The following is a 288,358-nucleotide window of genomic DNA, read 5'->3' on the forward strand; positions in this document are numbered from 1 at the left end:
CACTCCTGGAAGTAGGGATGCACCTGGGCTGTATTCAGGCAGCAGATTTGGTGGCAAAAATCTTCTGATAACATCAGGATGCAGCCCAAATTGAAATTTAAACCGGGAGAGGTAAGCCGAATTAATAAACCAAGCAATAAGATTCTAGGACTGGCACAGATAAATCAAGGGAAGCAATCATTGCAATGCAGCATTCCACGGTCAAGCAGATCTTTAAAAAACAACCCAGCTTTGGGTCATGAAGCAACTGAAAAAAATATTTACATTGCTTGCTGCCACTATAAAAGGAATCTTAACATTTCTCCATAAGTTTTGGAGGCATTTGGAGATGTCAGTTTCTCCAGTGGAAACAAGTTATAACTTTATCAGTAAAATACAAGAATATAGAATGTGTAGAACATATACACACACTGATCAAATCCCTTAAATTTTTAATTGGAAAAATATACCTCCATCCTTGATGTCCACAAATCAGTACTTTACAAGTCATAAAAACAACAAAAGGTGGGGCTTGGGAAAGGCCAATTGAGGAATTGTATACCAAGAAGAGGTTTGTATCTCCTCTACTAATTCTAATTAATGGTGACAGAAAGAGTATCTAATTTTCATCCTTCCTGTATTTATCTGGCCAAGAGCAAGGAACTTTCTCTTTCACATTTAATATTGTTTAAAGGTGAATGACTAACCATTAACTATTTGACAGAAAGGAGTGGAAAAGAATAAGAGCTAATGTTGTTGTCATGGTAAAAGGCAAAGCCGTATATAACAGTTAAGACTGACTAAACTTTGCTGGCTACTAAAATGGACTTTTAGTAGCTACTGCCATTTTTTAAATGTAGGGCACATCCAGACTGATTAAAAAGACCAGAAGATCCCAGATTTTGTTCCTTCTTTCAGATTTTATTTTAGAGACCCATATGTGTTTTGTTTATCTCAGAATATTTTTCTGTCAGCTCCTGCTACAATCAGAGACTTCTTATGCCAGCTCCCCATATCAGATTTTTTAAAACCCAGTATAGCATGGTGTAGTGGTTTGAGCATTGGACTATGACTGGAGAACAGGGTTCAAATACCAGCTTGGCCATGAAAACTGACTCAGTGTCCTTGGGCAACTCACACTCTCTCAGCCTCAAAGGAAGGCAACGACAAACCCTCCTCTGAACAAACTTTGCCAAGAAAACCCCATGATAGGTTTGCCTTAGGGTCACCATAAGGCTCAAATAAGTTGAAGGTACACAGTGCCAACAACAACAGCAACAACAACAAAATCAGAAAGAACAGGAACAAAATCTGGGACTTTTCAATCAGTCAATGATTCTATGATATGATCTAGATGTGCCATTATTTGGAAGGTCTCTACAGTGTCTTCTCAACAAATGCAACAAGCTGGAGCTACTAGCCTGATTTGTCACTGTAGTCATTAAAAAAATGGTTTTCTAGATAATGGCAAATGTTTTGCCATCATAGTGAGTATAAATCAGGTGTTTCTGTTTGATCTAGTATACTTCCAAATGAGGCATTTGGTTCCCTATCACCATGCCTCATTTGGGACACAGGGCAGGGAGTTCAGAAGATGTGCTTGTATTTTTGTAATCCTCCTTTTAAAAAAAAACAAAAAACCACTGCTCCTGTCATTTTTCTTGTCATAGAAGTTTCATTAAACAAAGAAAAATGGAATAGCTATACAGAGCTTTATTAGATGGCACTGCTGATCTGTCCATCTGGAAACAGCCCAGGTCTATGGACTTGTTTGTCTGGGGCTGAATACTCCCTATTGAAGTCTTCTTTCTCTTCTCTCGGCAGAATTCAAAGTGGTTGCTTTAGTGAGATGAAAATCCTTATGTCTTGTTACCTTGCCCTACAACACAAGTATTGCTTTAAATGAGACATTTGCCAGTCACACTATATAATGAATTTGATGGGAGCATCATACAATATTGTTTTCCACTTGTAGACAACAGGAAGGGAGCCAGCCTAATTTCCCTAGGCAGGTCATGCCATAATCTAGAAGGACCTCAAATGTTTTTTCTTTACCACTGAATTATCAGATCTCATTTTCATGTATTACGTACAGATCACATATTGATCAGTGCTTCTTTTTTGTCTCTAGCCATATGCTCACATTTCACCTATTAAATTTCTATTTAAAGTTCAAGACAGATCTTTAAAATGTTACTACAACTCCCAGAAACCTCTAAACCTCATGATTACTGGCCATGGTACAGGAGGATTCTGGGAGCTGGCACTCCAAAGAAGCCACATTCCAAACTCTGTCTCTAGAAAACAGAAATAAAAGTCTCAGGCAGCCAATACTGTGAAAGTGGAGATTTATAGGGGCAGGATTAGTGTGTGTGTGTGGCCCTAGGTCGTCTTATGCAGGTTATTTGTCCCCCATTCAGGCTTAACACTTGCTGATAGCCCACAGTCTGGCAGGATGTGGCTCATTGCACTACTGCAGAAAGAGGAACCCTCTCTGTTGCTCAGAACAAGGATTGCCACAGTTAACACTTGAATAAGTCACTAGTGATCTACATATCTTTATTTTTTTTAATTTATTAATTTCTTTGTCATCTCTCTCCTAGAAGGGACCCAAGGTGGCTCACAAACAGCATTAAAAACCTCATTAAAAACTTGCTACAATTAAACAATTAAAATTTCACATAAAAACAATATAAAATCATTAACATTAAAACCACAATAAAAACACAATACCCACCCCATATAACAAACACCCCATATAAAAAGTTGTCCCATGATACATTAGAACCCTGCCTGAATGAAGCTGTTTTTGTTTGCTGACTATTTATGCTAGTGACACAGAATTAAAGATTGATAAAATTTTGGAAACTGATGTAAGTTCTAATGCACTTCTTATATTGTTAGCATATTATTAGTAGCAGAGCTCACCTAAGGTAACAGATATCTGGCCAAAGAGCCCTGGTGGCACAGTGGTTAAATGCTGGTACTGCAGCCACAATGTTGTGAGTTTGATCTTGGAGCTCCAAGGTTGACTTAATACACTTCCATCTTTTCATAGGTCAGTAAAATGATTACCCAGATTGTTGGGGGCAATTGGCTTACAGATTCTAAACTGCTTAGAGAGTGCTCAGTTCACTATGAAGTGGTATAGAAATGTAAATGCTATTGCTGATACTATAAGATCCTCCACCAGAGGCTACAATGCATAACTTTATGACGACAAAGCTATGCCATATAGGTCACAGTCCACAGTCATGCTAGTGAATTGTGAATGCCTGAGAAGGTACCATGCAAGATATCCCATTGCACAATATGGGTTCTCATTTTACTATGGGATACATTGTCCATTAGGGCATGTGTGACAACAGAATACATTGTGCAAACAGGACATACCATCGATTGTCACATGGGGGACATCAGTACTATTGAGCAACAGCTATACTGTTGGTTTTATTTGTGCAATGATCCCAATGGTGTAGCTAGGTCTCCCCTCCCCTCCCCTCCTGAGAATACAAAAATTGCACAACAGTGCAGTTTAACTTTATGTGACTGTAAGTTGATTTACATCCCAACAGGATGCCAGCCATCTGTTTATCTTAGCATGAGTATACCTCACTCCACATGTTGTTAATTAGCTTTCTTTTGTTATGTGATTGGTCATTTGGGAAGTAAAGGAAGGTAAATCTGCTTAGACATGCAAGAATTATTTGAGGGGAAAGTTATAACAGAAGGAAATATACAGTCAACCGTTACTTGGCTGTGAAGTCAAAGGCTTTCATGGCCGGCATCCATAGTTTTTTGTGGGTTTTTTGGGCTATGTGGCCATCTTCTAGCAGAGTTTCTTCCTGATGTTTCACCAGCATCTGTGGCTGGCATCTTCAGAGAATGTTTGCCTGGAAAGGACTTAGCTATGTATATTGTGTGACCTGGAAAGGCAGGAGTGATTTGCATGTAACTTGGCTGTTTTTTGGCAGCATGTATCTTGATTTGGGTAGCCAACTCCACCTCAGGCAGTAAACTGAGGTGTCTTGGGTGCTTCTGCTCACTGATAGATCTGTCCTCCATCAAGTTGTCTAATGTCTTTTAAAATCCTTCTGGGCTGTACCTTGGGCTACATTTTATAGCATGGAATATATAATTTATATCCCTCCTTTCTCCCTGGAGGGACCCAAGGTGGCTCATTGTGTATAAAAAAATAAGTACTTATTTGCTCTGAATCTATGTTCAACCCGCTTCACCATGTGACACTCAAGTCCCAGCATGATAGAGAGAGGAAGAAAAGCCTCTCTGTGTTCATTTTCTCCAAACCATTCTTGTGCACACATAACTCCATTATTTTTCCTTTTAGTTTCTCCCTGTGTCTCTCACATACACATTTGGTGGGAAGGTACTCCCACCCCTTGGTTCCCATTTTCTGCACCTTTCCCCACTCTATAATATCCTTTTTGAGATGAGGTTAGGAGATGTAGGATCCTGTAAGCAAATGTACCTGAGGACAATAACACTAGTACATTTCAGCCATGTCCTTTTACATGTAGATTTTGAGAAAGGGAAAATGAGCAAGAGCCTGCAAAAATTAAGATGGAAGTATGGGATAATCACTATCATATTTGTCCTACAATTTATTCTTATTCCAACTAACTATATATGAAGGGGAAAGCAAGAGTGGGGAGGAGTTATATCACAGACTTTCACAGAAACAGTATAAATTAACAATGAAGTTACAGTGGATGTGGAATTCTGAAATTAATGCTAAGAGTAGAAAATAGCAGAATGCCTGGTTGCTCCATTCCATGCATATGTTTATAAGGTTCTGTTATGTTCTCTCCTTTCAAAAATTTACACACAACCTCTTTCTATCTCCTCTCCTTTCTCTCTGTCCTCTAAGCAAATGAAATACTACTTTTCTCATCTATTTATGAAACTTTCAAACTTTCTTAATCTATTTATGGCTCTTCTCAGGCAACAATGATATGCAAGTTCTACCTCCATGGAATTAGAACAGGCTATTATTTTACACTGAATCTCCATGATTCCACAATGTTATGTTAACAGGTAATTAATTACCTGACACTATATGCGCAGTGGCATTGTGCCAGACACCCACTTTCTTATGATCCATGAGAACAGGGCTGCAGCCCCCTTATCATCTCTTACACTGCTTGTTAAATTTGTTTCTTCTTCCTCCTCCTCTATTCCACTCCAGAGTTCATTTCTACTGAGTATTGTTTTAATTGCCCATTATGCGATCATTGCTCATGCCTGACAATTGGCGCTTTTTCTACTTGCGGATTGGTTGCACAGCCTGATCTGGCAGTGGGAACCAGAAGTGGTACTGTAAATTAAAACAATGATCTAATTACTGAACACAAAACAGGGCTGGCGCCCTATTAGCAATCTGCAGTTTAGCATGTTAGGGCTGGGATAAGCCAATAAATAAAACCTGTTCCCTCCCTTGTGCTGGAAACAGCATGTGTAGTAACCAATGGTGTTGCTCAGCTTCAGCTCTGTGTTGTGACAAGCTGTTTTGCTGCGCTGGGAGATTTCAATGCTCTCACTCCCCCCCCCCCACCTTGCATGAGCTCTAGGGAGAGCATCACTTCTTTGTACAAGTGGCTGGGGATGTCTCTTTCACCAGCACCTGCAAGGGAAGGCAGAGCAATGAAGAGGTTAAAAATATTTTCTGAAATTTGGCATTGAAAACTATGCAAGGAGGGAGTCAAAGTGAATTGGGGAGGAGGAATCTTGTGCAGCACACATCTTGGCAGTAAATACAGCTCTCTGATATTGGATGCAACAAGACAATCAGAAGGTACCGGCAACAAGCAGTGGTTTGTTGAAAGTGGCTTCAAGGTGGTATGGACTCAGCCCAGACCTCAGCCTGCATCTCTCAGGAGTGGCCTTCAGGACTGAGAGGCACCTGGATGACACTCAGAAACTAATGGAGTCCTGGATTTTGTGACATTGTTAGTGTGCTCCTGTCATTCCACTTTGATCTTTCTTAGTTATCCAGATAGGAGGCAAAGGGAGATGCAGTTTGGGAAATGAGCACCACAAAGGAGGAAAACCATTGTCAGACAGCAGCTCAGATTGTCACTGACCTATGCCTCAAGAAGCGCCTGCCCCAATTGGATTCGGACACCTGCAAGCAGTTCAGCTTTCCAAACCTGAGTGGCCCTGAACCAGGTACAGTGCCCCTTGTTCTGCAGGGGAGGGATTTCCTATTACTTGGCTTATGATATGGTGGGAGAAAAGATCTGTTCCATCTCCTTCCAACTTATTCAGCTCTCCTGTTTTGTCACTTGGTTCTAGGCATTTGCCTTCATCTCATTTTACCCCTTGCAGATGCCTGTTGTTTAGTGAAACCTGTTGAAAGCTGCTAGTTCTGTAAGGAAGGCAAGCAATGACAGATGTGAAAAGGGAGAGTATATGATGTGGGCAGAGATCAAAACCTTGGGTGGGGGAGTGCTCTTTCTGATACTGAAGTTTGAGATTTTTCTTATCTGTTTCTACAAAAACTGTGCCCCAACAAACTTGCCTACTTCTTTCTTTCTTTCTTTCTTTCTTTCTTTCTTTCTTTCTGGCAAGCTTCAGTTCCTGATCAAATGCAAATTTTTCTTCAAAATAATTGTAGGGGGGAGGAGGATAATAGTAGAAACACTTCCTCTGTATTTAAAAAGTGAAAGAAGAGAATCAGTTAATCTTAGGGAGGTTTTAGATGTGCAAATATGACAAAATCAAGACCTGATCAGTGTGTACTTTTGAGTATGTGGATTCTCAGGCTTTCATCAAGAATCCAGCATCCCCTCCCTCTCTCCCTCCCTCCCTCTCCCTGTCAGTCTGTGTGTTTGTGTGTGTGTGTGTGTGTGTGAGAGAGAGAGAGAGAGAGAGGGGGGGGGGCTAGATTTTGCCTACTGTGGATAATGTAAATAAGCAAAAAGTATAGTTTACAATTAACTGAGCATTGCTGCCATGGAAGAAATGAATGCAGTTTCTTGCTAACTGTAAATACAGTACCACAGTTTTAGCTGAGATGCTGGGACTGAGCATGACTTTTCAAAGGAATTTATCAAATGGAAGGAATTTTTCTTTAATTCGAATGAAAAAAAAGTGAGGCCAGAACGCATTCACTTAAAGTCGCTAGTTTAGCGCATTTACATGAATGCGCATTGCGTTCAAACTGGCTTCACACTGCCTGAAAATAGCATGCCATTGCCCAAATTTGTGTGTGGCAGTCTATCACACAATAAGGTGAAACCCCATGATTGCGTTTGGACTGATTTCCCATTGCCCGAATTTGTATGTAGTGGATTATCATGCAATAACATTAAACCCCATGATTGCGTTCAGATTGCCATTGGATTATACTTCCAATTTCCCTTGTCTGATAAACTCCAAAGCTAGTCAGTAAAAACTCTGTGCCAAATTGTAGTGTCATTTTTTGTCTGGTTATTATTCTTCCCAAGGTACAGAAAACTGTTTAACAGCTCACTCCAGACCCTATAGTAGATTACATAGATGAGCATGCCATTAATGGCTTTACTGACAGGTAATGGAGATGAAATATTCCTTATTACTGGGATGCTGGAGGCAGCAGGCTGTTACCCTGATGGCATATCATGTTTGTGAGTTTTCCCAAAGGTTATTGCCCATCCACTTCTGGAAAAACAATAAGGCCTGATCCAGCAACTTGCATCCAGTAGGGCTTATTTTATGTTCCCAACACAATGGACTGTCAGTTACACTGCAAATTTTATACAGTGATAATATCTATATTTAATATGGCAATCATACCTAGTCAGAGGATCAGGGAAAATTCTGTGCCATCTCCACATACAAGGCTGTGGAAATATATACGTTCTCATAGAATTTGAACATGGTCTGAATGAGAGTTCAGTTACTGAAACTGTCTTTACAGTGCCCTTAAGAAAGATTTGCCTTGCAACTATCAGAGGCCTGACTTTCACCAATAAAGCAAAAAGGATATCTTCCTATTGCTTTATGGTTTATTGTAGTATTTCTTATCATGTGTCAACAGAAAACTTCTATGTTTGGACAACAATCTGAGTCCCTGTAATCCAATGAGTGTAAATTAAATAGAGAGAGAAGGAGAGTGGGTTTCATGTCTGTTACAGACTGAAAACCCCGTGTAGAGCTACCTGTGGCTTTTGAGTCAATCATGAAGGATTTGGAGTCTGCTGGTATGAAACTGGCTTTGTTTTCTCTGGAATGTGTAGAGTAATAATAGAAGTGAACATCAGCATTCGGAATGGCTTCTGAGTCACAGCCTTGATGCAAAATAAATCCTACTCATGAAGAATCAGAATGTGTTGTGGTACATAGCTAGGTAAATTTTGAAAACAAATTAATGTTTAAAAGTTTTCTCTGAAGCAGTTCCTTAAATAAAAAGAAAGGTTTTGAGGAAAGTTCACAAACTTCATATTTCAGACATGCTCACCTAAACCCATCTTCTCACTGATTGCTCTGTATCAGCACAGAACTGCTGGCTATCAGGATGGCTGCTGTGATTTCAGCAGGAATAACCTGATTACTGAGGCTTGTGCTGAATGTAGCTATTCTATTTCCTTAGAGCAAGCAGTCAATCTGCTGTTCCCAGCATAGTGCAAACAATGTCCTAATTTAGATAAGCTACCTGCCAAATGCTCCATGTGTGATTTGCTAGTGATGAATCATAATTACCTACACTGGAATATCAATTTGCCCTGCTTAATATAGCTTGGAAAATTACAAACCAAGTGCTATTCTCTATGAAAGTTACGTGTTTATTTATTTTATCTGTAAGTTGTATTAATTGTCCTTTAGCCAATAGCTCTAAGGCTGAAGCACCTCTTTTACCACCTCGTACCTTCAATCCAAACTCAGCAGTGTCTCAGACAGCAGGAAGCCTGTGACATGGCTCCTGCTCTCCAGGGCTCCTTTACCTGTGTTATGGACGCTGTGTGTCCTAGAGACATTTCCCAGGCTTCCTGATATCTCTAATAATATCAAACGGAGTTGAGAGAAGTTTCCCCATCACTAGTCCACTCCTGCTTTGTAGAATACAAATGAGCTCTGAAGTCTTGTATACTTGAATATTGCAGTGTCTGCAAATAAGCTGGTCTATGTTAAAAAAGATGCCATGTCTGCCATGAAAAGAACTGGAAGTAGCATTGTATAATCTGAGCACGAATGAGAGAAAGGTAAATATGTGAAGAATAAATAATATGGAAATGTGTACATCTTACTTACTTCCAAGACTTCCCTATGAGAACAAAATATGAGCTCAGCAAATAGCTTATATTTTCTGAATTCAATTCAAAAATCCTGCTGGTGGGACCTCTTCCATCTCTGTAACCCTGCAGACTTCAACCCAACCTCATGTACAAATAAATTCTATGTCTTTCTCCCTCCAGCTGACCCCTGGAAGTGATAGTTATTATGACTAGTCATGGCCTTGTTGTGAGAATACCATATCTGCCTGGTGCCTAAGCTGCTGAAATAGCAGTAGCTCAGGAACAAGAGTTATAGGTATATAGTTTTTTTGGCATCTGTGAACTCAGTAGGAAGGCCAGCTGCCTTTGAAACTGTTAAGGAAAAAGCAACATGGGATATACAGTGATTGAAATAAAACATGTATGTGAGAGTCAGAGTGACTCAGCAGAAGCAATTAAGAGCCACACAGGTGTAGAATGGTAATGCAATTAACAAGTCCTGAATGCCAAGGACAGAAATGTAAAGTGGATAATTGAAAACACCTGAAAATTGTTAAGTGGTCAAGGCTAAAATGATGAAATCATTAATTCTGGGTAGAAACAAGAGAACCAATGAGAATGGATGTACACGCCCACTGGGTGGAAACTGACAAGAGTGGGTGGTATGATCCAAGGACTATAATAATGGCTATGATTCCTAATGTATTTTGTGGGTAGTAGTTGGGTAGTAGCAGTGGATAGTAGGAGTGAGGAGTATTGTTGTGTTGGATAGTTTTGGAGCTGTATATTGTAGAATAAAGTAGATCTTTTATATAAGACTACTGAGTTGTCTGGTGTCTTGAGTGAAGATACAAGAGCCAGCTGGATCCTGAAGAAGTGTGAAGACTTCTGTGGAAGCAAGAGTGAGAAGGCTTGGAGAGTTTGTCAGGGTCTTCAGCCTATTCTCTGTAACTCTGCTGCTTTAGAGCAAAGCTTTAACCACTGGCCAAAACTGGTCAGCGCCGGTGCGTAACAAGGTGGTGAGTTCGAGCCAGAGGTGAAGAGCTACAACTCCCATCATGTTCCCAAGTTCCTTTTCCTTGGGATGTTTTATTCATAACAATGTTTCAAGTGCATGGAGCCATGAAATATGTACAGAATAAGTGTACATATTTGTGTGTTGCCCATTGCACAAGGGCTGGGGAGAGAGGAGAACTAACATTTCACCAGCCATGACACTTTCAGACTGTTGGTAGTCAAGACCTGCTCCTTGCTCACTTGCTTAATTAGTAAATGAATTACCTGACATTCTCCAAATGCAGGACCTAAAATGGCTTGCAACATAGATTAAGAGTATAGCTAAAATCAATTGTATTGGCAAAAAGAAAAATAATTTAAAAATGAAATAAATTGTCTGTTTAGACAGTATTGATTTTTTAAAAACAAAACTGTTCAAAAGCATGTAAAACACAACAGATGCTTGGGAACAAACTCTGTATTGGGAATGAACATCTGTGGTCTTGGCGGACTGGGGGTTCTCCATGCTTTTCTTAGATTCTCTGTCAGCAGCTACCACAATTCTTCTCCAAACTGTTAGGCTCCATCCTTTCAGACCCACCAAAATGGCCACCATCCTGTATACACCCAATCTCATCTGATTTCAGAAACTAAAAAAGCCAGGCCTGGTTAGTAGATGGGGTTCCACCAGGGAATATTAGGGATCTTCAGGTAGGACTAGGAAAAAATCGTGCCTTAAACCCTGTAGAACTGCTGCCAATTAGAGCTGAAAATAAAGAGCTAGATAGACCAGTGGTCTCACAGTGCAAAAGACAGCCCCGAGTGTTTCTATGTAAAAACCACTGAGTAGTCCTTAAGCAATCAGCCCTAACGCAAAGAGCTTCATTTAAGTGTTATTTGTTTTAAAAGAATGGTCATTTCTAAGCTTTATATAATGGATGTGAGAACAAACTCTTTTGAGTTGCAGATTTCAAGAAGGCTAGGCTGCATTCTGCCTACGGGGGACTATAAGCCTCTTCTAGGGAGTGCAGAGATTGTGGTATCTGTACCCCCACACCTTTGCAGTAGAGATGCCCACTGACCCAATTCTAATTATATTAGAGAGATAATGGGGATGACAATGGATCAAAAGCCAATTTAAACCAAATCTGATGGAATGAAAGACATCTCTGTCTGGTCATGCCTCTGTGGGAGATTAGTACAGATCCTCCTATCAATGCCATTTTGAATTCTGCCACAGAAGCACAAACAGATAAAACTGAATGAATATGAATTGTATATCGCTACTGCAGAATGTGATGGCCTGGCTCTTGAAATTGAACTGTGGCCCAGAATAGTGGTGTCATTGGGCAGGTGTAGGGTGTGTGGCCCACATCAGGTGACACACCAGAAGAGTGGTGACACCCAGTGAGGTCCACCTTCTGCTGTTCTGAAGGTGCAAGTGCATCACTATTGACTTTGCCATCACCCTGGCTCTTTTGCCATGGAGAGAGCCAAGGCAGCAATGAGGGTGGTAAAGGGGTGAGTGTGCCCCTCATGGCTTCATTGCCAGTCTGGCACTCTTCCTGGGGAGGGAGTTAAGGTGGTGGCAAAAGTGGCAGGTGAGCAAGGCAGCAGAACGGGAGGCTCGGGCAGGCCGCTGTCCCCCACCAGCTTGTTCCCCGAATTGGGTGTCCCCAAGCCTGGTGTTACCACTGGCCCAGAATATTGTATGCCAGCCTTTTTCACCATTTGTACATGTATTAGTGTTACCTATTCAAGAAATACCTCTCCATAATATCTGAGTTCCAATTTTTCTGTGCTTTCACATGAGGAGGATTCTCATACCTTCTAGCCATTACAGAGTGCTGACTTTAAAGCAGTAATGATCTGCATAATTAGCGAGTATGTCCACATGCCACAGTTAACAGCAGTTTGATACCACTTTAACTGAACATACTTCAAATCCCAGAATACTTCAGGATGGAACCATGATGATTAAACCCACGTCAAATTGCCTCAGTTGTGCAGAGCAAGGCAGCAGAAGGGGAGGCTGGGACAGGCCGCTGCCCCCCCCCCCCCCAGCATCTTTCTCCAAACTGGGTGTCCCCAAGCCTGGTGTTACCACTGGGCCAGAATATTGTATGCAAGCCTGTGGGTTGTTTCTACAACTAGCTCTGCTTCCTTTCCAAGAGCAGCCTTCATCTGTTCACATTTTACACAGAATCCACATGATATTGTTATGAAGTATCATTAGGCACTTCCGTTCACCATAGGTATGGGGACGTTCATAGAAGTATAGAATTAAAAGAGACCACAAGGGCCATCCAGTTCAACCCCCTGCTATGCAGGAACTCATAATCAAAGCACCCCAAAGAGATGGCCATCCAGTCTCTGTTTAGAGACCTCCAAAAAAGGAGACTCCAGCACACTATGAGGAAGTGTATTCCACTGTCAAACCTCTTACTGTCAAGAAATTTCTCCTAATGTTGAGGTGGAATCTATTTTCCTGTATCTTGCATCCATTGTTCCATGTCCTATTCTCAGCAGCAGAAAACAAGCTTGCTCCATCCTCGATATGACACCCCCTCAAATGCTTAAACAGGTTATCATATAACTTATTAACCTTCTCTTCTGCAGGCTAAACATACCCAGCTCCTAAGTCTCTGTCATAGGGTATGCTTTCCAGACCTTTCACCATTTTGGTTGCCCTTCTTTGGACATGCTCCAGCTGGTCCACATCCTTGTGGTGCCCAGAATTGAACACAGTATTCCAGGTGAGGCCTGACTAATGCAGAATAGAGTGGCACTATTACTTCTCTTGAGCTAGACACTATACTTCTATTAATGCTGCCTAGAATTTGCTTGCATTATTACTTTGTTTCATTTTTATAGAAACATAAGAGTAATTTTCTGTAAAATGGAAGTGGGTAACTTGTGGTCCTCCAGGTGTTATTTTACTGTATCTCACATCATACACCTTCCAGTGTTTCACAGATGAAAAGTCCAAAATGTATGGCTGGGCATCATTAGAATATAGCCAGCATGGCAGAGGTTATAAATGAGAAAGAACACACAAGCTAGGAGAGGCTGCAGAAGTGTGCTTTTGCCTTGGCCTCTTGGGAAGAGCAAGATTCTGCCCTCTCCTTTACCCTTGATGTATTAAAGTACTTCTGCACTTTGAACTTGGTTTGCAGTAACTAAAGCAACCTGGGAGCAAAAGGTGAAAGGGAGAACTGGAGAGAAAACCAGTAGTTTTTAAAAGCTGCAGAAAAAAGTGGGATGACTGGATTAATCAGGATTGTCCCTGCCAAAGCTGGATAGCTGGAGGGTATGCCATTAGCCTTCATCTTCATAGGCAAATGAAGTCCAAAAACATTTGAAGACCACAAGCTGTCCAACCCTGTTGTAAGAGAAAGAAAATTATTTGCATTAAACGTTTAATGCAGGTAAAACAGTAAGAGAAGTTGGGTTTCAACAAGTAAGATGGATTTCTTTCTGGGAGAAAGGTGGCATTGAAATGAAATTTAAAAATTAATTTAAATTAATTGGCATCAGAAGAGCAGCTTATTCAGAAGGACTTACTTGTAAGAAAACATTACTAAAAACTGGCTACAAGGCCTTGGTGCCTAAAATATCATTATATTAAGTGCCATGCACAATCTCCATTTTATTTCCCGCTTTAGCTAATTGTGCATAAGCAGTGCCTCAGCTGTACTAAGAAGAAACAACCACAGCCTCTTTACCAGAGTCTTAGGAGCTTATTTCACAGCCATTTTTGCCCGATCCAGACATGGGGCAGGATCAGGACTGAATGGGGAAAAACAGGTATTATTGCATACAAAAATGTGGACTTTGTCACAGGGCGACCACAAGCCACCCCCCAGTCCTGCTTAGCTGGCAGATTTTGTGGGACAATTTTGTGGGAAGGCTAAGCATGGCTGGGGTGTGGCTTGTGGTTGCTCTGTGACAAAGACTACATTTTTGTATGCGATAACACCCATCCCCCCCCCCATTCAGTCCCAATCCTATCCTGTGCACGGATCGGGCAAAAATGGCTGTGCAATAAACTCCTAAGTGAACAGTCTTCCTCACTAACTAGTTTTGTTCTCTATAGAGTACATTGGACAGCTTCACCTTCTGTCCCACTTTATTCTATTGCTCTGGTGAGCACGATCAGTCAAAGCATCTAAACAATCTTTAAACTCTTCCTTCACAGCCCCTATACAAATGAAGCTGTCAAATTCACCCAGGTGCCAACAGCTTTCTTCTACAATTGCCTGCTGTGTTTTAGAAATAAATCCATTAAATCAGTACAGGAGACCACAGAGCCATATAATATGATCATACTAGTTGTTTACAAAATGTGTGTGTGTGTGTGTCTATATATCTTTTGTAAACAACTAGTATAATTATCTATCTATCTATCTATCTATCTATCTATCTATCTATCTATCTATCGATTTTAAATCATTTTGCATAGTTATAGACCATTTTGAAATTTGCCATTCCAAAATAATACTAAAATAATTTTTCAACAAAACTGTTCACTCTTCTTTTGTTTTTTTGATAAGATTGCACTTTAATTTATAATTCCAAGTTCTGAATATGTTTATAACTGCATACAAAGGGATTTTGCAGCATCTTTGAGTTTAAATGAAAAAAAAAAATGGTAACATGAGGTTCTATGAAAGAAGTGGCAATTCTGTGTAAGAGTAGCAATAACAGTGGCAGTACTGTAGATGTCCAGTGTGATGTAATGCACACATGTATTTATTTAATTTCTATCTCACCTTTCTCCCTGAAAGGACCCAAGACAGGGTCTAAAAACAAACTGCAATAAAACAGTTAAAACATCAACTAAATACAATATAAAATTACAGACATTAAAGCCACAATAAAATCACAATACCCATCCCATATAAAACCCATCCCATGACTAAACATTAAAAACTGATGAAAGGCAAGCAAGGAGAGGGTGAGACTTGCTTCTTATGGAAGGGCATTCCAGAGGGCAGGAGAAGATTCTCTCTCGTGTCCTTATCAGGTGAGCCTGATGGTGGAGGGACCGAGAGAAAGCTTTCCCTTAGGGCTCCGTCAGGTTTGTATGGGGAGATACAGTCTCTCAAATAATCTGGACCTAAGCCATTTAGGGCTTTATAAGTCATAACCAGCACTTTGAATTGTGCCCGGAAAGGAACCAGTAGGCAGTGAAGCTGTTTCAGCAAGGGAGTTATATGGTCCTATAACTGGCCCCTGTCATAATTCTGGCAGCGGCATTTTGTACATGCTAAAGTTTCCGAACAGTTTCCAAAGGCAGCCTCATGTAGAGTGCATTCCAATAGTCCAAATGGAATATAATCAAGGCATGTGTCACTGTAGCCAGATATGATGTCTCAAGGAATGGGTGGAGCTGGCACACAGGATTTAACTGTGCAAATGCATTCCTGGCCACTGCTGAAACCTGAGCATCCAGGCTAAAAATACTGTCCAGGAGCACACCCAAGCTGTGAGCCTGAGATTTCAGGAGGAGTGTAACTCCATCCAGCATATGCAATGTCCCTATTCCCTGATCTGCCTTACAACTGACCAGGAGCACCTCTGTCTTGTCTGGATTAAGTTTCAATTTGTTTGCCCTCATCCAGTTCATTACTGACCGCAGACACTGGTTTAGCTCAGAGACAGCTTCTTTGGAGTCAGATGGAAAGGAGAGATAGAGTTGGGTGTCATCTGCATACTGGTGACATCTCACCCCAAAACTCCAGAAGAACTCTCCCAGAAGTTTCATGTAGATGTTGAATAACATGGGGGACAAAACAGAACCCTGTGGGGCTCTACAGGCCAGCGGCCAAGGAGTCAGACAGGAGTCCCCCAACACCACCTTCTGAGTCTGCCCTTCCAAGAAGGATTGGAACCACTGCATAACAGTGCCTCTAAGTCCCATCCCAGAGAGGCAGCTCAGAAGGATACCATGGTCGATGGTATTGGATGCCACTGAGAGATCTAGCAGGACCAGCAGGCACCACTCCTCCTGTCCAGTTCCCTGTGGAGGTCAACCACCAAGGTGACCAAAGCTTTCCGTCCCATAGCCAGGTCTGAAGCTAGATTGAAATGGATCTAGAAAATCCATTTCATCCAGAAACCCCTGGAGCTGGGAGGACACCATTTGCTTCAGAACCTTGCATGAGAATGGAATATTTGAGACTGGATGATGGTTATTCAGGATGGCGGGATCCAGGGAGGTTTTTTCAGTAATGGCCTTTCCACAGCCTCCTTTAGGCAGGATGGCAATCTACCTTTCTGTAGTAAAGCATTTACCATTCCCTTTACCCACTCAGCCAGTCTCCCTCTAGCTGCTTTCAGGAACCAGGAAGGGCAAGGATCCAACATGCACATAGTAGCCCTCACTTCTCCAAGGATTCTGTCCAAATCATCAGGCTGCACAGATCGAAACTTATCCAATAAAACAGGACAAGCAGGGGCCAAGATTACATCCACTGGACCTGTGTCAACTACAGCAACCAAGTCGAGGCAAATCCAAGTGATTTTGTCTGCAAAGTGTTTTGCAAATTCTTCACAGTGAGCTGTCAAGGAGCCCTGGTGGTGCTGTGGTTAAATGCCTGTACTGCAGCCACTCACTCAAAACCACAAGGTTGCGAGTTCAAGACCAGCAAAAGGGCTCAAGCTTGACTCAGGCTTGCATCCTTCCGAGGTCACTAAAATGAGTACCCAGATTGTTGGGGGCAAATTAGCTTACAGTTGTAAACCGCTTAGATACTGCTTAGGCGGTATGAAGCGGTATATAAATGAAGCTTGTTTGTTTGTTTGTTACTGTATTAACATACATGTACAATGGCTAATAAACAGGTAAGTAATTTAAGAACAGATTCTTCAAAGTGTTCTTTAGGTACTCCCATGACATGAATAGAATGGAGCTGAATGGAGTATTATAGCCCCACATTTCCTAAAAATTAGGGAAATATATACAGGCCTAGAAAGTAAATCTGACAGTAGCAGAGAGATAGAGTTTCAAGAAGGATAAAAAATTGTGAAGGAAAAGTCATTGCCAGCATGTGAGTAATGCAAATAGAAGACAATAAGCCTGGTAGCTGTTTTGTAGGAGTTTATGTTAAATACAGTACAATGTTTATATTCAGGTGAGAGTTATTCCTGAATTGTACCAACACTGAAACATGAAACATGGTGGCAGGAGAATGACTGTGAGGAAGACAAGTAGTGAAAACGTGTAATGACTATAGCAGTGATTTAAAAAAACAAAAACAAAAAGGATTGTGGAATGGATGCCTCAAGCCCCCCAATTGGATTTCCACACATAAAATGCCTGGCACACACCATGGAAACAGTAGAAACAAGAATTCATTCTGTATACAGATCTAACTATGGCTGATGAAGAGGAGAAAATGAAGAAAACACTGATTTATTGCCAAATGAGAAATACAGGTAAAGAAATAAGTGCAACACTGATTCCAGAGGACTGTGTAAACCTAAACTTGGTTAACTGTTAACCTAAACTTGGTCTAAATTGCTGTGACTCCAAATAGAGCTATTTTCACCCAAATCCAGGAGGAAGACAAAGAAATGTATGCTTGTATCACAGCTCTAAGAACGTTTGGCATCACTTTGACATCCTGGCTCAGTGCTGTGTAATTCTGAGATTTGTAGTATGGGGGGGGGGGGGGGGCACCAAAATTCTCCAGGAAGGCAGAATATTCACAAAACTACAAATCCTAGAATTCCATAGAATTGAGTAATAACAGTTAAAGAGGTATCAAAGTGCTTTATTCCTGCAGTGTGGATACACCCTTTGACATCTGCAAGTAATGTTGGGATATAAAAGAGTCCCTAATCAGGTATAGGGTTGTGGTAGCACATAGAGTGTTGCCTTGATGTAGGGACTGCTAAGAGAAATAGATCTCACCTAGAAAAATGTCATTAAATTACAAGAGCACCAGAGGTGGATAAACAAAGATTGAAAATAATCACATCAATCACAAATAAAGAATTTGAATGGAAAGAAAATTCGATACTAGTCAAAAATGGTTAGGAAACCCAAATGAGTAGAATCATGGGTTGATGAAAATCCATGAAGAATCATGGATTGACCTTTGCAGTTTGCATGGTTATTTTGTTCAAAATTCATACATGGATTATTTTTCTGCACAGAAAACAGCACTTTCTGCACAGAACATAATGGTGTGGAGAAATACAATTTTCTCTGCAGAAAATGCTGTTGCCTGTGCAGAAAATTGTTTTCTGTGTAAAAAATGTGTGAATTTTGCACACATATAAATTCTCAATTGCATAATTTTTCTGCACATAAATATTTATCCTAAACAGAGTCCTCTGAGACAGTAATGTCACTGGGGTGGTGGTGGTGATACAGGAGGTGCAGACCACACCGGCTGACACCCCTAAAGTGGGGTGACACCAGGCTGGCTCTCTGGCACTGTGCAGGGCCTTTTTGGGTCACCCAGGCCCCTCATGGAGGCACCTCAGGCGCTGTGGCTGTTCCCTGAGGGTGTGTGAGGTATTTCCAGCCACATGCACATGTTCCCTCATGTGCCAAAAGTTGTGTGCCAGAAGTCCCAGCCCCATAAGTCCTGCACCCCCCATGAGTGACCGCACTGGGTGACACCAAATCTAAGGGTGCCACTGGTCTGAGAAGCTACCACCATGTAAAGCTATTTACAGTTTGGAATGACAAGAATGGATTTTGGTATGTGGAGCTAGATGAGTTAGCAAGTTTCAGCTCATGGTTTGGTAAATATTGCTGTCTAAGGATGCCATTAGGGATAAGTCCTATTCCTGTAGCTTTCCAGTGGAAAGTGATTGAAGTGCTAGAACTGGTGATGATATTTTAGTCATAAAGGAGATGATAGAAAGAGGACAATTAGGGACCATGACAGTTAACTATAGCAATTCCTCCAAAGATGCTGGGAAAGGAACATTAAACTTAATGCTGACAAAAGACAACCGACAAGAGAAGAATCACAGTATATAGGGCACTTGCTGACCTGAAAATTGACTGCGACTTAGAGACTAGTATAACAGCTATGGAGATTTCCAAGCCACAGCATATCAAAGGAGTCCAACTTATGGTCAACTATTTGTCCAAAGTTAGTGTTTTAGGTGCTTAAGAACCACTCGGGCTGCAGTGATGAAGCTTGGAAAAGGAAACAGATTTCAAAGACAGTATCACAAAGAATTAATAAACCTGTCAGCCAAGCTCAAACATTAAAATACTGCAACCCACTGTGGAACTGATATTGCAGTGTGGTGCTTTAGAAAGAGCAGTATTGATGCTAAATCATCAGCCCATACCTTTTGCTAGTAAATGGGTGACTGAAACACTAAAAGAGAATATCTTCTGGTTTTGCTCACAGATGGATCTGTAACCAAGAGTCCATTAATATGAAACAAGACCTTTCCATCTCTAAAAGCTGTCTCGAAGCAATGCAACAGAGTGTATCACACAGTGATGTGCTACAAGCAGTTTAAAAAGGCATCTTAGAAGGCTGGCCACCGTATCAGGCAAAAGTATCACCAGATACTGCTCCAATAGAGCGATGAATTATGTATGTGGAATGGAATTTTGTTTAAGGGAGAAGGGGCAGTGCTTCCAAAAGCTCTGATGCAAGGCATTGTGAAACAGTTTCATGTGTGACCACTGGGCATGCCTAAAATGAGCACAGGAGTGTATATTTTGGCCAGATGTGATTGCCTGCTTAAGAACATTCATGGAGCAGTGTGAGGTAGGAAAAAATACAGCAACTACAGGAAAAGGAGATGTGGAACTCTAATGACATGCCTCCAGGCCCTAGAAGAAAGTCGAAGTGGACTTTTCAGCATCAGTGACAGGAGCTATATGGTCACAGTAGGCTATTACCCAGTTTTGGGGAGATAGATTAACTTGAGAACACTCAGACAATCACTGATCAGAAAGTTTGGCAGGTCCCTTTTGCAAAGCACAGGATACGTGATATTCTGAAGTTTATCGCATGCCATTTCCAGACCGTTCTGGGCACAGGATGGGATCGGCATGGAATGGGCAAGAACGGGTGTTACTGTTGGGGTGTATGGTAACCCCAACAGTTACCATACAGGAGAACACCGCCAATGCTGCTGGGAGTCCCCAAGCCATTCCCCATCCATGCTATGGCAGTCAATTTTGAAGAACGGTTCGCCCGTTCTCACCCGTTCTGTGCCAATCCCACCCAGTGCCCAGAGCAGTCTGGAAATGGTGTGCAATAAACGTATCTGTTTTCTTGTTTTGTTCTTATTCTGTTTTTAGAAGAGAGCAACAAAAAAGATGAATTGGCAGCAAAATCAGCAATAAAGTAACAAAAGGTTGAAGACGAATATGATTGCAGGGAATATATACCTAGCTCTATTAGATCTTCACAATATATCCTCACAAAAAATTGTCAGCTTAGCCCAAAGTCTGAAGAAATGCAGAATTAAGACATTGCTGTCTCTGAGAGACTCTTTGCTATGGTCCCAGACCTGGAAACAGTTGAAATGCTAAAAGAAATCACAAGTCACAAGAAATTTGAGACTACTGGAGGAGAAACAAGGTCTGGAAACAACCTGTAAGTCCACATGTAAAATAGTAGAGTGCTCTAGTCATGGTACATTGGAAAACTGGTCCCATTAGGTTTTTGCAGATAGTGGACTGTAACTGATTGAGATGTAACTGATAGCAGCTGTGGAGTGCTGGCAGAAGAGAAACACAATTATACTAACAAACTCAGGAGAAGGAGCAAGACATCTTGGATAGCAGGGCAGTTGCCAGTGAGCCCCACATAAGGGGGAAAAACTCTGGGAAGGAAACCACCAGCAGAGTCTATTCCACACCTAGTATGCCTTAATAAATTGGAAAGGAAATCAGGTAAATAAAATCCTCCCCAAATGATCTGATTGGGTAGATGACACCACCAAAAATGATTATACTGCTATTTGTGTGTATTGATAAAACAATCTTTAACATAGTACTACTGAAATTGCTGTATTTTGCTTAGAGTCTTTCCCTGTCTACAGCAAGGTTTGGGGACACTTTTTCAATACCTGTATAGCTGTAAGGCCAAGGTGGGGAACCTAAGGTACCAGGACTGAATCAGGTTCCATGGATCAAGCATCCAGTGTGCCCCTCTGGGATTGCTCAGACGGCCACTTCCCACATCCCTGTCTCTTCTTTTCCAAGTTTTAAAAAAGATTTTTCTGTCATTCTGAAAGTCTGAAGTGCTTCTCCTAAAGCTTAGAGAGTAAAGCTGAAATATGCCGGGTTGGCACAGTCCCTCTATCTAGCGCTTTGTTTCCCCAGTCTCTCTTAACTCTCAGCTTTTTGGTGCATAGATGCCTTACTAGGGCAATACACATACAAGCATCAGATAGAAAGTCCTGGTGCTAGCTGGAAGCAGGTGGAAAAAGTACCAAGCCTTTAAAATCACCTTGTAAACAAACAAACAAACAAACGATCAAAACCATGCTCCTTTCCAGTGCTCCTTGTCTTACTTGCTAGAAACCTGAAGAAGTATAACCATTTCTAGGACATCAGCCAGTGTCCTTTCATCTGGCAACTAATGGCCATTTTTTAATGCATCTGGGGAAGAATTACAATAAATAATAATAAAGTGGGAAGAATATACTTTACTTTATAATTATGCTCCAAAACCCCTTTCTCAGATTTTTACTCACCAATTTCAAATGTGTGTTTGCCCTTCCAAATGCATCACTGGTCCTGTGTTCTCCATACCCCTGTAAGTCTCTTCAGCAGCAGTTAGAGGCTTCCATGTCATAGAATCATAGAATCATAGAGTTGGAAGAGACCACAAGGGCCATCCAGTCCAACCCCCTGACATGCAGGAAATTTCAATCAAAGCATCCCTGACAGAGGCCATCCAGCCTCTGTTTAATAACCTCTAAGGAAGGAGACTCCACTACACTCCAACACTTACTGTCAGGAAGTTCCTCCTAATCTTGAGGTGGAATCTCTTTTCCTGGAGCTTGCATCCATTGCTCCAGGTCCTAGTCTCTGGAGCAGAGAAAACAATCTTGCTCCCTCCTCAATGTGACATCCCTTCATTTAAAGTATTTAAACAGAGCTATCATATCACCTCTTAACCTTCTCTTCTCCAGGCTAAACAACCCTAGCTCCCTAAGTCTTTCCTCATAGGGCATGGTTTCCAGACCCTTCACCATTTTAGTCAGTGGGGCACTGAATTAATTCTAAGCTTTAGTCTAAATTATAAATGAGCTATCTAGGTTTTTGGGTTATGATTCAGTTTCTTGCATATTGTACTCTACTGTAGGATTTACCATTCCTACAGGCATGGTAGCCCTAACCCACCACAGCATATCCTCTCTGTTGATCACATTCTCCTTTTTATGACAAATAATGGTCTGTCATGCTACTTCTGCTTGTGTATAATATGCATTTTAGCTCTGAGAGTAAGCCCTTCTTTTATCCTTACATAATAAGAAAAGGTGTGCAATGTTTGTTCAGGACCCATATTTTTGTACTGAAAACTGATTCATGCCTGCAATTAAGTGTGTGAAAGCCCAAGCTTTTATGTGGATGGAGTGGCCAGTTGGAACTGTAAACCTTTTTTACTGTGTACCTGTTTCCTGCTTCTTGTTTATTTGTGGTGTAAATTGCACATGAATCCACACCATTATCATTTACATCTGAAAGGAAATCATGGCTCTTTTTCACTGTATGGTCTTTGACCTAGTGATTGCCTTGTGCTTTTTGACCTTATGACTTTAGAAAGTCTACCTTTGCATAGTTACTCAACTCTTCCTCACAGTGCACAGTGCCAATAGGTCATCACTATCCTGTAGCAGCACAAAACATGATTTTGTGTGCCTCCAAACACCTAAGTTTGTGATGACTCACAAAATCAAGTTTGTGCTCTTTTGTCACCTATTTTTATCTCCCTGTATTGTATACAATGCAATCTGGTGATTGTGTGATTTGGGAGGGAGAATGCAACTGGCTTTCTTGTCTAGGAGCATTTAATCTGTATCTTATGATTTTGGTGTCATTGAAAATACTAATGCATAACTTACAGAGTTACACAATCATCTCACCATTCTGAGCAGAAGCTGGAATACACTTGAGCCTCCTGTATCTGTTGATATTTTTAAAGGACTCATAAAGACAGGGAGCTCTTTGAGATGCTAGCCTACTTTTTCTCTCTGCAGTTCCAGAAAACTAAGCCTCAAGCAAAGAGCTCAGGAAGGGCTTCCATATACCAATATTATTGACATCAGAATGCTTGGCTGTCTGACTGAGCTAGAAAGGCAAAAGAATGAGAACATTTGTATAATGAGCTGAACACAACCAGCCCAAATTTGCTGGCACTTTTGCTGTGATGATAAGAAGCTTCCTTCCATCATGCCTTGAATACTTTCCTATGTTATCTGAGCCTGCATGCAGCATAATTCTCGCTGATAATTTTCCACATAGAACAACCTGGAGGCAATCAGTTGCAATGTTGTATTTGGTGCCAATAGGACAGAGCAGAAAGTGAAGTGGATCAGAACAGGACAACCAGGGACTTTGTAAAAATGTTATACACAAGCAAAGAACAAAGCTTCATGTACCCTAAAAGTTATTGCCAAGTTGAAGTTGGTTAAGCCATTACTGGCATGTAGCTACTATACTCAATTGCATTATACCCTGCTTGTTGTTGTTAGCTGCCCTTGAGTCAACCTTGATTCATGGCACCCCTGTGGATGAGACATCTGCAAGCTGCCCTATCCTCCACTGTTCTGCTTAGGTCCTGTAAAATCAGGCTCATGACCTCCCTAATTGAGACTACCCATCTGGCCTGTGGTCTTCCTCTTTTTCTACTGCCTTCTACCTTTCATAGCATTACTGTCATTTCTAATGAGATCATGAAAAGCTATGGATTGCACGTAGAGGAATGGGAGTGCCGCCATATCTGATTGTCCTGATGTGTAACCTATACCCAGGACAAGAGGTGGCTATCAGTACAGAACACACAGAAATGGAATGGCTCACAATTGGCAAAGGGTTCCTTTCCCAGTACTATCATCCTATTTATTTAATCTATATGCAGAAAATATCATATGCAGAGCAGGCTTAGACTCAGAGGAGTGAAGATAGATGGAAGGAACATTAGCAACCTAAGATATGCAGATGACACAATACTCCTGATAGTAACAAGTAAAGATGATGAGGAAAAATGAACAATTACTGAAGAAGTTTAAGGAGGAAAGTGCCAAGGTTGAACATCAAAATAACAAAAATGATGAGTACAATAATTTACTCTAGACAATGAAAAAATTGAAATACTAAAAGAGTTCCCTTAGTTTGGTTCAAGTATTGCTCAGAATGGAGACTGTAGTAAAAAAAATCAGAAGAAGACTAGGATTGGGAGGGACGGCTATGAAAGAACTGGACAAGATTGTACAATGTAAAGACATTACTCTGAATACTAAAGTGAAGATTGTCCAAGCCATCATATTTCCCATCACCATGTACAGATGTGAGAGCTAAACGGTTTAAAAAAAAAAGCCAAAAGGAAGAAAATCAATTCATTGGAAATGTGGTGCTGAAGAAGAGTACTGAGAACACCATGGACAGTCAAGAAAACAAATAAATGGGTGCTAGATGAAGCCTGAACAATCCCTGGAAGTCAAGATGACTGCATTGAGGCTTGCATATTTTGGCCACGCCATGAGGAAAAATGAATCATTTGAAAAGACAGTGATGCAAGGAAAGGTAGGGGGCAGTAGCAAAAGAGGAAGCCCACATGCTAGGTGGATAAACTCAATTAGGGAGGACACATAGTGCAGGATCTGAGCAAAGAGTCTGCGGACAGGAAGTCTTGGAGATGTCTGATCCACTGGGTTGCAATGAATTGAGGTCGACTTGAGGGCAGTTAATAACAATGAGTCATGTCTTCTCATGATGTGGCCAAAGTATGACAGTCTGGATTTAATCATCTTGACTTCCAGGGAGAGTTCAGGCTTGAACTGTTCAAGGACCCATTTGTTTTTGTTTTTGTTTTGCTTTTTTTGGCTATCCACAGTACAGTATTCTCAAATGAGTTGATTTTCCTTTTATCCACTTTTTTTTTACTGTCCAGGTTTCACATCTGTACATGGTGATGGGAATACAATAGATTGGATGGTTCCAGCTTTAGTGTCCAGTTGTATATCTTTATTCTTTAGGATCTTGTTTAGTCCTTTCATGGCTGCCCTTCTCATTCCCAGTCTTCTTGTTTCTCGACTGCAGTTTCCATTCTAATCAAAGTTTGATCCAAGATACAGGAAATCTTTAACTATTTCAATTTCTTCATTATCTAGGTTGAATTTATGCAGATTTTCTGGGGTGGTTATTTTTGTTTTCTTTGTATTCAGCAATAAGTCTGCACTTTCTTCCTTGACCTTCCTTAGTAATTGTTCTAAGGTCATGGTGTTTTCTGCTAGTAGTATGATGTCATCTGCATATCTTAGATTGTTGATGTTCCTCCTCCTATCTTTACATTTCCTTTTTCTGAGTCTACATCTGCTCTACGTATGATATTTTCTGCATACAAGTTGAACAAGAAGGGTGATAATATGCAGCCTTGCCTGACCCCCTTGTCAATTGGGAACCATTCTGTTTCTCCATATTCTGTTCTAACAGTAGCCTCTTGTCCTAAGTATAGATTTCTCTTCAGGACTATCAAATGTAGTGGCACTCCCATGTCTTTAAGGACATTCCATAACTTTTTGTGATCTATGCAGTCAAAGGTTTTGCTATAGTCTATAAAACACATGCTGATTTTCTTTTGAAATTCCTTGGTGTGTTCCGTTAGCCAATGTATGTTTGCTAACACCATCGGGCCTGAAGAGGAAGAGCCCTCCCTTCCCTCCTTCCAACTGTCATCTTCTGGCCTTAGAGGGAGTGAAAGGACAGGCCCAACGTTTTCGGGCCCAGCCTCGATTAAGAAAAAGAGCCCTCCCTCCAGTCCATCTGCCTTGGTCCAGGCCTCAGAGGGAGAGGAGAACTGCTGAACCTGATCCCACCCCCCCATCATTCCCTTCTCCTTTTGTGTCATGTCTTTTTAGATTGTAAGCCAGAGGGCAGGGAACCGTCTATTATCCCCTTTGTTGTAAGCCACCTGGATTCCCAGTGATTGGGCAGCATATAAATAAATCCTATTATTATTATTATTATTATTATTATTATTATTATTATTATTATATCCCTATTGCCTCTTCCTTTCCGGAACCCTGCTTGCACCTCTGTGGTTTCTCTCTCCATATATAATTGGAGTCTATTTTGCAGAATTATGACCATAATTTTTCTTATATGGAAAATTAATACCATGGTCCTATAGTTGCTGTCTTCTTTTTTGTGGAAAGGGATGAATATTGAATGTTCTAAGTCTGTTGGCCACCATTTTGTTTTCCATATTTGTTGGCATATTAATACTAAAATACTAAATACGAAATACTAAAACAACCTCCCCAAACTGGAACCTTCCAGGTGTACTGGACTACCATTTCCATTAGTACTAGTCAATGTCACCATTGGGTGCACTACCTGTTGATGATATAGTCTAACACAACTGGAAGTCCTTAGGTAAAGTCAAAGGCTTTAATGGCCGGCATCCATAGTTTTTTGTGGGTTTTTTGGGGCTATGTGGCCATGTTCCAGAAAAGTTTCTTCCTGACATTTCGGCAGCATCTGTGGCTGGCATCTTCAGAGATGATGCCAGCCACAGATGCTGGCAAAATGTCAGGAAGAAACTTTTATGGAACATGGCCACATAGCCCGAAAAACCCACAAAAAACTACAGTCCCTAGGTTGATGGAGGCTGAACTAGATGGTTCATTGCAAAGTTCCATCTTTAAAACTAATTCCATGCAAATTAGAACAATGAAAAGCTCCAGTACAGACAAGGCTAGTCCAGAAACAAATGGCTTAATTGGGTTAGGGCATGAGGAAGAAGGTATGTTTGGCTACTATTGTGACTGAGCAAACACAAGCAGAAAATAGGAAGAAAAGACTGACCAACATTCAAGGGACATATGAAGCTTGTAAAAGTTAACTGAAGGCAAAGGCAAGGAAGAGGAGAAAGTAATCCAACAAGATAATTCAAGGTGCAAAAACAGGAAGAACAGGTACAGAGAAAGATCTGAAAATGTGGATACATTTAGTACTCCCTTTCCAAAGGGCTTCTTGGAGGTGGGAACTCCAGTAGCCCTGTTGTTCATTGTATGACAAGGAGAGGGCAGGAGGGATTTTTAACAATTGCCTTGAGCCACTAGATACAGGGAAACAATGACAAGGAAAACTGAGGCACTTATTGCAACAGGAGCTGGGGCAGTGCAGGGAAAGTGGAAACTGTTTGCACTTTATCAGGATGCAGAAACAGCATCCAATGGAGAGACAACAGGTGTTGAACAAAATGCCTGCTTTTTATCTCATCTCACTCATTGACAGACTATCAGGATGGCCAAGAATTTATGATGGGATTTTACTTGCTACCCCCAAGCTGCTTATTGCAGCAATACCAAGACACCTGTAGGTTGCCAAAAAGACAAACAAGGGATGCCATCTGATGGTCTGGTTTTTCCTAATGTGTGTAGTAAGTTACATAACTAGGTGTGCATAACAGTACATGATTGAGCTGGATAACATCACTTCATATATGCAGGGAGAAAGTGACTTAATAATCTGTCCAGTATCCATGGCTGGCTAATGAGTATTTTTCTTATACTAAATAACACTGTTGCTCCTACTATTATATGTTATAATGTTTAAGAAAATAGAATCAGGCCTGCCCATATATAGCAATTTGTCATGGATTTTCACTGATGCAGGGGACAGAGAGACACAACGTGGTATGTAAAGTGAGTCAAACTTCACCACTGTATGAAAGATTGCACATCACACGGCAAAGATGATAAACTCCATGCTGTAATTAAAAAAAGGGTTAGTGTTTTAATGGAGCAGCAGCAGCTGGCAGTTCTGTGTCTAATGGGCTACCTGTTGTTGTGGAGATAAGATTGACTGTGCCTCTAATAACAATGGGTATTGAGCTATTGCACTCCTGGTGTTTGATATATTTGGGGCAAATCTATTAAGCGAGGCATAAATCAAGAAGTGTTCTCAGTTTTTGGGTACATCGATCTATCTGTTTGAGGAATTTACAAGCCTCATCATTCTCATCACTGCAATTTTATGTGCTGAATCAGCATGCTTGTGTAAAGACTAAACTTAACATTAGGTACCAAATCCAATTTGGTTGAGATGCAATGTTAGCTGTATTTTTGGATTGGTCTGAGACAGTGGTACAGATGATATATTTACTTTAAACATATTTTTTTGGTATAAACCCCACTGACTTTGGGGGTAATAGGATTTACTCACATGAAACATGTTTAGGATCATATTGTGCTAATGATCAGGATCAAGCATAAAGTAGCTCAGTAATCCTGATCCTGTTAGGATACTTACATAGGATACTGTATTTCATTGATTCAGACTACAGCTCCATCTACTTTAGCACTGTTAGCACAGACTGGCAGTACTTCCCCAGAGTTTCTGACAGAACTCTTTCCTAGCCCTACATGGGGACTGCTGGTATTCTCTGGTGGTCTCTCATCCAAGAACTAACCAGATCTAATCCTTTTTAGCTTCCAAAATCAAATAATGTACAAATAAGATGAGACACCATTGTTTGGGCTATGGGTAAAACATACAATTTTAAAAGATTCTTTTCATTAAAAAATCCCTTTCATGTTTAATAATGAGTTTTCTAACCATACACAAAAAAATTAAATAAAAGCAAAGCAAAATAGAACCTGCTTTAATAGAAAAGCTACTACTGCAGATCCTGGTCTCTTTCCCTTTTGTTCCTTATGTTTGCTGCAGTATTTTTCTAGTGGATTCTGCAGCAGCAATGTTTGGATTAGGTATGCACCAAGCTGTTGCTAGTTACTCTAAATAGATAATTAAGTCAATTAGCAGAATAAGGAACTTAATGAGAGAAAGTTATTGATATAAACATTTCAGCAAGTGTGCTGCAGAGGGGATTAACTCCTTGACAAATGTTCAAGTTGTATTTTGCAAGCCACTTAGTATAATATGGCCTCAATTACTAGCTTGGAACAGAGGGCTACTCCTGTGTTAAATACACATGCTTGATTCTAATTTAGTGATTTGTAGTGCTATAGTATCATACACAAATCAGTGCAATTCAAGTCATGGAACAACCATTTCAGCATCGCTATATATGAACATCATTAGAATACATTACACATATGGACGTGAAAGACTGAAAAATCCCAAAGTCTATATAAAAGCAAACACTGTTTGTGCTGTGCATTTTTTTATAGTCTAGAATCAAATTTACGGGAACTGGTATCCTTTATGGGAATTGGTGTGCTAAATCAACCCGAACAAAGAATATGTACATGTTATACATGTAATGCTATATGTGATTACATCATTTGCCAATACAAGACCTATACAATTTTGGACTGTATCAACAGAAGTATAGCATCCAGACTGAAGGAAGTTATGGTGTCACTCTATTGTGTTTTAGTCAGACTTCACTTGGAACATTGAACAGCACAAGTCTGGGCAGCACAGATCAAGAAGGATATTGACAAGCTGGGATATGTTCAGAGGAGAATGGCCAAGATGGTAAAAGATATGCAAATCAAGCCCTATCAGGTGATCCCTAGCTTGGAGAAGAGAAAATGAAAGGTGACATCGTAGCCATCTTTAAATATCTGAAGGGATGTCATGTAGGAGATGGAATGACCCTGTTTTCTGCTGCTCTAGAAACTAGACCACAAGCCAATGGATTCAAATTACAAGAAAAGAAATTCCATCTAAACATTACAAAGAGCTGTGGAATATACTGGTAGTGGAGGAGGGCTCCCCTCTTTTAAGATCTTTAAACAGGTTGGATGGCAATCTTCCAGGAGTGCTTTAGCTGTGTTTTTCTGCATGGCAGATGGTTGGACTAGATCAGCCCTTGTAACCTCTTCCAACTCTATGAGAATATGATCATTTGGTCATGAAGTTCTCACATATGTTTTAAAAGCAACTTGTTTTCCTCCTTATCATTCTCTTAATGTTTTCCCACTTTAGACCAATTTGTGCTGCAACAGTGGCTGCCCAAGTGCACATGAAGGATCTTCTAATACTGGAATATGTTAACACTGGATTTGGAGGAATGCCATGTTTAAGAGTTTTTACACTAGAAATGCACTGAGAAGTCTTTAAATTATTTTGCCCACAAATGCAAAACCGCTACAATGGATTAAAATAAAGCTGGAAATGTAAAGTCTGCAGTGACCCCTGCTGAATTCCAGTCCTGAGACTATATCTCTTTACAGCATTATCCCTTGAAAAAGGGCTCAAATCCTACTGGCTCTGTGGTATCAGCTTCTGCCTGGAACTCTACCTCAATCAACCCCATTTCCCCCCCCATAGGATCAATCCATTATACTTTCCTAGCAACTGTATTGCAGCTGTATATCAGCTCCATTTGGCCCAGTACTCAGATATGATAATGGTTAGTTTGGATTTCACCCATGGCATTGCAAAAGCATCTTAAGAACACATGGCCCAGGTGCAATTTAGATGAACCACAAATACTTACTCTGTTTTTAAATTAATTCTCTTAGCCTGCCTACATGCTTTTGAACTTGTAGCTGAGCCTGCAACTTCTCCTAGAGAAGTATGGTTGCTACAGCAGGTTACCAGTGCTATCTTTACACATGAGTAGTAGATCCTTCTATTTATTCCTCCTTAAGCAGTGTATCTAATAGTGACAGCCTATAAAACTCACTCATCAAATGAGTTATTGATCACTGCTCTTGCAAACAAGCCATCAAGATAAAGTGCCATGATTACCAATCCAAACCTATCCATAAAGCCCCGTTCAAGCACTGGCAACGTCTTGTCTGTCTTTTATTTACCATCAAATATAAACCATAGCAAGTTGAAATCAGCAGGGGACAAAGGACAAGAAGCGGAAGGCAGATTTTATGTCATATTTCTTTGCAATGCTTCATTGGAACATGTCATGATGATGTCAACCAGTTTGTCAAACATTGTGTTCCACACCGAGCTAAGATCACTTGGTATTCCATCAGTGATGGATGATTCCATGGAAAAAGACAGGTGATGAATCAACTGGAACCTCCCCCTCTCTGGTGTCTTCCTGGGCACAATGCCCAGGGGAGACAGAGTGTGTAGATATAGAGGTGAGTGGACAGGCCTGACACTCTATCATCATTCAGTTCTTTTTTGAGTTTTGTTCTAACTACCCCTTTGAGAATCTGAATAGATTCAAAGTTTCTGGCTTTGATGTGTTGATGTGGAAGAGGCTCATAGTAGGCACTATAATCTTTTCAGTGGTGTGGAGCAAAACTGGCAGAACTGTCAAGGACAAGTAACATTGCTTTAGGAGAATGACACAACCTTTTGCTTGAACAGCCATGTATTCCCCTTTAGATGACAGTTTGTTGCCTTCAGGCCACTGGACCACTAGCTGCTGTGGGGCGGTAGTTCCTATCATCCCTAGCCAGCATAGCCAATGGTGAAGTATGATAGAAAACTGTAGTTCAACAACTTCTGGAGGGCTGCAAGTTCTCTGTAGCTGAGTTTAAGTGATAATGTTTCCCCTATAACTATGGAGGGAAGAGTATGAGGATAGATTCAGTTTACTTCTGAGACAGATGTACAACTGAAAGAATATAAAGAGGGAAGAGTATGAGGATAGATTCAGTTTACTTCTGAGACAGATGTACAACTGAAAGAATATAAAGAGGCAAAAGACAAGAAATGACCAAATTGCCTCTCACTATTCAACATTTGTTGTTGTTGTTGTTGTTGTGTACCTTCAAGTCGTTTCTGACTTATGACGACCCTATCACAGGGGGTTCTTGGCAAATTTCCTCAGAAGAGGTGTGCCATTGCCATCTTCTGAGGCTGAGAGTGTGCAACTCACCCAAGTCACCAGTGGGTTTCCATGGTCATTGTGAAGGAAGGAATTCAACACTTCTTCATCTGTACAGTGATCCCCACCTCCTCAAACTCACCTGATTCCCACAGAAGCCCTTACAACACTTATCCATTGGACCTCTGAAACCTACAGGAAGAGCAAATGTATGCCTTTGTCACTGTGCGTCCAGCTACAGGGACTTAGCTTGATGGTGCTCTGCTATTCCCTCATTTCCATTGCCTACTAAATATCTTTGAAGGGAGAGATCCTACAATATGTAGTTGTGTCCTGAAGGAGGGGAGAGAGGACAGAGGATGTAGTTCTATCTGGATGAAACCTATAGTCTATCTCCCCATCCAGTTTCACTGTCATTCTGTTTACAAGCAGCCATTGTCACATTTCTGGCTGAGAACAGAAAATGCTTCTGTTTGCAAGGCCGCATATAAGACCAAAGAAAGAGCTTCTGGCATCTACATATACAGCCTTCAGATGCAGTTCCCCATTCCTCCCTGCAAACATCTTCTGTTACAATAGCCCATCAGTGATATTAAAAAAAAATTAAGATGTTGTTTAAAGGAGCTGAACTGTGGTTAGCTGTCTGGGAAGCTCTTGTGTAGAAATGAGCTGTGATCTGCAGCCTGGGATGTAGTTGCTGTGAATCTTCCTTCTGAGCAGAAGTAACTAATTTTTTGACTAGGTTCCTCTGGTAATTATTTGAACAATGTAAGGGGACAATGTAAGGGGAGAGGGGAATGGTTACATTGGTGGCTGTCACCTCTTGCCACTGTAGAGTGGTAGGTAGCTAGTGAGGAAGAGAAGGGGAGAAGGAGGATAGCCAGAATCATGCAGGGAGGAAAACAGAGACAGGAGACAATAGTCAAAACAGGAGCTGCTCTAAAGATCCATGTTAGTGGGATTTTTTTTTCTTTAAAAAAAACAAGCAATCTTATTTTGCCTTCTCACCCTGCCTTTTCTGCCTTCATTCCTTCTGCTCAAATAGGAGAGGATTTTGTTGGCAGAAAGAGAAAGTAGAAGTCAGTGTGAATGTTTAGGGTGCTGAGAGAAGACTTCCCTACCAGATTTTCAAAACAGTGGTACAGGGTGCATCCTTTTTCTGGCTGGGTTACTGTGAGTTATAAGAGAGAATTTAGAGAAGAAGTAGGTACCAAATATGTGAGTGAATGCTTTTGTGCAAATGTTTGAAGATAAGTGTGAGGCATTGACTGTACCCTGTGCCAAGCTAATGTGCCAATCCCACCCTTTCTCCAAATGGTTTTTGCTGAGGGTAAAGTTTATAGTTGAAAGCAGTGGATGGGAAGAAAGTGCCAGGGTAGGATTGGTTTGTAATATCTTCATTTTGCATTTTCCTTGGACTTAACAAGGTGCAAGACCAGAAGTGGAGGCTTGAGTGAATTAGAGAATGAACATTTTCCTGTATTTTTTCAATGGCAGTAACAGTAATTTGTTGTAACACATAATTTCACATGTTATCTTCTGGACTGCAGTTACAACAGCAACTTGTTGGCTGATCAGAATAATGAGTAAACTGTTTCTTTTTAACCAGCAGCATTCCAAGCTCTATTTGAATAGTAGATGACATGCATAGAATTACAGCGGGCCCTTGTTATACGCTGGGGTTTGGTTCCAAGATCCCCCGTGGATAACAAAATCTGTATATGCTCAAGTCCTGTTAAATATAATGACATAGCAAAATGGTGTCCCCTATAAAAACAATGGAAAAGCAAGGTTTGATATTTGAAATTTATACTTTTTTGAACATTTTCAAACCATGTATGCTTGAATCCATGTATAAAAAATCCATGTATAAGAAGGGCCGACTGTAACCTGTGCTTTGTATCCTCAGTGGGGACAAAGCTGTGGAGATTATCACACGGGAAAGGAGGGAAGTGAAGTGGATCACTCCCGTCCTTGTCCTTTCTTTATCACATTGCACTTATCTCATCCTTCTCCTGTTAGTGAAGTGGAATGCCCCTGTCACTTTGTATTAGCAGAAGTTTCCGTTACTACAAAGTGACAGGGCCATTCCACTTCACTGATGGGAGAAGGATGGGATATGTGCGGCGGCGTCTGATAATCTTTTTGCAATCGTATGATAATGATGACACAAGGATGGGATAATCACACAATAAGTGCAACATCATCTGATAATCTTCACGCAATCATGAGATAAGGATGGGAGCAATCCGCTTTGCTCCTCTCCTTTTCCCTGTGTGATAATTGTCATAAGTATTACTTGTAGTCCATCCACGTGTCTTTGTCCTTGCCTTTGGCCTCGTTGCAAAAAGTGAGCAATGATACTAAATGCCTTAAACAAAGTAATCAAATTGGAAAGACAGAAGTGGAGCAACAACCAGTCCTTTGCCCACCCACTCCTATCCAATAGCATCTTTGTTAGTAGTGGTGCAGTTGTATAATTTTAAACTCTGAACTTAATAGCACAGATCCCAAAAGTGTTTTTAAGGTGAAGAGGGACAACATTGGCTGGCAGTTTATTACTTGCAGGTCATTTTTTTTAGTTACAAAACAATGAAAACCCAGAATATATTGTATTAAAATAACATACAAGTAACTGAAGTAGGAAACAATCTGACTATGATGAAAACAATGGCAAAATAATAAATGTAATGCTACAAACTGAATGAATAAAACCCCCAGTTAATATTGCAATATATCAGAATTTTATTAAGTGAATGCAAAAGTCCTATAAAGTTGTGTGTCACATACATTTCTCTAGTACACTCTTGTAAAAGCAAAATCAATGGAAATATGTTTTCCCTGACCCCCTCATTCCCTCACTGTTCTTAGTTCTATGTTTCAAGATTTTATTAACAGTGAATAGGGAGATAGTCAGTAATGTTGTGCATTCCTTCATGTACTTAAAATATAGTAAACAAGTTGTAATATGTTTGGAAACCCTCCACCCTATTCTGCTCAATGGGGACCCAGATCTCCATTGCACTGTCCTGTCCTCACAGCACCATTGTGTATGATTGGCACACAGTGCATGCTACTATCAGAGTCTACATCCATACAAAGCTTTGACAAATGTTCTCTCCCCTCTTGAGCCCGCATTGCTTGCTAGTTATACTAAGACATCTCTAAGCTGTACACATGCTAAACCTGGCCAAACCTTGAATACAGGCAGCTTAGTGATCTGTCTGGTTGATTCATGTCTTTTGAACCTAAAGAGATAATGCCTGAGGATATTCAGATTGGCTCTTCCCAATGTCTAGACAGTGTAATTTGTGCCAGAAGCAGAAATTAATTTCACTTCATGCAGTTTTGTTTTTTCTTTCCTTTTTTCTTTGTCTTTAAAGGGTAAGCCTGTTTTTAAAAACACGATAAGATTAAATTTCTTTTCTGAAATGCCTGGCTGATCAAGGTAAATGCTTACTGAAGGCCAGAGAAACTTAGTGATCAATGAAAGCCAATGAGCAACCTTTTCCAGTCTTCAGAGAAGACTGCCTATGGCTTGGAAGTTATATATATTTTTCCATCAAGAGCATACAGGCATAAAATTTCTAAAATCTGGATTGTAAAATATATCTGGCAGAAATCTGAATCCATGATGGCACCCATGCAATCAACCACTATGTCCTCAGAATTATTGTAGTCTTGTGTCTAGCCAGATCTCACCATATCTGGTTGATCCCATATATCAGCACAACTGTTGATATGCCCTGTCACTGGGGATGTGGTTTTGACAGGAGGAACAGCCTGTAACAGAATGAATGATGGCATTAGACTTGATTGCCATGAACTATTATGATTCATGTTAGCCTAGGGTTTGACATATCTCAAATAGATGATATACCTCAGGGAGAAATCTATGATTAAGGCATAATGTATTAAGGCATGAGAAAAAGTGAGGAATCTTGCTTGGTCAGACCAAAGGTCCATCTAGGACACAGTGATTACCCCATAGTATGCCTCCACATGCCTCCAAGAAGCTCACAAGAAGGTCATATAGAAACAGGCCTCTCACTGTTGGTTACCAATAACTAACACTCATTAGTGGCATGGTGCTTTTGAGTGCAGAAGCCCCTTAGATTATTGCCTAATAGTCAGTAATGGATCTAATCCTCATGAGTGTCCAATTCTTTTTCTAAGCATATACTTTAGTAGCCATGAATACATCTTATAAGAATGAACTTCATAAAATTGACTGTGTTCCTGTATTGGTTACCCTTCAGTTTCATTGGTTCTAGTGTAATAAAATAATAATAACATTTATTTTGCATTGTATCCTAAGATGGCAAACACATCTCAGTAATTTCTATAATGTAGGGGAAAATCTCTTTTAAAAATAATAATACAACAGATGAATGTGCATTTGGTTCTTTTAAAAGAGTGGATGTAAGACAGAAACCAAATTGTCTTTAAAGTAAGCCAGATTGCATTATCATAAACAAACATGCACATACAAGATGTGTTTGTAATTCGGGAGCACAGTCAGACCATTAGTTACAGATATATTTTAAGAGCAATGCTGACTAACAATCTCACTCCCAAACATGAGGAAACTTTGCTTTATGGCTACTCCTGAATATGTTAAAGATATCACTATTTTGTGGATTTTGGATGTTACTTTACTTTGCTATATGACCAACACAGCTCCCTCTGGATATTTTCTCATAATAATAGCATGGCCCTAAACAAGTACAGACTTCTGATGACCTTATAATTCCTGGGCATGTTGTACATCTCTGGATGACTTACTACAGAGACTACACACTACAGATATTTGGGTGTGTGCTGTCTGCATAGATATAAGATACTTAAATCTTACACAAAATGCTTTAAAATTTCATCCAGATATTGTGGGAGGAAATCCACTCTCTTAATTCAAACATGGAAACCTGCTTTGTTCAGAGAGGTGACCTTGGGAAATTTGTTCTTTGCTTTGGCTTCAGTTCCACAGGTTGCCTGAAGCAGGCCTGTTTTCTTTAACACACAAGTTGTGTTTGGTATGAGGCTTCTACAGCGTGTGAGGACCATTTCCTGCAGCATTGCCAAGAGCCATGTTGAGAAATGCTGATTGATCTGAATACTGGCTTTTGCATTCTGATTAGCTACCTACTTCTATTCAAATGATGAACTTTTTGCTCCCTGTGGGTCTGATAATATACACATGGCCCTGCTATAAAAGAGCCTGAGAGGAGGTGCTGAACTGAACTATGGACATTTAGGGCTCATTCTCACTTACATTTAAATTGGTTTCCGATTTGCCTTCACTCCGTGTTAGTAAATTGATTCCTAAAGGTCCATCGTTCCCACTATTAAAGCGAATCTTTTCATTACCCTTGTAATTGCTTCTTTTTTGGCACGATTGTCATTCCCACTAGTTTGTGCCATTTCAAAATGCATGTCAATCATTTGTGATGTAAGTGGCAGCTCGGGCAGCCCGGCTTGTGAATCACACACACACACACACACGCAAATTGATAGAAGATTCAATTCATTGGTTTTGCAACTACTTGCCTCACTGATTCCACGTAGTTGCAAAATCAGTGAATCAAACCTTTTTTTTAAAATCATGCGCCCACAGGTCACACCACAAGCACAAAGACAGTCCTGAAAGGGGTGGGGAATGATGGATCTATCAGAAACTGAGAAGGGATGGTAAACACCCCTCTGCCATTATTCCCTCCCCTCCAGAATGATGCAATTCAGATCCGTTGTTCCCACTTGTTGAACACGCTTCAGAATCAGTTCTTTTCAAAAGAACTGGCAAAAAGCTAGTGTCAGGAAAGAGTGTGTTTTTTTGTATTTGCCTTGCTTCATCACGATTGGAACTGATCACAGTAGGATCAGAACTGGTTTTAAATGGGAACAATAGTCATATAACCCAATCAGCAATTCACTTTAAATTATAGTGGGGATGTGGCCTTAGGTTTCTTTATACCCCCTGTTGCCAAGGTAGCACTTTGGATTGATAGACAGCTGCTGTACTGACAATAATTGCCTATTTATTTTATTTTATTGCTTTATCTCTACTTGCCATTTGGATTCTTCATGTCTTGCTTAGAGTCACTATAAGCAGGGCTTGTGTTCCACAAGTAAGAGTCTGCAGTGTACTTGATGAACAGACAGGCCTGTCCTGACAGAAGGCATCGGATTTTAAATTGAGAAAGGACAACTTTGGGGGGTGGGAGTGTCAGGATAGGACAACATACAATTGCTTTTATTGTATTTTTACTCTCAGGATTAGGGAGGGGTGCTTCTGTCTCATGTGAATGCTCTTCACCTTGTGTTGTTAGACATTGCCATTTGCTGTTCTCCCTTAGGCAACAAAATACTTTGAGTAGGCCCTGCCTGGAGTAAACATAAGAGTTACAGAATCCTTTAGATCTTCACTGTGCAAGAAGTAATGTGTTTTTAAAATATATTTTCCAAGGATTTACAGCAATGTTTGCACACATAAATGCCACAGTAAAGCGATCTTTTCAACTGAGATCTTTCCATCAGGCAGTACATCAGAAGACTGTGGATGTAAAATGGTAATGGGAGCAATTCTGTTATTGAAATATATATGTATTCTGATCTAAATAACACTTGGTATAAATGCATGAAATATGGTTTCAGCTGTGAGATAGATGCACGTGAATGCTTTCACCATATACTAGCAGTGCATTGACTGTCCCACATTCATAGCATGCTAGCTTGACTTTGTGAATTGGCCTGAAAATAATTTTTATGAGCTTTGCTAGGACTTGGCTGGCAGACTGGAGTTGCACTGCTGTTTCTGCTTTCTTTTATCGGACAGGCCGAGAGAAGAAGTAACAGAGATGTGAGATGGGCAAACACTTGAAGCTGTGTGGTGAAGGCACGTCTCTGATGAAGGAGGGGAAGGAGTATCCAGGGTCAGTTCTTGGAAATAGTTTCAGTAATTAAAATCTTTCCCTTTCCCCATTCATGCCAATCTCTAGTCCACAGCATGAGGCCTCTGCAACCCCAACACACACATTGGTTGCACCCTTGTCCACCCCAACATCCTTCCTTTCCAGGAAGAACCTTCTGCCTCTGCACTTGGAGCTGCAGCCGAGCAGCTAGCTGAGTAGTGACCAAGGGGCCTCATGCCCATACTGACCTTTGCCGCAAGGCAGTGGCATCATTAGGATTGGTATCATGTCGTGTGATAACTCATGGTGTCACATACTCCCTTATTAATCTCCTGCCCTACCAGACCATATAGAATCCTTAATAATGTTTTTTGTATTAATGATACACTCTAATATATCACTGAATATAATGGCAGTAGTTGGGAGATAAACAATGTCTAAACAACATATTAATCCTCCTAACTCCTGGAGCTGGAGACTATTGTCTCCCATTGACACAAGAGACACGAGCTTCATGAGTGGGATGCAGGAAGAATCCAGAGAGTCTTCCTCCTCTTAAATCCTGATGCAGAAGGCTGTTGTTAGAATGGGAGGTAGTAGTCTCCAGCTTTGGGGTAAAAATGAACCCAGGGATTCTTTGTCCTTTTAACACCTGAAGCAGAATCGCTGTATTTCTCCTGCTCCCCACTCCTGAAGCTGGAGTCTTTTGTGTCGATGGGAGACAATAGACTCCAGCTCAAGGAGTTAGGAGGATGAATATGTTGTTTAGAAGTTGCTGCTGTCTCCCATTCTAACAACAGCTTTCTGCTTTGTGAGTTAAGATGAGGACGAATTCCTGGATTCTTCCTGCACACCACTCCTGAAGCCTGAGATTATTGTATCAATGGCAGACAGCAGCCTTCCTCACACTTACTTGTGCCCTGATTCTCCTACCTGCTGCTTCCTGTCTCATGGATGGGGCTGACCATATCTGGAGGACAGAGGAACCCAGAAAGCCTTGTGCTGTCTCCTCCTCTTCTTCCAGAAGGGGAAGAGGCCTCATTTGCTCCACTTTTTGGACACACCTTCTTTTCCGCTTAGTTCCTTGTGTCTTACAAGGCACATTAATGCTATGCCCGATTTCATCCAAAAGGTAGACATTACTGAGCAACAGTGACATTGCTAACATGATGATCTTGGTGCTACTCCACTTATGGTGTCACCCAGTACGGTCTGAACCCCACATGTCCCTTACTCTTCTGCTGCAAGAGGCTTCTCAGTCACTGCTCAGCCAACTACTTGGTTGCCACTTCCAGCATAACCTGGTGTAAAAGGAAGCAGTGAATGAGATTGGTTGTTTTGAATGTGCAGTGGAACAGTAGACATAATATCACAAAATACATGTTGAGGGGAGTGCTAGTGTTGTCATCCAAGAGGAAAGGGGGCAGCACCCCCAAAATATGTGGGGACCACTGATTTATAGTATTGATCAACTGCCTCTCAATATACCAAGGCTCCAAAACAATTCTACAAGATAGTCTTTGTCAGAGCCTGGAGAAGTTACTTTTTCGGTATACAAATTTTAGAATGTGGCCATGCTGCTTAGGGACTGTGGAAGTTGTAGCCCCAAAAGTAACTTTTCTGAGCTCTGATTCTTGCGTTTTTATCTGCTAAATGTACTCTAGAGCAGTGATGGTGAACCTTTTAGGGGCCGAATGCTCAAACTCAGTGGTGTTCCTGCACTGGGTGTCACCTGGTGCTGCGGGGGGGGGGGGGGACTTCTGGGGATGGGACTTCCAGGGGGCAGGACTTCTGAGGGGGATCCAAGACACACTCTCTCAGCCTCAGGCTAGTAATGGCAATCCTCTTTCTGACAAAACTTGCCAAGAAAACTCCATGATAGTTTCACCTTAGGGTTGCCAGAAACAACTTGAAGGCATTCCCCCAGGCACACACTCAGCCTCAGGCTTGCAATAGCAACCCCTCCCCCCCTTTGATGAAATGCTGTATCACCACCACTTTTTCCTTCTCCTTCTCCTCCTGCTTCCCCTCCCCTCCCCTTCCTCCCTCTCTCCTCTCACCAGCAGTGGGCAGGTCACTGGAGGCATGGGACTGCTACCGCTGCTTCCTCTCCCTTTCTCCCTCCCTCTTGCCTCTCACCAGCACGTGGGAGGCTGGCGGCATGAAACTACCACCGCTGCTGCCACTTCCTCTTCCTCTTCCTCCTCCTCCTGTTCCTTCTTCCTGGCTCTCACTGGTGGCAGGCAGGCGGCTGGAGGCATGGGGCCACCTCTGCTTCTTTTTATTCCTCCTCTTCCACCTCCTCCTCTTCCTCCCTACCTCTTGACTCTCACCAGCAGGCAGGTGGCTGGTGGCATGGGACCGGCGCTGCTACTGCCGCTTCCTTCTCCTCCTCCTCTTCCTCCTGCCTCCTCTTTCTCCCTCCCTCCCTCCCTTCACCAAAAATCACGTGTGCACACAGAGGGGGCTCTGCATGCCGCCTTTGGAACATGTGCCATGGGGGTCATTATAATGACCATTAGGAAACTGTGTGTGCTTTAGAGTCTATCATGATAAAATGGAACCCAGCATGGGAATGGGCAGGCTCCATGGTGGAAGCGCAGCTTTCAGTGGCTTAGGTTTTATGAGACCAACATTTCAACTGGGAAGGCATTACAAGGAGGTCAAAACACCCCCATCCCCACCCATATCCCCGAATTCTAAAGGGTAAGTGCATATGTAGCCTTCATTTGAAGAGTAATCCTTTCTGTCATATATGGAAACTGCACTCAGTTCATAATTCTTTGCCATGTCATCCATCATCTGTCTCTTGTGAGTTGTATAGCCAGCTAGTCCTTCCTAAGCTCAGAGCCCTGAGTAGTTCTAACCAAGTAAGAACTAAATTTGGTCATATTGGCTATCTGAGTGATCCAAGAAGGTTACCAATTATGTGGAAAGATAAGGAGTGTGGGGAGCCATATAAACATACAGGGTTTGCGGCAGAGTTTCCAGGAATTCTGGAATCAGACTGACCTGGGCTAAAGGCTGTTATCCTGGGATTGGGCCAGGTCCGCCAGATCTGTGTCCAGTCTGGTAGGATCAGGCCCAGTCTTGGCCTTGGGGTTTTGGCCTGCATCGTCTGAACTGGACGATGCAAGGCTGGGGGGAACATGGGCTTTTTGGCCCGTGTGGACAACCCTTCATACACAATAGGCCTGGAATGGCTGTCTGTCTCTTTCCCTTCCTTAGTCATGGGGCTTTCCTAGTGGCACCAACTGCAATGTGTTGGGAGACTGGCAGAGCCTATGGAGGCCTTTAAGTAAGAAATATCACCACTGCTTGCTTAGAAAGATGGGTAGAGCTTTGAAGTCAACAGATGAAGTGGGAGACAGAAAAAAATGGCTGGAAAACTGCACTGCCATCCCTGCATTCACTTCTGCCTCTGTTCCCCCATGGTAGGGCTGCCCTTGTTCTTTTGGAGCTGCTTCACATAATCCTCCTTATTTACTGTTCTTGACTCTGTGATCTCTTTTATACTATGCAGTTATTACGTAGCATGAAAAAGACCACAGATAAACAATAGAAACAAATGATTTGGCTAATTGCCATCAATTTCATTTTCCTGGTGTTGGTTCAAATCTTGTGGAAAGCCTTGAGTAGAGATTGGATGCTTGCAAGTAATTCTGTTAAACAACAATTCTTCTTTTCTTTAAAGTCATAAAAAGAATAGGACACCAAAGTGAAGGCACTATGAGAAGAATTGGTATAATTGGTCAGTAGGGAACTACTTTTTAGAAATAAATGAATAAAATAATGGCATATAACCCACCTATACTGAGTGGACGTATGCACCATAGTGTTTTTCTCTGTAATGTTAACCAATATACACAACAAATAATGTGGCTTCTGAGGTGGTCAGCACATTTCTGAAGGTATCTTCAGGACTTGCCTATCAAGTCTTCCCAAAGGAATAAGGAAGCAGAATTCCAACAACTCAGCATCTTGTCGCTTGCTTCTTCAGTTTTTGTATTACCTAACCTATATGAATATCAAGCTAAAAAACAGGTGGTGAGCTTGTGCAAATCATTTGCACATTCAAAATACGTGTGTGTGTGTGTGTGTGCATTTGTGTGTGCATGCATGCATGTGAATGCTTTAAACTCAGATGTGAGCTGAAAGCTGGCTGGCTGCATCACTGTACAGCAGTGTACTGAGGCATCAGAATTGTAGACTTGTGCGTGTGTGTGCGTGCATGTGGACTTCCAAGCTGATTCTAGTGTAGCTGCAGTCACCTCATGCATAGTGAAGAGGGAGAATCTCAAACTCCACAGAAACACACAGTCCTCTCCTTTGCTGCTAATTGCATCTGTGGAGTGGACTGAGGAGGGTGCCGGGGAGCCAGTTTCAGGATACAGAAGCCTGCTTGGTAAGTGAAAGCTCACAAAGTTGCTTCCTTCATTTCTCTTTCCTTTCAGTGGGGAAAATAAGCTTCTTTCCCCTCATTTACTCTGCCTCAGATGCTGATGCAGCTTTGGGACTGATATGTAAATCTTGCATTCAGATATTTTGTGCTGAGAGATCCAGCATGTGCTCACAGCTACTTCTGAACCAGAGGGGTTTCTCCATTGTTTGGTAGAATACAACTGGCATGCTGCTGTTTTCTTGCTCCTTTTCTCCCTCTCATTGCAGATGTTTGCTCTTTGCCATTCTTTTGCTTTGCTAAATTGCTGTCAGAGCAGCCAGTGTAATTTTGTATTGATCCCTTTATGCATACGTGCAAGCTTCTTAATCTCATTTTGCAATACCATTTCTCATTTAACTTCATGTTTTGAATTTAAGATCCCTTAATAACTCTCCCCTCCCCCAATATTTCTATGATTTACATTTCTGGATGTCATTCTGTAGTTCTCTGCTTGCCTCCCCTTACTGTAAGTTAGCTTTGATTGCTTAGTTTGTTCCCCCCCCATCCACTTCCTGCAATTCTGTATATCCTTTCTTTTTGGGAATTGTGGAAACCGTGAACTCTCTTATTTAAGAGATCTCATCATTTTCCTTTGTTGAACTCAGGGATACTGTCACTAACAATAACCATCGTCAGCAGGCTGGAGAAAAGATAGGGATGTTGCCTGTGTCGTGGTGCCTGCTTAATTATACTTAAACACTGCAAAATCATATCCTGTTGGGACCAAGAATGTTTTGTGTTGGGGTTGGGGGGGGGGAGCAATCTGGAGCTTTTGTGGAAGAGATTTCACACTCTGAGATAACTCGCTTGGGAGCACTAAGCGCATCGAAGCCAGCTGATGCTAATTGATGCTACCTTGAAATTGAGTTCCATTTGTTATGCTACAGCATGTTAGTGTTTGACAACATCGCAGAAAACCGATCAGCCAGCACTGCAGGCTGGGTGCCAGGAGACCAGTTCTTCATATAGCCAGCCTTTGGGAGGATGCTTTGGCTAGAATCCAGGTTTTTTTTTTTTCTTTTCCTTTGAGTAAAGTGCAAATATTCCAATATGGTTTAAATGCATCAGAATTTGATCATGTAACATATTGCTTGCCATTCTTTACAAACTTGAAAGAAGGAGATGCATGTCTTTAAACTAAACAGAATCAATAGACCAGTCTATCAAAAGCTTTCTTAAATTTACTTCACCTCCTCCATGTTCACCCCACCCCCTGCTGCTCTTCTGTCAATTACATGATGACCCAGAGTTACCCGACCTGACCATTGAACCTGATCACTGTAGCTGTTGAATTTAATGGGATTTTATAGTGCGTGGCAATCTGTGATGGGTCATCAGAGGCAATATGGAGTGGAATGGAATGTAAGGGAAAGATGCTTGTTATTTGTCTGCAAAATCTTTGGGATTAGAGATGCACACTTGCCTGTGAAAATGGTTAGTGTGTGTTATCACATTATAAGGGAGAAGCCTCCCTCCCCTCTTTTGTTAGCCAATGGAGAAAACAATAATAAAAAGGAAACAAGGAATAGACATTCCTCAACCATCTAGTTGAGCACAAACATCAGCACCAGCTCCACTTTGTAGTCAAAGAGTATTAACATGACTGACTCTACTGATTCTTTATTTGTGGTGTTGAGAGAACAACAGCACCCCAAAGTCAGCCCCCCTGAGCGTTCCCTCTCCACCCCATTTCAATGAAGTCCAGAAAGCCAGTTCAAATAATACTGAAGCCCTGCAGTGTCCAAAGAGGGCAGGGCTCCAGCACCCACAAAAGTTATAGAGAATATGGATTTTTGACACTTACTGATATATCTTTATCTCCACTATTTATAAAGGAATGACATCATGCCCACTTGATCACTCCATTGGTCTCCAAAAGCTAGTACATCTTAAGATCTGGGAAATTCCAGAACTGGACATGTTGAACAAGAGATCAGTTAAATCTGAAGGCATTCAGATTCCTGATTCCTTATTCCTAAAATCACATAGATTTTGCAATATTCACCATATATTCCATTCCAGTCTTCATCTAGTTTGGCCTTAATTTGGGTAAAGAACTTCTTTGTGTTTAAAAAGGACACCGTCCATTCATAAAATTAGAATAGAACAGGACAGACATTTCCTTGTCCAGAGTTTTCCTTATTTCTGAAGTTCTGAGCCGCAATCTTTCATCCCCCCCTTTTAACACCAGAATATAGAGATCAGCATCTTCTTGGTGACATATGTAGGGAGGTATCTAATACTTTCTTCCACAGATCCCCCATCTTATCATGTGGCAACAGCCAGTGGGATGGCCAGCTGCAATTCTGTCCTTGACCATTGATTGGGGTGCATCTAGGATTCTTTCAGCTGATCTTGAATACCAAGGGATGAGAGATCAGCTTTAACTCCTTTTCTTCTTTGTGCTAAAGAACAGCACTCCCACATCCAAGCAGTGGTTAAATGATGTAGTTGTGCCCTGTGGCCAATACCCCCCACCCCCAGTTGCTGTTCTACACTGGGGGAACCAGCTGGCCAAAGGGAATAACCAGGGACGTAGCCAGGATTTTAGGAAGGGGGGGGGGGTTTCCAGACTAAGTGCCACCATTATAATGGGGCTTGGGCGCGGCAGTGCAGCAGCACACACCATTCATTTTTCTAATGGAACCCCCCAAGAACCCCCCCCCCGGCTACGTCCGTGGAATAACTCATGCTTCCAGTACTGCTGACACAGATATCCATATACTCCACTCCAGCTGTCCTGATTTGGTGGGAAGAGTCTCACTTAATCCTCTGTCATCTCACTTTTTCAGCTGCTTTGAAAATATTTCATTTTCTTCCTTCTCTACCTACTTTTCCTCTTTGTCCCCTGTTACTTCATTTGTGCCAAACTGAGTTCAAAGTGCAAAAGTAGTTTCTACATGCATCCTGGTTTTCATCTGAGAACTGGTGGAGGGTATGGACTTATGAGGATTTTGGCTAGCATATACTGCCAAAGATAGTGTATTGAGTAAGTACTTAAAAATAATGACCTCTTGGCACAAAGTTCTAAGAGGAACTGGATGAAATGTGTTTGGTTTTTAATATGGCACAGGTAGAAATGAAACCCACTGGGAGACCTTGGGCAAGTCACACACTCCCAGCCTTAGGGAAAGGCAATGGCAAACTTCCTCTGAACAAATTGTGCCAAGAAAACCCCATGATGGGGTCACCTTAGGGTTGCTATAAGTCAGAAGCAACTTTAAGGCACCCAAAAACAACACCAGCAACAAAGAAAAGGATATCCATTGATTAATCTTTGCCCCCAAATTGCTCTGAGATGTCACCAGTAATCACACTGCTAGGCCTTCAGGTGGGCAAGGTCCCTTATGGTAAGGATGGGGAACATATTTCATTTTGAGGGCCAGAGTCAAATTCAGAGCAGCGCTTGAGGGCTGCATTCCAATGGTGAACAGGGCCAAAGACAAATTAATTTGACCCAAATCATATTTTAACTTTTAGCTTTATTTTTAGCTCAGGGACACAGTGACTTAGTGGTTAAGACACTGACTCTGCTGACCATAAGGTCAGCAGATCTGCAGTTTGAGACCCAATCACCATGTGACAGAGTGAGCTCCTGTCACTAGTCCCAGCTTCTGCCAACTTAGCAGTTTGCAAGCATGTAAAAGTGCAAGGAGATAAATAAGAACCACTTCCGTGGGACAGTAACAGCATTCCATGAGCCTCGGTGTTTAGTCATGCTGGCCACATGACCACAGAGTCATCTTTGACAACGCTGGTTCCATCGGCTTAGTAACCAAGATGAGCACCACCCCCTACAGTCAGACATGACTAGACAATCACATCTTAGGGAAAACTTTATTTTTCCATATTTTACCTTAAAGGTCTTCCTGCTAGTTTCTAAGCCTTAGGAAGGTTATGGAATGGGAGAAAGTGTATACAAAATTACACACAATGATATTATCTGGAATTCCCACCTGAAGAACTACAAAGGAATGTGGTTCAGACTGGGATCAGAGGAGGGCTAGATTTGGCCACACAGGCTAAGTTTCTCTGCCCCTGATTTAAAGACTAATACTATGTCCAATATCTCCTGAAGGTCTTTTTCCCTATGGAACCTCTTCCTCCATCATTCTCATAGCCTATGACACGTTTGCATATAGTTCTAACACAAATGTCATTTCAGGTGGCAGTAGGTGTTCTCAGTTTCATTTAGTAGGGAAGGGAAGATTTAAGGCTAGGGACAAAGAAGCATCAGTGTTGAAAGATCTGCTTTTCTGAATGGATATTCAAATATGCACTCACACACACACACACACACACACACACACACACACACACACATCACAGTGTATTTTAAAAATTGTTTTGTGCCAATACAGAAATATTATGACTGTTATACTGACAGTGACATAGGTGGGCGTAAAGTTATAGCTGTGCACTGAACTTTTATGGTCATTGCAGAGAGAGGAATTTGCTACCTTCTTTTCCCCAAATCCCTGCAGAACTCGCCTTTCTCTTCTCCTTGTAACCAGGCACAGAACAACAAAGGCATTCTACATGACTTTCTGGGTACCTCTGGAGATCCCAGAGGGTGTTGTTATTATGTGTCTGGTGGCTATAGAGGCCTAACTAGATACTTCTCTGATGTCCCTCGCTCTCCACTGACAAGAAAATGGCCATGGGGGCTCTTCAGGAAGAAGGTGAGCCCTGCAGGTTGGGAAATATATCATAGGTATGCCCGGGTAGAACTTTGTAATATAATTCCCAATACAGGAACTTGACCAATACTGTATAAACTATACAGTACAATAATAGAAAGAACTATAAAGAATGCTAAAGTGCAAAGATGTACAGCTGAACCTTAAAGTTAGAATTGTTCAAGCCATTGTATTCTCTATTACCATGCACAGATGTGAGAGCTGGACAGTGAAGAAAGCAAACAGGAAGAAAATTAATTTATTTGAGATGTGGTGCTGGAGAAGAGTTCTAAGGATAACGTGAACAGCTAAAAAGACAAACAAATGAGACCTTAGACAAATCAAGCCTAAACTCTCCCTGGAAGCCAAGATGACTAAATTGAGACTGTCATGCTTTGGCCATATAATGAAAAGGCATGACTCATTAGAAAAGACAATGATGCTGGGGAAGGTAAAGAGCAGTAGAAAGAGAGGAAGACCACATGCCAGATGGATAGACTCAGTCAGGGAGACTATGAACCTGGGCCTGCAGGACCTCAGCAGGGAGGTATAGAATAGGGAAGCTTGGAAACATCTCATTCACAGGGTCGCCATGAGTCGAGATCAACTTGAAGGCAGCTAACAACAAACAACAACAACGACAGAAATATACAAGACTGGGGGTACTGTTATGAAGAAAGAAGCAGTTTCCTCAGGCAACCTGGAAGCATTTTTACATACATTATCAATTACACAGCACACAAAACATTACATTATTCTTCTAGTGGAATGGAAAACACTGGTCCACTGGAAGTATTGAAGTACAATTCACTTGTCAGTGTGGTCAGCTTCAGGTCCACAGAATGGAAGAGGTGTTATTTTTTCCTTAATTTCAGAGAGCAAAAAGTATTTAACCAGTGCTAGTGATATAGGATAAGCAGGCGTTTTCTTTCCGGACGCAAAATGAAATTAAGACTTTGGCCCAATCTAAGATGTTTACAGTAGTAATCCCTTAGAAGAGGAGATATGTGCTGCTGAAGATCCCTATATGGAGGCAGATCCCTAAATGGAAATTGAGTTTCTTCCCCAAGAAACTGGGATGAGTGTGAGTGGGGAGGGTTTTTCCCCCAGATAGCACTGGGTGGAAAGTGTCTTTCCATACCTTCTCCTATACTGCTCAGCTTGGGTACTGGCTGTCTAAAGCCCAGTACAGACTGCCGCCTTGCGGCAGCCTGGGACCAACATTAAGACTCAGGAGAGCGAAGCATCCGCATGCTCTCCTGGTGCCATTTTGGGCATGCGTGCATTCAGACAGCATGCGTGCCAATGATGTGCCTTGTGTGCCGCGTCCAAATGGCGTGGTGCACAAGAGCCATCACTGTGCTGCTCCAGGGTTCTAATGGCGCCTTGGCAGCGGCGTGGGAAGGAGCTGTGTTTTGCAGCTCCTTTTTGGAGTGGATCATGAAACACCCATGCAACGACCAGGGGGAGAAAAGGGCGGCCTCTGCTGCCCCTTTCTTTTCATCTGTACGGCCCCTAACTTACACATCATTTCTCAGGTATAGTATTACAGTGGTGAGGATCAGAGGTTAGAAATTTTGGGGGTTACAGAACCACCACCACCCCCCCCCCCCCATGGCCATACTGCCTAGAAGATTCAGGGAGAGGTAGATTATTTCTGTTTGAACAAACATTTGGCAAGTAAGTACCTATGTAGAAAGGGCTTTATGGGGTGCATATCATTTCCTTTTTGTTGAAATTTTTAAATGACTTTATATTGTTTAAAGTATGTTTTAATGTGGTTGTTTATCTAATTGTTTTTTTTAATTTCTTTATTATTAATTTTTAATTCATGTTTTGAGCTGTCTTTGGTCCCATTTGGGAGAAAGGCAGATATCAATAAATAAATTGAGGAGATAAGGAAGGAATCTACCTTTTTGGACTATACCTTCCCCAGGGCTTATTGAATAGTGAATGAGAGAATAAAGGCTTGTCTTTTGCTTCTTGCTCTGATGGTGGACTGCACCCCCTTCACACCAAATGTCTTCTGCACACCACAAAACTCTCCAGGGGCAGCTGGTGACTTCATGTCAGTGTACAGTGAATCTGCTCCAGATTTTAGTCCAATTTTATCCAAGGTGCTGAACTCTACCCCTCAAAAGAGGTCCAGCACTTTGGATCCCCCCCCCCCCCTTAAAAAATTTGGATTAAAACACATCAGCTGCCAAGGCAGCTAATATTCTGCAGGGGAGTCTGAGGAACAGAAGTATGGAAAGTTCTTGATTTTTTTCTCTCTCTCAGATCAAAACCTGAGATAAAGGAACATGAGAAACCCACCTCTCTGCTTCCATCAGTCTGAACAGCTGATGTAAGTCTGGTCATAAGGGAACCAGCTGCAGGTCTATATGGCATCAAAAGATGACTTGGAGGTGGAGCATATAATTTTGCATCTGTATTCAAAAGTAGCCACAGCTTCCTAGTACTTTACCAGACTGAGCGGGGTGCTGGAAAAGGGAGGACAATTCAGAAACAGCTGTCTAACCCCAGCCTAGAGAGACTGAGCCATGTGTATTCATCATTATTGAGTCATTTACAGATGTTGCTACAACGCATTATAGTGAAATGTCGGGAGGTTAGCACACAGCCACACACTATAATTATGCGCAGCATGGCTTATAATAGCTTATTAGATTGTCATCTGTTAAGCGGAAAGCATTGACAACAGTTACTACTACATTTATAATCCCCAAGAGAGCTACTGATTAAAGCACAAAGCATCCTGATTATCATGAGGGAAATGTGTGTTCTTGGGGAGGGGTGTGGGGACTGATTTCTGCTCTCCTGCTTTTTAGAGTGTACCAGTTCTTTTGCAGCCAGCTAAGCATGGGTCTTTGTGGCCCACCTTGGGGTGTCTGAGAGAAAGACTAGCCCTGGGATTATAAGGAAAATCCTGCCATCATTGGTTGGTTTGTTTTGTGTGTGATAGAGCCCTTTTATAGAAACAGACTACCACATCAGAGAATCATTTTTACACAAACACAATGTGACATGCCAAAAGGCAGTGAATCAGATGCTTATTTTGTAAAAAAAAAAAAGAAGAAGAAGAAGAAGAAGAGAGAGAGAGAGAGAGAGAGAGAGACGTAAAAATGGATCTGAGCTTTGCCCTAATGGGATAAAATCTTAGCCACGAGGTATTACTTATTATAGAGTGTATGTGTGTGCATGAGTGCAAATAAGACTTGCATAAAATCCCTGCTTGTCTATTGTGTCCTGTGGTGGGATTTATGTCAGTGAGGGCCAAGGCATCCAAATCAGGAGGAATCTGTGACTTTCCTCATAAGACTGAATAGTAAACTTCTCTTACATGAAAGAAAATTAAAAGGTGCAATCAGGAAAATCTGGGAGCAATGGGCTAAATTACATATCTGACAATCTCAGGTTCTTTCTGCAGAGTCCCATGGCAGGCTCTCCTTCTTGCTTTCCATGCAGTAATAGAAAATTACGTATAAGTGGAGCAGAGCACTAGCAACAGACTTTCATATTTATAGATACAAAGTTCAAAGCTAGGAAAAGTTATATTTTGAATTAATGTTCCTAGAATGCTGGCTGGGGGATTTTGAGAACTCTAATCCCCCAAAGTAAATTCTGAGCTCTGCATTATGCTCTGTTCGCCATGGGAGCCATTGGGGGCTAGCTGTTCAGATGGCACACCCTGCCTGGCAATTAATACTCTAGTGTTCAAATGCTGACTCCAATGCTCAAGGGCTGACTGCAGTGACTCTCATCCATTGAGAAGGTCTTCATCATATTTAAAACAATGCTAAAAGACCAGGTGTTCATGGAACTGTTCACTGGTTTGTAACATAGTTAGGCAATGATTTGCCTTAATCTGAATTTTTCTCTCAGAAGCCATCTCTCTCCATTGCAAGAAATTGTTTCCCAGCTAATAGGCATATTTTGCCTATATGCTTGAGCAACTAATGGAGCCAGAAAAAAATAAGAATTAAGTTGAAAGCCATCATACGTCACCTCCCAGATACCAAGGACAACTATAGATTTCATTGGCATTTAACAGGATTCAAAGTACAGTCATGGATATATATATATATATATATATATACATATATACTGTTTCCTCTCATCCCAAGTCTCTTCAGGCAAGTTAATAAATGATTTATTTTATCCTCCTGCATGTGTTGAACTTTGTTTTTGGGTAAGGTTTTTTGTTTCTGTTTTGGCCTGAAGCATCTTTCTCCAGTAAATCTGAGAGAGTTTTCTTCTTTCTTATCCTTTCTTTTCCTTTATAGCAATGATCTGATACAAAATTTAGATAAGCACATTCAGATGTTCCTGTCAGTTATCATGGGGAAACACAGAGGAGAAAGAGGCATCTCAGTCCTTCAGAATGGCTGGTAACTAAATACTAAGTACACTTGAACAAAATCCCCCCCCCCCCCCCGATATGCACACACAAATTTCCTAGATTTAAATTACAGGGAAGAAAATTCAACATGTATACCATCTGTGCTAGCAACATAGACTGTAGCAAACTTCAACTACTGTAAGCAAACTTCAACTACTAAACTCCAAGATTAGAAACATTACACGATTATGATATACTCAGTATACAGATTCATGAAAATAGTTTCAAACTGGTTAGCATCCTAAAAATAATGATAGGATTTGTTGTAAATTGCCTGAAGTCAGCTTTGATTTATGGTGATCCTAGTAGTACAAGACCATCTACTCCTGGTCTGTGATGAGTTTTCAGAAGAAAATAAACAGTTGTAGACACTGGGTATAGATATGCTACTGGTCCCTGGCACACTGGAAAATGAACTTGCCGATCTCCTATATTAGATAGCTTGAGATGCACTGGTCTATTGTACACTGGGATTAAGCTGAAATTGTACTGTTTTTTTCTTCATAAATATGCCTCTCTCTTTCAGTCATTTTGTATGTTGTTGCTCACTGCTGTCAAGTCAACTTCAACATATGGTGATCCTATTAATCCTATTAATAGCTTTGCTCAGGTCTTGTAAACTTGGGACCATGGTTTTTATTGAACGAATAATACACCTGTGTTGTTGTCTTCTTTTTTTCTTACTACCTTCCACCACCCCAAGAATTATAGTCTCTTCCAGTGTGTTGTGCTGTCTCATGATATGCCCAAAGTATGATAGCTTAATTTTAGTCATTTTGGCTTCTAGTAATAATTCACGTTTAATTTATTTAAGTGTGTGTTTGCTCTGTTAAACTGCTGTCTCTTGTCCTTAACATCCACTCCAGTCATTTGACCATAGTGACTTCATCCTGTAGCAAAATCTAATTGGTTGGGTTTGAGGAGAGGGGTTTCTAATGACTCCCAAATGCCTTTCATAATATTTGAAGATATTACATTATTGCAGAAACTAACCTCACACCTGTTCACTGCATCCAGTCTCTCTCTCTACTGCAACTCTCTCACATTCTCTCTTTAATGTAGGTATGAACAGCAGAAAAAAGGGGTAATCTACCTTGCCCAAAACACCCTCATATATTCTTTGAATTGGTGGTGGACATGGTCTCAGTGACATTGTAATATCAGGCATAACATCTGATTTGTGACATCTCTTTAATTCATATGATTTGGTCAACATGCAACTAGCTGTGCTTACAGACAGAATGCTAGTGCTAATAATCTGAAGGTACTGTGTGTGCGTGTACGCATGCACATACATGTGTGTTTTCAAGTCACCTACTAACTTATGTCAATGCTGCAAATTCCATAGTTTTATCTTAGGCGAGGAATATTAATAGTTGACAATTGCATTCCTCTGAAATATAGCCTACAGCACTTGGTATTCTTATAGTCCCCCATCAAAGTATTAACCAGGCTGATCTGCTCCTGCTTAGCATTCAAGATCAAACAGGCTCTGGTGCCTTCAGGGTATTTAGGCCTGAAGGCACTCTGTAAGCTGCCCCCCCCCCCCTTTTAATGGATTTTCTGTGTTAAGGGAAAAATGGAAGAAGTGGTGAGAAGATGTTCGTTTCTGGATCCACTGGAAATGTCTATGAATGAAGCTGGGTGATGATTCAGTAAAACCTTGTTCAGAATCAAAGTGCCTGGGGGAGTTGAAGAAGCTTCCAAAGGAAAAAGTGCTGAGCAAGACTGGGGAAAGACAATTACAGAAATGTCCTTTTAAAAAGACATTTGTACCCTGTTGAAATTGCCATTTTTAACCCCAGAATCAAAGCAGATTACTGTACCCCATAGGCACAGCCAGTACTCTTACTAAAGAATGAATAAAAGTCATATATGTTTACAAAGACATATTCCACCATGGCTCATTAAGAACAGCAAAGAGACCTTGCTTAGAGCTGTGTTTCCACAATGTTAGTGAAAACATATTTAAGTAGGCAGCAGCCAAAAATTATTTCAGAAAGAAGACAAAGGATTTTAGGGAAACAGTCTGTGTTTGAAGGAAATACACAGGCATGGAATTATCTACTTCAGGAACTATAGGTGTCATAAAAAAAACCAAGCCCAGTGTTTTTCTTGCAGACTCAGGGGTCCAATTATAGGGTTAGTCATAACCAGTTAGAATTATCTCCACTTGGGACTCATGTCAGAATGTAATTATTCTGTACACTGTATTTATTGTTGGGCCAAAGGAGGATGATCAATATTACTTCTCACCTCTGGAGATTCTCAAATAAAATTACAGAATAGCAGGCATTTATTAAGGATTGACTGGCTTCTCATTCTAGGATGAAATGTGTAGTTGCACTGATGAGTTGTCTTCCCAAGTGAGAGAGTTCAGATGGACTGTCCTGATGACTGTGAATGGCACTTGCATTTGTGTGAGAAAGCTACCTAAAAGAAACTCCCTTGGGGAAGAGGCTAAATTTCTAATGCAGATGTTCCTAGTTTTCAGCCACATCCAGTCTGAGTGTTCTGTGTGAGAAAAGAGGAATTTAAAAAAAGACAAAACACAGAACAGCATTTAACCTAATACAGCTTCATCTGACCCTGTTATCAATTGGCAGCTCTGACCAAGTATCGCTTTGGACATTGATGAGCCACAACAGAATTTTCAGTTGTGATTTCACTACGTTGAGTGTGAAAAGACAAAGAAGAATATCGCACAGCGTTCTGAGAACGTTCTGGGAACCCGATGGGAACGGAACGCATCGCAGTTTACCGCATGTATGTGTTCCCATCGGGTTCCCAGAACGTTCCCGATGTGTTCCACATGCATTCCAGGGTGGGGACGGATTAGATGTGTTCCCAGCAAGCTGTAACGTTCTCAGAACGTTCCTTAAGAAGTCTGTGCAATATTCTTATCCGTTCCCAATTCTGTTCTCTCATTCCTCATCTCTTGATTGGCTGAAAGAATGCCCTTCTCTTTAGTCTTCCAAAGTCCTAGAGTGTGCAAAAATGTTTATTGCTCTCCCAGGTATGATGCGGTACCCTCTTTGACAAAAGTAACATAGGTTTTATCCTATTTTCTACAGCATATGACGCCCCAATGTTTTATAGGGGCTTGCCTTCCTTCCCTCCCAAGGGAATCTTTGAACTCCCTTCAGAGGGAAGGCAAGCTCCGGCGGGGCTTGCCTTCTTTCCCTCCCAAGGGAATCCTCGGATTCCCTTCGGAGGGAAGACAAGCTCTGGCGGGGCTTGCCTTCCTTCCCTCCCAAGGGAATCTTCGGACTCCCTTGGGAGGGAGGACAATGCGTTCCCGTTACATTCCCATCACGTTCTACTTTCTTGAATGCGATAATATCCGTTCCCAGAATGTTCCATCTCATAACGTTATGAGAACGATATGCAATAATCTTCAAAGACATTGAAGATTTTCACATGACATCGTTATATCGTTCCTTTATCGTCCCAAAGTGTAGTGGAATCGTCATAACAGATAGATGATTCCAAAAGATTTTCACATAAGGCTGTTAGTGTTCTTAAAATGTTGATATATCAGAATTCATCAATAAATGATTACAAAACGATTTCAAAACAGTTGAATTGCTGAATTCTGATATATCAACGTTTTTAAAACACTAACAGCCTCATGTGAAAATCTTTTGGAATCGTCTATCTGTTATGATGATTCCACTACACTTTGGAATGATAAAGGAACAATATAACAATATCGTGTGAAAATCTTCAGTGTTCCACTCATATTACAGGCTTGTTGAAATGACTGTGCTAGGACAAGCTGCCAGAGGACATACTTTCACCTGAATCTCCTGTTGCTTATTTTGGTGAATTATTAATCCCTATTATAACAGTTTAGACAACCAGTTTCCCTACATCACCTGCATGTCCCCCTGAAGAAGTATTTCCTTCTAAACTGTACCCTTGGAGATGTTTTGTTTGCTTTATTTTTTAAAAAGCCACAGTACTAAAGACTGGCTGCAGGCAAGAAGCCCCCTCAGGCGCTGATGTGTTTTCAGTGTCTAAATAGGAACAGACATATAGTTTAAGTGACTTACTGTTCTATTCTTCTTCTGACAATAGTATGAAATCCAAAGTGGAAAGAAGGCAGGGGCACATCACAGAAGCAGAAGTTGGGGACAGTGCAGCCAGTCAGCCACATTCAAAGTTAGCCAAGGATGGAGCTAGGAGGATTGTTGAAAGGAATGACCTGGTGGGTGTTATCAGGTCATTAGACAGAATAATGCTAGGACTAGAGAAGATATTATTGAACAGGCATGTTTGTAAAGGAAAATACCAAAGATTGTTCACAGACAGCTGCAGAAACAAACTGGTTGCCGTTCTCTTAGTAAATTGCTTTGTTGTTTTAATTTCCCTCTCCCCACCTCATACTTAATAGTGTCTAGCTTATAACTGATACTACCCTTTATTTCTTCATTCAAAATGATGTCACTAAAATGCAAAGGCATGTGTGTGGTACTTTTAACATTGGTGGTGGAATATCTTCCCTTTTCTTACAAAGAAATAATGTAAAGATTTACACTCAAGAGAGCTATGTTCTTTCGGATGCTCTCTGTAGCTTACTTGTGCCTATACTCATCTAGCTGTTCCATAAAAGTTGCTTAAGGTCATATGTTACAGAAGCCCAGCTTATCTGGTTTAGATCAATAGCATATCTAGCACACTCTTCATACAGATGCAATTAAGAGGCATTCTTGTCTCTGACTAAGCACAGCATTGGATAATGCAGAGGAAATGTATAAGAATATCTTGCATCAATGAGATATGCTTTTCTTGATTGCATACAGCCTCTGGAGGCCCCAAGCACATGAAAATATGTGGCTTGATATGCCTGTCCTTAGTTCCTATTTTAAATGAATTTTGAATCAGAACACCATTCCTCATCAACAGTTTGTGAAAATGGATTTATTTATTTATTCTGATTTGTTTATTTTGCTTGTTTATTCAAAAGCTTATTTAAATAAATAATAAGATTTGTTCAGGAGAGATTTGCCATTGCCTTGCCCTAAGGCTGAGAGCATATGAGACTGTGGAAGAGCCAGAGGATAACTGTTGACTACTCTGTATATACTATGTTTCCCCAAAATACATAAATAAATCTACATTTATTCAAATATTGTTAAGTCGTCTTCTTCTGGAACATTGCATAAACCGGGAATTCCATCCTGAATTTCTTGTGACTCCATTTCCTTTAGAACCATTGGTCCCAATTTTTCTGCTCCCTTCCCGCCCCCTTCTATTCTGCGCCAGGACTATCAATATGTTTTATTTTTGCAAATATATTGTGCAAATGCTTAGAAATTCTGCTATGGCTTATTTTATGGGTATGGCTTATTTTCAGGGAAACAGGGTAGATTGAAGCCCTGTACAGAGTGGCTTCAAAGGCTGGCTGGGGGATAGAGTCGGGGCGTAGCATCTACACAATGCTCCTCCCCCAGGATGCTTTGACACCGCACCTTGCACTGCACGATGCAGCCCTGAAGGAGTCCCGTAAAGCCATGGCACTGCAGCTATGGCACCCTTTCCAGAGCACAAAAAGGAACTGCTTTTTGTGTGCCATGGCCACAATCTGGTTGTAAAAGGGTTGGCTGGAGGCAGCCCTTTTTGGAGCTGTGTGCCCAGCTCCTGATTCATTTGTGAAAATTCAAACATACACTCCAGCCAGTGATGAAAACCATTTGTCAAAATGAATTTGGCTGAAAATATTGGTGATTATGAATAACAGATACCAATGGATTCTATTCTTCCTTCTCAAGTTTACTACTACAATCAATTATCTTCTGATGGACCCTCATACCATTTGAGACTGATTCATCTTTGGCCTTCAAGAAGATTGTTTTATTTCTAGAAACTAGAGGTATCCCCACATAAAATTGGTTCTTTTTATTGTATATCCTTTGGACAGTTCAACTTATTTGTTTGTATTCTTTGGTTGATTTGAGAATTTTAAACAACATATATACAGTTGCCCCTCCTTTCTTGCAGACTTGAGATCTGTGTTTTTGATTATGCATGGAGGGGAAACCTCTGTTATCCTCAATGGGGCGTGCCCCCGTGGCGCATGCCTTGTCTACATTTACAGGGGTGCACCCCATTCAAGCCTATGGGGTTTGAATAAGTACTAATATCTGCTTTCGCAGGGGGTCCGGAATGGATCCCGCTCGAAAATGGAGAGCCAACTATACATTCATATAAATGTTTTCAATACTAATAGATTGAGCAATATTTTATAACCCATAATTTCATTTATTCTTTCTTTTTATATTGGTTAGGTTTTAATTCCAATTTTGTTGTTTTTTGCCTCCAGTCATAGGTCAACACTATGGCACATTGGTAGTATGCAATAAACTAACGTAAACAAATTAAAAAGTTAAAAATAGAAAAAGATAATTTACAGTGTAAAAATGCATTTAACTATCTAATACATTATATCAAGTTAAAACAGTTAGAACCATGTAAATCTACAAACTAGAAAAAGATAATTATACTTCATAGATTTTAAGAAAATGATATTTTAACTTAAGAGCCAAAATGCAACCAATACTGGTGTCAAGGGGAACATGTTCCACAACTGGAATGCTTTAGCAGAGGAGTCCCTTTGCCATGTCCTCACATAGTATATTGCTCCCACTATTAGGACACAAAAGGACCCCCCCCCCCCACTAGACCTCATTAAGGAGGCACAAATAAGGAAAGACATTCCTTCAAAGTGCTAAGAAGATTTGGTCTTTAAATGTGATTAGCAATACCTTGAATTCAAACAAGAAGTCCATTGGTAGCCATTGCAATTGCTTTATGGAGTGAGTCCTGAATGCACTTCACACATAGCGCTGTGCAGGAGGGACCCAGTTTTGATGGTCTCCAATGGGAGGAGACCAGGATTCCTTGCAGATGGCACAATGATGTCAATTATGGGTGGGCAGAGTCACAGGCAATATAAGATCTGACCTCCCCTCCACATATTCCTTTACAGCTATGGTAACACAACCCACTGTTCCATCCTTAGTTCAGTGTAAGTATTGCTGGTCACTGGCATCCTCCCCTCCTTTACTAAGGTGTTTGTCTGTCTACTCCATACTGTATTTGAATAACTTGGGACAATTAGCTAAGGGTGACAGCAACAAATAGGCTTCAACTGGGCAGGTGACAGGGGAGAATGCAAGATTTCCAGCATACACCTTTTGATGCAGATAGAGCACTGGAACCACCTCACTAGAGTCCTGTGGCCTGGGAGTGGAGAAGTACTTTGTCCTTGAGGCAGATCTGGGGCTTTGTTCTTACTTGGAAAGTTATACAGCTTGGGTGGGAGACTTGGGTTGTTGGTCTTCCAGCAAATGACTGGCCAGGGAGCAGTCCAGCCCAATGAATTGCCCCCTGGGGCCAGGTGTTTCACCCAAAGGAAGGCTGTGGAGGTGGTCAAGAGATGACACCTGGCCTCAGCTTGGTTCCTCTCTTGTGGTCTTCTAGGACTCAAATGTTACTAATTAGGTCAATAAAGTGGTCCTTGTTTAACCCCATTTTTCATGTCTGGCCTAGCTAAAGACTGCAACTGGCAGTCCACTTGGTCTTCCACTGGCAGAAATGGATCTAGGAATACTCCCAATATGCATTTTCTGGGAACATTTCAAATGACCTCTGTCTTACTGAGACTCAGCTTCAGCTTATTGCTCCTCATCCATCCCATTACAACATCCAGGCATAGGTCCAGCACGTGTATGGCCTCAGCAAATCCTGGTAACAAGAAGTAGAGTTGCCTATATTCTGCTAGTGCTGCATCCAAATTCCATACTACTAATGACCTCACTAAATAGTTACATAAAGATATTGAACAGCATGGGGAATAAGATGGAGCCTATGGTATCCAAAACCTGGCCGTGGGGCTGAATAGGTGTCCCCCAGTGGCATTCTCTGGAACTGGGAGTAAAACTACCTTAAAACTTTCAGTCCCATAGTGGTAGGTAGGTAGGATATAAAGTGTCTATCTTTCTGTTTTCTGTCAGTTATAGTGCATTCTACTTCCATCTGATGGGGATGATCCAGTAGTATGCCATGATTCTGTTTACATTGCTTCTTTTACATATCAGTTGAATTGTAACTGAATTCTTGTGTTAGCATGATGCCATCTGAAATAATTACTCATTATAAGCAGATTTTGAAAAGTCTACCTTCATTTTGGCATGGTACAGACTGCTGAAAAACGGCAGCCTGCCGGCGCCTGTTTTTCCACCAGAGGGAAGCTGCAGCCGCCAAACCATGCAGCTTCCCTACAGAAGAAAAAGAACCCATGAAAAGTCACTGGCGCACTGATTACATAAGAGCCGTGCAGCACTTTGCGAACACCGCATGCGGCTTACATAACAATGGCAACACCATGTATACAGGGCGCCACCATTATTACACCCTCATCACATGCTAGGGTTGTGGGACATGTGGGTGCTCTGCCTCGAGGCAATCCTACCATGTGACGAGGGCGTCACCGAGGGCCCGTTTGTACTGGGCCTTTGTTAGCATTGTTAAATCACAATGTTTCAGACTTAATATTACCCACAAAAAGCTGTCATTATAGTGACAAGTGATACCCCCCCCCCACACACACACACTTCTTGACCTATTAAAGCAGCTGTTCGGAAACGTTTTCCTTAACTATCTAATGACAGTGGTGGTCTTCTGTCATCTTTGTAATATATTAAGAAAGGACATCTGATTTATTAAGCATATGCCAGTGTGCTGCTACTTCCTTTGCCTACTGTGTGAGACAGCCCTGGGTTACAAAGTATATACAGTAGAATGCACTGGAGGGCAGCACTTCTGAATCTTTAATAGCTGTGATGGACTAGGATTCTGAGCACGCAATTTGTTATGGAGGAGAATGGAGCACTCATTGGAATAACTCCTTCTATATAACTATTAAAAGTACTGGAGGAGATTTCTGTTTCATCACATCAGATGTACTGTGGAGATTGGGAGCTGAAACCAAAGGATGAGCAAAAGTAGTAAACATACCTTCTCATCTCTTCAAAATGTTGTTTCAGAAATATTTCGCTCAAACAGTAATGAGATATGAATATAAAGGTATCACGAGCAACTTATTGTAAGTTGCACAGACAAATGATCATACTGCAGATTATTGATGTGCAGTGATCATTACAATGTATGCATTAATAATAAATTGCAGTGATTATTAGTATGGCTTGAAAGAAGGCTATGATGCTACCATCAAATTCCATCTTATGGAATCCTGGGATTTGAAGTTTAGAGAGGGGCATTTGGAATTTTCAGCCAGAGGGCTACAGTACCTCACCAAACTATAACCCCCAGAGTTCCATAGGCTGTGATGTTTATCACACTATACTCTTAAAGTGCTACTATTCCACTTTGACTCCTCTAGCTGTCTCCTGTTGCATTCTGGGATTGGCAGTTTTAAGGAGGGGTATTTAGAATTCTCTGCCTGAGAATTCTAAATACCCCTCCTTAAAACTGCAAATCCCAGAATGCAACAGGAGGCAGCTAGAAGAGTCAAAGTGGAATAGTAGCACTTTAAGAGTATAGTGTGATAAACATCAGTGCCTATGGCATCTAAAGTGGAATCATGGTGCTATAACTATGTAGTGGAAAAGGGCCCCAAGAAAGTAATATGGTGCAGTGAAAGGGGACACATGCAGATGCATGCACATGTATGTACACCTTCCTTCCTTCCTTCCTTCCTTCCTTCCTTCCTTCCTTCCTTCCTTCCTTCCTTCCTTCCCTAGTGCTTAGATGTCATATTCTGCTTCTCTCTCATTACTCACATAAACTGGTAACTGTACTGACCAGGAGACTCTGCAAGTTCTAACCCCTCAAGACAAGTTTACCAAGGTCTGACACAATTCTTTTTTCTCTCTCACCATGACTTTGCTTTCTTGAGTATGTTTATATTCAGGTGAGGAGAGCTGTACAAAATATCCACTTGCTTGTGCTTTCTTTCTTTCTTTCTTTCTGTCTGTCTGTCTTTCTGACCCCTGCATCTGTTTTGCTTGTCTGTTTTTCTTCATTATTGCTATGCAGACACTACACTTTCTCTGGCTACTTTTTCGTTTGAATACCTTCTCTTTGAAATTTTCTTCCTTCTAACCCATTTCTATCCTTGCATTTAAAAATGTGCAAGTACTCTTCTAAAGTACTTACTGGTCTCATCTCTAGCTTTTGATCTGTTCATGTCTTATGCCAGATCCTAGCTAACTTGGGAGCCCAACTAAATGGCCATGTAAAGTCAGTGGTTCCTGAGAGGAGGTGCTGAGCCAAGTGGAGTGGCTTTTATTCCCTCTCCAGTTGCTTGCCATGGTCAGAGGAGGCAATGTGGCTTGTGGCAGCCTTCTTCTGGTTTCCTCCTTGGCCAGCTATCAGATCACATATTGGCCAGGTAATGGGGCAAAGTTTCAGTAGAAGACTGTATGAAAGAAGGCTTCAGTACACTCAGGGAGCATAAGGACATTATCTGGACATACCACAGTCTTAGTGTCCTGTGGTCCTCTTTCTTTCTTTCTTTCTTTCTTTCTTTCTTTCTTTCTTTCTTTTAGAATTGTGTTCTTTGGCTTCAGGGACTTTCCTCCAGAAAAATAAGCCAACAGCTGGAATTATACCCAGCATATCTTGTCCTCTCTGGTAAGTGTTGAATCAAGAAAACTGGAGTTAGTCTGTGGAAGGCCATTTTTGACACCTAGCCCAGGAATATAATGTAACTATCTGGCCAGGAAAGTTAGGCTGAGGGGACATTCCTTGGCACATGGGCAATGTAAAAGGACTTGACATCTATATTAACATGTACAACTGCTGGACTTAGGACCTCCATTCTTTTCAGATTCTGATCTGTCAGAATATGGGACAGAAATAGATTCTTTCAATAAAGTTGAATCCTTGATTCACCAGCCTCCTAATTCCAGAGTTATTGGGAAAGGAAATTCCCTTCCAGGAGAAAAAAGAGCTATAAATTCAAGAAACAAGCCAACACATATGGAAACAAACTGATATAGATTGGTATATTGATACAGACTGTTTTGCCCCTATACAGTGGACCCTTGTTATACACTGAGGTTTAGTGTATGCTCAAGTCCCATTAAATATAATGGCCCTATACAGACAGCCAAAATAAAGCTGCTTCGAGTCACTTTGGAGGTATGGTGTTTCAATGATGCATGCATCCTAAGAGTCTGGAAGCTGCACCAAAGCTGCACTCCAGTCCTTAGGACTGGAACATGGCTTTGGTGCGGCTTCTGGACTCTTAGGATGCCTGTATCATTTAAACAGCATACCTCCAAAGTGACTCGAAGCAGCTTTATTTTGGTTGTCTGTAACAGGCCAGTGACATAGTAAAATGGTGTCCTCTATAAAAAATGGAAAATCAAAGTTTGATATTTGAAATTTATACTTTTTTTGAACAGTTTCAAACTGTGTATGCTTGAATCCGTGTATAAGAAGGGCTGACTGTATAGCACTTGTGGGTATACTTATACGGTGGTCCCTCTGGATTCACAGCCTTGGCACTTGCGGTTTCGGTCATTCATGAGGCCAAGGCCACACTTCCCTCCCCCCCCTTACTGGCATCTTCCCCCCCCCCCCAGTGCTGGGGACTTTAATCGGAGCCCAGGCCTCTGGGGCTTGTAATCGGCCCCAGCAGCCATCAGGTCTCTCTTTCCTAGCAGCACTCTGACCCCAGTGTGCGCACACCCCGCCCCCTCTGTCGCAGCCAATGGACATTTTGTTTTGCAGCCTGGGTTCCAATTAAAGTCCCCATCACCAGGGGGTAGGTGCTGGTATGGGAAAGGGGGAAGGGAGGGAGAGAAGGAATGAATTTTGGGTTCATGGGGGGAGGGGGGGGCTGGAATGTATCCCTCGCAAATCCAGAGGGACCACTGTACTCCTCATTCTTTTTGTATAACACCTTGTTGTAGAGCGAATTGTCCATATGTAGCACCTGTGGGCATTCTGCTCATTGTTTTTGTATAACATCTTATTATGGATGCTCCATAAATTCAATAACAATAGGAATAACAATAATACAGTAATGTAAATAAAAAGATGAAACTGTTGGCCACTTTACTAGTTTATGAAACAGAATTACATAGGCTGTGATACATACATATCAGAAAAACTATGATAAAGTGGTTGCATTGATACATTGGAAACCATGCTCCCCTCCCCCATGATTTTTCATCTGCAAAAAACCTGGTGGAAACATACAGTACATCTGAAAAACTTTCTGAAATGGTAGAAAATTTTAAAAGTAGAAAATGTATTGGGCTTTAAGATGTACACTGATAAACAGTTAAATCATAATATGCCAGATATAAATGTGGTTGAGAAAAAGAAAGTTTAGATTATAGATGTGGTGATCTCTGGGGATAGCCGAGCCGAAGACAAAGAGAGAAAAAAAGATTATGAAATATCAAGGTTCTGAGGGAAAGCAACGACAATTGCAGTGGTGATAGGTGTTCTGGGAGCAATTCCGAACAGAATGACAAAACATTTGATCGAAATTGCCATAAATAGGTTCATAGTAGCACTGTTAGAATGACAATACTTGGAACATGTAACATTATCTGATGATACCTTCCTGATTATTAGATTCTTGGACAGAATCTGAATCACTGATGGTCCAAAACTCCAGGCAATAACACCTGATAGACCATGCAACTGAGATAATACTATATAATAATAATAATAATAATAATAATAATAATAATAATAATAATATTAACATACATACAATTATATGTAGTACAGTGAATTCTGAAAAGTAAACATTCACTTAATTTTCTCTTTAAATATACATAAAGAGCTAACCAGTCCCAAAGATGTCTACAGAATATACTGGAATTTGGTGCAGTGCACTGGAAGCTAGTGCAAGGCTTCCTGGGATTATTATGCTGCCCTTTGCTAGATAGTAACTGGACTAATGAAATTTTCATAATGTTTGACCTTAGTAATCATTAAGCTATGAATTGTAAACTGTGGCTTTTTTCACTGGCCCATACACATTCCCTTCAGTGATTTTGCCTGAGGCATGCAACTTATCAATCCAAGGCCATTCCATGTTCAAAATTAATGCTGTGCCCCCTCAGGCTCTTGACAAATGTATTGAGAAGAACAGATTTTTTTTTATTTATTTTTTTGCAGAACATAAACATGGAGCAACACACTATGGTCACCTTGTGGAGCAAAACCTTGCATGAGACACATGGAGCATAAGCACTCCACACACTCTGTGAAACCCTTTCCCCTGCAGCAGCCAAGCCCCATGGGGCAGCTCAATATGTCCTATACTATAAAGGTCAAAATGTACATACATGGGCTTTACATGCACATATGTCACTAACAAGATACTTGCTATAAATGTATTTTTGTAGCTGGGATCACATATAACATTTACTAAGAACAAATGTATTTTAGTATTTTTGTGTTTACTAAAATACAAAAATATCCAAATTTGTGTGTTTTTAATTGTATTGGTTTTTTTAAAATTTGCTAGCCACTTTGGGATAATCAGTTTCAATGGAAATCCCAGGACTTTTGTTGAGTGTCATCATTTGTCCCTCTCCTGAAATTCCTCCATTCTCTCTGAATGGAGCTGCAACCCAGCAGCTTGAGGAGAAATTGGTTTTCCTATCAACAATACATTGTTATGACCAATCCATGTTATAATCTAAAGTATTTTGTGATAACTTTATCTTGAAATGGCAAGACCCATCTTATAAAATCTTTTATAAAGACCAGGCCCTAGTGGAAATGAAAACCTCTAGACATGGTTCTAGATCAACAAAAAACAGCAGCATTTTTGGACTCTTTCATAACTTTCAACATTTCACAGATGAAAGCAGGGACACATGTGGCCAAGCATCATCAGAGTACGGTCAAGATGGCAAAAGTTATTAATGATGAAGAACACACAATCTAGGAGATGGTGTATTAGTTTGCTTTTGCCTAGGCTTACTGAAAAAGGCAAGATTTTACCTCTTCTCTCATCTTCTCCCTGCTGAGTAAATTGATGGCAAACTACTTTTGCACTTTGCACTCAGTTTGCAGCAACTAAAGTAAGCTGAGGACAAAGGAGGAAAGTGGAGGAAGAGAGAGAATCTGGGACATTTTAAAAGCAACTGAAAAATGAGATGACAAAGGATTAATCAGGACGCTTGGCAGATATGCTTTCTGTGGGATGCTGCTATGGAGACTGCCCTTCTATGATGGCTGGCCTGCTTTGTGAGCACTTCAAAATTTGACCTCCATTACATTGAATAACAATATTAATATTAAAAGAAGACAATGAATGTGTATTGGCTCTGAGAAAAAAGCAAGAAAACTAATTCAGCTTTCCAGAATCAGCCCATTTACACTGTCCAGAGATGAGTCTTTTAAAATTTGCAAGTTTGAACAACATTGCTTAACATACCTTAACATAAAATTTGAACAATAATCCTTGTTTGGTTTTAAAAAATACTTTTAATTGTAGCTCCAGGAGGGCAGAAACTGAAAACTCTTTACTAAAAAGAAAGAGTAGGGGGAAATGAAATTACTCCTGGTTGTCCATTGTGCCAGTTGAGGACTTCTTTGGATAGTTGCCAAGATCTCAAAGGTTTTTTGTAAAATGTATGGATAAGCCTTGGCTGTTGAATAGCAAACAGAGCCATTGTTTGGGGACAGTTACTGTGAGAGTAACAGGGAGCTGATGAGCAACACTGCAATTTCCAGGGAAGATCATGATAGGACAGTATGAATCTTGAGGTTTCAAATAAAAAGTTTTTTGATTTGAAACAGTGATGACACCAACACTTTCAATTATTTAGACCATAGTTTGAACCTGGGCCATGGGTAATTTCCAGTAAGCCACTGAAACCTGTAATAAGCCACTGAAACTGTAATAGATTTGAAATTAAAGCTAAGATTTATAGAAGAAGGAACTGGCAAATGACTTCTGATTATTCTTTTCCTAAGAAAACCCTATGAAATTAATGGTGTGGCAATAAATTGACAGGTGACTTAAGGACACATATGTGCACGCACGCACGCACGCACGCACGCACACCCCTATCCAGTTTTGATAAAGTCTTCAAAAATGAATAGAAATAATTGCTAGTTCCAACTAAATGCATCATTTTGTTTTCGGTAGTGGTGATGAGGTACTTTATAATTTCTTTTTAATTGGTACAATTAATTGATACACATTAGCACAATGACATTAAAAAATAAGTTTTACAACAGGTAAGAAAAACAGACAGTATTATAATAGTATTAGTGTATTATCATGTTTCATATGAGGAAATTGATAAAAAAAAAAGAGCTGACCAGAACTTTATATAGTCTTCAGAAGGGCTAAAGGGGGATAACTGATGACATGCATATGTAATAAAGGGACGCCCAATTGAAGTGAAATAAACCAAACTTTTCCTCCACTGTAACACTATTAAAGCATCTCAAAAATCTGACTCCCAAGTTGATCTCAGTCCTGTGGTAATTTTATTCTTCTATAAGACTGGTACCCAGGCCTTTAAAGGGAAAATTTATAGATATGAAAAAGTCTTTGAAATTGGTAGCTGCCTATTTTTAAATGCAAATGTCTAGTAAATGTATAGACCTCAATTGATTGTCTGTAATTTTCTCTGAGTAGTTTTCACAGTGCAAATTTTATTCAGGCACCCCCTAATAAAAAGAATGGTAAATGAGCACTCAGAGGAATCAGCATGATGTAGTGGTTTAAGCAATGGACAATGACTCTGGAGTCCAGGAAGAACTACATGACCTTGGGCAAGTCGCACTCTCTCAGCCACTCCAAACAAAAATGCCAAGAAACCCCAAGCCTTAGGATTGCCAGAAACTGGAAATGACTTGAAGGAACACAGCAACAACAAAATCAACAATTGATTTATTCAATTGTTTACTCTAGTTGGGACTTGTAATTGGATTTGGTCTAAAGAGAATAACTGAATAGGACTGCTGTAGACTATACAAATACAAAAAGTTACAGATTCAAGCCTAAACTGTTAAGAGCCAAACACTCAAAGCCCTGGACCTTGGTAGACAAATCCATCAGTTTTGATTTCTCTCCCATGCTCTCCTTTTTTCTTTCTTTCTTTCTTTCTTTCTTTCTTTCTTTCTTTCTTTCTGCTACTACATTATTTCCAAAATTATCACATTTTTGAGTATTTGTAGTAAGTGACACAACATCCTTCTCTCCACATACACAGACATGAGGAAAGATGCACTTTGATGATACACATACTCTCAAATTCATTGCTGTTTTTTAAAGTCTGGAATACAGAAAAGCTTTTATCCAGGTTTACATCACTGGACTCCTAATTCAGGTATATGACTCTGAATCACATCAGGAGCCATTTGCCTACTACAATTAAGAATAAAACTGCTTTGGGGATAAGTGGACCTCTCTCAGCTGGGAAGGAAATATGCTTGAAGAATAGGAAAAGTATATCTGAGAAGTCTGATTCCTGACATTTTTGAAACACATGGCTTTGAAATGGGAAAGCTACACACAGCTACAGAGCTCATGAATAACCTTTTGTTTTGGGGTACATTTGTGTGTGTGTGTGTGTGTGTGTGTGTGTGTTCTTCCTGCTTCAGCTTCAGTGTGAAAATCGGTGGCTTGCTTATATCATTTGACAGAAGCAGAACTTCAAATTATTGATATCAATTGATTCTGAGCAGAGAGCAATTATTTTGAACATAAAGGGGAGGGACCCACTATTGCAGGATTATTGTGTGTATTTTGCCAGTTCACTTGGTTAGGTATCATAATATTCCCACTATCTGGTAATGATTTTTTTGGAAACTGCAGCCAAACTATATGTGTATGTGTATGTATATTTTAATTGAGATGTTGAGCATCACAATATTTAATATTGTGATGCTTAACATCTGGCATATTGCATGGTACCATTTTATATCACAGGAGGATAAAACACTGAGTACCTCATACATAGCCCCAGGATACCACATATGTAACTTTCTTTTGAATGCACATGCCTTACAACATGACATATGGCATTTCATACAGGTATAAGAAAAGAATCAATCTGATTTTTTCCAGGTGGCTTAAGATATCAAATGCTGAGCATAAAGTGTATAAAATAGCTTGATTGTCTGATTTGCTTGTGATATTTGCTTGAATTTATTATGGCATCCTCAGATCTTACAGCTTTATATATTAATTACATGATTTTAAGGAATATTTTAACATCCATATGGCTTTTTCCACAGCAACTTTCTGGTGCCATGTTACAGAGAAATGATACAGACTAATATTAGATTACGCTTTTATAGCACTGTTATTACACTTTAACTGCTGTGGCTGCCTCCTGTGGAATCTTGGGATTTGCAGTTTAGGGACAGGTATTTAGGATTCTCAGCCAGAGAGCACTTACGCTTCTCACTAAACTACAAAAGACAGAATTAAACAGGAGGTAGCATAGCAATTAAAGTGGAATAACAGCACTATAACAAGGTATGTTGGGACAAAATTGTTTATCCCAGCTATGACACAGTTCTCAGTAAGTTAGAAAAGAAAAGACATTCTAATGAATTTTGAATGAAAATATCTTTAGAAATTTATGTTTTGAGAAACTAAGTTTACAGGGAAGTGCTGGAGTGGGGCAGGGAAGCGGAGAGTCCATGGCTGAGGGATTTTCACCTCCTAAGTCCAATTTAGGGTTCATGACAGGTATGGGAAGAAATGGAGGTGATTTTTCCTCAGTTTCATTTTTCTTGCTTTTCATTTTTCCTTAATTGATCTGGCATTGGCCTTTTTTGGCCTTTTCTGGAGGACACATCAGAGGAACAACTGAGTTTGGGTCGTGACAGATCCATCCTGAACCAGCCCAAGACATTTTGCTGCCTGAGTTCTGATGTGCTTCACCCATCCAGATCAAGTTACAAAATATCCAAAGACAGGCATTTTATCTTTGCATATGAAACAGAATATCCCCGAAGCATCTCTACCCATACTTGACAGTAAAAAATACAATAAGATAAACTAGGAATTTGCAGTCATGTCATGATAACCAAAATTGTTGGTTGAGGCAGTCTCCTCACCATGTCTCATCTTAGGGCCCTGCTCCTAAACCTGTCCCCTATAATTCTATTTTATCCACTACTACATATGAAACAACAGTGGTACAACAGCAATAACAATACAGATTTCCAACCTGCTACCTGGAGGACTACTCTAAGCACAGGTCTGGGGTATCCAATGGCCCCTCAGCAGCCTGCCAAGGTAGTGGGGGATAGCTCCCTTAAAAATGCATGTGAGATTAGTCATAAGATGACATCACTAAAAAATAACCAAATGATTAAAAAGTTATGTCAAGTGAAATGAATGAAACTAAAGATAAATGTTGACAATATGAACTTCTAGATGAGGCTTCCATTGTGCAATCACATTACTATATTCATTGTACAGAATTTTTTTTTGGGGGGGGGGCATCTAGAGAATGTAAATGCTTTAACTCCTCTGCGTATTTTTCAACTATGATTTATTTTTTGCTTTCTTTTCTTACCACAGAAAACTGGTTAAGCAAAGAAAGGTGGAACAGTTGCAGAAAGTAATTTGATTACATGTCTTGGCAGCCTTTGACTGGAAGCACCCAATGTAATGAGTAACAGGGGTTTTTTGTGGGTTTTTCAGGCTATGTGGCCATGTTCTAGCAGAGTTTCTTCCTGACATTTCTCCAGCAACTGTGGCTAGCATCTTCAAAAGATGCCAGCCACAGATGCTGGCGAAACGTCAGAAAGAAACTCTGCTAGAACATGGCCACATAGCCTGAAAAACCCACAAAAACTATGGATGGCGGCCATGAAAGCCTTCGACTTCACATTGAAAATCTCTACAGGGAGAAAAAGTAACAGGGTTTTTTTTCAATACCAAAAATACCGTATTCACAAAACACTAAGTAGTTTTGCCTCAGCCCAGGGCATATGTGAAAACACAATGATCCTGCGGCACATCCTATTTCATCATATCTTGGTACTTTATAACACAACTCACAATGTCAGATTTAGCACACAAACTGGCCTTGTGCTGGACACATAATGTTTAATAGTCTCCATTAAATCTCAGTTGCTGATTTATCATACAGCAGCAAAATCATAGCTTTTAAACTAGCCATCCATGAGTAACAGCAATCTAAAACACAAAACTGTATGAAATGTTTGACTAAATAGTGCTTTGTTTTTCTTTTTCTTCGACCATTTAAAAGCCAAGTGTCATCTCTGTTCTTTACCTTTCAGGGAAGAAGGGTCCAAGGAGGTTGTAGAGTCTAGCATGATCCTGCCTGTTTAAAATTTAGTAGAAAGAAAAGATACCTATTTCATTTATTTGAAGCTCACTTTGAATGATTTTTGCTACCTTGGATATGCTAGGAGCTGTTTCCAGGATGTTTGCCGATCTATGGATGATGTGGGCTAGAAAACTAATAGGTTGTGATAGTCTCCATATGTTGTACTAGAAGTGTCCTCAAAATGCCACCTGTTTGCTAATTTCCCTAGTGCACTTCAGTTCTCCAGTAATCAGAATATCTGTCTGTGCCGCAAAATCTCTTTCTTGCCAAAAGTTACTTGAGTGAAGAGAAGACAGATGCTTCTTGCTGCCCACTCCAGATGCTAAGTGGCTGCACCCTCCATTTTCATTTTCCACATATGTTGATTAGTAGAACCTTTAAACTTATTTCTGAATTTACAACACTGACCTCACGTACAGGTAGAAAACACCATGTCATAGGGAAAGAATAAGAATGTGTGAGGAATCCAACACTTTTGGATATTTTTTCATTTGGTTTGCAAATTTCTTGAGTTTATGTCATCTGGGAATGGACATGGGCTGAAGAGGAACTTTAGTTCAGAATTTTGCACATTTGAGGACTCATAAAAACATGTATGATAAAATATGCACATTTGAACAACAAGCATAGGGAAATCTATGAATTTCAAAACATGCATACAACCATGTTTTAGCCCATATATGTATAAAACAATGTCTTCATATCACAAAATGCTCATTTAAAAATAAATTATGTGAAATAAGTCTGATTCTTTTAAAAGAAGAAGAAAAATGAACATTGAAACTGCATGGCTTGGACTTAGATGTGGAAAGAGGGAAGAAGCCCATGGTAATTGACTTAATAGTTGTACACATCCCTAACTAGAACAGGAATCAGAAAGTAACTGCTTGCCCAAATTCCAGAGAACAATCTGTCTGCATGGCTGTCAAATCAGGGAAAAGAGGGATATGTGAATAGCCTACAACCATACAATCACTAGTCATCTGATTAGTTATAGGACCTGTTTCCAGTAAATCTACTTCTGACCAAGGACACAGAATTATAGTCACTGAACAAATTAAAAGCTGTGAATCAGAACCATTTGCCAACAAATCTTCTTTTGAATTCAGCAATGAGCAGGATATGAGATAGGGGGCAAAATGAGGGCATTGCATCCTCAAATAAGAATCCTTCCCCTCAAATGAAATTTTCCTTCATGCTTCAAATTTCTTGTTTGTTTGTTTGTTGTGTGCCTTCACGTAGTTTCAACTTATGGTGATCCTTAAGGCAACCCTAACATGGGATTTTCTTGACAAGATTTGTTCAGAGGAGGTTTGCCATTGCCTTCCTCTGAGGCTGAGAGAGTGTGACTTACCAAAAGTCACCCAGTGGGCTTACATGCCTGAGCTGGGAACTGAATCCTGGTCTCTAAAGTCACAGTCCAAGACTGACTCTCCCAAATTTCTAAACTGTAAACAATTCACTCTTAGATTTGCTGTTTTCCCATTCCCTTTGTAACTTTGCCTGCCCTTTTTCTTGGTATACGTAAACTGTATTTCTAAATGTTCAACTAAAATTTTCAGTTACTGCAGTGTTAGAAATTTGGAGACTGAAGGAAAATTTCATGGTGGTGGGGAATAATACCTGTTTGGGAAGGAGAATATCCTCATCAGCCTTCTCCTTACACCCCTGAAGGAAGTTCAATGCAGAAAATGCAGATGAGTCAAGTGAGCAAGCCAAGCCACGTTTGAGTTCATCCTTTAAAACACCAGGGCTTCTTTCCCTGCCTTTTTACTCTAGTTTGAATGGCAGGTTTCAAAATACTGAGAGCTTTGGTCTCTGGTGTATCCAGTTGTACATTTAGATTATATAGGCTGGTTCCAGAACAGTAGCATCTTTACAGATACTGCAAAGATACACAAACATTCTGCTGCAACCATTTAGAGACGGACAGAGTCTTGCGGGCTCATAAATCTATTTTATATCCTGCCATAATGACATAAGTGATTTTTATTAGAAGTGCCAACTTGAACAAATGGTGCACCGTGCTTTGACCAGACAGGAATAATGCTGCGAGAAAGTAAAAATACCTTGTCTACCTGTTCCTGTTGACCTTTTGTGTTTCTTGCTACAGAGCAGTACCAGATGTAGCTTTAATTGTTCATCTGCCTGGATGACATCAGTGTAAGCTGGGATGCAGCTGCAGCTGCAACAGCCAGGACAAAATTTGAGCCTTAGCAAGAGTCCTCAAGAACAGCGTTGGCCCTTGCTATTTTCATGCAGCAGCTAAATATTAGAATCCTCCCAGATTTGGCAGCCCATAATGCATTGTACATTGTCTGGCTCTGGTATGGTTACCTGGGAGGAAAAACAACCATCAAACATAGTCACTGGAATCCTCTATGATCTGTTACATCATGTAACTTTAAGTCTACCTAGCTACCTAGCATAGGCACTAAGGAATAAATTGCTTTCCTGAATTGTGAAGATATATAATAGGATACCAGCAAAAGTGAAGCTGTGACAAGGAATTGTGACAGCAGTCCTGCTTTTAATGGTCTCTGTCTCATTTGCTGGTGGGAGAAGGATGGAAACCTCCTCCTCCGTGCTCCCCAGTTGTCAGCTGTATGGTTCTCTTTCCTCTGATTCTTTGGCTAGTTCTTAAAATGGACTGGGGCTGCTGGCTTTTAAGGTGGCCTGTAGGATTAGTGTATACAGAGCAGTTATGGATCCACATTTTGAGGTTACAGATACGTAGCTTCAAGACTGAATACCAGCCCATATTTCTACCCCACTTTTGGTGTCACAATGTCTTTCTATCTGACTGCACTACTCCAACAAAGGGGAATTGTTTTGGTCTACAATTCACAGTTGATTCATCCAGTTTGGCCAGGAGTAAGGGATTATGGGGGCTGTATACCCAAAAGTTGGACCAAAAGTTGCTATCTTTGTACCAGACTTGAGAATATTGGCAGAGGACTTTTATCTGTTCTGTTATTTGAGAAAGTGAATTTGGGCCTCTAGATGTTTTGGACTTTGGCTCCCAGACCCCAAACAAAAACTCCAATGGCAAGGGAAAGTGGGAGCTACAGTCCAAAACATCTGGAGGGACAATGATTTTCCACCGTTGCTTTAAAGAAAATGGCAAATGAAGTTCAGATCTTCTCCCTATCAGAGACAGAATACATACTGCTCCACTGTGCCATTTCCCTTCTGTCTCTCAGACATCACCAGTAAATAAATAAAGTCAAGGGTGATACATGATTTCAGGGCAAGAGGAGTCCCCCTTCTTCCCCAATCTATATAAAATTGAGTTTGGAAACTCTGGCCCATAGGACAAAATCTTAGCCTCTATTATCAGGTGCACTCTCAACCACACCACAGCACCACCCCTACATACTTTATTTCAAAGGATGTTCAGAAGGCTGACAATACACCACTGCAATACACTGGCTTCTATTCCATCAACTATTCTTTAGTTTAAACTTCAAGTGTGTTTTCATATTGCAATCCTACACATACCTATGTGGGAATAAGCTCCCTACAAAACAATGTGTAAGCATGCATTGTAAACTGCCTTCAAGTCAACTTCAACTTCTGGTGGCCCTATAAATAAGAGACCTTCAAGTTGCCCTATCCTTAGTCACCCTGCTCAGTACTTGTAGACACATGGCTATGAGCTCCCTGATTGATTCTGTCCATCTGGTATATGGCCTTTCTCTTCTTCTGATACCTTCTACTTTACCAAACATTATCGTATTTTCTAGTGAGTCTTTTCTTCTCATGACAGGGCCAAAATATGACAACCTCAGTATAATCATCTTTGCTTCTAGGGAGATTTCAGGCTTCATTTGCTCTAGGACTCATTCATTTGTCTTCTTAGCAGGCCATGGTATTTGCAGAACTCTTCTCCAGCATGACACCTCAAATGAATTTATGGTCTTCCTGTCACTTTTTTCACTCTCCAGATTTTGCAACCATACATAAAGATGGGAAATACTATGGCATGGACCATCCTAACTTCAGTATTGAGCAATATATTTTTACTCTTCCAGATTTTGTTTAGTTACTTCATAGCTCCCCTTCTGAGTCTTAGGCCCTATACAGACCAACACCTTGTGCCGACCTGTCGGCAGAATTAGGGCACAGCATCTGCACACTGGATGCCCTAACCGCTCCCCAGGGTGCATCCACATGATGCATGATAAAGCCACACCGTTGCGGCTATGGTGACCCATGGAGGGTGCAAAAAGGAGCTGCTTTTGCAGCTCCTTTTTGCACTCTCCAGAGGCCGGATCAGGGCTGTGGCACACAGTTGCCATGGTCCTGATCTAGCTGAAACAGGGGTAGCTACATGTCATCCCTTCATGGCTGTCTGTACAGCCCCTTAATCTTCTTCGGATTTTTTGACTGCAATTCTGATTAATGATTGAACCCAGGTATGGGAAAATTTGAACTATTTCTATGTCATCATCATCTGCTTTAAAATTATGTATATAGTCTATGTTCATTATTTTATTTTCTTAATGTTTAGCTGTAAACCTGCATTTGCACTTTCTGCCTTGCCTTTCTTCAGTAATCTTTTCAGATCTTTCTGCTAATAGCATGGTGCCATCTGTATATCTTAGATTGTTGATCTTCTTCCTCTAATTTTCATACCTCTTTTTTCTGAGTCTAATCCTGCTTTACATGTGATATTTTTGACATACAAGTTTAACAGACAGGGTGATAGAATGCCTCACCCTCCTGCCAAATGAAAACCATTCTGTTTCTCTATATTCTTTCCTATATTCTTGTCCTGAGTACAGGTTACGTATCATGTTGTGGCACACCCATTTATTTAAGAGTGATTCATACAATGAAAGGCTTTGCTATGGTCTATAAAGCACAAACTGATTTTCGTTTGAAATTCCATTATCCAGCATCATCTCCAGTGCCTCTTCCTTTTCTCAACCCAGGTTGGACATCTGGCATTTCTTGTTCCATGTATGGTGATATTATTTGCTCTAGAATTTTGAGCATCACTTGCATGGGAAATTAATGCAATAGTCTCATGATTCCAGCAATTCCTGCTCAGGAATAAATAGGGCTACATTAATCTAGTGTTCCTTATTTTAATTCAGTTTCCAGTCTTAGCTGGAATAGTCTTCTCCCTTTTCTTCCTCCTTCCTGCCCTTGTCCTCTAACCTCTCTGAGAAGAGAGCTCCAAAGCCTGGGAACAGACACTGGGAAGACCCCTCTCATGGTCTCACCAAATGTACCTGTGAGGGTGGTGGAACAGAGAGAAGGGACTCTTGAACAGATCTCAAAACATGGGCAGATTTGCAACCTGGACCTACAGTATTAAATCAATTGCTGAAAGATTAGATACAATTTATATAAATTCAATTGATTCAATGAGGGTATGCTTTGTTTGGGATTAGCAACTAGCTTTAGGCCCTGATATATACGATGTCCTTTTAATGCTGTTGACCTGTATTGTTAGATTTGTTTTAAATTTTCATTGCAATTGGTATATATATATATTATTTGTAAACTGATATTCTAGAATTGCCCAACATAAATTTTAAAATTTCAAATATATATATATATATATATATATATACATACATATATATTAAGAAGACTGTGTACGTATATTATTGAGGATGAGAAGATATCAGGATAATGTCTCTGGTCACAGAAATTTATTTTTGTTTTTTACTTCTTTATTGTTCTATTTAAAAAGTGACATTTATTGCCACTATTTAGTTTCTTTCCTGAAATATATTTTTGTGATGGGCAAGTTAACAGGAAGTAGTCCTGGAGATTGAGAGAACAGGCTTAATTAAGTAGAATAATTGCAAATAAGAATGTGTGCAGCTGGACAAATAGCTGGTAGAATGAATCAATTAACATTCAGCCTTAGTTGTGAGCAATGAATAACGAATACTCTTTGGCAGACCAAAGGAGGGCTTTTACCAAACTTTCTCATGTAGTTTTACTTTCACTATTGTGGCATGTGGAACTTCAAGAAGGGATTCCATGAATCGTGGATAGGAAAGCATCTCCATTAATGAGAAAATGGAGAGACCCACAACTTCTTCAGAGCTGGGGGCTAATTTGCATTGGTGGGCAGTATTTCCTCTGCCTTGGGCAGTGATGGGACATGTGGCTGGGAAGATCATGCTGTTGGCTCCCACAGAGTTCTCTGTTGTGAGCAGGCAGTCTTCCCAGTTCAGTCGGCAATAATGAGATGTTTTTGATTTCATAATCTTCTATAATTACTCTCAAAATATCCTCCAGTTCATCCCTTCCTTTGAAGTCAAAGCTTTGTATTCCAGGAAACGTCACCATAGAATAAGCCTTGTCAAATTAAACTTTAAAGAGATGGCTTTTTAATTAAGCCCTTGGCCTGGCAGTTTTAGGCTCATGAATCTACATAGTGATATTGGTGGTCTCCTTTCAGGAAAGAGAGCAAACTCTTCCCAAATGTCACCTAAGCTTGGTCTGTGCCACATCCTCATTGAATGAAAACATTTCAGCCAGCACTGAAGTCAATCTTTTGCCACGTGGTTCTGACTTCAGCTAAATAGTTTACTGTGTGGTTTGTTTTTTTTTTAAAAAAAGCAAACATGCAGCAAAAATAATTGAAGTAATATTGTTGTTGCTGTAGATATTATGTATGACTTCTGTGGTGCTATCAATGTGTTTACAGAATAACAGCAAAAAAGACGGCCCTCTGCCTTGAGCTAACAATTCAGAATTCACCACAGCAGCGGTAACAGAGTGACAGGAGGAAGGAAGAGATGAAATAGTAGTAAATATAACAGATATGGCTTGGTTCCCAACTCAAGTGAGATACTGCTGCACAGCAGTTAAAGAAAGTGGATCAGCTATGCCATAGTCCTCCGTTATTACACACAAAGTGACATAATGTCTCACAGAGGAAACTCTGTCCCTTTTCTAATTTGTTTCCTGACCTGTTTCCTTAAAATTGCCATGAACACAGTGAAATATATTCCTTTTTAATGTCTGCAGACTCTATCCACATCTGACATGATTATTTTTCTAATGTGTGCTTAATGAGACAGATAACCTTGACCACATTGGAAGAAGAGCACTGTGGAATAAAATCCCCTTAGTGATACAACAGGGACCTAGAGAAGGGATAGTGTGTTCCACCATGAGGGCTATTCATGACAGCATTTGTGGGCATAAGTGTTTAAACACAGGCTTTACTGAACAATGGATATCTTGCTGCATGTTTTATTGTTTTTATTCCGTTTGTTTTATCTTGTAAACCTCTTTAATTCTTCAGATAAAAGGTGGTACATAAATTAATTTTAATAAATAATAAGTAGCAATGAAATGTAAAACATCATTCATATATTGTACAAACCTGGTCAAGGATTTTGTTAGTATCAGATGATCTATTTGATCTATACTTAGATCACCCTATCAACTGTTTGAACTATAGTTAGGTCCATCAAAAACAGTACAAAATGAATATAATATGTAAAACTTACCAGCCTCTGGAAGCAGAGTTTGGAACCAAGGCATCACTATCATTAAATTACTTTTTTAAAAAATACACTAGAATATAAAGTACCATTTACCCACCAAAAAAACAATGTAATTTTGAGGCCATTTCCCAAGAAAGAATAAAAAGGATAGTGTTTTTGTTGGTTATGTTATCTCCCCACTTGTGCTCTCTCCTGTTGTCCTCATTGTAGCCTTTCACTTTGTGGTGGGCAGCAGCAGTTACAAGTAGGATGAAGCACCAACAAGTCTTGAGGGTTTCCTATTTACCGATTGTTTTCTCTTTATTTCTTTTATTAATAGAAACAGAATAATTTAGATCCATCTGGTTTTCAGAGTGGTCTTTGGAATGACATCTTAAAAGTTTAAGTGGCAAAAGTTTTAAACATGCCAGATATGAATAGCAGGCTAAGCACAGATTGTCTGGCAAAGAAACCCCTCTGTTCTTGGCCACTCTTTCCATCTGTGTGTGTCCCTCTGCTTTCCAGCTGAGTCTTTATATAAGATTGCCACCATCCAAGTGTTTGACTTTACCAGACTTCAAAGCCACATATTCCTAACTTTGATGGTCCCCTGTGCCTGTTTCCAACCCCTAGGATTTTATCACACATGGCTTTTAACCCACCATTAAAGTTGAGAAATAGCATCTGTGGTGATATTTATCACATTACGCCATCACCATCTTGTCATTGCTTTACCCACCAAACATGGTTAGAGCACATCTTGTCATTGATGGGAAAACCAATCAGCCCCCAAATGTTATAATATCCCATTAGTTCTCAGGTATGATAAGTCCTTCACAGATCAATTCCAGTACTGGACAGCCACATAGTGTCAGTATCCCCTCTTTTCCCCCATCCCAGATTCCCTTCTTTGTTCCCAAGCATTACTTTAAAAAATCATATTAGCAAACCTCCAAAATTATATTAAAAATTAAAAAAACTGGAAAGGCATGGTGGATAGAGCATAGGGCAGAGTTAGGGAGGAGTACGGAAGAGAGTGTGAGGCCCCAGTCACATTTTTGTAAAGATGTGTGAGAGGGAATGCTTGTATACCGCTATGCATCCAGTTCCTTTTGTTAGCTTGATCACAATGCCAATTGGGCTCATGTGATAAACTCCTTGGTAAGCAAAAAAGCATATATGATATATGATCCTGTTCTTATAAGACAGGATATGAATATTTTGTCAGGATTAAAGTATGCACGTAGATGCCTAGATTGATTGGTCTTGTGTTCTGTCTGTGAACCATAGTCCACAGGTGTTGTCCCCTGTATGCACTTAGTGAACCCGGGCTCAACTTTTTACAGAAATGTTTGCTTATTCAAAATTTGCAGTACCAGTATGGACTGCTATCTAGTTCCTCTTTCAATGAGGAGTGCCATTATCCTCTTTATTGGTTATACCCTTGACAGCAAGGCCAGCTGAGTTGCGTTGAACAAAAGATTGTGCCAGAGTCAACATTTTGTTGAGTCTTGTACCAATGAGATTTGCCAGAGAACTGTCCACCACAAGCAGTCCCAACTAGGTAATTTCTAATATAAGAAAGTCTATTATCTAAACATTCTCCTGAATGTCCAGCCACAATGCCATATGCATGCCACCCAACTCTTAACTGAAACAAAGTCTTTGGATTCTTTAGCTTTAACAGTAGGGAGAAATAAAGTGTAAGCAGCTTATCCGAGGCATACATAATTAGATCAAACCGATATAAAATAAAAACATTAAATTAATTTAACATAAATCTTATTCTCACTGCATGGTAAAGACATAGCACAAAACAATATAATATAAACTTAGTAGTCTTTTAAAACAAGACATTTTAGAAAGCATTTAGTGACTACTATGGTCTACATTATTTCATAGTCAGAGAAATGTTAAGAGATAAACTCTCAGTTTTGAAGTATGTTTTTAATTGGGGGAGACTTTCTAGGGCAGGTGCTATCTTATCTTCAGACATCCTTGTTAGCCTGTTTGCACATGAGCACCCTCTTATTCAGTGCCTATCTTTCAATCTTGTCTCCAATATTTCATCTTCAAGGACATATTGGCCTCAGTACTGTGGGTCTGTGAACTAAAGTCTTCCTGAACCAGAGTCTTTCCTTACTGGAGATGGCCAGTTAGCCTCAGACCATATTTCTTTGCTTATGGCACTCCAAAACATGCAGAGAATACATTCATGTTCTTCTTACAGACTTCCCACAGGCAACTGATTAAAGTGATTAAAGAAAATTGAAATAAAGAAGACTTTAGTCAGATCCAACATTTCTCATCGTATGTTGCTGTTATTTCATTGTTGTTATCCTGAAAGAGTCCAAATCAACAAAGTGTACTAATTATTATTTAGCTGTTGCTTTCATGGCACTCAGATTGTTACCAGTGCAATGTATTGCATTTTCATTGATTTGTAAAAAAAACTAAACAACAACAAAACACACCAGCAAATAGTCAAAATTGGCAATGACCTGCTTGCCAATGTTGACTCCAGTCACCTCAAAATAAAGAGGTCTAGTTTCAGGGTCTCTGTAAATGGAACTATGGAAGAGGGAGATTCCCCTTGTTTCCTGTTCCACTGATAGAACTAGTTCCTACAGTAGGAAGACAAATAAATATCACCCACTCCTCTCTTCTCTTTCTACTAATTAAGTCAGAAGGAGAGTATGTAGAATTCCCCCCCCCCCCACTCTTTCCCTTGATGGGCTCTGTGTGTTCTTGTATTGAATCCAGCACATGAACTAGTGTGACCCTAGGATGCAACAATAATGTGAGAGCTTCCAAATTTATCTTTGGAGGAAAATATACTTTTGATATTATTAAGAGAGATCTCCATTGAGAGAGACATAGTTATCTATGAATCTTCTTAATTTCTATGAACACTGCTACTGAGTAATAAAAGTCAGTGTTGCCATAATTAGTATGGTATTGTCTGGGGGCAAATAGCCCATCAAAAATACAGCTTTGTCAGTGGCATTAATGTATTCTCTGTTTGGGTTCTGCTAATTATGTCTATTGGTAACTCAAACCTGAGTAGCTGCATCAAATCACCAGGGAGGGGGAAAAAGAGAATTTTAATTACACCATATTCTTCTCACACATTTCCACCCAAGATGAAATAAAATGGAGTCTTTCATTAATGAGCTTCTCTCACAAGCTCTGGAACACACAATGATAAGAGAGGACATCTTGACAGACTAAACAAAGGCCTTTCTTTTCTTTGGGCAAAGTATTAAAGTGCTTCTTGTTTTAGAGCAATATGCCCCCAAACTGTTCTGTACTCTTTTTTTTCTTTTTCCCCTTTTATTCAATTGGTTCTTAATATCTCGCTGAACAGCTTGGGGGGAAAAACAAGCAGTTTAATGCAATATGGATAGATTATTTTCTAGTGGCTCTGTGTACCAACTTAGTCTGAAAAGCTTCATGGTACAACTAGTGCCTCTGGGCAAAAGCAAATGTAATATTTTAAATGGTGAAATCCTTCACTATTGGTGTAATACAGTAGACCCTCTGTATCTGTGGACTTGCCATCCACGGATTCCGGGGGGGGGGGGTATAGTTGGAGGAGGAGGAGGAGGGGGAGGCGGAGGAAGGAAGAGGTGGTGGCAGTGGGGAAGAATAGGGGGGAGGAAGAGGCAGAGGTGGAGGCGGTGGTGGGAAGAGGAGGATAAGGATGAGAATAAAGACCCAGTAGAAATGAACATCTGAGGGCGGTGCTCCAGACTGCCACTCCCCAGGGGGGTGTTGTAGGGCCCAGCTCCTCCCCCCACCTGAAGCCTACCTAGCTTCCTCTCCTCCTCTTCCAACTCCTCATTTTCTTCCTGTGTCCTGGCAGACATGGCAAGGCCTGGAGGAGCAGGAAGCGGAGTGGCGGAGGCTCAGCAGGGCTGGAGCTGAAAAGGACCATGAGGTCATCCGGGCTGGCCCCAAAGCACCCCACTTCAGAGCCCCACCCTCCCAGGTCTTCCAGCCCCAAGAGACACCCAAAGCTCATGGTTGCCGCCATCCCCATCATGCCTGGATGAGCCCCTCCAATTGTCCCATTGATCATGCACTGCAGGGAGGAGGGAACCTGATGGTTGGAGTGATGGACGGAGCTGGAAGAACTCATCCAGTCCTGATGGAGGTGGTGGGAACTGCAAGGTTTGGGCCTCCCTTGGGGCTAGAAGACTTGAGAGGAAGATCCGAGGGTGGTGCCCTGGAGTGCCACTTCCCAGGGGGAGGTTCAGGGGTCTGGCCGGATGACCTCAAGCTTCGTTTTTGGCTCCAGCCCCGCTGAGGCTCCGCCACTCCACTTCCAGCCCCTCCAGGCCTCACCATGCCTGCCAGGCCACAGGAAGAGGACAAGGGGTTGGAGGAGGAGGAGGAGGAGGGGAGAGGAAGGCTAGGCAGGTTTTGGGTGGCTGAGGAGCAAAGTGCCATTATCCCCAATGGTGGTGCGGCAATGCAGCTTCTCCACCATTAAGTGCATGGGACTACAGCATCTACAGATTTTGACATCTGCGGGGGGATCTGGAACAGGTCCCCCATGGATACCAAGGGCTCACTGTACAAGCTTTTCAAATAATGAAAGATAATTGGGAGCCATGTCTATAAGTTGGTGATGGTACAGGAACTAGCCAATAACTTCCTTTAATATAGGGGTGGACCCCATATGACCTTCCGATGCTGTTGGGCTATAACATCCTCCATTCCTCACCACTTCATACTGAATGTTGGAAAGGGCAGATAGGAGTGTCCAGCAATACCTGGAAGTCTACAAGTTAATGACCCTGGGTTTTCCCTAATAAAAACTGAATCATATTGGGAAATTTGTGAGGTATGTTTTTCAGAGCTCATATCTGTATTGAATGTAGTGGGACTGACTTCAAAACACTTTAATTCCAGTATTCTTCAGACACACACACACACACACACACACACACACACACACACACACACACCCCTACCTCTGTATGATGGATTCAGAACATCTAAGCTGTATCTTTGAACTATCTGTTGAGAATAGCAGTACATTTTAAATCAGATGATGGAGCTATACAGTATCTCTGTCTTTCAAAGGTATCCAAATTAGCACAGTTATAACCATTTCATACCATTGATTTCCATCTTACAGAACTACAGGTTTTGTGGTTCAGGACATGGGATGTGGTGGCTCAGTGCTCAAGATGCTGACTGATGATCTCAAGATTGGCAGGTCAGCAGTTTGAGACCCAAGTGCTGCATGTCAGAGTGAGCTCCTGTCACTAGTCCCAGCTTCTGCCAACCTAGCAGTTTGAACACATGTAAAAGTGCAAGTAGATAAAGAGGTACCACTTTGATGAGAAGGTAACAGTGTACCATGCAGTCATGCTGGCCACATGATTACCAAGTTGTCTTTGACAATGCTGGATCCCTTGGCTAAGTAACAGAGATGAGCACCCTCCTACAGTCGGACACAACTTGACTATTGTGTCAAAGGGGAAACCTTTACCTTTTAAGCACTTGGAATTCTCTCCTAGACAGACCTCGCACTGAAGTTTAGGATAGTGCACTAAAACAGTGGCTTTCAAACATTTTACCCTCTTGACCTCCTTTATACATGTGGATGTCACCTCCTGTTTGACATAGTATAGGATTGGGGTTAGGGTGGAAGTGGTGGCATAGGACAGTGGGGAGCTCAGGGACATGTTCTATTCTAGCGGTTCACAGAAAGCAGTACACTTGCACGGCTCCTCCCTAGCTGGCTGATCTAACATGCAATTTGTTCAGGAGTACAGCCACTGAGACTGCTTTCCCTCTTCCTCTGAGGGGACCAAGCCAGAAACAGGTGATGGCAGCAGCCCTGATCAAGAGGTGCTGTTAGCTTCTTCACTGCCATGAGTTGTCATTGACACTGACTTTCCCTTGGCCTAAGGTGCACCTAGGGTGCATTGGACTAAGTGGGCACACAATATCTTGTCCTGAGAACTGGGGCAGTGATGGGACAGATGGGGGAATAAGAAGTGGCAGCTTGGGATGGGTCTCACTAGAGGCCATGATCCAGTGAGCTTCCCCACTCTCCTCCTCCTCCTCCTCCCTCAGGCAGAGATGGCTCTCCTAGAGTCCTCCTTGCCTTTCTCTTCCCCAGGACACAAAAAGTTTAGGAAGCAGAGGAGGAAGAGGAGGAGGAGGATCAAGTTTTGTTCAAAGTTAACAATACGCACATGTGGAATGAAACAACTGTGGACACAGCATGTCTTTCTACGCCCCAACAACAAGGTCAGGAAAGGCTAGAGTAAATAAATAAAAACAACGTGAATCTTCCAGGGACTATTTGAAGGCTTCTTCCAAAATGCAAAATGCAAGGAAAAGACTTTGTAAAAAGGAGCTTCTTTGTCACAGCCTTTGTTAACTGAAGTATGTCTATACAGTATACTATATGCATGTGTGAGATCAGCCTTAATTTCTTCTAAGCTTTGTTTTTGTTTTTAAATTCAACTCACGTCTCTCACCCTCAGCCTCCATGCCAGTATGACCAATATGTTTCTCTTCAGGTTAGGGGAGGGACACCTTATGTTTATCTAGTATAAATTGTATTAGACATAAAGATTACATTTCAACAAATGGGATCTGCAATAAAAAGCTTCCATGCACTCCCCCAAATAAAACTCCAGGGGTAAGTATCATATGCTCCTCATATGTTACTGAGCTTCAGTTCCCATAATCTCTCATCATAGGCTATGATGACTATGGCTTCTGGGAGTGGCCGCATGATTCCCATCTGTTATTCAAAAAGATTAGGAAGTGGTCCAGCATAGTCCTTCCTGTTCTTTCTCAGAAGGCAGTCTTCTGTTTGAAGATATCATCTGAAGGTCTATGTTAACTTTAAGTCCAGTTTAAAGTGAAGGAACCTTAAGAAAAGAGACCAGGCAGGGGCCTTGACATTGCCCATTTACAATTAGCACCAAGTCCATAAACTGGGCAGGTGCAAAGGTCTTTCTGACCATGAAGAGATGCACTATTCTAATGGAGTAATTTCATTTAAAATAATTATTTCTAAATGTGTGTCTACCAATTAGCAAATTAACAACTTGTTTATGCTAATCAAAACTCCATTTTTTTGTTCTGCAGGGTTGATTTATTTCCTTGGCTTTTTTTGTTGATCTCTCAGTGGCCATCCTACCTTTTAGATTTTCCCATGCTCTTCTAATATTAAAAATGACATTGAACTCTTCAGCAAAACCAGGAAACCTGGTGGACTATATGCACTAGGCAGTAAGTCCAGATAGCACTCTGTATACTTATCTATTGATCTATTGCATTAAAGTGCAGGCCTACAAGGTCAGAAACAAAATTACGTTATGATGGTGACTAAACTCCACCACTCATTGCACAACAGTACTTAACAGTACGTAACTGAGTATAGCCAACAGAATATTAGCTGAGTATAGCCAACAGAAAATACTCATCATTTGTATGCTCCAATAGATGGGAGATGCAGGAAATAATAATAGGTCTCAACTCATTTAGCTCACAAGTTGCTACTTCCTATTTGGTTCTGGAATTATCTCATTTGCATGTAACTTTCATGTTTCTAGGATGGAAACCTATGCTCATTTTCCTGGGAATAAGTACCACTGAAGTCAGTGGGATTTACTTCTCTCTGTGTTTGTATCTTTGTGGCTGGTGCTGCTCTATAAGCAGCTAACAAGTAGCAGATTAAAACATGGGGCTTTAAGCACTTAATTGAAACAAAATGAGCTGCTGTTGCATAAGCTAAATAGCCCATCTCTGCAGTAGGGTCATAAATCTAATTCTAAGTAGCAAGTCTAGCCAGTCATCAAGGGAGTTACTTTACATGAATGGATGTTTCATTGCTAAGAGCAATGTTGCCTTGGGTCTCAATACTGGGGGAAAGGCAGGATGAGACAATATTTTAAATAATGGCCACCATCCTCTTACTGACTTACAGAGGTGTATGGTGTGGTGTTGGGTGGAAGAATTCAGCACCTGCATCCACCATGAATCATGAACCCTCAGATACCCATCTGCATGCAGGGTGGGCATCCCCCACAGCCATTCGATGGATGGGGAGGATGGAAGACAGGAGTCGCAGAAGTGTTTCTGAAGCTGGCTGGAGGTCAAGTAGGCTGTTTGGCTTTTGGACCTTCTGGAGGTCAAGGGGATATAGAAAGAGGATGCCACCTGTACTCCCCAGTCTTACTATGGCCTCTGAATGGTTGTGTGTGTGGTGCCCAGCATGCAAACAGATAGCTGGTTCTACTGGACACTGTGATGGCTACAAGTGCTGAACTCAATTCACTATGATGAAGAAAAAAAGTATTTTCAATTACACCTAGATGTCAGTAATGTGCTGTTAGTCTCCTGTTTGTTTGTAGAATATATGCATGACAATTTGTGGAGAACAAATTCAGTAGGATCGAAGGGAATCAAAACTGTTTTTCCAGAGCTGCTTTAAAGTGGGATATCTTTCACACTACACAATTATAGTTCTGTCTTTTCACTTTAACTGCCATGTTTCTGTCCTGGGAACCTGGTATTTTCAGTTTAGGGAAGGTTGTTCAGAACTGTGGTATACTGGGCCAAACGGCACATTTCAGGATAGTAGTGCTATTGTTGTGTAGTGTGGAAAGGCCCTGATATTTAAATCTCTGTGCTTTCTGCCAAGTAATATTGATACAGCAGTTTGATAAGAAAGATGGCATGCAGATTACACAGAGAGCAAGCGAGCCTAATTTATTATTTATTTTATATTATTTATTTCATATGTATGCTGCCTGATAAAGTCATTTAAAAACTTAATCATTTCTTTAGCATGAGGAAGAACTGACCTGTAGCCATATAGTATGAAAATACGTATTCACCTTTTTTGTATCTTTTGATACATCAGAGGTATCTTGTGGTGACTTCATCTCTTCATTTTCACAATCGGAAACACTTATCTAAAAGAAGTCTCCATGGGAAAATGTCTATAATTGCTATATCCAGGTAATGGAGAATCTTTAAAACTAGCACTTTTTTATTTTGACTACCAGGAATGAATCGATGGGATGAATCTTCTAGAAACAATTTGTTGGTTTTGCTTTTTCAAACATACACACTGGGGGGGGGGGGGCATATAGAAACAAACAAACAACACTTCTGTCAGGTTATTTTGTGGATCTCTGAAGAGTGCAGATAACCTCTAAAATATATATATTAGAGTGATTAATAAACAAAAGTCAATAAATAAAATATCAAAATGTTTCTGCTTCTGTGTTTGAAACTAAGGTATAATAACAGCAGCAGCAACAACAACATCAACAATATTTATTTCTTATCCACCTCTTTCCATGGATCCAGGCAGGGAATAATATAATCTATTTCATGTAATTTGGATATCAAAGAGAATTTCTGGCTCCACAGATTAAAGTTCTTAACCTAGATGTTAATATGTAGCACCATCATCAAAGTTAAGAATGTTAGCTACAAGGTTTTCTAAACTCTCACCTTTGATGCAACTCACTCGTTTTCAGCAATTGAAGAAAGCAGAAGCTGAAATATTTTGCTAAATTTATTTATTAAGCTTTGTTCATTAATTATTCTAACATTCTTTCTGTTTATATAGAAATTTGCAGATTTTCATCAGCCCTTATTTTAAAAAACTGAATGAAATTTTCATATAACCGCACCATCCAAATTTAACAGGTACAGCCACTCCAAAAGTGGAGAAGGCTGTGCTGTAGCTGACTGCCATGTAGCTGTCCATATAGATGAGAAACCTGTCTGGAAAAGGAAACTGACAACTAGTTCAGCACCATGTACATGGCCAAATTCAGAGAAGCCAAGACTTTTTAGGGTGGAGTACTCGAAGCGTGTCAGTTTTTATTCACTCAAATGTATGTTTTCATTCACCCCCATTCAAGCTTTTTTTAAAAAAAATCCCAAGTTCTTTCCCTCCCTGTTGAGAAGAAATATACAAATGTTGATAATGAAATTTTCACCCATTCCTGTTGGTGAGATAGGCTGCATCCACACTGCAGAAATAATCCAGTATGATTCTACTTTAATTGACATGGCTCAATGCTATGGAATTCTGGGAACCAGAGTTTGTTGAATTGTAGTTTGTTGGCAATTAAAGTGGTGTCAGACTGGATTATTTCTGCAGTACAGATGCAGCCACAGAGGCATAGATGGAATAAGCATGACCCACTTAACCAAATAATCACCTAGCTATTTTTTTTTTCATATGAATTGACTTTTGTATGATACAACTTAGGAAGTAACCGTAAATTTTTGAAGCAGGTTTCCTTGTACAGTAGTTCCTAGTGGTGTGTCTGTGAAGACATGTATGTTATTTGGGCTGCATGGAAAAATAAACACTCTGGCTGCATGTACTGTATTTCCCTTTTCAGTGTTTATCTTTTTTTTTTAAATCAGAGTTGGCAAAATAATTCCCTCTATTTATCAAATAAGTGTTTTGTATTTTTCCACTTGCCTGGAAAAAAAATAACATAAAAACAGTGAGATAAGATTCTGATGATGAATTGCTGAGACGGTCCTGGAGTTTGCAGATTCCTCCTTCCTTGCTTATGAAATGCCAGTGAGGCAGATAAGACATTTGTGTTTAATTAATAATTCACTATCATTGCAAAGAGGAAAAAAAACCATAAAGCTAGGATTTTTCATATAGAAGTCTCCTTAGAAATCAAAATATTCCCACCATCACCCCCCCTCTTCAGGAAATGATGATGCAGCTTTTATAGAAGCAAGAAATATACAGTACTTGCTGTGAATTAGGAAGTGAGAGATTCAAATCACATTGCTTGAACAGTTTCTGCATCCCTGTAATTAGCATATGTTCTGCCAGGAGGAGTCCTGCTTCATTAGTGCCAATTTCCCCCTTTCCTTCTCCCTACAATTCAGTGTCTAAAAGTACCTTATGAGTTGCATTTGACTACTAATCTGTATTCTCAGCAAGGTTACTGGTGCCATCTTACAGGGGGACAGTACAGTAATGATCACAATGCAAGGAATCTTGTGGACTTCAACTCCCATATTATCTGACTTGGTCATGCTGGTCAGAGGCATATGGGAAATGTAGCCTAAAACAATTTAAGGGCACCCAGTTGCTTATGGAGATTATCACACGGGGTTAAGAAACGGGAGAAAAACGGAATGCTCCCTTCATGATCACATGAAGATTTTTGCATGACGTTGCACTCATCCAGTACTTCTGTCAATAACTTGGAATGCTCCTGTAACTTCTTATTAATGGGAAAACCCCATGAATAGTTTGCCGACAGTGCTTCAGTTGTGCTATTGTGAAGGTGTGGAAGCCAATAACATTCCTTTTGTGCTATTTCAGACATTTTGTTACAGACAATTTGTTCTTATTGATAGGACACATATTCAGGGTTCTCTGCATGTGCTTTCAGGGATGAAAATGAAGAACTAGAGACCTTAGGAATTGGAATACAATCAGTTTCTGTCTTTCTGGATGTGATGAAAAGTAGCCAAAGCTTATTTTACATGTACTGTAAAGTAGAGGAGAGCCAATGCAGTTAGTGGTTTGAAAGTCAGACTAGGACTCTAAGAGACCAGGGTTCAAATCCCCCACTCAGCCATTGAAACTCGTTAGGTAGTCTTGGCCAAGTCACACTCTTTCAAACTCAGAGGAGGGCAAGGGCAAATCCCCTCTGGACAACTTCTGCCCAGAAAACCCCACAATAGGCCTCAGTTTCACCATAAAACAGAAACAACTTGAAGGCATACAACAACACAGCAGCATAAGGTAGAAGCCTCCTCTGTCATTGCTCTTGTAATGAGTAAAGGAAGGAAGGACACACTATTCAAAGCACTGAAAGTGATTTTCAGGTTAGCATTTTATTTATAATAAATAATAAATATATATTTTTATTTTCATCCCACTTTTTGCCAAGCAAGCAAAGCAGCATTCATCAGGCTAAAATATATCCATGGGCAGAGTTCGATAAATGGGGAATTATTTACATTTGTCTAGAAAGGAACAGAAAAGACTGTTGGAGCCTTCCAACATATTTGTTCAAAAATATGACTGTCCATTCTGAGTACCACATAGCCCGAAAAACCCATAAAAAACTATGGATGCCGGCCATGAAAGCCTAAAACTTGTATACCTCCGCTATACAGAATTTCCTTCAATGCACAGAACTGGGAAAGCTTGAAACAGCATGGCCATTATGTACACTGTAGAAGAGAAGACACCTAAATACTTCTATATTCTTTTAGCACAATTATATATTTGCTTGTTATGAACTAAGCTCTGTGATGTTCATGGAGCTTTCTTCCTAGTAAGAGTGTTAAGAATTGCATCCTCATTATTAAAATATACTGTCAGCCCTCCATATCCACAGATTTTTTTATCCATGGATTCAAGCATCTATGGTTTGAAAATAATTTTAAAATAAATTCCAAAAATCTAAGGGACACTATTTTACTGTGCCATTGTATTTAATGGAACTTAGGCATCCATGGATTTTGGTATCCATAGGGGTCCTGGAACCATACCAGGGTCCCACTGTATATGCAGAACTTGCATTTACAGTCTCAGAATAATCAAGAATGGTATTGTCAATGTTGGTGATGAAAATGGCCTTTCTACTTCAGTATAGCAATCTTAAATTGTTAGCCTGCTGTAAGTTTGCTTTCAGATGATTTTAATAGCTTTCCTTCATGTTTAAAGTATGAGGCAGGAATCCAGCCCTTGGTTTTTATGAGACCCCATGGAAGCAGCCGTAAGTTTGATAAGACAAGATAAGTGCCAGATAAATTAATACCATCTCTTTATAAATGAGTATTTCTCTACAGGCACTCTTTTTGTTAACTTCTGAACTCGCTCTCTAATGTTTTATGAGTGCTACCTGATGGTGAATTAGGTGTTCATATATAAAACTTGCCAAGAATGTTGTTGATGCCAGTTGGGTAGCATAGACTGAGACCCCTCATATTAGCCTATCAGCACTACTGAGGACTCAATCTATCATTTCTGAAAGTTTTTCATTAAAGCTATGACCTACTAGCTTGCACATTTAGACCTGCTACATAATTCTTTGGCATAAGGAGAAAAATCTTAGCAACACAGCAAATTCTGTTGGAGTGATGGATACTGCATTCATTAAGAATGCCTATTTTCTATTTCCACATTTTAGGATGCACCAGGAACAAAGACTCTGGATTTCTCAGTATGAAATGGCAGATTATTTGGATATCCTGTCACCACCTCTGCCTGTTAAAACTGTTTCCTGTATTAGGATTCCCCAATTATACAGCTTGGTATAACTACCCCGGCCACAGAGCAAGGAGAGGAGGATGGGATTCATGGAGTTCATTCCCACTTACATTTAAATTGGTGTGCGATTCGCCTTTGCTCCTTGTTGGTCAATTGATTTCAAAAGGCCCATTGTTTCCACTATGAAAGCGGATCTTTTCATTATCCCCTTGTAATTGCTTCTTTTTTGGCACGATTGCACCACTTCAAAATGCATTTCAATCATCTGTGTGTCATCAGTGACATAAGCGGCAGCCTGGCTTGGGAACTATATATATATATGTGTGTGTGTGTGTGTGTGTGCGTGTGTGTGTGTGTTTAAAATAAATTGATAGAAGATTCGATTCATTGGTTTTGCAGCTACTTGCCTCATTGATTGCAAGTAGATGCATAACCAATGAATCATATCTTCTATCATTTTTTTTTTAAAATCACGCTCCCATAGGTCACACCACAAGCACAAAGACAGTGCTGAGAGGGTGTATCTACCAAAAACTGAGGAGAGATGTTAAACTGAACTAGTGAATTCACGTGAATGCGTTCTGGCCCCACTTTCTTTTCATTCGAAATTAAGAGAAATTCCTCCCGTGTGATAAACTCCTTAGCTAAAAGTTTTCACTGCCCATCCTATCTGTCTTTCTCTCCATTTCCTCCTCTCACCCACAATTCTTGCATGATTTTTCTCCTTCTCTCCCATCTCCTTCTTCCTCATTTCCTAGTCCCTTGCCTACTTCTCATCATCTTTCTATTTATCCCCGTCCCAGTTCTCTCTCCTTCCTTCCTTCCCCCTTCCCTCCACACTATCAGAGGGGCAGTGAATTCTCTACAGGCTTTACTCTGAACTTCAAAAGTGGTAGCCAGAATGCATAACCTTTTGGGGAGGGAGTCTGGGGCACAAAAGGGTTGGAGCTGCACTTTGTTCCCCTTTTACATTTTTAAAAAATAGGAGCTTGAGGGTCTGTGAAGTAGAGAAAGGAATCCAAGCCTTTCTCCCCACTATTTGCTCTCTGCAACTTGCCTTGTCAGGGAAAATCAAACTTTAAAAATGTATAATACATTTGCCAGTTACAGGTAAGAACTGAAGTGGTCAAGTTTGCTTCTTCTTCTTTTTAAACCTACCAAATTATATAGAATGCTTTCAACAAAACAACAAAAGAGCCTACCAGAAGGATTGTCCCAAACTTCGGGAATGGTATTAAAATGGCAATGGAGATTACTGTAATTCAATGCACTCTATCAAAAAATCCTTACTTGTAGGCAAAATGGGTCTGACCTGAGAGTGACTGATCAACCAAAGGATCTTTGGTTGGAGTTGTGGTGGTGGACAAAACACAAAGGTATTTTCTCACAAATGGTGAGGGAAAAGCAGCCCCACCTCACTCCTGCTCAATCCACAAGACACTACTTGGTGCATATCTTGATGCAGACACCAACCCAGGATGCAGCTGTCCTGGAAAGGGCAAATTTCATTTTTAATTTTTTTATTTCATGGCACATTAATTCAACAAGCAATAAACAACATCTCATTTCAACAACAACAACAAAAGATCAAAACCACAACAAAACAACAAAAACATTGTGGAGTTGCTTCCCAGTTATGCAGTTCATTACATTTTTTAAAACATATTTTTATTTCATTTTACAATATTTATTTCATTGAATCGTATAACTTTAGAGCTGGAAGGCACCACGATGTCCAACTAGCCCAGTCCACTCTCATGTAGGAATACCCAGCTAAAGCACTCCTGAAAACTATCCTCTTTTTAAAGACCTCTGTGTTGAAATTCTGTTGTTTCTGTTAAAGACCTCTCTGTTGTTAGTTTGGACCCAGTTCTCCAATCTGTCAAGGTCATTTTGAATTCTGATCCTGCCCTCTGGAGTATTAGCTACATACACAAACACAAACACACATTGTGTCATTTGTAAATTTGACAAGCATGCCTTCTATTCCATCAGCTAAGCCATTTAGAAAGATGTTGAACTAGACTTCTAGAACATGCCATCATTTAATGATGTGGCATGATGTGAGATTCAGAACAGATAAATGTTCTTCACAAGGCACATTATTGAACTGGGAAATTGTCTGAAGATGTAGAGATGGCCACCAACTTCGAAGATTTTCAAACAGGATTAGACAGATTCATAGGGAATGGCCATCACTGGTCACTAGTCATAATAGTGACTGTCTGTGCCACTAATGGTAGTGATGGTGACATATAATCATCTGTCTCCAGTACCAAAGGAAGTATGTATCTGTATGCCTATTGGTAGGGAATGGGAGGGTGCAATTGCATTCATGTTTGTGGCTTCCCTCGGGGACAGCTGGCTGGCAACTATAAAAATAGAATGCTTGATTATGTAGACCTTTGGTCTAATCCAGCTCTTCTGATGCTCTCATGTCTCTTACAGAGAAATTAGAATCCTGGAGGGTAGTAAGAGAAATTTCATCAGGAAATAAGGAAAATTACAGAAGGAAAAGAAGAACTCTTTCCTACCACCACCACAGATCTAACCCAGGATCCCTCCCCAAGTGAACTGTCCTTGCCAAAATGAAGATTAACATTCCAGGATTTAGTCTCCCCCTGAATTCCTATGCTGAGTTTTGAGGGAGAAAGAAACGCTTGCATAAATCCCAGAAAAGCTGAATTCTCACTAGCAAGAAAATGACCAATGTTTTATCTATAAATTAAAAGATAAAGCCACCCAACCCCACTGACAGTATAAAAATCTTAGTCTCAGTCAGACATCGGCAGAAATGGAGAAACAGTTCCACAGTTATGTTGTGTGTGCATGTGAGTGTGTGCCTTCAAGTCACCTCTCAACATATGTCTTACTTTCATAGGATTTTCTTTGGAATACTCAGAGGTGATTTTGCCAGTTTCTTCCTCTAAACATAACCTACAGCACTTGGTCCTTGATGCTGGTTTCCTTTCCAAGTACTAACCAGGAGTAACCCTGCCTAGCTTTCAAGATGAGACAAGAACTGTGTATTTCAGGTATATTTTGATAGCAATCACTGCTTCCTAGGAGAGGCATTGCTTTGCTGTTTTTCAGGTCCTCTTCTCTTCCCTGTTCTGTTCTTCAATGACCTCCATTATTTTCTTTTATTTCTCAGGTTTTCCTGCCTGAAAGAAAAAAGAGGGAAGAACAAAAGCCTGAGAAATAAAAGAAATAAAACTGGAAATAAAAGCATTTTACATTCACAACACATTGCACACCCTCCTTTATTAAATGGAAACCAAAAGAACAACCCGGGAAAGAATGCCACTTTTTTATTTATTTATTTATTTATTTATATACCGCTATTCCAAAGATCATAGCGGTGAACAGCAAGTAAGCTAATTAGCAAGTAAGCTAATTTGCCCCCAACAGTCTGGGTACTCATTTTAGCGACCTCGGAAGGATGCAAGCCTGAGTCGAGCTTGGGCCCTTTTGCTGGTCTTGAACTCGCAACCTTGTGGCAACTTTGAGGGAGGCCTGCCTAAAAGTGCTGCTTCTCATTGGCTGATGAGCTTATCTCTTCAGAAATGGCTTTTTTGCATTTGGTGGTGGCAAGAGTTGCACTTCACTATCAGGTCTTTCTTTTTCTAGCTAAAAGCATTACTGTGTCTAATACTCATGCCAGGGTAACTTATTCATTGAAAGATGTGGAACATCTGTAGCCACAGCATATAGAAAAATATAGATATGCCAGTTAATATTTCCATTGAAATCCATTTTATTTCTAACAATCATAAAGAATAAGTAAATTAGTCATGTACAAAGAGAGAGACTTCTATATCGATCTGCATTTATTAAAACACCCGATGCTGAAATTTATAACTAGATACACATCCACATACAGGAACTTATTGCTTAGTGTTTTAAATTGGCTCCAGCCTGCCAGGTTGCAGCCAGGATGCGGGTTGGAGGTGGGGATTATCGCACACTAAATTGCTGCCGAATTGCCAGCCGCCATCAGCCCAGGTCCCAGCCACGCTCCGCCAGCACTTTTTAGAAGTTGGGAAGCTTTCTGACTTCTAAAAAGTGCTGGCGGAGCACAGCTTAGACCCGACTGGGACCCAGGCTGATGGCAGCCAGCGATTCAGCAGTGATTTAGTGTGCACTAATTCCTGCCTCCATCCTAGATCCTGGCTGCTGCCCAGGAGGCTGAAGCCAATTTAAAATGCCAAACAATTAGTTTGGAGAAAAGAGCCTTGATTTTTTAAAAAATATTATGTAACATAATTATTATTATTTCAGAGGTTCTGGGCTCTATGCTGTATTCCATACTCAAAACAAAACAAGGCCATGAAGGCCTTAGGGAGATACTAAATAATTTACATAAGAAAGTTAAAGTATTAATATGACCATATGCAAGTATCCCTTTGCAGCACATCTCACAGTTCTAGAGCCTCATTCATGCCATTTATCTTGAGGAGGCCCTCTTATCAACAGTGTTTCAGGGTGAACTATAAAAGAGAGAAGAGACATATTACACTGTTTGATAGGAATTGCTTGCCATTTACTGCTTTAGCAAAAAGAATGAGAATTCTGCAAGATGGAAATAAGCTTTCACCTCTCTTCAAAATAAGAGTAATTAAAGCTAGCATGGGTGATGTGACAACAAGATTATTACTAATTCAAATGGCACTTTCAATATCTATGTCGGTTTACAAAATTGCTTCTTTTAAAACAAAAAAGTAGAATCCTGGTTTTTATTTTAAAAGGTGATAAATTTAAAAGGCAATAGTAATGAAATGGGGAAAAGCTGGTATTAAAAACAGATCATAAATGTGTTGAAACATAATTATTAGTGAATACTAATCTAAATTATCATGTGCTACCGAGACAGAGTAGTTGAATATATCTACATTTATGAGACAATAAATGTGTTTTATAAGATACTGAAGTGACTTGGGATATTCCACATGTTGTTTGTCCATCTTTTCCAATGTGGCACCCTCCAGCTGTTTTTGAGAAGTTTTCCCATGATCTCTAACCTGTTTGCTGTAGCCCAGCCACCTGGGTTGGGTAAGCCTTCTGTAGAAGAAAACAAACAACTCTCTTGATCAGAGATATTGAGATTCAGTATTCTCAGACTGAATAATTTCTCCTCCCACCGCACCAGACATTAGTCTTGTGTTGAATGATCTTTTCTTGGATGATCTGGTTGTATAATAAACTTGGCATCATTTGGTAGTAAGACTTCCTAGACATAAAACATTAACACTCATATTATAAGTCATTTATTAGGGACAGGAGAACTAATGTGCTTCTCATTCATTTCTCTTAAGAGGTAAATTGGCATTAGTTCTTTGTTTTTCTTGAAGGTGCATCAGATGGCAATAAAATGTATTGTAGTGGTGGAATGTAGTGGTGGAATTTTCCTGTTATAATAAAAAGCCTTTGAAAGATGGAGCCATTTGGGTTAAGAGAAAATCAGTTTTTTAAATTGAGGTTTGAAAACTAGAAAACTGGAGCAGTCATAAAAGTGCATCATGACCTGTAAGGGAAGTTTGCACCAGCAAGGAAGACGTAATATACACAATTTAAGATAAGGGAACATTGTTGATGTTCAAAGGGGAGACTATTGAAGGCTGCTGGATTCCTAAGGGAGGAGTAAAGAGTAAGAAATGCAGTTTTAATGTATGCATGTATCTCTGTCCTGATTGTAAGAATTCTGTATGTTTAAATCGTAATTGGCCAATGAAAAGTGATGAAAACCTTTCTTTGTGTAATTGACTATATGATTAGGCCATTTTGTCTTGTTCTGGGTCTCTCAGTTTTGGAATCTTGAAATCCACTGAGGACATTATTCTTTGCCAGTTTTAAGAATAAAACTTTGAATTTTCAACCTTCTGGGTCCTTTGCCAATTCCTGGTTTCATCACGGACCTGAGGCTTTGTGAGAGAAGGCCCCAGGTGCCTAGGTTCCCATGGTTTTATTATCAAATTGAGTGTTATCTATATCAAATACATACACAAATCTCTGTCCCACCACTCCCATTTTAATGATTTTTTTCTTAAAATTATGTATTTTTCTTAAAATCATATATTGAATAAAATAGAGAGCAGGATCAAGTTATATCAGGATGTCAATTTCAGCTGACCTGCTTATCTGACGTGTAAACTACTCTTTTTTAGTTCAAGAAAATATTAAATTTCAGCACTTAATGTAAGCATTACAGCTTCCATGTGTAGGAAAATCGAAGGTCTTTACATCAGGGCTGTCCCTAGCATTAGGCAGAGTGAATTAGAGTGAATTTCAGGTTCAATAGCAGGTGACATATTTCATTCCTCTATTTTTTATGTCTTTTCCTCTGAATCTAATCATGCTTTGCATATGATATTTTTGGCATAAAAGTTAAACAAATAGGGTGAAAAAATGCAGTCTTGCCTGACTTCCTTGCCTATTGGAAATCATTCTGTTTCTCCATATGCTGTCCTAACAGTAGCCTCTTGTCCCGAATACAGGTTACAAATCAGGACAATCAAATGTTGTCGTACCCCCATTTCTTTAAGAACAATTCATAGCCTTTCATGTTCTATACAATCAAAGACTTTCCTATAGACTATAAAGCCCAGGCTGATTATCTTTTGAAATTCTTTAGTGTACTGTATTATCCAATGTATGTTTGCAATATAAACCTTAGTGCATTTTCTTTTCCTGAAGCCAGCTTGGACATCTTGCATGTCTCACTTCATATATATGCCAAAATTTGTAGAATTTTTAGCATCACTTTGCTTGCATATATGTACTTTCCATTTTAATCATAGAATCATAGAGTTGGAAGAGAGCAAAAGGGCCATCCAGTCTAAGCCCCTGTTGTGCAAAAATACAGAATCAGTGCTTTCCCAACAGAGGGCTATCCAGTCTTTGCTTAAAACCCCCGAAGAAGGAGATGCCACTACACTTTGAGGCAGTGCATTTTACTGTTGAACAGCTCTTACCATCAGGAAATTTTTCCTAATGTTGAGTTGGAATCGTTTACCTGTAGTTTGTATCCATTGCTCCATATCTTAGTCACTGGAGCAGCAGGAAACAAGTTTGTGCCTTACCCAATTCCTGATTCCATAACAAATAGGCACATACTTCTGCTCCAATATTCACAATTTTCCAATCTTGTGATGCCATTCTTCCACTTGCAGTTCATACAAAAATGTATATACAGTGGGCCCTTGGTATCAGCTGGGTTTTGGTTCCAGGAACTCCCCATGGATATCAAAATCTGTAGATGCTCATGTCCCATTAAACACAATGACATAGGATGTTATCAGACAAGGGAAATTGGAAGTATAATCCGAAGGCAATAATTGGGTTTAACGTTATTGCATGATAGACTACCACACACAATTTTGGGCAATGGGAAGTCAGTCCAAACGCAATCATGGGGTTTCATGTTATTGCGTGAGAGGTGATCACACGCAATTTCGGGCAATGGCAAGCTATTTTCGGGCATAGGGAAGTCAGTTCGAATACATTTAGAATTCACGTAAATTAGCTGAACTAGCAAATACACGTGAATGCGTTCTGGCCTCACTTGTTTTTCATTTGAAATTAAGAGAAATTCTTCCCGTGTGATAAACTCCACAGTGGAATGGTGTCCCTTATATAAAATGACAAAAACAAGATTTGCTTTGGGAATTTACATATTTTTAAAAATATTTTCAAGCTGTGGATACTTGAATCTGTGGATAAAAAAAAATCCATGGATACCAACTTACGAAACTGAGAAAAACAAATCTGATAATCTCTAGCTGCTTTCAATATTACTGTGGACACACACTCATCTACTTTTCTCTGTTTCCTAATTTAGAGATAATTGGTCAGATGAGAGGTTCCTTTGTAGACATTTTGAGTCTCACAGCAGATTCTGAAAAGCTGCCATTACCCAGAAGAAATCACACATTAGATTGCACATGAGGGAGATTCAGTGCACATTATAGGTTCTTCAAACCAGCACCAGCCTGGGCAGTATATCTCTAATGCACAAATTCTGTAAGGCTTGCAGTGAACTTGCCAATGCAATGTAGGTGCCACAGGATTGCTCCTGGCTTATTGAGGTTTGTGTAAGTGATTAAAAGAGACTTTCTGTCAGGAAACTAGCCTGGAGATAACTCTTGGGAAGATACAGTCAGTAATTTCTCCTGTTCCCTTATAAACTGAGATAGTAGTTCAGCCCCAGGTGCTGATGTCTGCATCAGCAGCAAATGTCTAGCATTGTTTACCCCCTCAGACTTCTGAGTGGGTTTTTTGGTTGTTGTTGTCACCATTCAATAGTTAATTGTAAAAAGAATAAATATGGTTTCCTGGACACTCAGAAGGGGAACTGTTTGTGTGTTACCAATAACAAAGTGAGTATGTATAATTTTTTCACCTACTGGCATTAAAAGTTTTAAAACCACAGACTTCTGACAGAGGGAAATACAGAGGGAAAGCAAAGATGCTCTTTCAAGTAAGCCATGTTCTCATGAAGCTGCATTTGATGCCGAGTATACTGGGAAACTTTCCAGGTCTCAGCTCTCTATACAACAGAGTGGTGTGTGTCTCTGTAATGCTGAGAAGAGAATGCAATTAGCCAAATCTCCCAGGGACCTCCATTGTTTATCTTGTGCAGTCTTATTCATTATTTAAAAAGACAACAGAACACTTCCTCCCATTGAGCTACGATATACAAGCCCCAGGGCTGTGCTGCAGATGAAGTGCTTTTTATCATATTGGGGAATTTCTATGGGACTAGTAGAAGAAGAAGGGGACAGAACATGCAAGCTTTCAGATGCAGACAGCCCTTTTTTGGTGCTATGTAGGGACATAGGTGCTGGCTGTAGGATTCTGGGAGCTATAGTCCCAATTTTTCCTAGATCTGTGTCTGATAGATGAACTTGGATAATGATAGACGAACTTCCCAAAATGGCGCCTCACAATGTATTGGACTACAACTTGCTGGGAGGCCACATGAATAACTGAAAATAATACTAATACCCAAACTGGCTGGAAGTCTACTTCAGGTTCTCAAAAATGGGTATTCTTGATGGTAAAATGGTACAGGGAGGCTATGAAAACCCATTTTAAAAGTAAGTAGTTACATCTGGAGATTCTAGGAACAGCAATTCATTCTCTCTCTTTTTTTTTTTGTCCAGACAAAGGTCAGACAGGGGGTTCTGGAGGAGTTGAAAGTGACAAAAGTATCCTTGGAGCCACTTTGCCCTTCCCAGGACTATAAACATGCTGGCTGGGAGCTGTAGTGCAATAAGAAATGGCTGGCTAGGCTTACAATTGTGTAACCATTTCCGTGACTGTGATACTATTGTCATAATCATAAATGCCCCTGAAACCCATGTTAAAATTCAGTCAGCTGTCCCGAATAACTGAGTTCTGTGGATGGAACTAAAGAACTGTTTCCTGCTGTTTCCTGCCTGGATTGTGTAAGCAGGCTGTTCCAAATCTCAAATAAAAACCAGGTAACCAGATGAGCTGAGATAAGATTTTCTATCTCATCTCTTCTGTAATGAAGCAATTTGGGTTGTGTGTTTGTTAAGATGAAAATTTTAAGTTCTTGTTAATGTTTTAGTTATCCTTTTTCTTCAAGCCTTGTTAATTTTTAAATTATGGCTAACTCTGAAGTGGGATCTGTGATCAAATGGAATAGTCATGGTGGAGAGGGCTTGTCTTTAAAGAAGAGCATGTATAGCAAATTATGTTCATAGTAGGTCTATTTTAGAACAGATGTGAGCTGCTTAGAGATTCTCACACAAGCACAGCTAACTAGTAAGTATAGGTCTGAAGTGGATCCTTTTAAATTGCTACTCTGGGGAGGATGGAGTACTTTTTAAATGCTTAAGGAAACAGTTTGCATGAATAAGATGGGTGTACCCTGTTAACAGATGTTGCAATATTATCCACATTTATAGTCTGAAACATAAGGAAATTAAGAAAAAATATTTTCCACATGGCAGATCATTAGAATCCTAAAAGTGCTTATTACTATTATCCATAGCTGTATATGAATACATATGAACCTGTATGACCAGCATTCCCAGGATGACTGACAAAAAAGTTAAAAATAGAAATACTATATTGCAAAACACTGGTGCCTTGTGAAATGACATGTTGTGGAATGTAGTTCTTCAGAATACTTGTGTTCATAGGTATCCTAAAGCATGCATTTCACCACACATATTTGGTAGGATTCATGCTGAAAGTCAAAATCAACATTCAGAATCAACATTCACCACAGATTGCACCGAGTCAAGCTATAGCAGTAGTATTATGATTAACAGACAAAATAAATTTATAAGGTCTACCATTTTAACAAGGATACTTTCACAGAGATTACAGCAAGGATGCTGGTGATCAGCCAATGTGTTTCTCATGGAACAATGGTGTTGTTTCTGCAAAATAATTCAAAGCATCAAGATTACCAGCAGAACCTTTCCTTCCCACATAGATGGATGAATTGTCTTTCTTCCAAAGGTCTCAAGATAGTATGTAGTGGGATGGGGAACAGTGGGTGCTGAAATCATCTGAAGACCTCACCTGGAGACTCAATAATGCCAGGGGATAGTCTGTATCCTGACACCATTATGCCCCTATCCAAAAGCACTGGTTGGAAGGTCATTCTGTGTGTCCTTTCACTATCTGGGGAATGCCTGCACCAAGTGGAGGCAGATCTTCAACTGAAGCACTGCTGGAGGAGAACTTTTGCTGGTATTGATGACAGCAGGCTTGATGTTCCTTCATCTTCTACTGACAAGAAAGTTAAGGAGAGGCAAAGTGGATTCAACTAGCATCAGGAATGTAAAGAATAAATGATGTCAAAAATTGTTCTATACATCAACTTGAAAAAAAATTGTCAACTTCAGTCAGATTATTCATATTTGAAGGGGTTTTTTGTGGAAATGTGATTTTGCACAGAAAATATTGGGGATTTGGAGAGTTTTACAAAATACACTTCCCTTTTTGGCAAACATATTTTTGTACAAAAGAAATTCACAGAAAAAAAAATGTCCAAGAGCAAAAAAGAAAAATGATGTCAAAATGCACAAAACTCTTGTCATCTTGCCAACTTTAGAAATTCTCCATTTTAGCATGTGAGAACAAAATAATTGAAGATGTACATCCCTTGCTAACACTTTAGGGAGCAGGTTGAGTCCCAGTTTAAAGACTCAGTTATTGCTGTGAAGTGTCAACTCATTATATAATCAGGTTGACTCCTATTTCATCTTCCAAAATTGGGAAGGCAAAGGAGGAATGAAGCAGATCCATCCAGCATTTTAAGAAGTCAGCTCTGCCCTGAAGATTTTACAGGACTACATTTTTTAAACCTTCTTACGCATTAGCAACTACAGTTGTGCTGAAGTGCATGATCTTTATTTCAGGAGTGGGGGTTGGAATGAGAAAAGTGTTGAGGATAATTACACAATTATTTTCCAGAAAACCCTATTTATTGGTCTGGCTTATCATTATGATCTATTAGAGGAGCAGCAGACAGTTTCATTTCCCATGCCCTTTCATTATTAAAGTCAACAAACAAAATGTAAAAAACGAAATAATAAAAAAATGAAGTGATGCCAGAATGCAGTCAACAGTCCAGCAAATCTGCAGTGACTTGAACAATGCCCCAAAGGAAGTTATATTATGTCACAATGTTAAAGAGTTCTCCAAGAAGCATCGAGGCAGCCTTCTATTCTTTTTGGGTAGCAACCTTGACAACAAACAAATTTTCCAATTTATAAATGGAGTTCTCAATTTATAAACTTTCCAATTTATTTTTGAAACTAGCAAAAGTCAGAATTCTACAGCTACAACAACAGTTTAAAAATCAGCCAATTTAACAGATGCTAAGAATTAAGGAGGAATTGAAAGGGCTGTACTGTGAGCTTTCTACATGATGTACTGCCTTTTTTTTTTTTTTTTGCAGGGCTATTCGATATTGACAAGTGAAGAAAACTCATGTGTCAAACAGCTGAAAAAGATTGTGATTTATCTGTGGTCATGGCTAGACTAAGCTAGATGACTAATTTAGCTTCTATCCATTCCACCGGATTCACACCTGGTCCACATATAGATGAAATGGCAGAAAGTAATAAAATGGACTATCCCAGTTCAGACTCCAAGTGGGTAGATGGAGCACATTTTTAAAGTGACCCTAGGTGCATCTACATTGTATAAAAAAGACAGTTTGACACCAATTTAACTGTCATAGTTCCATCCTACAGAATCCTGAGATTTACAGTTTTGTGAGGCACCAGCACTCTTTGGCATAGAATGCTAAAGATGTTGTAAAACTACAAATCTCAGGATTCAATAGGATGGTGCTACAGCACTTAAAATAGTGCCAAACTCATTATTTCTCCAGTCTAGATGAATCTCTATACTAGATATTGTAAGTTCCCACAAACGGAAAGAGGTTGGACTTTCCTACCAATGTGATAATTTTTCTACTTGGAGGGAGCTTTTTTAAAAATTGAAAAATGGTATTCCCCATCTGTTGTGAGAAGTGGCACCATTCATTCTGCCACCTCATTTGCCATTTTGTTCTACTGCAGTTGACCCAAACTAGAGCCTTTGAAATGCTACATTTTGGGGAATATAACTCATATGCTGGCTGAGAAATTCTGAGATTTATAGCAAAAGATGTTTTTCCCCAAGCTCTGGTAAGAAATGTTGGAAGCTGAAATAGAAAAAACAAATGTCTCCCACCCCCAGAAAGTATAATTTTAATTTACATAACTGACAATTTGTTGCCCCTTAAGGGATGCATTTTCTGCCTGAAGAAACTGTTTTGTACTGTCAGGCAACGGACTCCACCCTGACAAAGTGGCTTATGACAAATAACATGGCGCTGTCACTATAATTCTGGACAAGCCCTTTGGCTTGACGGTACTATGTACTAGGGGAAAACTTCAGATTGCCCGGGGACACAGGAAGTTGCTTTATACTGAGTCATACCACTGATACACTTAGCTCAGTAGTAGTACTGCCTACCCTGAGTGGCAGCTGTACTCTACATGGAAAATCTGAGGACTGGACTTTGAAGCTTTTGCATCATTCACAACAACTTTTTGTGGATTTCTTTCCACAGAAGTTATGTTTTTCACACTGTGCCTGCATTTTCTAGCACATATTCTTTTTGCTGATGCTTTAACAGTTGCTTTATTATTATTTCAATCTATTTTTTCAGACCATAGGAAACAATGTTTGGTGTCAAAATACCCATCTTGCAGTGACAGCCTTCCTTCCTTTTTTTTTTTCATCCAAAAGGCATTGTGGCAATTTTTATTTTGACATTTCAGTGTGGAGGCATCTTGTTTTCAGGATCTTTTTGACATCTTCATATTGCTGTTTTCCAGTTCAGTATGGTATGGTTTAAATTTTCATACTGCCCCTTTTTGTGTGCTCCATGTTGATTGTAAAAGATATCAAAAAATATATAACTAAACCCTAGCATTCCTTTCTGTACACTGATATTAGCAAAACTCAAATGACAATCAATTCTTTCTGTTTGACAAAGGCTGTAGAACGTTGAATTAATATTTGCTTTAGAAAGATTACATGGATTCCTTATATCCAATGGCCACTAAAACGTCTATTTAGTGGCTGGATAAAATGACACATTTTCCAAGATTAAAAATTAGTAGAAGCTGTTTTCAATCAGCTAGGTGTATGCTGTAGTTTTCAAAAGCCCAGAAAAGATGTAGAATGTAGCACTAGACCTGGAAGTTTTTAAAGCAAAATCTTGATGTCTGAAGTGAAATAAATTATACCCCCCCAAAAAGCACAGCACACATATGTGTTGGCATTGCTCCACATGTTACAGAATCCAGCCTTGCTCATAACAGAATGTTGGCTAGCTTGGCACAGAATTTTGGTTTTGTTTTCTTTATAAAATGTTAAGTCAAGCAATCTTAACCATAACCTGTGCATCACATTTTTGGGAATAGCTGAAAAGGCTTTAAAAATAACAAAAGTGAATTATTATTTTGCAAACCTGTTTATTCAAACAGGTTTGCAAAATAATAATTCACTTTTGTTATTTTTAGATTGCTATACTGGAAAGGATTGTACATGCTTATTTCTTAATCCTCATTTCTAAAATTTGGGAAAAGTGTTATTGTTGTTGTATTTGTTGTTGCTGTTTAACTACAACTCCCAGGTTTTCCCCAGAAGACCACAAATTATTTCCCACTCTAAGAGACAAGAACTCAGTATACTGTGCAGTGATTCTGATCAGTTGGTCCTTAACACCCTTCTATTATTCTGTTGTATTCAAAATCAGAGTGATGAAGTTGTAAGGAGGATTTCCTTCCTGCTTCTGATATTGAGGTACTATATTGCAAAGAAAGAACCACTTTAAAGGAGGAGAGATTATTCCAAATTAACACCAGGAACAAGGGCAGAATACTGTGTATATATTGTAAAACGGTTTTTCTCTATATATATTATCCCATGTTCAACCTTCTTTTAGCTGGCATGGCTAAACACCTAGCTTAATCTTTTTTTTAAAAAAAAATGGTCATGAAGGAGTTTGAAGGAATCAGATCATTCCAGCAGAATCAGAAAAGATTTTGGGTGTGAGATTAGTTTTTTCCTCTTCACAATCGTCTATATTTCTTTTCACTAGCAAGGCAAGTGAGAGGGGGAATAGACACCATTTTGAAAATCTCTATCCATGTTCTTTTGGGAGTCTCACATACTTTTTTTTTCTCCCCCTCCCCTGCTTTCCACTTTGTTTCTTACATCTTGACCCTCTTTCCCAACACCCCTGTTTGTCACTGTTGTCGTATCCTGACTTCTAGAGCTCTCCATCAGCCTTCTTGCAGTGATAGTTATTGTTTGTGGACTGGCCCTGGTGGCAGTTTTTCTCTTTCTCTTTTGGAAGCTGTGCTGGGTGCCCTGGAGAAACAAGACCATCTCAACTAATATCCCTGACTCCCAGTACGCAGCAGAACACAACAAAGAGACCATGGCTGACAAGTTAAAGGATACAGGGACTCTTGGCTTCTTAGAGGCAGCTGTGAAGATCAGTCACACATCCCCAGATATTCCAGCTGAAGTACAGATGTCCATGAAAGACCATCTCATGAGGCGCACACGGATACAAAGACAAACAACAGAGCCTGCATCATCGACCAGGTGAGTGCTGAATTATCCTTGAATTTCTATCTGTTCATGTCATTTTTACAGGAAAGTGATAAAAATCGAGGAAGTTCTTCACAAAGATCACAGAGATTAGTAGTCACTTTCCTGCCCTGCCCTACTTTCCTGGGCTACTTTTGCTTCTTAGTCCCCATCTATTCTTCAGATGTAGATGTAACTCCAGCAACTAAGGTAGACATATAATGCATAGTGAATGCTCAAATGTTTATATCTATATTTTGCTCTATAGGTTATTTCTGCTCTTTATCTCTTTACCTTCTGTTGCTGGCAAGAAATGTGTACCAATCAAGCACTTCAAGATAAATTAGATATGTTTTTATAGCTGTAATGGAGAGCTAAAGAGACACACCGGTCAGGAGATTAGACAATATTTTCATTGTGTCTGTTAAACAAGAACAGAAGAGCAACAGGAATCTCCTGACTCCACCTAGATACAATTAGGTCCACTGTGTAATGATCGTATCCACCTGCAGTAATGGGATAATTTATTTCAAATAAAACATGAACATAATCCATCTGAATGTCACTCAAGGGATGTCACTGTTTTCAAATAGTATAGAGTTACTTCAGTTCTGGATTAAGATGGAATGCATTCCATTGTAGGCTTGTGCTATGCATTTATTTCTCCACCAGGTATGAAGAAACACAGTGAGAGGAACAAAATATAAAAGCAACTAGTAGTTGACATGACTTCCAGGTTTCCTGAGTGCTATAATTTTCTTATTGGTTTTTTTAGCTTGAATTTGTGGACTTCTAGCCAAAATCTTATGATTAGTCTGAAAAGAGAAGGGGGAGCTATAGAAATGGCAATTATTCAGGAACAGATTACCAGAGACATAACTGGATTGTTATACTAAAAAACTAGTACATGCAGGTTGTTGTTGTTGTTGTTGTTGTTGTTGTTGTTGTGTCCCTTCAAATCATTTCTGATTTATAACAACCTGAAGGCAACTTTATCACAAGATTTTCTTGGCAAAATTTGTTCAGAAATGGTTTGCTTTTGCCTTCTTCTGAGGTTGACCGAATGTGATTTGCCCAAAGTCACCCAGTGGGTTTCCATGGCTGACTAGAGATGCACATCCTGACCTCTCAGGGTCCTAGTGCAATACTCAAACCACTATACCACATTGTCTCTCACATACATGTTTTTTTAAAATTAAAATTAAAAACTTCACTACTTGGAAATTAGTTTATCTTTTACTTGTTAGACAAAATTATGACAATGTTGTCAACTTTTTCATTATTTCATAAAAGTAATGGTATCATATCTTTGTTACTACAAAAAGCAATACATTGCAGTTAATATCATTACTTGTAAAGTGTTACTTTCAAGTTCTGGAGAATGAAGTGCTATTTACATGCTTAATGGTAGTTCTAACTGTCCAGTGTAATGCTCTGGAGGTACTGTATAAGGTATGTTTCATGCTGTCATACCTGGAGTTTCGATCAATAATTCCACCATGAAATCATTTTTTAAAAAAGCAAATAGCATTGAGAAGGCAGTTGGAACTGTTTTAGAGAGGATCTATGAAGAACAACAAATAAAATATTTCCTGAAGAAATTAGAGATTAAATATATTGGTCTTGCTTTCTGCTTTTCAACTGTTTGATAAGGGCTTTGAAAGACAGGATGAGATTCACATACACCATTTTCTTAATGCAAATTAAATTAACATGATCGAGTTCCTGCCAAGTTACAAGAGGTATGAAGCAGGATTCCCAAAGAGCTATTTACTGAGAAAGTTTGTGGCATTGTGAAAATTAGCATCAATACTGGAATCCTATAATCTAGGAAATTTCCTAATATTATTTCCCTCATTTTTCATTGTTATACATGGTGTATATTGTTAGATATAAAGGTAGATTCATTGCTATGAGCAATAAGTTATTTTTTGTCTATTATACTCATTCATCCCAGTCAGTGAGAGCACCATATAACTCCTAACATTTATTCTCATAAGGCAAAGCAGAATTTTGACATTCAATGATAATGGCTGTGACTAGATTTTTTCACACCTCTGGCTGGGATAAGTGCAATGTACATAATTTATAGCTAGCCAAATGGTCGTCTGTTTGGTCCATCATGTCGTCAAATTCTTTTTTAATCATATAGTGTTGCAAGTGAAGAATTACTATTATTAGTGTGAGAAAACTAGCCATGTTCTGGTCTGTTGCATTTTTAAAAAAATGAAGAATGCATTTATAAATTAATAAATATTAAACAGTTCTTACAATCCGAAGGAGTAGGAGCTGGTTCAAAAAATAAAGACCTCAATAAGATAGCTTTTCCGAAGATTGGTTGCCTTTGGTCTCAGAGATTTGCATCAATCCACATGCCATTGGCCCTACTAAGTGAGGCTGATCGGAGCTGTAGGACAAACATATGGTGGGCCAAAGGTCTCCTGCCCTTCCTGTAAAATGTTATCCAGGACTTACAAGGGACTTATTTCTCAATATATCTGCATACAATTGTGCAGTATTGTTCAGTAAATATGTTCATTTTTAGGGTTCCACATGAATTTTGCTGTAGTGATTTATGAGCTCTATAGAGGACTCATAACAAAGCACTCAGACAATTGTTTCACAGTGTGACAAGCATAATGCACACTTAACTCACAGTACTTTAGGGTCAATATGTTGTCACATAAACCATCTTGCAGTGAAATCAGCAGAGTCTGGAAAACTATTTTTTTTAAGTATTCAGTTACAGTTATAGGTCAAAATTCAACATCAGGAGTGTGTAGAGTTACGTGGAGTTATGTTTCTTTTACACACCCTTGTGTTCAATGGCAACTTTATGCAGTGGGTGATATGCCCAAATTTGTGTCTGAATGCACAGACACAAATGTCGAGCCACTTCTGTAGGGGAATGTATACACATGTAAGACACCAACAGGATTCTGGCTGAAGTTCTTAGCCCTCTCCCCCCCCCCCCTCCAAAAAAAATAGTTATGATTTTCTAAAGTACGTTTTTGTGTTCTTCCTGCTTCTTGGAAGTGAGTGTGTGCACATGCTGTGTGCCTTCAAGTCATTTTCAAATCATGGTGATCCTAAGGCAAACCTATCATGAGGTTTTCTTGGCAACATTTGTTCAGAAGAGGTTTACCATTATCTTCCTCTGAGGCTGAGAGAGTATAACTTGTCCAAGGTCACCCATCGGGTTTCCATGGCTGAGCTGGGAATCAAACCCTGGTCTCTAGAATCACAGTCCAACACTCAAACCACTATGCCATACTGGCTCTCTTATTCTTGGAAGCACTTAAAACAATTATTTTTAGCTGTCCTTTTTTTTAATTCACCCAAATGCAGCAGTCTGATACAGATCAAAAGCCAGTGTTTGAAACATGTAGTATACCTCTGAGACTCTGAGACAGTGGTCTGAGTGTTGGGCTACACTGGGAGACCAGGATTCAGCTATCCACTCAGCCATGGAAAACCATTCTCAGCCTCAGAGGAAGTCAGACACTCTCAGCCTCAGAGGAAGGTACAGACAAACCCCCTCTGAACAAATTCTGCAAAGAAAACCCTGTGATTCGCTTGCCATAAGTCAGAAATGACTTGAAAACACACAACAACACAACAAAATATACCCCTGCCACAACACCTACAAACACAACAACATCAAAGTATACCTTGCCATCATGTAGTAAGGCCATATTACAAGGGTGTGGCTATAAATGTAACTTCAAAAATCTTTTTTTAAAACTTTAAACTTTAAAACTTTAAAACTTTAAAAAAGAAGTGAAATTATTCCTGAATAAATTACATATACAATGTAATTTAGTTATGCCTTCTTGTTAAGGAAGAGAAATAATTAAAATTAACATCTAAGGTAGATTAATCTGCAAATTACTGTGATAAAACTGAGAAGGTTTGTAGTAGTGCAGAGATCTGGTCGTAGTCTGTCAAATCCTAAAATTTTGTCTGTCACTGTGAGCCACTTCTCCTGCAGAAGTCTGTAGCAATCCTCTTATCTTGAATATCTTCTTGATACTTTGTAAATCACTAGTGATCTCACACAAAAGGGCTGTTACACTAAACCTTTGGCTGACATACACTTCCTGGCCCTGGAGGATACACCCCCCCTCAATGCTGGTCTCTGCCAAAGGTTGCTTTGATAGTGAACCAGCTGACATACTATGCCAGTCTCCCTGTGGGACCTTGATCTTCACCAAAAGATTCAAACCCTGTTACAGTGACTTGACCTCATTGTGTCAAGCTGTCAATATGCTTGTGGCCACTTTAATTTTGTTAGGACTCAGGGAGGCAGGGAGACATATCAGTGACGTGGCAGACTGTCAGATGGAATTACAGCCTTTTGCTCTCTTTCTTGCTTATGTGGCTCAAAGCAGGAATAATTAGATAAACGGAATTGACATATCACTCACTGCACTGGCTTAGGGGGAGCTGCATCTCAGTGTTCAAGATCAGCCATTGCCTCAGGGCCACACATTCACTCAAATCTCAAATGGAGGGCTGGTACATGGGGAGGATTCATTACAATGAAAGTCAGGCTCTTTAGAGATCTGGAGACTCTGAGAATCCCCTTTCCAAGGGTCATTGACACTAATCTCTCATTTGCATCATCTTTCAGCTGATATAGGGGATAGCTTTATCTTTGTTGCACTTAGACATATGGTAAAGGAGGAAGATATACCCAGATGTCAGTCAGGGCAGGATTTGCCCAGTTAATTTTCCTGCTTTTTGACACAAAACCAGAAGAAGAGTCTTGCTGATTCAGTCTATCTCAACCAACATCTCATTTCAAATCTGATCAGTTCTGTTAAGGCAGCAAGTAAAGCATGACATCTTGTTTGCCCTCCAGTAACTAGGATTCAGGCCTAAATACCCTAAAGTCACCAAATCCCATCTGATCTTGGAAGCAGGGTCAACTCTGATTTGTACTTGAATGGGAGACCACCAATGAATTCCAGATGCTGTGAGCTATATTTCAGAGGAAGGAACTGGCAAAACCACTTTTGAGTATTTCTTGCTTAAGAAAACCCTGTGATAGTCCATAAGGTCACAATAAGTTGACAGGTGACTTGGAGGTGCACAGACACACAACTGGGATTCAGAGGCATACTGCCTCTCAACCTGAAGGTTATATCTAGCCATTGTAGTTGATTTGGCCATTGACAGAATTATCTTCAATTAATTTATCTAGTCCAGTCATCATTAGAGCTTAGAAAATATACTTTTTTGGACTATTGCTCACAGAATTCACTAGAGGGATTCAAGGATTTGTAGCAGAAAAAGGAACTTCTCGAAGTGCTAGCATTCTCTGATTTGGTGCCAGTATAACATGGGAGTCTTCGTTCAGCACACCAGAAGGGCATCAGTTTGGAGATGGCTGAGCTACCACATAAATTAATATCTTAGCCAGCACATCTTGTAGTAACTGATGCTATTATTAATTCTTGAGTGTATGAAACAATAATATTACCTTCTGTTGTTTAGTCTTTTCTTCATCATTGAAAGACTAAGTTAAAGCAGCCAACCACTTGAAGCAGGAAGCAAACCACCACTTTCCAATATTCGGGTTGTCCACACTGCTGCCATGCCCTGCAACACAGATATAGTCAACCAGTCCTGGAGATTAAGGCATCAGGCTTCGCTTTTGGAAGGGAATGTGGGCTCCATATCCTTTCTACCATAGAAGGATTAGGAAAAGAGGTTTCTATGGCTGAGTAGGAAATAGAACCTTGATCTCACAAGTCATAATCCAGTGCTCAAAACACTACACCACGTTGGCTCTCTTGAGTGTTTTCAGCTGTTTTAAATCATGTTTTTAAAAATAATACTATTATTTAATTCTTTTTTAACATTTGCAAAATAACGTTTTACCTTAATCAGTTTAAAATTGTTGTAAACCACTCATTTTGGCAGAACGGTGGAATATAAATTTAATCAATCATCCAAACCTTTATACCACATTGACTCTCCTGTACACCTGGAATTCTTTCTTTGAAATTTCTTTAGTCATTCACATCCATTAAATTTACTCACAGAAGATATTAGGAGCTTGTGAATACAAAATTGTTTCAAATTCAATTAGAAAAGTTCCTCAGGAACTCACAACTTATAGAGTAGCACTTGCTAGAACTGTGAGAAAATGTGACTGCAATACAGTCTTCAACCCACAGTTTGGAAATGTTTAATTTTTTTTTTTGTACTATACCTCCCAGAACTCACCAGCTAACATGGCTACTGACCATGTTGTCTGGAGAATTCTGAAAGTTGTAGTCCATAAACCTGTGTAAACTAGGCATTCACTGGGAATTGTGATGCAACAGGAAAATAAATATGTGGCCTTTTTGCTGAGTGTGTTTTTTCTCTTCCCTTTTTATTTATAAAATATGGACAGTGTGGAGGAACTCCCATCCCAATGGCTGGGAAGGGAAATGGGTTGAGAAATGATGGGGAAATTTTTAGAATTACTTTCTCCTATATTCGGTTTTTAGAATCCTCCAGTACTCTGTGTTCTGAATATGAAGAAACCTGTGAAATTGTTTTAAAATGAAGTGAAAGGAAATTTTGTGCCATCTGCATGTCCAAGTTCAATGAGTAGAGCTATTCCTGGCACAGAGAGTACTACAGTGGATCTTTGTTATCCGCTGGGGTTTGGTTCCAAGATCCCCCGTGGATAACAAAATATGTGTATGCTCAAGTCCCATTAAATATAATGACATAGAAAAATGGTGTCCCTTATAAAAAATGGAAAATCAAGGTTTGATATTTGAAATTTATACTTTTTTTGAACATTTTCAAACCGTGTATGCTTGAATCCGTATATAAAAAAATCCATGTATAAGAAGGGCCAACTGAAGAAGGGTGGATTTGGTGCTGAATTGGCCATACATCATCCAGACAGTTTACACCAGAATGGGGGATTGTGCCCTGCATCGTCCCGACTTATCTCTATGAGGACAGGGGAAGGACATGTTATTTGGCCTGTGCAGACATAGCCTATGACATTAATAGCATGTAAACTTCTCTCTCCCACAGTGGTTTTAAAACTGGGTAATAGGTGAGTGTTTTACCACATGGAGATGCATAAACAACCTTCTCCATCATTTCAAAATTATCTTTTGGGAATCATTTTATTTGTGCAGTTATTATGTGCCTTCAAGTCAACTCAGAATTATGACAACCCTATTGTAGCAATTTTCTTGGCAAAATTTATTCATGAGGTTTGTCATTGCCCTCTTCTTAGGCTTTAGAGACTTGCCCAAGGTTACCTAGTGGGTTTCTATGGCTGAGTAGGGATTTAATCACTGGTCTCCCAACATCCTAGACAAACCACTACATCATGCCTGCTCTTATCTTTTTGTATATCTGATCTATATCTGTGCAGTCGTTCCTCCATTTTCACGGGCTTCAAGTCCTTGGTCTCAGTCCTTCCTGGACCGGCAAGCAGGGAGGGTTGAAATGGTGCATGCAGCTGCAGCTCTTGCACACAGCCATACGCAGGAGTGCACAGCCATTCAAGCCAATGGGGATTGGATATCTGTGAATTTCCATTGGGTGGGGGGGGGGGGTTCCAGAATGGATCCCCCATGAAAATGGAGGGATGACTGTATATATTTTCTTCTCTCTCTCTCTCTCTTTCTCTTTCTGCTTGTGTGTGCTTCCCTTTCATTCCCTTTCAACATACCACAAAACACACCAGGAGAGTCTATAGCCATTCATGAAGGACACCAGAAAGATTCACAAAAGGAATAATCAGAATTTCCCCTTGCAGGAAAGTCATCCCACTCCTTCGCTGCAGGTTATCTGACAGGAAAAAGCCAGGAGTAAAAGGCATACTCCTGGCATAATTGTGCAATCACACTGAAGATTTTCAGATGATGTCATGCTCATCCAGGACTTATCCCATGAAGATCCAGCAACAAACAATTCATGGGAAAGTCCTGAGAATGGTTTAGTTGCAGGAGAATTCCCGAATCTTCATGGGAGAAGTCTTGGATGAGCACGATTGTCTGAAAATCTTCAACGCGATTGTGCAATTATGATAGGAGTATGCCTTCTACTCCCAGCTTTTTTCCCTCATCTGATAATTTCCATGGTGTTTGAGTTTGTACAATGAGCAGGCACATTACAGCCATGGAGGGCAGGCCCACTGTAGGATTGGGAACAAAAGGCATTCTGGTTCCCTAGCAAAACAGATTGTACAAACTTTATAATAATAAAATATAATATATAATAATAAAAGTTTTATTTATATTGCCCCGCCTCTCCCTTCAGATCGAGGCAGGTTTACAACTTGCTAAAACCATAAATACAATCATAAAATGCAATACCGTAAAATACAATACTTAAAATACAATCACAATCCAGGAACAGTAAAAATTCAAAACATGGTACAGTGGTCAATTACAGGGAATCAATCTGACAGATAACAAGGTGTCTTAATCAGGATCAGGGGGGTATGCCTGCTGGAAGAGCTTTATAAAGAGAGGAGGAGGAAAATGGTTTTGAATTTATTGATTGAGCAGTAATTTGAATCTGATGAGTTCCTTGCATTCATGATCATCAAATTTCCTCTTTCATTGCAAGCAATTGAACTTACAGATGATCAGTTTCTAGCTAGGAAGCTCTAATATAAGTTTATGGTAGCCTCCCAAACTGCAGGAATAGCTCCAGACTCCCCAGGAGATATTTGATGGGAAGCACTCCATCCAGGAGGTGTTATTCTCAGTAGCTGTTGGAAGCACTCTAGCCTGGGTAGTATGTGACATATTTTGCATGCAAGAACTCCCCAGCCCAGTCTCTGGAATTTATACTAAGGTGCTAGTCTCTGTGATAGGGCCGGGAAAGATCTCTATTTAAAAGCCTGGAGTCTCGTTGCAAGTCAATATAGACAATGGGTAGGCAAGTAACATCCTGCACATATACTATAGCTCCTGTAATCCCTGATATTTGGTCTTGATGGATGGGGATTATAAAAACTGTATTCAGAAAGAAGGATTCTTGAGTGTCTGTGCCTGGTGTAGTCTGTACTTTCCTCAGAATAAACAAAGGAATTAAGGAATGGTGGCAAGTGATGCCCCAGGGTTTTGATCCTGTGAATGCTGATTCTACTACAACACTGCATTCCCATCTGTAAACCATATTTGATTAATGCAAGACTCTAAAAAAGCAGTATGTTCCATCACATTATCCTCTATATCTCAAACTGAGCCAAGGGTTCAGAAAAGAGAGAAGGCCACCTGCTACCATATAAGACACTCTCCTCTTCTTATCTCTTGCAGGCACATTTCTTTCAAGAGGCACCTTCCCAGGCAGATGCATGTTTCCAGCATGGACTATGGCACAGAACTACCACTTGCAGCAGAGCAGCCAACTTGTATTGGCCGAATCAAACCAGAGCTATATAAACAGAAATCTGTAGACTCCGAAGATCCAAAGAAAGAAGCAGAAAAAACTTGTGGGAAAATAAATTTTGCTTTGAAATATGACTATGAGAATGAAACCCTGATTGTGCGGATCGTCAAGGCTTTTGACTTGCCTGCCAAGGATCTCTGTGGAAGTTCGGACCCTTATGTCAAGATCTACCTCTTGCCAGACAGGAAGCGCAAGTTCCAAACACGTGTACATAGGAAAACTCTCAACCCCACCTTTGATGAGTCCTTTCAATTTCCTGTGCCATACGAGGAGTTGACTGACAGGAAGCTCCATCTTAGTGTCTTTGACTTCGACAGGTTTTCCCGGCATGACATGATCGGGGAGGTGATCTTAGAGAACCTCTTTGAGGCTTCAGATCTTTCTCGCGAAACCTCCATTTGGAAGGATATTCAATATGCCACAACTGTGAGTATCTGCTGTTGTCATTCGTTTGTAGAAAGAAATGCAGACTATTGCTGTGAATAGCCTGAATCACATGAATGCCATGACTCCATCCATAGCCCATGTTAGACAATGAAGTGAGACATTTGGTATAAATAGAGTATTAGGTCCTCTTCTTTTGGAGGTTTTCACTGCACTCCCAATTCTTTTATTAGTCCTTTTAGGCTAGTCAGGAGGCCCCAGTTTGTCAGGGAGAGGTCCAGTTAACTTTTTTTGTGAAGGTGTTAACATGGCACTGCCAAAATCTCTCAAAGTCTTTCACTCCTTTTCATTGTGTGCCACCACTGATGTGATGGTGAGTCTCATTCATCCAACTAATTTTCTCGGATGGCAGCACAATGTTCTTTTTATCCAATTACTGTCACCAATATGTGATGGCCAGCTCCCTAGCTGTCACCAAATTGCACAATGAGACCCTTGAACTTGGATCCCTCGCTTGAGTGACTCCCACACCTTTCCTTTACCTCTGGGCCACTCTGAAGGATGATAGGACACTCACTATTTTGAGTGGTCTGAGCAATAAAAGTATTATTAACCCCTGGTAGCGCTTAGCTTATAGTTTCTTAAAATACCTCAAGTGACCACACATTGAACCAAAACAAAAGAAAACTTTATTCACTCAATAGTAGGTTACAGTATCTCTCTTCTGGTGGATTCAGAGTTGATACAGTGTTCATGTGCTTAAACAGCTACAGTTTCACCTATGACTTTTGACTAGACTCTGAACTTTAAAACTTAATTGCTACTTTATGCCTTTTCCCCTCAGGGTCTAATAAAATTCTAACTCAGAACTCTGTCTCTAACTGATCCTTATCCAATTCCCTATCTACTTCCCCACTCCTAATACTCAGCCTATTTATACTTGCTCCTAGGAGTAGACCCCACCTTTTCTTGGCTATGCTCCCATTTGCTGTTGCCAGGCTCACTTTGATTGAATGTTGCCAATTCTCCAATCTGCCTTTTCTCCACACTTATATCATCTCATCAGATACTTTTAAAATGTCGGGGTTTCTCTCTTCTTCTCCCACATTCCTCCTTTGCCCTCATCTTACTTCACTTGCTGAGTTCAAAGTGCAAAAGTTATTTGCACTCTGTTAACTCAGCAAGCTGTAAAGGAGAGGAAATGGTGGAATCTTGCTCTTCCCAGTAGGTTCAAGCAAAAACAATCTGCCACAGCCTCTCCTAGCTTGTGTGCGCCTTCTCATTACTACTGTATATACTCACGTATAAGTCTAGAAACTTTAGTAAAAAAAATGACCCCAAAAACCTAGGTCGACTCATCCATGGGTCAATGTAAATAGTACACTTTAAATTTTATTCAGAAGGGAACCATCCCCTGGTGAAAGGCAAGAGAGCAATTTGTCTTGAAAGCACTGTCCTCCCTTTACTTTCTCTTCCATCCAAGCGTTGAGCCATAACGGTTATGCCTGTCATAATTTTGTAGGTTCATTGGCATGATTTTCCTTTGCTTCATAATTTAGATCCTTTGTTGTATGTCCCTAAGTTTTACCCTCGACTTAGCCAAAGGGTCAAAATCCATAATTTTGCCGCCAAAATCTGCCCTCGATTGATACATGAGGTCGACTTATAGTCGAGTATATAAGGTAATTTTTCTCATCTTTGATGTTGCTTGGCCAAATATGCCCAATTTTCATCTGTGAAATATTGGAGGGGATATGAGATCCACTCATTCTCGGGCTGAGTAACTTTGTGTGTGTGTGTGTGTGTGTGTGTGTTCAAGTCATAGGGCTTACTTAGGCAAGAAATATTCAGAAGTGGTTTTGCCACTTCTCTGCATTTCTATCACTTTTTGCTGATTATTTCACTTATTGCTGATTATTTTATATATTGGGGGGGATGTTCCCCCCCCTGTAAACACCCCTGAAAACAACATTTTTGACAATTAATCTATTTTTTAAATGAGAGACATTATCTGATTTTTGTCCTGTCATTTAAAAATTGTAGGGATTGAGGGGGCTTGGGGTTGGTTTAGAGCCACATGCAGTTTATACAGCCTCACCTTTGCTACTCCTGATATTTATGTTTCTCTCTCTCTCTCTCTTTCTTTCTTTTCTTTCTTTCTTTCCTTTTTGATTGGCAAGCTGCCAACCCCATCAGTGCCCCTTTAGCTTCTGTCTGTCCTCTGTAATAACATCATAATCATTCATGTTATAATGCAACCTGCATTTTATGAAATGATAATGTGTTTTATGATAATGCAACCTAGGTTGATAATTCAAGGCAAGTTATTTAGAACTAGCTTCTGTCACACTGTAAAGCAACAGGATGAAGGTAGTTTCCTATAAGACCTTTTTATAACTCAGTTCTGTGAGGAAGCCTAGGCTAGGATGTTTTACAAGGTCCAGGCCCTATCACATGGCCTCTATTGCTCTTGCAATGATTTTAGTATTTTCCCCAATTCCCTTGTTGTTTGGAGGTGAAGCACTGGCTAACCTCCTCCTTTGTAGTCCTTACATTCCAGGTTTCAGGAACCAAGAGGATGTCTACATGTGCCATTTGCAGCACTTTCCCCCATATTCACATCACCTAGTCCAGACCATATAAAGCCAAAGGCCTGATTCAACTGTGGACTGTATACAGGTAGGAAAAGCAGCCCCAAAGCAAATCTGGGCCATCCTTGCTTTAAAGCAAATTTAAAAGAGTTACCATTTGCTCCAGATCATCCAAGAAAATCTAGAGCACTCCAGTGCCTGCTGCTGCTGCTGCTGCTGCTGCTGCTGCTGCTGCTGCTGCTGCAAATCATTCCTCTGAGATCACAATGAAGCACCCAGCCAAGTCATTGATGTTGGGCACCTTTTTCTGGCTCATATGGAGCAATTTACTCCACCAACGGTGATAGCAAACAGCACACTGTGTAGACAGCTGACAAGTATTGCTCCAGAACATGCAGGTAACAAGAGGAAGTCAGGGCATTTTTAAGGGTCAAAATACTCTGGGGTCAACCCAGAATATTCTGGCCACTGTAGACCTGCCCCATGGAACTTTTAAATTCTGATCACCCTCACCCCAATCCACATGCACACAAAGGTTCAGATAACCATCTCAGGCTGCTTTTTAAGATATCATAAAAAGGTAGGCAATTAATTATTGGTTGTTTAATTTATTTCTGTAGTATTTTTATTGCTGGTGGTCAAGGAGTTAGGGGAGAAGTGATAACAAGTTCTTCTAATTCACGAAGCAGAATAACTGTTCCAGCTCCTGTGTACATGGATTAGACAATGCCACTGTGATGGAATATGTACTTCTCAAAATATCTTGAGTCAGACCTGATTAAGAAGCATTATTGCTATTGTCCAATATGCAAGGGGCTAGGAATTCTTTGGAAAACTGCGCACAGAAGTGAGAACAAGGGTAATAAAGTTGGGGCAATTCTGAGCTTGGACATTTTCTTTTTCAATCTATAATTCCCAGAATCCCTTGACCTGAGAAATTATTGAAGCTGGAGTAATAGAAAGGAACTTTACTAAGATCTCACTGCAGCAAGGATTATGGTTGTATTTCAAAAACCCTGGATTTTAAGGAAAGCTGAAAACGCATATGTTCCATGCAGCTATTACATATATTGCTATATTTTTAAAAAAACGCTGAAGCTGCTAGAATCTGTATTATCACCTGCTATTTTTGAATTCCTCGTTACTATTAAAATCCCCAGTTTCCCCTGGGGATAGTAAGAAAATGACAGTTGAAACAGGCCACTCTTTAAAAAGAATGGTCCCCTCTTTCCCATATAAATTTGATTTGCTGATCCAGCCATTCACATTTGTCTTTCAAAGTAGATTGGACTGGATCTACACACTCTTTCATAATACACAGTTATGGCACTATGATTCAATTTTAGCTGCCATGTCTCCATCCTAGCATTTGTAGTTTGGTGAGACACTAGAGTTTTCAGGCTGAGAATTCTAAATATTCCTTCCTAAAATGCAAATCCCAGGATTCATGGAAATATAGTGTGAAAGGGCCCCAGAATGTATACCTAGATTAGTTTCACTGAAATCAATGGCATTTAAGTTAGTATTTATGCATGATTACATGTATGATATATGACCACATTTAGACCTAATCATTCCCTTTCAAGAATCTTTTCTTCACACCCATGCACTGTGCTAGGCCTGCACCAAGACAAAATAGCATCCATGAACTGAATATGTGATCTGTGTTTCAACTCGGACTATTGAATATTGATTCTTGAATGCATCTTGTGTATTTGTAGATACATTTCAGATGAGAGAAAACCTCACCTCTTTTGTGAGAGAACCCAGTCCTAGAAGCGCAAGGTCCTACTTCTCTCTCTCCAGAATAAAAAAGGACAAGATGTGGGTTTAGGGCCACAGAAGAAAAGCCAGGCTGGACCAAACTGACATTCCCTCTAATCCAGCATTCAATTCACACAGTGGCCAACCAGAGAAGTCCGTGAGCAGGGCAGGACTGCAATAGCTCCCTCCCCTCCCTTAAGTACCTGGTATTCAGAGGAATATTGTCTCACTAGTCACATTAATCCCAGATTGTGGGCAGATGTTTTGGCAGAGATGTTCGTTTCAGGTGTTCGAAGATATGTGTTTGCCATAGCACATGACTTAGCTTGCATGTGTATATTGCATCTAGTAGGCTTTCCTTTGTGACTGGTTATTGGAAGATAGTCATGGTTGTAATTTGTAAGTCTGATTGCTGAGACACACATTTCTGAAGAAATCTTATGGTGAGAAGGTAAATGGATTAATCTGGGGAAAAGGCATTCCCCTTTTGTGTTTAATTTGTTCTTGATACTGCAAGTAATATATAGCCATCATGATCTCTAGGGTCTGGTACTCTTACCTTCGATGGAAAGTTTCTAGACACCTTTTAAAGCTGTCCAAGTTGGTGGTCATCACTATATGATGTGGTTCTGAGTTCCCAAACTCATTGGGCCTTTAACTCTTCCCTTCTTTAGCAAACACCTTCCTCCTTCTGAAGTAATGATGAAAGGCCCCTGAAGCTGCTGTTAACAATACAAAACAACAAGTCTAACATCATGTCTAGTGTGACCTTTGCTATATGCCAGCACTAGCTGATATGAATAGATAGTGGCTGGTTCAGAGGTAAATATGGCCCAATTGATTTGCTTGGCAAGTGCTGAGGAAATTTTAAAAATGCTGATTCAGTTTTTCCACATTTTATTCACAATCCTTGTGAGGTTAAACTCTTCTTCCATTGCTTTCATGTTCCCTACCTTTCTAGTACTCCATGGAATTATCTGTTGCTCTGGAATCCCATTGCTACTGTTGCATGTCAGCCATTACCGTGAAATAGATTGCTTTCTCCACTTTAATAAGACCATTTGATTTCCCTGTACCCTCCCTAGCTTTCTCTATCTAAAGTACGTAATGTCCCAAGAGGGACTTCATCAGCTCACTTTGTAGTCTGACTCTTGAGAGTTATTTCAATAGTGGGTGTTTTTTCAATGTGATCTTTCCTATCACATCTTCTTTAGAAGAGTTTGAGTAAATTTCCTTTAAATGAAGAGTTGCAGAATTTACCAAATTGATTTTCCCTGTTGAAGTGCCAAGCCTGTGAAATACCTTGGCTGGAGCTTCAAGGCAGCTGCCTGGGAAAAGTTTTAATACTTTGGGTAGAAACACATTATTATGGTATGAACGGAGAGAGGGAGGTATATAGACTGGTACTGAGCATGTAATTAATCTCAGAAGGGCCATTGCCTGAAGGATTTTTCTTACTTCCTGGCCTCTGAACCTTCCACACTATACTTACCCTTAGAAGTGTCTCTGTTGTCGCTAGACTCGGAGAGCACGGTCTCATTATTCCTATGTAAAACTCTCTATTTATCATTCTAACAGCATAACTGTCGCATAGGTTTGCAAACACTTCTGTAATGTTGTAGCGATTGCTAACTGCCCAGGAAACAGTAGGATCCATAACAGATGCTGTTAATTTGACCAACCCAGTTTGTTTCAAGAAGCTCTCCTAATCAACATCATAAATATGCATTAAGTCTTAGTCAGACCTCACCCAAGGATACTCATGCTTGCTCCTAATGAAGTTCTTAATCACTCGCCCTTAGAACATGGTTGACAATAAAGTTAAATCTTTTTTTTTGTAGCAGTGTTCAAAGATGTTGCTCTTAGCAAAAAGATATAAAATGCCAATGGGGTGATTAAGGCTATATATGGAAAATAGTTTGTTTATTTCATAGAGTTTAAGATGGTTTGAAAGAAAAACCACTGCTTCTGCCCTGTGCTCTCATCCTGTCTCTGCTTCTGATTCAAAGGTGAGGAATGTCAGATATTAGACTGCAAGTCAGCCACCTCCAGAATGGATTATTATTATGGGAGTCAATGGCTGACATCCTTTGGTTAGTCCCAAGACTAGTCCCATTCAATCAATTGCTGAAAAGTAAGTGACCACATAGATAAATTCCATTGATTCAATGAGCTTCCTCTAGTAAGGATTAACAATAGGATTTAGGCCAATATCTGGTGATGAATTTCCTACACTAATCTAATTAATAGGCTTCCCCCAACCATTTCTTCTTCCTCTGCATTGACATGCAAAGCATTTACTAATAGGCACTTCGATTGCTGTTTCCATTCTGTGAATTTCCATTTAACTGTCATTTTGAAAAGTCGTTATGGAGCAGAAATCAGCATCTGCAAATATAAGGCAAGAGTTTCTTGGGGAGCAAGATACTGTGAACAGATCAAACATTCCTTTGTTAGAACTGTGCCTAGTACAAGCACATGTACAAGTATTACTTATATCTATAGTACTTTCATGAATCAAACATCTGGAAATATCATAGCTGTGCTCAAAAATGCAAATTACAAAGCAGAAAGTACACTCTTGACTAGAAGACCACCTTCTAATCTGTAATATCCAAGGCCTTCTGCTAGACGGATCACCAGCCTTTGCATTCTGAATAATGTATGGGAGGTATAAATCCCCACTGTCTGAATGAGTAAATGCTACTGGAATAAAAGGCAGATCCTATCCTCTGCTAAGGAGTTTATCACATGGGAGGAATTTCTCTTAATTTCGAATGAAAAGAAAGTGGGGCCAGAAACATTCACGTGAATTCGCTAGTTCAGTGAATTTACGTGAATTCGAATTGCATTCAAACTGACTTCCCATTGCCTGAAAATAGCTTGCCATTGCCTGAAATTGCGTGTGATCACCTCTCATGCAATAACGTGAAACCCCATGATTGCATTTGGACTGACTTCCCATTGTCCAAAATTGCGTGTGGTAGTCTATCATGCAATAACGTTAAACCCGATGATTGTGTTTGGATTTCCATTGGATTATACTTCCAATTTCCCTTGTCTGATAACGTCGTAAATCAGACTTACACCTCTTTTCACTGTTATTTACGTACATGGAATTGACAATAAATCCTATGTGTGAAGTGACATTCATCAGAACCCATTAACATTACACATACCCTAATAAATTCTTACCCCATTCCCTTATTAGTGCTAATGTATCATTGCCTTAAGCACAATTCAAGACAATCAGGAAATAACTTTTCGGTTTTTCTAACAAATACTTTCCCGATCTAAAATATATTCTTTGTTTTCTGTCTTATTTTATAATAATAAGAATTACACTTTAATATAAAAATAAAAGGTTTCTTAAACCACCCAGACATATGAGAAAAGTTTCATGGTGTGAGTTAAAGTTCCCCAAAAGTGGCTTCCCATGATGCAACTGGAGTACTGAAAGCATAAACAGCAGAACAAAGCTGAAAATTATGTCTTAGAGATCCAAGTTAGAACCCCCATCTCCAAGGGACTGGATCTTCAAGGAACTGGATGAAACTATACCTTTGCATCAAATCAACCTTATACTGCATCTTTTCTTTAAGTCAGTATAAGTGGAATACAAAGTATTACTAAAATTGTTACTATTACTAGTATTACCACCACTACCACTACCACTACTTTTATTTATTTATTTATTTATTTATTTATTTATTTATTTATTTATTTGTCTGTCTTTCAGCCCACCAAGGTGGCCAAGATGATGTACAACAGATAAAAACATTTAAAAACTTAAATATAAACAGATAAAGTCTGATAGCCTATTGTTAGTCCTCACTAGACTAGACCTATTAAATCAGTTGGACTTACCTACATATTGATTCATTATACAATAATTTATGCAGTGGATCTACTCAAGGTGGGATTAATCAACAGGATTTCATCTGCATGCAGAACTGTGCTATGCTGACATATTCACAGAGATGCTGACACACAGACTGGCACACTACTGTAGAGATGCTGACACACACACATCCAGCCATTCCTACCTGGAAGATAGTGAATGAGGTTGCAAAAATGTCTGGCTATGTCCTTGGAGCCAGATGCAAAGTTATCAGCCACTGAATTTCAGCAGGGTCCTCTGGAGGTCTTGACAGCTGATACAGTCATTTTGTGTCTGGCTGCAGGGACATAGTCAGACATGCTTCAATCCCCCCCTTGCTCTCCTGCAGGCATGGAATGGCCTATGATCAGGGTTCAGTGGCTTGGAGGTGTGCTTTGGTTCTTGTGGAGGGAGGAAGATAATACCAGCCTCTGAAGGAACTAAAATTTAACATTCATAGACATACACCTGTATATGCCACTAATAGGGTGTCAACCAAAGCCTGAAATCGTGTTGGAGACATACATAAACATAACCTGGGGTCATGCACAGGCATGTCTTTTTAAAGGACACTGCATATATGAATATCCAGCATATCCTGGTGCAACCCTTCCCTTCCCTTCAAGCATGCTTCAACAGGCAGACAGGTAAGCCCCCTCTCAGTCATTTAGTGGAAGGGGAAGGTGTAGGGAACTTGCAAAGTGACTGGCTGCAGCCAAGAGGAATCAGAAACCATTATACTTGTTGGGGCTCCAGGAATTCAATAGCTGCCCAGGCAACTACACCAGATTCAGGATGTAGGATCTCATCCAAAGACGTTTAAAAACAGACTAAAACAAGTTGAAAAAATATTTTTAGAATCATGCATTGCTAAAAGAGCAAGTGTAGCCACCCTAATTTTAAAGTCTAGAGATCATGTTATTTAACTGTCTCAGCTGCCCTCCAGAAACTCAAAAGGAATGGAGCCAACCTTATCTTCCCTGAGAGGAAATTCCACAGTCATGACTAACCAGTAGCAAAGCTTTCTCTGTAGTGGCACCTCAACTATGTAGTGGCATCAATCCATGTCCAGTCCATGACAGTTCCACATCTATTCAATGATAAGTCCATTTCATCCAGTTTCCAATTTCAACATCATTCTGTGGTATGTTGGGTTTTTAAAAATCACCTTTATTTTGTATGCAATGTTCTGCAATATGCACATTTTGTACCCTAGTCACTAAAATATGCATGTATGTACAATTATGTTTCAAAATTTGAAGAAGTTCAGAAGCTATGGATAACTGTTATATGCAAATTAGGTCAGTTCACTTGACTATGTAGGCCAAAAGAAATTTTTCAACCTTCATCATACTGTTAATATAACATTATAAAATCTGGGAAGTTGGGCTCAACAGTAACATCCAATTCTGTACTCTTACCTTTCTAGTTTCAGATATGAGGCTGGTTACTTAGATTGTACTTTTGCCCGGCTGCATTGACTAAGTGTAGAAACCAAAACAGGCACTCAAAGGACTCTCTATAGCTAAGAAACAACCTGGAAATCTGCTAAATTTCAAGCCATTTGGGAGGTAATGGAGTGGAGGGAGGGAGTAAAACTTTCTGCCTCTCCTACTGATGGTGCCTAGGATTTAATGAAAAGAAAAGAAATGATCAAAGAGTGATGAAAGTATGAATGGCTGTTATTAATTTAGTGCCTGATGAAACAGAAAAAACAGAGCATTAATCTTACATTGCTGGCACTCTCTCGGGGGTGAATGTTTGTACTTTTATAAAATGGTCTTCACTGCTAGCGTTCTTTATCACCATTTCACACTGCTGCTGTTGTACAATCAGCTGCTGTGCCCAGGCATTCCCTTTCAAAGGAAATTTACCAATCACACCTGCACTTACCATGATAAGCACATACAGATTCTGTCAAGCTGGACCTCTCTTGAAGCCTGCTGGTTGTTTAATCAGACACTGTTTCCTGTTTCTTCATTGCTAGATGATCTGTGCCTTGGCAAATCAATCAGATAACTTGGGATTAATTGGGAGTAGTATTACTGCTGGATGGAGCAGAATAAATTGCAGCAGTGGGGCTTAGCCTCTTTACTGTCATCAGTCTGAGAAGCTGCACAGGATATATTACAAGATTTGCTTATTCAGCAGACACAAGGGGCAAGGCTTAATGTCTGAATTAATTTACCAGCCCAATTCTGATGGAATGGATTTCCAGCAGCTTTTCTCTACATGTGGGTTTACTTTTTGAGAACAGGCAGCTGCCATTTAGGTCACTGGTTTTCAAAGTGTGTGGCCAGATCCACCTGTAGATATAAAAGGGTCACAAGAATGAAAAGTCTGATAACTACTAATCTAAGGACCGGGTTTTAAAACCATTATTTCTGTTTCCCCAGGTGGTAAAAATCAGATTCACAAATCTCAGGGCCTAGGCCGTTTTCCTTGTCCTCAGGGCAAGGCGGAGGAATCTCACAGAGAGAGTATTGCACTGAAAAGCATGTGTATCTATATAGACACCTCGGTGCGTTACAGACCGCCCCTTTGGGGTGGCCTGTAACCGGCCCTTTCCCCGCCAGATCGGGGCCTCAGCTTCCAGAACGGCAGCCTCCGAGGCCCCGATCCACTGCTTTCCAGGCTGCAGGGAAGTGGTAAAAGGCCGCTTCCCCACGGCCTGGAAATGGGTGTCCTTGGGGCTTCATGCCCCAAGGACACCCGAAGGCGGTCAGGAGGAGGAGAAAGGGGCTGCTCGGCCCCTTTCTCCCTTGCATCGCTGGTGCAGCCGTCTAAAGGCTGCGCCAGCGACGCAAACTGCAGAAGGAGCTCCGTTTCGGAGCTGCTTCTTGTGCCGCGTAAAGGGCGCTATAGGTGCCCTAGTGCGGCGTGATGTCACAACTGCACCGCCTTGTTTGGAGGCGGCACGGTGGTGACATAGTCATGGTGGCGCCCATCTGTATAGGGCGCTGCCATTTTGTACGGACTGGGTCCGTACTAGGGTTAGGGGCATCAAGTGATGCCCCTTTCTAACCCTAGTTTGCGCTCGTTGCGTACTAGGGTGCCCGTTTGTAATGGGCCATTGGCTAAATCAAGGGCTGAATTTTGTCATCATAGGCAAATAGCTTTGGCATTTAACATCCAGCAATCATTGCTTCAATATATCTATGGCGTTGCTTATGTCTAGCTATCATAGCTGTTGATTACGTTTAACCTCAGATTAAGAGCTTTCAGATTGCTAATGTTGTCTGAATTTGTCTGAATCAAGGAGAGCAAATTCATTGGAGCTAAATGCAGCTGCAACCAGTAAATGCATGTTCTTAGCCAAGTCTGTGGGTAAACAGAAGTAATGCCAACTTCTAGACACACAAAAGCATTCAGAAAACAGTTTGGTACTGGGAGGGTGGGGAGTCAAAGAAATGTATATTGTACAACTTCTAATAATTTTAAATTGGCATCAGCTGAAATGTATCTCAAATGGGGCTATGAGCTTGGCTTTAAAAATTTCAAGCACTGCTGGAATAAAATTATGTTCCTTTGTTTAAAAAGTACAATAAGATTTGAACAGCTCTTACAGGTTTTCCAAACACATAGCTTTGCTGAACTGACCTTGTCCTGATATATTGGAATACTATTCCCAAATATTTGAACACTTTCATTTGTTCTGTACTGAAGCTATCCAGGTACCATTTTTCAGGTATAATGACCTGTTCTTATAGATGTCACAGTCTCTTCGAAATATTTTAAAAGAGAGAGAGAGAAATCTTATTGCTAGGCCCATAAATAAGTTTATTATTATTATTATTATTATTATTATTATTATTATTATTATTATTATTATTGAATCAATTACTATATGGCAAGTTAACATGTGTATGAATCCCATTTGATTCATACTTGGCTTGGATACTGTGGAACTGTCATTTCTGAGCTGAAAATTCTGGCAGATACTTTGAATTTTTCCATTGTTTTATTTAACCTACTTATGAGTCACACTTGCAAAAACACAAGATGCTCATTTATGTAATACCTGTATTCTTGTGATTTTAACTGTTTTCAGCAAAACATTCAGTGTTATCTTTTGCTGGAACTGGCAGAATCAAATGGCCCTCAGTTAGTCTGATAAAACAGTCCGCTGCAAGAAAAACAAGGTTTTTTTTTCATTGTGAACATGACCAAAGCAAGTACTGATTTCTGGAACCTTTGAAAAAAGAAGTTGGTAACATTTGAAGAAATTTCAACACAAATGGAACTGGCTGAGTTTCAGAGAGGCAGACGAATGTTCTACAGAATCCTACTGTTTAACACTTGGAAAATAGATTTTTATTTGTGCAATTTTAATAACCCTAGTAAAACTCAGAAATGTTTGGTTTGTGGACTACCTACCCATGGAAGAGCCATAGGAGGGTATAAAACTGGTGGAATGACTACCATGAGAATCATTTAAACAATCCTTATGTAAACTGTTCATATATCTTGCACATTATACTGCCGGATTTTCTGTTTTCCAAATAATTTGGCTTCAGCCAAACTAGTAATAATGGAATATCCAAACAAGTTCAGCAACTTTATGATTTACATTTAGTATGTTACCAACCCATTTCCAGATGAAGCAGCATTGTTTACATTAGTTCAGCAGTGTTATACTTAAGATCTAGGCATTCATGTAGATCTTTTAGATCTAGATCTTTTAAATCTAGACTTATTTTCTAAGAAGCAAACACAAATTTTGTAAACAAAAATTTAGATGAGGAATAAGATTTTTGGCAGTGCCAGGAGATGCCAGCAGACACCATCAGTCATATTCTGATTTAATGGAAGAGAAATGAAAGCTGAGCATTATTAATAGGGCAATGTATCCATCTTATTGAAAATATCCCATCCTTCCAGCTTTCTGCAGAACATTTAATGATCAATGCAATACTTTTTTCAGCTCTTCATTAATTCTTATTGTTGTTGTTCAGTAGTGAAAAACTGATGGTTTTGATGAGTGGTGGAACATGGAAAACGAGTGGTGGAACAATGTGCTGCCTGGACAAGCAAAGGCGCAAAGTTCCTTCTGCAAGGACACCTCCCTACATGACCTCTGTAGGTTCATTTAGTATTAGGAATCAGAGGGCCGGTCTTACTCACACAGAGCTTATGTACATGAGTTATTTCCTTCAATTTCCCCCAGGCTCACTGTGTCCTGTTTACATGATGGGACCAAAGCCCTGAATCTGGCATAGACTGTCTTCACAAGGTCCACATCCAATTCTGCCTTTCCTTCCCTTAACTTGAATTTAAAAACCTTGCCTTTAACATGAATTTTCAGCTCTCTCTGCAGTGACAATAGGCAGCTGCCTTCCCACATGGTCCATGCAAGCCACTCGGTGGTACCACTGTGAGCATCAGTCGCTCTGAGGTCAGAAGCATCAATAGCATGGCTGGGCTCTTCGATGTGACCCCAGCAGTGGTGCCAGGTGACAAATGGGGTTCGAGTGGGAAGCCAGCTGCCATCATTGCTGCAGTGAGAGCACAGATAATTGGGGAGAGGGCGTTCAGGGGGAAATTCAGGGTCAGAATACTCCAGGGGCAGCCGATATTGTTCTAGCCCATGAAGACAAGCCCTCAGTTGCAGTCTCTAAATGTAATGCTTTCTTGACTGATGGATGGCTAGGAATTACATTCCATTTTTATCCTCTGAGGCTTCAAGGTGATTTGCAACCATCACAAAATAATCACATTTCATACCAGAATTTAATGAAAATATAACATAAAGCAGTAGATACAAAAGATAATACAGTCGGCCCTTCTTATACATGGATTTTTTATACACAGAGTCAAGCATGCACAGTTTGGAAATGTTCAAAAAAGTATAAATTTCAAATATCAAACCTTGATTTTCCATTTTTTATAAGGGACACCATTTTGCTATGTCATTATATTTAATGGGACTTGAGCATACACGGATTTTGTTATGGGGGTTGTTCTCACTAGGTGAAACCCCGCGTTCTGAATCGAATCCAAGGAGTGGCGTTCCTATTAGGATCCGATTTAAACCTAGAACGGTTCTAGAGCAACCCGCAATCGTCTCCACTACAAATCGAATTGTAGAGCGGAATAAAATTTTGATTCGAGTTTTCTTCATTTAACGCGTGTTAAAAAAACACTAGGGTCTGACCTACGTTTTTCCATTGATTCGATTTAGGAACCGGAGCATTTAAATAGGAACGACAGCCTTTGAAATTGCGTTAGATGAATGGGAGGAGTGGAGTGCGATGGGGCTGTCCTTGGGGGAGTTGCCCTTTCTGTCCCCATCCGTCTGGCTGTCGCCATTTTTGCTTCCCTCACCCCTTTGTCCGCTGTGGTCTTTCAATAAGAGATAAGGATTATTTTTATTTTTTATTTTAATGGTTTACAGGCGCTTAATCTCTTCAGCGCTTTAAGCGCCTGAAGTCCCGGCTGCTCAAGCGCCTGCATCTGCCAAAGGAGTACAAGGCTTCCCCCGGTGGATTGCAACCTCCCCTCTGTGTGGGGAGAGCCCATTTCTAACGGAGGAGAGGCAGGAAGGGAAGGCTCCTCTCAAAGAGGCATTCCCTGCCCGCTTGGGCACTGATCTCACCCAGGCAGGGAAGGGAAGGCTCCTCGCGAGGAGGCATCTGATCTCGCCCAGGCAAGGAAGGGCTCTGATCAATGGGGGGGGGGGGGATAGAGCCTTTCTCCCTCCATTTCTCAAATGGAATCTGCCTTCTCCTCCAACCCTGGAAAGAGAATCTTTGGGAAGAGTGCTCCCTCCCTGCTTTTCCAGCAGCCTCCTTCATTGATCTCTGTGCTCTCTGAAGGGATTCTCCCTGGCTGTCTTGGGAGACAGGATGCTGCCCTCCAAAACCTATCCCATAGTTCCTCTGGAAAGAGCTTCGCTTTTTGCCAGAAGCCTCCTTCATTGATCTCTGTGCTCTCTGAAGGGATTCTCCCTGGCTGCCTTGGGAGACAGGATGCTGCCCTCCAAAACCTATCCCATAGTTCCTCTGGAAAGAGCTTCGCTTTTTGCCAGAAGCCTCCTTCATTGATCTCTGTGCTCTCTGAAGGGATTCTCCCTGGCTGTCTTGGGAGACAGGATGCTGCCCTCCAAAACCTATCCCATAGTTCCTGTGGAAAGAGCTTCGCTTTTTGCCAGAACCCTCTCCCATTGATCTCTGTGCTCTCTGAAGGGATTCTCCCTGGCTGTCAATGAAATGGAAATGATGCCAAAAGATAGAATCATAGAATCATAGAATCGTAGAGTTGGAAGAGACCACTAGGGCCATCCAGTCCAACCCCCTGCCATGCAGGAAATCCAAATCAAAGCATCCCTGACAGATGGCCATCCAGCCTCTGTTTAAAGACCTCCAAGGAAGGAGACTCTATCACCTTCCGAGGAAGTGCATTCCACTGACGAACAGCCCTTACTGTCAGGAAGTTCCTCCTAATGTTCAGGTGGAATCTCTTTTCCTGTAGCTTGCATCCATTGTTCCGGGTCCTGTTCTCTGGAGCAGCAGAAAACAAGCTTGCTCCCTCCTCAATATGACATCCTTTCAAATATTTAAACAGGGCTATCATATCACCTCTTAACCTTCTTTTCTCCAGGCTAAACATCCCCAGCTCCCTAAGTCGTTCCTCATAGGGCATGGTCTCCAGACCCTTCACCATTTTTGTCGCCCTCCTTTGGACACGCTCCAGTTTCTCAATGTCCTTTTTGAATTGTGGCGCCCAGAACTGGACACAATATTCTAGGTGGGGCCTGACCAAAGCAGAATACAGTGGCACTATTACTTCTCTTGATCTAGACACTATACCTCTATTGATGCAGCCTAAAATAGCATTGGCCTTTTTAGCTGCCGCATCACACTGTTCACTCATGTTCAACTTGTGGTCTACTTGGACTCCTAGATCCCTTTCACACGTAGTTTCATTCAGCCAGGTGTCACCCATCCTATATCTGTGCATTTTATTTTTCCGCCCTAAGTGCAATACCTTACATTTCTCTGTGTTGAATTTCATTTTGTTAGCTTTGGCCCAGCTTTCTAGTCTATTCAGGTCATTTTGAATCTTGATCCTGTCCTCTGGGGTATTAGCTATTCCCCCTAATTTGGTGTCATCTGCAAATTTGATAAGTATGCTCCCAATTCTGTCATCCAGGTCATTGATAAAGATGTTGAATAGCACTGGGCCCAGGACAGAGCCCTGTGGGACCCCACTGGTCACTTCTCTCCAGGATGAAAAGGAGCCATTGCTGAGCACCCTTTGGGTTCGGCCGGTAAACCAATTACAGATCCATTTAACAGTTCCTTTGTCTAGCCCACATTTTACAAGCTTGTTTGCAAGAATGTCATGGGAAACCTTGTCAAAGGCCTTACTGAAATCAAGATATACTATATCCACAGCATTCCCTTCATCTACCAAGCTGGTAATTTTGTCAAAGAAAGAGATTAGATTTGTCTGGCATGACTTGTTTCTCTGAAACCCATGTTGACTTTTTGTGATTATGGCATTGCCTTCTAGATGTTCACAGACTTTCTGTTTAATGATCTGCTCCAGAATCTTTCCTAGAACTGATGTCAGACTAACTGGACGATAATTGTTGGGATCCTCTTTTTTCCCCTTTTTGAAGATGGGGACAACGTTTGCCCTCCTCCAGTCTGCTGGGATCTCTCGTGTTCTCCAGGAGTTTTCAAATATGATTGCCAATGGCTCCGATATTACTTTTGCCAGTTCTTTTAATACCCTTGGATGGAGTTCATCTGGTCCCGGAGACTTAAATTCATTTAGATTAATCGCTTCCAAATATTCCGGATTAACGTTATGTCATTCTGACGTACTATTGATTGACAGCTCCAAATAAGGTATGGAGGAGAAGAATCGCTTTATTTAAACACCGATTTCATGCCAAGTAGGAACGCTTGCAGGTAAAAACTTCGATTTAAATAACCAGATGGGAACGATGAACAAAGCGATTCGGATAGCGGGATAAGAACAGTGTTATTTTGAATCGATTTTATTAAAAACGTTGTATTTTAAATCGTTTCAAATCTTAAGTGGGAACAACCCCATTCAGGGGCGATCTTGGAACCAAACCCCATCATTTAACAACGGTCCACTGTATAAGAGTGGAAAGCTAAATAAACTAATCTTGTAAGCTTAACAGAACTTTAGGACAGCCATTAATGGCTTTAAAAAGCCATTAACAAGGAAACAATCTCTTATGTGCCAGGACATTTCACTTGATGCCCCAAAAGTAAATAGCAAGCATGCATTTACATGGAAGATGGTTTGGTTGATAAGCCAGTGTCTTGCATTTGTAATGGGCTAGATGAAAGTGAATAAATCAAAGCTTTAATTCAGTTAAGGCAGAGTGAGGAGCTTATCATATGAACTTTAAAACCAGATCTACAGTAGCCTCCCAGGCTATAGCCAAGATGCAGGATGCAGGTGGGGATTATCACATGCTAAATCATTGCTTAATTGCCACCTGCCATCAGCCTGTGTCCCAGCCATGCTCCACCAGCACTTTTTAGAAGCTGGAAAGCTTCAGATTTCAAAAAAGTGTTGGTGGAGTATGGCTGAGACCTGGCTGGGACTTGGGCTGATGGTGGGCAGCGATTAGGTGGTGATTTAGCATGCGCTAATCCCTGCCTTCATCCTGTATCCCAGCTGCATCCCAGAATGCTTGATCCGGTTTTAAAGTTCATCTGATTAGCTCTGTACTCTTGCTTAGTAAAAGTCAGATCAGGGAAAAGGAATCCAGCCTGGGCTCACTGGGCCCCCTAAAATCTCATGTTTGCTACTTTGTTGTACCTCTGGACTCAGCCCTGAGCCAGGATGCCCAGGTGGTGACACATATTACAGGATTGGCCAGAAGTACATTTGCACAGTTAAAACTAGTGCACCAGCTGTGCCATTTCCCAGAAATGTGTGATCTGGCAATGGTGACACATGCCTTGATTACAATCCATCTGGAGTACTGTGACATGTATGGGCTGGCATTGTGTTAGTGCCCTGCACAGGCATAAATCAGCATTATGACTGTGCATGTATTTTTTGGTCATTGCCAAAACTGGTCTTTCCTGCCTCCTTCTGCAAAGCTATTCCTCTCCATTACTATAGAGTGCCCTTCCACCATTCCATGCTTAGTGGAGAGGTGGAGAGTTGGGAATGAATTGGAAAAGCATCTGGCTATGTCCCCATACTACAGGTTGCCAGATGTAAAAAAAAGTGACTCTGGAGGCCCATGATGGAAGATGTAATCATTTTATAGTAACTCATTAATCATAATAGATGATATAATTGTTTTACATCTTTCTATGGGAAGAAAATCAAATGCTTCCCCAATCCCCTCCTCACTTTCCACCAAGCCTGGAAAGGCCAGAGGTTTGGGGTATTGCTCCAGCGGATCTATAGTAAGTCCAAGGGTGGAGAATAACCACCTGTGGTGTACTTCCACATTCAGAACTACTAGGCTATATTCTTCTGGGTGGGGCTGCCTTTGCATAGTGTTCAGAAACTTCAACAGGCTAAAACCAGATTGTTAACCAAGGCTGATTATAGGGAACTTATTATTGTGGTTACAATAGCTTCACTGAATAGACACCCATTTCCTGACATATTTCAAAGGGCTGGTTATGAGGATAAAGCCTTATGTGTTTTAGACCCGGTTTTATCTGTAAGTCTGTATGATCCCCATATGTGTCTGCCAAAATTTTGCAGTCACTGAAACAGACTCAAGCATCCACTTCTACATCAGAGAGGGCATTTTGGTGGCTTCTTCTAGCCTATTGAACTTCTTCCCAGAGAAAGCTGCACCACTCCCCTTTCTGCTCTTCTTCTGCATCATGCAAATATGTTTTTATTTTTATTTAGACAATATTGCCATTTTAATGGGTATCTTTTAAATTTTCTTAATTATATAGATTAATTATACTGTAGTTACTTTTTCATATGTCTTACGTGTGTGTGTGTGTGTGTGTGTGTGTGTGTGTAGTAATCCAGATGAAATACACACACACGTCTGCTTTATTTTTTTGTAAACTGTCTTCAGTCCAAGTTCTAGGGGGATAGCAGAAAACATATAACCAATAAATAATATTGTAACATCTACTTGTGCTCTTTGTCTTACCATGCAACTCTATTTGTAGATGTTTTCTCAGGAGAAAGCTGTCCAAGCATGAGATTAGGTGTCCATGCACATCCTTCATACAGCTGGTGTGAAACCACATAATAGAGACATAGAAAAAGTAGAGGCCTTAATCTTCACTCCACCCTTTTTCTTGCAAATATTAATAAATATATAAATGCCTCTCCTGGCTACCTTTTAAACAGATTGTGCATCCCTCTCCCAAGCACACTATTTAACATTTTAAACCCTACTTTTCAAAACGAGGTATGGACTACTAGCCACTTCAGGGCCCTATCACACTACACAATTTGAGCACTATGATTCCGTCTTAATTTCCATTGTACAGAACCCCTGGGGCTTATAGTCTTGTGAGGCACTAGAGCTCCCTGGCTAAGAATTCTAAATACTTGTTTGTAAACTACAAATTCCAGGATTTCATAACTTCATGTGGCAGTTAAAGTGGAATCATAGCATTCTAACTGTGTAGTGTGAAATGGTCCCTGATTTCCTTTTATTTGTTTCTCTTTTTTGAGAGACATTTAGGCAGTCCAAATGGCCCCTCAGGGCAGAAAATGCCCCCCTCAGCCCAGCAAAGTTGTCCAACCCCATATAATGCTTTGAGTTACCACTAGCCTTCATTTAGTTGTAATTTGCTATAGACAGCACACATTCCTACTAACTAGAGTACCTGAGCCTTTTCACACTGCACAGTCATAGCACTGTGATTAACTTTAACCACCATGGATGCACCCCGTGGAATCTTGAGATTTTGTAATTTTGTGAACACTAGAACTCTCTGGCTGAAAATTCTAAATCCTTAAACTGCAGATCCCACAATTCCATGGAATGGAAGCATGGTGGTTAAATTGGATTCATAGTGCTATAATTGCACAGATTGAATGGGCTCCATGTTATGCTCTGTTTGATTCAGGAAATGAGAAAGCCCCCAAGTGCTCCCTTTTACTGGTATGATGAGATGCCTTTGAAGAAGCAGTTTTGGGCTGGGCATTGATGCCCTTTGGCACTTTGTGAATAATTCTCTCTTGTTCATTATGCATGCAATGCCTTTCCTCTTCTTTAGATTCTATATAGTGTAGCTGAGAATAAGTGGTACAAGAATGGCGTGAACATTAACATTAGCTTCACAAAAGTTTGCCTCTTGTTAATGATGAAAAGGGAAGAAAAAGAGGAAGTAGTAGTAAAAGTACTTATGGTGGTGGTGGTTGAAACACCAGATTTTGATCCCCAAACAAATTGGATGATTTTACAAAAATGAGTAACTTTTCCAAATTTGACTGACATGGAAGTGTAACTGCAATGCAAGACTATTATAGTCCAATGATATAAACATTAAAGGGAAGAAAGAGGAGAGCTTAAGCCAAATGCCAGATCAGCTGCTTGAATACAGGCGGATGCCATCAAAGTATCTGGAACAGGAATGACCCACATGCCTTTGCAAAATCCACTTATACTGCAATATTGTTCATTCACATTCTGTCTCTGGGACTGGCAGCCTGACTCAAAACTGACTTTTATTCCTAATTCAAAGGGATCTTGTAGCACTTTTGAGACTAACAAAGAAAGAAGTTGGTAGACGAGCTTTTGTAAACTTGAGCCAACTTCCTCAGATACATGTCTGAGGAAGTAGGCTCAAATCTACAAAAGCTCATGCTACCAACTTATTTCTTTCAGTTAGTCTCAAAGGTGCTACAAGATACTTTTGCATACTGATTTTCCTGACTAACATGGCTTTGAATTATTCCTGAGTTATCTGACTGCTTCATCTTGCCAAATAGGATTAGTTGGGGTTCACTCAAAGACTGCAAAGGCTCTGCATAATGTGCACAGAGTCTTGGATACTCTCCTATTAATATTCATGGCAGCTTGGCATAGGAGCTCATCAGGGACTCATCAGCGAGTACTAAGGATGGGACACTAAAATTACTGAGTAATACTGCTGTTTCACCTATCTCATTACTGAATATTGGAAAGGAGATTGCAGCTATTTAACAGAGATGTCCTGGTTCCACAGAAAGTTTGTTATGGGTTGGTTTGTACTATTTATGAGGATAAGGAATTTATAGAAACAGAGGTCAGATAAATTCCTTAAAAATCAAATTGTTCTTTCTGTTAGGCTGTTCCTTTATATTCAGCTGAATACTGCTCATAGATAACATCTGAATTTCAATGCAAAAAGTGAGCTTTTGCAGCATCCATAAGCCATTAGTTGTTCCTGTACTATTTTTTTTAATTAACACATTTCCTTGCAGTTGTGAAGTGCTCTTTTGGTATCATGTCTTGGAATTCTTTCTTATCTAGCACAAAAACTACTGAATATCATGTGGTGAACAGATGTTTTACTAACACATTGTTGTTGATCGTCTACAAGATGTTTCCAACTTATGGCAAGCCTAAGGCAAACCTACCAGGGTTTCTTGGCCTAATATGTATTCACAGGAGGTTTCCCATGACCTTCCTCTGAGGCTGAGAGAGGGTGACTTGCTCAAGGGTACATGAAGGAGATCATTCTAGGACTTGGGGATCTTTTTTGTATCTTTTGGGTGTATAGAGGCTTCTGGTATTGTTTTGGTCTAAACAGAGAGGAAGACTTCCCTTTATGACAAAATCTATACTGATCCTTGGTTTGAGCTGCATGGGAGAGGAAAAGCCTGATGCCATTATTTATTATTCAGTTTCTACCCTGCTTTTCTCCATGCATGACATCCATGATATGGTGAAAGCCTGCTTATCCTTGTCACCTGTAAATATGTACTTTATTTTTATCCATTACTCATTGCAGAATAAGCACATTATATCATGGAACACAATATGTGTGTTTCAAACAATTCATGTGAAACTACCTAAACACCCTGTAGACACCCAATCCTGCCTGATCTCAGACATTAATCACTATCAGGCTTCATTATTACTTGGAAGGAATATCACCTGGAAATATCAGGGTAGTGTAGGCTATATTTAGAAGAAGGCAATGCCAATCTCTCTTGTGAATAAATCTCTTGTGAAGAAAACCCTATGTTAGAGCCACCATACGTTGGAATTGAATGGAAGGCACATAAACAACAACACAAAGCTGTTTTGGACTGTTACAAACTGACTATTTCAGCTGTTTCAAATCATTTCAAGCTGTTTATGTTTCCACTGTTGGTATGGGTAAATGAAATAAATCATATTTCCAGAAGTCATCCTATATATAAGTGTTTTGGCTTAGTATTTATATATTTTTAGCTGCTCCAAGTTATGAAAATGCATAGGTTCATCATAAGTTAAAGCTGACTTGATGCCAATTAAACTTCAGTTAGGAAAACCTGAAGGTTATTACAAAACCTGAAGTACTATAAAACCCATACCAAAACTAAGGCTCAGAACAGATGATCAAAAAGAAGTGGCTTCTAGTCGCTTTGGAGGTGTGGCATTCAAATGACACACACCTCCAATGTGGCCAGAAGCTGTGCTGATGCCATGCTCCGGTTCTTTGGACCAGAGCAAAACGAAGTCAGGATAATGTAGCTCCTGGTGGTGCAGGTTGGGGCCAATGGCAGTGGCTCGCTTTCAAAGTGGACTGTGCAGTCAGTGTGGGCCCAATCTGCTTGCGGTCAGAGCAGCCTATGGCTGCTCCTTCCCACCCATCTGTCTCAGGCCTAAGATTGTATTCAACATTCCACTGGGTTTATATTATGATATTTTGGCGAGTCCAAATCATATAAAATTTGTAGAAGCAGCTGGACTCCCAACAGCCATAGTCTTAGAGATCAGTTTAAACTTCTTGTTGATAAATGCATCCCATATGGACAGACATGACTATGGTACAGAAGCAATATTTGCCTTCATTGGGAATGTGAATAAATTGAGAACTCATGCATAACATGAATAAATTTTCATGCTCATTCACAAAAGAGTGCAAAACTCTGCTGACAGTATGTTTCAAGAATACATTTTTCATGAAATATTTCCTAAAAGTAAATGTTTCATGAAACATATATTCTAGCAATACACACACATAGAGAAAGAAAGGGAGAGGGGAGGAGAGAAAGAGTTGTGAGTTTTCAGCACAAAATCATATATGTCTAGTCATCTAATGGTTCACTCCAGAAAAATCTTTACTTGTTGCTTTCATTCTCTCTCTCTGTTGTGGAAGCAAATCTTTAATACATTTATCATTAGTAATCTCGACAACTATATGGAATAAATGTCTAATGCTTTGTTTTACTGAGAGCTGAATAAGAGATTATTTGCTGAAATTCTTACACATCAAAAAGATCTATGCCATTTGATGCTTTAAACTCCTTTAATGTTTGTACGTGACTTGCTGGCTCCATTGCCTGATTACTAATAGGTCTATTTTCACTTGAAGGAAGTGTTTTATCTCACTTGAAGGAACTGAACAGTTCTTCAACAGATGGAACATAAAACTGAGGGTTTCTGAATATTCTGCACTGGACAAACACATTTCTATAGAATGGGTTGATTTCATTTTAGGTGCTGACCACACTCATCATCTCATTTGGAATTTCTTAATCGGAAAGAAAAGCCTCTTCTAGTTCAGTTCTCTCATTCACAAAAGGACCACTAAACTTGATGCTAAATGTGCAATGGAGAAGCACAAACATTATTAATGGGGGGCTTTTTCAGACGTAATAGCAATATGGGAGGAACTTGTCAAAAATAGGAGGGACTTGCAGAGGAATAGAAAAGAGTTAAACCCACACATTGTTTCCAATGAAAATTGGCTAATTCTCCAACATCACATCAATAATAATAATAATAAACCCAACAAATCCTGGTGTGCTTCTAAGTATGATGCAGTTAGCATCACAAGTTCTCAGAATCTACTAATAGCTTAAACCATGGAGGTTGTGCCCTCTATTGGTTTTTCTGTAAAGCAATAAATATTGGAAAATCTGAACACCAATCTGTCATTTCACATCTGTTTGGAGAATAGGGGGCATGTAACAATCTTTATTGGTTCTCAATATTTAGAAAGGTATATGAAGCCATGGCATAAGCAGTTGTAATCACAACCCATCTGAAGAACATAATCAACTACAACAGCTGTAAATCAAAAGTGTCAAACAGGACCTTGGCTAGATCTAATGTGTTAACTTTCTCCTACAAGACTTGGCTCCTTTGGCTTGGCTACTGCTCCCCTCTTTAGGAAGGATTCCTTTCCAGAGGCTTGAAGCCTTGCATTCCATCACCTGTCTTTGTTCCCTCCAGGACCATTGTGGTGGTGTGTGGGCCTGGAAGCATGAGGTTCTCAGTGGTAACTGTCAAAAACAGAGAGAGCTAGTGGCAGAGTTGGGAAATCCACTCTGACTTTTAGTATGAACTTTAAATAAACTGTTTTGAATTAGAACTGAGTTCTATCATAAAAATAAGTCCAGCATCTTGAATACTTTGTTTAAAGTTCAGTCTAAAACCCAAAGTGAATCCTCCTCCCTACTGACACAGTCACCATTGGTGATGGCCTGTCAGGGGAATCTACCTTTTGGTTTGTTGGCTTTTCAGGATCTATGCTGGGCAATTGCTTACTAGTAGACATTTGGATGTGGCTATTGAAGTGTATCCAATGGCCTTCCTGGGCTCTCACTCCATATTGTTCTCCAGGTTGCACTTCCTGCTTGGGATCATGGCACTGAGACATTTCTGTTCTTCCAAGAGTCTAGTGTATTTAAATCTTTCTAGCGCTTAATGGCTAAAGGCTTTTGATTTCATTTTTGAAGATATTTCCAGTCCTGTGTTTGTAAATGCACTATTGAATTATTGTGTCTGTTGCTTCTATTTAATCATAGCATTTTCTTCTGAATTTAAAAGAACTATTATATTGTTATTATGTTTGTCTGACAATTGCGTGTTGATCTTATCTTTATTCCTTTTTGTAAGCTACAATTTGTATAAATTTAGACAGTGGAAAGGTTATACAAACTTTTGCCTTTTGCCTTTGTAAAAAGAAAAGAAAACATAATTAAACAATGGCTGAATGCTTGTCAGATTAAGATGAAAGGGAAAGTACAGCTGGGTACTGGAAATATGGGGAACTGTGGCAAGATAAACCCTATCCCATCCGCCCCCCGCCCCCCCCCCCGCATATTCTTAACATGTCTAGAACAGTGACAAAAGTCATTGTTGAGCCAGTGATCAGAGGGGCCATTTCAAGTGGCAGAGTCCTATCCTCATCAAGAGCAATAAATGTTGGAGGCATGAGGAGTGGGAGGATATTTTATTTTTTAAAAATTATAATTCATTGGCCTTATCAAAGTATTCATGCCATCATTTGGGAAACTTATTTTTTGAGCCACAACTCCAGGAATTATCCAGCAATGATGCGGATCCTTGGGGATTCTTGTTCAAGCTGTTAACTCCTCCAAGTGTTGATTCATATTCACACAATGACAGTTACATTAGAGTGACTGTGAATGAAACCAAGATTGTTGGTCCTACTTTGCAAGGGTTCCCTTGCAAGCCTTTCCCTCTCTCTACACATTTGATATAGAGGGAGGTCTAAAGCAGAGAGCCTGCTTGTACATGTGGAGACTCCTTCCACAATTTGATACCCTGATCACACAGGGTTCATAGATTCATAGAATCATAGAGTTGGAAGAGACCAAAGGGCCATCCAGTCCAACCCCCTGCTTTACAGGAATTTTCAATCAAAGCACACCCAACAGATGATCATCCAGCCTCTGTTTAGAGACCTCCAAGGAGGGAGACTCCACCACTCTCTGAGGGAGTGTGTTCCACTGTCGAACAGCCCTTACTGTCAGGAGGTTCTTCCGAATGTTGAGCTGGAATCTCTTTTCCTGTAGCTTGCATCCATTGTTCCGGGTCCTGTTCTCTGGAGCAGCAGAAAACAAGCTTGTTCCCTCCTCAATATGACATCCTTTCAAATATTTAAACAGTGCTATCATATCATCTCTGAACCTTCTCTTCTCCAGGCTAAACATCCCCAGCTCCTTAAATCATTCCTCATAAGGCATGGTTTTCATACCCTTCACCATTTTAGTCGCCCTCCTTTGGACACTCTCCAATTTCTCCACATCCTTTTTGAATTGTGGTGCCCAGAACTGGACACAATATTCCAGGTGGGGCCTGACCAAAGCAGAATACAGTGGCACTATTACTTCTCTTGATCTAGACACTATACTTCTATTGATACAGACTAACATTGCATTGGCCCTTTTAGCTGCCTCATCACACTGTTGACTCATGTTCAACTTGTGGTCTACTTGGACTCTTAAATCCCTTTCACACGTAGTCTTGTTCAGCCAGGTGTCCCTCATCCTATTATCTGTGCATTTTATTTTTCTACCCTAAGTGCAGTACCTTACATTTCTCCATATTGAAATTTCATTTTGTTAGTTTTGGCCCTGTTTCTAATCTATTCTGTTCATTTTGAATTTTGATCCTGTCCTCTGGGGTATTTGCTACTCCTCCTAATTTAGTGTCATCTGCAAATTTGATAAGTATCCCCAATTCTGTCATCCAAGTCATTGATAAAGATGTTGAATAGCCCTGGGCCCAGGACAGAGCCCTGTGGGACCCCACTAGTCACTTCTCTCCAGGATGAAAAAGAGCCATTGTTGAGCACCCTTTGGGTTTGGCCAGTCAACCAGTTACAAATCCATGTAACAGTTACCTTGTCTAGGCCACATTTTACAAGCTTGTTTGCAAGAATGTCATGGGAAACCTTGTCAAAGGACTTAGTGAAATCAAGATATACTATATCCACAGCATTCCCTTCATCTACCAAGCTGGTAATTTCATCAAAGAAAGAGATACGATTTGTCTGGCATGACTTGTTTCTCTGAAACCTATGTTGATTTTTTGTGATTATGGAATTGCCTTCTAGATGTTCACAGACTCTCTGTTTAATGATCTGCTCCAGAATCTTTCCTGGTATTAATGTCAGACTAACTGGACGATAATTGTTGGGATTCTCTTTTTTTCTCTTTTTGAAGATGGGGACAACGTTTGCCCTCCTCCAGTCTGCTGGGACTTCTCCTGTTCTCCAGGAGTTCTTAAAGTTTATTGCCAGTGGCTCTGATAATACATTTGCCAGTTCTTTTAATACCCTTGGATTAAAGGCAACAACTGCCCAGCAGGTGGTGGGGATGGGGCTCAGAAGGTGCAAGCTTCATGGCAGGGTGACACATCCTCTGCAGGAGCTGCAATTAGATTTGTGTAAATTCTTGCAGGCAAAGAAGTATTTCCAGTAGTACTTCCACTGATGGTTCGTGTCACAGGGATTTTCCAGAATCAGATTGGGACAGAGTGGGAGCCATTGGATCTAAAGCCCCTTGCTTCTTTTAGAGGCCCAGGATTTGGCCCTATTGACTACAGCAACCTAGGGATGATGTACTTATTTTCCTTCAATTTGAAATCAATGTGGAATGAAAAATGAAAATGGGGAAAAAAGAAGCTACAAGAAAAGGAGGGAACTAATATTTATTCATATGTTTTTATTTCAACTTATGATATCATGGTATCCAGAGTGGTGTTCCAATAAAAGAATTTTAAAGAATTTTAAAAGGTTGAAATTTAAAACAGTCTAAAAGGCATACTAAGCAGTCTAACAAGTTAAAATAAGTTTTAAATTATGTCCCTGTATAGATTTGAGGAAATTGTCAGACTCTCAAAGGCTATGAGAAAGCCATTTTTGGCACCAGAACAACTCCAGTGTTGATTTCAGTCTAAGTGCTGTGTGTTGCACTGCCTCAAAATAACCTTGCATTTGCAAGGGCAGACCATGTAGAATGCAGTGCAGTAGCAGGGAAAGTTACCAGTGCATTGATGCATAAACAACCTAACTAACCAACTAACTCATGCAGAGAATCTACATAGATAGAGCAGGATGAATGTATGGTCCTGATTTTGGCATTTGGTTGCTAACTCACATCTTCATATGTCTGTGCCACTACGGGATTGGCAGCTGCTGTACTTTAAAATGTTCACCTGAAATAAAATGAAGATCTGGTAGATAAAGAATACAAAACTACCACCTTGATTCTTAAGTAGGTATTTGATGTGCACAAAGGTGCAGCCCTGAGAATAAGTAATTCACCATATGAAGATGGAGAGAAATAAAGTGGAAAAAAGTTCCTTTGCTTGGCACTTTTACATATGCCAGAATAGTATACAATATAATCACTTTGCAAATGTTTTGAACACCTAATTCAAAAAGCAAAATTGAGGACACTGCAGGATGTAAGCTAAGAAATATGTGCTGAGAACAGTGCATAGAATGGGGAAAAGAATGACTGTTACCCTCCAATGTAGGGTACATAAAGTCTCATATTTTTGTATTGAAGTGCATCCTTTATTTTAATCTAAAACAATACTACACAGACCCTCAGGTTGCCATCTAACCCACTCTGGGCAACATCTACTGAATAATTTAAAATGTGCTTCTGATTTTGTAAAACTCTCATAGAGCACTGGGAAGAATTTCATGTACGTCATTCAAGCTGCAGCCCTTTGTTCACATACTTAGCTTTGAGTCTAATTGAACTCAGTGGAATTTATTTCTCAGCAGACAGAGATAGGATTGTGCTATAAAAACACATTTAAGAGTAAAACAAAAACAAAAAACACTGAAGAGGGTGATGGGAATCAAAAATATAGCTCCCTTTCTGGCAAGATAAGAAGCTCTGACAGTGGAGTGTTCTGTCTTTGGGGGCTCTTTCCCCCATAGAGCTGCTCTCTTGTAGTTGGGATAGTACTCTCCTCCTCATCTGGATGTCCTCTGCAAACTAGGCTACTTCACAATTCACCTCTGACTGCAAATGATTTAGGAATGACTTAAGTGGCAAAGAGCAGCAGCACAGGAAAGCCAGTTCATCCTTGCCATTGGTTTGAGTGTTTCATACTTGAGCCCAGGATCTGAAAAAAGATCCTTGAGCTGAATCCTACAGATCCCTGATTCCAATTAAGCTGCCTTTCTGGTCCCACCACTAGCAACATTTCTCATTACATGCCATTCTTCAGAGATGCCACAACTTTTGCTTACTTGCCATTCTAACCATACTTTCAGTTCTGCTGGTTTCTTCTTCTGAAATATCTTCTCCTCCCTTGTCGTATACATATAATCTGTATTATTAGCTATTTTTAAGTTGTGTTTACATTTATATATTTCCTTTATGGCCATATAAATAGTTCCCTCTTCTACTGCTCATGTATATGTATTTTATTTTCACAACAACTTTTCGAGTTCTATAAAGCTGAGAAATCATCATTGGCTGAAAGATACCCAGTGAGCCGAATAGTCCAGGCAAGATTTGTATTCAAGTCTTCCTTCTCATTTGGAAGCCACCACAAAATTGTATTTGTCCAATTACTTTTACTTATCAGCACTTGAGTTACCACATTCTCCATTATTTACTCCTTCCAAGTTGTCTTATAGGGCAGCTCCACATTGGCTAATTTGCATTAGTTTTGCCTGGAGGTAACCAGAGAATGGTCACTGCTGTAAGCCTTGGTCTGTACACACATACAAAATTTATTGTATTAGTTACTCTAAATATGTGTACACACATGCACATTGTATTCCACAGCAGCCTTTCATGTCAACTACGAGAAGCTTCTATCACATACCATAACATGTAGTCAGACACCTTTCTTCCAGACTCATAAACTCTTCTTCAAGGCCCTTAAAATCCCAGCAGGGCAGATCATACTCACTCTTGATTTAATCTAGGTTTTTATGGCATTCTGAGGAGCTGCACCTTATTAAGATTGCCAGAAGTACTCCCACGCCCCCCTCCTACCTTCCCTGGTTGAACTATATTAAGATCTAAAATGCTGATAGAATTCAGTGCTGTAACCAGAAGGGAAATCTGGATGTTTAATATTCCTAGGTAAACAGGCAGTTTTGTTTCTATTAAGGGCTTTGTCTATTGACTTTTCCGTTGCCTGCTTACAAAGACTGGTGCCTGCTGTCAGGCCGGCTGGCCTCAAGAATACACAAAGAGGGCAACAGCAGCACCAGCTGGGGCCAGGTGAGCCCAGGCCTCAAAAATCCATCTTCAGTAGATCAGAGCTGCTTTATGACTAATTCATTCGCAACTCATTCATTGCCATGAATTTGTTAAATTTCTATTCTGCACAAAGAAATGTTCAGGTTGATTTTCTCTTCCAGTTGGAGCACTTATTTAAAATATTTACCCACCGTGTCTCTTTGGTTTTGACTTCTCTCCCATGATTAATGTACACATATACAAAAAGACAGGAGGCAAGATTGGATTAAGGCTGTGCACCTTTTTGGAGCAAGTGTCAGATGCCTAGTAAGTCAGATAAGAAAGAACTAAGGAGCACCTGCCAGACTGAACACTGCCGGCTCATATCCCTTAAGCCCATTGTCTTAGAATATGTGGACAGATGAATCTATAGCCTTCTCACCTGGTGTGAAACCAGAGTCCATGCTGGCAAATTAAGCAGCCAGTAAACAAGGTTTTCAGGCAAGCCAGGAGCTATTCCCAAAAAATGATGGAAATGTAAGCTGGGGGAAGAGGGAGGGAAGGCTTAACATTAGATTTGGCAAATTAATTTTTATTAGAACTCACTGAAACTTGCCATCTGCCATATTTCTTCTGAAAATTAAGCTGTAGCTTTTCTAGTATAATGGCTCTGAAAGAAACCTGTTATTTCCTCTTGCTGTTAAGCAGTGGTGTGGTTATACATGTTTGTATAGTTCTGTGTTAATGTCTTCAGTTGTTTTATGCAGTATGTTTCTGTGAAAACTCAGTTTAAACATAAAGCACACCTCCAACATAATTCAGGAGGATCAGAATATTTTTTCTGCTTTCAGTATCTTCCCTTATAACGTCTTTTTTCTACCACTTCTTGTTTTTGTGGCCCGATGAAGAGCTCTGTGCAGTTCAAAGACTTACATGCTTCATTATGAACTTTATTTGGTTTTGCTTGTTTACTTAAGGAAGCCTTTGAAATCTTGCTTCTTTATATATAATATTTATTTTTTTTAAAAAAAGAATGTGGGATCAAGCCTTAGAGCCACACCTTCCAACTTGGACATCGTATGATCTAATTCTAAATTTAAGGCAGATTAGTTGCTCGTTGCTAAAAGGAAGGCACACTGCAAATGTTCAGAAGATAAGCTTGGAAAATTACATTTTAAAAAATGACAGCTCCCAGAAACTCAACTTTAGAAGACATTTCTTGTTGTAGTGTGCCTTCAAATAATTTCTGACTTATGGTGAACCTAAAGCAATCCTATCATGGAGCTTTCTGAGGCTGAGAGTGTGTGACTCACCAAAGTCACCCAATGCATTTCTATAGCTGTGCAGGGAATTGAACCCTGGTCTCCAGAGTTATAATCCAACACTCAGACCACTACACCACACTGGTTTTGTGGGGTGTTTTTTAGAATATGTAATCCCCCAAAAATCATTTTTCCAAAATCTAATTCAGACAAACTATTCTGTATTACTTCACTTATTCTGTAATTCAACTTAAAAAGTAGACAAATACAGCCCTTATTACAAGAGTTTACAAACATATTGACTTTAAAGCTCTGTTACACTTGTCCAAAGTTTATTTACTTTCCACAGTTTAAAAGGGGTTTTAAAATTACATTTTGAATTGTTTTGAAAGTTAGATGACATATTGGAAACAGTATAGCACGCACTCTGTATCTTATGCTGCACTGCAAAGGTGGGGGGTGGCCTCCCCAGACACTGAGAATTGCAACTCCCCTCATCCCTCACTATTAGCTGTGCCAGCTGGGTGATGGGAGATGCAGTCAAGCAACATCTAAAAAGCCACATATTCCAACCTCTACTATACTGCTTTTCTTCTCACATTGACTTCATGGCAAAATGGAGAAAATATATTATGATGTGTTTAACAAAAGTAAATACGGTAGTTAACTGCCCCTGTATGGAGCATATAATTTCCCTAATGGCTTTTGTTTAACATTTCATACTATGTCTGTTCACTTTTGGGCAGGCAAGAAGTAGAGTGGAAAAACACAAGTGCCGTAGTTGAAAGGAATATAGCCATGGGAGATGATTGTTCAGCACACAAGAGATGCATTTTCCTTAACAGTCTCAAAATGCAAGATTCCTTTGCAGTATCCAGTATCCACCACATCTAGATTAGTGGGGCTAAAACTCCCATCATCATACCTTCATAAATATTGTACACTGGATCTGATGACAATCCTCCACACTATCATAAAAGAAGAAAATGAATGGTCATCTTTTAGCACAGCCTCTTTTGAAATCTATTATATAATGCCCAAGAGCTAAACCAAAAACATATTCAAAACAATTGTTCCCACCCATGGTGATTTATTTATTTATTTATTTGGTATAAAATTCATTTTAAAGGCATATCCAGATTATCAGGTGGTCCTTTCTTTGGGCATTTTTTCCAGAAGAGGTTATTTGTTTAAAAGACATCAATAACTCCTGGTTTTTCAATATTGCTTCATATTTCCATTAAACTATTATGAGCTCGTTTCTCCCATGGAAGTAGTAGAGCAAAGGAAAGAAAACGAATACTCCAGCATGAATACACCAGCAATCTAAATTGTACTAAATCAGATTTCAGTTGGGCCCAGTATTACCTACTGTGGCTGCCAGTAGCTCTCCAAGTTCTGAGTCTTCTCCAGCACCTGTTACTTGTTGCTTTTTACTGAAGATGTCAGTTTGGACCTTCTGCAGTTGTGAAGCATGTGTTACACTATTATTGGAATTATTGTCCTTTGCCCTCTTCAAAGTGTGCAGAGAGAAAAATGGACTACTGTAATATATGAATGGGATGCAGAGGTATGGTCTATCTACTAGAAGTCTGAGACATGCACAGGAAGGCAAATGTTATGTGGAGAGATGCAAGATGAACATTAATTGGAATCAACTAAAGAGAAAATATTGGATTCACCTCCCCCTCCTTTGGTGATGCTGGAATGCAGCCTTATTAAATTATTGAAAATGTAAAGATAGTCCTCTAGGTGATGTGAGCTGTGTATTCATGACCTAGAATGAGAGTTCTTATGAATCATGATAATATTCATTCATTCAACCATCCATTCATTCATTCATTCAGAAATATCAGCATAAATACTCATTTCATGTTAATGGTCTGCATCACACACTTTATTATTGCATATATAGCATAACCATCTAGATTTCCTCATAGAACTGACTACATGGCAAATTCTTGTTTCGAACTTTTTAATTTACAGATATGTAGTCCAGGATGGTATATATGTGATTCAGCTTCTTCCTTTTCATTACAAATGCCATCTTTTAGTGAGCTGTAACAGAATGGATTGTCTCTTTTAGGACTCTGCATTTGAATCTATAGCCCATTGCTGGTGAACCTACAGCTTTTTGGACTCCAAGCAGCTCTCTAACCTGGCCAGTGGTGAAAGATGATGGGCTATGTAGTTCAAAAACATCTGGAGAGGCACATGTTCCACATTCCTGCCAAATTTAATAACTAAACCGTGCCAAATTATAAATGTCTTTTGCATTTTGCACTGTCTTCTCCAGACACATCAGCAAAAACTATGGCGGGTTATAAACCGCTGCTTTGCGGTGGTCTGCCACCGCCGCTATTTGCTCCGTGAGGGAGCCACTGCAGCCAAACTGCGCGGCTCCCTTACGGAGCAAAAAAGAAGCTCCAAAATGGAGCTTCTTTCCACGGCGCAGCTATGACGCTGCGAGGCGCCGCTGGCGCACTCGCGACGTCATAGGCGCCGCGACACGTCTGGACGCTATGTGTCCAAGATGTAAACATGGCGGCGGCCGTCTGGAATGGCCGTCGCCAAAAAATACGTAGTGACTACGTATTAGGGTTAGGGGGGTGCGGAAGCACCGCACCTTCCTAACCCTAATACGTAGTCACTACGTATTTTTTGGCGGTCTGTAACCCGCCTATAGCTACATAGGACAACTCCATGAATATAGTTGTCCTCCTGCAAAAGACATTCCTCCTATGCAAGAAAAACAAAGGGTATAGATGAGATTTCCTGCAGCCAAAGAGAAGTTTATTATTAATTCTAGGGGTATTTTTTTAAAAGAAACATTGGGAGTGAATGTTGAGAAACTGGAGTGTGTCCAAAGGAGGGCAACCAAAATGGTGAAGGGTCTGGAAACCATGTCCTATGAGGAATGATTTAGGGAGCTGGGGATGTTTAGCCTGTAGAAGAGAAGGTTAAGAGGTGATATGATAGCTCTGTTTAAATACTTGAAGGGGTGTCATATTGAGGAGGGAGCAAGCTTGTTTTCTGCTACTCCAGAGACTAGGACCCAGAGCACTGGATGCAAGCTCCAGGAAAAGAGATTCCACCTCAACATTAGGAGGAACTTCCTGACAATAAAGGCTGTTCTACAGTGGAACAAACTCCCTTGGAGTGTAGTGGAATCTCCTTCCTTAGAGGTTTTTAAACAGAGACTGGATGGCCATTTGTCGGGGATGCTTTGATTGTGATTTCCTGCATGGCAGGGGGTTGGAATGGATAGCCCTTGCGGTCTCTTCCAATTCTATAATTCTATGGTTCTAAAATATTCCACAGTGCTTTCCAAATACTGTGTGAGGATATCAGGTCTTACTGAATCTGATATTTTAAAAAATGCTTTATGCAAGTTCATATGCTTTGAGGGCAACATCTTGGCATCTGAAATTCAGAACAAACTGGCACAGTGATGCTTTCACAATGTCATTCTCCCTTGCACAATTATTTTGTGTCATTTAGAATTTCTTTTCCAAACAATGCTCACACTTTCAGTGCAATAAAATGTCTCCATGCAAAATTTTCAGACTGAAGTATCTGACATGGAACCACAGCAAACTTAGTGGCAAATCATTTTTAGCCTATGGACTGCTGCTTAATATATTGTATGCAACCATATACTGAACTGTTTGTATATTGTATTTTTAATTTCATAAATAATGTTTTTAAAAAAGAAAAAGAAAAAAGGCAACTTCTCACATTATTGTAAAGGTAGCAACATGATCCCACATATGTTTGCTCAAAAGGAAAACCCACAGAGCTAGATCCTGATCTAGGCATGTTGGCACAAATGGACTGGAAGCAAGGGCTTCCTCATCCCAAAGGCAGATCTAGAACTTGTGCAGGTCCCCTCCTCTGGTACAAAACAGATCTTGGATCCAACTTGTTCCATTCACATATCTAGATAATCATGCATAGAATTACAACCTAAGAAGCTCATTGCATTGTCTTTGCTCCCTGTCGCCAAGGAATACACAGCCCGTTTGCAACCTAGGCTCCTCCCACATCTTTTCAAGAACAGCGTTTTCCAGTCTTGAAAAGATGCAGCAGAAGACCAGGTTGCAGTTGGGCTGCATACATCCTGGTGACAGGGAAATGCAGCTTTCTTAAAGGTACATCCCATGTCTATTGAAGAAGTAAAGCCAATGCAATAAACTCCTTGGTATATTGTTTGTTTTGCACCAGTTTTCTTCTTTAGAAACAACTGAACATGGCATTGACTGTTCCTGTACCCCATTTTGAGAAGAGGCCTAAACCTTTTATAAGAACCTTGCTTAAACATTTTATGGGAACCTTACAGTTACCTAGTTAAAATGGAATCAATATGCTGTACAGTAGTTATGTAGTGTGAAAAAGTCCATCATATGGATGCAGGGATCAAGACTGATGAGTAAAAAGAGTGTGCATCACAGTTTTAACAATCTAGTTAAGAGCAGAATGGGGAATCTAGGGCACTAGTCTCTGCCCAACTCTCACAAGCACCATAAAGCAAAGCAAACCATTAGGTTTTGCCAGACTACTCCCGCAGGAAAACTCATGGCTGCTGGAACCAGCCTTTTGGGGAGAGGAAATAGGTTCTATCTACTTTTTCAGCAGATTTCTTTTTTCTTGACTTTCCCTTTCCACTATTTTTTGCCTAATCCCCTTTATTTGTGTTCATTTTATTGTTCCTGATTTCTTTTTCCCTTCTGTTTTTTTCTGTATTTTCCTCTTTATGGCCCCATTCTTTTCTTTTTCTCTCTGCTCCATTTCCTTCCACCCATTATCCCTCCCTTTGTTCCCAAATGTCCAAGATTCTTCCACCAAAGCAACTACAGTCACATTATTTATGAAAAGGAGATATATATGTGAGAAAGAAAAAGAAAGGGAGAGAGGGAGGGAATGTGAATAGAATATTACAGTGAATTCTAGGCCCTGAACCACTCAGGTCCTGCTCAATTTAGATTCAAAGGATACCCTGAGGTATGTAAAATTAACTGGCTGTACAGACAGCCGATAAACAACAGCATCGGGGTGGAGTGGGAGCATGGGGACTGCATGCCACATGCCCCAACTCTGACCTGATGCGAGCATCATGTCGTATGCCCTACCAGATGGCAGGTGGCATCATGCCACTTCTTCATCACAGCGTTTAGACATGCTGCACCAAAGAATTGGCAAAAAGCTGCCACCATGGCGGCAAGCACAGTTTTTTGCCATTCTAAAAAAGAGCAGCATTTTGCTGCTTCTTTTTACAGTGGCACAATTTGTGGTTACTGTGGCCCCAATCCAGCACTGAAAGGGGTGGTGCAGAGCCACTCCTTTGGGGTGGTCTGTAGAGCCCCTAAGTCACTGAAAGTACCAGTTATAGTTTTATTGGTGACAAATAGATTGAAAGGGGTGCAGAAACAGAAAAAAGTGTTCTGACATCCCTCTGGCTGAAAGCTTACAGAACCTCAACTGCAGATGGTATTGGGGTCCACATAGCTGGGTGATACATTGTTCCCTTAGCTCCAGATGGATCTCTACATTTTGGTTAAGGTCCTGGATTTTTCCCTTCCTAAAAGTGTGACAAAGGAAATCCATTGTAGGCATGCATATATACCTTAACAGGATAAACTTTCTAGAGCAGTGTTTTTTAACCTTTTCTTTACTGGGGACCCCCTTTAAATATCTTTTGTTGTTGTGGATGCCACGACTTAATTCAAGATTTAAAACAATCATTGTCGTTGTCATCTTCATCATCATCTGAACACTGAGCCATTAACAATTACACCATCCATTAAACCTTCCCTCAACGACACTGGAAAGGGGGAGAAGACTTTTCCCCACCAGTTTGAGGCTGGAGCTAACTGAACAACACACAAGCCCAGCCAGCAAAGCCTCTGCCTTGGCTCCTGTCACATGACTGCTCCACTGTGGGGAGGAGGTGGGATGAGCAGCCTTCAAACTTTTATGGACCCCTGTGGTGGACCTGTGCCCAAAGGTTAAGGATCACTCTTCTATAGGCTATGATATGATGCTCACATGTTTGGGAGAATGTACTCTCCCCTCCTCTCCTACCAGACTGAGAGAGGATTCTTGTCCTCATTGAGCTCTTCTTACCACATTTTCCGACACACTAGATGCATCTCTGTTTGCCTTACAGAGTACACATAACTCAAGCAGGGTATAATGAAGCTGTGAAACATTTAAATCTCAGCTTTAAAACAAGTTAGCATATATACATGTAGATAGATTTTAACAAATGTGTTCCAACAGATGAGAATCCCAATTGCTAAAACACTCTTTGCCAATCTTCCACAAACACAGTTTACCACAGGGATGCAGAACAATTCTATGTAAGACCACTCAGAATAAACCTCAGAGATTAAGAAAGGGAAGCACACAGAGAAGGCAGGAACTGTGTAAAGAATGCCTAGCTTGCTGTAACTTCTGCTGGTGTCAGGATGGTACCAATTTCAGCCTGACACATGTGGATGCTATTATGGCTGGTCCAGGGCCCGCCTAGACCATATGCTCAAGACTGACCCAGATTAAGCATCTGGTGCAGGTGCACTCAAAGTATGTCTTCAATAAAGGGTTACCTTATTTTAAAATAAATTAAGGACAACGCCTTTAAACAAAGATGAACAATAAACAAAACATAATGGGAGTTTTCCAAACTAGAAAAGTATAGTGCTTTGATACCACTTTAACTGTCATTGCTCCATCCTGTTCAGTCTTGGGAGTTTCAGTTTGGTGAGATTTGTTAGAATTCTCAGCCTGTACTATAGTTTCGAGAACTGCACTAGAGAATTCAAAGTCTTTCACCAAATTACAGATCCCAGGATTCTACATGATACTGTCATGACAGGTAAAGTGATTTTGGGTTACTATAATGTACAGTGTGGATACATTCACTGGATTGAATAAACGTCTCAAAAAGGAGATTGGTGAGTCATTAGATAAGATACAATTAGGCTTGGAATCCTATACACTCTTATTTAAGACTAAGTACTAGTGAAGATACATAGATTTGCAATGTAAATTTAGAAATATAAAGATAAAACCAACAAACTTTAGCTAGAACAGTAATATAATCTGAGAAAGAAAAAGAATGATCAAAGAGCTTTTAACTTGATAAGCCTGGAGGATGATGTTGCCAATTGAGAAACAGTGAAAATATGTTGAAAAATATTTGAGGAAATATAATAAATTCTGCTTTCTCTGAGTTTTGCTAATGGCCTGACAAGTGAATAGAAAAACTGTAAGGCAAATTGGAAATACTGGCAAGATGAGATGCGAGAAAAAGAACAGGGGGAAGTGTTTCTGTAGTCAAATCCTGGTTGTGTCTTGAGAATCATCCACTGTGCATTTTGAAATAAATTTGTGTTTTCAGCCACAAATTCAGAACAGAGGAACTCAAATGGCAATAAAGGAGGAAATTGCAGGCTGGATTTTCTTTGTTTGTTTGTTTTTGCTTTCTCTAACTAATCTAAAAAATATTGGATTTACATACAACATTTCCACCAGTACTGTAAACAGATGCTTTAATTCAGGCGATGCATTCTCATTTAATGCAAGTTAGAGAAGCATAACTATGAATATGTAATAGAGAAAGAATGTTGCCTGACAACTGAAGTAGAGTATGTTTATTATTAACTCTGTGCTTACCAAAAGAGAGTTACAAAGATATGAGAGTTATCTACACTAAACATTTAGAGTACTTTGATACTACTTTAATTGCCATCGTTCCATCCTATGGAATCAAGGGATTTGAAATTCATGAGTAAGGTATTTTGGATTATCTGCCAGAGAGCTTGGGTGCTGAGTTCAAAGATGTGCACTAGAGAATTCTAAGTACTACGCCAAACTACAATCCTAAAATTCGGTAGGAGACTGCCAAGACTGTTAAAGTGGCTTCACACTATTGTCTTGTGGGCTTTCAGGCTATGCAGCCATGTTCTAGAAGAGTTTGTTCCTGACGTTTCACCAGCAGCTGTGGCTGACATCTTCAGATAATGATGATATGGAAGGGAGTAGGGTATATGGAATCAAGGCAGAAAAGAAAAAACTGAAATTCTAGACCATGCCCACAACTATCAGGTCAAGATGCACAGGGAAGCCATTGAAATCCATAAACACCTGGACAATTTCAACAAGAAAGAAGAAACAAAGTAAACAAAGTTTGGCTACCAGTCCTGAAAAACAACAAAATCTGGACCCAGCAAATGCAAATGAAAACCACCCAGAGTGAGAGGGACAATGGATCATTAATTAAATAGACACCCTGAGTCCTTGCCATTCAAACAATACACAGATTAACATGCAAATCACGTCCTCTCAATCAATAGTATATATACACCACTCCCTTCCATTCCAGTATTCTTTGAAGAAGCCAGCCACAGCTGCTGGTGAAACGTCGGAAAAAAACTCTTCTAGAACACAGCCTCATAGCCCAAAAAACCCACAAAAAGCTATGAATGCTGGCCATGAACTCTTCGACTTCACATTGGCTTCACACTGTTACAATTGTTTTTTTTTAAATAATATTTTATTAAAGTTTCAATCAAAATACAAACATTAAAACATTAATTATCAATCATACTATAAGTGCCCAACAAACCTAGCTAATAGATTAGAAAAGGGGAAAAAAAAACAAGTAGAGAAAAGACAAGGGGGGGGGGAGAAAAACACACACGCACACACAAAACCACATGGAAAATTCAGAAGAAAATTAGTGATGTCTAAACTTAGTTCTCATACATGATACATAAACATAAACAATCAGTTCACTCACTACTTCCTCAAGCTGTTCTTAATAATAATAATAATAATAATAAGTTTTATTTATATACCGCCCAATCACTGGGAATCCGAGCGGTTTACAACAGAGGGGATAATAGACGGTTCCCTGCCCTCAGGCTTACAATCTAAAAGACACGACACAAAAGGAGAAGGGAATGGTGAGGGGGGAGGGAATCAGGTCCAGTATTCTTCTCTCCCTCTGAGGCCTGGACCAAAGCAGATGGACCGGAGGGAGGGCTCTTCTTCTTCAGGCTAGCCCTGATGGAGCTGGGCCAGCCTATTCTCTCCCTCACAGGCTGAAGGATGACAGTTATGGAGAGAGGGGCCTCTTTCTTCAGGCTAGCCCCTGATGACGCTGGGCCAGCCTACTCTCTCCCTCAGAGGCCAAAAGATGACAGTTATGGAGGGAGGGGCCTCTATCTTCAGGCTAGCCCCGATGGAACTGGGCCAGCCTATTTTCTCCCTTACATGCATTCTCACAAGCTTCCTCTACCTATCAGTATTCCCATAGTCTTAACATTTTAATTCATGTTTACTCTTCCATCTTAATTTGCAATTATCTTTCTAATTACCATAAATAAACTCATTAAATCACTCAAGTGATTTAACTCTTTAATTTTCGATCTCTTGTTTCTTTCTTGTAGTCTAGTCCTCCATTTTTTTATATACAGTAAGGCTCCCCCTCCCTTTTTTTTCAAATCAAGATAAGTTTTCTTCCAGTCTATTACTCTGTCTTTTCCCCCTTCCATCTCCATAACCTTTATTCCTCTATTTCAACCTCTTTTTTAACTTTCCAATACCTAGCAAAAACTAATCTAGCTGCTGTAAGCAAATTAAATAATATTCTTTCACAGACTTTTTCCATCTTCTCATCAAACATACATAATAATAACACCTCCGATTTTTTTCCAGATCAATTTCTAGTATTTCTACAACACTCCTATGTATGTTATTCCAAAACTTCCTCACCTCTTTGCATTCCCACCAAATAAGAAAATAAGTCCCTTTCATCTTCCCACACTTCCAACATTTATCTTTTCCTGTACCATATATTTTCGAAATTCTATCCAGTGTTAAGTGCCATCTATATATTATTCTGTAGTAATTTTCTTTGATTTCTTGGCTAGTGGAGTATACTGTTACAATTATGAAGTCTGGATACACCCTTTATCTCTGTTTGCTGTATGCAGAAAGTCTTGTTAGCAGATCCTTTATATCTAGGTTCAGTGCTTGGAAAAGCCCAATAGCCATGTTGGCTGGGGAATGCTAGGAACTTTAGTTCAGAAACTAACTTTTTAAAATTCTGCCCATTCTTCCAAAACTTTTCTCAGTTCCCAAAATACAAGTGAAATTTTACCTTCAATGAATCAATTTATTTATGTCCCATCTGGCCCCCGCCCCAAGACTAGGACTCAGGGTGGCTTACAGAATAAAAGAAATACAAGTAAAACCACATATAGCAAAAAAATATATATACAAAAAGTAAAGATTAAAATAATATTAAACTGCCTGTTGAAATAAAACCATATAAAACATTAAATTTAAAGTGTACTTTAAAAACTGTACAGTATTAAAACACAAAACCCATTAATTCCCAAATGCCTGCTGGAATAGAAAGATCTTCACCTCATCAGCTTCATCAGTCTTTGAGGCAAAAACACAATTTCACATACAATTACCATTTTGAATATAAGACAAAGACAGATAATGAGGAGGCTTGGAACTTTTCCAAACAGCAACCAATTCAAAATTGTTCTTGTGTAGACCTGTAACCACAACTCAGCACTCTGCTTCTGCTCAAATCTTTTAAAGAAACAAATACAATACTATGAAAACAGGATATAATTGCACAGAAACTGGTACTCATTTGTGAGGGGTCAAAATAACAATTTCTACAATTTACGGATGTAATTCTTTTGTCCAACATAAGGAGACCACTGTAGGCTGTGGGAGCATCTTAAGAAGTGATACAGCAGCAGCAGCAGCAAATTAGCCTGCAGCCATCATGGTGGTTGCAGGTGCTTGCCTTTCTCTGAGGCTGAGAGAGTGTGATTTGCCCACGTTCATGCTGTAGGTTTGCACAGTTGAGCAGGGATTTGAACCCTAGTGTCCAGAGTCATAGTTCAACACTATGCCACAACACCACTCTAGCATAGAGCATTGTTAGTTTTTTGTGGGTTTTTCAGGCTATGTGGCCATGTTCTAGAAGAGTTTCTTCTTGACATTTCATCAGCATCTGTGGCTGGCATCTTTGGAGAATGCTTGCCTGGAAAGAAGTTGGGTATGTATATACTGTGTGACCTGGGAAGTATATACAGGCAAGCATTCTCTGAAGATGCCAGCCACAGATGCTGGCAAAACGTCAGGAAAAAACTCTTCTAGAACATGGCCACATAGCCCAAAAAAAACACAAAAAACTATGGATGCCGGCCATGAAAGTCTTTGACTTCACATAGAGCATTGCATTGGAATACTAATGTATTTTGGTCTTTCCCTTGCAACACAGGCCATTGTATTCCATCTAGTTATTGTAAGATTTTGCATAACATAAACAAAAGATTTAGATGCACCTTTTTCGTCCCCTTTTGTGATGACACAGTAATTTTTCTTTTCTGTTCTGAATCATGTTGCTACAATACCTTTTCAAAATAAACAAAACCAATTTATATAGTGAGAAAATGGCGTATTTTAAAAGAATGAGCATGACCACTGCTGTGCCAGAATCAGTTCTTAATGAACCTGCAGGGAAATGTTTATTTCTTTTGAAGTTAGCAAAGTCCTTCCTAGGTAGCTTGCTGTAGTCAAGGGTAGAACCAAACTAGACACAAACCATACCGAATATACCTTACTAGTATTTAAAAAGCTACACTGGCTTTGATTGTGGTTTCAAGATCAATTCAAAGTGCTGTTTTTGATCTACAAAGCCTTTCACAGCCTAGGACCTAGGAACCTAGGTTATCTGAAACATCTTCTTCTCTCCTATGAAACTGTTCATTGATTTTTTTCATTATCCAAGGCCTTGTAATCAATGCATCACTCTTCTGTGGATAGGATAACAAGGGATGCCTTGCTGCAAAAAGGCAGCATATAAAAGTTGCAAATAAATGCATGGAGATTGCATTGTAACATTTTGGACACAGGATGAAAGAAAGTGTGATAATAGTCGAATGCTACCACACATAAGCGCATCTTCACCCCATGTCACCAGGGAACGCTGAATTGATGTCGCCTCCACACTGGCGACAGCACTAACCCTCAGCACCCCCGGGTCCCAGTGGGACTCCCGATCCAGTGCTCCGCAGCACAGGAAACCACGCCCATCAGATCCGAGACCTATGCTGCTGCCACAGAAGGCCACCTCCTATGAAAGTTGTGAAAAAGAGCACAAGCCTAAAGGGAGGGAGGGTGGGGTTCCTGCAGAAAATGGCACCGAGAGCCGGCATGGCAAAGGCCTAAATAGGCCTGCCAGCCAATGGCTGGCCAGGAAGCTGGAGTGGGCCCACCCCCCGGCCTCCTGACCAAGCAGGAGCTGTGGCTCCAGCACACAGCCAATCAGGGCCACATCCACCCTCGAAAGGGAGGCTGGGAGTTGTAGTCCCACAGCCCAGCGTGGCGCTTTTTTTCCACTCCCAGGGGAGTCTGGGAGATGTAGTCCATGCCCACGTGGACCAGAAGTGTCGCAGCCGGTTGCTGGGGTTGTGCACCTGCTGCCAGGCCGGAGCTCTGTGGGGGCCTTGGGCTCACAAAGTGAGTGCGCCGCTGCACCTCCAGGCCCCAGGCAAGCCGACCCGACCCCCCCCCCCCGCAGCAATTGGACCAGCCCGGTGAGTGGGGTGGTCCCATTTTACATCTAGTTTCATACTAATTTTCTTCTAGTAAGTGATGTTTTCCTTGCTTAAATAGTAAGTTTTCACCCATGAGAGAAACTGCCCTCTTCTTTTAAGATCCTCAAAAAGTCACCTTTCTGCTGAGATTTTGTGGAATATTTATTCATTTAATTAACTTATCAATTCAGAGATGGAAAGTTAATCTGTTTGTTTGTTTTTTTCAAATTAGTTGACAAATCAAAGCAGAATAGTTTCCCTTTTAGGTAAAATGACTCAGGAGACTGGATCTCACAATGATTTGCTTTCCTAAGTGTAAGCAATGCTTCATATCCTTTCTTGGAATGAAAATGGTGGCATAAAAACACAGGGTTTAACTCTGAGACAGCCCTAGTTACATGTGTTGAATTTGTGTGGCAGTCGAGGAATAGGATAGAGAACTATGTTATATTTGCATCAGAAGATATATGACCAAATCAAATAATTTCAGATGAGCATTATGATCGCTGTGACTTGCTGAAGCAGAAATTTTTTTCTGTATTACAGTTTAATCATCCTTATGGCTTCTCCCATAGCAGATCTGTGACATAGGTCCCATATATTCTGGATTTAAAGATAGCAGGTTTAGACTAAGGGTCTTTTTGTATTACACCCTTATAGCACTCTCATTTCACTTTACCTACCATGGTTCTATCCTATGAAATCATGATATTTGCAATTTAATAAGAGGTACTTAAAATTCATAGCCAGAGAGCTCAAGTTATGTCAAATGCTTGTAGAGAAAGTGTGTTCACCAGCAAACCACTGCCAGTCCATAAGGTATTGGCTGCCCATCTGAGACAATCTTCCAGGAAAGAAATAAACAGGTGTAGACCCAAATCTGGTGCTAGTCCTTGGAACATTGGGGGAAAATAACCTGACAGTCTCCCACATCAGATAGCATAAGAAACAGTGGTGTAGACAACAGGGATTAAGAAAGTGCCCTGTACCATTTTATTGTGTACAGTGTAGATTCTACACTGACCTATAGCAGGTCTCCACAATTCCAGAAAGAGTTCTTTTCTAGTCTCACCCAGTGGCATCACTAGGTGGGTGTGGAGGATATAGACTGCACCAGGTGACAACCCAGAGAAGGGATGACATCAGTTGGGCACTCCTCTACAAGGGCAGCAGGGAAGCAAGCATGCCCCTCATGGCTTCGATGCCACCCAGCTGTCTCCCCAAGGAGGAAACCAATGCAGTGGCAGGAGGTGAGTGCTGCCACTCCCAGTGTCTGGCTCCCTTTTCATGTCTGGCCAGGAAGGGGCAGCAAGTGAGTAAGGCAGTGGCATGGGATGGCAGGACAGGCTGCCACTATCATCATAACCCTCCCCCCCCCCCTTGGCAGCCCACCACATCGGGTGTCACCAGGCTTAGTGATGCCACTGGTCTTACTTGGGGATTGTGAGGGACTGAACTTGGAAAGGGTTGAATCTCAATGACAGAAAACAAGGCTTCAGTATGGAATGTCCTAGCATTCTTCAGTCCTGAGCATTTCCCGCTCAATTAGGGAGCATCCTTTGACTGGCATAACTATCTGACTAATCTGCATTCATGTAAGATAACCTCTTGTGTTCCTAGATAAGCACATTCAGCTTCCACAGAAGGTTGCACAATTGTGATTCATTACTTTATAATGAATCTATCAGCAGAGTTCTTTCAAAAGACACTTTTTAGAAATGGAATTTATACCAGGTTTCCCAGAACTAAAATCTATTTCTGCAGTCATTGGACGTCACGAGCTCTCTGTGTATCCATGTACCCTCTCCAATGATGGAGGAATAAGTTTAAACTACAGGCACTTATCACAAAAAAATCCAAAAATGCAAGGAAAGACGTATGCTGTATGTCATGCTCTGGTGTGGGAGTTGAGAGGACAATGAGGTGGATAGAAGGAGAGTATTTTGTACCACAGGCCTGTAGCATTCCAGTGTCTTCCCAGAAAATAACTTAAATTTCTTTTGAGAAATAGAAATGTCAAGAGCCATTTTTTCCACACAGAAAATAATAAAATAAATGCAATCACAATGGTAACAACCTGTTTTGGAGGCCTTAGAACTATACCTAATTGTTTTAAAATATAACTTCCCAAGTTCTGGAAATAATTTGCATCCATGTAAGCATAGCTTACCCATTGGGTTTCCATGGCTGAGTTAGAATTTGAACTCTGGTCTCCAGAGTCCACGCTCAGATCATGACATGATGCTGACTCTCATTGATGTCATTGATGCTGCTATTCAAAATGTCCTAGTGCTCCACTCCTAGGAATCTATTGACCTCCCGGCTAGGGATATCTCATGCCACTTTATCTCAAGGAACAGCCTTTAGAGTATATTGGGTGATGCTTTGGGACTGTGAAAGGAATGGAATACCTGAAACCTGAATAAAATCCAACACAACAAAATAACTGATGTGTTTCTAACTGAGGTTCTTAAATAACTCCTACACCTATTTCTTGGAGTTTTGGTGCATTTTACAAACAATAACCCATCAGTCTCTCAACAGTTCTATGAGGTGGGAAGTAGATGCTTTTAAAACAGAAACAAATTAATGGCTTGGAAATAAAATAGTAAAGTAAGGCATAAAATGCACCTAATTTCTTCTAGCTTTGTATTGGGGCAGGTAAATGGATGACACTTTGGAATTAACTTTTTATCTGAGTGACTGTAGAACTACTCGGGATTTATCTACACTACAAAATTAAGGTGCATTGATATCACTTTAACAATCAAAGTTACAGACTGTAGAATCCTGGGGTTTGCCATTTGTTAGCAACGGACTCAAAATTCTCTGAAAAAGAGCTAAAGTGTTTCACCAAACTACAAATCCCATAATTCCACAGGAGGGAGCAAGGCAATTAAAGAGAGATCTAACTGCTGTAATTATGCAGTGGAAATATATCAATCACATTTCCTGGTGGTTTATGGTATATATAAAAATTGTCCAGATTTCTACCTTTTCTTAATACCAGTTTAAAAGCCTCAGGAGATTAGGCAGTCACTGAAGAAGATCACTCACAGCAGTCCTCTGCCTAGACCTTTAGTTCAATTTTTATTCTGGGCTGGGGGTGAAGGAAAGAGATTTATTTGGTGGAGCTGTAGCTAATGCAAGCTTAGCAATAGTTCCCAGTAGCAATGTTTGAAGCCAACTGCCTTATGAACATGGGCCCTTTTTCTTCACGGGGCAGATTTATTGGAAGCAAATCAAAGATATCTCATGTTTCCAACCATAAGCACTGAAAACAAGCCAATTCCTAGGGAGTTGTTTCCTACTGTGTTCTTCGTACTCCTGTAGTTCTCTGGAAGGTTTTTAGAATTTCTTCAAGACAGGGTTGACCCAAGACATTTGGCTGCCTGAAGTGGAACACCAAAAGACAACCCCTTCCCTGCCCCTGTTCAAGCCAAGGCACATAGTACCCAAATCCAGCAATGTTAATCTGACACATGGGGCAGAAAAATGCACAAGCACCTTCCTTCTTTCTTTGCAACAAAAATAAAACAACTAACTAATTAACTAATTCTTTCATGACACCCAAAAGCTTCCACCTGAGCAGGCTGTCCTATCTCTATGAACCTGCCTCAAAGGCGAAAAGAATATAGGAAGCTTGATCAATGCCTGCCGTTATCAATATGCTTCTTAAATATGTCATTGCATGAGAAGTTTGAGCATATTCAAAGATTCAGTGTCATTTCAGATGGGCACATTTCAAAATGGAATGAATACATACATGCACACACACTCTTTCCTGCCATAAGGTGAAAGGATTTACTGCATGGCTCCTGTGTGCAGAAAACCAAAACAAGCCCATTAATGATCTTGATAGTCCACCCATTAAATAGAAAAGCAAAATCTCAGACAAAAAGCTGAAGTGGAAAAGAGTTCTTAACCCTTTCCCCAATTGCTGCTGCTAAATATCAATCACCCAAGCTTCAGTGAGCAGTTCCAGATGCATTGTAAACAATGTGGGAATGGTTCCCTGAGGGTAGAAAGATTGAAAATCATTTGGTTTAAATAGTGGAGGAGGCTGGGCTGTAATCTACATGCAAAAAAAATCCATACCCAGAGATATGTAGAATATATATTTCTCATTCATTATAGGTCTGAAGATTGCTCTGAAATGAATATTACTGAACTTGAATCAACAAAATATCTAGCTCTTTTTATGGCAAAACTAATAAAACACTGAATCTAGCCAGAATTAGACATTTCTAAGGCTGCAGTCTTAATACAGAAATCCACTCAAGTCAGTTGTATTTCTAAATGTTTTGAATCAGGTCTGAAAACATTGATATGTCTGGGAAAGAGGAGGTCTCCCCCATTTGAATCAAAGTGATTTCAAAGCAATTAACTTTGGCTGTGTCATTACCATATCTGCTGTAGTTCATGTTGCTTTTCAACTTCTGTAGAGATAACACCTTGGCTGCTCCACATTATGTGTTGTAAATATGGCTTGAGAAGAGGGTCTTCATTATTACACTAATGAGTAATAGAGGCAGCCTCATTAATTAGCACATGGGTCTGCATACTGATGCACATAACTTCAGTGATGAACCTGTTGTGGATTCACACGCATTTCCTTGTTTATAGGGTGGGCCCAAGACATTTTGCCAAATGATGTGAAATAGCAAATAATACCCCTCCTCATGGTCCAGGGTATCATATGCCAGTCAAATAGTGGTAACAGGGCTCATAGAGTTGAAGTAAGACCTTTTTTTAATCAGGAGAATGACAACATAATCTCTCCACCCCCATGCTTCCTTGTTCCTCTTGTGTTCAGCTGCAGTCCTCAGCTAAGAAGGGAAGGAAAGGATTTCAACTGTAATAATATACTGTTGTGAATTATCACAGTTGCAAAAACAACGACAAAAGTTCAGAGGTGGCCTGGTATTGAACAGGCAAATAAGAATCATTAGTTTCCCAAAAGACATACTCTCATAAGCATGAAAAGTAGTAAGTCAACACCTATGTAAGTTACATTGATTCAATATGCCTGTTCTAGTTGGAACTAACACTAGATTTAGGCCATATACAGGCATTTTGATTAATAAATATAGAAACTTTGAAAAATTTGTTTCACCCCTGTTTTCACTTTCTCCCAGTCCACTTTTTTTCTTTCCTTGCTACTTACCAGAGCAAGTTCAATGTCATTATTTAACCTCTTAAGGGTGAAGTATGATTATAAGGCTTTTAGAATTAGTGCTCCTTGAAGTGGTGAAACACATCTGTTTATCATAGCATGTCATTTTCCTCATCTCCATATCTTCCTTATATTTGGTCACTGGAAGATAAACATAGGCTTAATTTGCAGGTCTGTTTGGTGAAGCATACCTCTTTGAAGGGATGCCACTGTAGGAGGGAAAGCAATTTAATCATGGGGGATATGCATTCTTTTTCATGTCTACTTTGAAGGTGTTGAGCAGAACTCTTCTGATTGATGCCAGCCTATACTGGCCAGAATACTCAGGGCTGCTCCCAGAGTATTCTGGCCCTGAAGCTTTGCCAGCCTCCCCACATTATCTGCATGTTCCAGAGCAGTGCCAGGTGGTTGTCTACACAGCATCCTGTCATGCCACCCACTATCACCAGCATGAGTCCAAGGCCAGAAATGAGGTGAGCACTTGTTCTGACCTCAGAGGAGTAACTATTGTCACTGGTGGGCAGCACAACAGGACATTGGTAGACAACTGCCTGGTGTTGATCCAAAGTGCTCTGGATTTTCTGGGAAGACCCAGAGCCATAACTAACCAAAAAAAAAAAAGATAACAGTGCAATAAAGGAGAGATTGCTTGGATTTGCTGCAGGACTACACTTCCCATGTGTGGACAGTCCACAGTCAAATCAAGCCTTTGGCCCTGCGTTGTCTGGACAGGACAACACAAGGGAAGGGGGGAAACCAGGTTATTTGATTTGTGCATGTCCTTTCAATATCATAGCTGGATTCCATACTAAGTGAAGAAATCATAATAGTAATAATTAAAAAGCTTCCTGAGCATATTTAGAAATTCTTTCCCTCTCAACAGGACAACTACAGGCTGTCCATGTAAAACCAAGATTAAGGTCTTCTAGAGACAGATGCCAAAACTGCCAGGCAGAATTAAACCCTGGAAAGAGCCTCTTTTCTTAGAAAGTAAGCTTTGGCTGCCAAATAAGCAAGCTGCTTTTTTGACACTGTCCTGGAGCCAGTTTCCTTTCTCATCATAAGAAGGAAGTGGCAGCCTTTTAAAAGGCATTTGTCTTCTGGAAGCACCAAATATGCAGTTCTTCAGAAGTCTGGTTAAAAAAACAAACAACCCACTGATCTGCTGATGTAGTGTTTGCTTCCCTTTGTTGACATATGGGCATCTCTTCATGCATGATGTGCTTTGGTTTGTTGGAACATAAATGAAGGAGACAAAAGCCTATGGACAGTGTCTTCTTGTCATCATGGTAAGTCTCCAAGTGGATGGTTCTGTCTCACTGTTGAATAAGGTAAAGAAAATCTAAAGTGATAATTTAATAAATAGCCTGCAACACATATTAACAAACAGAGCAACAACTTTGCTCTTCCAGAAATTCCAGAATACAAGGTGGCAAGGGGATATCTAACCAGGAGAAGAAATAGACCAAGTCTTATGTAACCTAGGAAAGCCTTGAAAGGGCAAATGAGGCCTTTTTCATTTTATTGTGGGTCTTACTTTGATAGCTGATCTAAGTGTACTGATTTTGTCAAGTCTACAAGTCTAATTTTGGATTTCCCAATTCTTAATTATTATTGAATATCACAATTTCATTAAATCTACATGCTGATTGGAAAATCTAAGGAATCTTTTCAAAATTTGCTCTCAGTGAATTGACATGCAAGAGTAACTTGCATGAATGATGATAACTATGCATTCTTGCAATATATGGCTTTTTGCAGTGTTTCATTTTTTTCTAAGTTAAATGTCAGCTTCCCTAATTTTGGATCATCTGGGATATGGTGTTTTTTTCTGTAATACAAATATGTCTGAATAGAGGCATAATATAACACAAAAGCACAATAAAATTCAGTTCCTGAATTGTAGGATCTTAGTCTCTGAAAATTCTCTATCCTCCATTTCTCCTGGACAAATAACAAGATCTTCCTTAAATGACAAGAATGTTATTCTCTCACTAGATAACCCTTGCAACAAGATGAATTCAACTGAACTAGAAACAATATCCTGAGACGTGTGTGTGTGTGTGTGTGTATTCACACCATATCTAAAGGGCCATTCAGGATAAGTGGGATATCTTTAGGATTTGTTGTTGTGTGCTTTCAAGTGTTTTCCAGCTTATGGCAACCCTAAGGCGAACTTATCCCAGAATTTTCTGAGTGCTGAGAGTATGTGACTTGCCAGTGGGTTCTATGGCTAAGCGGGGATTCAAACCCTGGTCTCCAGAGTCATAGTCAAATGTTCATACCACTAGCTGTTCAGGACATGTTGTTCCAGAAAAATATTTTTCCCCCAAAATCTAGTTCAGTGACATCTTTAAGATATCTGAGTTCATAATAGCACTAAGCTTCACATCCATAGATTAAAATGGGAAATGATGGCTACACTATGCTGTGTTAAGATATGATACTATACTAAACTATGGTTTAGCATTATATGAATGAATCTTAGGTCTATCAACTCCCTTCTCCCTTTTCCTCATCTGCTATAACCACAAGCAAGCAACAGCTACAGTTTCACTTCTGTTTTTAAGTAATCACTACATCCAAACCTGGATAACCAATTGTGGCCAAGATTTTACAACATCTGGAACAAGACAAAATTCTGCCAGGCAGAATTCCATCTCATCCCTCTCACTGTCTCCTGCAAGACCCCCACATGACTATTTATTGGCTAAGGGAAGGTGTGAGACAGCTGTACAGGATATGATTATGTTCCTATAGCTGGTTGCATGACAATATCATCCTCCAGAACCTCCCCAGGGGTGACATTATTATCATGTGTCAAACTATAGGAATATAGCTAGATGCTGTGTGGCTGTCCCCCTGCCCTCCCCTGGGCAGTAAATGGCCTTGTGAGGAGGCCCCTTATAGGAGACAAAGAAATGTATAGGTCCAGGGATTGTTGTGTTAGGAAGATAGTGAATACCTCCCTCTGCAATGAAGATAAAAAGACTTATGCAGGTATAAATTGGTTTATGTGAGTGTATGTCATCAACAGGATGGCAGCTGGTTTATCTTAAGTACAGTTTAAGAGTAAAGACAGCAGTCCATGGATTATGAAGCTGGCCTGATTCCCTGACCCATGGTGTAAGATTAAATATAGCTTAAGGTTGGAATATAAAATGATAAATAGCAGTTAAAACATAAGCAAAGGTTCTGTTCTGTTCAAATTCTGTTCTGTTACAGTCACACTGGAGAATGAGAGGAAAAGTTTGGAGATTCTCAAGACTCTTTCTTGTAATACTGAGTCTTTGGAGATTACCACATTGCGTTCTGAGACCGTTCTCATCACGTGATGAGAACGGAACACATTTGAGTATACCTCACGTATGTGTTCCAATCGGGTTCTCAGAACGTTTAAATGTGTTCCACATGTGTTCCAGGAGGGTACAGATTGAATGTGTTCCCAGCAAACTGAAACATGATGAGAACGTTCCAACAGAGGTCTGTGCGGTATTCTTATCCGTTCTCAAATCCGTTCTCTCATTCCTCCGTCTCCTGATTGGCTGAAAGAATGACAGGCAGGGAGGCAGGGAGACAGGGAGGCAGGCAGGCGAGTGACTGCAGTGAGGGAAGGTGTGTGTGTGTGTGAGAGAGAGAGAGAAAGCGAGAGAGAGAGGGGGGGAAGAAGGAGGGAGGGAAGGAAGGAAAAAGGGAGGAAAGGTGGGACAAGGAAGAGAAGAGGAAAGCAGGGAAAGAGAGAGAAAGAGAGAGGGAAAGAAGAGACCAGAGCAGAGAGCAAGAGGGAGAGGGTCTGGCTGCTTCTGCGGGGGGCCTCTAGTGTCATGTCCAGTGGGGCTCCTGTGCTGTCACAATGCAGGAGGCAGGGATGCCCAGGACCTTCTCCTCCTTCCCTCCAGGAGGGAACCCACAAAAGCTCCTCTGTTTGGAGCACCACACAAAAGCAAGCAAACAACTCCCAGAATTCCATAGCAAAGAGCCAGACAAGAGTTAAAGCGGGGAGGGAAGCTCACAACCTGAAGGCACACATTACATGCACACACACAGGAGCAAAAGGGTGTCAAGGTGCCAAAAAGGGGAAATGGTATGACAGCAGAGGACTCTTCTTTTCTAACCGGTTTAAAGAGCTGCAATGGCTGCTGGGGCTCTGCCCTTGGTCCAGTCCCCTCCCTTTCCCTCTGCTTGAAGGGACCTCCATGGAGCTCCCTTAAAACCCAGGCTGCCAAGGAGGGGACTCTGCCCTTGGCCCATCAAGTTACATAGGTTTTATCCTATTTTCTTCAAACATATGCCAGCATATGAAGCTCCAACGTTTTATAGGGACTTGCCTTCCTTCCCTCCCAAGAGAATCCTCGGACTTCCTTCGGAGGGAAGACAAGCTGGGGGGGCGGCGGCCAGAGTCCCTAGGCTTACTGAAATCCCCCACCTCCCTTCCCCTTTGGGTCTGCATCTGGGAGAGATTTTAAACTCCGTTTTTGGATTGATTTCTATGGGGAAAGAGGGGAGAGAGAGAGATGGCAGGACATCCCCATAGCCAGGCAACCTCTGCCTCCCCAGATGAAGACCCATAGGGCTCTCTGTTCCTTCAAAACTCCGTTTTTGGATTGATTTCTATGGGGAAAGAGGGGAGAGAGAGAGATGGCAGGACATCCCCATAGCCAGGCAACCTCTGCCTCCCCAGATGCAGACCCATAGGGCTCTCTGCTCTTTTTAAACTCCGTTTTTGGATTGATTTCTATGGGGAAAGAGGGAAGAGAGAGAGATGGCAGGACATCCCCATAGCCAAGCAACCTCTGCCTCCCCAGATGAAGACCCATAGGGCTCTCTGCTCCTTTTAAACTCCGTTTTTGGATTGATTCCTATGGGGAAGGGAGGTGGGGGATTTCAGTAAGCCGAGGGACTCAGGAGAGGCGAGCTCCATGGCCCAAGCCTCCCTTTTTCCTCTTTCCTCTTTCCTGGGAGCAGCGCCTCTCCCGAGCCGTCCAACCACTGAGTGGCGACATCATCAGAACACAGCCCACAAAACGTAATACTGAGAACAGTTTCAAGAAAAAGGAAGCGCTGTGCGGTAAAATGCGTTCCAATCACGTTCTGATCACGTTCCAGTTTACTCAATGCGGTAATATCCGTTCCAGGAACGTTCTCATCACGTTACGTGCAGAACGTTCTGAGAACGATATGCGGTAATCTCCTTTGTCTAGTGTTATATCCAAACCATGCCAATGAAGTTTCAGGTTATGGGTAAGCAGAAGTATGAAATGGGATCTCTGAGTGCCAAATGCAATGCTCTGAGTATAATAAAGCATGAAGAGATTAGGAGGTTAGATGAGCCTTGTCCTGTTTAGTGACAGAGATAATGAAATTTATCTAACTGCTATAAAATATTTTTCTATCATGTTTTAGAAAAGCTTACCTAAAAATGAATAACCATGGAACTGAAGTAAGCAGCAGTAGTACACTCAGGGCCTTATCACACATGGGGGGTTTGCAGCTCAGATCCGCAGTCACTCCTGTTCTAGCAATGAGAAATGTGATGTTTTTTCACATCAGATCCAGAGTCACTCCTGTCTAGCAATGCGAATTCATGTTAAAACATGATGTTCTACCACACCTGGTTGCCTTTCCGTTGCCCTTCTGAATTGAGGGGGAAGTGGAGTCAGTTTGATTCCAGACAAATCAGTGATGTGGATTCAAGCAAAGTGTGGTGAGTGCACATTGTATTACCACACCAGAACATACGTTGAGGGTTCAATGATTCGAATCGGCACCCTTGCACATGTTCAGTGGGGCTCTGGACGCTGTCCTCCTTCCCTGCCCCCTCCTTAGCTGTCATCTTTCATCGGGTTGAAGGAGCAGTTGGGATGATGGAATAGGCAGCAGGGTGAAGGAGAGGGACAGATCGGGGTGTAGGAGCAGTCAGGGGGTGATGGGATAAGTCGCAGGGGGTTACTTGAGCCAGGATCGGGATGAAGGAGCAATCAGAGGATGATGGGATAGGTCGCAGGGGGTCACTGGGGCCACGGAAGGAGCTCCCATCGAAAGGAATTGCGTGTGATAACACATTCACGTTATGACGTGCTTTCGCATCATTGGACCTGCAGTCACGTCGGATCTGAGCTGCAAAAAGCTCCCAAACCTCCGTGTGATAAACACCTCAGTCTTCTACACTTCTTTTAATGGCTCTAGTTTGTTCTCTTGGTTAGAACTGAAAAACGGTGTCACCTTTTTTCTTCCAAGAGAAGCTAAAATATGCCAAAGAATGCACGAACTGATCAAGAAATAACACTGAGTTCTAAGCAAGGGACTATCAATGGGGACTCATTAGTATTGAAAAAATAGTGAGAAAACATGTTTATCACCCGCAGCTAGAGTTAAACCCTCCATGAGATGTGCATATAAATCTTGTTTAGGAAGGCTCACAACTACAATTCTGTTCAATTTTCCTAAGTATATAGTTACGTTAGTCAAGTCTGCCATGGTTTTAATTCTGGGGAAATGAAACGAAAGAAATGAAAGAGGAATCAAGAATGAGTGCTGGTCAAGTTACAATTATGCCACAATAGGAGTGCTTCCAAAGAGTTATTTGGAAATGGCTAGACATTAATAATGCAGTCTGATTGCAGTACTGATTAGAAAAAGCTTCTCTGGCATATATCACCACCAGATTGTGGAATGGTGATTCTTAGTCAGAACCTTTAACATGCTTATCCCAATTAAGCTCAAATATTTCTCATCAGAATTTGACAGAACTTTGTAGTAAATTGCTCTGCTCAGAAGTACATTCTGAACAGCCAGTTTATGACATTCAGTTCCCTAAATCAGAACAATCCAGGAGCTTGGGCAAATAAACCAGTTTACCTCTTTCAGCTCCAATTCTGGATCAGGGATGCCCCCAGATGTTATCATACCTAAATTGCCATTGATCTAGGTGGGATGCCTCCGCCTGGATGCATCCTGGGTTGAAGCCTCGCTCAGCCAGCCAATCACCTGCCCTTTGCCCTCAGACCTAGGCTGCTGTTCTGGTGCAAAAATGAACTAAGATTCCACTGCTTTTTTTGTACAACAATTGGGGAAGACATCACTGCATCCTTTGCCTCAAGAGGTAATCCTGGTGCAAAACACCCATGGTCTTTGAATCAGTGGAAGCTGTTGGCATTCATGTCAGTAGGGCAGTGAATCAACAGCCCACCTTTAAATGAGATATCTAATATGCTGGCCCTATTTGTGGGTATAGCACCTTAGTACCGCCTTTGAAGTTCATCCTATAGTCAGAGTGGATTCACTGTTTGTATGGAAGCCAACAGCTCCCACTGTTCTGAATCTTCCCAGCTACTCATCAGGCAAATGTGGGGTCATTACTTACTGTTTCAGCTAGGTCTGTTGTTCCCCTTCCTAGCTGGTAAGTATAAGAAAGCCAACTCTGCTATAGTCCTTCCTGTCTTTGCTGAATCCTGCTCCATGCATGGGCAGCAAAATTCTTCTAGTATCCAGGATTGTTCTGGATTCTACCTTTTCTTTACTTGAAGACATTTCACAAATTCAAATGCAACCACTCAAAATGGTCTGCAGCTGATACATAGCACACCACTGTTGGTAATCTGTGTTCATTTTAATGCTAAATAGTTGTCACATTACTTCAGGATTCATTTTAACTGAATTAAGGACTGGTCAGTGATATGATCAGTAATATTCATTTCTGAAAAATGAAGATCAAGGTTCAGGTCACTATCTTGCTGCCTCTAATTCATCATGTGGCATTCCCACCTCTATTTTCTATCCCACTTCCAAGTGCATTTCATGGTATTTTAAGCTCTTTGAGAAAGACTTTTCTTTTTACCTCTTTAGTGCAGTGTAGCCAGATTTCAAGTTTTTTGTGATCATAATGTAAGTAAATACTAGTATGCAAAAGCATACATTCACATTCACATACACAAATATACTAACCAGAGGTGTATGCTAAATGATTGAAGCCTTTATTAGAAATGGGGATTGGTGTTGTTCTGTGATCACTACCCAGTGCAGTGGAAGAGATATTACTGTACATTGAAACATGTTTGGGTCAGCAACTGGGACATTTAAAACAATTGGAACTTGATTTTAACCAGTGATCAATCAAGTACTTCCAAGCATCCACTGAAGAGAACTAGGAGTGCAATGCTATTGAAAATGTCCTGTAACATTTTTCATACTGAATAATCTCAATTGGGCTTCTCTGTGCTGGGAAGAGTTTCGGATGTCAAAACAGCTCCCACAGATTTGAAATCTGGCACTTCTCATCTTGTAAATAAACATTATTAGTTCACAAGTGCCCTGCCACACATCAAAATGAAATGCACTTTATTTTTTAATTATTATTTTAATTATGATCAAAATTTTTCTCTCACATAAGTACATCCATTATTCTATTAATCTTCCCCTTAAACAATTTTGTTCTTATCTTTGTTAGTTTTTATACATTTAAACAAACCCCTTTCTCCCTTATTTATTCCATGTAGAATAGAATTTGTCCAAATTAATCTATTCTTTGTTTCTTCTTTATATTTATGTCCTTACTTGCTTGCTATTCTATCTAATAATAATAATAATAATAATAATAATAATAATAATAATAATAATAAAATTTATTTGTATCCCACCCCTCTGAGAACAATCGGGGCGGCTAACAAAGTTAAAATTACTAGACTATTCAATATGTCAAATTGTATGAGGTTTTTTGTCTGTTACTCTACAGACATTATCATGTCTATTTTCTTATATTTTATCTCAATTCTCTGCGTATGACCTGGCATATGCATCTTTGTCTTTTCATCAAAATTAGATGAAATACACTTTAGACTGTTGCATTGTATGTGTCACTTGTGAATGTGATCCATGACGGGGAAATATATGGAATCCACTGACAGAATGAAGATTTGCATTATGAAATAAATGGAAACCAAAGTCCATTTTGAGCCTTTGTGTAGTGAACTCATCTCTAGGTTCTTATCCTTCTGTTAAACTGGAAAATAATGCTCAATAGTTGTGAAATTAATGAGATCCAAATGAAGTGCCTGAAGACTAAAACTATCATATAAATTTAAATAGTCTGGTCACTATTTGATATTTTGCGTACCATAAAATGAGGATTGAGATATTTAATCATTGTTTTGTAAGCTAGTCTGGTTGTTTTCAAAGATTGTTTAGCAGGGCAGAGTGAAAGGAAGGGCAGTGTCTGGATGGAATTTCTGAATCAATGACTGATGGTGAATCCTGTTTGTGAAGGAATAATCATAGGAAATGGTTAACATCTTCATTAGCTCATCAGGTGGCAATCAGAAAGGTTCTAATCTCTTTCTTTAGTTTTTGGAGAAAGATGGCATAGTTGAGTAAAGTTACATGGTGCCACCTAGAGGTTCAGGAACACCTTGTTTAAATGGCTCTCCACACAACTACCAGAGTATAAGGCTTGTTATTTCTTAGTACCCCTTTTTAATGCCAGATTGATTTTAAAGGTTAATATAAGTGCAATCATTTCATTGTACCAGTGAAGGAAATGGTTTTCTATTCAGAAAAGACTTTGACAAGTTATCTTGTAAAGATCACTTGCTCAGATTTCAAATTGGATCCCCACCCCATGTGTTTTGCTCTGTCCTGAAATACAGCTATGTTCTGCAGAAAGTCCTCTGTCAAATAACTTTCCTAATGAATCATAGCTAAATATTAAGATGTACTACAAGTGATTTCTGCAGGAAGTCACAACAAAACCCAGCTTGAATGCCCTGCCTGTCATCTCCTTGACAGTTTGTTAAATTAGGTCACAGCAACACTTAGCAATTCTGACCTTGACAGTAATCTGCAGAAAGCTTCCCCTAGATAGCAAAGGTTAAATATTACCATGGTTCAGTGCCAGCCCATGCTGACATGCTGAAGAGCCCCAATTAATTCTGGTTATTTTAAGCCAGATTTCACATGTGGCAGATGTTCTACAGTGTTCCATTTGCTGGAGGATAAAAAAAAACAACAATGATGGGGTAGAGGAAGCCAAAACACCCGCAAAGGTTATTGTTAGAGCACATGCTTACCTGGTAGAGTCTTGACAGGCTAATAGATAGTGAGGCCACAGTGGGTAAGGGGGGATATTTTAAAAAATTCAAACTGTCCACTGTGAGTTGCAAAATATACCTGTGCTACACTTTCTAATTATGGGCTTCTTATACTTCTTCTGCAAAAGAAAAGGGTATTGGTTTGAACATTGGACTATGACCCTGGAGATCAGGGTAAAAATCCCCACTCAGCCATGGAAAGCCACTAGATAACCTTGGGCAAGTCACACTCTCTGAGCCCCAAAGGAAAGCAAAGGCAAATCCCTTCTGAATAAACCTTGCAAAGAAAACCCTGTGATAGGTTCACCTTAGTCTCTGTAAGTTGGAAAAGTTGTTGGTTCATCCCTCCATTTCAACCCTTCTGCTCATCCAAACTGGTCAAAAGATCAGGATTTGGTATAGTTCTTACTGGAATTTTAAAAAATATCTGTGTGATGTACTTTCTATCCTGGTCTGTTTCTCATGAATTTCTAAGGTTAGCAGTGACTTTTGAAATCCAGGGGAGACGGTCCTTTTGTGTTTTTTGGTTCCAAGAGTTTCCAAGAAGGACAGGGGTGCATTCGCATGTCTCTCTGCATTGCCTTAGTTCCTTCTGTACTTCTGGTGACCTACTGAATGGCGAATGACATTAATCACAGAAGCTTTCCTTTCCTTTCCTTTTTGCCTATCTACAAATATAATCCTGAAGCAGGATAGTGCTTTATTTTTATAGTTTTTTTGCTCTACAACCATTTTTTTCTCTAAATAAATGTGCCTGCCCAGTGGTGAATGTGAATAAGGTGATGGACGGGAGTAACAAGTTCTATGTTAGGAAGGTTGAGTATGTAGAGAAGATAAAATAGAAAGTAGAAGAGAAAGAGTCTAGGTATGTTGGAATGAGGTTAATAGAAGGTGACAGTGTGGACAGATGTTTATAACATGTTATTAGTGCTATTATTGACAATACTATTATTGTGTTTATTTGCTTGTTGTATGTTATAAGATATAGATATGTTAGGTGATATAGATATTTTTGTTTATGTGTGTATGTTTATATATGTGTGTTTTGTTTGTGTTTTATTATTGAAACTATTTTATTTTGAAAAGAGATTACCGTATATACATGCAACCTAAATGCAACCTCATGTATAAATCGAGGGCAGGTTTTGGGGCCAAAATTATGGATTTTGATATGGCCCTTGGATAAGTCGAGGGTGAAATTTAAGGACATGCAACAAAGGATCTAAATGATGACTCAAAGGAAAACAATGCCAAAGAACCCACAAAATTCTGGCTCACACTAAATGCTGAATGGAAGAAAGAACAGAGGGAGGTCAGTGCTTCTAGGACAGATGGCATCTTGCCTTTCACCAGGGGATGGTTCCCTTTTTAATAAGAGTTAAAGTATAGTATTTACACTGACCCGTGGATAAGTCAACCTAGGTTTTTAGAGTCAATTTTTTGACTAAAATATCTAGACTTATACATGAGTATATACAGTATTTTAAAAATAAATAAATGTGCCAGCCCAGGAACCGAGATCCTGGGGAAGGAGCAGTGGGGAGCTGCTGAGATCATGGGGAAGATTACAGGAATGCAGAAAACCCTGCCCACACCACACTTAACCATGCCTCAAGCAGGAAAAAAGAATGGATGAAACACTTGTATGTGGAAGTGGATATAACCATTATGAGGTGTTACTTGCTTTGCATCTCTACTACAGAAATAATCCAGGTTGACACCACTTTAACTGACATGGCTCAATGCTATGAAATTCTTGAAACTGTAGTTTTGTGAGACATTGACCTTCTGTGTTGGAGAGCATTGGTGCCACAACAAACATTGGTGCCACAACAAAGTTCCCAGAATTCAATAGCATGGAGCCATTGTAGTTAAAGCGGTGTCAGCCAGGATAACTTCTACAGTGCGGATGCAGACAAATTGTGAAATCCAGAAACAGAACAGCCCAACATTTACCCTTTTAGCCCATCTGGATGAGCCTTTAATGGGGTTTTCCTTGTTGGCACCTAAAATTCAATGACAACATGGGGCCTACAGGGGGTTCCACATGGAATTTTTTGTTACAGGGATTGTGTGTGTGTGTGTGTGTGTGTGTGCGCGCCTTCAAGTTGTTTGTTGACTTATGGCAACCCCATAAATTTCATAGGGCTTTCTTAGGCAAGAAGTCCTAAGAGATAATTTTGCCAGCTCCTTCTTCTGAAACAGAGGACTTGGTATTCGGATAAGACCTTGCTTAGTTTCCAAGATCAAATGGAGTATTTAGACCTGTCACAGTGACTAGAGCGTGATAAAACTTCAGGAGATTTAATTTTTGTACCTATACATCACCTCTAAATAGTTCATTTAAAATATGTTCATTGATTACAAAAGCCCGCCTTTTAAATGGGTAACAGATGTTTTAAATTTATATTTATTCTTCAAATACCAGAAAATTGTTGATAACATCTTATAAGCATTCCATTTTGTGTGAGAGAATGAGTGAAAGCCTCTTCTAAAATGTTTTTTGACAACATGCGTGCATCATAATCAAACTAGGAGAGCATGCCTTCTTCCCTTTCCGACAGTTGTGTTTTCTCCTCAATAGGCCAATGCCACAATTTCTTTCATTAAGTGATAGCTCTTGTACCTAACATGCAACCCATCTTCATTTCTTTCCTCCTCATAACAACCATATGAAGAAAGGTATTATTTGTCTCATTTTACAAGCTGGGAAATTTTAACTCAATAGAACCATCTAGCTGAGGACCACTTGATGAATTCATGGCTGAGTTCGGATATGATTACACAGATTCTTGGCTTAATGCTGAATGAAGGATTCTGAGAATATTTGGCAGAAAGAAACTTCTGTTACATAAAAGGCCAGCTATTCTCACACATAAAAGACATTATCTAGCTATTTCATCTCATTTTTCCTAATTGATTTTTTTTTCTGATAAGGTAAAAAGAGGGAAGAAAGAGTAAAAAATACAGAATTACAAATTAAAGATGGCCCTCTCTGGACCTCTCATATAATTTTGTGAATGATCTGCACAATAAATGGTTAGCTAGAAATCATCACAGAAGAATAAAAGCAGTGTACAACAAACTATTACACAGTGTTAAAAGACAGAGATATGGAACAAGAAATAATAAAACATACGATGATAAAGTGGTCACAAGACATTGGAGAAAGCATACAATTGAAACACTGGGAACAAACTTGGAGAAACATGAATAAGTTCATGCTCTGTCAAAATTACAAAGAAAATTTTATGAAGATGATGTATTGTTGGTATCTCTCACCTACAAAATTAAACAACTTATACAAAACCAGCAACTCAAACTGCTGGAAATGCTCAGATCCAAAGGCAGACCTTTTCCAAATTAAAATCCCCTTTATACTCCAATTTTTCCTACTAAACATGACACACGAAATAAAAGAAAAACAACATAACCGCATTCTATTATATATGATAAGCACGGTGAGACCCCTCTTTGCAAAAGACTGGGAAAAAATAGTACTCCTCCAATTAAAGATTAGATCATAAAAATACGGGAAGCTATGGATATGGACATTTTATCTGCTCTGATCAGAGGGAAATCAAAAAACGAAATTGAAGAGGAATGGAGTATGGTTCAATCATATTGGAAATCACTGGAGGAGGACTAATTATCATTTATTCTACTTATACTGTTAAATACTATGGTTATTTTAAGGCTGGAAGGTTGTAAAGAAATATAACCTGTGTTGAGATTAGACGATAAAAGATAATGTATGAAATGTTTCTTTCTCTACTCTATAACCCCATTACATGCGCTTTGGTTATACTTATGTATATATTGAAAAATCTTAATCAAGATTTGGAAGGATGAAATAGTAGGAAAAGTGGAGAATTTTAATAATCTCTCCAACTTTTTAATCACATACTAAAAACAATAAAAGGATAAAGAATTGGAACTGCTCTCTTCTTTAATAAAGAAGACCTTACCAATAGAACTTTATGCTACCAACTGTTTAACATAAAAACATAACAAAACAGCATAAAGTAAATAAAAACAGCAAAACATAGAGACCATGGTATGACAAAATGTACAGAAGATTGGGAATATTTTTTCTAAAGAAAAAGAATAGCTGTGAGATACTAGGAGGTTCATCCTAACTAAATAAGCCATACACAAATGAAATATGTATAAATGTATTGTTATGTGTTTGTTTTATCTGTTTTTTTCTATACTTTGTATGTACATGTGTTTATAATAAAAATTATTAAAAATAAAAAGAAAGCATCCTAAGCTTCTGAGAGAAAGGCCACCACACAACAAATGACAGGATTTTCCTTCAGACAATGATTTGAATATAGTTAAAGTGTCATATCCACTAGCTATGATGTAGCATCTTATCAATTTTGCACATGTGCGGGTAATTATAGATGCCTGAGTATACACCATTTATTTACTCAGATAGAGTAATTAATTTCAAAATTGAAGTAAGTAATGAACAAATTTTTCCACTCGTGCCTTGCCTTGTTGGGCATGAGAGGTAAACATAAAGAAGATGTAGCAGTGCAACAATCTGCTAAATTATCTTCTTCCCTGTTTCTAATGCACCATGTTCTCTCTTTTATTCAAGGAAAGTGTGGACCTGGGGGAGATCATGTTTTCCCTTTGTTATCTGCCAACTGCAGGTCGCCTCACTTTAACAGTCATTAAATGCAGGAATCTAAAAGCAATGGATATTACTGGTTACTCAGGTAAGTGTTTCCTTGCTTGAAATAGGGCAATAATGTTATATTTCATTGATTTAGCTTCTGTGCCGATGTTTATTTTAATACTTGGTCAAGAAGCTGTCTCATGCATTTTTCTCTATATGCCACTTTTGCCATTAATATCATTGATTAAAACAAAATTGTGGAACAGCAATTTTATCTTTCACACCTACATAGAATATAATGTCATGCATAGTCTAACTGCTATTCAATACATTTTGGTTGGAGTCAGAGGACATTTTTGAAGGTTCTGATGACATGGCTGTCTGAAACTGTGTCACTAGAGTCAAAAAACTAATTCATTTTTTAAAAAATGATATGGATACATTTAAGCAGGACATAATATCCACTGGGCCCTTGGTATCTGTTGGGGTTTGATTCCAGGACCCCCTGTGGATACTAAAATCTGTGAATGTGCAAGTCCCATTAAAATGATATCCCCTATATAAAATAACAACATCAAAGTTCACTTTCCAGAATTTTATTTAAAGAATATTTTCAACTGGATAAAGAATCAATGGATACAGAGGGCTAACTGTAATTAGAAGTTATCTTGGAGCATTAGGAAACATACCCTTCACCTTTTTCAAAATTACATGACTTTCCAGATGTATCTAATATTGTTGTAAATTTTTGGCTCCAAAATAATAGTTTTCTCATTTTGGAAAATATTTATATTAAAAATACAAACCACGTGGATTTTTAAATAAAACATTAAGAATTAAAGGATGAATTTGGTAGAAGACTACATTCTTGACATCACTTGCTTATAAACACCTTCTAAAAAATAAAAGAGATGGTCTTCAATTTAGATGTAACCCTTTCCACATCCAGTTTTGTCTGGAATTTATTTCACAAATACTCCCGGGTAGGAAGACATTATGCCAGAAGAAGTCAAAGAAGTCAATTTCCCAAAACATTACAATAGTAGCTTAGATCACAACCCAATGGTCCTTGGCAGAGGTTCTTGAGGACCACAATCTTTAGCAGATTTGTAGGCTGAAAAGGAACTAAATTGTCCTAGGCCTCCCTATTATGGAATGGAAAATTCCACTTTCCTTGCCACTCTGCCTTTGGTGATCTGAGGGAAATACTGGGACAAAGAGGATGCATTGAGGAGGCTTGGGATTCAACCTCCTGTTCTTCTGCCTGACTCACAGGAAGGCAGGAAGAGTGCAATTCCTTGAAATAATGTACCCTAGCTTCCACCAAGCTGGCACCAGTTTATCAGATTTTTGGAACTGGCAGCTGCCCTGCCTTTAGTCCTTCCTCCTTTTCAATCCATGTCTGTCTCTGTAGGCTTGCTGAATAATCTAGAGCAGAGTGGACAGCTGTGCAGGAGGGAGGGCCGATCTCTGCCCTGTATATTCTTTAAAGACCACACCATTGCATCTGTAGGGTAGTAGAAGTGGCAGTGAATCATTTTTGTTCCCACTTTGTCCATTTTTAGAAATTTGTGGGGACACAGGGGTTTGTAGTGAGAGAAGGCAGAAAAAGACCCCATTTATAAGTGGCTTTGAAATGTTTCAGGTGAATGTTCCGGCTATGTGGCTATGTTCTGAAAGAGTTTATTCCTGACGTTTCGCCAGCATCTGTGGCCAACCGTAGATGCTGGTGAAATGTCAGGAATAAACTCTTCCAGAACATGGCCACATAGCTCGAAAAACCCACAAAAAACCCACAAACCCTTTTATTATTCTATGACCCCTATGATCCTTGGAATCATAGGATAGCTCCCTTAACCTTACCGAGCTGCAAGTTCTATATCTTATCATTTGCCCTATGAATAATGGGAGCAAACAACAGTCAAGCATGTGTAATTCTTTTGGGGAGAATCTTGTGCAAATAATATCTGAGTTTCTGTCAGAACAGCTCCTTTTAATGACCCACGCTTCTATGTGTCAGTTTCTGCATTTTGCTGAAAAACATTTTAATCTACAACCCCAATAGCTGTGAAACTATTTGAGCAGACAAGCATTTCTGTTCAAGTAATACATGATGCAGTCTGAACCACTGAGACTTAATGGTTCAGAAGGAAAACACCTCAGTAGTTCTGCAGTGATGCACAATTTAGTTACTGGAATTTCAAAATACAGAGTGATTTTCTCAAGCAGCCTACACAGCACTCGTGCAAGGTTGGAAACTCAAGAGCAATTTGCTAAAGTCGGTCTCTGGGGCAACTAGTAAAGTACTGATGCCCTATTTTTTTTCCCTTCTATCTCTCTTCATTGACTAAAAAAAGTAGCTACTTTTTGGTAAAAAAAAAAAGTATATGACTTGCTTTCTTGAAACTAGTTCACAGATATTTAGCATAGGAAAGGAAATTGGTGTGCAAGGTATAAGTACAATCAGAGAGCTGGAGGATAGCATCATAGATGAAGGACATCTGCATCCCATTAAAGAAAGTAAAAATGAACCAAGTCTGTAATGAGTACAGGAAACAGGTCTAGAAAACTCTGCAGGGAAAAGAGGCAATCTGCAGGAAAGGCAGAAGGTGACCACTCCCTTTCCCCAAAGAAAAGAGATGGACCATATACACATACAAGGTCTTGAACTGATGGCTGGCTGGCAGACCTTCTCCCATATAACAGAACTTAAACTACTCTAGATCTTTCTGCTCTCCAACATAACGGAATGAAGTGAATCTACAAGTAAGAATAAAAGTGTAAACAGATTCTGAGAAAACATTCAACAATGGAATGTTACAGTGGGAGCTGCAACAAAATATTGAAGGGTGGGAGCCTACATGCAGAATTTCAGCCAGCTGGCCTTCCCTTTTCCAGGATATTCTATTTATTCACCACCACCACCATTTTTCACCTCCTCCAACAATTAGCTGACATTTTGAACTTAAATATTTCTCACAGGGCTATTTTGAGGGGGGAACTGTGTCTTCAACCGTGCATTCATTTTTTGCTTTGTTGCAGTCTTGTATTCATGCTGGGTCATTTACACACAGCTGCAAAGATTCACATTTTCCGTCTGGAATCTTTAATATCCCGGCTTCTTTTTGCTCCAGTTTTTAGCTCCGAAGCGAGGCTTCATTTTGGTTTCCAACCGCTTTTGAGGAATGCATCATATAAACGTCTCACCTTCAAAGCAGCTGGAAACCACTTTATTTTGCCTGTCTGTTTCACCCCAGTGACTCACTGGGAAAGACAATGATGTTCTATAATGTAGAAGGCAGTATGAAAAGAGGAAGAGCACATTATAGGTGGACTGATTCAATCAAGGAAGCCACATCCCTAAGTTTAGAAGATGTGAGCATGGCTCTTAATAACAGGGTCACTTGGAGGTCTCGCTCTTTCATAGGATTGCCATAAATCAAAGCCAAATTGATGGCACATTAACAATAACAAATAGAGAGCAAGAAAGAGGAACTGTTATACTATATTCTGATCAAGTCTTTTTTCAGCACAGTTGTCATTCTTATTTAGAGCCATGTTGTCAAAAATCAAATGGGGATTCTAAAGCTGTAAGGGAAGAAAGATTATGGCAGCAAAGCTAATTCCTCATGGGTTCTGCACTTACATATATTCAGACTGTGTTCCTGGAATCTATCTCTATCCCATCAGAAGCTGTACTTTTTCAAGGTCCCAGGATGCATAGCGATAGCTTACAAAGTCTATATGTGCAGCAGAAAAGTTAATTATTTGGAATACAATTCCCATACTGCTTGTGTGATAGTTATAAGCTGTAGATAAGAGGTGTATACATGTAGGCTCTATGTAGAAGAGAGCAGATAGCTTGCCACCCTGTTCTTGCTTGACTCATTCTCATGTTCAGTATCTCATGTGGTCATGTGGGTGGCCTTCCTGTAAACACTGGGGGAAAAGAAAGTGTTTTCTCAACAATGCCATTTTCCTTTCTGCTGCTTTCCAGATCCTTATGTCAAGGTATCTTTACTCTGTGATGGAAGAAGGCTAAAAAAGAAGAAAACCACCATAAAGAGAAACACACTTAATCCTACCTACAATGAGGCAATAATCTTTGATATCCCTCCAGAAAACATGGACCAAGTCAGTCTGCTTATCTCGGTTATGGATTACGACCGGTAAGTGAGTGTCTCTGCAAATCTAATTTTGGCCATTTCACCTCCCTGCCCCTGTTAAATTCCATTGCATGACTCATTTGATTACATGGCTGGCTTCTGTTGAAGACACACCAGGTCACTTAGATGCACTAAGCTTGGTTTTTCAGTTGTTTTCACCTTCAGTAGTTTGGGTGTGTCTCTGAGCTCCCATGGCTTCGGGAAAAGGAGCATAGCTGGATTCTCTGAACTGACTCTGCTTCAGCTTTAAGCTGGCACAAGACCTGTGGGAATTCTGGATGTGGAATATTATCAACAATGCCTTACAATCCACCTGTCAGTGTTTAGTATCAACTAAACACTGTATCTTGGTTGCACACACAGAGAGGTCACTGCCCTTAGGCTTTCCCCAGGCACTAAGCCAGAAGATGTGTTGAGTCTAGGGTCCAGTCATGCTACACATTTATAGTACTATGATTCCACTGTATCTGCTGTAGCTGTGCCCTATGGAATCCTAGGATGAGTCGTTTGGTGAAGCTCTAAAGCTCTCTGGATGCAAAATCTATACACCCCTCCCTAAACAACAAATCCCAGGATTCCATAGCATGGAACTATGTGGAATTATACAACATGATGCTATAATTTTGCAGCATGACAGAGCCCTGAACATCATAAGCTGTTTTAGAGATGCATGGAAATATATATGATTTAATTAAGCACAAAGGCCATTTACACAAAAGGAAAAGTAATTTGTTTATAAGAACTCCGCCAGGGTAGGAGAGATACAAGTTTACAGCAACTTTAACCAGGGGTGTCATTTGGTGGTGCAGGGGGTGCAGACCACACTAGGTGACACCTTGAAGGTGAGAGCTAAGGCTGAAGAAAAGCCCCAAATGGGAGGCAGCGGCAAAGGGGGTGCAGGGTGGCAGCAGGCCAGAGCAGGCAGAGGGGGCAGCTGGGGGGCTCTGCCAGGCAGCTTGGGCAGGACAGGGAGGCCACCACCACCTCCCCCTCTTATGTCCCCATGTTGTCTCTCCTAAAATGGATGGCTGCCTGGGGGGTGATACCAAACTTAGTGATGCCACTGACTTTTGTTACATACTCCAGAGAGAGGGAGAGGATTCTGAGACACCCTGAAATTATCAACCAAGGACAAGGCAAGAAGGGAACACAGCACATTAAGTGGCCCTAATTATCTACTACTGCCCCTAAAGACACATAGCATTTAATACAAGCTTTGCTGTACTGTTCATCACTCTTCCACATGAGGAGGGCACAGGACTCCATACACTTTATAGTGCCACCTCCCCATACCCAGTTTGGAATCTAAGAGGTTAGCAACAGCCAATTATGCCTTGCAGTGTGTATACTAAGCATCAATGACAGCGAGAAAAAATCAACTGGTATTTTTTTCTCTAGCATGGAAATACAATGATGGGGTAGGTTTTTCTCCATGAATGCCTGCTATGCAGATGTTAAAGACATATAACATCTGTAAAAAAAGAAAAAGAAAGAAAATGATTTGTTATTCTGGCTGTGCCTAACTGCAAGGACTAAAGATAAAGTAGGTTGAGGAAATATTGGCTAGAGCATCGGACTAGATATTGCAAGCCATCATGAGCCTGCAGAAACAGAACAAAGAAGAGGCAAGGTCCCAAAGCAAGAAGGAATGAGATGTATGTTTAACAGCTAGGTACAGCTTAGGCAGGAGTATACTCTCCAACATTTCACAGGTAAAAACCCAGACACATGGCCACACAACATCAGAATGTGGACAAACTGGCTAAAGAAATTAATGGGGAAGAACAAACAAGCTAAGGTGGACAGCAGCAGTTTGATGTTGCCCAAGTCTACAGGGAAGGGCAAAATTCCACTCCTTCCTTTCCTCTTCTCCCTGTTGACTTAATTGAGTGCAAGCTACATTTAAACTTTGAACCTTTTTTGTACCATGGAAGTAAGATGAGAATGATGGGGAAAGTGGGAGGAAGAGAGAGACGCTGGAACATTTTATAAGTCGCTGAAAAGTGGGACAATAAAGAATTAATTAGGATAGCTGCAGGGTATGCAAGAGGGACACTTTTCTATATTTTTATTGTACTGTTCTTTTAATATTGTGAGCTGCTCTGGGTCCCAGTTTTGGGGAAAGATACTACTACTAATAATAATAATAATGGAAGAAATGGAAGAATGAGGAGTAATATAAATGATTTAGTGGAGAAAGGAGGTTGAATCATATCTAAAACAAGTATCTAAAACTTTCAGAGTTGGCCATAATGAAATTATTGGAGTTTGTCGTGTAGCCAACAGTGCTGAAGGATTAGGCCGAGACCACTGGAATGAAATGCTGGCTTACCCACGCAAACCGATTGCACATTGGCACCCACTAGTAGAGGTAAAGAAATCCTATAAGGAGGTATGTAAACTATTTGTTTAAAACTTTATTTGCATACATGCCCAATATCCAGCTAAACAGGCTGAAAAGATTTTCAAGTTTCCTTTGGGGTCTGTAAAAAGAACTTGTTATACAGTAACAAGCACTGCACCTTTATTATGAATGCATGTTTACTGATACTTTTGATCAAGTTGTTGTCATGCAATGCCAGGTCTGTAAGGAATAAGTCCCACATCATATATGACCTGATAGAGGATAAGTGCTGCGACCTGGCTTGCATTACTGAGACCTGGCTTGGGCCTGAGAGTGAAGCGGTGTGGGCACAGACCCTTCCAGCTGGGTACTCAGTCAAGGACCAGACCAGGTTAGGTGGGGGGGTGGGGTGTTGCCTTAATCCATAAGAACACCCTTTCCTTGACCAGGAACCATGTCCGACAAACTGACTATATCGAATGCATTTACCTGACCCTGAAGGCCAGGGACAGTTTGGGGATTCCATTGGTCTACCGGCCACCCCGTGCGCTAACAGACTCCCTGGCCAAGCTGACACAGCTGGTCTCGGAGCTGGTGCTGGAGTCCCCTAGGCTTCTTGTCCTGGGGGACCTCAACATCCCCTTCAAGGCCAGCCAAGGTCCAACTGGTGCAGCTCGGGAGTTCATGTCTACCATGACTGCCCTGGGCCTGTCCCAACTGGTCTCTGGGCCTACGCACTCGGCTGGTAATACGCTCGATGTCGTCTTTTGTACAGACATGGAAATTCCGGGGGTGGAGGTAACCAATGTCTCCGCCTTGTCATGGACGGATCATTTTCTGGTCGAGGCTAAATTCAAGACATCTACCCAAATCCCTCCCGGGGGTGGCGGACCTATTAGGATGGTCCACCCTCGAAGGCTGATGGAACCCAAAAGGTTCCAAGAAGCCCTAGAGGGGTATATGGTTGGAACTGGCGGTGATTCTGTTGATGCCCTGACTAACACCTGGGATACAGATCTCTCCAGGGCTATACACAGTATCGCTCCCAAGTGTCCTTTCAGGCCTGCTTCCAAAAAACAACCCTGGTATACGGAAGATCTCAGGGAAAGGAAGCGGGTTCTGCAACGACTAGAGCACAACTGGCGAAGACACCAGCACTTAGCCGACAAGGCACTCCTAGAGTCCCATTTGAAGGCCTACGGAATGGCAATAAGTGCACCAAAGCATTCGTTCTATGCTGCACGTATTGCGTCCGCGGAGTCGTGTCCGGCAGAGCTGTTCAGGGTAGTGAGGGAGCTTACCCAACTGCCCCCCTCCCTGAACCTTATTTTGGAACCATCTAAAGCCTGCTGTGACGAGTTTAACAACTTATTCGCGGATAAGATCTCTCGGATAAGGGCTGATTTCGACGCCAGTATTTCTTCAGAATTCAGAGTAGAGGTCTCCAGAGCTTCCGTGAACTTTGTTATACTGGATCATTTTGAGTCTGTGAGTACTGAGGAAGTGGACAAGATTCTTGAAAGTGTTAGGAAGATGACATGCTCTCTCGATCCCTGTCCTTCATGGCTGGCAGCTCAGGGGGGAACGGCTGTAACTAGTATGCTACACCGTATAATTAATTCATCTTTGAGGGAAGGGCGGTTTCCATCTAGTCTAAAATTGGCCACTGTAAAACCTTTGTTAAAAAAGCCCTCTTTAGACCCCCTGATTCAAAATAATTATCAGCCTGTTTCGCTGCTGCCTTTTTTAGGGAAGGTGATCGAGAGGGTGGTTGCCTTCCAGCTTCAAGCGATCTTGGATGAAACGGATTTTCTAGACTCATTTCAAACTGGCTTCCAGGCGGGCTATGGAGTTGAGACTGCCATGGTCGCCCTGGTCGATGATCTCCGTCTGGGCATGGACAGGGGTAGCGTGTCCCTGTTAGTGCTTTTGGACATCTCAGCGGCTTTCGATACCATTGACCATGGTATCCTTCTGGAACACCTGAGGGAGTTAGGTATCGGGGGCACTACACTCCAGTGGTTTCGTTCCTACCTCTCGGGCAGATTCCAGATGGTGCAGCTGGGGGACATGTGCTCCGACAAGAGGGAGCTTACATCTGGTGTCCCTCAAGGAGCCATTCTGTCCCCCATGCTATTTAACATTTACATGAAACCGCTGGGAGAGAACATCCGGAGACACGGGACGTGGTGTTATCAGTACGTTGATGACACTCAAATACGTTTCTCTGTGTCTCCGACTGATGCAGTGACTAGGGATGGCATCTCTCCTCTAAATTCCTGTCTGGAGTCAGTAATGGGCTGGATGAGGGAAAACAGACTCAGCTTGAATCCAGAGAAAACGGAAGTACTTGTGATAGGTTCTCCTGGCCCGGGAAAGGAGATTTCTCCACCTGTCTAGAATGGGGTCACGCTCCCCCTGAAGGACTCAGTTCGCAGTCTGGGGGTGCTTCTGGACTCGTCGCTCCACCTCACATCTCAGGTGGATGTGACAGTCAGGAGCACCTGTTATCAGCTTCGGCTGATACGACAGCTGCGACCCTACCTGGGCCGGGAGGACCTTGAAATGGATGCTCTGGTAACTTCTCGGTTGGATTTCTGTAATGCGCTCTACATGGGGCAACCCTTGTACCAAACCCGGAAGCTTCAATTAGTACAGAACATGGCAGCAAGGTTAGTCACTGGATGTCCCAGGACTAGCTACATAACACCTATTTTGCAAGATCTTCATTGGCTGCCTATTCGCTTCCGGGTGCAATACAAGGTGTTGGTTATTACCTATAAAGCCCTTAATGGCTTGGGCCCAGGATACTTGGAGGACCACCTCTCCCCATATAATCCACCCCCACTCTCAGATCGGACGGGAAGCAATTGTTGAGGGTTCCTAAGTCAAAGTACACCTTGACTGCACAGAGGGCGTTTTCCAACTCGGCCCCGCAGTTCTGGAACGCCCTTCCCGGCAAGCTCTGCTCTGTTGCCTCCCTTGACCTGTTTAGGAAGAAGCTCAAGACCTATCTCTTCCAACAGGCTTTCCCCCATGTGTCGTGATATCTGCTCTCTCCCCATCATATAAGTTGTCTTCCAGCTAGTTTTGTTTTGATTTTTATTCTCTGTAATTTTATGGTGTTTTTAACTTTAGAGTGTTTTTATGATGTGTATATACTGTTTGTTTAATGTTTTATACCCTTGTATAATTTTTTATACCCTTGTTGTAACCCGCTTTGATCTCTTTTGGAAAAGCGGGAACAGTATTATTATTATTATTATTATTATTATTATTATTAATGTATGCAGCCCAACCCCTGCTTTGCCCCAGACACCTCAGTCCTCAAGCATATGAACTCATCTCAGGCTTGCATACTTTTAAACAATCCAGTTCATATTTGGAACCTTCGCTCATGTTCAGCAGACAGCACACAGTGCTAGAATGGCCTGCATACAGAACACAAGCCACCCATGGACTTCAAAGCTAGAATTACAACAGAGAACCGGAAATTAGAGAAGGAGCTAATGGAACAGATATGTGCAGTAGCATGAGTTGATAAGAAATCTACAATCCAAAACACTGATAATTTTCCAACATGGTAAAATTCATAAAACATAACCATGTTAGTCTGGAAAATTGGTATGCAAAGAGATCTTGTAGCACCTTTCAGACTAAATGAAAGACATGTGTTGGCCACAGGGCAGAAATAACTCCAAAGCATAATGTTCTAGTGGCAAGCTTACAGAAGCAGAAAAGCCTAAACAGTGTTTGTACTTCCTAAGGCTTATTGCATGTCAAAGAAAAACATCTCCACACAGAGGAAAATCAATATTATAATTTTTATGTTTGTCTGTCTGTTAAGCTATATAAATCCCCATGCTTGAACAAAGAGTCACAAAGTTTGTGTGCTGTCTAATAGGGCCAAAATAAAGAATGTGCAACATTTTGATCCTGATCCATTAACTATTTTTAAGTGAAATAATACTTTGGATTTGTTTGGCGGATGGGCTGGAACACATATCTATGAACCCATTTTGAGAAAACCATTTACAGTTGAAACTCCTGTTTCTTATGTTAAAAAATAGTAGTGTTTTGCAAAATCAGTTATGTTGCACACAAATAGATTTGTTGTGCAACGTTGCTAATTTTGCACAACTTTTTTTTGTTGTGAACATTGCTGATTTTTATGTAAAAAACACAGACATAATATGAATACCCTGAAATCTTCATATTAAAATGCATCCCTAGCAGAAGTCCAGTGAATGAGCAATATACGTCTTTTCAACTAAGGACTCTTGACAGCTTACTAAGTTGAAAGGAGTCTATATACACAATCGATCCATATGACATTCCCAATTAAATAATGCAGCTCAAAGAACATAAAACTATGGCACACTGGGTGCAGGGATTATGAGAAGCATGACCAGCAGCTATCCTGTGGTTTTCAGCAGAGGCTATATGCTTTATTCATGAACAGTGAATAAACCATATGCTATCCCCCAGCTTCAGCCTTTTCCCCCTTGCTAACCTAGGAATAGTATTAGAACAGTGTTAATAAGCCCAGCTCACTGTAAACAGTGCTTCACTTTGAACTGCACTCTTCAGCAGCTTAAAGTGGGTCTTTTTTCTTCCCCTCCTTTCTCTTTCTCTGTCATATGTTAATCTGAGGCTGAGCAGGACCCATCTGGGACAAGAAGCTGTTGTGATCCTAGAACAAACACTTCAAAGTATACATATTCTCTGAGTTTGTCTCTGTGTGTGGTATGCCATGAATTTCATGGGGTTTTCATAGGCAAGGAATTCTCAGGGGTGGTTTTGCCAGTTCCTTCCTCTGAAATATAGCTTGCAGTACCTGGTATTTGTCAGTGTTCTCCCATCCAAGTACTAACCAGGTTGACCTCGTTCAGCTTTCAAGGTCAGATGGGATCTGGTGACTTTGTCTCTAACACTAAATTTTACCCCCTGGAGATCTACCTGGTATTTTATTTTGGAAGAAGAGCAAACAAAGTAAAAAAGGAAAGGAAAGAAATTGCTTGGATCGTCTTTCTCAGAGGAGAGGAAGAAAGCCAGAAACTCTCACTGTAGTAGATACCCATTTCAAACAACAGCTAAAAGTCCCATTAAAGCTTACATATACCAATCTACCTTGTTGCTCCAGGGAATCAAATTCTCCAAATAAGAAAAAAAAACCTGGCTTATTTACTTACCCCTTCCTTCCTTCCTCTCTCCTTTTCCTTTTTCTCTTTCTTTCCTTCTTTTGGATTTCAGATTTCATGGTTTGATTTTTTTTAATGGTCAGAGCCTATTATAAATTGTCAGTAGGCAGTAAACAAAGTTTCCAAACATGAAACCACTGTTATCTACAGTATCTAACACACTGGTGGCCACTTCTGGCAAAGGGCTGCCTTGGTCTTGAAGCCATTGGAGGCTGCATCCAGCCTTCTCCTACCACAAAAGGTTTACAATTGGCTGAAACTTCCCATCACATTATGACAAATCTGCCTGGTGCTATCTTTACTCAGATATAATATTCCTTGAGTTCATTAAGGCATACTACCAAGCAAGCATGCACAGGATTGCTGGTATTAGTCAGCAAAAAAGATGTACACATCTGGCAATATGAATGTCAAATCATTATCATTTAACAATGAAAAGGTTGATCACATGTCTTTAAATCCCCCAGCTACCATAAGGGATATATATGCATTGACTAATAAATAAATAAATAAATAAATAAATAAATAAATAAATAGTTACACATTAACTGCATCCAAGGCTACTGTTCTTCCATTTACAGAAGACTGTATGATTCAACAGAGACATCCACAAATTGAGAGGAGGGGGGTTGAAATTATCCCTTTCTTTTATATTCTCATGTATAATGTCTCTCAATGGCAGAAGATCCACCAATCCTCCTGAGTAGATTTTGGTGGGTGTGAGGCTCCACAGTGAAAATGGGAAGTTTGCTGAAGCCAACCCTTCTGGACCAAAACCAAACCAAAACAAGAAACAAGCCAACAAACAAAGCCCTTCCTTAAACAGAAGAGCAGGAGTGGATTGAATTCAAAGTAGTTTAATTCCTATCCAGGTTGCAGCTGTTATTATAAAGATGCAAACTAGAATACATTCAGACTATCTGAACCATTAAAAAAAGATGGGATGGTGCCAAAACTGGGACTGCAGTATGGGGACAGCCATCTGGGGAAGAGGAGCAACCACCATAAAGCCTAGTCAAGATTAAAGCCTTACTCAGCCTCATTTAAATGGGAGTTTTCACAGGTGCTAATTACCATCACAAACCTTCACCTTTAGGTCCAAGTACAAAATGTACTCTTTTGATCTACTTTTGCTAAGGCAAACTGAGCAACATGCAGGATAGGAAGCACTCATGAATAAATGAAAATCCCAAACTGCTAAACCAAGTGCTGCAGAGCATACAGATCCTCTGAGAATATGGAAAAGAATATAAACCAGATGTTACAGATGTTGGGCATTGCGTCCTGATAAGGACCAATTAAGAATCTGTAGAAAATAGGCAAGATGAACAAAGACAAAGAGTGTTCCCATGGGTTCAGCATGTATCGTTATGCTGTTCTGAAAACAACTGCTCCAGTCTTACCAAAAATAAACTATACATCTAATTGACATGCACAGCATTACTGAACATCTGGATACTATATGAGCATATACAAAGCAATTGTTGCTAAAGCTTACTAGTATTCTTTAGCTACTCATATAAGATAACTCTGGACTGCCAGCTGGATTTGGTATGCCTGAATTTAGTATTACTATGGACATGAGATTAATGGGAAAATGTCTTCCAAGAATGGATGATCCAGCTGGTCCATTAGATACCTATAGCAGCACAGAGCCAGGAATGATTAATTGTGCCACTTCCACATCCAGAGAGGGTTTGCACTACCATGCCTGCCTTGACTGACTCCATTCTTTTTCTATTTCCTTGCCTTAACTGGCCATGCTTTGCTACCTTGTTCCCCATGTCTTGCACTCTCCTATTTGACTTACCTTGAACAGATGCCTTACACTTCTCTGTAAACCAGTATTAGTTACACCAGTGATCTGGTGAGAGTGGTTAGGGGAACCAATGTGATATGAAGTGGAGTACAGGGACTATCTGGATGCCCGTGCCTTTTCAAAACTGCTCTTCTTATTCATCTTTGAGCCAAAGCATAGTGACCCTTTTGTGCTAATCGATATTCATATACATCTTATCTCCCAACTGGGAGTACAGGATACATGGCCGTCTCGCTATTGTTAGACTGTGACTCCCATTGGCACTAGCCAGCATGGCCAAATGTGAAGGATCACAGGATTCCTGCTATCATCAGGAAATTTATTTTTGCCAATAGCAAAATCCACCATCTGGATTGAGCATCCCCAAGGCAGTTACCTCTGTAGCAAATCTCCCTCCCTTTCTTTGTTCTGTGATGTTATTTCATTCCAAATATTTATTGGTACAGTATAAAGCAAAGGTCATTTTACAAGAAAAAGCATTTTTAAAACAACAACAAACTGCAGTCTGTTTACTACTTAGCAGAGATTTCTGGAGGATGAGCTTGGCTTTGTCTCGCATCACAGATTCCCATTATTATTTGCTCAATGCCATAAAACGTATCTAAAATTTAATAAGACCAGTTCAGTCTTTGGTGCCATGGCATTTATTTGTTTAAAATAGTATATCATCTACTTAATGAGTGCCAGTTACACGCTTGTATCTTCGCGCACCCCATCAATTTTATCTGTGTTTAACAATTTAACACTGCAACATCTCTGGAGAGAGTTAATCATAGTTAGAATCATTTGAGTGGGGGAAGTATTTCAAATTTATTTTAAGCCAGAAAAGCTTAAGAATGGCCCTGTCCAGATGAGCCCTTTGGGAGTTGTGGTCCAATCTCTGCTATACCATAGATATGGGCTCATTTATACCAACCAGAATACTCTGAGCTGTTCCTGCCCCTGTGTTACTGCTAAACTCCTTAGTAATGCCAGGGGGCTGTCTATATGCACCTTCCCACTGTGCTGCCCAACTGCTGCTGATGCAAGTCACTCCCTTGGAGGTCACAACAAGGAAAGACAGGGAAATACTGTGCTTTCCCCCAATTTTGCTTAGTTCAGAGCAAAGTCAGTTTAAGGGCCAGAACCATGGTATCTACCTGGAGTAGCTGTACGTTGTGAGAACTGCCAGCACTGGTTTCAGGATGAGTTCGACATTTCCCTCCCCGCCCCAGCATAGACAAGCTTAAATTTTCCTCAAAACCTTCTTTCTTATGTAGTCTGATATACACAGGATGTTTGATTTCAAAATTATGCATTTTATTTAAAAAAATGTATCTGATTGCTACCATGTAATGGTATTTATTATTTGACATATTACTAATACTTTTAGTATGTAAGATAAAATGGTGGATTTAAAATAACTTGAAAATATTTGTTTAAACTCTGAAAACAATTGAAACTGGTTGCTCATTATATTTGGCATGTACTACCTGACAAAGAGCAAACAGCCAAAAGTTTCCCCTTTCTTTTCAACTCAGATTTTGAAACAGTTTATCATTCAGCATGAAAACCTGAGATCTGATATATACCAAAATTATTTACAATTTCCTTTGCAGCTCTACCATTGACCTTTATTTTCTGAATCCTGCCCAACTTGTGACTGCTTTCTTTAATTGTAGTGCTCAGAGATGAAGAGATTTCATCAGCACAAATCTCATTCTTACTCTTCACTATAAATAGGTTTTGTCCTGTTTGAGTACCCATTTTGTGGCTAACCAATCTTCTGCTTCTGCTAAGCAATCTACTTATTCATCTTTTACTTGTTGCTTGTTCTTAACATTTAATTCAGTTGTCTATCCTACATCCCATTCTGTTTCTTTATCACTTTCTCCTGATATGTTTGCTGAGCAGTTTGTTGATAGATTGTGTATATGAACTTGGATTACCTTATCTTTGTGCATTTATTTTTGTGTTCTTGCCTTCTGTTGTCCTTTGTCCTCTAAAACTATTGTCCCCTAAAACTTGCTTACTTGTTAAACCTCCCCATTTCTTATGCTTTTCCTGTCTCTCCTGTTGCACTGTAATTATATGCAAAGGGATTTTGCAGCTCCTTTGAGACTAACTGAAAGATAAAATTTGGTAGCATGAGTTTTCATAGACTTGAGCCTACTTCTTCAGATGCATCTGGTGGAGTCAAAAGCCCAGAAACAGATCTATATAGCAATCAGTATGTGAGAATGTCCATAGAAATGCAAATGTGCAGAGTTTTTGTGTGGAGATGAGGTGACAAGTTCATTTTTAACAATAGTCATTGTGGGACAAGGCAAGGATGTTGCCTAAAGCCAAGGTTAGTAGATAACGATATGAGTGGGATGTAGTGTGGCAGCCAAAAAGAATACAGTCAGCCCTTTGTATCCATGGATTCAAGCATCCACGGCTTGAAAATATTAAAAATATAAATTCCAAAAGTAAATCTTGTTGTTGCCGTTTCATATAAGGGATACTATTTCACTATGCTATTGTATTTAATGGAATTTGAGCATCCACAGATTTTGGTATCCACAGGAGTTCCTAGAACCTAATCCCAGTAGATATCAAGGTCCCACTGTATGTGATGAATTTGCCAAGAAAACCCCCATGAGCCATGGGTTTAACTAGTGTTATAACATGTGTAGTGTGGCAGGAAACCATTGCCTATGTTCAATCCACTGCTGATAGACTGCAGTTTTTTGATATATTGCATTCTGCTGTTTCTCTTTCCAATCTTCCTTTGGAGTCTTTTTGTTCAAGGACTGCTATACTGAGGTCCAAGATGGAATGTCCAGGAAAAATGAAGTGTTCTGAAATCAGTGTATATACACACACACACACACACATTCCTAATGTCTGATTTACATCTATTTGTCTGCTGGTGTAGGCACCGGACTGTTTGCCCAAGGTCTTTGTTGACATAGTATGACATAAGTCACATTGGAGGATAAGCAAGGAAAGTCCCTCTAATATTATGGACGATACCATTTGGTCCTGTGATTACATTTCCTGAATAGATGTGTGGGCAGAGTTGTCATCCAGGTTTGTGGCAAGGCATTCTCCTTGTATCCACTGAGGACAGAAAATGACAAAACCCCACTAGTAGTGACATACAGCTCCCAGCTGAGACCACTCAGATGTATCATCAATAAACTACAACTTATTCTCGACAATAATGCTGGCCTCTTGAGAGCTCTTGACGGCAGGCCTTTACACACATTCAGACAGCTATCAAACTGCAAAGAGTTACTTACCTATAGAAGAACACACAATACAGATGTGGACACAAGTACGCCTTGTGAAGATAAAGTACAGTGTGTATTTGAGGAAATGCCGCTCCCTACATATGACTGGCTGAGGACTGAGATCTGCTGGGGGCCTCTTCTATATCCCACCAGTGATGACAGTATACTGTATGGGGACACATGAGAGAGGCTTTTCAAATGTGGCACCCCAGTTGTGGGATATTGGCTGTTTGGAATTGTGGAACATGGGTATTCATCAAGGCCTTTGGGCTTCATAAAAGTATCTCAAATTTTAAAACTTTAAAAAAACTTTAAAACCTTTTAAATCTATTTGAATTCATTGTTATGTTTAAGATGTTTTTAGCTTATGTACATGCGTACACACTGTTCCCTGACTGACTGTAAAGTTGATGGCGGGAGCTTGCATAAGTTGGAGAAGACTGGATCTATATCCTTTTCTTTCCCATACTGAACAAAATGAAGAGTCATGTTTCCAAATCTGTCCACTCTTGACTGTGGTCCTACTCACTGCAAGAATATGGTTCCCAACAGATTTCAGTGGAGGCAACATAAAGACCTCAACATAAAAAAGATAGCCTAGGCAGTTTCCACTCTATTTTATATTCACATTCACTATTTTCATTTTTCAGATTCAGCAAAATAGTAAATAATGATTTATTCTCACAGTGCAGAGATACAAACATATCAGGCATTTGCACACAAGCACTCTGAAAACACTAATCTTTCATCAGGATGCTTATATTGTTGTGAAACCCAACATTAAAAGTTCAATATGAGCTGTAATTCACAGATACCATAGAAGCTGAAAAAGCAATTGTCCTCTCTCCAATCCAATCTGACATTTTGGATGGAAATAAATAGCTATATTGATCATGGCAATGCTTTAAAATATTCATCCATCCAATGTGGAGGCATTCAAAACAGAGGTGCTCCTAGTTGGTTAGTTATTGAAATATTTCTGTATTACTTGGCATTTACATCACTTGGCACTGGCATTTGTGGTGGTTAACAACTGCACTACATAACAATAAGAGGAAAAAACCCTCCCCGCAATCTGTACCACATCTTATAGTGTCTGTTTGTCTGTTATACTATACAAATCTACATGCCAGATCACACTCACCATATTAGGAGTTTTAGCTAATGGGAGAAAAATAAATACCGTATTAAGGTTTGAGACCTAATTGGTCAGCTATTCTAGATACCTCCCAATACATTTTATTTCTGTTTATGTATTTATTGCTCTAGATGCACATTTATTAACCAATTTTAATCAAGTTTCGAATTTACACATTTGGAATCAGTCAGGAAATTTTAGCTTTGAAGGGGAAGTTTACTGTTTATTTTTGCAGGAACGTTGGTTAATACAATAGAAAGATTATAGGTGTTATTGATCATAAGCAAAATCATAAGTAAAATCACCATCAGTGTGAAGAATACAAGTTAGTACAACATATTCTTAGTACAACATATTAAGGCATTCCAAACAGCTGATAGCAGAGGGAATGCCAAGGTAAAAACAGCACACCAGCACTGGGGCCTACTGATAGGAGATCATTCCACAAGATGAATACCACTACAGAGAAAGCCTATCTATGTGCAATTACCAAATGGAAATCTGTATGCCACTCTCTCTATATATCTATTCCTTCATAGCAGACTCTCCACTGGTGTACTTCCTTTAGCACAGATCTAGTATCTGTATGGTAGGGTGTTGCTAGTAATGTATCATAGTTGTTCCATTCTTTACTAACTTTATTTTCCAAATAAGGGCAGCCTAAGGCAGTGTTCATTACAGTAATCCAAACAAGAGATTACCGAAGAATAGAATGTAGTGCCATGCTATCCCTGTTCACAAACAGATGCAGTTGAAATACCAAGATAAGCTGAAAATAGGAAGTCATAACCACAGATGTCTCTTAGCATTGCTTTCACTGTTACTGAATTAGTTCCCCTGAAGGTGATGGATTTAGGAGCACCACCAAACTTTGACTCTATTCCATCACAAGGAGTACAATCCCATTCAGAAGTTCTAATACTGTACCTCTTATTACCAGATCCAGGAGCTACTCAGACACAATGTCTGTACCTTACTGGAGTCCAATAGAGTGGAATCACTCATGTTTTGAGTACAGCCATTGAAAACAATGAGGTTTCAGTATGTTATGATTGAAGTGTCCCACTGATTTCAAACAGTTTTCTCCAAGCCTGGATAAGCCTGGATCCAACTCTGCAATTATTTTGAATAGGAAAGCTCCTACATACATGTGGTGGGTCTTGATGGTAAAAACTATAACTGGAAATTCCTATGGGAGATGCATGAATGTGCTGTCCCCTCACCCACTTGTGCAGGAAATCTATCTCTGGTTCTGACCACTAATATGATTTTATGCACTGTTTGTTCATGACTCTGTTCAATAACTTGCTGCCTTTCTTCTTTCCTCAGTGGCATGGTCGAGCAGCCAGCTTTGACAGCCAAGGTTCATGCCCCTCTCCCAAACCACCTCCAACGCCATGATATCAGAAGTTGAATGCAATGGGACTCAACTAAATTCTTCTCATTTTGGTTTGGTATTTTACCATGTGTCCTGAATTCTTAAGCAACCTATTGCTGGATCACAGAAGAACTGGACACCAGAGACTAAAAATAGTTGTTTCCAGACTGACAAAGGCAGCAGACTTGTTTTGTGGTCATATGTGTCTTAGTTATTTATGTCTCTCAAGGTGATGTTTCCTGTGGTTTTTACTTTTTGGACATAGCTGCCTGGGGGGAAAAAGTCAGACAAATGAGACATAGGCCGGTCTGTAAAATACAGTAACATGTAAAATAGCTATGTGTACATGTGTGGAGACAGATGAATAATAGAGAAATGTTGGCATTCTGCAGATAATCATGCAGGTTTAAGGTGGAAAGTGAGGATGAAAAGATGAGAAGGCTTTGATTAGACTCTTTGTATCATGTGAAGACCCTTTGTTATTGTGATCAGTGACACATTACAGGTTTTCTTCTTCATACTGTGAAGTTCATGGAGTCTGTGAAATGTGCATCCCAGTCTGCCCTATGGTGTTTTTTAAAGAGTTGCTAATTCCTCAGGGAAAAAATAACCATTTTCTGTATTTACATTCTCTTGGGAAACTTTTTGCATGAACTCTGTTGCTTAGGGACCTGCCCAGTCCTGCTGAAGTTCAAGAGCTGGTCACAGCTTTGTGATTTAAAAATCTCTCTTTCTCTCAAAACCAAAATATGGGTTGATTGCCCACCCATATTCCTTTTTTTCCTTTGAGGGTGGGGAAAATGGATGTATTTGTGGAGCTGTTGTGCTCTCCTAAACTGTTTAGCAAAGGAGGATTTTTAAAGGAACCTTTTCGTCTTTAATCTATCGGTTGTCACAAAAATCAGTTGAAGCTGTTTGCCTCAATCAGCTGACAGCTATAACATTCTGAGTATGTTTTTTTTCCCATAAACTTGAGAAGGTAAAAAGAAATTTGCTTTAAAAACCCCACTATGTTGAAAGTGTTCTAAAAATAATTATTTCTGACCAGTTCAAATACCTTTATTTGTCAAATTACAAGGCTGTCACATAGCATTCTTCTAGTTCTGATCTCGAGGGTGCTAATAATGGCATGTCAACACTGCAGGGACTCCTACTATGATTCCATCCTGGCTTGCATAGCTTACAGCGCAGTTGCCTTGGACAGTTTGCTGCTTCTTTCCTTCTTGACTGGATTCCTCTTTTCTTATAGTGCAGTTGCCACATGCCACATTCCCATGAGTTATTGAAGACTGACACAGCTATCTCTGGGAACTTAATGCATTAGGTTTGCTTGTCTGTCTCAACTATTCTTCCTAGATTGCCTTTTTAAATATATATATATATTTATTTTCTCAGGAGACAGACACTACTGCACATTCCCTCCATAGGCAAACAGCATGACTGCAAGGAGCTCGTGCTGCAAATCTTAGCAGATGATATTAAATCTATTTCTGCATTTCCGCTCAGGCCTGGCACATACTTTATCTTCAGTGTCATGGGAACTTCTGTAACATATCTGTTTCTGTGCCAAAATATTTGAAAGAGAACTGAGGTGTTGGTGTGGGTCCTGTGCAAAGCTTAGAAACGTTACTCCTTTGGGCAGCAACTTCAAGAATTCCCAGGTCAACATGACTCATGGCCATACTGGCTGAGGGATTCTGGGAGCTGTAGTCCAAAGAAGGCAGGTTTTCTAAATATAAATAGGTTATATTTAAAGTCTCCTTCTTTGGAGGTCTTAAGCAGAGGCTGGATGGCCATCTGTCAGGGGTGCTTTGATTGAGATTTCCTGCATGGCAGGGGGTTGGACTGGATGGCCCTTGTGGTCTCTTCCAACTCTACGATTCTATGATTCTATAATCCAATTCTTTTCCTATCCACATCATTATATATGTAGTGTTGGCAAACAGCTATTGTTGGTGGTGCTGGAGTTGAAGGAGCATGTCAGGATCTACTGCAGATATTGCTTTGTATGATTTATTTATTTATTTATTTATTTATTTATTTATTTATTTATTTCCCTCCTTTCTCCAGGTATAGGCACTCAAGGTGGTTTATTCTATACACAGAACCAATTTTTTTAAAAATATATATATACCAATACAAGTGATCCTAAATAAAACTGTTAACTTATTAGCCTTTAATTACACAACATCTTTCATCCCAGTGTAAAAACTGAATTTTAAACATGGTGAACACTATCTAAGCAAAGCTAAACATATCTAGCTGGATCACGTTCCTGGGTCCAGTTTAAAAAAAAAAAAAAGTTGTTCTGGAGGAAATTTGGAAAAAATCATTTTTAAAAAACAACTGCTTCCAGAACCTCCACAAACAGACAGTGCTCATGACTATAATCATGTTTATGGTTGTTATGCCCAGATTTTAAGGGCAACCTGTTCAACCTGAGAGCGTGTAGTGGAAATCTCCCTCCCAGTAAACTTATCCACAGCAGGACTGACACAGACAAAGAGACACCAAATTTGGTTTTAGACACTATGTATGTAACATTTATTGAAATACACAGACATAGACAGATACAAGTACCAAGAGAGCTCTCACACACAGCTTTTTCCTTTTTTCCCTTTAAAAGTGGGGATTCTCCCAATCTTGTGTTCATTCACCTAAATCCACTTGCTAACAGCAGGAAAATCAGCAGATCCAACCTGTGTGTGGATTGTGAATCCACCTTCTGTTTCACTACTTCACTTCCTGCCACTGCTCTGAACTGAATGGCAACTGTACAGTGCCAAAGTAGTGTGAGAGGAGCTATGGGGAAAGCTGTGGAGTGATCCTGAATGCCCCTGCAGCAATGGATCCATCAGACAGGCAGCCTGTTTGCTAGTCCCAGCAGACAACTGAAGTAACAGAACTTATATAAATGTTGACTTGCTTTTCAGCAACTGATTCAATGTATCTCTCTAGCTGGGACTAGCAATTAGATTTAGGCCATTGTTTTCTATGAGTCTTAACTACTAGATGGGCTGCAGCCAATAACTTTTGCGAAGCTTCTTGTTTATAGGTTATATTATATTTTTCACCTCGTATGTAACACATTTGTTGCAGTTTCTTTTAAATGATATTTGAAACAAATTTCCTTTTACCTTGAAATGATTATTACCTGGAGTGGTGAAATTTGTTATTGTACATTTCTGTTCAACCAAATTAGTTGAGAATTGAGTCCAACAAATTCAATGAGGAGGGAAACCCCACCCTGAAATCCAGCCTCACCCATTAGCTCTCTCTGTTAATGTTCCGATTCTCTGATCTCAAAACTTTCCAGACTTGTGTATATAACTTTGCAGGGAAATTTTGTTCAGTGAGAGACCGATTTGTTCTAGCTCCCTACTACACCTTGTGTCTTAATTTTCTCTGTATGTGCCACATGCTAAAGGAGCATCAGTCTAATAAAATGACTTTTTTTGAAACCTCTTGCCTTGGGCAGTAGTATACTTCTTTCTCTCTCTCCCTCTCATACACAGTCAGTGACAGAATGAAGATTTCCAAAAAATATATAAAAAATAAAAAATGGTATGTTGGAGATCCTGATTCCCCAGGGTTCTAAATGGTTCAAGGAGTACAGCAGATTGCCTGCCATAGAAAGTCATAGAAAGTTTATGGGAGAAGACAAGGACAGTGATAGAAGCAGGTGGGCCCAGTGAGCTTGTTGTTGTTGTTTGCATCAAGCCTGCTTCAACTTACCTAGGAACCTTGGAGTGAGAGAGTTCTAAAGTTGCCATAGATCACTAAAAAGTCAAATAAATGGGTCCTAGAGGATCATTGTTGTCGTCGTCGTCATCATCATCATCATCATCATCAATCCTACCTTTTCCCCCAATTGGGACTCAAAGTGGCTTATAATGATTTTTTTTTAAATTGTTTAAAATCCACAAGATACAAAAGTTAAAACAATTAAACAATCTGAAAAAATTAAAACCTGATTAAAGCATATATCATTAAAACATACCACCAGCACAACAATTAGCAATATCTAGTGCATTGTACAAGATACACCTTACATAATCATGGGAAAGACGTTCCAGAGCCAGGGGGCAGCCAAGAGGCAGAAGGTGGTGTCCTGTGTTCCCATCAGATGTACTTGTAAGGGATATGAGACAGAGAAAAGGACTTCTGTAGCAGCTCTCAGAGCATAGGCTGGTTTGTACACCTGGACCTGGTCTGTGTAGGGCTTTAAAGGTGAGACCTGAACTCTCACTAGAAGACAAGATGAATAAAATGAGGCTGTTGCACTTTCGACAGTTCATGAGATGATATGACTTATTGGAAAATAGCCCTGGTGGCACAGTGGTTAAATGTCTGTACTACAGCCACTCACTCACAAACCACAAGGTTGTGAGTCAGGGTCCTTGATGGTGCTAAAGTGAGTACCCAGCTTGTTGGGGGCAATTGATTTACACATTGTAAACTGCTTAGAGCATGCTTAAGTGCACTGATAAGGAGTATAGAAATGTACTTGCTATTGCTATAATGCTTGGTAAAGGAAAAGATAGTAGGGGGGAAAGAATGATCACATCACAGGTTGATTGATTCATTTGCTTAAGCCATGGACCTGACTTTGCAACAGCTGAACAGGGCTATTGTTGAGCAGACCATTAGAGGTCTCTCATTCACAGGGTTGCTGAAAGTCAAAATTGACATGATGACGAATAACAGCAACAATAAAAATGGAGGAAAATACTGGCCTTCTTTTCATGTAGTGAAGTAATACTGGCTTGGCTCTAGCAAATATTTCCTTTTATTCAGCATTGTAGAGGAAAAAGTCTGGGCAAGAGAGAGAGGACAGCAATAGAGATGGTGTATCCAATGCTAAAAAGACAAACAAATGGGTCCTAGAGCGGATCAATCCTGAACTCTCCCTGGAATCCAGGATGACTAAATTGAGGATGTCATACTTTGGCCACATGAAACGGCAAAAATCATTAGAAAAGGCAATGATGTTTGAAAAAGTGGAAGGCAATAGAAAGAGAGGAAGACTGCACACAAGATGGTTAGACCCTATCACAGAGGCCATGAGCAGAGCAGTTGAGGACATGGAGTCTTGACGATGTATCCGGGTTGCCATGAGTCGAAGTCAATTCAAAGACAATTAACAACAGCAGCATCCAAGTTCTTACATCCAAGTTCTTCGAATAATGGGAGATGCTTTCTGCAGGGTAGTACAATATTTCCTTAGACCCTGGAAGCTGGAGATAAAACTGAGTGGGATGATCTCATTTCTCTAGTGGTTTAGGTGATGTGAAGTCAGTCAGTCTGCTCCAAGCTCCAAAGAAGCAGCTTTAGGATTAAGAAACATGTTTAGATGCTTGTCAGCTAAAGTGATTAATCATAGTCCCCAGGCTGTCATTATACCTCAGGGCTAAATTAACTGTTTTTGGTAACATCTCTGTCTTTCTAGCCATTTCTCTTGAAATTAGTCACAACACACTGGGCCCAGTAGAAAACCTCAGTGTTTAATGCCTGCTTCACAGGAATGAACTTCTTCTCAATAGTTAGATATAAACATCTTCCTTCCAGTTCCATACAGAACCCTGTGCCAAAGCTCTTTTATCTCTGTTTTCAAAGGCTACATGTGTAATCAGACACAGGTTTCAGCCTTGTTTCTTTACAATGCAGAGTCTGTTTATTGGTTATTAAAATATTCATACTCTGCCTTCTGATTCACAGAATCCCCAAAGCAACAACAGATATAAAACACAAACTATTATTTAAAACAATGGGAACAATAAGAAAAAATATATCAGCAGCAAAAATCTGCCAAAGCTCAAGAAATAAACCAAGGAAACAACAAAAAGCAGCTGAACAGGACAAAGAAAACAGCAACTGAAGACATAGTCCAAAAGCCATCTTAAACAATACCACCATTGCCACATTATTTTGTTTTGCTATTCTTTAAACAGGAGCACAACACCCATAAAGACCTCAAATAGCAATCTAAAAAGCAGTCAGTTTTTCCATAATTATTCTAAAAATCAAGCATTACTTTCAAAACATATCATGTATTCATAATAAAGTGGCATATTTTACATAATCACTTTGTTGACAAAAGGATTAAAAAATATTTACAAAAACCATCCATATGAACGTGTTTCGAAAGAGACAATGAATACCAGAAAGAAAACTTTTTGAACCTCTCGTCTTAATCTTGCTTGTTGTGTGTTTTCTGACGCATTTATTTATCACCTCTCAAGCCATCAGTGCCCACAAGGTGAAGTACAACCTGGGGGGGGGGGGGTATATTAAATAGTGTTCTAAAACCAATTAAACATTAAATAAGGAATGTTTTTGAACACTGAAAAGATAATTAAAACCCAATTAAAACACTAAAGGCATCTCTTTAACAATAGCTCTGAAAACAATTTTAAAAATGCCATCTGAGATCTTGCACCATCAGACATAACTAAAACGATGGGGCTATGTCATCGTAATTATGTCTCATGTCCTCCTCCTGCAAAGTGTGTGTGTGTGTGTGTGTGTGTATGGCAACACTTCATTCAAATGGTTTCAAAGGTCCTGTAGATTGTAGTGCTGGGAAATGACTTCTGTAGCGCTCTCCAAATCATGGGGCATGTCAAGAACAGGCATCTGAAAACACCATTGGTTGCTGTGACCACTTGTCTCAAGGTACTCCATGACCAAGAGAGCACTGCAGACATTATTTCCCAGCACCCTTTGGCTGAGGTGCTGCCAGGCTGAAACAGTAAGTTTGGGGCTCACCTTCAGTTGTGAATGGCCATAAGCATGAATTCCCAGCAGTTACAAGGAACTTACATTCTAAACATAAGTCCATTTTATGATTACAATACTACTAAATAATCTGACCATCAGTTTACAAAAAAAGCTTTAAAACAATTTTTAAAAGAGCACATGCAAATATACACCCCAATTTTAAGATCCAAAGACCATCCAAAATAGTACAAGGATCTTTGCCTGTTGGAAACTCAAAAGGGATGGAGCTACCCTGACCTCCCTTGGGAAAAATTCCATGGTTGGGGTGCTGCAACAGAAAAACCCTGTCATGTGTGCCCACCAACCCAGCCTCAAGGGTGATGGGGCATGTAACAGGACCTCTGATGATGATCTTAGATTCTGAGCAGGCTTGAATACACATCCTCTGTTCCTCAGTGAATGAGATCTCTACTTTAAATGGCCAAGGTTGGGATAATCTTCCTTCTATAAATCCTTGGCTTTTTTTAACGCAACTGTATAAATTAGAACAAGCGTAACTCTCTGCTGTAAAGTACATAAGGTCCACGGTCAGAACATCACTTAGATAGTACCTATTTACTGAGCACAGTGCTTTAAAGAGAACAAAAGCACAGGTCCCTGCCTTGAGAACCATGCAATCTAATATTTCATACAAGGAATACAGAAGAAAGTGGGGGAAGGAAATTGAAAAGCAAAAGGGGAACTATTCAGTTACACATAATCTTGCCTGCATTAGGACTTGTGCCTCATAATGCATTTTCAAGATAGATTGGTTCCCACTTTTTAGGTACAATTAATCCTTTTAAAATGTCACTTTGAACAGAAGACAGAATGTTGTACATGTGACTGTTACTGAAAGAGAATGGTGGTTGCTGTTTTCCATATCACTGGGGTGGTGTATCTGCTCCAGTATTAAAGGAGATACTCCAGGTTCCAAATCTTTGGGAAAGAGTTAGAGATTAGCATGTTGGACAGTGCTTTTAAAATTTGAAACAAGGTCTGCAATGACGGGACCCACAAACTGCCTCCATAATAATGCTGTTGCTGGAGGTGGGCTCCTGAAATATCTGAAATGTTGTAAGCATATTCTCTTCTTCAGTTTTGAAGGCAGGTTGTGCCACCCAGAATCCAAATTCATGGTTAACCAGAAAAGCTGGGGAATGCTGTGATCTAACCCAAAAATCGCAGGGCAAGGTGCTCCTTTGCTCCAACCAGTGCTCAAAGTCCCCTGTCCAAATCTACACCATCTCTAGCCCCAGGAGAATCCAGACAAAAGGTCTGTGACAACAATCATCATCATTGGGCAGGTTCATGTTGAATGAAACGTTCTTCAGTTACCTAGATAACAAGATATTTAAAGGTTAAAATAAGCAATTCCAAATCAGTTGCACTCTTAATCCACATGGAATCCTCAACGTTATTGAAGGAAAATCATTGGACAACTTTTCAAAAGTTTGGGGCCTTTTTATTTTTTTCTGAAGAAGAAAGAAAAGAAGATCATGCTTACAGATTGGGATGCTAGAAGCATTTTTGATGTTGTAATATTAGAACAGATGTGGATTTGATGTAGAAAAGTAATTTAGAGAAGTTTACTATTTTTTGCTTTGATCTTCTTTGGGGTGAGAGTGAGGAGTCAATTTTAGTTATGTTATTGTATGTAATTGGTTGACTGGCTGAACCCAAAGGGTGCTAAACAATGGCTCCTTTTCATCCTGGAGAGAAGTGACCAGTGAAGTCCCACAGGGTTCTGTCCTGGGTCCAGTGCTATTCAACATCTTTATCAATGACTTGGAGGACAAAATTGGGGGCATACTTATCAAATTTGCAGACGACACCAAATTAGGAGGAGTAGCTAATACCCCAGAGGACAGGATCAAAATTCAAAATCACTTGAATAGACTAGAAAGCTGGGCCAAAGCTAACAAAATGAATTCCAACACGGAGAAATGTAAGGTACTGCACTTACGGTGAAAAAATGAAATGCACAGATGGGGAACACCTGGCTGAATGAAACTATGTGTGAAAGGGGTCTAGGAGTCCAAGTAGACCACAAGTTGAACATGAGTCAACAGTGCGATGCGGCAGCTAACAAGGCCAATGCAATTTTAGGCTGCATCAATAGAAGTATAGTGTCTAGATCAAGGGAAGTAATACTGCCACTCTATTCTGCTCTAGTCAGGCCCCACCTGGAATATTGTATCCAGTTCTGGGTGCCACAATTCAAAAAGGACATTGAGAAACTGGAGCGTGTCCAAAGGAGGGCGACTAAAATGGTGAAGGGTCTGGAAACCATGACCTATGAGGAACGCCTTAGGGAGCTGGGTATGTTTAGCCTGGAGAAAAAAAGATTAAGAGGTGATATGATAGCCCTGTTTAAATATTTGAAGGGATGTCATATTGAGGAGGGAGCTAGCTTGTTTTCTGCTGCTCCAGAGACTAGAACGCGGAACAATGGATGCAAACTGCAGGAAAAGAGATTCACCTCAACATTAGGAGGAACTTCCTGACAGTAAGGGCTGTTTGATAGAGGAACAAACTCCCTTGCAGTGTAGTGGAGTCTCCTTCCTTATAGGTCTTTCAACAGAGGCTGGATGGCCATCTGTCGGGGCGCTTTGATTTAGATTTCCTGCATGGCAGGGGGTTGGACTGGATGGCCCTTGCGGTCTCTTCCAACTCTATGATTCTATGGCGCGTTACAGACCTCCCAAAAGTGGGTGGTCTGGCACCGGCTCCATTAGCTACACTGAGAAGCCCCAGCGGCCAGACCGTGAGGCTTCCCGGCGCAGCTAAAAAGGAGCGCCAAAATGGCGCTCTTTTTTGGGCCCCGGAAGTGGCGCCATGAGGCGCGCACTCGCGGCCTCACTTCCGCTGTGACACGCCTGGACGCTGTGCATCCAAGACGTAAATACGGCAGTGCCCATGTGGACGGGTCCTGCTGTTTAGTACGCGCTCCGCGCGTCCTAGGGAAAGGGGCGGTTAGGAAGGTGAGAACCTTCCTAACTCTAGCACGCACGAAGCGCATACTAAATGGCGATGTGTAACCCGCCTAGGATTCTAATTGTTTGTTTTGTTTATATAATTGGTTTAGTATTTTTAAGTGGAGGAAGAGGGGGAATTATATTTTTATTTTAAGGTAGGAAATGAGGTTTATATGTTGTTTAATAGAGAATGTTTGGTTGTTTTTGTTTTGTATGGTGTTTTTTCTTTCTGTATTTTTAAGTTTTTAGAGGTGTATGTTATATTTTAAATCTAATAAATAGTTTTTTAGAGGTGTATGTTATATTTTAAATCTAATAAATAGTTTTTTAAAAAAAAAATCCATGTGGAATCCATGTAGTTATTTTTAAACTGGCAAAATGTTTTCCATATGCTTGGTCTAGACTTATCTAGCAACTGGACTAGCTTCCAAACATTCTTCTAGGGCAGTCCCATGTATCCCATTTACCAAATGAGATTCTATCAAAGCATGGATCACTACAACTAAGCTGTCTTTCTTTAGAAGGGATCAAAACTGGTACACCAATCTAAGTTGGTGGAATGTGCTAAATGTCAATTGCCCCCAACAAGCTGGGTACTCATTTTACTGACCTATGAAAGAATGGAAAGCTGAGTGGACCTTGGAGCCCTGCCTAGAATCAAACTCACAAGCTTGTGGCTGCAGTACTGGTATTTAACTTCTGCGCCACCATGGATCCCTGATAAACAGGTAATTTATCAATAATACTGCAGTACAGAATGATCTTCCATACCATTACTAATTCCAGTCATGGGTCTGCAAACTTTCACTGAATTTGATGAAAAACAGTGATAGACATGAATCACTGTGCCACTCACAATTATGGCATTCACCAGAAGTGAAGGGTGGAGGGTTGCAGTGAACTGAACCACACTATAGCATAATGCCATGGGACAGGGCAGCATTCTCCCAGATCTACCTTCTAGAAAACAGTAGTCCATCTAGGGGAAGAACCACTAATGCTCAGTGTCCCTTAGCCCCCTTTTTAAAACAACTACCCAGGAAGGATGCAGTGACTGATGGTGTCAAAAGCTGTTGAGAGTTTCAGACAAATTAGTAAGTTTATGATTCTCATCTCTTTGCCTGGCAACAGCTATGAATTAGGAGATTATCGCATTAGCTTCACTGCCGGGATAGACCCTGGATGTAACTTTCTTAAGGTGTAATTTATCGCATTCACCCATTCCTGGGCAGTATGCAGCTCATATGCAACCCTGCCTTCTCTGGGCTTGTCTCACAGCTTTTCAAGAATGGGAAAAGCCCACGTTGCATATGGGCTGCATAGTGCCCAGTGATGGGTGAATGTAATAAGATCCGCCTTAAGAAAATTACATCCCAGGTCTATCCTGGCAGTGAAGCTAATGTGATAATCTCCTTAAATGAACCCAAACTCCTTCTGTGCCAGATGCAGGCCTGAAGCCAGAATGAAATGAACCCTGAAACCATCAGTTTGAGTCCCATGCCCAGAAGGGATATCTTAGGGAACAGGCAGAACACTACTTAAGGTCCAAAAAGACGGTGGTGTAGTGGACCTAGGGCTCATAGGAGTGAGGCACCAGAACCAAGGATTAGCCGTTCTGGTGATATCACCTAACACCCCTGCTCTGGCTGCTTTCTTCCCTCTGAGCTTAGCTGCAATCCACACAATAGCTGAGAGAGGTGGGAGAGATTCCTGCTCACTAGTTTAAACTACCCCTGGTGAAATACAAAGTATAGTGAGGGTTGATCTTACATCAGTAATTAAGACCCTCTGGATTTACAAAAGACTCGAGTGAAAATTAAAAACTTCTAGAATTGATTTGTTGATATGGATTGACATACTGGCCTGCAGTTCTGAGCTTTCCATCTGGGCAGAACTGTTATAATCACCTGTGCTTCAAAAAGTTACGACTGAGCCATTACTAGACAGCCAAGTCAAACATGAATTCTCATTTCTGCTTATTTGGATTCAAGGTATTTCACCACCTATGTTCCCACCATCATCTCATCTAGTTCTTTGTTCCACATGAACTCAGACAATGTGAGAAGTCATGTGCCTTCAAATTGGCCGTTGACTTATGGCAACCCCATGAAAGGTAGTTTGGCAGTTCCTTCTTCTGAAATATAGCCTATAGCACCCATGAAAAGTGTTTAAAAAACCAGATTCAATCTTTTATGCTTTCAGCTGTGGTGGTAATTTAGTATGTGACTTAATTACTCAGACAGAATTTTTTTATCTATTCAAAGGGACAAAGATGAATAGCTGTACTCATCCACCAAATGACTAACATGCACAATGTGACTAGAGAAGCTGGTAATTGCATATAAAGAAGGCAAACAACTTGCTCTGGTTGTAATAGGATTCTTCTGAGTTCATGGAATATATTAGAACTTTTTAAAGTAATTATGGTTATAAGTAATTAGTACCTGTAAAAGTTAGAATTTTTCAAAACTGATTGTTTTCCATTTTTTGTTGATTTTGGAAACCGTTCACCATGGCAATACTTTGAGCAACTGTAGTTAGGCATGAAATGAGGGTCTGTATTGGACTGAAAGTGTGGAACTGGCATTAGGTAGGTAAAAAGGCAGCACTAATTTGATATTAGTAGAGTAAGGCAACCTCTTCACAGTCAGGGCAGTGTACAAGAATGACAAATTGTCAAGGAGAAATCAGGTAAGACTCCTTCTTGAAATGCTAGGGAGAGAGAATAATTTGCCCATGGTCACCAGTGAATTTCCACAGTTGACCGGGGATTTGAATTCTGGTCTGTGGAAACCCTAGTCCAACACTTAAACCACATTGATTTTGCACCTGGATCGACTCCCTAAAATCCAGCAGCATAATGGCAGCATGAAAAATAGCATGTTTTCTGGAAGGATAGTTTCTCTTTAAAACAAGGTAGAACTCCCTGGCTATGATGCTGTATGGCAGCGCATAGCATAAACATTCTCTAGGCAAAACTGTGCTACATCTCCCCTCTGAATCCTCTGACTTCCCTAGCCATTCAATGGCTGCTGGAGTGCTGGGGGCATTGGAGAAGAGAGGCATAGCAATGACATCATCTGCCAAGATCCAGCCATGCCCTCTGAAGGTCTCTAATCATTCTGCATTTGACTATGAATTCTAAATTTGTCCGGGCACTTTTCTTCCCCCCCCCCCCCAAGTTTTCCATCTGAATGGCCATGGTACAAGAATATCATACTGAAACAGAGAATCCTTGGAGTGCTTTTGTCATACAGTGAGAGAAAGTCAACAACACCTTTGGAACTGACAAAAAAAATGACATACACACTGGACTGGTGCTTGCATATGTCACTGAAAGGATGCCAGCCTCCCTGTGTATTTTTTTTTAAAAGTGAAAGTGCAAAGTTTTCCTTATACCAACTAAATTCTGTGGCAGTGACACAAAGTGTTTATGAGCCAAACCAACATCATAACACCTATATGTTGCCCACTCCTGATGTCAGTTATAACAAGATGGACGGACGATATAAGGGATCCCCCTATGTTGCCATGTATTTTCATTTGCCTATATAGTTATATGTAGAGAGATCTTATATCACCTTTGAGACTGAAAGAAAAAAGTTGGCAGCATGACCGTTTGTAGACTTGAGTCTACATCCTCAGATGCATTTGGAACTAGAAGTAGACTTAAAATCTACAAAAGCTCATGCTGCCAACTACTTTCTTTCAGTTAGTCTCAAAGGTGCTACAAAATCTCTCTATATACTGATTCTACAGACTAACATGGCTATATCTTTTATTTATATTTTATAATTAGATTACCCTAAAGATTTTTTTCTTTCTGGCCTGAAAAAATATAATGCTGCTTTAGTCAGATTATTAATCCAATATAATATATAATTTTAATTTGTTTTATTTATATACCGCTATTCCAAAGATCATAGCGGTGAACAGCAAGTAAGCTAATTAGCAAGTAAGCTAATTTGCCCCCAACAGTCTGGGTACTCATTTTAACGACCTCGGAAGGATGCAAGCCTGAGTCGAGCTTGGGCCCTTTGCTGGTCTTGAACTCACAATCTTGTGGTTTCGAGTGAATAGCTGCAGTACAGGCATTTAACCACTGCGCCACCAGGGCTCCTGGTGATAAAGGTGATATATAATATGTAATATAAAATAGTTCTGTTTTATTGGGGAAAGGGATTAATTATAAGTAACTAGCTGTTTCTGAATCATTTCTTCCAAGGTCTGCTTCTGACATTTTCCCTCTAAAAGGGTCAGGCAAGCTTCCTCCATCATAACAGAAAAGCAGCAGGCCTTTGTTGTCAGCAAAGAATGGATGGGTTATACACTGTTCTCCTTATCACAAAATAAATTTATAGCAAGTGCAGTCAATAATCTAAACCACTACTCAAATGCTAAGCAACCAGCAGAGAAGTCTTGAGTTGATCTTTTCTCACAGTGATTCATGCAGTTTCTAGGCTCATTATATGAAAACTTTATGCTATGGCTATCAAGCTAACCATTGAACCAGCTTGTCTCAGGATGAAACATCTTAAAGACACAAGACACTATTTCTGAACAAACAAAGGCAAATAGACATAAGCTCACAACACTGGCAATTACACCTGGGCTTTATTGTTTTCCTTTTCCCTCCTTCCTGTTTCCTTTTGTCTCATATCATTTTAGGCTGTATAGCTAAGGGCAGGGACTGTCTTGTATATTGTTGTTGCTGTTCTTGGTTGTTGATGTGTAAGCCTTCTTGAGACAGCATTTCTGTCTGAAAACCTGGGTGTAAATAAATGCTTTAAATAAATAAATAAACTATATTGGAAAGAATACAATCACCCAATCTGGGACAACAGGAGTGACATCTGCCAAAGAACAGAGATACGCACGGATACACCAGAGTCTGGAAATTATATTCTTGGCAGCCCAAGCACACTGTTTGGAGGGCAGACAGGGCCATTTCAAACAAACATATCAATGGCTCGGCCATGTAGGGATGCTTTTCAATCAGGCAGGAACATGAGCAAACCAGAAGACAAACATTATTTGTCTTAAAATGGCTGCAGCACCCTTGTGGCACCAGTGGGTAATAACATATGGGAAAGTTTCTTGTCCATTAAATTGCATACTACTGAGGAACTTGGTGTGAAAACCTTGCACAACTCAAAGTAAACAATGAGATTTTCTCTCTGAAGCACCAAGAGGTACTAACAGACTCTGAAAAGCAATTCTGACTTGGTTGCTATTCCGTGAAATGTTAACAGCCCCAGTAACTCCAACCACCAACTTCTCTGTAATGTATCTGTACTTTAGTCTCTTTAAGGATACTCATGCAGTGCTACAGTTCCTAGCAGTCTCTGTAAATAAAAAGAAGCTAGAAAGGGGTTAAGACAGAGCTGACAATTAGAAGAACTATGCTTGATATAAAGAATTCATTTCAATTTGCTGTCTAAAGAGATTGCTCATTAAATTTTCACCCAAGATGCAACAGTATCAGTTGCAGAAGTTTTTAATTTGGCAAGGAGAATTAACTATAAAGGCCAACAAAATTTTCTCATCTTGCTGCATATGACATCAGTGAAGCCTAAATACCAGATTCAGTCCCAAGTAGCAGGAACTAGGACTAGACAAATTCATGGAATATTAACAGATGTTAGGATAGTCAAAGCAATATAGTATTGATATGATGAGTTACAAGAATAATCAGCTGCAGCCAACCTCTGTACTCCTAAACAAATTGTGGGGGGCAAGGGGAGGATAAGAGTGTTGGAGTGAATTTTATTCAACTCTTACTTCAGTGCCTAGCACCATCATGGTGCCTTCAAAAGCAAAAATTAGAAATTCCAGGGTAGCTTTCATCTCAGATCAGCAAGAACAAACAGTGCTGTAAGACATTCAAAGGACATGCTTCAGGTCACCTCCAGGATGCACAGAATATACTAATGACCAAGAGAAAGAAGACTTAATAATGCAAGAGAATTAAACACAAGGAGAGTGAAGCATAGCTCCCAGAGTATTATAAAGAGCCACATTCAGGGCAACACAGCTGTCAGACACAAGAAAAGTCTAATCTAATTTCTGTCGTATCCTCAGAGCTTGGGAGGCTCCTTTTTTCAGATACAGGCTGAATCCACACAAGGGTTTTATCCCAGCTCCACTGCATAATATCCCTGCCCCGGTTTGACAGTTTTACTGCCACACACATCTGTTTCAATCCAACCTAAAATCAGTTTGGAAACAGCCCCTCTATTACATATCCACATTGGTGCAAGTGTTTGTACTGTATGCAGCTGAAGACTAGTTTGGTTTAAAAAAAAACTGCCATCCATGTGCATATTCTCATATTCACTTAATCAAACAGTCTTTGTTTTCCATCATTCTGATTCTCACCTGTCCTTCTATAAAGTAAACTTGGTAGCCCTGAAGGAGGTGAAATATGTACTGAATGTATGCAATAGTATTTAGGCAAAGATTCTCATAAAAACACCAAATCTTTTTCCAAAAGGTGACATTACCTTTTCCCAGTGTCAATACAAACAAGGGAGCTAACTTTCCATGGTGGGAATGACCAGGTTACCTACATCTGGGTTTATGGATAAACTATTTAATACTTATCTTTGAAAAATGTTAAAATGGGATGTGATAATAAGAGTAAAAGTCCAAAGGGGGGGAGGAAGAAGAAAGAGGAAAAAGAGAAGAAAATTGTTACTGTGGAATGTGAATATTGTAATACTGTTGTATTATTGTAGTATATTGGGAACTATAATAAAAATATGAAAAAAATGTTATTGTTTATTGATTTAAATGTATTTTATTGTAAGCTGCCCTGAAAGCTTTGGATACAGGGCAGGATATAAATATTTTAAGAAAAATGAAAATATATAATTGTCTCTGTGTATTCCTGTCTTCCAAGAATTCATTCAGTATTTTTAAATCCTAGTATACCTTAGGCGGCAAGTGCCTTCCATATTGGTGTGTGCATGTGTGTGAATCCAGGGATCTCCACATGGAGCTTGGAAAGAATCTTGCTTGAAACTCTGGAGGACCACAACTTCCAGTCACAGTAGTAGTCAAATGGACCAATGGTTTGATTCGTTATAAGGCAGTTTTTATGTTCCTATGTAAAGTGATTTCTGAGAGTCAATGGGGTTGTTCCCACTAGGTGAAACCCCGCGTTCTGAATCGAATCCAAGGAGTGGCGTTCCTATTAGGATCCGATTTAAACCTAGAACGGTTCTAGAGCAACCCGCAATCGTCCCCACTACAAATCGAATCATAGAGCGGGATAAAAATTTAAATCGAGTTTTCCTCATTTAACGCATGTTAAAAAAACACTAGGGTCCGACCTACATTTTTCCATTGATTCGAGTTAGGAACCGGAGTATTTAAATAGGAACGACAACCTTTGAAATCGGGTTAGATGGATGGGAGGAGCCAAGTGCGATGGGGCTGGCCTTGGGGGAGTTGCCCTTTCTGTCCCCATCCGTCATGGCTGTCGCCATTTTTGCTTCCCTCACCCCTTTGTCCGCTGTGGTCTTTCAATAAGAGATAAGGATTATTTTTATTTTTTATTTTAATGGTTTACAGGCACTTAATCTCTTCAGCGCTTTAAGCGCCTGAAGTCCCGGCTGCTCAAGCGCCTGCATCTGCCGGTGGATTGCAACCTCCCCTCTGTGTGGGGAGAGCCCATTTCTAACGGAGGAGAGGCAGGAAGGGAAGGCTCCTCTCGAAGAGGCATTCCCTGCCCGCTTGGGCTCTGATCTCGCCCAGACAGGGAAGGGAAGGCTCCTCGCGAGGAGGCATCTGATCTCGCCCAGGCAAGGAAGGGCTCTGATCAATGGGGGGGGGGGGATAGAGCCTTTCTCCCTCCATTTCTCAAATGGAATCTGCCTTCTCCTCCAACCCTGGAAAGAGAATCTTTGGGAAGAGTGCTCCCTCCCTGCTTTTCCAGCAGCCTCCTTCATTGATTTCTGTGCTCTCTGAAGGGATTCTCCCTGGCTGTCTTGGGAGACATGAAGAGGGGATGCTGTCATGCAAAACCTATCCCATAGTTCCTCTGGAAAGAGCTTGGGTTTTCTAAATTCGCTTTCCTAAATTCGCTAAATTCACAAACAGTCAATGAAATGGAAACGATGCCAAAACATAAATCACTTCCAAATATTCCGGATTAACGTTACGTCATTCTGACGTACTATTGATTGACAGCTCCAAATAAGGTATGGAGGAGAAGAATCGCTTTATTTAAACACCGATTTCATGCCAAGTAGGAACGCTTGCAGGTAAAAACTTCGATTTAAAAAACAGATGGGAACGAATAATAAAAGCGATTCGGAACGCGGGATAAGACCAGGGTTATTTTGAATCGGTTTTATTAAAAACGTTGTATTTTAATTCGTTTCAAATCTTAAGTGGGAACAACCCCAATGTAGTTAGTGATTTGAGCATCAGACTAAGACTCTGGAGATCAGAGTTTGATTCCCTGCTTATCCATGGAAACCCACTGTGTGACATTGGGCACGTCACACACTCTCAGTCCCAGAAAACCCCATGACAGGTTTGCCTTACAGTCACCATAACTCAGAAATGACTTGAAGGTAAAAAAAACAAGTGATTTTCTCCTCTGTTTATTATTTAAAACCTGCTGTTTAAATCTTCTCTTGGGGGAAGCAACATTGTGTGACAAGGTACAGGATATCTCCTTGCCCAACATCATTTACCAACAGGATCCTTGGCCTTGTTACTTTTGAGAAACAGGAAAGCAAAGAGTTACTCTTTAACAATTGTACAGTCGGCCCTTCTTATACACGGATTTTTATACACGGATTTAAGCATACACGGTTTGAAAATGTTCCAAAAAAGTATAAATTTACCTTGATGTTGCATTTTTATTAGGGACACCATTTTGCTATGTCATTATACTTAATGGGACTTGAGCATACACGGATTTTGTTATACACGGGGGATCTTGGAACCAAACCCCAGCGTATAACAAGGATCCACTGTAATGACAATAGTAAATAACAATAAATTTCAAAAACTCTACAGTTACTCCAACGTATATTTTCATGACAGTGCTTGTATGTTTTCTTTACCACTCTGAAAAGTTGAATCTCTTTGGTTTTGGTTTGCTTTGTAGATATTAGTGGCACAGACCCTCCACTAGGAAAAAGGTAGAAACCCCATTGTGTTCTTTTCATCCTCTTAAAAATGATAATTCACATCGAGACTCTCAGGTGAATCTAACTGCCATCATGCTTTTTCTATAAGAAGCCTCCTTGTTATCAAAGAGGCAAATATTTAAGCAGCAGTTAAGCTGAAGAAGGTGAAATCCCTACTGATTTAATTCCAGCAAGGGAAGCCATAACCAGGGTCGTTCAGTTTAATTACGGATCTAAAGCTGAGCATTAAAGCCAAAGCTGGGATCTTTTTCCCTGTTAATGAGGTGGATTGGGACTGGAGACCTTTTCTGTGTAAGGTAGGAGGGGGTATGGAGAAACAGAGGTTGACAGTTTATAGGGAACAGCACAACAGGGCTTCAAGGGTTGATACTACCACTTAAGGCAACAGAAGAAACTTGGGTGCTATATAGGTAAATCAGAGGGAGAGAAAGTGGTGGGTTCTTTGGGAATAAAAACAACTAATAAAGGGCTAACACAGTCATGCAGAGACAGGCAATTTCCAGCATATTGGTGCTGGCAAAATGACAGGCATCCTCACCAATGGGACAGGGACATTGAAAGCTCCACTAACATCAGACCACAATCTGTCCTCCACCAGCTTAAAGACTGCAGTTAGGCACATAGCTCAGAAAAGTTCCTTTTTGCATTACACTCTGAATAAGGATAAAATCAATATCCAGGATCAGCTTGATCTGCTTCAGTATAAACCTGAAAGAATCAGGAACTGTTTTTAATGAATTTTAATGTTTTTAACTTCATAAATTGTTTGAGTACGACCCCCAACTTTTCCAGTTAAAATATAGAGTTTGGGATATACTCGCCATATAAGACTACCTACCCCTCTTCCAACGCACATCAAATAAAAATGTAAAAACATCAGATTTGATTTCAATATGGTAATTTTAATTCAAATGCTTATGACATGCAGTTACTTAGCAGGAAAACTTGTTGTATACAAAGCCTGCTTGGATTGGTCAGGTGTCCCTGCCTGCCCAGCCCTCCCTGTCTCCAAGACTATCAGAGCGGTAGCGCAAACACAACTCTTTTTTCCATACCCCGGGTGCCCTGGATGCCTGCATCTTGCTCCACCCTTCACTTACACCTTCCCGGTGAGGCACCCCCTCACCTCGTCATGGGGACAACATTAAGTCACTTCTTTCCATGAATCCTGGTGAGTGGATTTTCTTCTACCGTACTTGTACAGCACCATCCTTGCTGCTTTCATACGGTTGCCACATATGGTGGGGATGCGGCCGTGGCCATTTTTGAGCTCCCCCCACCATGTGCAGCAACCACAGATTATCCAGTCCGGTTCGGAAGTTTCAGCACCTGCCCTATAAGATCACACCCAGCGTATAAGACGATCCCCAACTTTTGAGAAGATTTTCCTGGGTTAAAAAGTAGTCTTATACGCCAGAAAATATAGTATTTTAATAACTTTTATATTTTATTGAAGTCTTTGTACACTTTTTAATCTGCATTATTTCTGAATATGCTGTTAGCTGTTTTGAGCTTCACTACTGAGAATAAGGTGGGATATAAATGAATAAAATAACAACAGCTGCAGCAGCAGCAGTCTTCAACATGTTGAGAAGCTCTGGGTATGCACATAACCTCTGTGCATACAGGTTGTTTAAACACACACACACACACACACACACACACACACACAGGGGTCAATGGAAGTATAGTGTCTAGGTCAAGGGAAGTAATACTACCACTCTATTCTGCTTTGGTCAGGCCTCACCTGGAATACCGTGTCTAGTTCTGGACACCACAATTCAAAAAGGATGTTGACAAGCTGGAGCATGTTCAGAGGAGGGTGACCAAAATGGTGAAAGGTCTGGAAACCATGCCCTATGAGGAGAGACTTGTGGATCTGGGTATGTTTGGCCTGGATAAGGAAAGGTTAAGAGGTGATATGATAGCCCTGTTTAAATATTTGAAAGGATGTCATACTGAAGATGGAGCAAGTTTGTTTTCTGCAGCTCCAGAGCATAGGTCCAGGAGCAATGGATTCAAACTAGAGGAAAAGAGATTCCACCTCCACAATGGTACTAGGATGCAAAAGACCTGCATATAGAAAAACTCTTGCAGTGCAGCATAATCTCTGGTAAAATAACTAGACTTACAGTAAAATGGAAGTGGTGCCAGATGCATCTGAGGAAGTAGACTGAAATCTATGAAAGCTCATGCTGCCAATTTCTTTCTTTCAGTTAGTCACAAATGTGCTACAAGATCTCTCTATGTATTGATCCTACAGACCAACATGGCTATATCTTTGAATTCTACCATTATGTAAAATTAAAGTCTATCTGGCTGCAGCTATTGCAGCAGGAAGAAAAAAAGTATCATCACCTCTTCTGAACAGGCCATTTCCCCAGGCTCTGCTTCTCCATCAAGTGGTGTTCTGCAGTTGTATATAGCAGAGGAAGAGAGGTAAGAAGCATGTCCAAGAGGTTATCCAGCAATGTTTAGGGCCTCTTCTCATGGTTTTTTCCCCATCCGGCCAATCAAGATAAAAGACTAGCTGTTTTTGGATTCATTCCTACATTGCATCTGGTTGTTATAAGAACCATATAGCATTAAGAATTATTTCATGTATTTATTTCTTGAATTTCTGCCCACACTTTCTCCTGAGATGGGCTCCAAGGCAAATATATGTTCTCATTTGCTTTTTTGCTTTTCACCATTTTTTTAGATTCTTTGGGGCCACTGAATAAATGAGAACTGCAAGCACCATTACAAAATTTTAAAGAGTTTGAAGATTTATGTAAGCATTTTTTAAAAATGAAATTCAATAATACTGAATATTTTATACTGAACACATATACTGTCTCCCACAGTTCTGTGCACCCCCCCCCCCAAAAAAAAAACCATCAGTGAAGGATTTGTTTGCAGAAATCTTGCCTCTCAATATTTCTTAGAGGCAATAAATCTTAAATAAAAAATATAAAGTAAGTAAAAATACTTGACACAGGGGCTGTGTAAACAACCTTGAAGGGGTGGCCTCCAGCTGCCCATTCTTCAGTCTGCTGCCCCTTCTTCAACATGCCGCAGCCCTATCTGGCCTTTCAAGGACATGAAAAGGAGCCACAAAAAGGGTGCGATAGCCACAGCAGCGTAACTATATGGCGCTCCTTCAGCACTCCATCATGCAGACACAGTGCTGGAGGAGTGCTGTGATGCCGTGCACTGTGTGGTGTGGCATGTGGCATCATGGTGCCCTGGGGCAGAGCTAGGGTGTGTGTCGTGTCGATACTACATCCCAACTCCACCCCCAGGCTGGCTCAAAGTGCCAGTCTGCACAGGACCACAAATTGCAATAATTTCAATGTAAGGTCGAAGACTTTCATGGCCGGCATCCATAGGTTTTTGTGGCCTTTTCGGGCTATGTGGCCATGTTCCAGAAAAGTTTCTTCCTGACGTTTCGCCAGCATCTGTGGCTGGCATCTCAAGATGCCAGCCACAGATGCTGGCGAAACGTCAGGAAGAAACTTTTCTGGAACATGGCCACATAGCCCGAAAAACCCACAAAAAATCCAATAATTTCCCCATTCCTCATAAATCTATGCATTAAATTCATATTGCCTAATAAAGAGTAGTAAGAGCCTAATTCTTATTGCTGACAAACGCAGCTCCATTCCTCTCCAACTCTTTCTCATCTCCTCATTTCAGAGATGAAAACCAGGACACCTGCGGCCAAGCAACACCAGAGTAGTCATGATGGCAAAAGTTATTAATGAAGAAGAACACACAAGCCAGAAGATGCTACAGCAGTTTGCTTTTGCCAGTGCCTACAGGGAAGGGCAATAATCAACACTTCCTCTCTCCTCCTCATGCTTAGTTAGTTGGGTGCAAACTACCTTTGCACTTCAAACTCAGTTTGCAGCAGTTTAATCTGAGGACAAGGGAGGAAACTGGGAGAAGAAGAGAGAAATGTGGACATTTTAAAAGCAGCTGAAAAAGTGGGACAACAGAGACTTGATCTGGACTGCCCCTGTCAAATCAAAACAGTTAGAACATATGGAATGGCTGTTTGTTTCCCAGTGCCATCACAAAGGCTTCAAGTGCATACATACACATGTTAGACTGCAATCCCCCAAGCATCCATGGGCAGATATAGCCCAGCCATGCTCACAGGTAGATTTTGGGAACTGTAATCCAAAAAGTAACTAATCTAGGGTTTGAGACATACATTAGGGACCCTAAAATTAGGTATGACAAAGCAAAAAAAAAAAAAAAAAGCATTATATATTGTGAAACAAGAGGACTGTAAGGAAATAAAAAAAAGCATATAGAATTTGAGGAGGTGGAATAACTTTTGGTCCTGCTTGGAAAAGTCTGCAGGGCAGAGGCTTTATGAAGCAATCTTTTTCTCCTCTGTGAAAATAATGTAGTGTCCTCATATGCCTTCTTCTTTCTCCTTTTGTAAAGGAATCTATTTTAAAATCTGACTAACTGAGGCAAAACAAAGTGCCCCTCTGGCTCTGCTGGGTGAGATCTGTCACCAACAGGACACTTCTCTTTAGCAGAAAGATCTACTATGGCAGATCCACATCGACCTTTGAGTTACATGCTACACAAAAGCACATAAGGGAAAGAGTTATTTACCAGAGTAAGTGCTAGAGGGCAAAATGATATCCACCACTCCGGTTGCATTATGAAATATCTGGGCATGAAGTCCTGCAGCTAGATCATTAAAGGGCCACATGACAACATTTTTCATAACATAGGCAGGGGAAGGAAAAGCATATTCTCATATTTCAGAGCAGATATAAACTGATTCACCTACCACCACCTGAAAGAAGATTTCCATTTGTTTAGTTTTATTCCAGACATTTCAGTTTCACATATATGTAAGCATCAATCCCCGAGTAGGAGTTGTGCAGCCTTCCAGATGGTCTTTGACTGTAACTCTCAGCAGCCCTAGAAAGCATAGTCAATGATGAATAATAGGGCTGCCAGATCTGGAGCATTCCAGGTCCTAAGATATGGCAGTGGTACCTGGTCATGTTTAAGAGGCAGAGAAATGGGCCAGGTGGGCTCTCTGGATTACAGTTGCCAGATTTCAGTGCCTGGCCATGAATCTCCAGCTTTCATGGATCATTTCATGGATGATGGTCCATTTTTGCAGGGTTCTGCTCTGCACAAAAGAAAAGAGCCGTGTGCGTATCTCCAGTTCATCTGGTACAACTGCAGTTTTCTACAATGTGCAACACATGACTGATTTGTTGCTGCAACTTGCAGACTTTCTAGAGGGCCTGTGTATTTACTTACTTAGCTTCCTCCCACCCTCCCAGTCATTCTAGTACCAGGGCTCACCTTCTGCTCTGCACCCACCTGCTGACTAGTAGCACGTAGGCTAGATTAAATGTTCCTTATGCTATCTCCCTAAGTGCTGTAGATGAGAAGGAATAGCCCCCTCATTTCACTCTGATTTGGGCATAAGTAGCTAAAATGAGTACCCAGCTCGTACTCATTTTGTAAAATGCTTAGTACATTGGTAAGCCATATAGAAATATACTTGCTATTGCTATAGCCCTTTAGCTAAGATTTGTAAGCGCTTAGAAAGGAATGCCATGATCACTAAAGGTGAACATGGGTTTCTCAAGAACAAGTCATGCCAGACTAATCTTATAGAGTTACAATTTTGGTACTACATTTGATAGTCCTGATGTGGAATCTGTACCAAGTTCAAGAGGCCACTGTCAGAACAGAATTTGGAGAAACAGAGTTGTTCCCAATAGGAAAGGGGTCAGGCAAGGTTGTTAATAATAATAATAATAATAATAATAATAATAATAATAAATTATTTAAATCCCACCTCTCTACAAAATGCAATCAGGGCGGCTTGCATCCTATCACCCTACTTGTTTAACTTATATGCTGAAGATATTATAAGAAAAGCAGAATTAGAATCAGAAAAAGGAGGACTGAAGATAGGAGGAAGAAACATGACACCATAATATTAGCAGAAGACATTAAAGAGTTGGAACAGTTAATAAGGAAGGTCAAAGAAGGAAGTATAAAGGCAGGTCTGATGCTGCACATAAAGAAAACAAAAATAATGACCACAGAAGAAATATACAAATTCAATCTAGACAATGGGGAAACAGAAATAGTAAAAGAATTCCCATATCTAGGATCAAACATTGACCAGAATGGAGACTGCAGTTAGGAAATAAGAAGAAGACTAGGAATGGGTAGGGCAGCTATGAAAGAACTAGAAAAATACTGAAGAACAAAGACATACAACTGAGCACTAAAGTCAGAATCGTTCTGGCCATTGCATTCCCAATTACGATATGAGAGCTGAACAGTGAAGGAAACAAACAGAAAGAAAATCAAATCATTTGAAATGTGCTGGAGAAGAGTACTTAGGATACCATGGACAGCCAAGAAGAGAAACAAATGGGCTCATAAACAGATCAGACCAGAGCTCTCCTTGGAAGCTAAGATGATCAAGTTGAAACTATTGTACTTTGGCTACATAATATTAGGTAAAGGTAGTCCCTTGACATGCATGTCTAGTTGTAACCGACAGTAGGAGGCAGTGCTAATCTTCGTTACTAAGCCAAAGAGCCAATGTTGTCTGAAGACGAATCCAGTGGTCATGTCGACAGTATGGCTACATGGAATGCTGTTATCTTCTCACCAAAGTGTTACCTATTTATCTACTTGCATTTGCATGCTTTCAAACTGCTAGGCTGGCAGAGGCTGGGATGAGTGACAGGAGCTGACCCGATCATGTAGCCCTCGGGCCTCGAACTGCAAACCTTCCGATCATCAGAACTGGCGTCTTAACCACTAACCCACTGCATCCCTTGCGGGGGTTTTTACATATAAAAGTTTACCAAAACTATTCTGTAATCTATGCATTTGTGTATGCAACATTCCTAATATATGCAGTCTTCTACACCCTTCTTCTCCTTATACGTGCATGTTTTGTGCACAGACTCCCCTGATATACAAAAATTTGCATATATATATTGTGTGTGTGTGTGTGTGTGTGTGTATCAAGAATTCATGACAAAATTCAGATACATGCACTGAATAAGAGCTGTGTTTATGACCAAACTGTGTTGCAGTTTCAAGGGACTTGACAGACTTGACAAATCAGAAATGTACCTTTTGCCTCAAGCATTCATACACTTGATGCAATTCCACAATATAAAATGTAAACAAAACAATACATACATATTTTTAATGTGAATGGCTAAAATACTTAGTTTTTTAATGCAAAAACATGCTTTAGTCAATGGGGAAAAGCTACAAACAGTAGACAAATTCCAGAAATAAATATAATTGGGGGGATAAGAAAATAAGAAAAAATGTGTTAAAAATTGTGATTTCAGTGTGGGGAAAAACCCAGAAAGTTTTCTTGAGCCAAAGGTAAGTCTTTTCAATCTATTTTAAGGCAGGGATGGGTGGATTTTCAAGACAGTCTGCAGTCATATTGGGGCTTTGGCCCCTTGACCCACTGTCCTCTGGCTTGCTTCTCCCAAATGGCACTTTCCCCATGAGGATCAAAATGTTCACTGAATTACTTGCTCATGAAAAGTTTGAGATTGCAGTCCAGTCTGCTGATTTTGTGAACACTCCAAGGAATGTAAACTCTATGAGCATTTCCTATCCTCATGTTCAATATCTAATGGTATGACATGCTTACATTTGAGATCAAGGGTCTATCTACTCCAGCATCCTGTTTCCCACAATGATCAAACAGATGGCTCTGGTAAGCCACAAGCAGAAAAAAAAGTGAACACTCTCCTCTACTGTTTGATTCTGACACTGAATGTACAGTTTCAGCAGCAACACATAACTATTCGGCATTCATCTCAGATTTTACAAATTAGTCTTCATGATGTAAGTGGGTGCAGGAGTGACCTCCCAAACCATGTAGTCTTTCCAGTCAGCAGAGCAGAGCATCTCCTTCCCTTTCAGAAGGGGCAAAAGCTTGGTAGAGGGGACTATGGTATTTATTATGGCACTGTTTCAGCAGCAGCAATGAGAGCCACAAACATGGCCTTGGAGTGCATCCGAGACCCATGTTTCCCATCCCTGCCTTAAATGCGCTTAAAAGTGACAATCTTAGCATATCTATATTCACTATTTGCTAGTTTGTTCATCTTGTATGTCTTTCTAAGAGTTTAGTTAAAGTATGTATTTATATTATTTCATGTTTGTGCATCTTAGCCACACCATGTCTCTTCCTGTATCAAGTAATGTGCAGTTTGTCTGAGTCTGTTCATTTTTCATTTTACATCACCTGGTGTGGTAACTCAGTTGGCTCTCAGTATCTGCAGCAGATCTGTTCCAGATCCCCCACAGATATCAAAATGCTCAGATGCTCAAGCCCACATTGTCCCCAGTAGCGGTGCGTGCATGTGGCCATGCCACCATTAAGGACTGCCCTTATTGTCCTGTGTGGTGCATGCATGCAGCCATGCCACCATTGGGGACAACAGAACTTAATAGTGGTACAGCCATGTGCACGTAGGGTTGCCATATCCCGCCAGGGGGCAGGACTCTCCCGGGTTTGGACCCGCCACGGTTGGGCCTTTGCCCCAAGTTTGCCCCTGCCGTGGGCTGTGGTGGCGCCTTTGGCCGCACTTACGGCCGCTCTTACCGCCGCCACAGCCACCAATGCGGTTGTTGCTGTGGCCTGCTTCAGCCGCTCCTCTGGCCTCAACGAGGCCTCGGAGGTGGCTCCACGGTCGGGGCTCCAGCCGCAGGCTCCTCTGGCCTCAACGAGGCCTGGGAAGCGGCTCCGTGGTTGGGGCTCTGGCCACGGGCTCCTCTGGCCTCAACGAGGCCTCGGAGGCAGCTCCGCGGTTGGGGCTCTGGCTGCGGGCTCCTCCAGCCTCGGTGAGGCCAGCGCCAGGGAGGCCTCCGCCAGCGCTGGGGGGGCCTTGGTGGTGGTGCTGCGCTCAGCCCCTCCGCCGAAGCCTCAACCAGCGGGAAGGCATTGGAAGCAGCATCGTGCTTGGGGCCAGAAGATAAGGCAAGGAGGCTTGGGTATGGGGTGGGTGCTAGGCCTTCTACTGCCACATCCACCTCCCTTTGAGGATGGCGGATGAGCAGCAGGGAGGCCCAGGGCCTGAGAGGGGAGCTTAATGTTTTTTCTAATTTATTTATGTGTTTTACCTTTAATTGGGTGTGTCCTCCATTTTTAAAAAATGTCCTACATTTTGCTGCACAATGTCCCAGTTTTGAGGTAGGGAATTATGGCAACCCTATGTGCATGTGCTGTCATAGGTCAATGGGCGCTGCCCCTAATGGTGGTGCAGCCATGTGCACATGCCACCATTTTCATCCATGGATGCTTGGATCTGCAAATGGCAAGTCCTCGGATACTGAGGGTACTATATAATCTGCTGTTCTGCTCTCATCCATGTTTGGGCAGTACATGTTACAGTACCTCTCACCTGAGATGTTACAAAATTTTTAGTGTTTGTAACTAAAGCTACTATATATGTTTTTACAAAGAAGGCTAAGGGCAGTCTACAAATGAAACGGTCCCCCCCCCCCCACCGCTGCCCTCACTGCAACCAGTGGCATCATTAGATTTGGTGTCACCTGGTGTGGTAACTTCTGGTTTTTAAACCACCTCCCCCCCATTGACCTCCTGCCATATCACACCATACAGAATCCTTAGTAATATTTTTTGTATTAATGTTATTCATAAACTAATTCCCATATGTTACTGACTGTAATGGTAATAGTTGTGACATAAGCAACTGGCAAAATTAAAATTATATCTTTAAAATTCAATATCATACAGACAGCCTAAATGCATTTACATATACATATGCAAAATTTCATATGGTTGAAGTGAACATTTGGTAAAATGTGACATTTTAAAGAAAAATTTTAAACAAAATGTAAAACATTTAATTTTTTTGAAAAAAAATAAATTTAAAAACTGGGACCGTTCCTTTCCTTCCCACTAAGCCTCACCTCACTCGCACCATTTCTTCAGCATTATAAAGGAAGGGAGGTGAATGCCACCGTCTGTGTCTGCCCAAAGGCAGATGCTTGGGGAGCAGTGGTGTCACACACCTCACTTAGGGTGTCACCTAGTATGGTCTGAACCCCCCACTCTCCCCCATAGTGACACCACTGACTGCAGCCTGTCTTCATGATGCAGAGCTAAAGCCCCAGTTCCACACCAAATCTGCCCACCACTGGCTTAAAATTGATTTAAAACACTTACTTTCTGCTCTGGATTTTCCAGGAAAACCTGGAGCCCTTTGGAGCAACAGCAGATGAATTTCCGCACATGTATCCCACAGTGCCTCCTGACACCATCAATGGTGCTGCAAGTCACTCCCTCAGAGCTCACAACATGGTACTCCACCATGTGATTGACATCTAGCACCTTGTTTTCAACCTCAAAGGGAGTGCTTTATACCAGCACCAGCAGTACAGCAGGATGCATGTATAGACAGAGGCCTAGCATCACTCCAGAATGCAGAGGTAACAGATAGAATTCAGGGCAGCTCCAAGACCATAATATTCCAGGAGCAGCCCAGAGTATACACTTGGCCTACATCTGCTTAATTTCCTCTGTTAGATGCTGTGGGGTGGCATAGGACTGGCTGTTGCCTATCTTCTGCTTACAAATACCAATTCTGCAGGAACTATGAGGGCTATGGATGTTTCAGCAACAGCAATGAGAACCACAAACATCTGGAGCCTGTTTCCCATCCATGCCTTAAATGCTTGAAAACACCAAATGAGGTGCCCTTGGTGCAAGAGGCTAGTTTAAAGGCCAATCTGGAATACAGACATAGTTTCACCCTTCCTCACAATCCAGAAAAGACCATAATACTCCATATTAGCCATCAAAATGTCACTCAGAACATCACCACCATGTACATTTATAAGTAGAACTTTACACTTTACTGTGCACAATTGCTGAACAGGATCTAAGCTGACAGGCTATAAGTACACAGACAGACTCAGCTCATGGAGGAAACATGTACAGTGAGAATTTAAAGTACAGGTTTACAGATGTGAATATGTTTTGGCTTGTTAATGACTATGGCAATGAATGACATTTTCTTAATCTTCCATTAGTTTTTCACATTTTACCATTTCAAAGAATAAATGCTGGTACCACCAGAGACAGGAAGAAAGGAAGACAGAGAAGCTCACTAATGACTCTTCTTTTACCTTTAACTGAATCAGTGGTTGGTTTTCTGTGCAGATATAAGGCATTGCTTTTTTTAAAAAAATAAATAAACAAACATAATAAATCCAGTCTACCGCTGATCTCTTTAACTTGACAGTGCAATTTTTTTTTATGCTTATAAGAGCAACATCCTGGATCATAATCTACTTGAAAGACCTATTCTGTTTTTACCCTTCATGTTATCGTTTACTGATAGGTAATACACAGCAGACATGTCAGAAGTCTCAGATTACTTGTAATATCTTCCCATTATGCTGTGAGAGTGAGGCTATGTAAACAAGTCCTCTCTAACTATTGTTTTTGTGGATTTTTCAGGCTATGAGGCCATGTTCTAGAAGAGTTTATTCCTGATGTTTTACCAGCAGCTGTGGCTGGCATCTTCAGAGAATACTGACATGGAAGACAGTGGAGTATATATACTGTTGGTTGAGAGGAAGCGATTTACATATTCATCTGTGTATTGTCCTATTGTTGAATGGCAAGACTTCAGGGTGTCTATTTTTGGTGCACCAAAAAAGCCCACAACATGGTTCTAATATATGGATAGCACTTTCACCATCTGGAGCCATGGAGAAGATCTGACCATGTTTTTGAACCATCTGAACAACATTCACCCAAACATCCAGTTCACACTGGAAAAAGAAAAGGAATGAACACTACCTTTCTTGGTTTTTCATTTGCATTTGCTAAGTCCTGATGTTGCTGTTTTTCAGGACTGGTAGCCAAATTTTGTTCACTTTAAGGATTTATTCTTTCCTGTTGAAGTTGTCCAGGTGTTTTCAGTGGCTTCCCTGTGCATTCTGACTTGATAGTTGTTGGCATGGTCGAGAATTTCAATATTTTCAAACAGCATTTTATGTCCAGGATGGTTTATAACATGTTTTGCTACTGCTGATTGTTCTGGCTGGCCTAGTCTGCGGTTTCTCTCATGTTCCTTGATTCGTGTTTGACCATTGCGTTTGGTGGTCCCTATGTAGACTTGTCAGCAACTGCATGGTATGCGGTAAACTCCTGTGGCTGTGAAAGGGTCTCTCTTGTCCATCACTGAGTGCAGCATTTGCTGGATTTGTAAACCATTTGGAGGTTGTGTTTCCTCCCCATTTTCCCTATTCTGTCTGTGACTCCTTTGATGTATGGTAAAAATATCTTCCCTTGTCTTCACTCCTCTGGGTTTTTCTGGGTCTGGCAACCCTTCTGATGTCTGAGCTGGAATAACCATTCGCCTGTAGAGCCCGCTTTAGGTGCTTCAATTCATCTTCCAAGAAGTGGGGTTCACAGATCCATTTTGCCCAGTCTACCTGTGTTTTTATTGTGCTTCTTTTTTGTCCTGGGTGATGGTTGGAGTTCTTGTACAGGTATCTGTCCGTATGTGTAGGTTTTCTGTATACTGTGTGGCTCAAACGTTGGTTCGGTTTGCATAAGACTAGGACATCCAAGAATGGCAATATTCCTTCCTTTTCTTTTTCTATTGTGAATTGGATGTTAGGGTGGATGTTGTTCAGATGGTTCAGAAACACAGCCATATCTTCTTTGCCATGGCTCCAAATGGTGAATAATAATGGTTGTAACACTTATTATTATTAGTAGTAGTAGTAGTAGTATTTATTCCCAGACTGTGAAAGTCATTCCCACAAAAGAATAGGTTGGCGCACTCTCTGCTCTCTTCCCATTGGCACATTAGGGCGATACTGTTTACCCAAGTCTATGTTTGGTAACTATTGCAGAAGATCTTTTAAATGGGGTGTGCTGTCTTTTTATATGTTTATTATATTTTTATAACCATTATAGTCATAACACTCATATATACTCATGTATAAGTCCAGATATTTTAGTCAAAAAATCAACCTGCCTGACAGGTGACAAAATATCCCCAACAAACTGTTCCAGCTGTCCCTACCTCCATTAGGGCTTCCATTCCGTGTAGTCCAACCTACAGCACACATGACACACAGGGAGTTTTTCCAGGTCCTTCACTGCTGCTGAAGCAAGAAGGCTCACTTTAACCCACAGGAGTTTTTCCCAGGCCCTGCAGCAATGGCACCAGGGGTCTGTGCAACAAGAAGACTCACAAATCTCAATGATGGTACTTCTCTCTGTGTGTTGTGGCTGTGTGTCTTTAAGTCATGTCTGATTTGTGGCAATCTTAAGAAGACCCTATCATGGGGTTTTCTTGGCAAGATTTGTTCAGAGAAGGTTTGCCATTGGTTTTCCCTGAGGCTGAGAGAGTGTGACTTGCACAAGGTCACCCAGTAGGTTTTCACAGCTGAATGGGGATTTGAACCCTGGTCTTCAGAGGTGCAGTCCAACACTGAAACCACTTATGCCATGCTGGCTCTCTCTCTGCCTGACCCCAAATGACATAATGGCCTAAATACATGCACCTACCAACAATCTCCCCAGTCGCTTTCCTTTGCTTCTGTCTTTTTGGGATGCTAAAATCAGCCACAAACTTAACACATATCCAGACACCTCCAGTCTGAGCCAGAAAGCCCTGGCACCAGCTAGGAGTGGGTAGAACTGGGTGCCACATCACACATGAAAATTAAGCTTGTTCAATTTGCTCCTGATTTATGGTGAGCCTAAAGTGAGCTTATCATAGGGGTTTCTTGGCATTTTTGTACTACATTTCCCAGAATCCTCCATGCCATGGCCATGCTGACTGGAGAATTCTGGGAGTTGTAGGTTAGAAAAATAGAGCAATTCCAAAATAAGTCACTTTTCCAAGCTCTGTCCAAGAGTTGTAAGGTATCAGTCACAACACCACACATTAGGTGCCTTTTTGCTTGTTAGTCAACAAAGAGAGGTATGAATGTGGCTGGCAAGCTTTGTGAGCCCAGGGCTTTTGATGACTGCTGTGTGATCTCTGCTTTATTTAATGATGACTTTAATTACTATGCTCTTTCCCTTTTCTCAACAGGGCTTCTGGAATTGCTCTGCATCTGGAATTGGGATAATTGTGTTCTTGATGACTGGCTGAAGGTAGCAAAGCAATTATATCTTATATTCCTGGACCCAGGTAAAGAGGACCAAAGAGAGTTCTCTAGTTTTCCATCTCAGTAAAATGACACTTTGTTTTGCCAGAGTTTGTCAGAACTAATGGATCTCCTTCAATGTCCATCCAATGTGCAAATAAGAGCCTGTGACTTATACCATATGGCTATGGACCCTTAATTTGGACCATGGGAGCTGATGTCCTCCAGTAGAGAATTTTGGAAACATTAACATCGACTTTTGCATTGTCCTGATGTCTATAAAACTCCTATATTTGCATGACATGCATCTTAATTTATAATCTTTGTCTGTGTGTATTGCAACCATATCTCAAAAATAATGTAATTTTCCAAACTCAGAATGTTACTTTACTTATTAAATTTATGCACTTTTTTTCTCTCTGTGGAAAAATTTACAGAGCATGAAGTGTTTAAAAAATTATCTGTGTGCCATCATCCCAATCCAGATGGGAAGGGAGCTTTTTGTGAAGGAAAATGGGAGAAAGTTATTAGTATATGTGCTAAAGTATGTATTTTTCAGAATGGGTAGTGAACATTAAATGTGGTTAAGAGAGCCAGCATGGTGTAGGTTTGGGTGCTGGAGTATGACTGTGGAGAATAGGGTTCAAATCTCTGCTTGAACATGGAAATCCACTGGGTGGCCTTGGACAAGTCACACACTCTCAGCTTCAGAGGACAGCAAAAGCAAAACCATTCTGAACAAATTCTGCCAAGACAGCCCTGTGATAGGTTTGCCTTAGGGTCGCCATAAGTTAGAAATGACTTGAAGGCACACAACAGCAACAGCAAAGTTTGTTGTCAATCTGTGTCAATCAGCTGTCCAAAACAATCTTGTGATGCCCAGCCTGATTTAATATATTTGCATTCATGAAGTAAATGCAGCTGTGGTACAGAAACAAAATGTGGAAGGTAGACATAAAACCAAAAGTTACTTTTTCTGGCAGTTCAGGCTTATCAAGCTGGCCGAGATGCTAACAAATAAACCCAAATCTAAACTCAGCTACTTGCAGCTTAGTTTCCTCCAAGCTGGTTTGATGTAATTAGTTTTATACAGGTTTGACTCTGAAGAAAAACTTCCAGCTGGTGCAAAATTTGGCCACCTGAAGGTTAATGGGAGTTCTTAGAGTGGCACTTCAGGAGATCCAGGTAAAGAACCTGCTTTGTCATAAAATTCACTTGGTGTCCTTCTGCCACTTATCTCAACCTGATCTACTTTATAGGGTTGTGAGGATCATAACATGAGCAAAACAGCCACTGAGCTAATAGGCAAAGAGGCAGGGTATATATGTAACTAATAAATGTCTATCTGACTAATAAATTAAATATTAATAAATAATAAAAACAAATAAAAAGTTTACTGTTTGTGCTTACTCCTTTATGTGTGTGTGTTGAATGCTTTCAAGTTCTTTCCAAATTATGGCAATCCTATCCTGGGGTTTTCTTGGCAAGATTTGTTCAGAGGAGGTTTGCCATTGCCCTCCCCCTGAGGCTGAGAGATTGTGACTTAACCAAGGTCACCTAGTGGGTTTCATGGCCGAGAAGGAATCGAACCCTAGTCTCCAGAGTCATAGTCCAACTCTCAAACCACTAGGCAACACTGGCTCTTATATGCTGAGCTTGTTAGAAGGCATTGGAAACTTCTCTGTTCATTGCAATCTTTCTTTAAGAAAATAAATAGCTTGTGAGGTTCGCAGCAGTTTTCCTCTTAATAATTATTAATCGGTCTGTTTTGCCTACTTGTATCTGGTGTCATTCATCTTTATATATTGTTTTAAGCTTAGCCCTAAAAACAACATATTATAATATGAATATTTTGGGTGTCTCTGGTTTACAGATGGGATAAGAATGGCAAAATGGAAATATGTGTACAATGTATAGAGGTTTGGCAATGCTACCAGCATTCTGATATTGCACATGATAAGCTATCATTATGGTTGCTACTTCATTCATGATTATTCAGTATTTCATGGGCCAGGCTGCATGCTGAATTAAAAATTATACAGTTTTAAATTCAGAATACAGCCTGGCCCATGAAACAGAGAACGAATTAGATTTTTATCTCTTTTTCTTTGGAAATATCTTAATGATATGTTAGCTTTTAACAAATTCCAAAAAGCTCTTTGCGTCTCTTTATAGAGTGGGGTGCCATTAAAATGTTCTGGTTTGGCATCTCCAGTAGAAGATTTAGAGCCTCTCCTTCAATGACAAATGAGTTAATTGCAACACCCTCTCTATCAAGGAAAAGAAATCTACAGGCATCTTAATTACTTATTTCCAACCTTGTCTTCCATCAGAAGATTAACTTTGTGTCAGAGAAACTTTAATTTGTAACCATGTGCTTTTGCCTCATTTAATCTTTTATTATTTCTTCTTCACCTCAACCAGGCACCTGTCTAGATATCTACATGACTGTCAGTGATGATTCAATAGTCCTAAGCAAAGTTGGCAGTGGTAACAAAGCTATTTTATATTTAGGCACTGAGGCTCTGGGCATTTGGCAGATCATGAAATGAAGATGTGAAGAATTTAAAAAAAAGTTGGGAGGGAAAAAGGTGAACATGATATGCTGGAGAACAGTGTGAGATAGCTATACACCAAATCACTTTCACACCCTTTTATCCATAATAATGGGACCAATTCTGACAGCTTCTGGAGCAGTGTCAGTTATTCATTTTGACTGCTTTAGTTCTTGATTTAGGGTTCAGTTGGAGCTTAATATAAATGTGTTCTTTGTTTTTGTTTTTAAAAGCAGAAGTAACTGGAATTTACTTTAAAGGTGAATTACTGAAACTTCCAGGAGTGGTAATTTTTCCATTCTGAAGCAAAATTGGAATTGGGAGTGGTGAAAAAACCACCACTGGTATGCTATATCAGCTGCATAGTTATGTATACATAACAAAGTAATATCTCCTGACCTGACTGTCCTCTCCAGCCTACCTTAACAGCCAGCAGCCAGAGTGAGGCTGCATCTGCACTGCAGAAGTAATCCAGTTTAATACCACTTTAATTGGCATGGCTCAGTGCTATGCAATTCTGGGAACTGTAGCTTGTTGTGGCACCAGAGAAAGCTAAATATCTTATAAAACTACACATTCCAGAATTCCACAGTATTGAGCCATGGCAGTTGAAGTGGTATCAAACTGTACTATTTCCACAGTGCAGATGCAGCCTTAGAAATTAAGGTCACTGTTCCCAGGTGAGTGTGTATGGGATTACAGCCCTAACAGTTGAAAATCAACCAATTACTCTGCAGTATAGGAGGTGCCATCTTGTGAGCCAGTGGCATCTGGTGGCTTCCATGTCAATTGACTGGTGAATTGACTCAGGGTTTCAATCTGAAGCTTAAAAGAGCTGTCTAAAATGTAGAACCCCCTCCCCAGTCAGCCACCATTATGCCATTAGCTTTACCTCCCACATTTATATTCTTCCACATACAGAATTGCTGCTCATGCTTGCCCTTTAGTCAAAATACAGCAATAGATCAAGCAGATAGGCTACAGTCATGCACATATTTACCCATGAATAGTGCCATTGAAGTTATTGGGGCTTACTTCTCAATAGACACATATATGTTGCCATGTTAATAACCAAGGTTTCCCTTAAGGCTATGGCATGAGTTTTTTTAGTGACTTTCTGCACATAAACAGTTTCCTTTATTATACTGGTAAGTGGAATAGCTCTTCTGTTTACATTGCTTCTCTTCATTTATTTTGCTCTTTTCCCCTCTGCAAGCACTACAGTTTTTGCAGAAAGGTCTTTAAAGGATGGCTATGTCTGCCTGACTCATAACTGAATGAGCTGCTTTAAACTAGGCTTCCCTGGAGAGAGAAAGCTGTCACAATTACATTTTAAAAGCTTATAGGATTGCTGCCTCCACACATCTCTTTTCTGGTAGTGCTTTTTGGCCTTTCAACAGCTACATGGCAGGCAGAAATGTAGCAAGAGAAGAGGCTTGGAAGAAGCTGTTACTTACTAAATTTCTATCTGTTAGGCAGCTGCTAAAGCAGAGTTGGGGAAAATGTGGTCTTTTAGATTTTGTCAGATTGCAGCTCCCAGAATCCTTCACTACAGGCTACGCTACGATGAAGATGAGAACTGCAGTCCAACATCTGGATGCACTTCACCCATCCTTATACTAACAGCAAAGGAATTCTGCTTGAATAAATTGTTGGTGCTGCTGTTTGAGATAACTAGGGCTTTCACCTACACTTCTAACAGTTAATTCAAATTGGTCAACCACAAATGTACCTCAGCATTTCCTGTGTGTTCCTGGCAATGGAGGGAGCTATTTTCTTATTCACCAGGTACTGTGGGGTATTTTCCAGAGAAAGGAACTGGCAAAACCACCTCTGGCAAAACCACCTTTTCTAAAAAAAACCTACAAAATTCATGGGGTCGCCATGAGTTGACAAGTGACATGAAGGCACGTGTGCGCACACACACATGCACACAATTGATTGTAAAAATAGTCCTGTTTGCTGAACGCAGTCCCAAATACATCTGAAAATTACCCATCAATCTATTATCATAGAACTATTAGAACCACTGTCATAGAACAATTTTTAAAGAGGAGTTTTAATTGGTTTTAGTCATGCATTTGGGAGCAAGTAATTGTTTTGGAACATATATTTGTTTTTGTTTTTGTCATTGTTTTTTAATCATTCTGGGTCCTATTTTAAATATTTTTATTCAGTCAAGGAGCCGTAGTGTGTTGAGAAGAGATTTTTAAAATGCCATAAGTAGGTAGGCAAATAAGAAAGTTAGGGATGCAACTAAGGCGCCTTACAGACGGGCCTAAGCGGCGCTGTCGTTGCGCCAGGAATACGTGCGAGGGGCGGCGCTTCCGGACACGCCTTGCCCCTCACGCGTATTCCGTACGGCAAGATGGCGGCACCCTATACAGACGGGTGCGGCCATCTTGACGTAACGGACATGCAGCGTCCGGACGTCTAAACCCGGAAGAGCCATCGCGAGTGTGCGCTTTGGCACTTGCGGTGGCTCTTTCGGGTTGCCAGAAGGAGTGCGATTTCTGCACTCCTTTTTTGCAGAGCGGAGGAATCGTGCGGTTTGGCTGCTGCGGCTCCTCCACACTGCAACCGGCAGCGGCCCAAGACCGCCCCTTTTGGGCAGTCTGTAACGGGCCTAAAACAGCCATCACATTCCCTCCCAGCTCCAGGGGTTTCTGGATGAGAGATTTTTTAGCTTAAAGTTTTAAAACCCACCTGATAAAATGCAAGTTTATTTCACCTGTTTGTTTGCTATCATGTAAGGGCCCGAACAGACAGGCCAAAATAAAGCTGCTTCCAGTCACTTTGGAGGTATGCTGTTTAAATGATACATTTAACTTCAGAGGCCAGAAGCTGCATCAAAGCTGTGCTCCAGTCCTCAGGACTGGAGCGTGGTTTTGGCATGGCTTCCAGCCTCTTAGGACGCATGCATCATTTAAACAGCATACCTTCAAAGTGACCCAAAGCATCTTTATTTTGGTCTGTCTGTTTGGGCCCTAAGTCTCTAAAAGAGACAACATCCCATAATACTTTTATCCTGTTTAAAAGCTGCATTGTTTACTGAAACATTGTCAATGGAAAGCTGACTTGTTTAGTCAAAATCTAACAAATTGGTATAAGGAACTAAATGATAACAACCCTTCCTTGTCCCATAGGAATGTTTTTTCTCTATGTGCACTGCTAAAGAAAGACAACAAATTATATTGTACAGCATAAGCTGAGTTCCTCTTCTAGTCTTCTGAAGGAGGAAATGCAGGAATATTTCTGTGAGATAATTTAATTTCAGACCATGCCAAGAAACCACCAGCAAACACAATGAAAAAATGACAGTAAACCATCTATAGGAGCTACAAGTGATAGCCATGATTTCACCGCCAGATAGCTGGAAAATGTGTTTGGGTTGGGGTTTGGGGAGAAGGACAAGTGGATGAGGGAAAACATTTTTTTTTCTTTTTGGTGAATGGGTCACAGCAGTGGCAACTGCTGGTTCTGAAGTCTTTGCAGTGGGGAATTCAATCTGGGCTTGAGTCCAAACAGTAAAGGAGCATAAGGTGCTGACCTTGATCTCAAAAACAGGTCCAGTATTGGGATAGCTCTGTTAAAGTTAGGACTAAATCCCAGAGTGGATTTACTGTCCCACAAATGCTGGAGAAACCAGCTGCCACTTGATCTCAGTCTCTGTAATCTAGCAAATCAGCAACAAGAAATATGATACTGCTTTTGCTTCTTGCACTGAGGTTTGATGCTCAGTGAGGTTTTGATATACTGTTCCACTATGTGTAACTCTAGTGGAGGTTGGGGGCTCCAGTGTCTGTACAATGGTCAACCCCTTCCAGGCTTTAGGTCTGGAGTGAGCAAAATGCAAACCATGGGCCGCATGTGGCCCCTGTATCCCATTATTGCAGTCTCTGAAGCCTCAAAGTGACCCAATTCCCTTTTTAAAAAATGATGACATTTTAGGCATTTCCCCTTTAAAGCTCCATGCAATGAATCCTCCAAGTGAATAAAAACACAGAAAGACAAACAATCAAACAAACAAACAAACAAAATTCCCACCATACAACCTCCCAGAACCATGCACAAACCCAAATATCATTTTCCTCTGTTGTCCCTTTCAGAATGGCAACATCATTCTCAGCTGCCATTTTGAGAGGGACTACAGATGAAAAACAAGGGTATTTATCCTACTTTAGGGAGGCTGTGAGCTGGGGGGGGGGGTGAAATTGATCCCAGCTTTCCTTGCACTTAAATAATAATAATAAAATTTTTATTTATATACCGCCCTTCCAACAGATCAGGGCGGTTTACAACAGGTTAAAAACAGTAGAAGAAACAATAAAACCATACAACAATTTCATCAAAAACAAAGACAAAAAAAGCCCCGGGTTAGCCAGTCCCTTTGCCAGTGCGGAGGAAGGAGGCCTAAGGGACTTTAATCAGGGAATGCAATCCCAAACAGGAAGGTCTTTAGGTCCCGTCTGAATTGGGCCAGGGAGGTAGCTGAGCGGAGCTCTATGGGCAGCGTGTTCCAAAGGGCCGGGGCGGCGATGGAAAATGTCCTCCTAGTAGTGGAGACAAACCTCGCCCCGGGAACCCTAAGTAGTTGCTGCCCAGATGTTCTGAGGGTGCGGGGCGGAATGTATGGGGAGAGGCGGTCCTTCAGGTATCCTGGGCCCAAGCCATTGCCCAGGAAAAGAAAAGTGGAGAGGAGGAGCAATCCAAAATACTGAGGCCTATATCCAGAATACATTCAGCACCTTGTATGGTTCTTTAAACTGTAGGCTAAAATCTGGAGCTGATTCTCCTCTTCACTGACATGGGAGTCACCAGCTTCCACTGACAACTTGTCTAAAAAGAGATGGATGGATGGATGGATGGATGGATGGATGGATGGATGGATGGACGGATGGATGGACGGACAGACAGACAGACAGATAGAAGTTCATATGACCTTTCCCCACTTAAGCAAAAAACATCTGAATGTCATCTATATTCATTCATGAATGTGTTAGGTCAGCAGCTTGGTTTACTTTAAAGCATTGCAGACAAGCCCCCTGTTACATATGGCTCCCATAGGTAGTCTTCCTACAAAGCATTTCTGAATTGACCTGTCAAATCATTGTTGTCATTTCAGCACTATAGTAAAATCTTTATCTTGACATGGTTGGGTGATTTTTGAAAAGCAGATGATAGGCACCTTTCATCAAAGAAGAAAGACAAAAGCCCTGTGAATAAGCACCATGAAAAGAGGTAAGCAAGAAAAGAAAAGAAAAAAAAGGGCTGGAAACGCACTGCCAGGAAGCGGTGTCCTGGTGGCGATAGTAGGGCTCAGAGCATGCACTAACCACATGCTCTCGAGCCCTATGATATGTAGGCGCTGCCATAATTGCATGGCCCCGCCCACACTTGTCCATGACATGCAGGAGCCCGAGCACCCAAACTGCTCTGGGTGGAAGAGCTGTCATAGGGCTGCATCGCAGCCCTTATGACAGCGCAAAATGGAGCTGCCTAGAGCGGCTCCTTTTAGACAGCGCGTGTGTGTGCTGCAACATGCAGATGCTGCAGCACAGACACGGGACAAAGATGGGCAGCACGGAGCCATGCATCTGTACTGCCCCTTTGTGTCCACTATTATTTTCTCTGAGGAACAAAACTATTATAACCATAACTGTATGCCACTGTATAATAACAGAGAATTGTCCTCTATTAGCCCTTCAAATAGAGCAGGTGGATATACTACTAGAAATCACTCCAAAGGTTTTGAGGTGTGTGAACAGAAGGCTACTGAGCTTAAATCTAGGTCATTTTCAGACAAATCAATATTCTTTTGAAATGCAAGGTGAGAATGTCTCTAAATTAAATCATATCCTTTATCGAGTACAGTAGACATATAATTAATATTTTCCCTATGTCTGCTATAGCTCATTAATTATCTGTAAGTGTTCCCAAGCTTAGATCTGAAAATGAGTTCTTATTAGATTTAAGTGTGTTTAAGCTTCCAAGAATGATAACTTCTAATCTTCATTTGCAATTGCAAGAGAGCTCTACATCATTGCTGGAGTAATACACCGTATGCTCTATATACAGATGCTAGAGATCTTACAGGAATTTAAAGGGCAGCAATAAAGTGCTTTATTCTTATTGGGTTAAGAGACAAGAGCAATGAGCCAAGTGTGCTCAGTGACCTTCTCTCTAGCTCCATTTCTTCTTTTTGTTTCCAGTCTCCTTGCTCTGTGAGTTGTGCCATTAATTCTTCCTGACGAGCAGCAAGGATTTCTAGTCATTAGAATCACACAAATGCTTTGAACTGGATCTTGCATTGGTAGTAAGTCTGGATTAAACAAATCCTTACAAAAGCCAAAAAAATTAAATTTTCATTCAACCTCCATTCCTAAACCTACATTCTCAGAAGAAAATACCAATGCAGATAAATATGATTACAGGACTGCAATTGCTAGGGGTTAAAATATTTATTAGACGCCACTGAGCAGTAGTACTACATGTAGCATGTATTAATGTTGCTACTTCTACAGCTGTATTCATATATAGTGTAAATTTATTCTGCTTTGTAGAGACAGTCTTCTACTTTGATGTGCACTCCCTTTTAAAGAATATCTATTTTAAAATTAAAGGGCCATTCAAAGTGAGAGCACAAGATGGACTTAAGGTTGACCATCAACACCATCTGAACAGCAGACTGAGCAGGCAGTCAAGGAACTAGTGACCAAATGGATCTTCCCCTCTCTGGTGAGTCACACTGTAATTCTGTTTAAATTATAGCAATTATTTCTAAATTTACATCTGTCTTTCTGTCTATCTATATTAGGAAATGCAATTGTAATGCAAATCTGTATCCCTTTTTGTTCTTTACCTTGGTGGTACTTTCTGTTCTTTTCTTTCTTTCTTTTTAAGGTGATCACCCAATTTCTATAGTACCATAAGCATACTTGGCTCTCCAAAGTGTTAAGACAACATGCCACTGTTTCAAGAAGTTTACAATCTAATATTTAACCAAGAAGAAAAGAAAGAAGGGGCCAAAACAGACAGCCTGTTAAAGCCCGCTTCCAGGCATCTTGGGAGTGCGGCATTTACAAAGATGCCCAGGAACCACTCAGAAACCAGCCAGCTGCCTAGATGCTCCAGTGGCAAGGCATTTACACACCAGCAGAGCATCTTGAAAGTGCCCTGGGGCAGCAGTGGGGCCAGAAAAGACGGCCCTTTCCTGGCCCAAAAAAGAGAAAATCTTTTCTGTTCCTATTTTGGCTGGGTTGAAAGTAGATTGGTGCCACAGTGTGTGTTTGCCACAGCCCCAATGTGTCTCCGGTGGGGCAGCTGTTCCAGCCATTAGATGTCAGAAAGGGAAATAGAGGAAGAATATGCATCTATTACTGTTACATTTATACCCAGTCTCACACTAAAGGGCTATGGCAGAGACTTCACAGGAAAAGTGATGGTATTTAGCCCCATGCAGGAATTGACATCATGCAGGGTGCAAATAATCAGTATCAGGCAGAAGTGCTGACAAGGACAAAAGAGTGGACTTCTTGTCAGTAGCAGAAGACTTTGCAACATCCAATAGCTTGACTACCTCTTTCCAATTAGAATAGCCATGCTGGTCAATTTCAATGTTAAAAGAGGTGATAAAAAAGAACAGATACTAGAGAAAAGGTTTCTGGATTCAGGAGCCAAAGAAGCATTGATATTTGCATACTGTGTTGTCATGTGAGTACCAGTGGCAGTGCCATTTATTTGAAAGTACAGTGCACCCCTGTTATATGCGGGCGCGCTATATGCAGCTTTGAGCTTATGTGCTCAAACTGCGTGGGAGCGCGCAGGGTGCAAGAGGTGGCATGCCCCATTCGGATGAATGGGGAACACGCCTGTGCTGTGTGTGTGCCGCTGCACCGCCACGCTGCCATGCGCACAAACCCCATTCATTTTAATGGGGCTCAAGCATAGGTGGAATTTGCCTTATGGGGGGGGGGGGAATTCCTCAAAGTGAGTTTGGTAGCCAAGTGTGTTGTAGTTCCATTCAGCATACTGTATATTCTTGATTTCACATTCATAGTATCTAGAATGGTTTGTCTGTCAGATCATGGGTAGACTATATTTTCCTCAGAAAAAGGGTTTATATCCCGATTATGGATCTCTATCATCCCCACCCTTTCTGTGGTGGTGTGATTGTGTGCTCCTGTACTGTTGATAGGAAATCCCATGTTAGATAGACTTTTGCCAAGGAGCCAAGCTAAATGTGCTAAATGGCTATTGGGAAGCAGCAATGCAAAGGGGGGTTGACATTGATGGAGGATCTCTCAGAGACAATGATAGTGGCATCATACTTGACATGTATTAGACCTGTGCAGAAGGAGGCATGGTGAGGCCCTTTTAACTGTCTTTTACCATGAAAAACCTATCATGATACAATCCAAAATTAAACAAGAGATAGTGCCGTCAGATAAAAGTCCCAGGTTGGAAGGCACTCAGTGAGCTACTGAGGTACAGCAGAGGACAACTATGAATAGTAAAATGGATAATGAAGCAACTGGTCTAAAGGTGAAAAGATGTTGATATACTGAGAAGTGAAAGGAAAGTCTATAGCTTAACAACACATATTATAGGAGCATGGAATGTGAGAAGCATGAATCAGGGGAAGCCTGATTCATATAGACATAGTAAAACAAGAAAGAAAACATAAAAACATTGCAGTATTTCGGGTGAGTGAACTAAAGTGGAAAGGAATTAGACATTTTGGGTCAGCTAATTACACAGTGTTCTAATTAGGAAATGAAAATCTAAGAAGAAATGAGGTGACATTAATAGTGAGGGAGATGTAGCAAAAGCCATCAAAGGATACAGTGCAAAACCTCACTGAATAATATAGGTAAAAACCCATCAAAATAACCGTAATCCAAGTTTATGTACCAATTACAGAGGCAGAAGAAGAAGAAACTGAAAGATTCTGTGATGGAGTCCAGGAGGAAATTGATTGTACACCAAAACAGGACTTGTTGTTAATCATAAATTGGAATGCAAAATTAGGAAACAGCAGAATCAAAGATTGTAGAAAATGTGGCTTCGGATCAAGAAATGAAGCAGGAGAGGGACTGGATTTTGTGAGGAAAAAATTTTGTTCATCGCAAACACATTCTTCAAGCAATGAAAGAGGTGACTGTATACATGGACATCACCTGAGAGCCAATATAGACACCAAAGAGACAGTGTAATTGAAAACAGAAGATGGAGAATTTCCATTTTGTCTGAAAAAACAAGACCAGGAGCAGACTGTGCCACAGACCATGAACTACTAATATTAAAAATTAAAGTAATGCCAAAGAAGAATAAACCAACTATTGTGCAAAAATACAACTTGAAGAATGTTCCCGTAGAATTTAAAGATAGTATAAGAAATTGATTTGCACTATTAAGTCTAATTGGCCAAGAGCCAGAAGAATTCTGGACTGGAGTGAGGGACATTGTCAGAGAGGAATGCAAAAAGACACTGTTTACAGTCGAAAAGAAAGAGAAGCCTCAACGAATGGCAGATGAAACTCTTCAAGCAGTTAAGGACAAATAAGAAGAAAAGTAAAAGGTGACAGAAACTGAGTCAGAACCCTAAATGCAAATATTCAGTGACGTGTGCGCAGGGACAGGAACTACCATAATAATCAATGAATAGAAATAGAAGATGACAACAAAAAAGAACAAGAGACGTTTTCCACAAGATCTGATAAACTGAAGGGAAATTTAAACCAAGGGTAGGAGTGCTCCATGACTAGTAGGGGAACACATTACATGACCCAGAGCAAATACAAAGACAATGGAATCAATGCACTGAAAAACCTTATAAAAGAGATGAAATAATGAATGATTCATTCATGGAAGAACCATCTGAAGAAAGGGTACACCAGGGATTGCAAGTAACCACAGGACAATGCAAGCAAAGTCATGCCCAAAATTCTACAACAAAAACTTTTATTATATATGAAGCAAGAAATGGCAAGCTGGGGTCAGAAAAGGAAGAAGCCATGGGAATCATATTGCAAACATGTCAGACAATGAAGTGCACCAAAAAATTTCACAAGAAAATCAGCCTGTGCTTTATAGATTATAGCAAAGCCTTTGAATCTGTAGATCATGAAAAACTATGGATCACACATAAAGAATGGACATGCAATAACTTTTGATTGTCCTGATGCTTAACCTGTAACCAGGACAAAAGACTACTGTTAGGATAAAAGCCTTGCATCATTTGTACAGAGTTTACAGTTGCAGTGATTCACACATTGCACTGCAGTCCCAGTAAACACAGCCCAGGTTGTTTGCTAGGTTCCCACAACCCGTCTTTTGGAGAGGACTTCCAGGTTCTGCAGGGTACACCAAGGATTGTATACACAGGGTAAGTGAGGAAGGGCAGAGCCATTGTGCAAGCTTGGCTTCTGCTCATTCAATGTTGTATGTTGTTCATTTGGTTTATTTTTACGTTCTACACACTTTTCTGGAAAACAGCATTGCTGAAGATGGTAGGAACCTATAATTTCCTTCTCCCTTGAATCAGGTCCCTGAGCAATTCCGTTTAATAGCTTTGCTCATAATCAAAGCCAGGACACTTTTCTAGTGGGTTGATGCTAGGGGTGGCAAGCGGGCTGTTAGATGTATGGTAAATCTGAGGCCTCCTGGGGAAGGAATCATTGTATGCAATACTGCAGCAAGAGTTGTGATGAGGACAATTTGTTGTGAGAAAATAAACTGGAAGAAAGATTGGTCCTGGGCTGAATGTAATTATGAAGCACAGGAAGCTACAGAGCTTCCCACACACTCAGCAGCAGCAGAAGCAAGACGGTGAGGAGGAGGAGTTTAGGAGCTGTGAGCTCTTTTGAGTACAGCTGTACTTTGCTCACAAAAACATTGAATCTAAATTATCCAGATGTCCAAGGCCAAAAGTTTTCCAACTATTCTCTCCCTTCCCCTCCTGTTCTTGTAATCTTGTAGTTTTTGGAGAGACAGTATGGTATAGTAGTTTGAACACTGGACTACAACTCCAGGGACGAAGGCTCAAATCACCATGCAGGGCCTGTATCCCTGGACTTGTCATCCCCTCTGGATGATGCAGGCCATCTCTGGGCCAGGGTCAGGCAGACTGAATGCAGATCCAGTGGCTCTGAATGCCAAAGATCCTTAATCTGGTCTAAAAAGACTGACTGTTTTCAGCAGAGTTTGGGCTGAACAGACAGGTCAAACCAAAGCTGCTTTGGGTCACTTTGGAGGTATGCTGTTTAAATGACACACGCATCTTAAGAGGCCAGAAGCTGTGCCAAAGCCGTGCTCCAGTCCTTAGGACTGGAGTGTGGCTTTGGCGCAGCTTCTGGCCTCTTAGGACCCATGCATCATTTAAACAACATACCTCAAAAGTGACCCGAAGCAACTTTATTTTGGCCTGTCTGTTCGGGCCCTTTCTTTGAAACTGCCGCAACAGCCAGCAAATTAGATGAGCCCAAACAGAGTTTGGCCTGTGCTATCCTTCCCATCTACGTAGGGCCTCAGCCATGGAAAACCACTGTGACCTTGGACAGATCACACACTTTCAGCCTCAGAGGAAGGCAACCGGCCTCTGACCAAATTTTGCCCCCCCCCCCAAAAAAAACCCCATCATGATAGGGTCACTTTATGTCTGCCATAAGTTGAAAATGACTTGAAGGCACAACACGAAGTTCTTGGAACATTCCAGCCTGTACATCATCGACATGCTTCCTCACTCACTTGATTTCTATTGACTCTTAAAACCTTTATTAGATCCAGATGGGCACAAAGTTGTGTGTGTGTACTACTTACTCTACATTTCAAGTAGTAATGTGGAGTAGTAAGGTGCAGGGGCTAATTTTCTGCCTTTGAGGTTTCATACACTGAAAAAAAAATGTCATAAATTAGGTGTGAGGGGAGAAGTCAGAACTTGTCAGAAGCTGACCTAGATTTTGGTTTTTCAAAATGAGTATTCTGTATGTTAAATAGCTTGATGGACCTGCCATCTATTTAAAAGTTAAACTGGTGCCCCTGGAAGCTAAGAGATGCAATTTGCTCTTTTTTCTTTTCTTTTTTCTTTTTTTCTTTTTTTTTTTTTTTGCAAGATAAAGATATCAAGGTTGTATCCTAGGTTTTATGGCCACAAAAAGAGTGTGAGAGCCACATACAATTCCAGGGCTGCAAGTGCTGCCCTGGAACTGTATATCTCATAAAGAAATCCTAAAAGAATCTTGCTGCTAGATCTAGAAAATAAATAAGGGTACAAGGTGTCCACTATCTTAATCCCAAATATTCTCTGTCCAAATACAGTTTCCCTAGAGGCATGGATTTTCTGTCAATAGCAGAACAATTTATCTTTAGCCTTTGGGCAATCTTCACTAACCCATGTGCACTGGTTGTGGTCGTAAAACCTACTGCACTTTGCAAGTATTAGCTCTTTGTGCTGTAGAATCAAGGGCCAATACAGAATATCAGCTACTTATAAATAGGCAATTGTTTCATATTAATGATGGCTATGTATTCATAACCATAATACTATTGCCATGGTCGTAAATCCCTAACCTATTTTACTGGACATTAGCTACATGGGGAGAAGGAGGTACATTCTGCCAGTAATTAGAACACAGGTAATGACATGTCCATCAGCTTTGCAGGGTCAGGCCAAGGTTTTAGCTACTGCTTTATTGTCTCTGTTTTTATTGTGAACAGTTTGGGGTGGTTGTATTTTAATGTTATTTAGAAATAAAATAAAGTAAATAAATGAAATGTATTACAAGAAACCATCCACTATGCTGAAACAGATGGCCAAAGATTGGTACTGGAATAGTCATGAGTGTCTATTAAAAAGCAATTATTTTAAAGAAAAGTGATGAAAATGAGGTGTAGTTTGATGAGCACTCGTAGCTAAAGCTCAGTGAACTAAAGGACTCTTGTGCAGAAAAGACCAATAAAAGTGATCAAAGATCTGGAATCACTGCCATATTAGAAAAGGTAGCAACACTTTTCAGTCTAGGGGGAAAATGAGTTAGAGGAGATATGACAGACAGACATAAAATTATGCAGAGTATGAAAAAGCTTTTCCCAGTCTTATAATACTAGAACTTGCAATCGCCAATGGGAGGGGGGAAGGAAGTACTACTTCATATAGTGCTCAGTTAATCTGTGGAAGTGAATGTCACAAGGTTTAGTGATGATTGCCAACTTGGAGGAATGGGTACATTTGTGGACAATGGGGCCACCAATGGCTACTAGTCAGGATGATTATACATCCCCTCCCCTATCAGAAGCAGTATGCTTACTGAGGAGTGGGACATGGAGAGTGAAGTTGGCAACTCACTGGCCCCTGTGTGAACAGAATTTTGGACTTAAGGTTGCCAGATCAGACAGTCCCTCACCCTGATATTTCACAGCCAAAACCCTCAAGTTTTGCAATTGTGACTACATACACATCATGAATATGTCAGGATGGGCTCCTGGTGATATCACAGAGGCCAGAGTGGTATTATTAAAACTGATGTATTATCAAACACTATTGTTCAGAGCATATCATTTTAAAAAAGCCACTAATTACTTTATCACACCGGCCCCATTCTTACCATAATTGCATTCCTTTATTAGCATAACTGAAATGTTGCTGACCCCTCACACTCTCATCCCTTGTGCTTAACCCCATCTCCCTGTCCTATGCCCTGCCAAGTGTGCCTTTCATGCATGTGTGTGTTTCTTAGTGCGATTCCAGAATTATGCCAACTCCATAGTTTTAAAGTCTGTGGTTTAAAAAAATAAAACTTAAAAAAACACACAGCTGTTCTGGAATAGTGAAGGGGAAGGAGGAGGAAAGGAGACACTGACACATTGTGACTGTGTAGTCCCAGAACTGCAACAGGATAATTTTACCATGCCTAATAACTAGTACAATTGGGAGCTTATTGATGGGTGTTCCCCATCAATGGCCAGGTGCAGGCTAACAACGATTGAAAGACGAAGCAGCATGAGGGGAAGACAGCATTGTGTGATAGATATCACCAAAAGTGCTATTATTGAACTCTTATGGTGGTTTAAAAGCTGCATGTGATCAATTCCTAAATCTAACAAAAAACAAAAACAAAAACAAACCACTCCTCTGGTAGTTTTTCAAGCTTTCTAGTGAAATGAAACAAATGTTTCCCAGTTCTGCTTTAAACTGTTGCAAGCACTAGTTACACACACATTCACACACTCTTCTAAAGCTGAAGGCTGAAGTAATATATCTTGTCTGGTGAAGAAAATGTAACAGCTGCACCCAAAAGACCCAGCTGTTACAGAAATACATTTTAACAAGTAACTTCATTGTGACTGTAGTGCTAACTGTCAAAATTCATTTCAAACCACACCTCCCTATGGTATAATGAATGGCTTTTGCCACAGCAGTCATCAGGCTTGGGTTGCTATATCTGCCAAGAATATTTCAAGATTGCACACATTCATTCAAGTTGGTTTTACTGAACCACAAATTTTTCACAAGAGAATGGGAATCTGTCAGGTTCTATGAAGCTCTTCCACATACAGAAGCAATTGTATAGATCTTACATGGTTTAAGAATATCTGTAACATGTAATGAATGGCAATTATGCTCTTACTGAGTACATGTAGTAGAAGAGACTGTTGCATAAGTGCATCCTGAACATCTCACACACTAGCTCAATTTAAGATTTTTCACTTTTCTATTCGTTTAAAAGGCCAGACAGACAAAAACAGGTGGGTAAAATGCAGCCTCTCAGGGCTATTTTACTTTATTAAGATATCAGTAACCAAACATATATCACAGGCTCCCACATAAGATTACTAGATTGAAACCTGGAGAGGATTCCTATCTAATGGCGGTATAGAAGAGAAAATCTAGTAGTTAGATCTTGTCTACTGCATTTCTATACTCTAGCACAGATGCAGTTGCTCTCTTCCTTAAAATGGAACTATTATGGATCTTGCTTGTCATGCAACCAGATAGCAAGGAACACCTGGTGAAATTCCCTCTTCTATACAACCATTAATGGTATAGGAGCCCTAGCCAGTTTTCAGTCTGGCAACCCTACTTTCTAGGCAGCATCCAGATAAATTAGAACATTTTTTTAAACAGTGGGAAATAATATAAAGTCTTAGAACATATAAAACAATTTAACAATTAAAATGTTGATCAGTTTTTAAAAGGAAACATTTTAGACCCCCTTTAAACCACCAGCTCTCACACCCCACCCTACCCCATCCTTCAAAAACTTTCCCAGAATGTCTACTGCTAGATAGGGATGGATAAGAATTTGGTTCAGTTCATTTTGTTCATTTGTTAAGAACTTAATTAAGGTTTTTTTTTAAAAAAAATGTGATGAAAAGAACTTGAGGTTTTTAAAAATGTGCATACTTTTCACAGATGAAAACCAGGGAGCATAACAGTTATGATGTCTGAAGTAATTAACGAGGAAGAATACACAAGCTAAGAGAGGTTGCAGAAGTTTGCTTTTGCCTGAGCCTACTATGAAGGGCAAATTTCTGCCCCCTCCTTTCCTCTCTCCGGCTCCTGAGTTACTTGACTGCAACCTACTTTTGCACTTTGAACTCAGTTCACACTAACTGAACTAAGATGAGGACAAAAGGGGAAAAGTAGGAGAAGAGAGAGAAATTGGGACATTAAGAGTAGAATAACACAGAATTAATCAGGACTCTCCCTGGTTAATGGTTAATGCTTGGAATGTATGAACATAGAGCAAGTGAATCTGACAAATTCTTCCATCTAACATTCTGTTTCAATCCTTGATCATTTTCAATTATAGTTGCAAGCCTGGGTTAGCTTCCAACCTCTCTTTTCCCCTTCATCTTGAGCAACTCCATGACAGGCAGATACAGCATGGTCTTCTTTGTGCTGTCTGTCAACAGTAATACTTACTGGATTTGGCTGGTACAGATAGATGAGTTGTTGGGGGTTTTTGGTTCAATTATTGTTAAAAACTTAGAAAATTAACACATTACATTATTAAGAAAGAACAGAAAAAAAAGAGTTTTTTATTTTAAAAAAATCATTGAAGGGGAAAGTGGAATCTACAGATTCATTCATCCCTGCTCCCACAATAACTATGTTGTTGATACGTATGTGTGTATTATTCTACTTCTCTTTAGTTCTTGTATTTTACTGTTCTTCTAGTAACAGATGCTTTATTTTCCATTGCTAGCTGCCTTAAAAAGTGTTATTGTTGAAAGGATGATATAATTTAAATAAACTAATAATTATTTTTAAATGCCTGTTTGAAAACTATTGACAAAAAGGTTATTCTTCCTTTACAAATATGACTTGTATTTGAAAACAGTTGCTGCCTTTACCACCTAAAAACAACTGAATGCAATCATGAAATTGGATATATCACCAGTCATGTCTTCCACAATTAATTTCATGCTTTGTCCTTGCTGTTATATGAGAAGGTTAACAGTTAGAGCAGCCTATATACCCAAAAGGCACCAAATTCCATCTGATCCTGTAAGCTAAACTGGGTGAGTCCTGGTTTGTACTCCAGTGGGAAACCACCCACAAATGCCAGGTACTTTATTTCAGAAGGAACTGGCAAAATTATTTTTGAGTGTTCCTTGTCTAAGAAAGAACTATGAAATTCATGGCATTACCATAAGTTGACAAGGGACTTGAAGGTACACACACACACAATGATCAGAGTACCTTGTCTATTCTGTCCCTCTATACAGAATGAAGAAGCTATTTTGTATTCCCAGTCATGCCCAGCTGGAAACATCTCTCTGAACCTGTTCTCTGTTTCATGTAGTGATAAACTATCCAATAAGGTTTGAAAGCAGGGAGTGCTTTGTTTAATCATGTGCATGAGCTCAATTTGACCAGCAAGGCAACTAAATTACAAAGGATATACGCATCTTAGATCCATTTTGTCCGTCTGAATTTTGATAGCCAAATCAATAAATCACGCCATCTGTCTTCTTCCCCACTAATAGCGAGAGGAAGGGCATTCACTGCTACAAATAACAACAATTTCTAAAAGGAAACAAATGAAGAGAAGCAGTGACATTTGTCTAATGCCTATCCAAGAAGACGCATGCCTGAATGAGTGAGCTTTGTCACTTCAAAGGCAGAACAGGCTGGAAGAATAGAGAAAAATCCTTTTGGCCTATCATTCTCATAAGCAAACTGAATGTCAAATTATCTCATGATATTCATAGGGATTTTTGTTATTTAACAATAATAGTTATTTGATTCCTTTTGAAATGTATGTTCACTTTCCTCCTGTATTTCAGAAAAATGGTTGCATGCATGTGTGGCATGCATGCACACCCATTAGGAAGGATGCAAACAATAAAAATATGATTCTTCATCTCAAGTTTACATCACAACCAAGCCTAGAGCACAGTTTAGGAAGATTCCTTTATTTGGACTATAGTTCCCAGAACTCCAGCCATCTTATGTAATGCCCGAGGGTTTCTTGGGTTTGTAGTCCAAAAACTGTCCAAACTCTCCTCCAAACAAGAAAGAAAAAAGTTATGCAGAATTATGAAGAAGAAAAAGAAGAAATGTCCAATCTATGGGGAATTTCTTTGAAATCTTATTGGAGACAACATAGTGGTTATTGTAGGTTGTTTTGATTACTTCTAACATTATATTCTATACTTGGATTTGCAAGGTGAGTGGTGTAATGTTGTACTTTTTAAACTACTTTTTTTTCTGCAGTTCCCAGAATCCCCCAGACACAGGCCATGCTACCTGGATCAATCTGGAAATTATAGTCCATAGTCTATAGTCCATAAAAGAATTTTTTTCCAAGTTTCTAGCTGGAACAGCTGGGAGGTAATATATCTTGCAAAGTTAATGAGATCATTGTCTTTGTTTGTACATATGTATCCATGTGGTCATATTTCTGACATTATAAAGAGGCTACATACTGCATAAGGGAGCCTCTTGTCTAGACACAGAGTCAAAGCAGCTGGAGATTTGTGACCAGATCTTCCATAAGTGCAAACTTTTTAAAAAGCTTTGGTTGCATTCAAATCAGATCTGAGTAATAGTGCTTAGCATATATTTGGAGACAGGTCAAATGACAGTTGAATCACTGGCATGGGTATTTAAGTTTAATTTTTGGCTCAGATTGTTGTTCACTCCAGTAGGATTAGCCCCCTTGATATTGTCTGATGGGTTTCTCTCCAGATGGAATAAAACTCTGAACGAGAAACTAGCCAAATTGGGTTTTTCACACACTACCATTTTGGCAATGGGCTATAAGAAAGCAAACCAGGAAATACATCAACGGATAATAGACAATGAGATGCAACAACATGTTAAAGTAGCCACTGTATGCCCTGATTTTAGAGACAATGGTAATGCATTTTTGTTAGCTAATCATTTGAGTCTTCTAACACTTCCAAAATATAGGATAGCATTTACTTTAGCAAAATTTAATGTTTTACCTTCAGCCTTATTGGAAGGGAGATACAAAAAAATTCCCTATGAAGCACGTATTTGCCCATGTGGAACTGGTACAGTGGAGACTGTAGGTCATGTATTGTTGTATTGTCCTTTGTATTATGGCTATCGTCATATTTTTATTTATTCAATTCTTAGTTGTTTTCCTGGGAGAACTGATGAATTTTATGTATCTTATTGGCTGGCAGACCAGTGCCCAACAATAACAATAAGAGTGGCCAGCTTTTGTGCAGCAGCAATGGTCTGTCAACGTAAGATCGTTTCTTAAAATTGTATAATACTTTTTAGTCTGTTAAAATTTTATTATTTAGTCTGTGATTTTATAAATTAATCTTCCTTTTAATATAATTTTATTAGTGAAATTTTAATTATTAATTATTTGTATGTTGAATGTTGTTTGTTGATGTTTGATCAGTTGATCATAATTAAATCTATTGTAGTGCTTAGCAGGGGAAACCCATTTTCCAAATCTAAATGTTCCACTGAAATTGGCATTTACATATGCCTGTGTGTTCATGCACTTCTACCAGTATAGTATCCGTGATCAGATTCCTTCGAAGTCATTTACTACTGTGTTTTAAGAAAACCTACAGGAGGGGCAGTAATATTATCTAGGATAGATCTAGAAATATCATATTCTAATCCAGTGTCTTTTAAAAGGATGACCTGGAACTTCAGAATAGTATATACTAAACATTTGCACACATAGCTTGTGCTGCAAGAATATAACTGTGCATTTCCTTGCATTTCCTTTGAGTCACATTCCAAGGCAAGCAGACTGCAATTTTCATCACTTTACCTTGAAATAAATTCCACTAGGTGCCCCAGAACTTATTTCTGGGGAGACATGTTGCTAGAGGCCTAAATAGAGTGGAAAGGGTCCTTATAACTGAGGTCCTAACAGCATTAATTCAACAGAGTGTAATATGCAGGCTTCAAATAAGAGGCAACAAATTTTATTTCGAGTAAAATATTTGCTCTTAAAAAATATCAAAGCCTAGCAGCAACACACACACACACACACACACACACACACACACTCTTCCCACATGATATCAGTTATATGGCTAATTTTGTATTACATTCATAATCTAAATAGAATATACCTCTGTTCTTTAAACTCAGTTATTCTGTCCTAAAGTATCTAATGTTGTTTTGTTATTTCTTTAGTTCCAAAGAAGCTATTTTCACAGTGGATTAGACTGGCTCCTTTGCTTAGAATATAATTCCAGACGAAAAAGCCTGATGCAATTTAGCCAGCTAAGAATGTCATACAGTATCTATTGGAATTTTCTAACTTCACACCACCCTTAGCATCATACTTTGCATTACTTTCAAATAAAGGGTTTACTGTATAAGGTTGTAGAATGATTTCTTTCCTCTAGGAACCATGAGTCAACCAAAACTCTGTAGAGAGTAACAGTAGGACAGGGAGGAGAGACTGGTATTAGAATAAGGCATTCCGGGGGGGGGAGGGGGGGTTCTGGTCTATTCTCTTTATTTTTTCACACTGTTATCAGAATTTTTTTTGCATCTGCCAAAACAATACAACTTTTAGAGCTACATACTTTTGTCTGGAATTGACATGCTTAGTGATTCTGGAGGCAGTTGCTATTAACCTTGCCTGTTGTAGGCAGGCACACAGATATAATAGGAATCACTAGAGGAGAATCCCATTCTTTTCTAACGGAAGCTTTATTGCATTGCTCACTACAGACATTCTGCTTGAACCCAGCACCAAACATCTGTTTTTCTCTAGCCAGCCCAATGCTGATTCTGCTTTTCTTTTCTTTTTTTTCATGCAGATGGTCCCAAACCCTACTATTCAAGAAGAAAGGAAATCTTTGGCTTCATTGTAGCAGGGGCATCAGGCCAAGAAACATCACCACCACCATTTGGCTCATTTATTAGGACTGTGCAGAACCAATGCCCTAGTTCTGGAAACAATTTTTCTAACTCATGACCTCCCTTGCAACACTTGTGATTTTGTCATCACTTCTTTAGAATGTAATGTTTTATTCAGTCCCTTTTGACTGCTGTTTTGATTTAGATCTAAGCTACTCTCAGTCATTCTTGCAATACACGATTTTGCTCTATTTATATGTGGCAGCTTGCATAGTCTACATCCCTCACAATGCTCTACTGGGTTAGGCAATGACACAGTCCAAACACCTGCCAAATGATACATGATTAAATGCAATTGTTTTCATTATTTAAAAAAAATTCTGTGAAAAACACCATTAATTTTTGCATTACACATTGACCTCACCTTCCAAAATAAGCAATTCTACCAGAGAGCTCTGCTGTTTTGTTGCATATTCAAATTATATGATATTTATGTAGAGTGACTTGCTAACACTTGCTTTCTTCATGGCTGTCCATTCTGCCATCCTCCCATACTTTTGAATTTTGATTTTCAGATCCAAATAGAATCATGCCTCAACACCCTTCCTAAGCCATAAAAGGAATGATTTAACACAGCAGATCTGAACCATGAGTGCTCAAGTCAGTATCCTTAGATGCTGCTCCAGACTTCTCCTTGTAGTATAAAACATTTTTATTTTTTCTTCCACAACAGAAACTATTCCCATGCAAACTCCTTACAGCAGCTAGTACCATGTGTCAATAGTCCACATTAATCTGGGCAAAAAAAATTGTACATGTTGAGATCAGGTTGGGGCAAGGCCTATTGCCCCAGAAGAATACTCCTTACATCTAGTCCCCTTTGGTCCTGGATAGGAGGATCATATATGTAATGGATAGGAAAACAAAGCAGGCACATAAAGGATACACCTAACATGTACATCATCCTTGGAAACTGCTTTACTAGCAGCAATCAAAAGCAACCACTGACAAGTTGCTCATAACTGTCAGTAACACAGTCAGTCCATGAGAGACCACACAAAGAGAATTAGTGGTGCCATACAGCCACAAAGGCAGCTATCGGAGCAAACATCACTTGGCAGTGGGTAGCAAAGTAGGTCTAGTGGTGATGCAGACTTGTATTTCAATAACAGAGGTAAACTGTTGCTGTTTTGAGTTCCACAAGGAGGTCATGCTCTTTGTATTGGTAATCCCACCTTCAACATTCCAGCCACACAAAAGCCAAACAGCACCCACTCCAACACACACACACACACACGTACACTGCTGCAATAACTCTTAATACAAAATCTGGCAGTCTAAGGAGATTATTGCATTAACAAATAATGCAACTGATACCCGACAGGATACAGTCACATTTCAAATTGCTACTGGGTATTAAAAGACCTAAGTCGCCACCACTGCTGCCAGGTGATTGCAACCTGGCTGCATCCTGAGTCCCAGCCACACTTCAGAGGCCGCTTAAACGGAAGCTTGTCGTTTTGGGAAAACAGCCACTGAAGCACGGCTGGGACTCAGGATGAAGCCGGGTTGCAGTTGCCCGGTGGCAGCAGCGGCAACTTAGGTCTGATAATAGGCAGGATATAAGAAAATAATTGATGATGATAATAATAATAATAATAAATTTTCTGATCTGAAACCAGCCCAGGATAGGGAAATACAACACTTCCATTACTCCCAAATGAACATTCTAACATGTTTCTTTACTAGATTATAAAGATGGCTAGCCTTGGATTTATATCCCACCCTTCCAAACTGGGATCCAGGTCAATTAGCAAACATTTAAAATATATAGTTAAAATCCTAAATAACAAATATTTAGTGTCACAAATTACAGATAGTGAACTTCATACATTACAAACCACTGGTAAATTCCAATACAAACAATGCAATCAGTCAGTTAAAAAATACCACATAAAACAGTTGCTTGTGCTTAAAAAGCTTGTGCATATATGTATTTTTAAAATAAAAACAAAAATTCTGGGGTCCTAAAGATAAGAGATGTGGGAAACCAAATTTCTAACAGAAGGGAATTATTTAAACCAGGTGCCACCACTGATAATACCCTGCCTGCCTTATATTGTAACCCAATAAACCACACTACTCTGATAGCCTTTAGGGCTGAAGGGCGGAGTATAAACAGGGACGTAGCCAAGGGGGGGGGGGGTTCTTGGGGTCCGGACCCCCCCCCCCCTTCCATTAGAAAAATGAATGGTGTGTGCTGCTGCGCCACCGCACCCAAGCCCCATTATAATGGTGGCACTTAGTCTGGACCCCCCCCCTTCCTAAAATCCTAGCTACGTCCCTGGTATAAATACAATCAATCAATCAATCAATCAATAATACTCTGGAGGACCATAAGCAGAACATTTACAGGAAAGCATAAATCCTTTGTAGTACTGGAAGAAATGAACCTGTAATTTACAATGTTTCATTGTGTTTTGCTTGAGCTTGATTTTATTCCCTTGCAAAACCTCTCCCCAAAGTTTTGTAGAAAACAACAAGCTACATAATGGATGAATTTTCAGACTGCTACAATTCCCACAAAGAAACTATGCTAATCACAGCTAATTGTGTAAGCATAATTACACACAAGATGTGGGCCCATTGCAGGGACCTTGCTGTATAGATACTGGCTCCTATATATGACAAAGAACTTTTCCACGAAATACAGAGAAAGCTTCCCTTTGTTGTGACTGTTATATTTAGGGCACTTTTTTTCCTTCCAGAATACAACCAAACCTTTAGTTATAGCATTTTTAAACATATAACCAATGTTAAAATTAGTGTTTGCAGTATTACTCAGACCATCATGTTTCTGTACAGTGTGTCTCCTTCATTGTCCTCAAGAAAAGCAAGATGAAATGTCAAAGGGTTTGCAAGCCACTTGTTTTCAGTTAGCAATAAATATATATTTGCTGCTTCTGTTTCAAGTTGGATAATAGCAATCAAACCTTTATGCCTCTAACACGTCTAATTCCAAGGCTCCTGACAGAAAGAATTGCAGAATTACACAGCAAGAGACAGAAGATGTAATTTAAAGGTCCATTTGAGAGAAAACTCTGAACAGGAAAAATCTTCTGTTTATATATCAAATTGTATATATTATTTTGCAAACTCTCCAAATAAAGAACAGAATGAAAACAGAGAATTGTTTTAATTCTTGAAGAACTAACTTTACAAGAAAGCAAGTTCCAAAGATATGTGCAGTATTTTAAACTGTGTTGTATCTTTTCCCCTCTTTCTTTCTTTTATGGCAGAAAACATTACTGACCTGAAATCATGACTGAAATTCTCTTACCTGTGAGTAAGCACAACTGAACTCAGTAAGATTTACTTCTTGAGTAAACATGTATAGGATGACACTGTAAATTAACTAAGCAGTTTAATTAGCACAGGAAGATAACCTGGCAAGAATAAGAGAATTCGTGCATTTCTTAATGTTTGTATTTAGACATTCTGCTTTTCTTTATAAAAGAAATTCAAGTTGATTTGTAACAAGTCGAACATATCTAAAACATGAATTACTAAAATCAATTACAGTAAAGCTATGAGCAGAATAAAATAAATGAAGCATATAAAACAAGGGAGGACAAAATTTTAACTTAAATTAAATGATATATTATTTTTCAAAGTTTTGACATCTTGCATAAATTTGAAAGGGGAAAGTGCTTTACAGCCTATGTGTCCCAACAGGGGAGGCTCTTTCTTGTGTCCCAACTGTTCATGTTTATAAAAATTCATGCCACACATTGCAAGGCCTCTTACAGAGAATACAATGAAGAGGCAGAATTATATGGGAGGAGACAGTCCTTCAAATAGTCTGGCTCCAAATTATTTAGAGCAAGGGTGGACATATTCTGGGGTGCCAATTTCCACATCCCACTGGTCACATCACTGTCCACACCAGCCCCATCAGTTTCATGTAAAGTAAAGTCATTGTAATTTCATTTAATGCCAAGTCATTGCATTGAGAACCAGTGTGTAGTGGTTTGGGTGTTGGACTACACAGGGTTCAAACATCCACTCAGCCATGCAAACTCACTGAATGATCTTGGATAAGTCACAATCTCTTAGTGTTAGAGAAAGGCAAAGGCAAAAAAACCCTGAACCAATTTTTCAATAAGACACCTATGAACACCACCACCTTAGGGTTGCCCTGATGGAAATGCACACTTTATTTATTTATTTATTTATTTATTTAGCGCTGTATATTGCTCCTAAAGGCTTTCAAGAAAGAACATTGACCTTATTTCACAAGCATACATACACATAGCACTTTTTTCCCCCAAACAGGACACCAGAAGGGTCCAAGAGTGACATGGAAGATACAAAAAAATTGCTTGGAGACATGTGTACAACCTATGGGCCACACTTTGTCCAGACCTAATTTGTGAAGAAAACAAAAATAATGACCACAGGTGATTTACCTTACTTTAAAATAAATAATGAAGACATTGAAATAGTTTAAGATTTCCTGTACCTTGGCTAATTCATTAACCAAAATACAGATGGTAGCCAAGGAATGAAAGGGGAAAAAGGCTTGGAAAGGTAGCTGCAAAGTGCAAAAACATATTATTAAATACCCAAGTCAGATTTATTCAGGCCATACTATTTCCAGTTTCTATGTATGGTTTTGAAAGCTGGACAGTGAAGGAAGCTGAATGGAAGAAAATCAAGTCATTTCAAATATGGTGCTGGAAAAGAGTTCTCCAGATACCATGGACTGCTAAAAAGACAAATAAATGGGTTCTAGAGTAAATCAAGTCTGAACTCTTCTAGAAACCAAAATGGTTAAACTGAGGCAGCGGGCATATTATGAGATGATGTAACTCATAATATGATAATGCTTGATAAAGTGGAAGGTGGTAATAAAAGAGGAAGATAACATGGGGGGATTGAGTAATCCAAGTAAACCACGACCCTAAGTTTGCAAGAGCAGAGCTGTTGATGTCCAGGGAGCTTGGAGAGCTTGGATGTCATTCAGAGGTTGAAGGTGACCTGACAGCAAAAAAACTCAGCAACAACAAAGTAAGAATAAACACTCTAAACATCATGCAGCAAAAAAAAAACTGGAAGCCAGTGCAGATAGTGGAAAAAATTAGAATGTTAGTGTACTTTACACCCCCTCACTGGTTTCATATTTCGATATCTAGAGCCAGACATGCATTTAAGAGGCTACAATGGCTTTTGGAATACTAGGAAGGTTCACATAGGAAAGGTACAATGACCTGAAGACATGTGGAGAATCTAGCTAGCACTAAATAAAGATTAAATGGGTTTGCTGATCACTCCACCTCCCCCAGGCTTTCAGCATATTCTTCTGCAATACCAACTGAGTGAGTCCAATCACAAAGCAGTTAAAGACCATATTTTCCCTCTCACCTTTTCTACCCAGCAATCCATGAGCTGTCTCAACTCCAATCAATGTTTTGTTATTCTGAAGCTAAAGCCACCAGCCATTCTAGAATAAAAATATCAGTTCCTTGGGAGGACCACCAAGTTTTTGTTACACTGCAGGCTAGGAGCAAATACACCTTGAGGATAGGAAATCAGATATAAATATCAGCCCCAGATCTAGCTTCATGTGTGCACATGTGGTTTCTAGTATTCACTGTGTTTCCCTCAGAAGCTGTCTGAGCCCCACTCCATCTTCCATGGAACCCCTTCTTCAGGACTGGTAATTATCACTCACTCTAAATCCCGATTTCTCATTATCCAGCTTTTCACACCTCTCTGTTAGCTCTATACAGTTCTTAAAGTTGCATTAGTTTTGTGTGCTTGCGTGCACACTTGCACATTTCTACATAAGACTCTTTTAGTCATAAAAACATTACCTAACGTGTTGTAAGTGTCCTGTTGAGCTAATAATTTCCCCCAAATATGAACTGTCATTGTTGGTGGGACCCCGAAGTCCTCCCACCTTTTGGGGTAACAGTAACATAGCCATTAAAACAAACGGGTGAAATTCATTTGAGGATCACAGTTTATACCAGATTAACTTCTTTTTCATTGACAGCTACCCCCTGAGCCTCCTGAAACATGGCAACATCCAGAAATTATCCTAAGAATGAACCTAGAATAGCAGAAATTACACAAAATACACGTGAAAGTCATTAGATGAGAAACTTTATTCTGCTTCTGAGACAAACTCTCCCCAAGCACAGCCAGTTACTGTATCTGTAAACTTGGTCTCTTAGCCATGAGTGAAATTTCCATCTACCAGTCAATATTATCTATATTACTCCGGCACCCAAGTGTGACAGACTGGCCTTAAACGGCACAGAACTGTAATTCTTATAATGCATCCTTTTCCAATTTTGAGTTGTGTCCTACTAGATGTTCTGGATCACAACTATCACCCCCATCCAGCATAGCCAATTGAAATATCAGCTGAGGATGATGGCAGGGACCTGATTGAGGAATATTACTTACTGGAATTGTCTATTTTGTAGGTATTATAGATATTCAGTTAGCTTCAATCATGTTATTAAGAGGAGATTGCCAGTGAAAATCAGTCGTATTTGCATAGTGAAGACTTAGCTGGAAATTAGACATGCAATCTCTTTAAGTGACCAATTAAGGGAGTTAATAGTAGGCTTCTCTCCTTCATAAGAAAGATAATAATTGGTAATTTCTATTTATTTTGACCTGTTCTTTGTGATAATAGCAGTAATTTTTCCCCATCACCTATTTTGTTACCATGGTTATAGCATGTAATTCCAGGTCACTAGGTACCTGTCACTGAAAGAAGAGCATATTTACTTGAACGTTCCAGACTTCTGCACTTACTGGATCACAGAAATGATAGAAAGTCATGCCTCCTAGATCTGCCAGCAGCAACTTTCACCCTCTGCTAATCAAACGAACAATTTTTTAAAAGATGTTACTTAATTATCTCTGAGATTACATTTAAAATTCCTTTCAATCTCCCAAGATAAATCTCATGTATAAACATTGCCCCTGGCTTTTACCATATTCAAGCAATCTTACTTCCCTGGCTTTTTGCCTCTTCAGTATCTCCCCTGCTCTCTACTGTACATCACTCCTTTCCCAGCATGCTGCAAGCAGGGCCTCTTGACTTCATATTTCTGTATCATGTTCACTTTCATTGTCTGCCTCCTAAACTTTTTTCCCAATGAACACCATGGGAAATATATTTTGCAATGTACATATTAAACAAGAGGGGAAAAATTGGGCTCCAAGCCATTCTCAGGCACAAACTTATATATACTTAAGTAGAGGTAAGTCCCACTATGCAAAATAGGGCTTACTTCTAAATAGAAGTTAGTAGTGTCTGCTAGTTTCCATTGCAGTGTGGTGGTCCCAACTTTAAAGGAGCTAACCAAGGTATTGACCCCCTATTCCTTAAATAATAATAATAATAATAATAATAATAATAATAATAATAATTTGTTTTATTTATATACCGCTATTTCAAAGATCATAGCGGTGAACAGCAAGTAAGCTAATTTGCCCCCAACAGTCTGGGTATTCATTTTAGCAACCTCGGAAGGATGCAAGCCTGAGTCGAGCTTGGGCCCTTTTGCTGGTCTTGAACTCGCAACCTTGTGGTTTCAAGTGAATGGCTGCAGTACAGGCATTTAACCACTTTGCCACCAGGTTTAGTACCTTGGATAGAGCTTTCAAAGGTCAGTTTAAAACTGACCTTACTGGCATGAAAGCCACCAGCCATCAATGGTAAATATGCATCAGATGTTAGTCATGCACAACTAGTCTCACACAACAAATAATGTTTCTGGAAGGGATCTATAGCAAATACAGATACTTCAAATTAACACCTGTGTTTATCTCAGTGATATGGTACATAAACCCTCTTCTGCATGCAGATCTCCCTTGCTGTATCAGAGTGATTCGAATGATAATAATCCATCCTACAAGAAAACCTCCATGTTACTGTGAAATTCAGGACAATTTTACAACTTTTCAGAATATGGCCAAGATAAAAAAATAAACAAATCTTCTCAAGGGCTTTGGCCACATTGTCCAAGTGAGAAAAAGATAGATAGATCCAAATATTTTCAAGTTGTGTTTGGTTGAATCCGTGGATGTAGAACTTGTGGGTACAGAAGACCAACTGTTTAACAGTTAGGTTAAGCATGTATTCCCTGAACATCCCTGACAGTAAGGGCTGTTCGACAGTGGAACAAACTCCCCCGGAGTGTAGTGGAGTCTCCTTCCTTGGAGGTCTTTAAGCAGAGGCTAGATGGCCATCTGTTGGGGATGCTTTGATTTGGATTTCCTGCATGGCAGGGGGTTGGACTGGATGGCCCTTGTGGTCTCTTCCAACTCTATGATTCTATGATTCTATGATTCTATTCTTAGCTCCCCGAATACCTTTCAGATCTTTCCCATTCCTCTCGTCCTAACTGCCTTCACCCCCTAACCCTTTCATCTTGTTCCTATTTCTCTATTACAGGCAAGCCTCTAGGTTATAGCCTTCACTCCTGTAGTCCCAACATTGTAGTTAAATATTGTATGTTCACAGCCTTCCATAAGCTATGATTGGCTGGTTCTACACAGGCTTGTCCAGCTTCTTACTTCACACTGGTGTTTGCCAGTTTTCTTTCCCAGCTTATTTATTTACAGGTCAGACATGTACAGTGTGAGATCATTATGTTTCATTGCTTATATCTGTATCCTACCACAGGCATTGTTTAAGGACATGGCCATGAATTGTGCTTACATAGCTATACTCAACATAGCAAACACAGCAACAAAAAGAGGCATTAGCTAGATGTGGCAGTGTCTTTTTTCAAAAACAAGATGTTGTGACTGGGGTGCTGAGAAAATTGGATTTCCCTTCAAGAGAAAGCCTGTCTTGAAAAAATATGTCTGTATAATTTTCTGTTAAAAGCAATGGTAACAAAAGGCTTTTTGACTTAAAGGAGTCATTTTTTAAATGATTCTTGAGAGACTGAGGGCTCATCCAGACTAGTGAAAAGACTTAGGATTTGGCAAGCATTGTACCTATTCTGATCAGGCCTGATGTAAAGAGAGGCTGGATGGCCATCAGTTGGAAAGCTGTCTTGGAGACTAATGGGGTCTCCTTCTTTGGTGATATTTAAACAGAGGCTGGATGGTCATCAGTTGTAAGGGTTTGGTTGTGTATTTTGCATGGCAGGGGATTTGACTGGATGGCCCTTGTGGTCTCTTCCAACTTTATGATTTTATGATGCTATACCAAAGAGAGGGTTTTTTTTTGGGGGGGGGGGTGTTTGTTTGTTTGTTTTTTATTTTTTTGGAGTGTCATCCTGATATTGGAATGTCCTTCCAGAGGCAATTCAGTTAGAATCATAGAATCATAGAGTTGGCAGAGACTGCAAGGGCTATCCAGTCCAACTGCCTGTCATGCGGGAAATCTCAGTCAAAGCATCCCCTGTGACAGATGACCATCCAGCCTCTGTTTAAAGACCTCTAAGGAAGGAGACTCCACTACACTCCAAGGGAGTTTGTTCCACTATCAAACAGCCCTTACTGTCAGTGGAACAAACTCCCTCGGAGTGTAGTGGAGTCTCCTTCCTTAGAGGTCTTTAAACAGAGGCTGGATGGTGGTTTATACTGTATTTATCTTCATGCCAGATTGGTACAGGCATTTTTAAAAAATCTTTGAAGATTTCATTTTTTTATTTGTATTTTTTAGTGCTGGCTAACATGTTATTACTCTGTTTTATCAGGTTTTAAGCTCTTCTAGGGTACTGAATTTTTAATATACTGTAATCCTCTATGAGATGAAGGCATGACATGTAATTTTAGTAAATAAATAAATATCAAACTATGTAGATCTGGGCAATGCAAAAGAAAGAAGTTAAGACTGATGTACACAGAGTAAGAGGGAGAACCATGTGGCTTTCTCTTTTCTGTGTGTATAAGATACATAAGTATAAGTATAAAGTTTCCACTTGTTCCTGGAATAGCAATTGGAGTGCTATAACAACAATTAGTAGAAAAAATAATTAACATTGGTCTTTTTAAGGCTAAAACTGCTCAGCATGAATTGCTAAACTTAATATTTAAGTCTCCTCAAAGCTTCCTCTTAACTGCATCTTAAAGCACAGTCAAATTCTAAGCTGCTTGAAACCTTCCCCCAGGGATCAAGTTCAAGCTGTGTGGCAAAGATTTTTCTCTTTGTGTCTATGAGATCCTTGCTGACTCAAGATGTAATTATGTTATTGCAAATTGGAATGAGTTTATGCAACATAATCCATCTTGATCAAAGCATGGAAATAATTGCAAATTCCAAAACAGTAATTGAAACTGTCCTGAAAAGTAATAAAATGTTGTTTCACTCAGTTGTTTTACAAACTGTTTTGACAGGGTACATGGTCAGGCTCTGTAAAGATCTGAGTTTCTGACTTTTTGCTGTCTCACAGAAAAGAAAAGAGAAAAGAAAAGAAAATTCTGTAAATACCAGTGACATGAGTGGACAAATCAAACCTCTGCCATGTACAACAGGTTATTGCATAAAATTCTTTGGGGAAACTGTTTCTATTTGCCCAATCTAAATAAACCACCATTCACTTAAACATTTCTAGCTCATTGGTTTGGGTAATAGTTGTTCCAAATAACCCTGTACAGAAAGAACTGACATACTGTATTCAAAGCTTAGAAATGTTATTTCTAAACTGCAGCTCCCAGAATCCCCAAGGCAAAATGTCCACTGGGGGTTCTGGCAGTTTTAGTCCCATAGAGTAAATTTTCTGACCTCTGCCTGGATCAGACTAAGGGCCCATCTAGTCCACCTTTTTATTTCTAACAGTAGCCACCAAGATGGTTCAGTTTTGCTGTCTCTCCATAAAGAGATTCCATTGAGTTCTCAATAGCTAGGAGTGCTATTGTTCAGAAAGGATTTCAGCTAAGGGGGGAAAAAAACCTCTGCTGGAAACCTGAAAGAAATACTCTCAGAATTTGGAGTATTGTGTCTTTGGGTGGGAACTATGAATGCCTTGTGTGCGGACACTCTGCTCTCCTGAGTCCTGCTTTCCCAGGCCAGCACAAAGTGCCAGTCTGTACTGAGCCATAGTTTCTTTTGATTACTAATGTTAACCAACATAAAGGATGCATGGAATCAAGTTCCTGCAAATGATAAAAATATTTGAGACAACTTATTTTGATATAGGGTGTAAAAAATTTAACGACTCTGCTTCTTAACATTTATCAGTATTGTGATAAGACTTTACACAGCAACATTAATTGAGACTTGTCATTCCCTATTTTAGTGCCAGAGCACCATAGTGGTTTGAGCTTTGGACAATAACTACAGAACACTAGGCTTCAAATAATCACTTGGCCATGAAAAATCACTGAGATGACCTTGGGCAAGTAATAGCCTCAGAAGAAGGCAACGGGAAAACCCTGTCAACAACTCTTACCAGGAAAGCCCTGTGATAGGTTCACCTTAGGGTTGTCATAAGCTGGGTATGACTTGAAGGCACAGGAAAAAAATCATTGTTTATTTTTGAGTCTGTATCTTTTATTTCCTTACTTACTGAAATGTTTTTTATAAATGAAAACGTGAAAACAGATCTCTCAGAAAGGATCTGCAGTTGTCTGAAACACTTTTGCTCACTAACAGTAACAGAGAATTGTTGCTTATAACTATGCCACATATATAACTGTTCTTTCTTTTGGTTTCCTCTGCACTATAGCATCATCTGTTAATTTAGTGCATTTCTTCCTCTGATGTGTATGTATTTATATCCCACTTTTCTCTCAAAACGGTATCTAAAGTGGCTTTCTCTAAAGCAGGAGTGGGAATCATGTGATCGCTCAGATTCAGTTGGATTTCAGGTCCCAGCAGAAGCCCTAGCCAGAACAGCCCATAATAAGGAATGCTGAGATCTGCAGTCCAAAACATATAAAGGGCTGCATGATTCCACTCATTTCCACTAAAGGCTTGGATTTTTCATTTAAAATTTTTAAAGAGATCATTTTTATGCAAAGTTAAGGTTTTTCCTAACAATGAACATAAACTATAGGAAACATAGCAAAGAATGAGGCACTGTAAATTGTTGACATATAGAACTCTTATATTTGCTGTGTTTGTATTAACTTGGTAACTCTGTCTGCTCCCTTTCCTTTGGATGCCTAAAGTGTATTTCTAAATGCTGAGCTGCACTAGAGCAATGCTCTTATTTTGCTTATCTATAGTTACACTCCCCTAGGCAGACATGGAAGTGGGGATGGGCACAGTCAGGGTTTTGTGAAAAACAAAAACTACCCCAAATATTGGTCAGGTGTAACTAGATCCAGCTCTAGACTGATAAGGAAATAATCACATCATGAAACCTCCCTCATGGTGGGAGTGGGGGTTGTGTGCCAATGCTCCTAAACAAAATACTTCTCTCACATTGGAAAATGCAGCACACCATTCACCATACAAGAGCTGTGGAGCCAAAGCAGGCAAGGTCACTTTTCCCCAGCGGGGAAGCCACTGCTGATCCAAGCAAGCTGTGTGTCATGCTAGCTGTGATGCAGCCCCAAGGCTGCACTTGTTTCACATGCTTGAGTTCTTTCCAAGCATCAGTCAAGTCAGGACATGGCTTGGTCAAGGGTGGTATTTTGGAGTGGAGGAAGATCCATGAGGATGGGGCCAGATGTGCAGGAGCTGAAAGATATTCAAAAATGGCAGTGGCAAAGTAAGAGGAGCTGTAGGTACTTGAGAGACTGAGTAAGTCATTATATAAATGTAGAGTATCCTCTAACTGTTAGATGATACTGAAAGATCCTCAAGTCATGCTCTGTGTGCTGAAACAAGACCTGTCATTTGCTGAGAACCCTTTCTAATAAATTAACCCATTAGTCACACTGAATCAAACTCATCTGCTTCAGTACTCATGGCATTGTAAACAGGACCAGGAAGTTTAAAAACAAGGCAGAATGGCAATACAGGTCTCCTAGTCTTAATTCACAGATCATCTCTGGCACACTACCTGAGGCAGCTTATTTCTGGAGGTACCTCATGATTGTCTGTGTTGTTTCTACCGGGCTACACACTACAGAATGAGGTAACCTGCTATCCTCCAGATATTCTGAATGATAATCACATAAACGACAGTTTAGCATGACTAATGGTTAAGGGTGATGAGATCCATATCTGTCTGGAGGGCACCAGGCTGCCTTCACTGCTGTAGCTGTAGGTTCAGTTAAATATTCAGCCAAGCTCAATGCTGGTTCTGGGGATTCCATTTCAGGTTATGCAATGAGTCTGAAGCCTGAAACAACTTGGAGAACACCTGCCTTTTCCTAAAATAGGACTAGGAATTATGTAGCCTGTGGGCCACATATGGCCTCAATGTGGCCACTAACCTCTCTTAATAATAATAATAATAATAATAATAATAAAAGTTTTATTTTTATACCGCCCTTCTTACAATCAGGGTGGTGCACAACATATCAACAATCACAAATTCAATAAAAATACAATTAAAACCCACATTAAAAACCCATTCTGGCCAGCTTGCCACTGCTGTCGGGGGGGGGGGGGGGAGACTAACTGGAACTTGTGTCCGGGAATGCTAACTGGAACAGGAAGGTCTTTAATTCCTTCCTGAACTGGGCCAGGGAGGTGGCCGAGCGGAGCTCTATGGGCAGCGTGTTCCAGAGGGTCGAGGCGATGATGGTAAACGACCTCCTCGATGTGGAGGCTAACCTAGCCCCTGGGACCCTCAGTAGTTGCTGCCCAGATGTTCTGAGGGTGCGGGGCGGATTGTATGGGGAGAGGCGGTCCTCTAGGCATCCTGGGCCCAAGCCATGTAGGGCTTTATAGGTTATAACCAACACCTTGTATTGTGCCCGGAAGCGAATAGGCAGCCAGTGCAGATCTTTAAGTACAGGTGTAATATGACTGGCCCTGGATGTACCAGTGACCACTCTGGCTGCCATGTTCTGTACCATTTGTAGCTTCCGGGTATGGTACAAGGGTTGCCCCATGTAGAGCGCATGTAGACCCCCCCCCCCCCCCCCCAAATCCTGCATCACTCAAAATACCACAGCTTAAAAATGGGAGCTTGTCCCATTAACAAATAAGCTGTCTTACCTCGTCCAGCTTGAATTCAGGATCTGGGATATCCACAGATGTTATCATACCTAACTTGCCACCTATCTAGCCAGGATGCCACTGCCTGGATGCATCCCAGGTTAAAGCCTCACTCAGCCAGCACTTTTTTGAAGTCGGGGAACTTCCAACTTTAAAAATTGGCCAGATGAGCTAGGCTTCAACCTGGGATGTATCTGGACAGTGGCATCCTGGCTAAATAGCCAGCAATTTAGGTATGATCCTGAATTCAAGCTGGAAGAGGTAAGATGGCTTATTTGTTAATGGGATAAGCTCCATGGAGAATCACACTGCATTTTATGGTCATTCTCCCCCCCCCCCAAAAAAAAAAAAAAAAACTAGGGTGTGTGGGTAAGGAATAGCTCTTTTTCCAAAATAGGAAATACGTGGGTCACCTCTAATTTCATAAAAATGGAAGGGATTTGGACCCCAGGGGCCCAGGGAGGTGACAAGTTGGGAACATACCTCCTGGACTTTCCATGGCTGTGCACACTTTAAGTGGTGCAGGGACAGTCAATATAAATACATATTGGTAGAGGGTGGAGTTGGGCTGGACTTGATTTATAACTAGTGCTTGCAATATAGCTTCTTCCCAATTAATTGGTTCATTCTGCAGAGCAAGCCAAGGAATTACCTTTCTTTAAAAGTATTCAAGTAAGGTTGGTGTGATCTTGACAGAAGTGCTTTATGGAAATCCTGCTTCAGAGGAGGTAAGTGATACTTCATGCTCTGTGATTCTGTAAAACAGATAGTTTGTCAATGAACCTTTTTTGACTGTGGTCTACTCCAGTGACCCACCACAACCACTCCCTGCAAGTGCAAGTCCAATTGCAAGTGCACAAGCAGAGCTGGCCCAAGCTGTTTTGCTGGCTGAAGGACAACACCAAATCTTCCCTCTATGTCAAGGTGCATCATATACAGAGCCAGTCAAATTATTATCATGAGGAAGAAAATCCCATAAGTGCATCTCTCCATGGTTGCTGGTCCTGATGGGTAGGGGATTCTGGGAGTTGTAGTTCAAAAATAAACTCTTCCAAGTTCCGGCACAACTTGGGAGACATTTTTAATCACCTACCATCTTTGTGCCCATGGGTTCTAAAACCAGTACATGATCACAATTTTACAGCTTTAGAAAAGAACCAAGGATGTTCTGGAACATAGTTAGGCTATTTGCCTTGAGCACATCAGACTCCATACAAGTACCACTGCCTCCTCTGCTGTTTGTTGCAAATCTGGACAGTATTTTTAAAATATTTTCTAACAGAAAAAGAATTTTAAAAAGCATGTTCTTAGAATATAGTTTGACCAAACATGGTGAACCTCTTTTAAAATTGAAGATTTAAGAACATCATTTGTTACAATAATCAGGCGAAATGAGATAGGTTCTGAAATACTGTTTTGTTTTGTTTTTCCTGATTTGCCCAAGAAAATTGCTTATTAGATGCTATGGAAGAAGAAGCTCTTATTGGAGTGCATTTGTAAGATTTCAAGCTAGAACAAAGGAAATTTCTTCACAACGAGTGTGATTAATCACTGGAACACTTGGCGCATGAGTGTAATGAGGTCTACCTTATGTAAACTATGTAAATCAAACTTGGTTTGTTTTCTTATCTATGATTAAACTTTTTCCAGACAAAACAGGAAGAAAAAAAGAGGGAATAGAAAACAATACACAGTTTATGTGTGTTCTTGAATATCACAATAGGATCTCAAGTGAATTGTAAAAATTAAATTACAGACTTGCAAAAAGACATCATGCTGCAGTGTAAACACTTTAGAAGAAAGGTAACAATAAATGGTAAACATGAACAGAAAAGAAGAGAAAGGGGGAGAATAAAGGAAAGAGAATTGACAGAGAATAGTGGGAACTTGAAACAGAGAATGAATACATGATATACTGCCCCATTTCCCCCATCCCACCCTGAGTATAAGGAAGATCTTTCCCTTCAAAACTGATGTGGTTTTTTCTCCAATCTGGGGAAATATTTCACATATAGATATCCCACTGTCAAAATTTTATGTGCCAAGGTGGCCAGATATCAGACATTTTTCTACTTCATTTTTACCAGTAAGCATAGGATTGGTGGTACTGTGGCACCTTTAAGACTAACCAGTTTATTTTATCATAAGCTTATGTGGACTACAACTACAGATCCATGAACTAAAACAAAAAGAAATGAATTGCAATAAACTGATGAATCTTAAAAGTACCACAAAACTACTTTTTTCCCCCCTCTTGATAGTGAAACATACTAACATAACTTAACTCTTCAAAAACTGCTACATATTATTATGTTTCATCAAGACTGGTCTGAAGGAGTGTGAGCTCTAGCAATATAACTCCTTGGGGTTTGCTAGTTGTTGATACCTTCACAGCCACTCATTTCATGCCAGTGCACCCTTTTCCATTCTGGGTGGGGGAGACATTTGTTATTGGAGCTCATGATTTCTCCAATCTGCACTTCCAAAAGGCATGGTTTGCTGAAATCAGAATGTGGCCCTATCATAGAATCATAGAATAATAGAGTTGGAAGAGACCGCAAAGGCCATCCAGTCCAACCCCCTGCCATGCAGGAAATCTAAATCAAAGCATCCCCAACAGATGGCCAGCCAGCTTCTGTTTAAAGACCTCCAAGGAGGGAGATTCCACTACACTTCAAAGGAGTGTGTTCCACTGTCGGACAGCCCTTACTGTCAGGAAGTTCCTCCTAATGTTGAGGTGGAATCTCTTTTGCTGTAGCTTGTGTGACGCAGCAGCTAAAAAGGCCAATGCAATTTTAGGCTGCATCAATAAAAGGATAGTGTCTAGATCAAGGGAAGTAATAGTGCCATTATATTCTGCTCTGGTCAGGCCCACCTGGAATATTGTGCCCAGTTCTGGGCACAACAATTTAAAAAGGATGTGGAGAAACTGGAGCATGTCCAAAGGAGAGCAACTAAAATGGTTAAGGGTCTGGAAGCCATGCCCTACGAGGAACGACTTAGGGAGCTGGGGATGTTTAGCCTGGAGAAGAGAAGGTTAAGAGGTGATATGATAGCCCTGTTTAAATACTTGAAGGGATGTCATATTTAGGAGGGAGCAAGCTTGTTTTCTGCTGCTCCAGAGGCTAGGACCATCTGAAGGGAAAATTTTCTCGCTTCAGAAATTCTTTTCTTAGAGTTCCAGTGCTATAGGCCCGAGACAGACAGGCAAAAAGGGGTGTGGGCGCTGTGATTTTAGGGTTAAGGACCACACACCAACCGCACAGTCCCTAACCCTAAAATGTGCCAGCAGTGGCATCATGGTGGCGTCTCATCCACACGGGCACCAACATGATGTTGTCATGCACACGCCATATCCAAACGGCGTGGCATGGGCATGATGTCTCTGCACTTCCCCAGGCCACTTATATGGTGGCCTGGCTGCAGCGCAGAATGGAGCTCCGAAACAGAGCTCCTTTTGTGAGCAGATCATTCCCACAGCAACCACGTGGCTGCGGGAATGATCCTGAGGAGAAAATGGCCACCCCTTTCTCCTCATGGCTCCTGGGGTGTCCGGTGGCATGAAGCCCCATGGACATCCCTTTTTGCTACTTCTCTTTGGCATGGAAAAACGACGGATTGGGGCCGCAGGGCTGCCGGTGAGGCTGCCCTGGCCCCAATCCAACGGTGCTTCAAAGGTGCCATTTCATTGATGAAGTCAAGCACTATGGCATCATAAGGAGAGGAGGTCTTGTACTAAACTCTTTTTTAAATAGACAATTAAATGAAAGATTTATAAAAATAGCAATAGCACTTATATTTCTATACCGCTTTATAGTGCTGAGCACTCTATAAGTGGTTTGTAACTTTGTAATGTGTTAGCCAATTGCCTCCAACAAGCTGGGTACTCCTATGAAAAGATGAAAGGTTGAGTCAACCTGGAGCCCTGAATGATCAAATACTGACTGAATTTAAGAAAGACTGAAAATTGTTTTCTTACTTATTTGCAGATACACTGGGGATATGAATCAGCTATAGATTTTGTTAAACAGAGTTTGTATATTTTGAAAGCATAACTGTCATATAATGGAAGTATAATAATTAGCTGTATATATCCATCAGTTAGGCAAGGGAAGTCAGTAGTATTTGTTTTATTTTTACTTTGGTAGTCTGAAGGTTTTTGTAATTAATAATAAATAAATAATAATAAACTGTTTATTTATAGCCCGCTTTTCCTGGCAGATCAAAGAGGGTTACAACAAGGGTACTACACAATGTACAATTTACAAACAGTATCCATATAAAAATCACAACAATACATCAAATAATTAAAAACAGGGTAAAAAATTACAAGATTAAAACCACAACAATAACTAGCTTAAAGTTCTGGTGCAACGGGGAGAGAGCAAATATCATAGCGTCTGTGGGAAAGCCTGTTGGAAGAGGGAGGTTTTCAGCTTCTTCCTAAACAGGTCAAGGGAGGTAACCGAGCGGAGCTCACCGGGAAGAGAGTTCCAAAGCTGCAGGGCCGAGATAGAAAACGCCCTCTGTGCAGTCACGGAATATCTCGAGTCAGGAACCCTCAGCAGTTGCTTCCTGGCCGACCTGAGAGCGCGGGGCGGATTATATGGGGAGAGGCGGTCCTCCAAGTACCCTGGGCCCAAGCCATTTAGGGCTTTATAGGTAATAACCAACACCTTGTATTGCGCCCGGAAGTGAATGGGCAGCCAATGTAGATCTTGTAAGACAGGTGTTATATGGCTGGTCCTGGGGCATCCAGTGACCAACCTCGCTGCCATATTCTGCACTAATTGAAGCTTCCGGGTTTGGTACAAGGGTTGCCCCATGTAGAGCGCGTTACAGAAATCCAACCGAGAGGTCAGCAGAGCATGTACCACTGTTTCAAAGTTTTTGTTTGCATTTTTTTATTTAGTTGAATATAAGTATGCTTGTGTTTATTACTGTGTTTATGTTTATATTTAACAAAGATTTTGAAAATAACATCTATATAAAAATAATTTTAAGGAGAAAAGGAAGATGAATGATAGAATCACAGTTAGAAGTAGGCTTATGGGCCAACCCCTGCTCAGTGCAGGATCTCCAGGTAAAGCATCCATAGCAGGTAGTTGTCCAACATCTTTTTGAAGACATCCAGAGACTACCTCTCTGGGCAATTGGTTCCATTCTCAAATGGTTGTTATTGTAAAAGTTTCTTCTAATGTTCAATCAAAATCTATTCTCCTGTACTTCCGAATCATTAGATCTAGTTCTAATTGTCCTCCGGTTCTCTGAGGAAGCAGAGAATTAACTTGCCCCTCCTCTCTGTAACCTTGAGGTATTTAAAGAGAGCTGTTATTTCACCTCTCCATTCACAAGCTCCTTCAACCTTTCTTCATATGTTTTGTTCTCCATACCTCGCATCGCTCTTATTGCCCTTCTCTGAACTTGCTCCAACTTGTCTATATCATTCTTAAAATGAGACATCCTGGAGACCCTACATTGGGGAGGGGAATGGACTTCATGGCCCATGAGGCCCCTTCCAACTCCATCCTTCTTAACTTTATGAATAGATGAGATAGAAGTTGCTAGTATGACTAGGATTCTGAGAGGAGAAGACTGTTGAATATTTCATCTTGAAGTGAATGTACCTGCCATGATGTGGTATAGTGAGGAGTAGCAGTGACTAACAGGCAAAAAGAACATAGTATAAAAGCAGACCATAAGACTGAATGCCAGTGGAACCACATGGAGAAAGTCGGATTCCATCCTATTTCAGAGGAGTATACGTAAATTAGTACTGATGTAGTATGGTAAAATGAGGAGTGCTGAAGTTTTAAAGCAGTCTTTCCCAACCTGGTGGGCCCTGGATGCCTTGGAGTACAATTTCCATTGACTTCAGTTCACAAAGTTACAGACTTTGAAATCTAAAACATCTGAAGAATAACTATTTGGAAAGTCTACTGCAGAGATTACAAAAAGGCTTTTGAAAGATCACCTGTAAAGATTGAAGATACTGCATATATGGAAATATACACAAAACTCTTTCTTTACTAAGTGTGTGAGGAAGGGGATATATATATATATGGTCCTTATTAATGAAGTCATAGCAATACCCCAAATACACCAGAAAATTCTTGCTATCATCCATGTAACAGGAATGTTGGAAATGAACATGGAGCAATGGTAGCAAGACATTCCTCATAGTGAAAGTTCTATCTTAAGGAAAGGCTTTACATACTGAGTAACAAGTCAGAAACTACAGGACAGCTGAGTAACAACTAAACTTTAATTCCCCAATAACAACTGACCAGCTAGCTCCAAGCTCTTTAGAGATCTTTGAGAAGATTGTCATCATAGTTATTTATCTTTTACCTTTTCTCAGAACCAGGACTCGAGGCTGAATACAAAATGAGACAAATGCAACACAGTTAAAACATAGAAAAAGTCAGCATTAAAATGGAATTAAATAACAGTAACATTAAAAACTATCTAAAGCAGGGGTAGGCAAAGCAGGGGTAGGCCCGGTCCTGCTGCCGATTGCCGCCGGAGCCTTTGGCCTCTCGCGTGAGGGCATGGGGCCTTTGGCCTATCAGGAGGAGGCGGGCAAGGGGGGGCAAGTGATGGGCAAAGGGGGCAATTGTCTATAGAAGCCTCAGAAACATGCATTTATATTAACATTTTTTAAAAATCAGCAAATTTTTTCACGTGTCTTCCATTTTTTAAAAAAAGTGTCCTCCATTTGAAAACTTCGTCCTGGTTTATTTATTTATTTAATTTTTTTAAAAAAAATCATTTAATTATTTATTTTTTTGGCTTTGGCCCCCCAGTTGTCTGAGGGACAGCAACCCGGCCCCCAGCTCAAAAAGTTTGCCTACCCCTGATCTAAAGCATGCAATTTAAAAAAACCGATCAAAATTGTAATGTTAAAAACAGTATAGGACCCTATTGACAGCCTAATCTTTTTCTTAAAAAGGCTCTCAAAACCTCTCAGAAAAAAATGTTTTTTGCCCATTGATGAAAGGGCAACAAGGACGGTGGGATTATAACTTCCCAGGAATTTCATAGCAAATGGTCTCCTTCGAAAACCATTTGGAATTGGATGTTGAAAGGAGGAGAGTTGCAAAAATCCCATACAGTGTGCTTCAAAGAAAACACAGAAAACTATCTTTAAAGGCAGGGATGGGAAACACATGCTCTTCAGATGTTGGATTACAGCCAGAATCACTGGCTATGTTGGCTAGGATTCATGGGAGCTTCAACTGAGTAATATCTGAAGGACACATGATTTACACTCTGTTTCTAAAGTATTTCTTTATGCCATCTGTTGTAGAGCCCCACAAAGTAACTAAAATGAAGACTATTACCATTGCAAAAGACTAATAACAGTAAGAAAAAACCCCAATTATTTTGAATCCCTTCAAATGCCCCAAGAAAGCCTTTTAGTAAGAAACACGTGTGGCTTATGACACCAAAATAAAATAATGTTACCAGCCCTTACATTTATTTGCAAAATGAATGTTATGTCTTCATCACTTCAAAAAGTATCTCACTACTTCCAAACTGAGGCTCATAAAACCTATCCGGATCCAAGCTCATGATAATACATAGTCTCTGGTCATTTTGCACTAGTGTGTCTTGTATAGAGTGTAGGTTCAATTTAAATTAGTAAGAGGGGCGGGTGAGAAAGAGACCTTTCATAAACGAAGTTCTGAAAGAGCAAAACTTTTCCAATGAACTGGGCTCTTGCTTTTATCCTTCTCACGCTAGGGTTGCCATAATTGTCCACTTTTACCAGGGACAAAATGTGGAACAAATTCAAGACCAAACTGTAGGACAACTGCAGGACAAAACTCAGCCCAAAATGTAGGACATTGAAGAAAAATGGTGGACCTTAAATGTCTTACATTTTGAGCTGAGTTTTGTCCTGCAGTTGCCCTACAGTTTGGTCTTGAATTTGTCCTACATTTTGTCCCTGGTAAAAGTGGACAATTATGGCAGCCCTATTCTCACCAGAAAGGACAAAGTTAATGGAATCGCACAAAGAGTTGTCACATGCTTCTGTTTTCTTTATGACACCTACCCAATCCTCTGAAACAAGAGCACTCCTCCTCCCCGTACAGTTGTACAAATCCCTTGGTAGGCACTGTTGCTGCCTTGTAATTCAAGTGAGATGAGTTAGAACTCATCCAGATGTTACGTGGGCAGAAATACCTATCCAAAGCTTAAAAGCCTATGATTATACTTGCCAACCAGCCATTAAGAAAGAATTAAATAGAGAAATTATCCCTCACTCTTGTTTCACTACAATAGCAGCTTTGTAATACACTTGTTTAAATTGCCTGGATTTAATTTTGCTTCTCTTGCTCTAATGCCATGTGCAGGATCAGTTTGCTCCATCAATAAGACTGTAGGAGGTGTCACGAAGGAAGCCACAATAGTTGAAAATTAAGCGAAGGCAAGAAAATAAACAAGACCTGGGCGAACAAAGAAAAACTTGTCCTTATTTTCCCTGCGGTTAAAATATGTATACATATTGTTTAATGCTTCTTACTTCCCAAAGTGTTGAGAATGCTACAAACAAAAAGCCTGTAAGAAAGAGTACTGCACATCCACAGTTATCTTTGTAGTTTTTGTTTCCAGAGGTAAAACCCACTGAAAGCCAATGCTTGGAATTGTTACTTTCTCACTATAGTTCCCTAGAATCTGAGTTCCTGGGGCTCCTGGGTGTTGTAGTCCAAATAAGGAAACAAAACAGCTAATCCTGATTCTACACCAGATTCTGAATGCAACTATATGGATCTTCCACAATCCCTCAAGCTCCTTCCAGTCTGTTAAACACAGTCTTTCTGTGTCCAAACTCAAATGGCCAATCTGTTCTTGTGTCTCTTAAAACACCAGCTGAAGGATGGAGAAAAGGCAAGGGGAAAAATTTCAGGCCATCAAAGAACATTGATGTTTCTTCATTAAGTCCCACCCATTGCTACTTCTTGGTCATAGTAATCAAGGTAAACATATTTACATGAGTATACTATTTTGGTATACAATTTCGGGGGGGGGGGATTGCTTTCAGGAGGAACAAGAACAAAAGGGGATGTTACTCCTTACATAACTTCTATTAAAGTAATAAAATAAACTAGTTGCTGTTATTGCCCACAGGAAAAGAAGAGATCCAGCTGGAGCAGCTACGAAACATATTTCTGACTAACTTTTCATTGCTATAGGTGATGATATTGCATCCAAGTACAAATCCACTTATTTTTCCAGCAGCCAGGCAGCTAATAATTTTGTATGCCTGTGAGATAAATTTGAGTGCTCATTGAGCCATTAGCTTGTTCTTGTATCTTTCAGAAGGAAAACATCTTCCTTGCAGAAGTTTTTTCTGTGTACCATCCAAATGGAACCTGGACGGCAGAAGAAAATTTTGTATTATTTCTTCTGACACATTCTTCACAGCAGACTTGACATATTGGGCAGCCAAATTATACTGTAATACAATCTGAGGGTCCATCATCAAAACTTCAGCTGGTTTGTTCAAAACAGTTTTCTGATATTAATCTTGGGTATATTTTCAGATTATGATAAACCTAGAATCACCAGAAATCTAGTTTGCCATATATAGTGTGCCAGGAAACACAGGCTTTACTTTCCTGCTTAGCTCCTCCTGCTAATACTAGTGAACAAACTAATCAGAATTTGCAACTGGGCTTCTTGTCTGTTGTTCCCAAACAAGCCAGGATCCATAAACTTATATTTTAAAAAGCCCATCCTGGTTTCCATCAGACATAGCAAACCAGAAATCTAGATTTAGATGCTATGGCCATTTCAGATTTTCTGAAGTTTGCCCAGCAGTGGCAGGAAATAAAATCAACTGGATACAGTTTGTCCATAGTAATCCAAGATTCACAAAGTCCAGTCTTACTGTCCCATGTGGACAACGGAACATTTTGACTACAGAATTCTAATGCTACAATTCCACAGGTTATATCCCCAGCAGTTAAAGTCAAATCATAGCATGATAACTGTATAATGTGAAAGAGCCCACAGTCACTCTTCCTTTTGCCTTTTAAATCTTTATCTATGTCCTACAGTACAACAGTGCCCAAACACCTTTGTCTATGATTTTCTGATACCAGGATATGATGACCATGATCATACAGCAATGTGTCTTTAGGACAGAAATACAGAATGCATGGCCCTTCAAGTATTTGGGAGCTTTAACAACTTTAATCCTTCCCTACAATTGATGGGAATTTTCAGTCCAACAGTCCCTCGGCAGACTACCCCTACTTCTGGATTCTGTGTACGCCTTCCTGTGCTAGAAACCTAATGCGGAAACCCTTATAGCTGTCCTATGGAGACTATCACATGGGGAAAATCAGGGGATTAAAAAGCCATTTTCCTGGGAAAGTCTCACAATCATGGCGAAGATTTTCAGACGCCGTCGCAATCAGAGAGGATTTATCCCAGGAAGAACCAGGAGTGCTCCAGCAACAAACCATTCACAGAATTACCCCATGAATGGTTTGTTGCTGGCATTCCTGGTTCTTCCTGGGATAAATCCTCTTTGATTGCGACACCGTCTGAAAATCTTCGCCATGATTGTGAGACTTTCCCAGGAAAATGGCTTTTTAATCCCCTGATTTTCCCCATGTGATAGTCTGATGTGAAAATCTCCGCCGCCGCCGTGTGACTTTCCTAGGAAAATGGCTTTTTAATCCCCTGCCCCCCTCTCCGTGTCATAGTCTCCTATGTAATCTTATTCATTCCATCATTCTCACAAATCTTAGAGTGAAATCAATGTCTCAAAAGTTATGCAATACTCTTTTCCTGACTGTACTACAGATGGAAGGAGTCACCAAATGAGAGGTGAATCTAGCTATTCAGTACTTTCTTTTCCCCAGGAATTTATTATTGCATTTCCTCTTAAAAAGGGAAGTGTCAAAGCAGAATATGGATATGCAGAACAAGAGTTCCCCAAATGCTGTTGGACTGGAATTCCTAGCAACTCTAGCCAAAATCAGCAATGATGAGGAATCCTGGGAGATGCAGTCCAGCAACATGTAGAGGGATGCATGATTTGTACCCATGGCTTACAGTTAAATTACTATTTGGAATTTGTATTGTTTTGCTTTATTCACATCCTGCCTTTTCCCCAAAGGAGAGACTCAAGGCAGCTTACCATATATATATATATATATATATATATATATATATATGAATCATGCTGAATTTCTCAGCATGTACAGCAGAGACATTAACTGATTTGTAAGTCAGTCCATCATTAGCTTTTTCTGTGCATGTCTCACTGGCTGTCTCACTAGCTTTGAGATTGGCTGCCACTGTCTGTCCCTCTGGCTCTGAAATAGTGAGCTCAGTCCGATACACACATATACTGGACATGTGAAAAGGGCTGGACATGTGAAAAGAGCTCCTAAAGATTTCTCTTGACATCAAAGCAGCAAGTTGTAGGATTTGAAGTTTGGACAAGAGTGACAAGAGTGGCTCGGCGGGGTGTGAAGTACTGGTACAGGCTAATCCTGACCATATACTCATAAACTAATATAGTACTGGTAAATGGTGAGTGATATATTTCCATGGGACCTGATATTAATTAATTATTTATTTATTTATTTATTTATTTATTTATTTATGGTATTTATACCCCGCCCTTCAGCCCTAAAGGCTCTCAGAGCGGCTTACAATTATTATTTTAATTAGACGGTTCCCTACCCTCAGCCTTACAATCTCAAAAGACATGACACAAAAGGAGAAGGGAATGCTGGTGGGGAAGGGGATCAGATCCAGCAGTCCTTCTCTCCCTGTGAGGCCTGGACCAAGGCAGATGGACGGGAGGGAGGGCTCTTCTTCTTAGTCTTTATTAGACATTTAGACAATCTTCCTTAAAGATCATAATTCACTAGTAATGCAAGCCTCTCAACACCATTCTGCCCATGTTGAGGATAATGTAAGCTGGATGTTAATGTGAAATGAAATGAAGTACAAAATGCAGGGGGGAGAACTAAGGCCCGGTACAGACGGGCACGAAGCAGTGTGGCACCACCGATTGTAAGGTTCCGGACCACGCAGCAACCGCATGGTCCAGAATCCTAGAACATGCTGTCACCGTCATCATGGCGGCTTCCCATCCACACAGGGGCCACCATGATGATGTGCGCGATATGCAGCATCAGCACATCGCACAGAGGAAGTGGTGTCATAGGGCTGCATTGCAGCCCTTATGATGCCGCAAAGAAGAATCTGCTCCAGGCAACTTCTTCCTGGCAGCGGATCGTTGGGGCAGCCACTACATGGCTGCGCCAATGATCCAGAGAAGAAAGGGTCCACCCCTTTCTCCTCTGTAGGGTTGAGGTGCCAGGAAGCATGAAGCCACAAGGGCACCCCTTTTCCGGGACAAAGGGAAGCAGCATTTTGCCACTTCTCTTTGGTCCAGAAAAACGGCAGATTGGGTTCATGAGGCTGCGCGTGCAGTTACTGTGGCCCCAAACCAGCGTTTCCTGGGGTGACATAAAGCTGCCCTTTACCAGGCTGTCTGTACAGCCCCTAAGAGAGGCAACAGATAACAGAGAACTAAATTTGGGCTCTATTAAGTCACAGCATTATGGGGAGCAATTTCTGTTTCTGTCTAGGTATCTGATATGGGTAAGTGGATTTGGCTGTCTGCTAAAGTGTTTAAATTTTGTTTCCACCTGTGCTCAATCTAGGTAGATAGATACGTAGATATAGATAGATAGATAGATAGATAGATAGATAGATAGATCATATATATATACATATAGATAGTACATACATATGTCTACATAAATGCTCAAGCTTCCAGGGAACATCTTCCAAAGGAAACTTTGGCAATATCCAGACCAGCGCTTTGAACCGGCCTGGATACGTGCTAGGGTTGTGTCGGAGCATCCTTTACAGATGCCCTGCAACCCTAGCACATAACTGTGGCGTCAAAATGGCGGCACCCTGTCTACATGGATGCTGCCATTATGACGTCACGGCCGTGCCACAGCCAAACGGCACGGCACAGGCATGACGTGTGCGTGCCTCTGCAGGGCGCTTGTGCCACCCTTTCAGCGACACTGAAAGGAGCTCCGAAACGGAGCTCCTTTCGATGTGTGTATCGCTGGCGTGGCTTTTAAATGGCCATGCCAGCAATACGGAAGAGAAAGGGGGCGAGCAGCCCCTTTCTCTCTTTCCCCACCGCTTTCGGGAAGGACACCCCTTTCCAGGCCGCAGGGAAGCGGTGTTTTGCCGCTTCCCCAAGACATGGAGAAGCTGCGGATTGGGGCCTCTGGGGCTGCCGCTATGGCTGCTGAGGCCCCGATCTGTTGGGGAAAGGGGCAGGGGCAGGTGCAGGCTGCCCCAAAGGGGCAGTCTGTATCTCTTGGACCCTATCTCATGGGGTTGAAACCCTGTTTACCTTTACCAAATTCAGTCCTAATTTGAGAGGAAACTGGGTGTTATCAAAAGAAATCACTGCCGAATCGCCGTCCTGTTCCAGCCCGGGTGCAGCCCGGATCCTGTAAGCCATTTTGGCTGCCTTTTTTAGAAGTCAGAAGCTTCTGAGTTCTAAAATTGGTCACCAAAGCAGCTTACAGGACCCGGGTGGTGATTCAGCAGTGATCTCTTTGTGATAACATCTGGCTTCCTCCCGAACTAGGACTGAATTCGGGAAAGGTAAACTGGGATTTTAACCCCATGTGATAGGGTTATAAACCTCATCAAATGTTGCTCTTCTGAAACTTCCTATCCCTTTAAAATCAGGAGTGTAGATCCTCAACAATACATTCCCAGCAGTGAAAAAGATTAGTCTGCATAGATAAGTGTCAGCTAAAATAATTTTGCACTTCAAATGCAAACCAATCATTTCTGTTTTTATGGTCAATTTGTAGCATTCACTTAATGTTTATTTTCCATTTTCCACTGCAAAGTGAGAAATGTATGAAATGTAATTAATTCTCAAATTCAGTTCAGTTTTTCTCCTGCTCTGTGACCCTTAAAATATTACATAGCATGGGACCAAAAGAGAGAGAAATTATGTTTTTCCCTTGACTCCCGATAGGTAGCAATATTGGTCTACAGTACCAAGAACAATTAAGATCCCTGGAATTCCTTAAAGTTTAAGAGATGTCTAGCATAATTGTGTGCATGCTTACTCCAAATTACACTGATTTCAATGGGATCTGTACCCTGTAGTGTGCATGAGATAAGAAAATATTCAGGTAGATGGAGATCTAATTGTGTTGATTGGTTTTGTGTTGTTTTACTTTGTTTTGTTTTGTTTTACTTTACTTTACTGAAAAAGAAAAGCAATGTTTCTGGTGAAAAACAAATCAAATGAAGATAAAGAGAATATTTATGTTATTGAGAGGCTTCTTACAGAATTGAAATCTAATGCTAAAAAATATCCAGTTTATTCTCTCCAACAAACACACTATGCTATGTTTTTTTATCATCTAGTAACCTTCTGTTAACATTTACTTGTTTTCTTAATTTTCCAGAACCTTTTGCTTAGAGCAAGGAATTCCAGCTAAGGAGGTTGGTGGTATGACAATGAAGGAGGGGTTGTTAGCCTTGATGGATGCATATTTTTTAACTTCGTATCCAGTAGGATTTTTTTTTCCACCCTAAGAACCTAAGAGGACATAAATTACCAGAGATAGATAGTTTAGGATGTGGTATTCAAAGCCAGGAGTTTACAGCTTACAGAATGTCCAGCTCCTGTCTTACTTACCATATTAATCAGTACTGCAGTTTTATTGATGGGCTCTTTGAGTGATGAACTGGCCTCAGATGATGTGCCAGTCTCTTCCTCTCTGTAGGTCTCTAGCAAGCTACTCCCACCTGTTGAATTTCTAGTAAAGATAGGGAAATCTATCAGGTTTGTACCCTCATTTACTTTTTTGAAGAGTGCATACACATATAAAAACAAGGTGCTTCCTTTCCCACATATAAAATTTGCTAATGTTGGCAAATTCTTGCCATTCTAGGAAAGGAAGTTTTAAAAAGTAGCCTTTTCAAGCACTGAACACTTAACACTCTAGAATAGTTCCTAGGTGAAACTTGGGCCCATAACTGCACTGATACTTGCCCAGAGTTCGCCACACACTGGACCCTTGGTTTGGAGCCGCCGTTTTTATTTCCCACAATTACTAACATAGGATCATGGAGGCAGGAGATTACAGAGGGTTCAGGTTCATTAGTCTGGAGCCGACCACAATGTTGCTATCCAACTCTAGTTTTAAAAGGGGACCAACAAAGGGGTGACTCAGGTCCAGAGCCAGCCAGAGCTCCTTGACACATTCTGCACTTTCACATAATAATAATAATAATAATAATAATAATAATAATAATAATAGGTTTTATTTGTAGCCCGCCTTTCCAGTAACCTGATCAAGGCGGCATACATACACAAGAAAAATATAACAATATAACAATACAAAGTTAAAAACAGAGTCAAATACAAGGGGCAGGCAGTTGGGAACATTTCACTGTTCAAACAGAGGGGGCAATAACCACTGGCAAGCAGCCATGCTGAACCTTCTCTTCTGCCTCACATTGAGGCTCCAGGCATATGATAGGAGATTATCAGATGAGGAAAAGGACAGAAAAGAATTGGGACACTCCTGTCTTTATTGTGTGATTGTGTGAAGATTATCACACAGCATCCCACAACATCATGCTCATCCCATCCTTATCCCATCAATGAAATGCAATGGTCTTGTTACTTTTTATTCATCACAACTGCGCAATAAGGACAGGAGCGTCCTGATTCTCTCCCGTCCTTTTCCCCCACCTGATAATCTCCTATGATGTTTTCTAACACCTCAAACATGGAAATAATTAGTTAGAAATAGCAAGCTAGTTCACAATATTTCCTTTACCCATAACCAGTGATGTCACTGTTAAGGAAAAAGCAGCATGGGATATACAGTGACTGAAATAAAACATGTATGTGAGAGTCAGGGTGACTCAGCAGAAGCAATTAGAAGCCACACAGGTGTAAAAGGTAATGGAATTAACAAGTCCTAAATGCCAAGGACAGAAATGTAAAGTGGATAATTGAACACACCTGAGAATTGTTAAGTGGTCAAGGCTGAGATGATGAAATCATTAATTGTGGGTTGAACCAAGAGAACCAATGAGAGTGGATGTACACACCCACTGGGTGGAAACAGACAACAGTGGGTGGTATTTTGCAATGACTATAATAATGGCTATGAATCCCAATGTATTTTGTGGGTAGTAGTTGGGTAGTAGTAGTGAGGAGTTGTACTGGATAGTTTTGGAGCTGTATATAGTAGAATAAAGTAGATCTTTTATATAAGACTACTGAGTTGTCTGGTGTCTTGAGTGAAGATACAAGAGCCAGCTGGATCCTGAAGAAGTGTGAAGACTTCTGTGGAAGCAAGAGTGAGAAGGCTTGGAGAGTTTGTCAGGGTCTTCGGCCTATTCTCTGTAACTCTGCTGCTTTAGAGCAAAGCTTTAACCACTGGCCAAAACTGGTCAGCGCTGGTGCGTAACAAGGTGGTGAGTTTGAGCCAGAGGTGAAGAGCTACAACTCCCATCATCCCTGACAGTCACTGCCCAGGGTTTCACCCGGTGTGTGCAGGTGTAGCCAAAAGGGCATGCCTCCTCACCTCATTGCTGCATGCCACTCTACTCATGAGTAGAATGGCTTGCAGCTAAGAGAGGGATGCACTGTGCACTCTCCTTCATTGCCATGTGCCACTCTACTGAATAGCAAGACAGCATGTGGCAGGGAGGAGGATACACTCAGACGGGTGTCACCCCTCTTTTGGGGTGTCAGCCAGTGCATCCTGGCCTTCTGCACACACCCCTAGTGATGCCACTACCCATAACAAAGGTGTATCCAAGTTACATTATTAGCTTAATGAGGGATAATTTCACTCCTTTTAAATGCAGTCTTAGATGTTAGATTAATAAATGCAAGAGGACTATCACAATGTTCAGCACTGGATCATGCTGTAATATACAGATGGGTATTTTAAAATAACTTTTATTTATATAGGCATAACCAGATTAAAAAACCTTAGCAAAGCTCCTTTTTATGAAGGCTTTTTACACCACCACCTTGCCCCTTTTTTCTCATTTTCTGTCTACCTGGATTTTTTTTTAGTTGCATCAGCATGGGGGAATGGAAAAGGAGAGGTAGAGAATCATAGGAGATTATCGCACTGCGTTCTGAGACCGTTCTCATCACGTGATGAGAACGGAACGCATTTGAGTATACCGCACGTATGTGTTCCAATCGGGTTCTCAGAACGCTTAAATGTGTTCCAAATGTGTTCCAGGAGGGTACAGATATGAAT

General features: G+C 40.4%; 1 protein-coding gene across 1 annotated transcript; it reads left to right on the forward strand.

The window, feature by feature from the left end:
* Positions 1–5,603: 5,603 nt before the first annotated feature.
* LOC149315887 (synaptotagmin-6-like) lies at positions 5,604–202,837 on the forward strand. The gene is made up of 7 exons (XM_089514367.1): positions 5,604–6,165; positions 107,436–107,772; positions 117,051–117,609; positions 181,659–181,779; positions 185,677–185,848; positions 188,087–188,237; positions 200,934–202,837. The coding sequence occupies exons 1-7, from the start codon at positions 6,024–6,026 to the stop codon at positions 201,003–201,005; spliced, it is 1,554 nt and encodes a 517-aa protein (XP_089370493.1). The 5' UTR covers positions 5,604–6,023; the 3' UTR covers positions 201,006–202,837.
* Positions 202,838–288,358: the final 85,521 nt, after the last annotated feature.

Source organism: Sceloporus occidentalis, unplaced genomic scaffold, assembly GCF_023333645.1.
Source record: "Sceloporus occidentalis isolate IW3139 unplaced genomic scaffold, rSceOcc1.0.p SCAF_3, whole genome shotgun sequence".
Classification (NCBI taxonomy): Eukaryota; Metazoa; Chordata; class Lepidosauria; order Squamata; family Phrynosomatidae; genus Sceloporus; species Sceloporus occidentalis.

What these genes read in the sequence shown, in the direction of transcription:
- LOC149315887 (XM_089514367.1), top strand. Translation starts at nt 6,024, where the DNA reads ATGAGCACCACAAAGGAGGAAAACCATTGTCAGACAGCAGCTCAGATT. An exon ending in CCTGAGTGGCCCTGAACCAG is followed by an intron (nt 6,166 to 107,435) that starts GTACAGTGCCCC and finishes CCTGACTTCTAG; the next exon opens with AGCTCTCCATCAGCCTTCTT. An exon ending in GGATATTACTGGTTACTCAG is followed by an intron (nt 181,780 to 185,676) that starts GTAAGTGTTTCC and finishes GCTGCTTTCCAG; the next exon opens with ATCCTTATGTCAAGGTATCT.